The sequence below is a fragment of the Melanostigma gelatinosum genome, assembly GCF_949748355.1.
Source record: "Melanostigma gelatinosum genome assembly, chromosome: 11".
Taxonomy (NCBI): Eukaryota; Metazoa; Chordata; class Actinopteri; order Perciformes; family Zoarcidae; genus Melanostigma; species Melanostigma gelatinosum.
The window spans coordinates 19054738-19343095 of NC_136644.1; the positions used below are offsets into that span (position 1 = coordinate 19054738).

The following is a 288358-nucleotide window of genomic DNA, read 5'->3' on the forward strand; positions in this document are numbered from 1 at the left end:
TTATGTCCTCAGTGTTTTTAATCTAAAAATGTTTGTGAATTTGTGGGTTTACGCAACTGGGGTTTACATTTGTCAATGAAAAACGTATAGATGATGGATTTTATAAGCTGCTTGTAGTATTTTACTAAACGAAAAGCTGCCCCCTGCGGCAAAAACAACAACACTATGACAGCAGTGAAAGTAACCCAAAACAGTAAAGCTGTGGCCCGACAGCTTAAAGATGAGCTACAATTCATAATATCGTACATTAGTTCATTATATTCCTTATTCATTGTTATTAAAAAAAAATTAAAAGTTTTAAATCATTTTTAAATCTATTACAGCTGCTATAACAAGTACAAGAGTATAGAAGTTAATGCGAAAGCTGACCAAAGCAAGGAGTTTGAAATAAGTGTAGCTGGTCTTTGTCAGCACTCAGTTGAGTTCTGCATCGTTCCCTATTTAGACTTTCACATGTGGACAGATATTTGACAGAAAGTATAATAATACGTGCAAGAGTAGGAGTCTAAATCATAAGTGTAATGTCAATTTAAAGTGTTTCTTTCACAGATATAAATGGTTAATTTCTTTGCCTGCCCTGGTATGAAAAAACGAGGATGAACTTCCTTTGCAATGTTGCAGACAATGCAGAGTAACACAAGCTGTGTTGCAACAAAAGCAGGAAGGATCTTTGTGTGAGGGCCGAATCTCAAATACAAAGACTCTTGATTGGGTTTTATCAGACTCACTTTTTGTAAATTAGAATCTGAAGTGTTTCCCCTTTAACAACTCATTTTCCTCTCAAGATGAAGACTTTCCTTACAAATTCTCTCCGTAACAAAAGGCAGTGATGAAACAAAAGCTGCTTCTCTCTCCATGGAAATGATAAAGGTGATGGAAGAAATCCTTCTTCAGGCAGTATGATGGCAGAAGTGATTGCAGATATTGTCAACAGCTGAAGTATATTGATATGTGTGTGTGTGTGTGTGTGTGTAAATATGTCTCTATCTATCTCTTCTCTTTCTCACTGTTTCACCTTGATCAGTGTTCAGATTGTTTTGGATCTTCTTGCTCCACCAGGGGACCTGTATGATTTATGGGCACATCTGTCCGCCATAATAAGGCAGTCTCTGGAGCCAGGGAAGGTGACTTTCTTTTCAAAATGGGCATCTTGTGCACATGTATGCTCATTTATACAGGTCACAAGGGGCATGTGCTCGGAGCTGAATGGTAAGCGATCAATGATGAGCTCTACGTTACTGGATACATCTACAGTATTTATGAGAAAGCGGAGAGAGGAAGGAGAGACATGCAAGGCAAGGCAAGGCAAGTTTATTTGTATAGCACATTTCAACAACAAGGTAATTCAAAGTGCTTCACATAAAACCATTAAAAGCATCAAAACATAAGGCAAAAGAAAAGGAGATTTAAAAACAATTAAGAACATTCATTGCATTAAAATATTTAAAAAAAAACAGAACAACTGAACGCTGCTTCTCCATGTTTAGTTCTGACTCTGGGAACAGAAAGTAGACCGGTCCCAGACATCAGAACTGGGGTGATGTGATCCACCCTCCTGGTCTTAGTGAGGACTCGAGCTGCAGCGTTCTGACGGACTTTTTACAGAGACCTGTAAACACACCGTTACAGTAGTCCAGTCTGCTGAAGATAAATGCGTGGACAAGTTTTTCCAAATCCTGTTGAGACATAAGTCCTCTAATCCTTGATATATTCTTCAGGTGATAGTAGGCTGATTTTGTAATTGTCTTGATATGGCTGTTCAGGTTGAGGTCTGAATCCATAACTACACCTAGATTTCTGGCTTGGTTTGTGGGTTTTAACATCAGTGACTGAAGCTGAGCGGTGATTTTCAATTGTTCGTCCTTGGTACCAAAAACAATTACTTCTGTTTTATCTTTGTTTAATTGAAGAAAATTCTGGCACATCCAGTTGTTGATTTGTTCAATGCAGTTACCCAGCCCTTGTATGGGATTATAGTCCCCTGGTTATGTAGATTTGTGTGTCGTCTGCATAATTATGATCACACACTTTGTTGTTTTCCATAATCTGAGCTAGTGGAAGCATGTAGATGTTGAACAGAAGAGGCCCCAGTATTGAACCTTGGGGAACACCACATGTCATTTTAGTCAGCTCTGATGTGTAATCAGCTACAGACACAAAGTATTCTCGGCCCTTCAAGTAGGATTCAAACCAGTTAAGTGCTGTGCCAGAGAGTCCCACCCAGATTTTTAGTCTTTCTAGGAGTATGGCATGGTCGACTGTGTCGAATGCAGCACTGAGATCTAGTAAGACTAAGACTGAACTTCTGCCATTGTCTATGTTTAAGTGGATGTTGTTGAAAACCTTAACAAGAGCAGTTTCAGTACTGTGGTGCTGTCGAAAGCCTGACTGGAAAACATCAAAGCAGTTATTTACGGTCAAGAAGTTGGTCAGCTGTTGGAAAACCGCTTTTTTAATTATTTTACTCAAAAATGGGAGGTTTGATATTGGCCTATAATTTTTCATCGTTGCGGAGTCTAAACTAGCCTTCTTTAGGAGTGGTTTAATAACTGCAGTTTTTAGGGCTTGTGGGAAGACACCTGAGAGAAGGGATGTGTTTCCAATTTGTAAAAGATCAGTGGTCATGCAGTTTGAAATATTTTTGAAAAAGTGTGTTGGTAGAATATCCAAGCAGCAGGAGGATGACTTCAGATGTTGTATAATGTCTTCTAGGCTTCTACGGTCGATTGAATAAAATTGCAGACAGAAGGAAAGACAAAACAGTCAATGTTTCAGGAAACAAGAGAGTCACGCCGCAGAAAACTGGAATTGTTTGAAATAGGAACACACTCACAAAGCCAAACGCTGCACTACAAACAAATGTAGGTCACATATTCCACTGGGAGCGGAGCGGCCATCAGGAGGACGAGCCTCATTTCCGGCTTTCTAATACAATACGAGGATGAATAAGGCGAGAGCAACAGTAAAAGACCATTTTACAAGAAATATTCTGCAAGAGTGGAGGCCAGCAGAAGCTTTAATCACCTCCCTGTTACTGGCTTTATTATCATATCATCGTCAAAGACAGATATGAAGCTCTGGGACACAGAGGAGTGAAGGTTTGGAGAGAATACGGGGAGTGGGTATGTAGGCTCAGTGAGAGAAAGTGAACAATTGTGAAAATTAGCACAGAAATGGTTGAAAATGGCAACGTTCGAAGCTTCCACGCAGTCAGTAGTTAAATATCCAGAGAAGTTTTGAAGCCTTGGTTATGCAGAATTAAATGGCAACACTATGATCACCAGCCATCCCTAATTACCCGCTCCACAATCTCAAAATATTATCTGTAGATGGTAATTAACATTGACTCCCATGATGAAAAAGTATCTAATGTTGCCACAAATGATCTGCGAGTGGATAGATGTTATCCTGGATGATAAGTTGTAGCATCTGCAGGGTTTCTATAAGGGTTTCTATATGAGCTGAAGGACCAAATATGTTTAAGGGCCGAACTGGGCCACTGCAAGCAGATCTCAAATCCCCACACCAGGACAGCAACTTATCTGCGGGACTTCAATTATATCTCAAAAATGTTGCAGCTGCCCTGAATTCCCCACAGAATCCGAGGATGCTATTACCGAGTTGCACATGGTGAGTGTTTGAAATGTTGCAGTGACATCCAAATAGGTCTGTGTCAGGGTAGTAGATGGTGTCTCATCTTTTCCACTCAAGAATACCTCTTTCTTAAAGTAGCCTCAAAACATGTCAAGACATAAACAACATATTTAAACATCTAACTGTCAATAAACATAGCCTCTCACAAATTTGATTTAGGAATCGATAACAATCTGCAGGTCAAATACTTTGCACAGATTATTTCACGACACTTTTAGCACTTAGATGAAATCTGTCATTTCCTCGACCTCGCATATGTGAAAAGAATGCATCATTTCTCTTTTTATAAATAACAGAATCAAGTACATTTTTCCAACCACACTAAAATACCAGTTAGTTTTTTTACGCCTTGCACCACAGTTTCCCTGCAGCCCGACTGCTCGCCAAGAGAACTCGTATCATTCGTTTCAATATCTCAGTGTGAGTCAGGGGAGGCCCTTGGGGTGTATCAGGGGGCTCCGCTGTATCAGGGGGCTCCTGCTGCCTCTCGTTCATTTTAGCTTCTGACACAGTCTGGGAGTTTCCTTGTTAAGTGGTAACACTTGAGAGATTATTATTTCGGTCTCAAACTGGGCATTAGCGTTGAGCTGTCACTGCTGTCACTGCTGTCATGTTTCAAAGATATTCAAACAAAACATTTTCAACAGCACATTGCTACAGGTTATAAGTTATGTGCTTTAATACCGAATGAAAATATGACTACGCTTCAATGTTAGGTGACAGATATCATTATGGCATCACTCATTTCCGCATATTAGAAATGAATCAAATATTAATGGTGAAGTGGAGCTACAGGGAAGCACTGCATAATCACTTCTTTCACACAATAGGCAATTACTAGACTGCCAATCAGTTTGTATGCAAAGTATCCTGTGAAGTGAAAATGTACACTACTGTACTTTTATTTTTAATATTTTTATTTGTTTTATGTCACTTGTTTTCTGAAAGATACAGCTGGTAATATTTGATGTTTTCTTTTTTCAATAAATCCCATGAAAACACCAAAATAAATGTATCCTATTAACCAAAGCATATCTTTATCTGATGTTTCTCATTATATGGGCAACAGACCTCCATTGTTGTCATTATGATGAAAATTGTGTTTTGAGTCAATCCAACACAATAACCACATAAAGAAACACACCAACCTTTCCCTTTAATGTTGCTCACAGTTGACAGGCCAGATTCAAACGCAGTACATCTCCATCACTTGCAGTGTGTGCCTTAGATCATTGGGTCAACAGTGTGCTCCACTGCTGGATATTTCTTCCATACAAGAACATTGAGGGCAGTTGTGTTCATTAAAATACCTACAGAGGGCATGGAGTTTACAGCCAGTGAGGTGAACATTGAAAGGAAGTTGAGCCCTCTTCTCTGGTATCTGTAGCAATGGGTGGTATGTCCATGTGCCTTTGAAATCCCTCTCCATGTTCCCTGTCATTGGAGTAAATCTCCATATGCGCTAACCCCCATGTGGCTGAATCTAATCTGCACTTCCAAATGGGAACCAGGCATAACTGCACAGTGAGCGGGGGGGTTAGTAAAGATTGAAACAGTATCTAATTAAAGCGAGGGTGAAAGAATCTGAATTAAGGCTGGTGACCGGGCACACAGAGAGGGACAGAGTCGATGTGTAAAGGAGAAACTGATCTCGACTGGAACAAGAGGAGGAGAGAGAAGTTAATTAATTTAATATGTCAGTTTGGCACTCTTCCATCGGCTCTGTAGGATAAGACTTGTATTAAATAAGAGTATGTAAAGAGGTCATGGAGGTTGCTGCTGCTTCCAGAAACATTCTTGTTCTTACACAAATCTGAGCAGGATGAGACAGATATACCGTAAGTACAACTTCATATCTTTGTCCTCTGATCCTGGTGGATAAAGGGAATGAAGATTAGGCTCTATACAGCTTGTGACAGAGACTACCAGCACAGAGGACCCCCCCCATCATACTGATATTAACAGGAAGTGACATGCTTGTTACCACAATATCAGCAGTCGCCTGAAATCAGAGTTTCACTGGTCAGGACGGTAAATCCACACTGAAAGGGAGAGTTCACCATCAAAGAATGGTTTTCTGGAAATATTCCTGTGTGTCAGTCAAAGCAAAGCCTTTTGAATACAATGTTATTACATATAAATGTTGTTATCATGTTATTAACTAAACAATGAATGCTGGAAATCCTATGACAGGAACATTATAAAGCAGGAGTCAGAAGTGCCCGACAATTAACCTGTAAACTTTAATTAAATGAGATGAGCAGACGACCTCACACCTTACAGTTGACACATTATTCCGTCTGAGGCTGCAACCAAAAATTATTTTCATTATCAATGAATCTTTAGACTTTTTTGATGAATCAATTTAAAATTGATTAGAGTATACATCAGACAACAGTAAAAATAATGAGGACAGTCCTTGACTAAAGATATTCTTAGTCGACTAACACTCATGCGATTTTAATGACTAATCGATGAGTTGATTTAATCAACAAATCTGAAAAACTGAGATTCTCCACAAACACTTTTTCACGTTTACCAGTGAAGTTTCCTTGAAATAGGCCATTCAGCATGAAAAAACGCACAAAATAATTACTAATTGACTGAAAAAATCTAAGCCGACTAAAACCAAAACAACCAATTAGTTGACTAAGAGCCATAAAACAATACCCATCACAGTGTGCTGGAATCCAATTAGATTTATCATCAGATGTCTTGTTTTGTGCAACCAACAGTCCAAAACCCTAAAATATTCATTCAATATATAAGACGTTTGAAAAGCTGGAGCTATCAAATGTTGGTCTGAGCGAATAGTTGATTCTAAAAATATTTGGCTATTTGTTTTGTGCAGATCAACAAATCAATCAACTTCCAAACAGAATAAAAGGAATATGATGCCTAACGCAAATGAAAACTAATTTAAAAGATCCCACATGTGGCTGTTATTTTCGATTTAACACACTACGTTTTCCAAAAATTGCCTCCATATCTGAAACCTGATTCATCCCAAGCTGTCTTGAGGTTTTTAAAGCCCTACACACCTTCAGTGTGACCCTCAGATAATTATGTTTCCTGATTAGACTTCACAGTTCCACCTAATTTCAACCTGACTGGAGGTTTTACGGTTGATTACAGTGACTTGAGCTGGTCTTTGGCTGACATGAGGCGCCCGCGTTTGTTCAGTTTTCAGGCACTTCTGTATTACTAGGTGCCAAGTCAGATATATTTGAGCTTTAGGAAAAGTCAGTTTTTTCCAGTTTTAGTTTGGACATTATTTACAAGTTGGAAACCTGTGCAGGGCCTTAAAAAAACAGAAAGAAATAGGATACTGCAAGTTTGTAGCCTTGCAACTCAGCAACTTTATAGTGCCACTTAATAATTCCGGACGAATGGTATCTTCACTGATTTATAAGGTCTTGGTATCCTAACATCGCTCTTGCACGGGACTATGTTTTTATGTTTGTTGCTATCATTCCTGCATATAATAAGGTCTGTTTTAGTGTCCCTCAGCACTCAGATCTCACCAACAACACACAATGGGCTACAGACAATGTCTTCTGTTCAGTTCAGACGCATCTGCCTTCTCTTCAATGCCTCTTACTCTAAATGATCTGCTCAGAATCTTATCTTTGATTCAGACTTACACCACAACAAGGCAATGTCCAAAACAGTGCAGAAATATTCTCAGAAATATTCCCAAGATTGTGTCTTTCCTGTCCTTCGCTGACCTATGAAACAGTTTGACAGAAATGTCCTGAATGTTTTCTCTGGCTTCTCTTCACACAAAACCAAGGATTTGTGTAAACGCTTGAATTGTTGATAAAAACATTGCTGTCTTGACCCAGATGCAGACTTGAGGTGTTAATCTCTCTGTAAATAAAAAAAAAAGAGTTGGTAGTTTACTCGCCTTTGCCTCTGAACAAACGTCATGCCCTCGTTAGAGATCACAACCTGTCTCATTAAACTTGACACTAATTTATCCAATGCACTCTACAGCCGAGTGCACCTTCACTCTCATGCTTCAGTCCGTCACTCTCGTATATCGCCGGTGGTTTGCGTTGATGTTTCCTGCTGCTCTCACATCCCCTGACATGTTCACACACAATCTCGTTTTACGACCATTTCTGTTAAGCCCTTCTGCACTGAACCTTTTGTGAAAAAAATAAAAAGCTTAAAAATCACCCGAACATGGAGGCTAAACCTGCTGTTCTCTGTCAGAAATGAAGAATATGTAAAGCGCAACTTAGTTTTTTGTTGTTTTAATAGAAAAACAAAGAAGAACAGAGATTAAACAGCGCATGTATGCATACAGTCCTTTTTTTTGCACAACGTAATCACTCACTAAAAATAAATGTGCATGAAAAGAAAATACACCAATCTTATAAATATAGGGCCCCAAAAAAAATCACCTCAAAAGCATATAACAAATGCACCAAATGTAATGAGATGTTGGTTTAATATAATTGCACAGAAATTCCGACAGTAAGTAATACGGCTACCTCATGATCAGTGCCTTCTACTCTGAAGTTCTGGACTTCAGTTTAGGTCGAACATTGTCACTAATATACATGCGTTTCACTATTATTGCCTCTGTTAGTTAAAAACTGTTGGAAGTTTTCTCCCTTCATCTATTTCTATAAAATAAGTCTTGGGTTGTTCATTGTATGTTTCTAAGTCCTACCTTCTCTGATCACAAACGTCACAAATAGTCTGACTCTTTATGCTACAACATTCCAGTATACTTACTTACGGGGACCGTCGTCCCATTAATGCGTTCACTTGGCATTGCGATCATGACGAAGGGAGGACAACAATTTTGGCCTGTAGGAAAAGGCTGGAGTTTGACACTGGCTACCTCTGTGCTGAGCTACTCGAGGACGGAGGAGGGAGGGGGACGCACGCAGCAGTTGGGCCGTCTGGCATTTTGCAGCATTGACCTGAAGATGTTCTGCTGCCTCCTTTTGCTCTTGCTGACATGTCCCGGCGAGTCGACACCAGAGACTGACTTTCGGATGGAAGTCTGGGCGACCAGTTTCTTCTCTTGCTCTTTGATTTTGCACTGCAAGTGGCTCTGAATGGCAAAACCAAGGGACTCTGGGTCCACAGAAGCCCCGTAGACCTCCCAAGTCATCCCCTGTTCGTCCCAGACGACATCGTGGATGTTCTTTTCTTCTTGCGTCTGGTCCTCCTCTTCTTCTTTCCTCTCCAGTTCTTTCTTCTGTTTGCCTGCCTTTGCCTCCTTCTTCTGGGCTTTACCTCCACCTTTAGCCTTTTGTTTCGGACTTTCAGCTTTTTTTTTTGTTCGATTTGGCTTTGATGTGGTGTTAGTTGCTGTTGGCAGGGCCTGGCTGGGCTTGGTTGTAACAGCAGCCTGTGGCGGCGCAGCATTGTGACTGTCAGCAGATCTAGACTTGGTAGCACCGGCCGTCCCTGGGGCTGATTTGAGAGATGGAGCTTCGTCGTTGGCTGTTTTCGGTGCGGATTTCTGAACCCCGGTTATATTTAGGGAGTTACCTGTCTCTCCTGTCTCCTTGTGGTGGCTGTGTTCAATGTTGATTTGATAAACTGGCTGGGTGTTGCAGAGAGCTGACCCGGGGTCTTTAGGCTTTGCTCCGAGCCTTTTGTCCTCCTGCTGGGACAAAGTTTCTGAGTGGAAAACCACGGCGGCATTTTGGTTGGGGCACATCTCTGCCTCAACAGTGAGTTTCTCTGACCTTGGATCAGTAGAGGCGGATAGAGCGCTCATGTTCATCTGATGTAGTCCCACATCTCCGTCATCCTGGTAGACCACAGCCAGGCTCTGCGAGGCCTCCCCGGGGACTGCACCACCGCTCAGCCTGCGCGGCACAGCAAAAGGCAGCAGACTTGGACTTGTGGCCACAGCCTTACTGCACGTGTTCGCCACCGCCTGAACCTCCATATCATGGCACTGCTTGACCGGTGCAGATGAGGGGGATAAGGTCATCGTCGAAGCCTCCCTGTAAAGCTTGCCGTTCTGCTGCCGCTGCTGCGCTTCAAAGACAGCTGTGTCAGTCTGGCTGGCTTCCTCAGCCACCTGCCCATCTGCCGGCATAGTTTGTGCAGCCTGGGGCAGAGTGGAGGAGTCCGTTTGTGAGGACACTGGCTGATGTTTATCTGGAGAGACTTGTGGTTTCTTTAATAGTGGCAAATCCTTCTCTGGATGTGTTGAACTTGAAGTCTTATTTGTAAAATCGGCCTCTGCATCTTTGCTCTGAGACAAAAGCGTAGTGGAGCTCAGAGGAGCTGCAGGAGTTTCCATGCTTTGTCTCGGCTTGGCTGCTTCCTGCAGACTCACAGTGGTTTGTGAGCAGCTACGTAGATGTTCAGGCCCTTGAGATATCTGCGGTACAGCTGTGTCCTCGTCTTTGAGAGCTAAAATGCTCCCTTTTTTATCGCGTTGTGGTTCAGGTGTCGTATGCTTTAATTCACAGGCGATGTTGAGATTTGTATTATAAGGAGAAACATTTTTATTACTGTCCTCTCGTGCTGTGGCTGAGGGTGTCAGCTTTGCACACTCCTCCACATTTGGCTCTTTTATTCTGCAGTCATCGGTCTGTATGTCGACCTTTGACGCTGAAAGACCAGGCGACACACCGGCCTTACAGATATCTTGTTCATCAGCCGTACTTAGCATTTTCATATTAGCATTTGAATCCCTCTGGTCGCCTCCTGCCTCACCCAGTCCTTGGCCTGTTGGAGACGGGTCTTGCATCTGTTGGTTTCGACCTGTCACAAGCTCTGACTTTGTCTGGTTTCCATTAGCTGGTACTGGTTTGTCTGGCACAGTGCTGCTAACTGGTTCTCCTCCTTCGGAAGCCATTTTTTGGGTGTGTGGGGCGGTGTTAGCAGAAGAAGCAGTCAGAGATGAGCTGTCCTGTTTGTGATCAGGAGATGTGAGGGTGGGTTTTGGACAACCCTGAGAGAGTTTGAGGTGGGGCTCTTTCGCCCAGTTGGCATTAGGCTCCTTATTGCTTAGCATGTCCACCGCAGCCAGCTGAGGCACCATCTGGACTGTCACTGTCCTTTTTGGGTTAGTTCCCATGCCGGATTCACGGTTTCAGTCCTTCAAAATTGACGTAATCCAAAGATGAACACAGATGTGCAATATCAGTCACTTTGTGTGATTCCCTAAGGGAGGAAAATAGAAATAGACTTAGTTTATTTCTAATGATTGAGCTTCACTTTTCCTAGACATAAATCTTGATTCAGACAAAAACAATCAGATCAGTCTCATATAGCAGTCCAGGCTTAGATAAGCATTATGTAAATTATACTATATAGTATTCCGGGTTGGTTTCTTTTAACAGTCATTAACATTAATTAAAATAATCCTTGTTAGAATTAAGGCAAAGCACCAGAACAATCAATGACTCGTAATTGCCTAATTAATCTGCTGCTTTAAATTAAGATTAATATATGAGGCTGCAAGCCTATTGATCGATTGAATCATACAACATATATAACAACATATATACAGTATACATATATATATATAATTCCAAATGTATGTTTGCTTGGTAGTGTCATGCAAAATACTAATCAGTATAAGGAGTATAAGGTCAACCCTTTTTTTGTTACTCACAGAGGGGGCTAACCATGTGATATTGTTGTTATATCCATTTCATGGTTCACTACTGTGTTCTATTATGAATTGCACACTGAACAAATTCAGCTCAAGACACATTTCTAAAAATAATCCTACAAAATGCCAAAAACTTAAAGTGTTGCCTGAAAACAATTACTCTCGTAATGAATCCAATAAAGAAAATCTAATTATGTAACCTTCTGTTTCACAAATCTCTTCATCTCAGACCAGATGAATGACTCCGTGTCTCTCCTAAAAGTGTAAAAGAATCTGAGCCAATTCTGCAAGTAATGTGTCAGCAGACGTTTGAAGTGTATCTGATTCGTTGGAGTCAGACAAATTATTTGCGCTGTGATTAAGACGTTAATCATAAAAAACAGCCAAGGCTTCATCCTAAGAGGAGGAAGAACCACCGATTGATAATTCAATGGTCCACAGGGAGCAAGTTGGCCATTTACATTTCAGTGACATACTGATGATCATCCATTCTGCAGAATGTGAAGCTCATCACAATGCAACTAAGGTTAAACCCAGCCTCGTCCTTTCAGTTACTCCCTTTTTCTCACAAGCATCATCACATTCAACAACAAACATTCTAGATATATATATATTTTTTTACAGATCAGGTCATATTTACAAGAATACAGAATAATCTTCCTCTTGTGCTTGGTAACTTGAAAAAATGTTTTTTTTAAATGTGACTTAAAAACAGAATGCTGTTTTGGGTCACAGACAGGTGTAGCCCATTTGTTTGTCTCTCACTGCACGCATCTGCGTGTCTGTTGTCAAAGTGCAAATATTTATGGAAAGCATATCCTGTCGAGATATTCAACAATGAAACGGCCTGGTGTCATTTGCCTGCAACAGTTTACAAATGACAGAGTGTGTGCATAATGTGAATTCACGCACAACGTTGCATGCATTAAAGTGATGCACACGACCTATTCGGGCCAATTAAGATCCATGTCATGCAAGCCTGCTGTAGCCTACATGTACCGCCCCGTCCCACCCCAACATCACAGAGGCCACTGATGTTTGCTGATTTAATATGACCTTGCGGACAAATTTTAATATCTGACACAAAGGAAACCACAGTCTAATGAGGAAGAGGAGTGTGGCTTACCTTGAGAGGCGCTATTCAATGTCCCGTTCTTTGGGGTGCCGCTTGCGCGTTCGTGTCAGTGGGAAGAAGAGGCTAAACCCTAGAAATTAATATGGAAAACCAACTCTGTGTCGGTGACACCAAGCCACGCCTTCCACACGTATATGGCTCTTATTTAGAGGTATCGATCATACACCGCGAAACGCAAATATTCAAGCCCCGCTGACTGACTGACCGTGCGCAATGAGTCACCGCGGTCCGACCGATGGATGCTGCCTCTGAGCTCTTTTTCAGGCTTGTGTTTCTTCATGCTTATCAAAAGTGGACCTTGCACAAAATGGACCTCTCGTGGTATGTGTGCATCAGTGCTGCATCAGCCGCAGGCTTCCACGGGAGCGTCACATGCACTTGAGATTGATTACTTTTAGATCCTGGCAGCAGATGCAGCCAATAACATTTCAAGAGCATTGTGCCATTTATTTTGCTGCGTCTATTTGCATCATTGTATGGATTTAGAAGACATGGCGTGTGTGCTGTGTACAGTATGAGGGAAATACCAGATGATTTTCATTTAAAAATCTATTTAAAATCTTTTACAAAATCTCAAAACATCTGCAAAGTAAAGACATTTCACTCTGTGTTTTTTAGAGGTCTGTTAGGCTGAATAAATAACTTAATATAATATAATCAGGACATTAATAGAAGACGAGCCCTGCTCTCTCAAAGGTGAAGCTTTTTCAGTTTAGCTGACTTTTATGTGATATCTGATCCAAATGTAATATATTTCCTTTTGTGGATGACAGAACAGTTGCTATAAAAAGGTGTTGTGCGGACAAAAGGGTTGCAGCACAAAAGGGATGATAAATTAGCCCCCCCCCCCTTGATCCATACATGAAAGGTTTAAATTGATATTTCCCATTAGAACTATGAGTCATCACCAGATATTGCAAATATTTAATGCATTTTGTGGTTCACCACTGCAGAGAAATTGTTAAGATTGTTAAGATTGTTAAGACAGTGGCATGCCTAGACTGGTATGTAACATGATCATATCATGCAAGGCAATTAGAGAGACATCTCAGTGGTTTCAAGCCATTCTACCATGCAGTATGCATATTGGAAAAATAATTGGTTCCCTTTAAGTGTGTGAAGGCTATTAGTCAGTGTGTTTCGTCGAAACATTCCTGACAAGAGAAAATCAACAGCATGAGTAGTTTCTCAATATGCCTACAGTAGTCAACACTTCTTATTTTATTATAATTGACACTTTTGATAACATCATCAAGGTAATTTTTGTAACTACAAAAAGCTTCCTCCAGAGTCACTGAGGACCGTAGATCTCAACATGTCGACTAAATTGAATATCATGTGTAAAGTTGGTCACTTTCTGCATCCCTGGCCCTCCATCCAGCCACATCAACCAAAACAGGTTTGTTGCCATTTCTCTACCTGTCCACCAGTTGCCCTCCGTCTTTTCCACCTGCTCACCTATTTCCACCTTCCCTCGTCAGCCCTGCAGTATATAACTGGCTCATTTACACTCATTCCCTGTCTTATCATCCAAGTTGCTTGGTTGCTTCTTGCTGTTTGCGTTCAATCCTCTGTTACCCTTTAACTTGTACCTGCCTGATCCACATACTGATGATTCCTGTTCAGACTGGCCTCCAGGTTCTGACCCTTTGTCTGTTGTATATTTCACTAAGCTTCTCTATCTCCATTTAGGAGTTACATTCCTGTACTGTTCCTGTGTACTCAATTATCTGCATTTGGATCATATTCCTTGTCTGTCAGTGCTGTTATAACTGATTTAATATCAAGATTACAGGCTTCCTCTATTGACCCAGGCTAGACTCTTATTATAATCTAAGGTTCACTTTGGGGATTCAGTTTTCATGTATAGCCTGGGTCTGATATAGGATCTCCTCTTGGTATGCAGTAACCGTAGACCTCCTGCCTTTATTTAAAGCCCAGAGGGACTGATTAGTTGAGAAGGGAGACCGCAGCTTAATTACAGTTGAGTGCACCATTGGTGAGCAACTCAGTATAGGCTGCATGCATTGCTGATATGCCAGACATACTTAACAATAAGAGTGCGTGGTTTGTTGCAACCATTGTAAACAGTGTGTTTATGTATCAAATAAAGTGTAAAACTCTGTGTCAGATATATCTGTATCGAGTAACGGAGATTTACAGTCAAATGATTGGTCCATTTTAAAAACAGACTCAATTTAATCTAACACACTCATATTGTGGATCTGGCATCATCTTGTGGTACGATTTGGAACAAGTGAATTATTGGCTAAAATGGGTTCTATTAGCTTAAACCAATCTTATCTGAAGACTAATTTCATCTAAAGTACAGTCAGTTTCATTTTGTCTGTAGTACACACTTCATGGTGAGTCAGTTGGTTAACACTCCACTGATCTAGATCTACTATCCAGCTGATGCTTAAGATGCACAGTATTTGGACGACAGGTTGTCTGCATTCTTATGTAGCTGCGAAGCATAGTCCATGTAGTGCAGCCTGGTGCAGACAGTAGTGATGTTTGACCAGTAGATGGCGCTGATAGACTGTCACTGAACGGCTGGCCTGTGCTGTGTTCAACGACGTCATGTCAATTGACCTAAACAATAAATTCAAACCCAAGTTTCTGGGAGTGTGTCTGCTATCTTTTTTTGCAAAAATTGCAAACCATCCGCCCTTAAAAAAGGGCAATCATGTAAATGTAATAGTTGAATGTAAGTGTGCATCTATAATCCATACATCTTCAATTTCTCAGGTGCGTGTTTTCACTTGCACGAGAACAGCTGTGTGTCTAGTCAGACCCTGAACACACCAGAGCCGGACTGTTGTCAAGAGAAGCGTTGCTAACATTAATGTACCAAACAGAAGATAGCTTGTAAGTGAGAACACGTTTGGATATATAGTCGTCGACAGAAAGGTAAGAGGAACTTCAGCGACTTGCTCCTCGTAAATACTATCAATCAAGTACTAAGGCAATGCTCCCGACGCTACCAAATGTAGGTGAACATAGCTAGCGTTAGCAAACAGTTTGGTGAATACAATGACAACCTGTTGTCTAAAGCGGTTAGCTAACAGTTTGTAAGTTTCGATGGTAGTTAGCGCAGCTGGTTCATTAAAACCAGAGGTAAATGGCGATCAGTTTGGTAATATGTTGGCAGACTGTTTGCTAAAGCGCCACCTGATCGCCTAATGTTTGTAGCTCAACATACACCGATTGCTCATGTTTGTCGGAAGTTAGCATTAGCTAATGCTAGCTCCCACAAATGCTATTGTTTTGGCTGTTCTCTCAGTGAGCCTTCTAAAAGGATCCCGTCTTATTGTTCGTTATATATTTGTATTTTAACAGTGACGTATATATTGTCTCTACTAACGTTACTGAAGAACAGTTTAGATGTAACCTAGTTTCTACATTTAGATGCACTTTGTATATACTGGCTTATGCTACTTTGCACTTTTACTCCAGTACTTTCAAGATAAATATATTGTTTGTTTGTACTGCTCTAAATCGTAACGGTAGTTATAAGTGACTTTGCAGAGTAATATTTATCGTAAAAAGTATACAATCAGCTTTTAAGATGTGATTCCTTGCGACATGTCAAAATGCCCATCTTTACAAAAAGTAGATAACATTTAGAGCTGTAAAAATTAGCCAATTAAGTTAATTGGCAACTAGTTATTGTGGTAATTTTATAGTAATCACTATATAGTACGTATATATAATCACTGATGGCCAGCTGAGTTGAATTTGTCTGCTTGAATTCAAGTGACAGCTGTGTTTTCTCCCTCCATGTTGTAGAAGATGCTGGGGTACATCTGGACCTACATCTACTCGTCCATCCTGAGATACTGGCTGAAGTGGTTCATCCGACAGGCAACAGGGACATGTGAGCTGCAGAGAATATGTTCCGGATACAAGCCTGGGGCTACAAGGACAACAAAAGCAGGTGAATGAAATAATCCCAAATCTGCTTTACTTTTCCTGTTTAGTAAACATTCTTTCTAATATATTCATCTGCCTCTTGTGTCCTGTTGTAGAATATTCTCTGCGGTCATCAAAGAACAAGGTAAGAAAATGTTAACTTGGTTTTTTTTAGTAGGTGAGGGGTTGTAAGTGTGGTTTTGTTTCTGATAAAAAGGATTGTTCCATGATCATCTTGAATGTTTGTGGTCCAAGAATAGCTTTCAATATAACTGTTGCTATTATTTTATGTTCAAGTTAAAGGTTATTTTATGTATCGGAAAGCCAAACACATGATCACTTTAGCACAAACTTGTTGAACAGCAAATTGGCATATACCCATTTTGTCAATAATTTGGGTCATTTATCAGCAGAAATGGTTTCTGGTTTCAGCTTTTGTTTTAAAGTCATTGCAAATGAATTGTCTTTTTAGTTTTATTTGAATGTTGTTTAGAATATATCCGTTTGGGCTCCGGGAATTTAAGAATACGGATATGATCCGTTTTTTTCTAGATCTGGACAGTAATCTCACTGCAGATGTAAGATAGAAGCCTGATTGTTGATGTTTAAACTATGTGGTCCCGCAGAGAATAGTAAAGGAAACGCCCCTTTCTAAACTACTGACCTGTTCATTATCTGTTCGGCTGTTGAATGTGTGAACTCCAATAGAGTCATATCCTGTGAGCTTAATCAGTCCTTATCTTTCACACACTTGCCTAGTTTAGATGAATGGACTCTTCTTGTCATTTATAGCGAGGTAAGCATTTTCCAATCAGCGGTCCATTCAGTGTAGAAACAAAAGGGCTTTGTCATCTTTCTTTGAAAGGTATTTCTTTGCTGTGGCTGACAGCATATATTATATGGCAGCAATCTTTTTGTCTGGTTGCTCGTTGTGTCGTCCTGTGACTACCTCCTCTCCTGTGCTTTCCTCCTCTGTAGGTTTTAAGAGGAGCTTTGGAAACCAACAAGGATAATTTAGAGCAATGTGTGGATCAAATTATAAAAGAGAAGACTGTCAAACCCCAGAAAGATCCACCGTAAGGATATTTATCTGTTATTTTGAGGTTGCTTTTCACCAGCAATTCTTTTATTTCCATAGTGTACTCTTAAGTTTCATTTTTAAATCAATGTATTCATTGTTTGTTTAATCTTTCTACCTTTTAGCTTCAAGGAAAGCCTACACATCTGTCTGTTACAAATAACCGGAAGCAGCAGCCTGTATATCTCTGTGGAAGATTTAAGAAAGGAAGTCTTCAACTCAGAAAACCAACAACACGAGGCCCTGCTGTTGAAGGTGTGTGTCACTGCTTCTGGATCCAGTTGATCATATGGTTTAGCTGCTTGGTTACTGGTCCACACAATAAATATCTGTCTGACGTATACGTATGTCTGGATCAGTCCTCGTGGATTTCTGTGATTTGATTGACAGACACTTACTTTGTAATAAGCTCAATGCCATCAACGAACAACTACTGCTAACATAGAAGCAGTTCAGGCTTTAGAATGAGAAACTACAGTTAAACAGTGCAATAAAATAGTATGATTACAGTTTGGAAAGTATCGATTATGAATCCAAAATGTTCTGCATAAAATGATTGAACCTACAACGCTGTACAGTGGCAATTAAAATCTAACCCGATAATTATTTGTACTCTCAGCTGTGGGACCTGTTGATGCCAGCAGTCAAACTGGATTCCAGGATAACCAAACAGTGGGGAGACATTGGGTTCCAAGGAGATGACCCCAAGACTGACTTCAGAGGAATGGGAATGCTGGGCTTAATCAACCTTGTGTGAGTCCTCAATGAATACAAATTAGACATGAATTAGCTATGTTCTTATGTACTGCAGATACCATCGACTATCAATATTTATTTTAGTTATGATTGAAATAGTTTTTTGACTTCTGGAAATGGTGAGACACAGCACAGATACAGAAAGCTGACCAAGCAAATTGAACTTATTTTCAGCCGGAAAATTAACTCCCAAACTGCTGAGGGAATCCACACAGGACAGCCAGCAGGACTTCATACTTTGCTGCAGCAACAGTTATTACATGCATTCTTATTAAGACAAGTAGAAATGTGTATCCAAATATGTAATGACATCATTGTTTAGATGATTTGCACACACATAATCGGGCCCATATTTAGAACCATACACTCGGAATAAGCTGCATTGTCAAACCTTGCAGGATCTTTGTCTAAAAATGTAACCAGGCACATGTACAGTGAGGCTTCGCCAATCTCTGTTGATGATTTATCTGGGTGGCGCTTATCTGTGTGTTTTCCCTCTCGCAGTCTAGTAGCCTATATTGCATAACATACAATCACTTCTCAAACAAACGAGAGCTGTGGCAGAATATTGGGAGAGAGGGGAACATTATCTTGTTGAGTCTTCTCAAAGAAAACAACAGACCGTGGAGTTATCAAACCCCTAATCAGTATTACAAGAGGCAGTTATCGCTATGACCAATTTAAAACACAGAGGAGTCCGTAGGCTACAACGGGTTGACAATCAGTGGACAATTGTGCCTTTTTCAGATCATTCGAGTCTATACTACCCACACGGAGACACATTAGTTAAGTTTACAAAAGATGCATTTCACAAAATGACTTCAGCATTTAGAATATAACATTAACCATTACACTCCTGTAACATTGTCCGATTCATGGTGAAGATTTTTTTACAGAATCAAAATTGATGCATTTTACTGCCTTGTCAAAACGTTATGCCTACACCACCGACAGTTGGGTCGGAGATTCGAGTGTATTATGATTGTGGCTGTCTAACTCCACACCCGCATCTTTTTTCCAACCCCAATTGATGAATCACTTTACACAATTTCTGACTTTTCAGACATCATGCAGCTCCTCCTGAAGCCGCAGTGGGCTTTATACAGCAGTACTCATAAAGACCATTAGACAGACCTTGATATGTAAAGTCACCTGAGTTCACCTTTTTAAGGGTTATGGTTTTTGCCGGCGAGTACAAGAGTACTGGTGAACGTGATCTTATTTGTAGATTACACTAGAAAGTACAGGCAAAGTATTGTGTTATTTAAACAATGATTTTACTGAAATGTTTCTGTTACAGTTTTTTCAGTGAAAACTACACGGAGGAGGCTCGTCAGGTGTTGTCTCATGCAAACCATCCTAAGCTAGGGTAAGATGCATTCATCTATGTACGTGGAATATCTGCATGTTTTCGGGCAACACTTTGATCTCCCTAAATAACTTTCTATGTTCTGTCACTTTTGCCATGTGCTCAGGTATTCATATGCCATCGTTGGGATCAACTTGACAGAGATGGCCTACAGTCTCCTGAAGAGTGGTGCTTTGAAACCCCATTTCTACAACACAGTACTGGGCACAGCTGAGCTCCGACACTTTCATCAGCTATACTGTGAGTGAAGGAAATCACATCAGTTGTCTGATTCTGTCCCATCTTCTAGAAAAGTACAAAACGAAGTAGAATTCTCTAAAATGTGTGTTTTCTTCTTTTCTAGGTTATCTGGCGTATGAATTTGATAAATTCTGGGTGGCAGAAGAACCAGAAAGCATCATGGAGTTCAATCAGTACAGAGAAAAATTCCATAACATCGTCAAGATGCAGCTACAGGACCCTGGCGTTACCCTCACACTGACTATCTGTTCTAAAAAGTAACATTATCCAGAAATACCTCTCCATGGACGTTGTTTGATTGAGTAGAGAAAGGCAAGATGCCATGCTGAACATTATAAACATGAAAATCCGACCGAAGCCGTTTGGTCGCTCATGAATTCAAATGAATGAATCCTCATGTATTTGGTATTGTGGTCCATTGTTCACGCTCTGTTCATCTTGTTACTGTGAGAGTAAAGGGTTTCAAAGTAGAGCACAAATCTACGCCCTGTACCTCGACAATGACCATTCCAGTGTTTAATTAACCTTTTGTGAGGGAGACATGAGAGCTACTCTAGAGATAACAGGTCTGTCTTTTGTGAGGATTTAATCACTTTCAGTGAGCAAGGCGCCAATTTGCTGCAGTTAAAAGACAAAGTTATCGAAAAAGTGGCGATTAACTACCATATTTGTAGCTGTCTTGATTGCATTTATGTAAGCAAGACTTATGTGTTGTGACACTTGTTCCGCTCAGGAATATCATTTTTATGTCCAGCGATCACGGCTACATCTTTGCATGTTTTAATATGTCCCTGTTGATGGCATCTGTATCCTGTCATATCGGTGATGTGGAACTAAAACTGCTTGTTTGCCTCCATTGTTTCATAAATTTGTATGTCTGAAGACTGCATTTGTATTCTGCGTTTGGCTTTTGAGTAAAGTATGTAATGGCTAACACTTCTGACTCAAAGGTAAATAAATACACATTTTAATGTTTTGAGATGTGTTTTTTGGTGGTGAAAGTGATGGCACAAGTTAAAAAGCAAGCACATGATCTGTTAAACAAGCAAAAATATATTTAGAGTTCATATAAACCTGTTTAACATTTTGCTGTGGGCACCAGTATTATTTCAAGATGCACTGCTGTAAACTGCCTGAAATGTATGATTGGCAGATTTAGATTCAGAGTGGTAGCACCATCACTCCCATTAAATTCCAAATGGGTTAACTGTGGAACAAATGATAAAGATATAAATGCATTTCAGTTCAACATGAAGTCAAATACAAGGTACACTTAACTCCAATATTCCTTTTTCAACAAAGGATTTTGTTCTTTGTCACCATAAGACAAAAAGAGTCAAACTAAGAGTTGATATTCCTTCATCGATGTTCTAACACAGTGGCGGTTCCGATTTTTCAGTCAAACTCTCAAACGGGAGTCTTCAATTCCTGTCCTCAACCCTCTTCTTAGTGACCATCATGGCTCTCTTGATTTGTTCGAAAGAGACAAACATCACAACGTTCCACGATCCCAACCTCAGAAACGAGGGCACAAATCTACAGGAAATAGAGAAGATGAAAGTTCAAATAGATCCACAAATGCAGCATTGCTTTAAAACATTTTTATCAAATGACCTCAAGTACAAATACTCCGAAACAAATGAGTGTGTGCTGGCGTCAGAGAGGAGGAGCTCACCCTTTGTAGAAAGCCGTCGGCCCCTCTTTAGTCATCATGGTCCAGGAACAGTTAATAGCACTCTTGTACTGACCGGGTGGAGAGTTCATGTATCTAGTTTTCACCACATCTACTGGGGAAGCGATCACTGTGGTGACAAAGCCGGCACCAAACGCGGCTACAAAGTGGCAAGGAAGATTGTCTGCGGAGAGAAAGATTGTGAACTAAACAACTAAAGAGAGTAACCGGAGGGCCTGTGTTCTGAGCTGAGCAGTAGAGAAACTCATGTCAGCAGGTCATATAACTTTGTGAATGGGGCAATATAAATAATTGAGATAAATGTTGTGTTACTATTTACAGCACCGTGAGGGAAACATACACCATGCACTGTACCAGCCGGTGTGCCGTTATCAGCTGTGGTGGAGTTGAAGGCGTGAGAGGGTGTGTGGATTTCCAACCCAATCAGCTGTCTGGGACGATATTGTGTGTGTGTGTGTGTGTGTGTGGTTGTAACCAAGGCAAACATGCATGAGCTCTCTCACTCACCTGATAACAGTTTGTGTTTAAGGATGGCCTCCTTGATCAGGCCGTATGTAACCAGCTCTGTGCAGTTGACAAGTGCATTTCTTGTGATGTTAGGCAGTGTGCCTAAAGAAGCCAGAAAAGAACGACAACTCTTTGATCACTAATCACCGATACATCATTTCTGGGTCTTATTTTCAATGGCAGGGCGAGACCCCAAATGAGTAACTTATTTTGAAGCACGCTTCCTAAATGGCACCTTTCCAGAGTCCGCGGATGCCCTCGTTCTGGAAGATGTGTTTGTAGGCCTGCATGGTGCCAGTGTACCGACGAGCCACACCGTCCAGCTTCATCTGGGCTTGGAATCGAACCTTGACTACATCGGTGGGCTGTGCAAAAGACACCGCCATGGCGCCTGTGGTGCAGCCAGCCAGGATTCTTACCAGTATACCGGGGTCTGGAGGGGAAAAGACAGGAACAACAAGCGGTGGAATAAAAGTACATACACTTTACTCTCAATTATTATGGCACCTAATACTAACTTAATATTACACGTTGTGTACTTCATTTAGTTGGTATAGTCTATAGCTATTGCTCCTATCTATAGTGTACATACAGAAGCTGCTGTACTTCTGTCAGTGCTGGATAAGGGATCCCTCCACTCTTGCTCCTGCATGTATTTCAAAAGCAACCACTTACTCTCTTTGCCACCAGTGTAGAAATCTCTGACAGTGTCGTAGAGGCCGATTCTGACGGAGGCGAAGCACATTTGTCTCTGAAGCCCCGCTACCAGCCCGTTGTACAGAGACCTGGGCCCCTCCGTTCGGATCATGGTGCTGATCGTCCCAAACACCCCTCTGTAGCGGATGCCTTCCACTCCCTTCATCTCTCCCTGAATCTGGGGGTCACAGATTCAGATTGTACTCAAGGCTAAAACCATGCTTCACAGAACAAAAGTAGAGAACCTTGAGACTAAATGGTGCAGCGTGTTGCTACAAAAGTGTTGATGAGTGCAATTGATTTTGGGGGAAGGAGGTGGACAAAGGCAAGCTGCTCAGTCAATAGCAGCCAACATCAAACACTGAGGTTAGAACAACTAAAGATCACTATCACAACAATATATCTGATGCATTGCAGTAAATGTGAAGGAAACATGTTGCGTAATCCTTGAGATGTGTTTTGTTCTTTCTTTGTCAGTGCCACTGAACATATATACCTGTAGTCTGACTTTAGCTGTGTCCAGGGGAAATGTGATAAGGTCAGCAACACAGGCTGCAGCCCCAGCACTCGCCATCTTCACCCCCAGTGGAGGGGGAACATCTGACGGTTTAAGTCCCACCATGTTTCCCAACACTGGATTTACAGGTAAGCACCAACACACAGAAGCACACAATCAGAGCAAGTTATTAGGAGAAAAGCGCCATAATACAGCGAATCATTCATCTTTTCCTTGAAAAGACGAGTGAATCTTTGAACAGCCTATCGATGATAAAAACATAAAACAGACTTACATTGTTTGTCTAAAATGTAAGGTTCCCTTTGATCCTCAGTAGTTTGCGACCAGTGGGATTTGATTGGCCAGATTATAATCCATAAAAGGTGCCACCCCGCAGAAAAGAAAGATGCATCTTTAGCTCTGTGTTTATATATTATCCGGCCGGCTTTTTTTATGGCATTTACAGAGAGGCGTTACTGTGTACTGCTGCAAGGATCAAATCAAAGTCCACAGACTGTCAGAAAGTCAATGTTCAATTTACCCCACAGTGCAGGCACATATCAGAAAAACAACTATTTTACTTCCCCCATTCTAGGACAGTAACATCAATACCTTTTCATCCAAATTGCGGTTTCCAAAAGTATCTAAAAACCATTGTTAATCTTTTTAAATTGTAATTTCTTGCCTTCAAATCAACACGATATCCATTCTCACAGATCTTCCTTCTGACGCTTCATATTAAGTAATTATTTACTTTATTAGACCGAGCGTCTTCACCAAACCACAGTCATAATAAAGCACTATCAGTTGGTTCAACAGAGAAAGTCTTTGGAGCTGATTGGCTGAAAATGTTTATAGCTTCAACACGTTGCCCTTTCACTTTTGTAATGGCGTTATTGTATCATAAAGTACTTGCTCATTTGTTTGTTATAAAATGTATTATATCCTGTTGTCACTTTATAATTTCTTAATAACGGATACTTTGCACAATGTTGCACAATGTGACTTGAGCTTGTGACTGAAGTTCACGATGCATCAGATAAGAACTTTGCGTCACATTGGGTTCGGCCTCTCAGCAGTTTGCCAGTGTTTCATAAGACCTTTTCCTAAATCCCACCCATGTAGCTTCTCAGTAAGTATAGGGATTATGGGAAAAATGTGATTTGGAGAAAAAGAAAGTTTATTTGGTTCAACTAGCAAAATTATAGACATCTCCAAAGACATTGAAGAAATCCTCTCAAGCATCTTGTTTCCCCATTCAGTCATGTCTTTCTCCATGTTATCAGTGACTGTTAAAAATCAACACTGAAATAGTGTAGCCATATTTCTTAGATTTGATAAAACCTCAAAAGAGACTTTTTCATTTTTGTTACAACCAATGGCTGCAACATAAATGGGAGACCAGATAAACTAAACTAAAGATGGAGAGTCAGTAATCAGTGATGTCAGCATGTGTGGATGTCTGGAGCAAACAAAAAGAAAAACAGCAGCCGTGTCAGCCAGGAAAGAGGCTTTAAAGCTGGAACCACAGCAGGCTCAGGTGTGGCTCACCAGCTGACGATCAACACCCTAAAAGGACAGAACAGAGACAACAAACAGGACACAGACACCTAGTGGAAAGGAGGGGTCGTAACAATTTCAAGAGTTATAAGCAAATTTTCATCTATCCTGTTCGAACAAAACATAATTTCTGATAGATTAATCATTTATAGCTTTGTCGTGTGTCAGAGAGGGGAAGTCTCTGCAATAAACAGAAGGTCCAGTTTTAAGTGAGCTAATTCTGCTGTGATTGGTTAACCTGAGCCACAACCCCAGTGTGTTCGGCCCACAGAGAGAGAGAGAGAGAGAGAGAGAGAGAGAGAGAGAGAGAGAGAGAGAGAGAGAGAGAGAGAGGACCTGTAACCAACTGAGGTTCGTTACTCAAGGTGCTTCTTTTTGAAAACAAATGACTCAAATAAAGGACCTTAAATGTGAACTTAAGTACAGAACTTGAGTAAATGTGCTTAGTTACATTAAACCACTGTAGGCAAGATAGATGCGCATGTACTTCTTTCATAATGAACATGCTGCTGTATTAATACTCCAGTTCTACTAGATCAGTGGTTGAAGAAGTATTCAGATATTTTGTTAAAGTAAAAGTAACAACAGAGTGTAATGTGAAGATATTCTGTTACAAGTAAAAGTCCTGCACTCATTCAACTTAAATATAGGAAATATGCTCATTATGCATCACAATTGCCCTCATGGATTTTGGTTACGAATATATTAACATTTACTTCAGTACAATTTTGAAATATTAGTACTTTAGTATTTCCATTCTATGCTAATTTATACTTCTAAACCACTACATCTCATAGGCAAATATTGTACTTTTTACTCAACCACCACATGTTTTGAATGACTTTGCAGATTCAGATTAGTAATAAAAAATAAGTAATTGACAATTAAGACTTGCTTACTTCTTCCACTGCTTTATAACAAGTAACATTTTATGAACTGATCATATGTTTTGTATATCAAATATAAATCTGCAAACAAATGTTTCCCTTGCCCTGAAATCTATTGGAGTAGAAGTATAAAATAACATGAAAATGCAAGTCAAGTAAAGTTCAAGTATACTTTAAAAATACATTTAAATAAGATACTTATTTCAACGTAACCTTTTGTTTGTTTATCATATTCCATTGTAAACTTTCATATTTTTATTTTCAATGATGTCTTATCCTATTGCATGGTTAGTGTCAAGCAACAAACTCCATGTCCATGTCCTTGTATTTGCAAACATACTTGGCAATAAATAGTTTCTGAAGTACCTTAAAAAGGCACTTGGTTACATTCCATCGCTCTACTAGAGTCAGGCACTATAGAAATATTGGATTTACTGTAAAGCACCAATTTTAGGTTGTGTAAATAGAGGTTTAACACGTTTAAAAAGAACAAATGATAATGAAATAAATCATACTTTCTGGCTAAAAATCATTGTCATGTAAATGAATGATTGGTAGCATAAATAATCTTCCACCAGATGGCAGTAACACACTGTGTGCTCGGTCATACATGAGCACTCAGTCTGATTAAGTCAATGAAAAAGCCTTGAGGCGTACTGTGCAGCATCGAATCAATCATACCGTAGTTTTAATTAGATGGAGTGATACACAATGCAATGGAATCCACAGTAAAAAAATACCTGGACACATAAAAACACGTTTTAAACAGCAACGTAAAAATGTACACAGCAACAAAAGGTTAAAAGATGTACAAAAAAAGGCCAAAACATCTTAGTGGATCACATTATGTTGAAAACATAAAGAAAGTGCAGGCTTTTCATTCAACAGCATTTTTAGTGTAATCATTTCTTAGAACACATGAATTCCTCAACCATCAGTTGTGAGTCACAAAGAAATGGTATTACCAATAAACTACTGGAGAAAACACACCCGGGCAATTATTGGGTATATTACTCTGAAGAGTGATTGTTCACAACGTTATTTTGTAGGCGTGTGTGTGTGTGTGTGTGTGTGTGTGTGTGTGTGTGTGTGCGTGTGTGTGTGTAAAAGAGAGAAAATTGTTTCACTCAATAGCCAAAGTGGCACATTGCTTTAAAAAGATGTGGAGGCAGAAAGAGTTTACACAATATATGAAAATTCACTTCATCATTGAATTTTCACATCATTTGTCCATATTGTCATTCGAAGGGAAACTAAAAACGTTTTGTGATCGACAGGAAATGGAATCATAAAGTAAGGAAGCGATAATTTGGCTGGATATAATGTAAGGCGATCGTACGTAGACTATCAACACCCCAGTTTTAGAACTGTACTGTTTCTGTGGACGTTTACATCTACATAGCATAAGAGTGCTGAAGATTACAATATTAACATCTATGCATGTCTTTTAAAGTACAGCTACGACATGTACACACCGACTTCATCCGGGCAAACCTTCATATTAACGTCCTATTCCCTCTCCGCTGGACAGAATCAAGTGATTGTGTTCATAAAAGTCTTTCACATCCGGTAAAATACATCGCTAACAGCAGTTTTTGGTCACATTCACGGACCTTCATGGTCCTCTAAAACTCACAGAGACATTTTTCACAAACGACTGAGAACCACGTTTCCCTTTTTAAAAAGTCTGCGCGTGAAATCTCAGCCAGACAGCGAGATCTCATCGTCACTCGTTGAGAGAAGGCGGCGCCCGACTTTATGAACATTCTTGGCGTTAGTTATTCGAGCCGCCACCTCCACTGGCTTCTCGAAATAATGCACCAGGGCCTGCTCGGTGAGCACAGAGGCCAGGAACTGCTCGAAGGTGATGGTCCAGTCTTTATCGACGCTCGTGCTGTGAGGCAGCCCTCGGTCGGGGGGTCCGCCGCCGTGAGGCCGGCTGCTGCTGCTGCTTCTTTCGCCACCGGAGCCGTTGCCGCTGCGCACCAGCACTGTGTCGTCTGCTATGTCCTCGCACTGCACCTTCTCATCCAGCTCATGGGAGCCTGCGCTGAGCACCGAGTAAGATGACATCGAAGTGTCATCTTTGGTTTCATCGTCCGAGATCAGCATGGCGGATGATGTGTCCGTGTCTTTGGGAGAGGAGTCCTCCAGCTTGATGTCTTGCATAGGTGGCAGCTGCTCGCTCCTTCCGTCCCCCTTCCCGTCCTCGCAGGGGCTCGGCTTGTTCTCCGAACCTGGAGGGGCAAAGCAGTCATCGCGACCATCGAGCACAGCCTCCTGGCTGGTTTTGGGGTCTGTGGCTTCTCTGGTACACATGCTCGGCCCAGATTTACCCTCCATGTTGTGGTCCTTCCGGCCAGAGGAGGAGAAGAGCTTTCCCACCTCTCCCATTTCCAGCAGCAGACTGGTGACTGTCGCCGTGGCGTGATAGAGCTCCTGTTCTGCAATGTCCTCGCTGAACATGCTGTAGAGGGTCTTGCAAAGCTCGATAAACTGGCTCTGGAGAAAAAAAAACACAAGCGGTCAGTTATACTGTAACTACAGAGTTTCTTATGCACGTACTGTATATAACAACTGATACCGAGGGTGAAGTCTTACCTGACTCAGCTTGGGGAAGTCTTTTGTGTTTTCTTGTTTAGTTTTCGTCTCCTGGTTCCACAGCTTCAAGTAATGGCGATATTCAGGAGTGTTCAGTTTTTTCACTGTATGACGTACAAAGAATGTGTAATTAACTCATATTTTGGTTTTAGAAAAGCATTTTGAAACAAATGTCTGTTTTGGAAACTTTACAATCCTGTTTAGTCCACGACAATCACCCATAATCTTGAATCAATAACCTGTTGTGTGAACACAACAGGAGTTTTCTTGGCTGCTAAACATTGTTTCGCTCATTTTAGACAAATGTGACTGTGTAGTATGTCGTATTAGATCTATACATTCAGGCTTTTACATGCTTTTTGCATTATGCTGCATACCTTTTTCAGTCTTAAATGTAACTCTGACAAAGCCATCATCCCGCTCACTTCTGCACTTTGAGTCGTGACCTGAGGAGAGAGGATCAAACATTTGTTATTAAATTAAATTAAATTGAAAAAAAAGTCAGATTATCCAAATCCAACAGCTAGACTGGACTTTCAGCACCCATCTTTTAGCAGCATCCTCATATAATATTAAACTAAATGAAATATACTGTATTTTCTTGCAGTAGAGTCCTGCTCTACTTCTCTACACCGAGGACAGGGTGTAGCGTAACAGTACATCGTCAGTGCCTACTGAAAGTTTAATGTCTAAACAACAGCTCTCGGATCAGCCAAAGCGGTTTGAGGCAGTTTCTCTGTCTTCTGCATATTCAACAACAGGATTCTCCTGCAGGCTTGTGCCTTTGCAAGCATAGTTTTACTTATGCACACATTTGCTTTTGTGCTCATGCTTTCATCCATGTCTGTGTACCCAATGCAAGCGGCACGCGATGTCTGCGGCTTCAAGGTTAACACAACCACACGTTCCAACAAATCACACGACATGCCCATGTACTCCACAAAAAACGAATTTCACTTGTGCAAATATGACAATGACAATCTCAAGTCCTTTACAATATAAACAGCAACATTGTTGGGAACTAAAGGGGGGGGGGAATCTCTTCTGCTAAATAATTGTGAAGTGAAGTTCTGAAGTGATGACATCATTTCCCCCTTTGTGTCTTCCTTTGTATTAACTTTATGTAATTGGCAGAATTGGGTTCTTAAGGTACTTTTTGTTTTCCTCTATTGTTTTATTCATTAAAATGATATTTATTTTCATCATGCAATTTATTTTTTCAGCTGTAATCTCCATTTTTTAAATTTCATCTCGAGGTTGGGGGTGTTGTGGTGAGGGTAAGGTGGTTAAGAAATATTGGAAGGAGGTTGGAAAAAGTTGAACTGTTTGCGACAAACAAAGTTCATGTTGATGTGTGGTTATATTATATCATTGTGGTACACCTGCATAGTGATCTTACTGTGGAAAGGATGTCGTCAAAGCGACACAAATGTTTTGATCACAAAAAAAAAGTTGCTCTTGGGTTCGTACCGATGGACGTTTCTGGAGTGATGTCTTCAAAGAAGTACTGTGTGGCCTCAAAGGCAGAGTCAGGCTCTTCAGGTTCGTGAATGATTTCTGGGGGCAAAGAAATTAGGAGTTTCACAAACTTGGCTTGCGAAAACATTCTGTCAACCTTTCTTTGTCATTTCATCCCAGATTATGATTTTAAAAAATAATCCAAGAAAATATTAGGCGCATCAGTTTTTAATGTAAATAAGAAACGTTAATAAAAGTGAAACCTATGTATGCCTTTAAATTCAGGACTTAAAGGGCAAAATACCACCAGCTATCAAATTTTACAGAAAAGCATGCTGACAGTGAAGTGTGACAAGTGTGACAAAGAGCTCAACATTTTTTCTCTCAAACATTTTTCACTGAGCCACCTCTTTTCTGCACAGCTAATAATCCGAATAATATTTTCTGTAGTTTCCTAAAGACGACTTTTATTGAAGTGCATCTATGCACGCACTCACCAGGTATGACATGCATCTTGTAGAGGAGCTTCAGCTTCTCAGTGAGGTCCCCGTGACACAGGACACCTAAAACCAACACGCTTTAGAGGTTAGAAACATCTCAACTGTATATGTAATCTTGGATACAATAGAAGAATAATGACAGTGTGAATTATCAGCTGATCTGCTACGATACAAACCATTACTTCTGCAGAATATTTACACACGCATCTTGCTAGTCTTACCCAGGCCACTGATGAACTCCCGAAAATTGACGAGAGCATCTCCGTTTTGGTCAAGGAGACGGAAGAAGCGCAAAGCCAGGGGGTCCGAGTGGGCACCGTTGGCCCAGGAGAACAGCAGGTTGAACAGGCCCTTGAACTGCTCCACGTCGATGCGGTACTGCTCCAGGTAGGGCAGGCTAGGGTCATGACCCTCAGTGGAGTTGCTGCTGCCGCCCCAGTAACAGCTGGTCAGGTGCTCTGCCTGAAGAGAGGAAGAGACGGGTGAGTACTGTGCAATACTGTGCAAATTAAGAAAACTTAAATGTAAAAAGTAAACTGTAAAAACACGGTGGCAGAACAGTAAGTGTTCGCTGGAGGTACACAACATGAATACGTAAGCTGGAACTCACCTTGAACAGCATATAGAGCTCCTCCAGCTCGTCCATGCTAAAGGCAGTCTCTGTTACAATAGTCCTCACCTAAAACACACAGCATAAATACGTTAAGTATAAATAGAAGAAAGAGAATAATGTCAGGCGTGACGAGAGCAGAGTATCTAATCATGACAAGAATGTCGATGTCGCATTAAAAGCGCAAATCTACTTTGACCTGCAGCACTAAGAGAATTTTAAAGGTGCTTGATTACTGGTCTGCTATCTGCACAAGAGGGTTGAACAAGAACATTATAGTAAATACAGTACTTTTAAACATGTGTCTAATTCTAGTATCAATAAAGCTATATCAGGGGGTCCTTACCACGTTGCGTTTTGTCGTATCTTCAATGGTTTGGATGACTCTCAGTCTCTGTTTGAATCGCATCTGTTCAATCACATCTGCACGGATTGAACCAAATTTCTGATGCAAAGAGAAGGACAAACATGGAGAAATATAGGTCAACCCAGCTGTGGAAGGCTGGAGACAGTTGCGTCATTGTGAGGAGACAGCCGTGTGTCCTCGGATACATTTAAAGTTCAATTAAATTAAAATCATATAAATTGAAAATACACTAGATTTCATTACAGCTTCTTCGACAAAGAAAATGGATGACAAAACTCCATTAGGAGGCACTTGATAAATGTCAGATTTGTACTTTTTCGCTGCCCGTCTCACGACCAAACACAGAGGACGACAGACTCATTGTCGTCCAGGTTAAATACCTCATAGGAGCTGCGGACTAGTTTAAAGATGTCGACCTCTGGATGCGGCTCTCCATTGTCTGTCAGTAATGAGTGCAGGTGGGGGATGGGAGGGAGGGTGCTGTCCTTATTGGTGACACTGTCCAAGTATCTACGACACACAAATGATTTACCAAATATTAGACTTATTTCAGGCTTGTGGGATACAAATATCTGATAAATGGTGAAGTCGTTTTTAGGGTTTTAGAGTCACCCTAAACAGCCAGAAGATAGATATCTTGTCCCTTTTGCCTCTCCTTACCTGCCCAGTACAGTCATGGCCTCTCCGTCATCCTTGCAGCCCAGCAGCTGGTGGATGTTGGCGTGCAGCACCGACAGCGCCAGCTGAAAGATGACCTTGATGCCGTCGTAGAAGAAGCAGTCCACCACCACAACTGCGCTCTCGAACGGCATGACGGACAGGAAGAGGGTGAGGAACCAGGAGAGGGAGATAGTGGAGATGACCCCGAGGTCCTGCATGCAGTCGTACAGCTGAGGAACGTACTCGCGGGCGAGCTCCTCGAACACCCCCTGATCGACTAGGGCTCCTGAGGAATACGTGGCGAAAGGAAGAGGACGTTAAACCATTGGAAAGCTGTCAATCAAAACACCCGGAATTACAGAAGCACATACTGACCTACAACCCTAGTGTTGTAGTAGTCAGGCAGCATCCTCTCACAGAGCGCCACAAGCAGCCAAAAGGCCTCCTCTTCTTTGGCGTAGAGCAGCAACACAGATGTCACAATATTCATCGCCTTTGGTGTCGAGGGAGAGAAGAGTGAATTCAAGTGTTGTCAAGGATTGCAAGGTTTCTGCCAGTTCATGTTCACAATCCAAACAGGAGGAGTGCGTGTACCTGACAGTATCCAATGCTGGGGTTTCTAAACGCGTAGGCTGTGAGGACCCTGCGGAGGGCAGCGATGCCCATCTCATTCTGAAAGGCCGGGTGCTCGGGGAGAGAGCGGTGCAGGTCCCGCTCTATCTCCTCTGTGGCCAGGTTGTATTTGCCCAACGACTTCTCCACCAGGTCTTCGTAGTATCCGGGGTGGGTGGCCATCTCGTTGATCGCCCCTGTGAAAAAACACACACGCACACACACACAAGGTAAAATCTCCTCCTACAAGAGCGATGGTAACGGTCCTTGTGAGGGTTGCTTACGTGCAAAGCGGTTATTAAATATTTAAACACAATAAGATAAGATCAAGTTTATTGATCTGATGCAGGGGAAGTGCAGAAGAAGTAAAAAATTGAAAAGCTAGAATACCACATACATCATAGACATCTACCATATACAAGTGAAGCATGAAAAAACTAAAAGAAAGTACTAAATACTATGTTCCAACAGGCTACATATCCATCACAGTATCTATACCGGGATGTGGTGCTGGAGCTTCTGTTTATTAAGTGCAAAGTACCAAAATGTTGTTATTTCACTTAAACTACCCTTTTTGTCAGCTCATTTTATTCTTTAATTTAAATTGACTTAATTGAGAATTTTTGTCTTTATGTTGAACCCTTTGTCTTTATTTTAACAAGTAACAAAACAATAAAACATCATGCATTCATGGATAAAGAAGGGATTGTGCTGGTGAGAAAAAAAAAACTATTTATAAAGACATCTCACTAAAAAATAAAGGAAACTGCCATAACTATAATGCCTAACACAGTCAGCCAGGTAGGATATCTCTGTTTTTTACAGTATAGTAAACTACATTACCTATTGTGTTCAACATCAAACCTTAAAATGATGTGCGATAACACTTATTTCATTGTATTTATGTGAATTACTTTGCAGTAAAACCTGGAGAAACTCTTTTCACGTCACGTTTTCTCAGCACAGTTATCCACACACCTCAGAACACTGGCTCATTAAGCTCACCAAACTGGTTTTTACACCCTTTGTCCTAAAAAAAAAGCTGCCAATCAGGTCAAAAACGGAATGTTTTAAATAAGTAAGGTACTTGTTTTTCTTGGAGGTTTCATTGCAGGAGGTGCAGGTAAAGGTGACTATAGGTGAATACAATGCAGCTATGACAACGGTCATGTGAGCCATAAGTGGGTCACTGGGGAGTGAGGGAGGAGCCTTTTGTAACCCAGCTCTGCTCAGGTGAGGACGAGTACAAGCTTCTGCACGACTGTGCCTGTACACAGGAAACTCTGGAGCGGATGCATACACGAACACGCAGCATGTTGTTAAAGAATGCCAGTCACAAGCTACAGCTCCTCATTCGTCATTCCATTGTTTGGTAGCTCGGTTTTAAATGTTGGGTTCAGGCACTCATGTAGAGTGTGTGTATGCTGTGGAATGTGTGGTTTCTCACACACACATTATTGAGTTCTATGTTAATATATATGCATGACTAAGTATTTACAGTAGTGGCAATATTCAACAACATTTAAATCAACTCATTAAAAGTGTTTATAATCAACAGACATTTATAATAGGAACAATTCGTAGTTGTAGCCTTAATAGTTTTCTAAAGTAACTTTGTGCATAGGCATGCATGCATATTTTAATTTCAGTATAAAAGCACATTGTGAATATGCTGCTGTATGTTCATATTTGGGATACGCTGTAGTTTTGCCTCCCAGAAAATAACATTTTCCTGGACTTTCCTCTCGGCTCCTAACCCGGCGGGGTTCTTAAACTGGGAGTTAGTTCAGCATAAATGTAAAAAAGCGTTTATCAATTTTGAGAAATGCTCCAGCACCAACAAGGCTAGAGCCAGCACTAAATCATGTGTGAGCACGTAGTATGCAGGGCGTGGTTTCATTAGGTGCAGTGTACGACGGAATCATTTGCCGTTCGATATGCACAATGTGCGTCGTGCTTACGTTTGCAGTATTTCAGGCCTACACGAACATTTGCTCACCAGAGAAGAGCAGCCAGAGATCACCGCGCATGCTCTCAGGAATCCCCTTCAGGACAAGCTCTTTCGTCTTCTCGGTGCGGTACATACACACTCCCTGTCCAAACTCTGTAAAGTGGTTCTTCCAGGCCTGCTCCTTCAGGAACTCTTTCGCCTGAGCAAAGAGGGACACAAATTTCATGAGATGCAGAAGCTCAAGCACAATTATTGTAACCATTTTTCGGTCAGAGTCCTGCTTTTACGATTACACAACAGTGGTTAGATTGATTTCTTGCCCACTCCACAAACGCATGAATGCTGTAATGTTGTATAATTCAAGGTGACAGTCCTATTGCATTGAGCTTAAGTACAGGTCTGGCTTTATTCATACAGTCTTGCAGGAAAATCCAGCAATCCGCCATGCAGCTTAATATCCGTGCAGTGTAACGATGTGAAAATGGTAATTATGGAAAGGCAAGCAAAAAACAACTGATTTGTTCTGCTTCTGTGTTGGATATTCTCAGAGTGTTTTGCGTGCTCGACAAGATGAACTGCTTTTAATTGGAGTCGACGAAAGTGCATTCATCTCACCAGCTTGGGATTGAACTCCTCAGGAGAGCGGCGGCGGTACATGGTCATGAGGGCTTGCGTGGCTGTGGGAACGCTGCTGTCGTTCAAGTTGAACGTGCGCTCGCCTTCTGAGCTCAAACTGTGCTGTGGGCTGCTGGAGAGCAGAGATCCAGGCTGGGTGTAAACCTGGAGGTGACAGACACCATATTTAAGCTTTGGAGCTTTTAAATGGACACAGTCACCACCACTGTTCAGTTATTCACAGTGTTTTATAGATTCTACGTGAAGTAAACTCGGTGTTTGAGAAACAAAATCATATTTTTTCACCTCGTCGTCTGAGCTGTTAAGGCTGCCAGTAAGCTCTCTCTCCTGATAGATCTTAGAGCTGGTCTGCTGCAGGAAGTCAGAAATCCTCTGGACCAGGAAGTCTCGGTCCTTCAGATTAGCAAACAGGAACGTCATACGATTCTTGGTACTGATGGAGAGCGGGCTGGGCAGCACATTGGAGCTGTCTGCCTTCTCCACAATAGTCACCTGGAAAGACAACAGGGAACATTTCCAATCTCAGTTAAACAAAAAACGATATGATAAATGACAAGCAGCCATGTATAAAATGTGTCAGGAATAACAAGTCTCATTTGAAGACGACACTAACCAGCTTTTATTTCCACGATAAGCAATTTAATATAAAATAGAATACTAAAAAATGCTCTATTCCAGGAGAATAAAGTTCAAACGTAGCCCAATTCAATGAAAACATCTTGCAGAGCACAAAGTAGCTCTGAGCGAAGGATTGGTTGTTGCTAAATTAGGTTAACTTAATCTGCCTAACAAACAGTTTGAATACTCTGAACCTATTTATCAGAGAATGTATAAATAAAAGCCATACGTGAATTAACATTGAGCTAAGTTTAGCATATTGTTTGGCCTCTTTAACTTACTTCTGAAAGTTAGATTACATCCCGTTTAATTAATTAATTGCCTTTGATTGGATGGCGCTGATGTTTCCTAGAAACCGATTCACACATTTACAAGCTAAGACATCCTTTACTTTCTAATGGTTCAAGGCAATTTAGTAAACGTGAAATGGAAACAAGCTAGTTTATACTTTGTGTACTTTCTTACAGTGACCAGACACCATTGTCAAACAACAAGACACTTATAGACTTTATCTGTCAGTTATTTGAACTCTTATTAGCAAAGTCAACCGTCTTGCAAGCTGTTAAAAAAACAAAAACAAACAAGAGACATTTAGACGGAACAACTTGCCTCTCGTAGCGGGATAATGAGGCTGCACAGAGTCTCTTCCTTGCTGGTGAAGCAGATGTAGTTGGTGGAAACAAACATCTGTCCCAGGATGTGCATCTTGTTAAAGGGGGTCCACAGGGTGCAGTCTGTGTGTCCGTCCAGTTTTTCATCTTTCGGTAGACGGAAGAGCGCCCGGTAACGCTCGCTCTTAGCTCTCGCATCCAGATCCCTGAAAGATATCAAATGCAGAGTCATATTACATGGCAGATTAAATATTTAACAGTTATTAACAGCTTGGTTTGACATAATCAGGCATTATAAGCAACATAATACCTGCACAGTCTACCCTGTTAAATGTATAATAACAGTCGAGTGGACGGTTTCATTTCCCCATGTTACACAACTTGGCAATGCAGCATCCATGTAGATACAGTGAAGCGTTGTGCAAGAGCAACCATCATACAACCCCAGACAGCAGTGGAACCAAATCATGCTTACATAAAATGTGATGATCAGGCAAAAATGGGCTCTTGAGGCCATTCCTAAGGGCTTGCAGAGACCCATTTCCTAACACACGTACGACGTACTTTTGCAGTTAAACTGTAAAACCTAAACTTGCAACACAGTGTGAGGCTTTCATCCTCTATCGTTAAGTGTCTGGATAACCACCTGCTCGACCAACCATAACAAATTGATGTTCGATCGACTGCATGTCATGAACATGCTTCAACGACATGAATTATTGACGAGCATTAAGTGCTCTTTCTCACCTCTTGAGTGCCGACGCCTTCTTGGGCGACTTCTTCTTGAGCTTGGGCAGCGAGCGGTCCTGCTCGAAGCCTTTGTTGTCCAGGAGTTGACGCATGGCGATGTTGGCCAGCTGCTCCGCCAGCTTAAAGGTCTCGTTGATGTTGAGGAAGACGGAGAAGACGCGCTCGTTCACGCGGGTGCTCACCTTGATTGCGTCGGGCAGGAGGAGGGTGGCGCTCTTCTCCAGCTGGGTGATATCTGCCCAACGCACCACCAGTTTGACTAACAGTTACAAAAAGAGAAATCAGTATATGTTGACAATGTAAGACAAACCAATGGCATGAAGTAGCCCTTGGGATATGGTTTAAGACTTCCAAAAGTTAAAGACTTTGACAAAGTTAGGTAATAAAAGGTATCAGTATCGCTAATGGATAAAGATAGGGCAGTAGAATGGTAAATGAATATATCCAACCTTCTTTTCCTAGTAAGTAGGAGTAGAAGCAGACGTGGTTGATGCTGAGGTAGAGCCATCCCTGCCGTGGCACCTTGCCCTTCCAGTAGCTGCAGGAGTAATAGTTAACCAGCTTCTCCTCCTCCGGCATTCCAAACAGCTTACGGAACTTGGAGCTGGCCTCCTTGAACTTATCCGTGTCGTCGTCCTCTTTGACATCGTGGTTCTTGTTGTACTCCGCAATGATGCCCTGAGGCAAGATGGTCAGAAAGAGAAAGAGGTAACGAGCTGGGGCACGGCAAAACACGTTTCTCATGAGTAGATGAGAGTTGCTGAAGGTGCAGTTGTGGTCTTTGCTACGCTGCTTTTACGGATTCTCTTCCAATCGAAAAATACTGCACCACCATCACATGTACTCTGGCTGGAGGTCGTTATCGCACACCTTAAACTCAAGCAAAAGCATACCACTCAAACCAGTATTTTTCAGTTATATTTTCTAAATGAATGTGCAGCATGTCACAATATATTCTCTCTTGATAATTCCATAAAAACACTTGAATAAATACATTGTTAAATATACATATTATTGCATCATATTATAAAGAATTTTGCCAGATAAAGTGTATAATTGTCGGATTTGTTTAGTCTTTGGCTTTTTAGTTTGTATGATAATTGTTACCATCTTGAAACTATTTGAATTTTCTTTAATGACTGCAATTAATTCATTGTATTCAATTGATGTTGTGTTGTTGATTTTGTGTCAACAACAACAACAGACATACGTTTTCATATATCTTAAGTAATGTCCTGGTATCACTGCTCTGATTGGTCCAGTCTGGAAGTAGCTCAAATCATGCAGGAGGTTACACTATAATATTTACAGTACTTCACTTGTTTTGCTCTGTGGTGGTTACTAGACAATGCCTGATTTAAAGTGCAAACATCAAACAGTTTCAGGACTTACCTGGACTTTTCCTTTGACAAAGGTGGTAATGTCATTCTCGTTCTCAAATATGGAGAGAGTCTGCAGCAGGTTATGTTCCAGCCACTCCCAGTGCTCTGTAATCTCTTTACGGGAGGTTCCTGCAGAGGAGTAAGAAGAGACAGTCAGAGCACTCAGCAACTGGGTTGACAGGAGGATAATGATGGTGTAAGGTTCCAGAAATAACTGGCAGTATGGTCACAATCTAGCACTGGGCCACACGTGGATTGATGGGAGAATATGACCATGCAAAATCAGAGACATTGAGGTATTTTGTATTCCTAAACAGTGAGTTAGGAGATCCAATTTAACTGGAGGAAAGGCTGAAGATGGCAAAAGCATCAGTGTAAGCCAAATCTTAAATGAAATGCATATATTCCATGTCCAACAGCAGCACGATGATGATCATGTTGTTACTGTTATCAGTGAGGTCAAAACAGAAATTGTTTTTCGCTGCCGGAGAAACCGATCACAGTAATGGCTGCCACTGTGGACCATTATCCCGCAACACTGCTGCACACAGCCCTTCAGTGAATGCACAGTCACTAAATTAGCCCCGTCTGCCAGACTGCTCCACTCTCCTCCATCTCTGGGTGGACGACTTGAGGGCTGGGAGGGGTGGCGAGGGAGAGGAGGAGGGAAGCAATTGCCATTTCAAAGCCAGGCCAGTCTTCTGTCGGCCTCCATTTCAGACAGCGAGCACAAACAGTACTCATTTAGCAGGGAACAGCTGAATTAAATGCAAAGTTGCACACTGCACTCAAACTCATTGTTGCTGCCGTTTTCAATACCGTCCCATCCTCATTGAATTTGAAACTACAAATAATTACAGCAGTTTGGTCTCATAATCTTACCAAGCATCATCCTGATTTATTTCTATGTGTTCCCAACATTTGTGATTTGTATTTTATTGCCTCAGAACTCCCACTTGTGCACATAAAAGCTTCTCAAATGGGAGCATTAGCTGATTTTATTGTTTTTTTCTGATATTAAACTAATACCCTGAGTATGCCAACTATTCTTACATTTGTAGACTAAATCGAGAAAATAGTCAGCAAATGAATTGATACAAATTTAAATAACAGCTAGTTGCAGCCCTGGTTTTGAGTTGGAAGTGTCAAAGCTTTTGCTGACATTATTTTATAGTCAATGACGCTGCACAAAAGAAGAGTGCTGCTTCCAATCAATTTGGAGTGTGGTTGCTACTTTGCATGATTTCCTGCCTCAGACTGTCACTCACTGGAAATAACAAGTGAAGCTCTGCATACAGAGAATATGCAGATTACATTATTGTGAGATACCAGCAGATGAAGTGGAATCATAATGAAGCCCAATCAAGTAATAAGCAGAAAAGCACAAAATATACTCATATTTGAGCATCGATTCCTGCCCCTGATGCCGTAATCCTGCTCTTTAAACCCACCGGGGCATGATGTAATGCTTGGCATTCAGGAACTAACATGGAAAAAGGCAGGATGTTGGAGAATTATGTGGTGTGTGTGTGTGTGTGTGTGTGTTGGATTGGGCAGAGATGTGAAAGGGGTGAAAACACAGAGAGGTTTATACTGGAGTAACCCATACCTGTATATCTAAAATGTGCAGATTAAAGCACCTTAAGTGATGTAAACCAACAAACTGAATTGTCAAAGTAGACTTGAGGTTCGATGCTTTTTCTCAGAATTGTTTTGGAGCCAAGAGTTGAAGTGCACATACCATGAGCAATGATCCAGTAAACTAAAGAGTCAGGAGTCTGGTACAGGATCCTATACGGGGCCATCCGAGCACTGGAGTCCAAGACGACATCCAGGGTCCCAACCAGCAAACCTGCAAGAGCCCAAAAATACAGTTATTAAAAGGCAGAGAGCCAAACATCGACTTCAAAACACTTCAGATTCGGCTAAATAAAGAGCTCCTTGTGTTGGTCCAACAACAATAAAACACACACTCTAAAATTAACTCGTGACGCAAGTTAACCTATAAATGTGTTCAGCAGTGAAGCAAAAGCCCCCACAGACATACAACAAATGTAAATGATGTTTTTTTTAAAAGAGCATAAACAAAGGGGAATCCCATGAGGTGTTGTGGTTTAACCATGTGAAAACATCCTGTGCCTTGAATGTGTACGCTTTGCATAGAACGCCTTTGTTGACTTGGCAGGCTGCATGACATCTGCATGTGTTTGATAACTAAATTGATTTTGTCATTTAAAGCCAGGTGATAAATGAAGACAGATAACCAGTGGTGTGAAACGGTTCTTAATAACGCCGTATAACTGATCTGAGAGCAGATTTTAAAACCTTTTTAAATTAGAAATAGTTACCACAATGGCTTGGGATTTAGAAAACTACAGCTGGCTAATTTGCCATTGTGATACCAGTTTCCAAGCCGTTGTTAGCCGTGAACAGTCTCTTTTCTTCAGAGCAGGTATATATACGTTGAACTGCCATGAGAGACGGGTTATTTTTGTCCAGCAGCTCATCAGGGCAAACACAGTATGAGTCACACAGAGAGAGGAGGAAGGGGGGGGGGGGGGGGGGGGAGAGAGAGAGGGGAGCCAAGTGAGTGAAGCTGAAATATTTTCTCATTTTCAGATGAAAACAAGCCAGAAATAATCATTTAAAAAAGTACAACTGCGTGCTTCAGACTCACTGACCCTCTCTCATTTAAAGACCATGGACTACAGTTACAATCATTCACTCTGTCTGCCTTCTACCCTCTTTATGTAAACTATTCTCTCCCTTTACCCGCATTTTTCACATCCTATTATCATATCATTTTCCTCCTTACGGTCCTCATCAGTCCCTTACACCATGTTGTCCAGATGAACACTCAAGAAAAGCAGCAATAAAGCAACTTCTGTTTCAATAGCAGAGACGTGACGTCTCTAAAACAGTGGCCAGTAGATACAGTCAGCTGGTGACTGTCAACCCACATGTCATAGTGTCAGAGCACACACACATAAATGACTCCCTTGAATTTGTAACCACGCTGTCCACAGGGCTGAAGGAGTTATTCAACTAAAGTGGATTCTAAAATCATACTGAAACTAATGAGAAAACTCAGCCTGACACATTGGTTTAGTCCCAAGAGGAACACAACTTCCTCTTTGACAAAATAAAATCACAAGGTTTAAAAGTCAGAACTGAAATGTTCAACAGTTGCTCACACTTCAAGAGAAGGATGAAATGTGTCACACAGCTTTTCCTTTAAGACCAATGTGATGCAGCGAATGAAAGTATCTACAGCGATTTCTTTAAGTTGTGCGGTTAAAATGTCATGAAAAGCAGCCAATTTGGACTTAAGTTGTGCTGCGTGTAATGAGTGGTTCAGCCTACAATGTGTGAGTTGAGGTTTAACGCAGGAAACTCGGGGGTACAAACCAGCAAGGAGACCACTGAAGGTGTCAGACCACTTGACAGCCACCTTTTCCTCCTCCGACAGCATTGATTTAAGTCAAACCCCCCAAACAGACAGACAGCCGTTTCGTCGCCTTGACTGATCATAGGTTGTCGTTTACTTTACAACGTGCAACCCCCGGACATCACATGCCTCTGCAGCTTTAACTCATCACACCAAAATCCATGTGACTGCTTGTTCCAACTTCTGCGTTCACAGAGATTTCCTTCCACAAGCTGAATGAGTGGGTGCGCAACCTACAAAACAAAAAAAAGACAACACACAGCTGTAATGGTTGTTCCGTCTATTCTTCTCTGGAGGGGTATAGAGAAACACTTTCCTTGTGAGGAAAACAAGCTGTAAAATAATGTGATGCTTTCCGCCTCTCAAGAACAAGAACACAATCACAGCTTCCTATATTGTTAGAGCAAAACAAATCACTTTCTCTGAAACGTTATTGTTTTTCACTCAGTGAAGGAGCAGGAAACCAAAACCAACAACATTAGGGGGGGGGGGGGGAAGCTACGTCTTTCTTTTGTTTAAAGCCTCTTTCTGACAAAACTGAACAGCTTGTGGGAGGATGCTCGTGTAGGATGTTTGAGCACGCAAAGGATAAAAATCGCCATCAAAACGGAGTAATCCATACTGTTTCAGATAACAGAAACCTGAGACAAGCCTGCATCATCAGCATCATCACATGCATGTTTACACAGATGCAATATGTACAGCTCCTTCACCATTTCATGAAGTTCAAAGTCACTGTGTGGCCTACAGAAGAACAGGGTCAGTATCATGACACACGACACACTTCCTGGCAAACATACAGTAATTAGCAGCCGGATTGCGAAATATGATGTTGACTCGGACTCAAATAGTTGTGTTGTTTTATGCTCGAGTGTTGCACAACAACTGACGCGATGGCCTGATTCTGAGATTATTTACAGTTGGATGAATGCAGGTTTTGCTCTGTATTATTATCTAGCTTCCTCTCTAAACATGCTGACTATTAATGATAACGGCCACATACAGACAACAAAGGATCCAAGACGTCCTTTCAAAATGTCCCTCCAGCTCTGCACTGTCCCGCAAAACACTGCGCATGCAAACTCGGTTATTAGATAAGACTGTAAGTCACTGTTGGTCGCGTATCAGGCTTGATGTGTCAATTACATTAAACTGAGCAGGTACATCCCACACTGTAGACCTACTGTCAGCTTTGTCAAGTCAAATTTTATTTTTATGCATCTTTGCAACCTTCCCTGTGGGGTTCTCTTGCAAACAAACTAGGTTACATTATGTTCACAATGCGGTGCATGGAGATGAATCCTTCAAAAGATGGATTCAGATAAATGAGGTGAACTGGAGTTGAACATAAAACTGATGTGTAGATGAGGACATTTGGAGAACCAGAAACCATTGTTTGATTTGTCAGACTTTGGAGGAATTATATCTCAGAGCAGTGGAGCAAAAGCCATTACACATTTGCCTGTTTCCACCAAACATCACAGGCCCTCTGGCAGCCTCGGCATCAGAGCCCCGTTGTTCTGAACATGCATATCTGTGCCTGGCTATGTAAAATGCTCCGTCCTGGTGCAGCGGATTTGGTTTCCCCTCGTCTTGGAAGAACTGCTTGTGGGCAGTGCCAGTGTCACTGGGCGATGGTGCCAACTGGCACTCGGCACAAGTCAGCAAGCTCAGCATTTACATAACAATGACATCACCAACTAGCGCCACTTAGCACACTCTGTGTTGCCAAAGCAAGAACTCGCCAGACCGAGAAAAGGAGGCTGCAGCTGTAATTTTTAATTATTAATATCAAAGAGGGTCAAATATGTTAAGTCAAACCTCGATGTTGACTTTAAACCTTTGTCAGTCAGACTACGGTTGGTGAATACGACGGTATAGCTCGAGACGAGAATTTACCAAACCGTTTATACCTCGGATCCTCTTCTTTGAATATCACTCCGTGTATTTGGCCACCATTGCTTTACAATGTTGCTGGATTTCAAAGACTTTTTCATCAATGTGATGAAGTACGTGAATTTGAAATGCATCTTATTAACTGGCTTAACTATAACCAGACATTACCACCTAGTTGTCTTATCCATTAACCTGACCATTTTATCTACACTGCTGAGTCAGACTGGTCCTCAGTGGCAGAGACTTGACTCGTTGCTGGTTTAAAGCTCAATGAGCAGTGACACCGACTGACTCGAGTGAGAAATTCTGAGGAGAGAACAGAAACTGAGCCAATCAACACGGATCCACCAGTGATAGAGGATTCTATTAAGCTTCTTACATTCCAGAATATATGTTTAATATTCTTGTTTAATTCCTCAAAAATGTTAAACAGCATCTCATCTGTAAAACGTGATACAAAGAGCCACACCAGCTGAATCCAGTTTAAAGAATGAATCAAATTTCAAAATTCAGAGAGAAAACAGGACAGCAGACTGTTAAACTGTGAACCTCAAGGAGTCATTTCCATAAGCCAACCCTCCTCCTCGTCTTCCTCACGCTCTTCCTCATGCTCCTGCTGGTGCTTGACCCATTTTGGATGGAATAAGCAAGAGAGAGGAGGAGGAGTGAGAGAAAGAGGAAGGGGAATGATTCAGCACAAACAAGCAAACAGACATGTCTCAAATAGATTCACTGTTGCCGAGACTCCACAGCTATTGGCATCCGCACAACAACTGAACCGACGATTGTTTGCATTGTTGTAATGGTTGAAATCAAATTTTTCTTGCAGTATAGTATGCCATGTATTGATTATATCATAATTTCTGGAGTCACTGTATGATCAGAGAGTAGATGTGCTGGACTTTGTCCCTTGATGTCACCATACTTTGTCAAAGATTGAAGCTTCATCAAAGCAGGCTGATACTGACAAATCAATTAGAGGGAATACGAGCATTTAACTCTTCACATCCAGGTGAAAGGCCAACTGTGACAGCAGGTCATGTGATCCTCCTCACATTATCCTGTCAGTCCTTCCTCATGTCCGACATAAACACAAACACTCCCCCTGACACATTGTAAGCTACCGTCACTCAATCACCATGCCATCATCAAAAACCTCTGAATTTGAATTAAACATTTTTCTGTGCTGTTGATCCATGCCAGTGGGTTTAGGACTCACCCGCCAGTCCCCCGCCTCCATCCCCGTGGCCCTTCCGTTTTTGGAGGATGAAATATGGATTTGCTCTCTCGGTGATCCATAACGCGCCAGCCAGTAAAACATCTTCGGGACTGACCCACATGATTCTTCTGTTTTTAAGGGAACATTTGAACACAGAGGATTGCTGACTGCGTCCACTTAACAGGCTCCCGGCCGGGATGTGTCTCCAGCAGGGATTATTGAATTATTAAAACACAAATAAAAGGCCTGATATTCTCCTCCTCGACCTTTCAAATATCGTTTACTGTTGGATATCCGAGAGAAACTAAGACGAGCATGTAAGTGCTGCTATAATTAAACCCGCCAGTGCACGGATCGGATCGGATCGGCCTGCAATATGGAAGTCCAACACCAAATTTCGCGCACACAAAATGTGTGTGCCTTCTCTGCCGGGACAAGCCTCTTGTGTGCAGCACAGGCTCTTAAATGAAACACAATGAATTCATTTCTTTGAAGGTTTCGTGGGCTGCCTGGCTCGGTTTGCTGCGGCGCAGTGCTGGATCAGTCTTTGTTGTCCATGCTCCGTGGCAGGTGTGAACCCGTCAGTGGCGCTTTACTGTGCGTTGCTGTTTTTTTTCGCAGAGGAAACCTCGTTGTAGACGTTCAAAACAAACAGTTCACCGTCTGCTCGCTCTCCCGGCTGCGATGACCGTCCGCGGACTGAAGCAGAAAGGCGACAGTTCAACACTAAACCCGTCCGTATCACGGCAGTCTTCTTCTCTCCGCCCCCTTCTCCGCTGCCGCACGCAAAATAAAGCGAGCGCGTCACCGACTGGCCACCGTCAGCGTGCAGGAGGCGGAGGCACGTGAGGTGTTGAAGGAATGATTAAAGTGTGATTATGTTTCAAATTAAAACAAAACACTTTTCCACTTTTTAAATTATAATATTAAACTTGACTTTTGTTTCGGGTATGGCCTTATTTCTTTAGTTCACGAGCGGATTGTTTAGCAGACATAATAAAAGTTATATACCCACTCTTTCCATAGATAACGTCTCTCAGCTTGTGGAGTTGTGGGCTACTGTAAATTCATTAACAAAGCAAATGGAAACTCTTGAGATGTGAGCAAACGTTTCCTGTTTTCTTTAAGTCTTTTGAATAACACCAAGGCCATTCACCTGCTACTATTTTTAGAGTTAGTTATTTATTTTTGCACAATTCAAACAACTACATTTAAAATCATCAAACATAACAGAAATAAATGAATCACAGTGCAGGAAGAGACAGAAAGCTAACTTGGCTTATTTTATCTTTTATTTATGAAAATGTTGATACCATTCCCTCCCAGTCCTCCTGTTCTACCAGCAACATCTCGTCAGAGACAATCTGTTCCACTTCTTAGTTCCTGAATCACATCCCCATTTAGTTACATGCAGTTTTTCACTTCTTCCTGTAAAATAAAGGAAGAATAACTGCGCTTGTTTGAGTTTCTCTCATTTTATTGGTTTGGACTACAGAGGAAAACCATAAAGGCAGTTTACTTTAAAACCAAAACATGTTGGTTGATTTTTTTTGCCTTTCAAATGATAAATTAGGCTTCTTAGGAATCATGCATGGAAGCTGACACACACGCACACACTTGTTTTCATTATTTGCCAGCATTAAACTTAACCTAAAGGAGCTGAAAGAACTGACCGCATGCAGTTGCTTAAGAACACATTTTATTTGGTAAAACTAATTCGTTTTAAAGTTATTTCCATTTCATTCCAACTCATTTCCATACTGTCAAACGAAAATAAAACTGTTCAGTGTCCCCTTTTTCAAAAAGGGATTTCTGCACCGTTTAGTTTCATCCTCTGTTAAGTGGAAATGACCACTGTGGCGTCATGGGAAAACATTTAGAATTTATCAAATATTTCCCAACCAAAGAGGGATTCTTTGTAAGAATTTCCATTTTCTTTTCACAATGCAGAGTATCACTGTGCGCTGTATGTTTCCATGTGTCACTACACACATACTGTACATCATCATGGGTACTGAAGTGACCTCCTTTGGCCAAATACAGAACTTCTGATTTTAGATTAAAGTGTAATAGTAATGTCCATGTCCGTCCAACAGAGGGCGACATACTCCTCACTATCTTCACTTTCCTTCCTCACGGGACAAAAGCATGCACACTCCAACATCACACCCATGTGTTTGTTGGACATGTCTCTCCAAAACCAAGGGCCTCCGCTCTTCTGGAACCGCTCTACACAACACTTTGGATCCTTTCTGGCAGCAGGGATTTGCACCGAGCTATTTTGAGCAGCTCTGTTAGTTTATTTGATTTCACTGTCGCTCATGGTTTGGGCTTTGCACACTCCCTTGCAGGCGACCTCAAACGCAGCTCCCTTGTAGGTTGCGACACACTGGTCGCTGGTGCGTAGGTCCGGCAGAACCTGCTCCCAGACCTTGTTTTTGGGGTTCAGCTCTTTGTCTGGTTCACCTGCAGTCAAGAAATCAGTTTGATACATTAGAAGAAGCTATACCTTGTTCCCTTCTCATCCGCCACAAATGTCGAGTATACACCTTGCATAATCGAATCAGAACAGCAAAACCATGGCCAGTAAAATGCTTCCTTCAATCACAATATTCCTGGTGTCGGTTTGGTTGGAAATGGTTGTTCGATTTAATTTGATGCTTCTGGTTAAAATGTAATAGTACCTGGGAAGCTCGGGAAAATAACTCTGTCCCCTGGTGCTGCTCCGCTTGGAGGTTCAAGGATTTCAACCTCGTCGGGTGAGCTGGCACACATCACCATAGCCTGGGACACCAGAAGAAGAACAATCCTTTCATGAAATGATGTATGTCACATCTTAGAAAATAATGATATCATTTATTGAGGTGCATCCTTTTAGTATTTATCATATGAATTTAGAATCAGTTATGTTGTTAAGATAGATCATTTAAAAAAGGCTTTGGAGTATGCGTTTGTTTTGCTTAATATCTAATCAATAACAGACAGTCAAAGACCATTTCCCTCAAACTCAGAAAGAATTTCCTCAGATATTTTTATCTGGTTTGCTTGACAGAAACAGAGAATATTCTGTAAATAAGATTTAGATTTTAGATCTTAATGTTATAAAAAAAAAAAGGGGCTCAAACTATGTAAAACAGCCCCAGACCAAAATGACACTAAAGTATGTGACCTAATAAACCAATCAACAGGCAGCTGCAGCAACAGTGTGCTCGTCATTAAAGCTGCAGTCAGAAAGCACTTCATTGGGCTGTGCTATACATCACGGCAGCTCCATCAACAGTTTTACGAAGCTAATCTAACTTTTTTTGTTTGTGCGTGGAAAGGTTGTCTCATCGAGATATTTTTCTTAAGTTTTAAACTTTTTGGCAAAGTCAGACCGTGTTTTAAATACATGACCTCAGCAGCCATATGTTCTGATTTAAATGACACACTATAAAGTATGTGTCCACATACTTTTGGTTTGGGGCTGTTTTTTGAGGTTTGGGGAAGCGAATTAAGGGAAATATTACTGCTACACCACACGACGATATTTTAGACAGTAGTGTGCGCCTAACTTTGAGGCAAAACTTTAAGGAAGGCCCTTTCCTGTTTAAACATAACTTCCCTGTAGAGCCTTTCTGCACAGAGCACAGCGGACCCCTTTGGGAGGAATTGGAATGCCGACTGCAAGCCAGACCGTAACATCCTAAATCAGTGCCTGACCTCATTAATGATGTGTGTGTGTGTGTGTGTGTGTGTGTGTGTGTATGAATCTCTTCTGAGAATTCTTGTTAACAAATTCAACAATGCACAAAGTTCTGTGACCTGACTTCTGGTAGTTATGAGAGCTAAAACAATAAATCGACATTCAACTAAAAATGTATCTGCAGCTATTTTGAGAATGCATTCATTATCCCTTTTCACCAGCTTCTTAAATGGGACTTTTTCTGCTTTTCCCCTGTATTCTAACATTGTAAGTTGAATAAGTTTTGTTTTTTGAACTGTTAGTCTGACAAAATTACGTCAACTTGACCTCTGGGAAATTCTTATGTTATAACAAAAATGTTCAGACACCAATCAATCAAGAATATAATCAGTAGATTTATTGTTAAGTCTAAATAATCGTTAGCACATGATATTCAAAAGAATCTGTACCTGGTGCAGAGGTATGTGCTGAGCTAGCTCACTGACCACCGTCCTGGGACACGTCTCTCCAACATCGACCTGCTCCACATACAGACCATCAGTCTCTGGGAGCTGCACAGTTGAGATTGTACGTCCAACGCGCAGGTCCAGACGCGACACGTCCACCTTGGCGTTATCTTGGCTTGGAGCTGCCTGCTTCTTCTCTGCTTTCTCCCCTCCTTGCATCAAAGAAAGACACGTACTGCGTATAATAATCATGCACAGAGAATCCCAATGGATTTTAAATGTTTCTTCACAGTAGAAATCTGATATAACACTGCGCTTGTATGTGAAAATCAGACGGTAGATATTCATCGAGTGTCAAGGAAAGTTTGGATGATGAGATGCATCTGTGAGAGTTGTATGCTAAACTCAATGTGCATAATATTATGAAAAATAATTGGTTTAAAAGCACTTAATAGTTCTGCAAATTGGTAATTTATGGGAAATTATACATAAAATAGCGGAATGACACTCAACAGCTGCAGCATCCAATAATATTTTTGTTAATAATGCTTCCAACTTTGTGTCAACAGTTCGGGAACAGAGCTTCCCTGTTTCAACACGAACATGCCCCTGTGCACAAAAGCCAGTTCCACAAAGAAATGTTTTTCTTATTAGTTGTGGAAGAACGTGACTGAACTGCACAGAGCCTCGACCGGGGGAACACATTTGGGATGAACTGGAATGCAGACTGTGAGCCAGACCTTATTACCCAAAATGAATGCCTGACCTCACTAATTCTCTCGATGCTGAATGAGAGAAAATCCTGTGGAAACCATTTAAGGAGAACGGCGGCAGCATGTTAATGTCCATGGTTTCGGAGTGAGACCAAGTTTTCTGAAGTACAAATAATGGAAAGTAAGGAGTGACCGATATGTCTGCCTCTTCCTCGTTTCCTCCACTACAGACAATCAGCTGCGAGTACATTGTTGTAATTGCTCAACTATTGGGGCGCAGTATTTCTGCTGGAATTGTATTGCCTTGTAGATGTGGCTGCATGTGACAATTTGTTTTTACATAGAGCTGCAACTGAGTAAAAGATGCAGATCACAACTGCTCAGAGCCCACGGTGACATTCAGACTGTTTGAAAAAGCCCAAAATACACAGATATTCTGTTTATTATCATATAAGGCAAAGGGGGGGAAAAAAAGCAAACTCACATTTGAGAAGCTGCAACCAGCAATTGTTTAGAATTTCTTCCTTAAAACTTTAAAATTGCTGCAGAGTTTTAGTTGATTGGGTAATTGATTAATCAAATATTTACATAACGCTGTGTTTAATCTAATTGCGACACATTGACACAGGTCAACTATGGAGCAGGTAGTGGGCCAATAAAAGCAATAAGCAATAAAATGCATATTTTGAGACGTTTAGATTGTGTTTTGAATAAAATCTAGTAAACCAAACTATAATAATCGTGTACTGTGACTGAATGGGTGTAAATGTCTGTCTCCAAACCTGTGGAACCCTTTTAGAAGAGCAGCTGGAGGGAGAGTTGCTGTGTCAATATGAATGTCGGTGATATGTTGCCAAAAGTATGACTAACATTACACTTGTATGGGATTGTTGAACCTCTGCTTCCCTGAACTCACCTTTAGGCTTGTTGTACGTGGACACTCGGCCACGGAAGCCCATCTCATGCAGCTCCCGGCGGATGGTCCTGGGGCTCACGCTGGCCCCGGAGGCGGTCTGAAACTCGGCGGTGAGAGCTTCCACCGAGGGCGAACAGTTTTGCAACGCTACTTTCTCCAGGACTTGACGGTCCTCCTCTTTGAGCTTGTGCGGTCGCCCGCTCCGGGGCAGAGCCGTCGTTATTCCTCCACGTTTCCACTTCAAGATGACAGCGCTCACGGTGGACCGCGGCAGGTTCAACAGGGCGGAAATCTCCCGGACAGACTTTTTGCACATGTGACATCCAACCACGGTCCCCCGCTGGAAGTCACTGAGCTCCTCGCTGCGACCCATTCTACCGCAAATGTCTGCAGTCTGCATTGATTTCGCCTCCTCCTGTTTGTCCCTTTTCTTCTTCTATGTTTTTGGCAGTTTGAATACTGCCCTCCACAGGATACAAATACACATAAAATAACAGTAAGAACAGGCCTACAAATGTAAATTACACAAGAATTAAGTCAGAATTAAAGGCAAGAGAGGTACGATTAGCCGCAAAAATCAATCATTTTATAATATGATGATGTAATGATAGGCTAATGTTAATGCATATTTTAGGAACAACACCTGAACACATTGTTTTAATAATGACAATAAAATACTTTACAGTATAAAGAAGGATACATTACAGAGGGTTGGAAACAAAAACAATGATTTCAAGAGGTAAAAACTAGATGATGATTACTGTAAAACAATGTACAATCAGTTCGGTGAAATCCTGATGAATGAAACATTTATTTTGAGGAGGGATTTAAAAGAAGACAGATTTAGGTTGTTGTCCTTGTCATGTAAAGTTTACAAATGTGGCGGGCCGTGCATTTTATACCAGTTCATTTATTTCATCATGAACCTGTATTTATTGGAGTTTGTCCTCCTCAAGGTCAGGAAACACCTCATATTCTTTCCATTCAAAAAAGTGCTCATAGGAACCTTAAAAAGAACCAAATTCTGACATCAAATCTTCTGAAATATAGAACATCAGAGTAGTATTTGGTTGCTCAGCTTGTATGCAGCATGTTGTCAGAGCTCAGCTCAGCAGGAACATTGTTTTCTTTTTCCAGACTACAGTAGATGGCTGTAGTCTGCTTTCCTTGACTTTAGCGCAATCAGTTGCTCTCAAACATCACAAGTTCGGATAGTGTTTATGAACTGCTCTCCTTATTTGGCGAAATATTTTTTTATAGAGTTACTGTAAAATAAACAAGTTCATCAAAGTTGAAAAAAACCTGATTCAATTTATTATAACTCACAATCAGAGACATTCCTGCATGTGCACCATGGTACAAGAAAAAGGACAGAGACACCGCTAATCATACTTACAATTATTTTATATAACAAAATAGCAATGCTGTTATTTCTGCTGGGTATAGTGTACAATATGTTGATACTCCCCCAAACCCCACATACGCACAATAGTACAGATAAAAGATCACAACAGTAAACAATAAGCAACAACTGAGTCATGTGCCATGTTCAATACTGTACTTTCTCAAAAGCTGAACATTAAAAATAGTCTTCCTCAAGTCTCCTCATTCACTGGAAGGTTAAACTGCAATATAGGGAAATTTACACAAACAAAAGAACACGTGACAAGAAAACAAAATGAAATATATAGCTTTGATTAACTACAAATTATTAGGGAATTGCGGACAGTTCAAATAATGTGCTCCTCAATGTTGCAGGTACAATACGTGGAGTACACCAAGGTCTTTAGTGTTCCTTCGGATTCTATTTATTCCTACAAGAGAGTTGTTATTGTGAGTATGAGACAAGACGACAGAAGAAATTCAAAGTGTTGACAGAAAGACAAGGAGAGCAACAGATGTCGATGTTTCTGGGTTATTATCTTATGTATTGTGCCGTCTCATTAGGCTGGCTGAGACTTAAACGTCTGTATCTATGATGTGCTGGCAAGAATCACAATCATCCTCCACCTTCATATCCACAAAGCAATAGATGCGTAGACGTAAATCGGGCTTTTTATCAAATAGACAGCATTGTCTAATAGATAGTGAATGAAAATGTACATTCATGAATGCGTCCAACTGCAGGCAGTGTTTCACGGTTAAACAAAATATTCTAACTTCTTACTTTAGTGTTATCTAGAAAGTAGTGTCTCTGGGTATCAAGCTGCTACAGCTAAGGACATACATTCTTATAAAATGCTCGGAGAAATAAAGAATTATAAAGTACCCCTCCTGAAACCAAGGCTTTCATGGAACACTCAAACGTTTGTCCAAACATTCAATACTCCTTCAATGATCGACCCAGACCGAGGAGTGTGGACATGTGTGTGTTATATAACAGAGTCCCTGGTGGAGTGCCTGGCGGCACGACAGAATGGAAACAATGACTGGAAGAGAAAACCAGCCAGTTAAATTCCAATGGTGCCATCGACTCAGTCAGTGGAGTCTGTGCTTCTTCAGTGTGTAAGTCGTCAGGAATGTGAGCGAAAACGTATCAAATCAACGATTGGATCCTACCGATCTTCTTCAACATGACATTACTGAAAAAGTAATGAGGCGGCGATTGGCAGGACGACGACAGACAAACAAAAGTAGAAGAATGAAGTCCATCAAAAACTGTTAAAGGTGATGAACGTTAATTAACAGTATGCATCACTGCAGGAGTCTAACAGTACAAGCAAAAAGTACACCTTTATTTCTTTGTTTTCATCCTCCTTCCACACTAAGCTGGTGTTTTCCGGTAATAATTTTCAGTAAGTTTGTTACTACCAGCAACCCATTTGAAATGTAGATATAGCTGATCCCCTTGTTGTCATTAAGCTGGATCTACGTCTTTATAAATCTCACACTACAGTTGAATCAAAGGGAGTAGAAGGGGACAAAAAGGACCTTTAACCACCGGCGAATCAGCCGACTAACCTTCATCCTCAGCACACGGTGGCTGTGATGCAGTTTTGTTGTTTGCTGACTTTTGAAGACTAAGTAATGTAGCCGTTTTCCGGTTTCTTCAGGTGTTTTTGTTTTAGAGATTTTTGCGAGGGCTGTATGCATGTAGGTTTCCAAAATTAGCCGACTTAGCGTGGACCGATTCCAAACAAAACCTCTCAATTATCCCACTGTAAACATTTTCACGCTGTAAGCTTTTCACATGCCATATAAATACAGGTCCGGAGCATCAAATTCCTCAAATGAAAACCCTGACTGGGAATCCAAATGCATGGTATTTGTCAGGCGATGCATAGCGCCCTCCTTTTCCACCAAAACAAGTCCCACTTTCAATAGACGTAAACCATCCAATTCTACGCCCTCACTGCATTTCAGGGCCATTCTGTTTTACAGCCGTAGGTCATCAGTGTGCATGAAAAGACAATGTTTAAAATACTACTGATCATCTTGACACAAAGACTGGTTTGAATATCTATACCGACTGGTTTGACAAGTGTTGGAAGTTTGTCTACAATGTGTGCACCATGCCAGAATTTGGTACTGACAACTACCATTGACTGCTGTGTTTAGCAGCAGAGTGAACACAGATATGAACACTTCCCTCCTGACAGACAGCAGGGAGTGATCACCAGCGCGGTTTGTTGTGATAACTTGTAAAACAGCAGCAGTTTCAGTCGGGCAGTGGGTGACATCGCCTCAAACTGCTTATGGCAAACTATGATTGTCAAATGGTGAGGACAGAAATATCTACCTTGTGTTTGGTTATTTTCTCTTAACAACAGGAATATTCAGTTGGTAAAAGATAAGTTCTAAATGCAGTCCTCACAAAATTAGTAACAGAAACAGTTACATTTAGAAATTCAGAAATGACAGCATAACGTGTGCATACATATTCCAACTCTTTGAATGTCACATGACCACACCTACGCTTCAGGTGTTCAAGGGATAATAACGTGTACCCAAGTCTGAAGTTGAAACATAGCTGGTGGTGAATTCACACCAACTATTGGACTCAGAATAAATTGCTGATATAGGCTCTATACATGCTATGTATTCATTACATCAGTAAAAACATGTTGGCAGTGATCTCGTACCAAGAAATCAAACAATCTGCACATATCTTGAATAACAATTAAAGCTGCAATCATACCTTAAGGATACCCTGCTGCTTCTGTGCTTATAGTGTGTCCAGCAACAGGTTTAGAAACATTATTTTGTAATGGTAAACTCAGTATTAGGCCTTAAAACAACCTATTACTTTCCAGATACTAGGTTTACAAAATTAAGAGCATATCTAGTGCCCCCAAACGGCTCTCAACATGGCAATTTGCTGAGCCGGTGGCTAACCGCGCTAACTGTGCAAAGAACACCAACAGTGCGGCCAGAGCTAACAGCGTTAGTTAACAGGTAACAGCGTTGGTCAGGACGGTGTTATCAGCTGTAACCGCTGTGTGAGAGCAGTGCAGAGCAGCGGCCGTGAGCTTATAGGTGGGGCACGCTCACATGCATTAAAAAAACCTGTGCGACCGGCCTGACAACGTCAGAAAAGAACAGAGAAGTTCGGATTACAAAGCACACAGAGGAAGAGCGACTCTTTGCTCAGGTAGACATCACTCCACTGTATCGTCACATGTCAAATAAATGTTTGATGCTACATTAATTCTCTGAATATCGTATCAAGAACCTTTAAAGGATGTGAAAAGATTACGTGTTACAAAAACTGGGCCACCACATTGTGAGAGCTGTGATTGGCTGTCTTGTGAGCATAGCAGTCAAACCAACTAAATTGTGAGGTGTGGCTGCTCGGAAACGAACAAGCAACACGTCCACACATGCAGGGACAAATCGGTTTTTCAGTGAAGACAAAACTGGGGGTGTTTTGTGCTGCTATGGTGTCTTGCTCATTTGCCCTTCTTCTGTGTAGTCACTTCCACCAGGGGGCCAGAGACGTGGCAAATCTCTGGGGGGGCCCCGGTCACTTAGTCATGCTTTTGTCCTCCTTTTCCTGGCGATTCATGCTTTTTATCTCAACTTTCATCGGCTCAGGATTTGGCCCGATCACATTCTTGCTCCGTGGACAAGTCTACTTCAGGCATGCCCACGTCCACGCCCATGATGATAGAGGTGTCTGAATCACTGCTGGGTGGACGCTGGTGCCCACCTGAGGGGGGAGAGAGGGAGGTAATTTAGAAAGAATAATCTGCAATACCATTAAGGACAGCGCTCATTATTCAGGCTAAAGACACAACACAATCGGTCCTCCATCACAGCCAACAGCAGAAATCCTGACAGTGTCATCCCCTGCTAACTGCCCACCAGTGACATTGTCACAGTCAGCTCAATAGTGGTGCGACATATGACAGATCATATCTGATTCACATACTAATTAGTCTTGATGAGATCACCTGCTTGTGGCGAGCTGGTCTCCTGCTTAAAGTGCCTTAAATCCGAACCCATTGGGGCAAATTTGTTTTTAATTTTTTTGCCTCCCAGTAGTGCCAACGCACAGATAATGAATATATTCCTCTGCTCTAGAAGCAGTATAAGGAGCACAATATTTACATGATAACGTAGCTAATAAACCGTTAAGTCTTCAAAATGTCAAATGTCTGCCAAAAAAAGACCCTGAAATGTTCTAACAACCCGTAGCAATGTCTTCTTTTCTTTGAACTATTAACAGTCCAAAATATATTAAGTTTACTGCAATAAAGAACAAATAAAAGCAACAAATATTTATATTTGAGAAACTGGAGTCAGCAAATGACAAATTTCCAAAAATGACAAACAATTAATCAAATATCAAAAATAATTGCAGATTTACTTTTTTTTTTTTTTTTTACAATTGACTAATCTTTGCAGCTCTACTTATTACTTGACGCTAGAAAGTTAAAAAGGTACAGATGCAATAAGTGTGGACATGTGTGTGCCTGGAAGTGTAGAAGTGTTGGAGCGAGTCTATACGTGCTGAGCAGAAGGATTTGGCACTCGTTACTCAAACACCTTATGTTTTCTTTACCGTTACACTCTGCACTTACAGGTCTTTAAAACCACATTAAAGTTTCATTACAAACCCTACGCTGACAGTAACCTGACTGCAAGAACATCAGTAAAACCACTGGGAAGTGTAATTACATGGATAGAGCTGGAGTAATGTACAATTTACAGAACATAGTGGCATTAAATCCAAGTACGATCCATAAATGGCCTGCTGTATTTATTGTTGCATAGATTTACTGATTTGGTGTCAAAATTTGACTTTTATCTTCGAAGCCCAAATGCAGATGAATGTTTTTTTATTCTATTATTCTTTTTGTACTTTATTTAAAACCATATATGTATTATCACACATGTAGAAATTGACCTCAGAGGGTTTTACAATCTCTACAGGATACGACATCCTCTGTCCTTGGACCTTCACATTGAAAAACGAACCCCCCACACAAAACGTTTAACCCAATAATGAATAAAACATAAAAATCTCCTCCCTAGCCATAGCATAGGTGTTATATCTGACTCAAAACTGTGCTCCATCTCTGTTCTGTGGAAATGTTTTTGGCCCCAGATGCTAAATGGCAGAAAGAACACGTGTATGTGCATGACTGTTGCTGATAGCTAGCAGATGTTTAACGGTCGTCAGTTAAAGAAACAACCCTCAGGCGTTTCCATAAGGTGCTAAAGTCTACAACACACTTCAACATAAATATTTGAGTGTAAGTGAGTTAGGCTGTTCCGGAAGGGGAACATCTGAATTAGGGAACACTGATCAGGTGGCTGCTGGCCTGATTAAGGTCTCAGAATAAACAATTCAACCCTCAAATGTCAAGAGGAAGGGGGAATAAAACCAGAACCGGGACAGTGATAAAAAAGTCTTGTCAACTCCTTTCGGTCCCAAAGTATTTTCAAGCACAGGACAGAGCAGGAATCAGGCAACAGTCAAAGACTTCACCGTGTTAAATAATGGAGACACAAAGAAATGGACGGAGAGACATACTGTTGAGTATGTGCGGATAATTTTGTATTTACTGTAACTTTGAATTAAAACAGAATGTAACAACTTCCCATCTTAGCTATAAATCAAAAATCCATTTGAGTGACTGTCAGGGCTTTACATCTACGCTACAAATGTGTGATGTTTGGACTTACACCTGGCGATGAGCTGGCTTTCTCCTGCCTGAAGTTCTGTCTCTTCATCAGGATGGAGCTGCTGTAGGTCTGTCGCTTCTTCGGCTGCGTCCAGAACCACCGATCTCTCATTAACCGTGATTTCACTCGCCCCGCTGGTAGGGTTGACGTGTGGACCGCCGACAGATGTCTCATAGTCGGGAGGAACGTCATCTAAACAGTCTGCGTTGAGCTGGGACATGGGAAAGGTCTCTCAATCTCATGAATGCTATGAGTGGTCATTTATTTTATGAAAGAGAGAAAATGAGAAAAACATAATAAATCAAAAAGGACCTTACTGCAATTCCCAAGGCTTTGAGAATGTTCATTTTACACATGGGACACGTCCGGTGGTCTTGTAGCCACGGGTCCACACAGTGCTTATGGAAGACATGCCTGACAAAACAAGAACGCGGTCCACACATAAAACATTCAAAATCAAATGACTGCTCGTGAAATGTGTATATATCGGCAGCTCTGGTACATGTGATGATTTTATGCCTAGACGCCTAGTTTTAAAGATACGGTACGTACAACAAGGATCAAGCACACACGGACATTACCTGCATGGTAAAATCCTCACAACATCATTTGGCTTATAACCTTCAATGCAAACTGCACAGTTGTCAAAGTCTGACTCAGTCTCCTAAAACACAGAAAGACAGAAATGAAATAGATGAATATGCCAATTTACAACTAATACAGTATAAAATACTTCACAGAATTCATTACACCGGGCAAAAAATGTTTCAAATGGGATTCACGTCAGCTATCTGTCCACATTGCACTCAAAACAGCCCGGATAGCTTTGTTCACGTCACCTGGCACTGCACACCAGTTCATCACTTTTGGGAAGAAATAACTGAGTCACTGTCTGTCTTCCTGGTCCCTTTATCCCCTTCACTGTGCTTACTAGGAGACATCTCAACAATACATCTGAGTAAAACAAACCGCAAATTACTCCTTGTGGCCCGAACTATCGCCAAGAAAACTATCCTCATGAACTGGAAATCAAGGAATAATACACACATCGCACACCGGAGAAACTTAATGATAGAGTATATGTCAATGAATAATCTAACCTCATCCATCATATACAATACAACAGAACACCATTCCACCTGGTCATCCCTCACTATTTCTGCATCCAAGGAGGCTATGATGGTACCAGTTTGTTGTAATGATGAGTAATTGATTCAATTAAACAGTCTGCGTGTGTTAGTGGATGAATGTCTACCTTTGATAAAGCCGGTTTGATCTGGATGAATTATGGATGGAGTGACTTTGTCTAATCTGTGAGTTAATGCCTTAGTGATGATTTTAATATCTACATTGAGAAGAGAAATGGGACGGTAACTAGAAGGAAGAGTTGGATCTTTGTTTGGTTTGAGGAGGAGTGATATACTGGCTGTGTTCATGTTGGCTGGAAATTGCAAATTTTGTTTTATTTCAGTTATCATTTTGTTAAAGAGTGGAGCTAGAATGGACCAGAAGTGTTTATAGAACTCAGCTGGGAAGCCATCGGGACCTGGTGCTTTGTTATTGGGCATAAGATTGAGAGCAGTAAAAAGTTCGTCCTGTGTTAATGGTGAGTCAAGTATGTTGATTTGTTCTTTGTTAAGCTGTGGTAAATCAATGCTGTTGAGAAATTAATTGATGTCTTCTTGATTTAGGTTATTTTTAGATGAATATAAATTGGCATAAAAACGTCTGAAGATTTTATTTATTTCATCGGGTGAATTTGTGGTCTTCCCTGCAGAGTCCTTGATGATTGAGATTGTTGATTTTTCTTTATTTCGTTTAATTTGCCAGATATTTACCGGATTTATTGCTGTGGTGAAAATGTTCTTGTCTAAGTCTGTGTATGAGGAATTGAGTTTTATTATTTATAATTTCATTTATTTGGAATTTGTACTTTCTTAATTCGTTCTGGGTTTCCGTTGGCGAGTTACTTGCATTAATGGTTTCGAGTCGGTTGATTTGTTGTTCCAGTTCAGCTTCTTGTTGTTTTTCGTTCTTTTTTTTGTAACCAGAGAATGAGATGATTATTCCTCTAAAAACTGCTTTCCATGTTTCCCACAGAAGGGTTGGTGATGACTCTGGGGAATCATTTATTTCTAAGAAGGACGCCCACTCTTTTTTAATAAGACTATCAAACTGAGGGTCTTTGAGAAGAGACGTATTGAAGCGCCATCTCGTGATAGGTTTATGTAGGGTAACTCTGTTCCAAATAAATGTTACGGGAGCATGGTCGCTAATAATGATAGGATGGATCTTCGAGTCTGAAATATTAGATATGATTGAATTGCTGTTGAGGAAGAAGTCAATGCGCGAGTATGAGTGGTGAACTGGTGAGAAGAATGAGTATTCTCTTGAGTTTGGGTGCTGTAATCGCCAAATATCGGCAAGACCAAAATCACTCATGAACTGTTTTATCATGTCTGTGGATTGCCAGGTACGCTTATTATTTGGATTTTTAGATCTGTCCACTGATGGGTCGATAACTGTGTTGAAATCACCTCCTGTTATGACTGGGCAGTTACAAATGTTTGAGAAGGATCAAAAAAAATTGCCAAAAAAGGATGAGTCATCAGTGTTTGGGCCATAAACATTACAGATTGTGACTGTAATGTCAAGTTTGCCTACTTATATAATATATATCTACATATCAAATAGAATAAGTACTGTATAATTCAATTAATGTCCATAATAATCATGTATGTACAGCTTTTAAAGTCACTGTATAGCCAAAGATGCTTTGAGGTTTATGTGACATGTACTGTTACCTTGTCTCCTTTCTTAATTGTGCGTACTTGCAGCTTACTGATGGCCTTTTTGGCAGCATCTCCCAAACGTCTCTGTGGATATAAAAACAACAGTCAGTCACTCAGCAGTGTGTGCAGGTATCTCATTAGTCTGTTGATATACAGTAAATACTGCAAACTGGTCTACATCAGCTGACAAAAACCACAACACACCTCACACGCCTACATGTTCATGTGCACCTACAAGAAATTTCGCAAAATCAAACATCGCATGTCGCTTTGCTGTGGACTTCTCAATTTGATCTCTTCACATTTGTTTTATTGGAAATGAATAGAGCAGCGTCGACGTCTACTACTGTAAGATAAAGTGCAGAGTATAAAACACCACCACTGAACCACGGTAAATCAGTGAACCATAATGAAAAAAAAACGAATTAACTAGGGAAAGGTTTTCCTGTTTTTTGGCATAAAAGAAAAATGATGGTATGTTATTTTTTTTCTTATAAGATTAAAAAGTATTTATAGAAGAATATGAGAGGAACCGGTGCCGGCATAAAAGAAATGATGGTATATTATTTTAAAGAAAAAAAAGATTAAACAGTATTTATAGAAGAATATTAGAGGAACTGGTGGCGGCAGTTTCAGAGAATTGACACGCTTTAACAGTTGCCTTACTGAGCTGCCTTGGAAATAAAATGAGAGCAGATTTGTTCAATTCTGTACAATAATCAACATAATTCATAAAGTGAAAACAGTGGTTGTCACGGCACCGGCTCCTATCATAACAGGCACAATGATGAATTGTTATTACAGACGTCACAAGAACGTCAGAGGCCATTCATTATAAAGAGAAGGCAACAGCAAGTATTTGCTCACAGGGCCAGAGAGCCGAGTTGGTTGATGGTTCACCGGTTTTCCCCGTCTCTGTTCGGCCAGCTGTCAGGCTAATTCTGGCATCTCCTTAAAGCTTTACAGACCCGACACCAGATGGAAAAACGCATGGGCCAATGTCAAGACCGAGACCACAGCACTGTCAGAAGCCCTTCCAGGCAGAAACACATCAGCTCATAGTCATACTTTGATTACAACAAAGTGCACACAAGCCATACCTGATTGCGGTCTCGTGCGTTAGCGTAGCGGAACCTCTGGATGTAGTAGAAGACGAGCCAGGCCAGGGAGATGATCATGAGGACGATGAAGGAGATGGAGACAAACACTACAGACGTTCTGCTCACGTATTTCTGCAGGTTGCGGGTTCCGATGGAGATGTACAGCTTGACCATGATTTTCTGCTCCAGCAAGGCCGCGATCTCACGACCTTTAGGCTCTGGGATCATGATGGCCACAACTTCGCCTGTACCTGCACACACAGACATCACAGGGAAGTACCAGTTTAGATGTTTAGAAGATGAATCAGGTCCATACTGTAGCTACCGCATCAATACCAAACATTTGCTGGTTCCAGCTTCTCACATGTGATGATTTGATCCTTTTCTTTGTCAAACATGATAGTAAACTGGATATCTTTGGGTTTTGGACTGTTGGTCGGACAAAACAAGACATTTAAAGACATAGCATCGGACCATTATACTGAAGTTTGACATTTCATTTCTCAATTGTTTTTGACAAAATTACTGTTTGGCAGTTTTATTCGACAGTTTGCAGTGAAGATAAACAGGAAATGTAGGAGAGTTAAAAGGTTGGCTTATGTTATGTGACAAATATTGGCTGTCAAATATCGATATCTGTACCTGTCTCAAAACATCCAGCATCTCGCAGGCTCCATTGTGTTTATCTGAGGTCCCATGGGACATAACTCTTGTGTTTCCAGTCACAATGAGGGACCAAGCCTCTACTCTCTTAGCCGTACAGCGGCCGGTTGATGATTCCAGGAGCTGTATTAACAGTCTGAGTACGGTTACATCATATTCCTTCTGCTGCATGTTTATGACTGCGGCTGCATTAGTCACGGTGGCTCCCTGTGGTCCTTGAGTCCACATAAACAGTGGCTTTGTGGATTTTCAGGATGTAGCAGCAATGTATTACTGCTGTCATACTCACAAATCCCTTTATGTAACAGGGCTGTTGTAAAATCTGCACAGCTGCTACATTTTATATGACCAGGTTTGAAAACCCAAAGCATCACCAGTTCTACTTTCATTTAAATGCAAGAATTAACAATCTTGGCTGAATAAATGTACACTTAAAGTACAGAAAATATATGCAAAAGCAAAGTAAAGAAATGCTTTAATGAATCATTTTTTTCGGGTCTGGTAGAAATGGGTCCAAAGCCCTTCATGTGTAGCTAACATCCTCTGGAAAAACAGCCAGATCCCAAACCACAGTATCTCCCCTGTTAACACACACAAAGGTTTATCCTGTATTATGGTGGCTGCTCCCTCAAAATGAGTGGACAAACTCTGCTACAAACAATGGCAGAGAAAAACAAAAGCTTGTGTTTGGACAGCAAACAGACGGCAACACGCTGCTGAACACTGCAGTGCATTCAGGCTCTCAGGCCACAAGCTGTCCCACTTCTTAACTGAAGTTTTTGCTTTTATCATTCTCACTGACATGAACATTTAAACAAGGTAAGAATGAGGTTGGAATACATTTTTAGAGTTTATGAAATGTGTTCGGAATTGTTTTTAAATCTCCTTTTCTTGTGCCTTATGTTTTGATGCTTTTAATGGTTTTATGTGAAGCACTTTGAATTACCTTGTTGTTGAAATGTGCTGTACAAATAAACTTGCCTTGCCTTGTAGACTTTAAAAAAAAAAAATGCCCCCGTATGGCCATCTTCTGCTTCACAGCCAGCAGAAATGAGGGAAGGCATAACATGTAAGATTTCCCTGAGCCTTATCTCCTTCTTCTGTTCACTGTGACGCAGCCAGAGCGGACAAAAATAGCTGCTTCTAAAACAGGAGGAGTGCAATGTCTGTGACTGACGCTGAACTTGTAAAATGATCGGCGTTTTCAGACCCACTTTGCCAAAATGTGATAGCAAAGAAGAATAGATGCTGAATGGGTTAATCCAGTGGACACCAACCTGTTCAGTGCTGGGAATTGAATTGATTTAACAGGCTTTTGGTCTGCAGAGAGGCACTGCGGCACAGATTACCACGCAATTAACTGGTAAATGCTTTATAAACAACCATGTACTAATCTCAACCCGACAGTTACTCAAAACAGACTGTGCAGACCATGCAAGTTTTGTTTTTTTAAAGTTGGTGACTGAAGGAATAGTTTGACATTTTGGGAAATATGCTTATTCACTTCCTAGATGCGAGTTAAATGAGCAGTTTGAAAACACTCTCATATCTGTACGTTGAACATGATGCTGAAGCCAACAGGCGATTAGCTTAGCTTAGCTTAGCATAAAGACTGCCAACAAGGGGAAACTGCTAGCCTGCCTCTGTCCAAATGTAACAAATTCCAGCCACCAGCAGCTCTAAAAAGGTACAATTACTCGACACAAAAATGCAAGTGTGAAAACAAAACGCCGTGGTTTTGCGGGTAACTGCTTCCCAGACTATTAAATGGTGCTGAGCAGTTGGTAGGCAACCAGCGGAGAGTCCAAGAAGTTTCTGCTCTAAAGGCAAAGAAATAGTCTGGAACATAGCCACCCATAAAATAGCAAATCTCATTTGTTTTTTGGCCATGTGAGCTGTTTCCAGTCTGTATGCTAATTCACTGCTGCTATCAAGAAAGCAAATAAGCACATTTCATATAATTCTTACAACTTTGACAGGAAACTGGCTGCACAATTTAAAGTATAAACCCTGCTCTTTCAGAGTTAAACTGACAGGTTCTGACCTGGCAGTATCTTGACTTTGACCCCACTCAGCCTTGGGGCTGTTAGGGTTGAATGAAATCAAGCCGTGAGAGGTTTCTGGCTCTGGCAACTGTGGCTTTTACAGCCCAGCTGTGTTGGCTCTGGACAGGAAAGTGCTCCATTCTTTCTTTGGCAGCCTCACATTTAATCTACACTTGAGGACCCGTGCCTTGGTCACTGTGCTCTGCGTTATGTTCCCCTTCTCTAAAAGCGTTGTCTTCACACCTCTCCTGGCTGCCGTTTCTGTCCCTTAAAGTGGCCCAGTTTATATTTACGTCATGGCTCGAAGCAGGGAAAGCCTGGTTTTCAATTTCATGTGAAATTGTGCATCATTCACTCACTTTTTAGCTTTGGGTTGTTCTCTACTTTCTCCTGAGACACGTCTCTGAATTTGAGTAAAAGCTTTAGACTTTTTGCATTGAATTCAAATGATCTGCTTTTCATGACAGGTGCCTCTGACACGTCCACTCAAAGAGACCTTTCAGTTAAAAACGTATTGTAATCAATTTGACCATTATGGTCAGGTGTTGTGTGCTTTTTGTTGCAACATCTGTTTCTCCACAGATCCTTTTGTCCAACAGCCTTAATGCATTGTGCTGTTGTCTGGCACGGACTCAGTGGTCTGGTCAGCCACACCTTCATTAAAACTAGCAACAAGCTGCCCGAGAGCCCATTTCCAATGGAAATACATATCCATTGGAAACTAAAGAGAATCTTGCAATAGGATCTCACCAGCTGTGACACCAAATCGGGCCAGGGGCGTAAATTTAAAAAACTTCCGACAACATCGGACCACACCCATCTCCGATCTCTGCCTTCATTTTTAATCTCAACTACACGCCTGTAAAGTTTCATGACTGCATCTGGCACAGTCCTGGGTAAGTATTGCAATGCAATCTGTCCACAAACCGCTAGAAATAAAAAAAACACCTGGCAGAGTACTTTGTGGTACAGTATTCCCGATACAGTAGGCGTCTCCATGACCACACTATGCCACAAAAAGACTCACAAGGTGGAAACAATACCTCATGCAGAGGGCTCTTCTCACAGCTACTGGAGGCCTTAAACTCAATAATCGAATCTGTTTGATCAGTTCAGGGTGAGATCAAGAGTTAGACTCTACAGGTAAAAAACACAAATAACTGCTTAGCAAGCTTGGAAGAAAACGCTTATTCCAACTGTAGTTTACTAAACTAGATGATACAATAAAGGTATTAATAAAGGTATTATAATAAAGGCACGATGGCCTGCTGTGTTTGGAGAAACAACCAAACATTAAAGCACTAGAACAGAGTGGCAGTATGAGAAGGGAATCTACTTTAAAAAGCAAAACTGACATCCAAGCCACATGTGTCAGCAGGTGTATGAGCTGATGAAGAGCATATGCAGAAAAAACTGATAATCTATTAATTCCAGGATCATTAAATCAATAGTAAAATTCCTGAGGTCATCACATTATTCATAAACACAAGTAAAAATGTGTTGTAAGTGGTTATTTTTGTCTTTAACATCTTACAATGGTGTCGTGGGAAGTTTTGGTTCCAGAAGTGGATACCAAACTTTTACCATATTATAAGAATATAATGGGAGTGCAACAAACTTCTTTTATGGGAATATTAACTGCAAATAAAAATATGAACCAACTATGAAGCCCTGAGTTGCTGCTGCTTGTTAAACTCATTGTGTTGAGTGAACTGTGAAGACTGAGGGAGACTCAAATCAGTGTGTTCATTTTTTTTATCAACTCAGAGCTTCTCTCATCTGAACGATGGTAGAAGGACAGTAGGATGCAAATGTTTAGAGCGTTCTTAATCATATGCATGTACATGTACACTGTGCATCCTTTAATCTCTCCCCGGTGACATTCATGAAGAGCCTTGTTGTTGAACTAAACTTTGTCTACGATACATTTTGAAGACATTTGTACCCTCATGCCTCCATCACAGGAATTACGATAAAAGGCATGTTGACTTGTTGTCTCTTACCTGGATGGGGCATTGTTATGGTGTCGTTTGCACTGCTAGAGCCCACATTGTATATGACAACTGCAGAGGCGTTGTAGTTTGCTACGTTCCGGATCTTCTCTCGGTATGTACAGTTCCCCGCAGCCACCAACGCCACCCAGTCAGTGTTTTGAAGGACTGGGGGGAACCTAACGTTTGGGTCGCACGCCTGTCTGTCCTGCAGACTGGTCGGCACCAGTACAAGACCTCTGGCTTCTTTTTTGGGCGACTGCTCGCCATACCGACCGCACTCGGTTTTCTCTGTCTTGACCTCGGAAGTGACGGGGTCCAGATAGGTGATGTTAACAAAAGCGGTGTACCATTCCTCTTTCTCTGCAACCGTGAAGTCCAGGCACAATAAGTGCACGAAACAAAACGACAGCAGCCACGTCTGGAGAGCCAGACTGCGGCAAGCTCGGACGAGGGACGGAGCCATAGTGCGGGCTGGTTTGGGATGCGATGGTCCCGGGTCTCGTCCTCACTAAGAAAGCTCGCACCACGCCCCTCTTCTTACAGCAGGAAACAAACAACATTAACGTTGCATGAGAGCCAGAGGCAGACACCAGCCATCATAGACGAGCTATCCTAACAGTTTGTGAGCTACGTGCAGAACCCACAACACACCACCACTTGCAGAAAAAGGCGACGCTGTGTGTGAGTTGTTGTTCACCGTCAGCTGTTTCCCGTCCTCGCCCAGGATTGGCTCACCGCTCATCTGCACGTGACCTGGTGTGCCTCTGACGCCGCATGTGGAGAAACTAAAACAGTCATAAATCATGTAATCCACTGCCAAAGAAAGACTTACACATGAACCTGGCACTTACAGTCACGAACGGTTTTGCATTGCTATTGCATTTGGTCTTTTCGTCCGGATCTAATATGTGTGACAAAACTGTAGAAACCACGCGGTTTTGTTTTGTCTATTTGTGCATCACAAGGAAAATTCATAATAAGTTAATAATGAATTATAACATATAAATGTTATCTTATTGGGTAAATTCGGGCTATGGAGACACTGGACTAATTATAGGCGTGTGCAGTGTTATCGTGTTATTAATAGTGGCATTTTGAAAGGAAGTTGCAAATTTAATTTAAAAAAGAAATTGAAATTGATATTTGTGTCATTCAATTTACTTATTATTTGTTATTCCATTCATCTGACAATTCATGTCTTCTTTTCCATTATTATGAAAAAAAAACATTCTGCATGACAAATTTGCTGCATCATCTGTGAAATTTTAAAGATGGATCAGTCTTCTATGGATACACTTGAAACCAACAAAGGTTGGGATGAGCCCAGTAAAGACATTAGTAATCTAAGATGTGTGTATACTGAAGTGAAATAGTTTACAATGTCTTTGAGATAACTATGTAATAGCTTTTCACGGGGCTGCTTGCCTCATGACATTGCTTTGCCAAGTACTAATAACAGCACTAACATCTAGTGTATGAAAGGAAAATCAATTCATCATTTCTAGAAATCTGAACATACAGTAAATGTGTTTATTAATTAATTTAATTGTAAGGTATGGGGTAAACAAACATTATACTAGTGAGATACATTTAGCTGCAAACATGGCAGTTCGAAATGTGTTTTGTATTAAAGATCTATGAAATATTTGATTCATCTTTTTTTATTCATATCATAGCATACCAAAAGTTGAGTATTTAACCTTGATCTGTTTATTAACTAGGAACCAAATACTCGGTAGTATGTTTCAGCCCGGACATATTTCAGACCGGACCAACAAGAGATCGTGAGTGCCGATCGTTTTGGTAAAAACTGCAAATCACACTATTACAATTGAAGTGACATTAATATTTAACATTCAGGACCATGAAAGTAACTGCTCGATAACCTAAATATGTTATACAAATGGCTATATTTAGAAGTAATTGTATTTATTTACCATGCGATTGTACGTGTCAGTTTAATAACTGTATCTGCTGGCACCAACAGCTAGCCAACATTAACTAAAACGTTATAAACTAGTTACAGTAGTTATCAGTAATGTTTAGCCTCATAACGGGTCACATGTGTGAGCGGTCTAGATTCCGTTTGTGTTTATTGATAACAGAAGCCAAATAAAACACTTAAAGTAACTTACAAATGAGTTAGCGTAATTGCTCACATGTAAACTGGCCAGCTTGCCGTGTGTTACGTCCCCCCGCCACATCACTTAGCGTTAGCTAACTAATGTGACGTGTTTACAGGTAACCATCTCCTAAATCAACCGTTAGCTTGGTAGAAACCAGCCACTTGAACCAGAGATGCCCAAAAAGAAAACCGGCGCCCGGAAAAAGGCAGAAAGTCGTAAAGAGCGAGAGAAGCAGTTCAGAGCCAATCGTGATGTTATCGATGTGGCGAAACACCCCTGCAACTTTAACATGGTACGTAGCTACTGTAGCTAACACATAATGGCTAACACAATGTATCATATCTGAAGTTATATTGTTACTGAATTGTCTTGTGTTTTTGTAGGACTGTGACAAATGTCAGAGGTAAGTGACTATATATATTGTATTATATTATAATTATTCAGGTATATGTATCACTGGTCAACCAGGTAACCTTTATTTTTTCTCCTTGTAATGTCACCTGGTAGAAAACAGAAGAACAGAGCTTTCTGCTACTTCTGTAATTCAGTGCAGAAGCTGCCTATCTGCGCTCAGTGTGGTGAGTGATCTGCACAGACAACTTGTATGTTTACATGCATGTCATTTGATGTACTTTATCCTACTGTCATTTTAAATATCGTTGATTTGAAATGTTTAATAGTTTTTGAGAAACAAGTCAATGGCACAGAAGATTAAGATAAAGAAGGTATATCAGTTTTGGCTGATCCTTACATGTTAGTAGGATCACTTCATTGTTGGTTTTGGTCCTTTCATGGTATTTCATGGACAATAAGAAAAATATAGACCTGTAAATAAAAAAATGGTCAACTTTGGTGATATCCAGAGGTGATATCCTGAATTTAAGTCCTTAGTTATGGCCCAAGTTTAAAAAAAATGCTGCATCCTCATCTTCCCAAACTGCACACTGACTAAATAGCACGTATGTGAAATTTTCTCAAACTTAAGAAAGCTCCTCCAGAGCCAAAGAACACATTATACAACCAGTTTCACTGACTGAGTAGTATTTACCAATACAAGTAAGCTGATCCGCATGTGTCAAATCATGGGAGTGCACCTTTGATGCCAGTGTGTATAGAACATATTCTACTTTGGCACCCCCGAGTGGTGGTTTCTAAAAAAGACAGATGGCAGTCAGAAGTGCATTCCAATCCTGCAATGCAAAGACTTTTGCCATCGCTATAGTCTTTCAATCCCCACGCTTCCAGTTTGTTCTGCAATGTTTCTTAAATGTTAAAATAGGTTGTGACAACGTAACGAACTATGAAATGCTTGATGCTTGTGTTGTCAGGCAAAACCAAGTGCATGAAGTCATCAGATTGTGTCATCAAACATCCTGGGATCCACACCACTGGAATGGCCATGGTGGTAAGTTACTGAACTGATCAAATCACTCGGCGAGAATGCCTCTTTTTGCATTGACCCAGCCACACTTATCAATCCTTATGGGGACATTAGGTTCTCGCAGTAATGTAAGAGTAGGCACAGTATGTATGAATGAATGAATGAATTTTATTTATATTGCGCTTTTCACAGACAGTACTATCACAAAGATAGTGCCCATAGTGGCATATTAATACAACTACAAAGCTCTATAATAACTTGAAAGGCAGTACATTCTTCTTTAGTTTGAGGTCAATATATTCATATGCTTACAATGGCATCAGAAAGATAAATCATGGCAAACTCTTAACCTTTTATTTTTGTTGTAATGTTCTTCTTGACCACAAGGGGGCAGTGTGTGACTTCTGTGAAGCTTGGGTTTGCCACGGCAGGAAATGTCTGAGCACTCATTCCTGTGTGTGTCCTCTGACTGATGCAGACTGCATAGAGTGTGACCGCGCTGTTTGGGATCACGGTAGGACCTCCGCCGTCCCAGTTTGTTTCATAATCACCGATCGCATCAGTGTCACGCAGAAGGTCAACTATGGCTGTTTTACTTCCTGAATAGGAGGGCGAATCTTCCGCTGTTCCTTTTGTCATAACTTCTTGTGTGAGGATGATCAATTTGAGCACCAGGCGAGTTGCCAGGTCCTCCAGGCGGAAACATACAAGTGTGAGTCTCTTGGTTTCACAATGTCAAGTGTAACTTATCCGTTGCAGAGAATAATATCCAGAGGGAAGGTGGTTGTTTACACTTTGTTTTGCCTCCTCTTACGTTCCATTTTAGGTGTTTCCTGTAATAGACTGGGTCAACACTCCTGCCTGCGCTGTAAGGTGAGGGGAACATCTATCCTTACTACACATAACAAATTAGAGGGAGGTCATTGTTTTATTGTATCTGCTCCTTATGCTGCACTTAACATTTGTTTCGTGAAACTGAACCCATCTTATCAGCGCACATCACAAATGGTTTCCGCAACAAAGAAGCCACATACCCCCTGACTGATAAGACAGAGTCAAATTCAATCCTCCTTTTCATTTGCTTTTAATTTGAGTGTGCCCCACAAAAGGAAATGCATAATGTGTAATTCAAAATTAAGATTAAATCAAAAACGTCCTACTAAATATTACCCAGACTACATGATCTCTGAACAGAATTAGTTGGAAAAGCAATTTTACTGACATAACATTTTAAAAAAAAAGTAAAGGAACTTTCAAAAGTAATAGGCAAACCCTTCACTCACACAGCAGACACACACACAGTAAATAGGTATAGCTCAGTTGAAGGACCAGTGTGTAGGAATACGTGGCATCAGTGAGGTTGCATCCGAATATCCCTCCCTTACCAAGAACCTACGTTGGCCTTCAGGTGACATAAACATACGAAAGGCCTCTTGAGCCAGTATTTGGTTTGTCCGTTCTGGGCTACTGTAGAAACATGGCAATGCAACTTGGCGGACTCTGAGAGGATTCACTCCCTATGTAGATATGAAGGGTTCATTCTAAGCTATAGAAACACAATGATTCTTAGGTTCAGGTAATTACACACAAATTAATACATATTAATGAATAATATATTCCATTTCTGCCAATAAATCCCCTTTAATCCTACACACTGCTCCTTTTAATAGATACATTTGCCATGCCCTTTTCTAAAAAAAAAAAGCTGTCAAATAAGAGAAACGATGCAGTTACATAAAACACCGTAGCAAAAGACATACACAGCTGATTTCACATGACCATATTTAAGTTAAAAAAGTTATTGTTGGGTGTAATCATTTGTCCTGGTTATGCTGACAGGGAGGGATCCGTTATCAACACAACTACACTGTTTATCCTGCTACAGCCGCAACAGCTACTACGTCAAGTAAACAGTGTTTGGGGAATCACAAAGTGTGAATTTTAACTTAAAAGCCTGCTACTTTGAAAAGGTTAACACAGTTGATGCCTCCTAATAACTTCAACTGAACTGAAGCATTCATTTTTGCACAGAATGAGGATGGTGGTCTTTTGCTGGAATATGTCCACAGCCGCTATGGGAAGGACCAATGACTACAGTGTTGTATTAACATAGACTTTTCCTTTCAAGCCTGTAGATCAGTCAGTTACATAAACACTGTAAAATGAATTCATATTCAGCCTTTATAAGAATGCAGCTTGGTTGTCTCTTTTATCTTTCACATAAACAAAATCCTATCCTTCTCAGGGCAGGTGAGAAGCTCTATAGTTGAGGCCAGAGAAAGAGTATGTTGCTGTAAATAGATGGAGGGTGGGTGACAATACTTGTCTGAACGAGCCTGAACAGTCATTGGATTTCATTCTCATTATACACTGTACATCAAGATAATGTGTGTGCCGTCAACATTTCCATTTCCAACGATGTAAACGTTAATTCAACTGTGTCCTCTCAGGCCTGCTACTGTGATGAACACGCAAAGAGTAAAGTCTTCAAACAGGAGAAAGGCAAAACCCCGCCCTGCCCTAAGTGTGGTCACGAGACCCAGGAGACCAAAGACCTCAGCATTTCGAGTGAGTCTGATTGGTTTTTTTTCCAGGAAAGGAAGTGGCAGCAGCCTCGACTTCCTCGCTGAATTGCGTTTTCAGACACGAAACAAAAAACAGGAACATTTTTGAGAAATTCACTTTTATTTCCTGTAAAATTTCAAAATATTTAGAGTGGCTTGTCTGCTCTGAGACAATGTGTGCTAAACAAATAATTCTTTGGCACCTGTTTTTCCTAATTTCACCTTTTTTTTTATTATTCAACTTTTACTGTTTTTGTGATATTCACACACATGCTACACAATTTATGAGAGCGGTGCATCTGATCAAATGATGTTTAAACCCTGTTTAATCAGGACACTAGGAATACCTTTAAACTGTGGAAAATGTTATTTTTCATGAAAACAGATGCTTAGCTTTGTGAAATTTGTCAAATCCTACGATCATACAAGAGAGGCACAAACCGTCTCTACCCGAAGTTTAACTTAATACATACTGAAATACAGCTAAACTGCAATGAACCTAAACCCGATTCTCAAAAGTCTTACCTGACTTTTTTGTTGTTGCTTCACCCTCCCAGTAAATGAAACCAGAGCTAATGTCACATGTGCGTTTTCTGCAGCTCGCACGTTGAAGTTCGGCCGCAAGTCTGGTGGCGATGATGACGATGATGACGACGGAGCGTCCGGGTACGACGCCTACTGGAAGAACCTAGCATCTGGAGGAGGCCAACGGGATGACTATGGAGATGATGATGACGATGATGATGAGGAGGAGGAAGATGAGGAGGAAGATGAGGAAGAAGAAGAGGAAGGTGAAGAGGGCAAAGCTGCTGATTCCGTGGCTGCTCTTAAACTGGACGGGGCTGCCTGAGCCGAGACGGTCCCATAGATCATAATGAGCCTCGGCGGATGTTCACTTGTCACAATGCAGGAGTCAGTAGGGACTTACATGAAGAGCTCAACTAAAGCTGGGTATCGATAACAATACAGATGCTTTTTCTGAAATATAACGTCATGTTCAAGATGTCTTTACTGTGTAATACGTGTTGTTTTGCTGAGCAATTCATCTGCATTTTATGGTAATGCAACCCAGAGCTTATCCAAACACCTTGTCATGTTTACCCTGATCCTTGTAATCAGCTGCATTTGTGGAGACACATTTGTGTTACATATGCCATGGAATAATAAAAAAATAAAACAAATACTATTTGAGTGATCAGTTTCAAATGTCTTCAGGACTGACTGTACTATAAATCAGTGCAATTAAAAATAAACCTGTTGACAGCTGCCCTGACAAACTATTGAGTAACCTCGAATCGGTGGGGGAGTGAACTTAAACGCGAGCAGGGCGTGTTTGATTCGTGTCTCTGGAACCACATCTGGACCGCAATAACGCTCGCCTCAAGCGCCGAAAACACTTGGCATGGACCAATGAGACAAAAGCGCTTGATAAGAACAAGTGAAATGCAAAAATGTGATATTGGCTTGTTGCTCCGTTGGGTAGGAGAGAGACCGCAGCCGCTACGCAGATGACAGACTTAATGACGGCGTTCACGGTGATCCTCGTCCAACCCACATGTACCGGAGACCAGCGCGCGGTGAGCTGCCATTCTGCTTGTGTATGTGTGGTTGAAGTATAACCAACCTGTAGCCTAACTATACCTCAGGATTGGACTTGAAGTAGAAGTACATGTTTTCATTTTGGATGACAGGTAAACTGTCGAAGTTCACAGCGGCAGGAAATAAATGGTGCGTAATTATCGGAGGTGTGTCAACCTGATGTTCCACGTGCGTCCTCAGGATATATGTTAGGTGCCTTCGGTGAACCGTACACCATTATGGTTATTTTGTTGAAACCAAACAACGAACCAGTACTGTCTTTGGTTTAGTTTCACTTTCTATTTGTGCAGAGGCCTCCTTCTGGGTTAGGTAAAGATATTGACAGATTCGGACTTCCCGGTTCAATAAATCGTTAACGAAACGTTGCTAAAATACAAACGATACCTCCCTATAACCGTAGTGAGGTAGACAACAAGCTACAACCTCAATTTCATTAAAACGGGCCGTCTTACGGACTCCTCCGAGCTGGACAATCGGCATTGGTCTCAATGAGCGGCTGGCTGCGAGACGAGTGCGCAGGGACCGTCTACAAAGTGCAATGCCGAAAATACTTCCTACAACAATATTCAATAGCTTCACTGTCATGCAATGTAATGTAACCAAAATCACTTCACACATCAATGGGCTCCTTCCTGTTGTACTACAAGTGTTATTTTGAAAAGAATATGATTTTTATACATTTCTGTGAATATTTATGAAAAATAATAATCAATAGCTTTACTGTCGAAAAGTGGAGCATGACCAAAATCACTTCACATATCAATGGGCTCCTTCCTGTTGTACTACAAGTGTTATTTTGAAAAAATATGATTTTTATACATTTCTGAGAATATATATGAAAAATAATAATCAATAGCTTTACTGTTGAAAAGTGTAGCATGACCAAAATCACTTCACACATCAATGGGCTCCTTCCTGTTGTACTACAAGTGTTATTTTGAAAGAAATATGATTTTTATACATTTCTGTGGATATTTATGAAAAATAATAATCAATAGCTTTACTGTTGAAAAGTGTAGCATGGCCAAAATCACTTCACATATCAATGGGCTCCTTCCTGTTGTACTACAAGTGTTATTTTGAAAAAAATATGATTTTTATATATTTCTGTGGATATTTATGAAAAATAATAATCAATAGCTTTACTGTCGAAAAGTGTAGCATGACCAAAATCACTTCACATATCAATGGGCTCCTCTTTGTTGTACTACAAGTGTTATTTTGAAAAAATATGATTTTTATACATTTCTGTGGATATTTATGAAAAATAATAATCAATAGCTTTACTGTCAAAGTGTAGCATGACCAAAATCACTTCAAACATCAATGGGCTCCTTCCTGTTGTCCAGATATGAGCATATTTTCCTTCTCTGGCAAAATACGACACGTCTCATGACTTATTTTATTTTACCAGTTGGTGGCGGTAATCCGCCAATTCGTCGTTTGCCAACCGCCAGTACACCTCAAAGGAGGAGAAGAAGAAGCTTTCTACATATCATAGCCTTCTGACATTATAATATTCAACAACCTTCATCCAACATTGCCCAACAGAATCCATTTTGTATTGCACAATGTGTTACCCAACCAAACAGGAGGATACACCTTTTTGCTGGAGGCATGGCACACCTACCCTTTGTGTTCAGACAACAGTCAAATTTAACTTTGAGTCCATTTTGTGGCTAAATGGAATAAAATAAAACAACAATGCAACCAATAGCTTGGTTATGAACTATAAACAGACACGTTACCTGAAGGGAAACACAATTACATGAAGGCACACTGATCAATACCGTAAACACCACCAAACCTGTAGCCTTAATTAAATCAAAGGCTAATTAAAAAATATAATGTGCAATCAGCTTCACCCTGTTTAAATGGTTAACAGAAATCAGAACAATCTTTGTACGCTTTGAATTTGACAGCGTTGTGCTAGGCAGAGACGGGGCCGGAGTAGTTGTCCCCCTAAAATCTGGTCCCAGCTCCTGATGCCAAATACCTAGCTGACTGAAAGCAGAGTCAGGAGATTATCGATACTTGGCCTGTTAGTTTCATGGATCATTGAACAGACATACGGAGTACAGTACAGGACCAGAGGCTGTATGAAGTGATTGTTGACATTTGTTGTTCGAAAGTCAGTCAAACCAATACAAAGAGATGCAACATATCCATAAGGAGTAGAAAAATTACCAGATGTGGAAAGCCGACTAGAATATTGTACTTGTGTTAACGTTTCCTGAAGTAAAGGTAAAAAGCAGGTAATAAATAAGTCATCATAAATAAACAGAGTAAAGGGGGGGGGGGTCGTACATGATACTACTGTTAAATTAAAGAATATATTTTGCATTGCATGAATGTCAACTTATACACAAGTGGAACAACATCAGCAACAACAACCCTAAAACTGGTCATTTATCAAATATACACACTGCCTTCATTAGTGTAGCCTTAAAGGATTAACCAGCAAGGAGACAAAATGTATTTCAAACAAAAAGGTTCGACAATAAATGAAACGAGCTATGTACAGCGATGCCTGCAACTTCTGTTACAATCGCCAGTGGAATAAAACATCATCAAAACAACCAACGTGGATATGTGAACAATGTAATCTCCACAAGGGGTTCGTACAATAGCCTACGTGTGATAAAGAATACAGTGGAGTTGAAGTAAAATGGCTGATTTAAAAAAATACACAAAAAACGACTTTATTACAGCAACAAGAATATAGGCCCAAATGTAATTTGTTACTTCCATCGCTGAAAAATGAGCACAAATTCATAATAACAAGGAGAGAAAAAACGTGTGCAGTGTGTGATTTAAGAAGTTCTGTTAAAGCCAAGAAAATATCAGTAGCACTGCAGCGGATGGTTAACTTAAAACAATCCTAAATTAAATAAAATCAACAGTTTTGTTGTTTGGTTTTTTATCATATCGATAACTGTAAAATCCAAGTTCTTACATGAAGTGGCATGCAGGTGAAATTGGTCTTACTCTTCTCATAACAGATTCAATCAAACTGTATTTCTATGTGTTATTTCCAGAAAGGTGTCCAGTACCAGTCGACCTGTCACCTGTGCCGAGAGAGTCACAAAACTCAGGTCTGGCTTTGTTTCTTAGTTCTGAGGTAGGCATACAGTGTGTGACTTGTTTCTCTAAATGATTGGTTGTCATACTTATCATACATACAAATGACAAAGGGTATATTTCTGTAATCAGGAATGAAGATGGAAAAAACACACTAACAAATACAACACAAGTTAAGTCAGATATTCTGGGGAAATATTAATAACAAAGGATTCTTTTTATGATTATATGATCCTAATAGTTATAAAATTGAAATGTTATGTGCATGAAATGTAGTCATTTTCTTTGCCCTTGTATAACTTGATGTTGCGTACCCATACAAGTATACACGGCTTGGTAATACTGGGAAAGTTTCCTCAGAAAGGAAAAAAAATCTACTTGCATTATTTTGAAGTGCCAGCTTTTATGTATAAACTCAAAAGAACTAAAAGATACCATGTTATTGAAATTAATATATTGTAATTAGTGTCTCTTCATTCTCTTAAAGTCTCCTGAGTACATCTACGTGTGCTGCTCCTTATAATACAACCGTAAATCTACAGATATGCTTGAAGGGCTTGGATAAACTGAAAAATGCCATTGAGGTGAGAGAAGGTATCAAATACTATTCAATTTTGTCAATGTTTGTGTTTTACCACTGATGGTGAAAGCATTTGTTTTGTACCAGATGTACAAAATCATCATATTTGTATGTCCTCTGATACTGTTCTGTATCCTTTTTACACATGTACTGGTTTGTTTTTTGTTTCATATTTAAAAATATGAATTATATCATTGCTGTTTCTTTTGTACCCCTTTTTAGAAATCTGAGGCGATGCTGTATGCTCCGTCAAATAATGACGTGAAAGTAAGTAGTAAAAGTAGGCTATATTTTAATATTCTGATTTTAGTTTGAAGAAAGATGAAAAGATTAGATGACATGTCTGCATATTTGAGTCAATATTGTTGTCTTATTGTCAACCAACCCTTTGAAAAAGACCAAAACCATCTATGAACGGATCCTACTAACATGTATTGTCTGTGTGTAAACGTCAGTGATGCACATTGTTGCACTGGGTGACATTTTGTGTCATTGCAACGAACGTGGTCACAGTAGTTTATTGAGTAAACATACGGTACTCACCAGTGCAGCAAATGTGTATCAATCCACAGTTGAAACAACAAATGCTCCATTTACTCATATTTGAGTCTGCTGAAAACGACAGGGCCCAGCTGTTTTAGGAAATCATTAGTCTATATACTGCTAATTAGCCAATTATCGCATGCTTAGACACCAAACTCAGATGGTGAACATGGAAAACATGCCTGCTAAATATCAGCATGTTAGCATGCTGGTGTTAGCATTTAGCACAAAGCACCACTGTGCTTAAGTACAACCTCACGGAGCTGCTAGCATGGCTATGGAGTCTAAATCTGGTTTGAAAATTAAAATATATATTTGTTTGATATAAGTTTTACGTCTGCAGTAGGAATAAATGGGCTAAGCAGCATAGGGCGAGGAAGTCAGAAAGCACTAATAGGCAGACTGAGACATGGTTAGTTTTGGCCTTTTCATGGGATTTCTTTTTAAAATATTGCCAACCGTCTCCTTTCAGAACACCACAATGACATCCGTTTACAGATACATATTCTATTTATTGTGCAGCACAATGATTGTCTAGCTGGGAAAGCAGTGGCTGTATTAAAAAGAATAAAGTTAAAACATAATTCATGTTATAGCTTTATTTGTGAGCTTGATCAAGTTTCTGCCTTAGTGCTGTTATTATCTGTGTAATGTGCACAAAGGCCGGACACAGCTACAAAAAAATATGTGAATTCTTGTTCATTCCTCTTTTTACAAGGAAAACTGCAAAAGAATGTCGCTCAAATGTTACTCGATGGAGTTGGTGATGGTCATCATTGAAGAAGAAATTGAGGATGCTGAAACACATTGCATCCTGGATTTCAATGAATACCTGCCGTCATTGGACAAGCAGCCTGCAGCTTACCCTGTAAGTCCTGTTAACAAAATCCCCCTTGGAGGGTCTGTCCTTACTTTTTTAACTACACGTCACTCTCGCATAACCACCGATGAAGCTGGATTCTGCAATCAGTGGTTATGTGGAAAAATGTTGCAAACAAAGCTTTTCATGACTGATACATTTTTACTTTTGACCACCAGTGCAACACATGACATTACACAAAACCTCTGTGCCATATTAGCGTTTATTTATATTTTCACTTTTGAAATATGAACGGTATTTGTTTAAATATACGTTTTGTCTCTTTTGAATTTTAGGTTGACTGTCCACCATGTGAAGCATACGCACTTAAAAATATTACAGTATTCATGGAAAGATTCAATAGCCTTTTGCAAGAAATGATGAGTTCGACAATAATACAGTAGTACAGAAATACAGTATAAGCTACAAATGTGTATTTGTAAATATTTTAAAGAATTGTGGCTGTTTCTATTTTGTAAATATCAAACTGTAACTAAGTGTGACAAAGCATGCCGTCCTGTATTTTAGAATATAAGTTGAAATTGATGACAGAACAGCATCTTAAGCCATTGATTGTTTATAACTGTGCACATGAAGTCTCCGTCACTGTGTATCTTGCCTTTAGTATAGTTTTGAGAGAAGTAGCAAACAGTAGCAACATGTACTGTATACAGAATGTATAATATTATTAAGCTCACTGCTAAACACTACTGAATGTGACACCAATTATACAGTATATGCCTAATGCACTCCAGTATCTTCAGAATAGTTGCTCTCCAGTAAATAATACCACAACTTTTCGTGTTTGTGGGCATTCAGACTGAAAACAGCTTTGCATTAAAACAATGCAAGCGTGCGTCTGTGTTGGTGCGGGCGTGTTGGCTCAGATCCTAGTGAGACATGACATATGATACAGAAAGGCCTGTTTCGAGTTTAAAGACTCATCATATACCAAACCGGGATATTACAACTCTGGAAAGTTAGGGTGGCGATAGCTGTATCTTTGGTCATGACAATCATGAGGTAAACTGTAGAAATCTAAGGTTCATGTTACAAAGTAATCTATCAGGAGTCTGTGCTTGGATGTATTTATTGGCCAACAGAGCAGCATGCCGGATGATGCAGCATTGGACGACCCAGAAGCCCTCTGCATTGACAAACTGGCCTCATTCAAAAGATTAAGGGAGCCATGCAAAGCTAAAGTTGGTCTGAATGCACTCACCAAAGTGCATTGTTTCTATCCTTGAGGTCTAGCAAACATGCTGAATGCATTTCCTTCCTGATAAAACACTTAAAAATGTATTTTTGGTTACATAAGTGTTCGTTTGCTAGTATTCATCTTACTAACTCCTTTTGTTGACACATTGCTATGTTTGTCGGTGCATTTCCATTACCAACTGTTGTTTAGCGGAATAGCCGAAAGCAGATGTCAAGATGTGAGAAAATGCAAGCCCTAATGCACGAGAGCTCTTTGTTCTAAAGTTCTGCATTGCGTTAACCTGGTGAGCCAACAGTCAGTAATTTATGAAGTCCAGAAATATATAGCCTCTGGTCTGAGGTCAGGCTCAGGTCTCAAGTTTGGCAGTTGCTGATGAAACATGTCTGGCATGGATGAGAAGTTGGTGATATGTATGAACGACTGATTGAAGAATTTGGCAAAGACCAATCCAGAGATAGATTGCAAACCTTGATCCCAGAAATCCGCTGAAAGGTGAAAGATTCAAGTCAAAGGGAGGATTGTTGGAACATGATCAGATGCAGGGCAGAGACTGAGTTATGCTTCAGGAATGGTTTGACAAGTTTACTTTTGTTTTTTTGCCGTGACCCTGTGTCACCATTGGAATACAAAGCTATTTCTGTGAATTGAAGCAGACTACAGCTGCTGTCGAAGGAGCAAGCCACCTTTTTAAGACTACAGGCGGTACGTAGTTGATACTCAAAATCGGAATATTTGGTGGATTGTTCAATTAAGTGTTTGGGAATCAAGTGTTTTAATTTCAGATACAAAATTGTATAAATAATCTTTATTTTATCTCGCCAAATATGATATAATCCTCATCTATTTGAGTGGATTACTTGAATGTATCTTGCAAGTTGGGAATGTTTTTAATGCACATGGTTGCACAACACATGATTTAAATTATGACTTGTGTAGACTGCACTTATGACTTGTAGCAGTTTACTTCAATTAAACACACTTATATAAATAAATTACATTAAATCACACATATACAATCACACATATCCACATCAATCCCTTTTATTAAAATTCATTACAAACAATTGTAAATGTCCAATGTTTAACACAACAAACATGCATTAAAGTCCAAGGTACTAACCCTTAAAGTATAAAATCATTTTAGAATACAAAAATAAATAATTGAATTTGATACATCGCATTCAGAAACGCTGGTCCAATATCCTCATTATGGCCTGTACCTTGAGATATGAAAAATATTATGGATAAAGCTCAATAAGATGAGTTAGGAAACAGGATTTAACATGTGCTTTAAAATACTGGTATGTTACTTATTACAAATGAATGGAAAATACATCTGCATCAGTCCAAAAACAATACAGGCAATGTTTGGACCTGAATATGTGATCACATCAAAAAGTAGATAACAATTGCTCAAGAACTGCAGACATCTTGTACTTTCATCATATAAAACTCAGAACATCCAAACATTGAATGAGGCTATAAACAGTTTGTTTCCAAGTAATTGGGGAGAGCAGTATTTCTACCTCAAAAATCACTGTAGCATGCAAGTTCATTCTTGACCTTAGGAACAGTGTATTCAACAAACTATTGCCTCGATTCAAAAGGTCCCCTAACTAGCAGATTACAAAAAAGAAAAGCATTTTTGGCAAATCCAGCTTGGAAATCGATGAGCACATCCAACCAAAAACAAATCAGCAAAATGTAAAATACAGCCATGTTTATTTTGGGGTTACAAACAATAAAACATTTTAACCAGCTTTCATATTTAAAACTGGGGTAACAGACAATGACTGTGGCTTAGGTCCTCAAGAGTCAACTTTACCGTAGGTCCCCTCCGGTGGTCGGTAGCACTTGGGAAAGGCCATCAGCTGCAACATGTTGAAGGCATATTTCCTGCATCTAATATTCTTTTGAACGTTCTCAATCCGACATCCTTCTCTGGCAATCAAAAAAAAAAGAAGGAAAAAAAGGGAATGAGCGAAAGAAAAGAAAGGAAAATAAAAAAGTAAACATGAATGAGTTTTTAAATTAGGTTTCTAATGAGAGACACAAAATATGATTTAATTTAGTCCCAAAATACTAATTTGTGTTCTTATTGAATGAAGTATTTGTTTGTTGAATTTCCACAGGAAATTTTGACAGTGTGGCTGCTACTGCCCGAAGACGTCACAATATATATACGCGCCGATATTGCCGGTAGTAACTAAGCATGTATTTTCAAGGTACACCACATGCTCTGTGTGTTTCACTGTGAGATACATGTAGATAATACAATGGTTGTATTGCCTTGTTTAATTACCACTGCAACAGGAAATTAATCAATGAATGATTGAAAGAATGTTTTTAAAAATGTATTATCAATGTATCATGCATAACTACACCCAACCCACTGACAAGTAACCACTTGGGCTACAAGTAACCACAAATTCATACAAGGCAGGACCAGAGTGCAGTGTACACATTTTAATAGAAAAAAAACACAACATTTCCAAGCTTTTTGGCCAAAGATGGTGTATAAAGAGTAAAGATGTTGGGACCTTGAGCAATTTGTTGAGTATTTTCCTGCTCCACTCTCACAGTTATGTCCTCACTCTAGCGCTGAACATTCCGTGCAATACACACCCATTATAAAATCTGAAACGGACCCAAAATTTTCCTGAAACTTAAACGTTGACTTTATGAAAACAGTGCTAGCTATCAAAATGCCCATTTGTCTCAATAAAGTGCAGCGTTTTGTCTACGTTTTAAACTTTGAATCATTTTTCTACGTTAATGTACGGTTAGTTAATATGGGCCAAAAGTTAAGTTGTTTTTTTTGCTGTCTTCACGCCGAAACCCCATTCAAGTGAATGGAGAAATTTTGCTTCGTTTTTCGGGATTTTAGGGGAAACCGCTGGGCGAATCTCTCTAGAAAATAGACAGCACACGATTCCCGATCAGGCTGGACGTTTTGATGTATTTTTTGCGCAGGTGTTGGCAACGCTGTGTGAGGAGAAGTGCGACAAACTTTCTGGATAAACATTATTAAGCCCGATTGATTATATACAGTGTGCTTTGGCAAAGGCAGTTTTACCTTTTTGTGCTACAAAGCCACACTGAATGAATACATGCATGACACATTTGATTGGTAACAACTGATACCACTATTTCATAGCTGTCTAGCTGATGTAGTGTAAACAAATCCCATAATAAAATAGTTTACAATTGTGCTGTTCCATTATGTTTTATGGTTAAGTGACTGTGGACCAAACACTTGGGTCATAAGTGTCACTGTTGAACATTCAACAAATCAGAATCCTGAATTACCAGGGGCCATGGTGTAATATATGTAACTGTTTGCAGTCTTTGTATGACTCCTTTGTTTTCAGCCGTCAATGTCAGGGGTAAAGACTGACTTTTCCTCTAAACCCATCTTCACTAAGAATTCGTTCTTCCTTCACTTGAACAACGACAGATCCGAACAGGGAGGAGGATTATGTGAGAGAAAGAGCATCCAATCATTTTATATAAAAAAATGTTCTCCTCTAGAGTTAAAAATAGTTCACATGAATCCTAAAAACCAGTGGCGAGCGGTGCTTTTTATACCTGGGCCTTCACTGCTGTCCTACTACAGTTGAACCACCTCCTAATAACCTCATTATGACGCCACAGCTACGGATTATTTGTTTGTCGTGTAAAAATGAGGCTCAACACCTAAAAATACACTAACTGCAGAGTGCAGATACATGAATACGCGCATCACGGGACGCTGCGTCATTAACATACAATGCATGTAGTCAAAATCAATTCGCAAAACGGCGGAGCTAAAACACGCATTCCACCACACACTAAAGAGCACGAGCCATTCAAATATTATTCATATCAGAGGGAGCAATATTAACCATATCATAAAAATGACACCATAGACAAATTAACACAGTAGTAACGCTCTTATCACTCCTTCCAGGAAATACACGACACCTTAGTTCTTGTTACTGAGGGATTTATTCGTCTGTCAATACCGAGAGGGAAAATGAGTCCACTTGAAAACACATGAATCTTCAAAGATGATGACTTAAACACTAACTTAAACTTTACTTTAACACCTTGATTTTAACACTTTGCGCGGAGTACATAGAGTTCTGCCGGTTCACGTGTCTTCTTGCTGCTGTGCACCGACTAAATGTGTCCCCAGTGCAACATTGGACGTAACAATCGTTCATATCGCATATAAAACCAAACAAAAATCCATATTCATAAAAACAATAAACAAATAATAATATATAAACAAGCATATTAAAGCTAATGCAGATGTAAAAACAAAAGCAGTTCACTTACCAAAGCTTCTGTTGTTGAAGAAAAACATCATATAACTATACTGAAAACAGGTTTTATAACAGATATCTCAACACAGTTCAAGAACAGATAGTTCTTAGAAGTATGGAAGCCAGCATTCCTAGAAGGAATGATGATGGCGTCAGGAATTTTGGCCGAGTACCAGAAACACTTCCCATCTAAAGAGCCGAATGTCCTGCCCAGATGTTCTGTTATTGTGTCCCCGATGAAGATGAAACATATGACCAAATTACATATTATATAAGATACCATATTTGGTAACCAGAGGTGATGGGTTTGTGGTTCAATCGACGGATTTGATTGGTGGAAAGTGACTTAAGGGGGGTGAATTTAGACTATAAGTGTAAGCTGTAAAAAGTAATACATTGGACTTGTTGGATGTTGTCGTGTGCTCATTAAACACTTCCCGCTGGTTGCTACTCCAAGAACTGCGTCTCTTCTCTTCATTTCAGCCACACCCTAATGGTAGTGTTTCTGCCACAACACTGTTCACTATTTAAAGACAAAGTCCATCCTCCTTTCTTTGTTAATAAAGAGTTCAATGACACGGTTGTACAGTAACGTTACATCCGTGCATTTTAGTTCCAGTAAGAAGTCCTTCTCGATTCATCGACGCCAGTGAAGACAATCGAGCCTCCCCAGTTGTATTTCTTGAATACGTTTTAATGCGTTTGAGGGCTGAAAATGTCTGCTGATATTGGGGTTGTCACCGCCCAACATGTCACCCTAGCCCACTGACCAATCACGTACTTGTAGGCCAGCTAACAGGCTCTGGCATGTTAAAGAATACGCCCAACATGTCAAACAAAAAATCTGATTGGTTGAAAACTATGACACTCAACACGTCCCCATTCACTTAAACTGCACAGGGATTCACTTGTGATTCTGAAGGCCTCCGGGCAGATTTTTTTAACCTAGTGACATAGAGGTGAAATCTGATTGGATACTAGCTCTACTTAAAACAAGCTGCACTGGAAGCAGCACTGCAGGCTGGAAGCAGAGCAACTAACGAAGACAGTTGTGCAATGAGAAAATAAGCTAATGGGGAAAAAAAAAATTATAATACATGTAGTGTATTTATGAAAAATTATTAAATTATAAAATAGCAATAACTTGGCGATTCTGTCTTGGCCAGCAGAGAAGGCTTTGCTGGCCCACCACTGCTAAACACTACCTTCAAGTGCAGTAACACTGTATTCACTCATGTCTTCCAATGATTCAGTGATATATCAAAAATTATGTTTCTGTTTAAAAGCACAATTTGGTGTTGGGCAAGAGCCAGACAGTTCGATTTCCAGACAAATTACGAACAAGCTGCCCTCCAGGATTCCGACAACTGTAACGGAGTCACCCTTAATTAAGGAAGTGAAGCTGCCTCTGGGTACACTTCATTTCTTCATAAGGTGCAATAGCTAACATTTGCTTTTCCACACTGCATAAATTGCTGCAATAAAGTTTTATGACAGTTTTGACATGAGCACTTTTAAAGGTGTTTATCATCAACAGTGTGGGGAATTAGTGTGCAGGAGCCAAAACAATGAAAGCTACTGTCCTAATACAACAGCCTTTGTTTTTAAATGAAAGAGTACCTTTGTGACCTTTCTTTTTTACTTTTTTTTTTGTATAAGTAGTATTAATGGGCTTGGGGCTGGTTAACACAGTCAGGGACGGGAAGTCAGAAAGCTTTGAACATTGTTCAGCTCTTGGAAAAATATTGACAAATGCCAGGCATATCCACCTTAAACTGAAGATGTCTGCGAGTCAATATAAAATGTAATGTATATTGATATCCAGTTAGCGTGAGCTTAGCTTTAACATTAGTCTAAATAAAGTTTGTTCTTGTCAGATATTAAGGACTGACTTAAAGCTTGTTAGAAAAGATTCCTTGCAAATCAAGAAAGAGTAAACATTTAATTGCCGGCTATTTTACTTGATACCATCTGATTGAAATAGATTTTCCCCAATCCTTCGCTGCTAATCAGGGGTTAACACCTCACAGCTTGATGTCGATATGAAATCACTCACGCTTATTAACTTTCTTCGAGAAAGTCTGTCAGATCCCACTACCACCCCTCAAAAGAGAATAACCAGCAAACACAGAAAAAGGAGTGAGTAGAGATGGCATTGTCAGCAATTTATTGATATTTTGCAAGCAGAAAAACAAGACTTAAAATGAGCCACACAACCAGTAAGTGCGAGCTAACGAGCAGCAGGGCAATGGGGTAAAAGTGTCGTGACGCTGGTTTGTTCTCTGTCATGGAGCCAGCCTCAGGGTCCTCCCACTGCCCAATGTCTCCCTGGGTCAGCCGACTGCAGGGGCGCCCATCAGAGTGAAACAGAACGGACAGATCAAAAACCGGTGGTGTTAGTGCAGTCTAGATGCTGTCTAAGTGGGACTTCTAGCACAGATTGATCACTTGAGAGATCATACTAGGCTGGTACCAGAAGGCCCACTTAGACACAGATCCATTAGTACAGACTTTGGCACAAAGAGCCACAGACAAGCAGGCATTGATGAACAGAGCAGAAATGTGAGAAACAGACTCACGGAGAGCTGCATGTTAAGCCGCATAATGAAATGACTTGCTTGGCAGAGGATGGACAGAGGAGGCATGCAGTTTTATGCACATTTTATAGTGAAGGTTGTATGTAGAATCAATGTGTTTTCATTACATCTGATCCAGCTGATTTGCATTTGCAGTCTAGAGCGGAAGACTCATTGTTTACGGACGCGGAGCAACAGGTAATGTGACACTTCGATGTCCTTTTGGATAGAATTTCACTTGATTCACACTTTGTCTATGAGAGACCTAACTCACTGTCACTTTGGGCAGAACAGAAAACATAATTATTAAAGAGTAAAACTGCTCCCTTTTGAGATAATCAATAACTTTTGACAAGCGCAGAATGTCCATGTTAGACATATTCATTCATTCGTCTGATCTTTAGCCTGTGTGGATGATGAAATTAGGAAAAGACAGACAACCACATGCCTGAACAGCATAATACCATCCAAACAGCCAAATAGCATCCAGCCAAATACCTTGAAGCTACAAGTACAAACCAGTAGGTTGTGTGAAGTACACACTTCCTGACATCAAAGTTCTTATCATGTACACAGTAAAACACGTCTGTCAAAATGCTGCAGTAGCCACTTATATCATGGATGGGTGAACGACCGGTCCAGCTTGTCTTATCAGCAGCATTAGCCTTCCCTATTCTTATTCAAAACAAACATCAAACCAAAATCAATAAACAGACAAATATGAGAAGAAATCTCAGCTTCCTTTGACTACAACAACAACAGTTGACTCATATACCTGCTGACGTTGCAGTTTCCACCCCGTGAAAATTAAAGCAAATCAGCATATTTCTATTGTCACGTTTGTGTAGTTGTTTCAACTCACTGTCTTTCTGAATAAGCATCAGGTTGTGGGGAAAGCAGATTTATCACTTACTAAAGTGATGACGTTAGATCGCAGTTGCATTGTCAGCCAGACAGATGTGACCCAACAAAGTCAAACCACGGTGCCTTTAATCATGATAAATACACTGATGTTTGCGCTGTTTTAACCACTTGACTGTACAGATAGATCTCGTTATGTTTTACGAATTTTAAAACATTAAGCTTATATATAAATCCAAACTAATTCCATTAAAACACAGCTAATCTTTTGGTTTGCCACAAACTAAAAATGTGTCAGCCAAAAGTACTACGAGAAATATAACACAGCTCATATTTGCCACTGAAGAATCTTTTACACGTATAAAGATTTTATTTTGCTCCTTTGAGCTTACAATTAACTTCCTCCATTATCCGCCCCCGCCTCCCCTCACTTCAACACCAAATTAATGTTAAATTCCAATTATTTTAAAAAACTGATCAATTTAAGTACAGTGGTTTAACAAAGTAGAGCTATTTATAGTGTTTTAAGAATTGAATCAGACTTTTGAGAAGTCAAAGAGTATCACATCATTGTGCCTGGAGGATATCGCTGCAGATTACTGGAGTGCACTTTCACAGCTAAAACGCAGCTTCCTCTTATCTTAGACTTATCACTGACCTACCACCATCATGCATTTATAAAAAAGTCCATTGAGAAAACCTAAAGCACGTATTTTTAGTAAGTCTAACGTATCACTGTAGGTGCTGTATTCAAACACTGAGCTACTGTTTGAATGCACCTATAATAAGACGGTGATCTACTGCTGTTTCATTCCCGAGCTCTGTGGCACGTGTTCAAATTCTTTAGACATCACAAAGAGATAATAATAGTCTGCTACACATACATTTAGAGGAACGTTTTTGTGTGACAAGATCCTTATTATAACCTAGTTAACATTATTAGATGTGCCCAGGGCTGGTAATTGCCAGGATCTATTTATTTTCAAGGTTGAATCAATTTACAATATTTTACAAATTGGTTATGCATTCTACTGTATATGAGGAGATCTGATGAACTTGTCACAAGGTTGAGTAGTTTTCGTAATAATTCTAAATAGCAAACTTACTGCATAGATTTCTATTAATGCATTCATTTTTGTATATTTCAACTACACTTGACCAAAACTGCATTGTTAGTTGTATATCAACCATTTGGTTGGGTGAAGACTTATTTATTGAGTGTGTTGACTGTAACAATGTTTCTAGTAAACCCTTCCACACCCACCACCCTAGAGATATAATATTGTTAAGTTGCTTACTGTGCCTATTGTACAACTTGATGTTTTACATCACACCAGCAAATGTTCATCTCATCGGTTTGATGTATTAAATGTATTAACTTGTTAACTTACGTTATAAAAACAGGTTATTACGTACGTATGATTTAGGATGAGCTTATTCAAAGTGGCAATCCTTAAGATTTACGTCTTGGTTGACTTTGAATTTCCACATGAGTGAAAACACTTGAACTGTGCTTAGAGTTTAAACAGTCTGGAGTCTGTTTGCTGCTAGTGAGCTTCACATTTTCAGAATTGTGAGCATAGTTCCATTTTGTGTGCGTATACAATGGAGAGAAAGCAGCATTTGTTTCGGGAATGTCACCACAGACCTCCAGTTTGTAATACTGCAAATGACTAGATATTGAAATACTTTCATCAGTGGCCCACAGGCTCAATCACCATCGTCTAAACTTCTTCTGTGATTGAACAGTTTTCGAGATTATTATTCATCACCCCATCATTTTTTACTTTACACCAATTTCTGATACAGATTAGTTGTAGAATATGTTGAGTGATTGAGTTGTGGCCAGTTGTTATTTGTCTATTTGGTCATGTAATGTCCCGTCCACTTATTCATCTCACTCAACTGCCATCAGCTGGCCTGTACGGGTCATTACCACAGGCATTTCACATGTGCACTTCGCCGACGGCCTTAGAAAATGTCTAAAGTTAGAACTTATCGGATTTAGACAGATGCAGATGTTTACCCTGCTGGCACATACAAACATTAAAAGGCAGCAGTGTCCCTGCAGCACTGATAGGAACATGCATGGTTGCCTTTGAACGTGTGAGGGAAGGCGGTGATGGTGCAGGGAACACATGATGTTTACAGTGGCACATCCAACGGTGATAAGATGGCCGACGGTGGAGACAAAATGTCTTTCATGTGTGCGATGATGGCGTCAGCTTTGACTCACCTAACATTTGTTGATGGGTGCAGGTTATTTGTTTAACCAGACTTTTGTAATCGCATGTATTTTCAAGGATTAAAGAATGCAACTGCTAAATCTTCGGCGTTACTGGGTAAAAGGTCAGTAAAAGGCACATCTCTGAGATTTTATCTGACCAAATAAAACCAAAACTATCTGCACGGCTACATATTACTGAGTCAAAATAGATGATTGACTTTTTAAATGCAGCACGTTTGGGATTGGTTGGAATAATAACTTGCACCCATCATAGTTTAGAGTATCTTCTATTGCTGTCTTACCTCCGCATACAGTCCAGAGCACGGATGAAGAAATCCTTGCTGAGCTGGTGCTCGTCACGTAGGAGGGCACACTGCTCTAATGTGACAGACATGGATGTCCGGTCTTTGGCACTTTTACAGCTGGTAAACCTGATGCCATTTAACCTTCGGCAGATCTGGAGGTAAGTGGAAAGAAAAAAACACACGTAATGTTTACATGCAATCACTAAAAGCAAATTGTTCCTTCTTTGTCAGTAACAGTGACTCAAATTGAAAATCTTTGCCTTGTTTTACATCTGCATTTTACCCTGACTTTAAATCTAATTACCTCAAACGATTGTGGTCTTATTTGCTGAAACACATGTGTTGTTTTTTTGTTACTTTACAATATTTTTTTTCTTTATGTACATATTAGAACCTTGAGAAGATAGCTAATCTCATTGTCTTGTCTAATAAATCGAAAAAAACTCTAAAATATAGCTTAAAAAAAAGAAATGTCTCAACAACTTTTAGATGGATTGCCACAAAACTCTGTCGAGACATTCGGGATCCACAGAAGATAAACTTTAATAACTTGGGCGATCTTCTAACTCAGCAGAACACATTTCCACCCGAACATCAGCACAGAGCCCCTAGCATGGCTGTAGATTCTTAGTCTTGTTTAACAGCCTTCTGTGAATCACAAGCACTGTAAGAACATGTTAAACAATTCATTATCAGATGATGAATACCAGGTAAAAGGTCAGTCTCTACAAAGTATCGTCTTCCAAAGTCAATCCATCATACTCAGGCAGTTACTTTTTGTTTGGCCCTCATTAAAGCACATGAAATATCAATATGTCAAAAACGTAATACTACGCTACGCAGTGTTTACAGATCACAGTTACCAAGACAGAAAGTTTATTTATACCGTTCAGAGAAAAGAGTCTTCCTCGACAATAACGTAAAGTCGCAATAAAAACACTGCTCACCGTTCCAGCAATCCATAGTATCTCCACATTCTTTCTCTTCTTTGTAACTACATTCTGGCCCAGGGTTTCAAGTAATTCTTTTATGTCAGTCTGTGTCTGAAAACATGGTAGACCTGTACGTACAAAGCACAAAACACATTCGAAGTGAGTGGCTCTGTTTCTTGCTTTGTTCTGGTGAAAATACAAGTTTCACTCAGAGCTGAATGCAGGTTCTGATGGATTGATGTGTGTTAGTAGACAAAAAGGGAAACAAATCACTCAACACATTTTGTTGAAGAAAATTACATTCCTCGGCTTTCTAACTGATAAAGTGCCACTGTATAAATTGTCCTAGTGTGGTAAACTCCTAAGATACTCAATGCATACTAAAACAATTATTTGCCAATACTGCTTTCCTCACATCTTTGTAACTGCACATGAGAGTCACTTTGCTGCAGCAGTGGAACACCAGTTCTAGTATTTTTCAAGGATTTCAGAGATAGACATTTTATTTTGATAAAATAAATGAAACATTTGTGCACTTACATGCTAGTGGCACCTTTTCACTTAATGATTTGTAATAGGCCTCTAACATCTCGAAGTTCCTCTGGTTTATTCTTTCCTGTAGAGAGATATCTCCGAACCTAAGAGGATGAAGAGAATAAGGACGGTTATGGTGCAGCATCACCAAGCTGCCCAAGCAAATGTGCCAAGCGGTAAATGCTGTGTTCAGTTGAAAAAAAAAGGTTACAAAACATGAAAAAAGTTGCTTTTTCAAAAAGAGAAAACCTAAACATTTTCAACCAGTAAACATAAGTAAATGCAACATAGTTACATTTTCAACAATTATTTGAGTGAGTATGCCATGAAAGGTTCGAATGTCTCCAGCGCAGAAAGATTATTAAATTTCATTTCTGGAATAGATGCACATTAGTTTATGCCCAACACTGGCCTAAACAGCGCTTGTAATTAAGTTCAACAGATTGTGGTGAACAACGACTGCAGTACCTCTCTGCTATTGTCTGCTGTTCGTTGATGCCCACGTTAAACAGCACCGGGAATACTCGTAGAGGCTTGCCCTCCTTGATCTCTTCTGGCAAGGTCTGGAAAACCAGTCTTGGTAATGGCACTTCGACAGTGAAGTGGTCTCTGAATGCAGGGAAGAAGAAAAAAATTCAACACATTTTGCAGAACCTGAGGAGTTTGGAAAGTTGTGCAATTTGATGCTTAAGACAGGCCTGTGCAAGCTATACAAAGAGAGACAGATTGCGTGTATGCATGTGAGAAAGAGTGTGATTGTGTGAGACAGATTGTCTTACAGATTGACATGGAATGGGGTGGGGCAAGAGGATCATCTTATCACACTTGGCATAATGCGCACAGCAGCTTAAATCAACCGGCTTGACAGCCATTATAGTGAGCCAGCATGCACAATTTCCAAGGGTTTCCAAGGTTCAAAAGTCTGAGCTACATTCTTATTGCCGGCTGTATCGAAGAGCTGTGCTGCTTGGTGTTTTTTAACACTCCATTTTTCCACTTTACAGGTCACTTGGGGCTTTCTTTGGCCCAAACAGCTCATACCGTAATGCACTTTTGCAGCCTTGCTATCATTTTTGTGCACAAACAAACACACTCACTACAGGAATTTGCCCCCGAAGAGCCAAATAAATATCATAAAGATACAATAATTATGGTCAGGGAGTGAATTACAAATCAAGTAGATGTATGCCCAGTGGTCTGGAGTTTCATTCACAGGCTGCACATGGGAATAAAATGGCACACAATCTGAGCAGACAACCACTTTTGAACCTGAAAGATTAGTCAATACCACTTTCAGTGCTTTTACAGTAACTACTGATAGGAACTGTTCAACACTAATTTTATCTTTTATCTCAGTACACCGAATATGACACACACACATATATATATATATATATATATATATATATATATATATATATATATATATATATATATATATATATATATATATATATATATATATATATATAAATAACCTGGTGTTGTGAAAACACTCAATTTCTTACTATGTGACAGTCCAGACATCAGATTCTTGTCAAAGAGGAACTGGCCACAACTCCTATAACTCCATCCGGTTGTAATTAGCTAATAATCGACAGAAACCTTTGTACAGTTTGAGTATACAGTCAGTGATTGTGCAGAGTCTGTGACTATGATGTTGTTAAGTCAGGCAATATACAATGTTCTAACACACCACACATAGTGAGTACCATCTGAGTACTTGAGAACCAGCATGTTGTAGTTACTAAAAAGGTCTTACACACTTATTGATAGATGCGTTCGATTAAAAACTTTATGATAGAGAAAAAAACATAAAAGGTTTGCACACTAAACTCACTTTCTTAAAAACGTTCCAGTCATGTATTCATATGATCATATGCTGGATTTCCACCGTAAGAAAATTAAGGAAATTACACAATATTAGCGTAGTTGGGTTGTGTTTTCTAAGAAATAAAAAAAAAGATTGGACCTGTAAAATAACTCTCAAAACTAAAATATGTTAATTTCATGAATTGCTCGATTTAAATGCTTGTCAAGAGACCTACAAATAAAGCTCGAGCGTAAGTTCAGACAGGACAGTGTATTTACTACACATCTGCCACCACTCCTCATGCAAGCACTCTCATTATTTCCTTGCTGTTATTGTTTGTTATTATCAGCTGTCTAGATCAGCTGGTGTCTCTATCCAATAGCACGACGACACAATTACATCGTTAGCCTATCATCTTGCAGCTGTCTCTCTTGAATATGATTGCCTCTCTACCTTTAGTACGTTCATGTACGTTCATTATTCCTTCGGGACAATAAAGTCGATCTTATCTTATCTTATGCTACTGTTGCGCAACCCTCCACCTCCCCATCTCCGCCCAATCTTCGCAGATTCATCAGCTTCATAAACTCATCATTCTATCAACCTCATCAGCCACCACCACCACCAGTGTCTGGACTCCACAGGGGCGGTTTAGCTTATTGCCGCTCAGGACAATCACAACTCGATCACAAATCTCATCGTCGAGTTCAAGCGCCAAAGAATGTCTAACTCATTAACGCATCATCTGTCATAATAAATGTAAACTACTAATCATTCACTTGTCTCTCCTGATTGAACTGACAGTTGTCCTTGTAATGTAGCTAATCATTTATAATGTCACGCATAGTAACGCAGTTCTATGCTAGTACTAGAACAGGTTGTAGTACTCAAGAGATTCAGGCAAAGAAAAGCAACCAGAGAAGGAGATGATGATGTCTCACCGTCGGCCACACACTAAAGGCTGGAGGTCACTGAGGTTGTCTGTCTTGGCCTCTGTAATCTGGAACTGGACTCTCTGCAGGTCTGAGATTCCAACCTCCATGTCCTCCAGCATCCCGATCTCCTCACCTTAATTGGTTCAACAAAACAATATTAGTGGTGAATTAATCCTTGCTTGTCAAATGTCTTTTTAGTTCTTCAAAATTAGGTGAGTTCGGCTCAAATTTTAAAATGTCAGAGGGTTAAAACTGGATGATGAATATAATTAAGAAACTGCACAGACTTTATACTGCAGAGACGTTGTTTTCATCATAATAAAAGGTTAAAGCATTAGCTGGCTTCCAGTTGTAAATTCTGCTGACAAGTCCATTGCACTTCCTTGAGAGCTGCAAACTAACATGAATGAGAACTTTGATCACGGACCTGCAAATAAATAGAATAGATCTACTCATATCTACAGGGAACTCTCTTCAAATCAGTCTCTAATCTCTGTTTTGATCTGTTAAGAATCCATCCATGACTTCACCTGGAACATTTTGTTAAAAACACAACAATATAAGGGTGCAAGTAATACAAAACTGCAGTGACTCATCATCTTGCTACACAATTTGATACAGCTTCACATTTACTCATCACATTGCTCAGGCTCAAACCAAACTCAACCAAACCACTCTTTTCGGTTTTTCCTTTCTAGAAAGCAAATGAAAGTGAACAACTGTGTTCAGTGGAGGTTTTGAGGTTGCCAGTTCGAATTTTATTTCAAATTTTATTTTTGAAAATGTACTCACTGTAGATGCTGAGCAGACTCTCAAACTGGGCCACCAGGCCAACCAGGTGGAGCTGCTTCAGGAAGCCTTGGTCCTGCATTCCTGCATAGAGCCTCATAACAAAACCACAGGCTAGGGCTGCCAGCTGCCCCACACACACACACACACACACACACACACACACACACACACACACACACACACACACACACACACACACACACACACACACACACACACACACACACACACACACACACACACACACACACACACACACACACCATCTCAATGGGACTACCTGGTTAAATAAAGGTTAAAAAAAAAAAAAAAAATCTTTTTTTTTTTATTGAAACGTATTGTGAACCGAACGGTTCAATACGAATATGCATATTGTTACTGTTATATGGACAAGATAGGCACGGGTTTGCACTTTGGACCACAAACGACAGATGATCAGACAATAACCTGCTTTACAGTGCAACTAGCTTGACTTTGACATTTGAATTTACAGATTGAAAGAGTAAGTTTTGTTTTACTAGGGATGTTTTGCAGTATTATCTCAGTGTGGCCACCTACTGCCTGACTGAAGACCACATCTCGCCTCTGTTGGAGGAGGAAGCCCTGTGGAATGCTGCAGGCTGCCTCCTGCAGGAGCACAAAGGTCATGGCTCTCTTTGCCTTCTCCACCACCTCCATCACACACTCCTTTAACCTGGTCACCTGAGGACACAGCTGCTCCCTCCAGTCACCTGCAGAGAAAAATTGGATAAAAAGGGGCGGAGGTGTAGACAGACAAAGATATGACACTAGTGACGTGGTTGTATTAGAATACGTCGTAACACTTGTGTTCTCTGCCAGAAACAACACACAGCTTACCTGTAAAGTGAAACCGGTTTATCTTTTCTTGAAAGAGGGAAGGAATTACCGGAAAGACAAACCAAAAAACTTCAAGCTGGTCAGCTGTTAACTAGAGGAACCCACATACAAAAACATTGCACATCAAACTTTATATGAAAATTAAATACAACTGGTATACACAGTATAGTCATGAAATGATTTCTTGTATTGTTAGGCACAGCGAACAAAGGCAAATTATTGGCTAATGCATGATATCACTATAGTATCTTTGAATCAGTGAATGTCTCATGCTAATGTAACAGAGTTTATGATTCCACTTGCCATCACTGGCCATTGGTTGCTAGTATTACTATATATATATATATATATATATATATATATATATATATATATATATATATATATATATATATTATAATTTCCAGAGCAAATGGTTTTAACTGATTTAGCATTTAGCATGAGTAACATGCTAACCACAGTTAGCTTAAGTATTTGTCCCTTTTGATTTAACAGTGTTCCGGAGCTTGTGACCACAACGTTGTCTATGAGAGTCACTGAAGCTGTTCTGTCTTTTACCAGCTATATTCTGTCCGATGAATCAACGTCTGGTTGGAGCCATCAAAAGATATCGTGTCCTGAATTAAACACAACGCAACGGAGAGTACGCAACTGCTACACTAAGTGCTGTTGTGTCCTTAAGGGAAACACTTTGGGCCCAACAAGCACAACAAAAGGCGCAGGTCACAGGCTGTATGGGTGTCTCCAAGCACACCTGCTAATCTGGTACGTGTACGTGCAGCAGTGTGAAGTGTAAAGGGCGGGCTGAAGTATAATAATCGGAAGGTGTGGTGATAATTATAACTAGAAATACACATCACTGATGTCATAGCTCTGAAACAGCTGTGCCAATCAGTGCAGTATGATATCAACAACAGCTCCGGTGACCGGAGACCGGTGACAGTCGTGAACAGTCACAACAATTTTAAATTAGAAATGAGGTCAGCTATTGGTTGCATTTGAAGCAGGGAGATTTACATCCAATCACAGTCATGATGTAAAAAACAAATGAATCAGAGAATGGCCAGGTCATTTAGTGATATCCCCGCAGTTGTTGTCTTGACTGGCCTTGAAATACATTTTAAAAAGTCCTCTTTGTCTGACACAAAGCCGAGTTAAAATGGCGTCGATTCACAAGAAGTAGTTCATGATTTAGCAACATGTCTGTCCTGCTGCCTTCAGATGGCTGTGATTTCATGGTGATATGCATTTCCTACATCCAAAAACACGTTTCAAATGATCTGCTCTCAAGCCAACAGGGGGCAGTGTTGGTTAAGCAATAAGCACAACTAGTTTCCCACCGAGCATTTGGTTTAACTTCAACATATTTTAAAGTTCTTGGGGATGGGGGGCTGGAATAGTGTGGACAGGCAGGCAGGCAGGCACACACACACACACACACACACACACACACACACACACACACACACACACACACACACACACACACACACACACACACACACACACAGTTAGATTCCACCAATGATATATGGCACATCAGCCTTGCCCACGCCCGAAAAATCATGTCTTATCTCGTTCTGCAAATACCGCCTCTGCACAAAGAAGGAGAACCAGAATTCCAGCTGCCATCTCTTCGCCAGCCCACCTGTCCAAACATCAAAACCCCCACAAAGTCTTGTCACCCGGGCTTCACCGGTCTCCGCTAGGAGATAAAGCCTCTCTCATTATTCTGTCCCATGTTTGTATTTAGACAGGCAGATGACCACTTGCTCTGAGCCTGTTCAGCGTCTTAATAAAGGTGCTCGGGGGGGGGGGGGTTGAGCTTCTCTTTCAGACTGAACACCAGGTGGATGGCCTTTTTCCTATCTGCCAGCTCATTTGGACAGATAGATGCAGGCAGAAACACATGGATACAGAGGCACACAATGATACAAATGCGCACACGCACACGCACGCACACACACACACTCTCTCTCTCTCTCTCTCTCTCTCTCTCTCTCTCCCCTTGTCGCCCGGTCAGACTGATGCTGCAGCTCTGTGTGCCAGTTGGCATTTGTAACAGGCTGGGCACTTGTCTGGACACAAGCTTGAGGCAGGATTTCATTGCACGTAAGGGAAGACTGGGCAGCTTGCGGTCAACAGTGAATGGCTCTGCATGTCAAATATTGCTTTCATCCACTTCTCTGGCAACGATAAAAAGTTTGTATTTTGCAAATGCTTAAACATCAGGGAGCCTGTAAGTTGAGTTAAGGCTGTAGATATACTCCAAAACATTGACTCTTCAGTGTTATTTCCCCTCAGTAAAATTGTGTTTGATTTAGTTTAATATATTTTTTGGGTCAAAAAGTTTTCTTAAGCTAAAATAAGCTAATAGCTTAGTATTAGCTAATACTAATAGCATATGTTGCCAATGATAACGACGGGCAGAATAAAGACAACTCTGCACTGTACTACATAAAGTTACCTGTGATGGCTCACAGTATATTGGTTTACCTGAAGAGAGATCTAGAGTTACAACCTCATGGTAACAGTGACCTTACACAACCAAAATCTAATCAGTCAATCTAATCATCCTTGAGTCAAGGTGTGCCAAATTTAAAGAAATTCCATTCAGACGTTCCTGAGCTACCACGTTCACGAGAATAGACTGGACGGACAACCCAATAACATAATGCTCCAGCCACGACTGTCGCCTGCATGGAGGCATAAAAACTATCTCTAAATTGGGAAGATATTTTTTCAATAAAAAGTAATAAACTACAAACTGCTGTATATCCATCCATCCATTATCTTTTAACTGCTAATCCTGTTCGGGGTCGCAGGAGAGGGCTGGAGCCGATCCCAGCTGACATTGGGCAAAAGCAGAGTACATTCAGGACAGGTTGCCAGACTATCGCAGGGCTGACACGTAGTGACAGACGACCATTCACGCTCACATTCACACCTACGGGCAATTTAGAGTCATCAATTAAGCGAAGCCTCACTGCTGGACTGTGGGAGGAAGACTCACTGAAGTATAAGGGGAGTAAGGGTTATCTAGAATAGGTCTTCATCCATAAGGTATGGGTTTAAATTCAGTACATTTGATTCATTAAGTTGGTTTTGGGTTGTGACTCTGCAGCTAAAGAAATGCACCTAAATTGACAACAACAAAAGAAACCTGAAACAGATGTTTGTATAGAGATAAAGAACACATAAATTCAAGGCCTGATTTTATAAAAATGATCTATCAATTATATCAATTTAGTTTAGAAAGTGGAGGGACGGACAGATGGATGTGCTTTACAGTCAAACACAACCTTCATGTTAAAGAGCACAGGGAACTGGCTAAAGGCAGGTGAAGTGTAACACGGTGAAACAGAAACATATGATTGTTTGGCACTTGTAGCTCACTGAAGAACTGACAAAGACCAGCTCAACTCTGATTTGTTGTGGGTCACGCCCGACACTTCAGTTTGTAGGTTCACGTCATCGACCTCCATTGACAATGACTCGTAGGATGTTGCCGTGTCGCTCATAATGTGAAAGCACTGAGCGGCATAATATTTTATAATACTGACCAGCCAACATCAGATGACGAGACTAATGAGAGAACAGGGTTTCCAGTGAGTCAGTTATGTGCCAAAATGACACCCATTTACAGCATTAACATACCAACATTTAATAGATGTTTCACTGATTTATGAGTGCGCTTCACAAAAAACAGATATTTACCGGGTTTGTGTGAAATGATGACATCAGCTAGCTGCTGCTCAGGGACTGGGTTTTGCTTGCTGTTGTCTTCCTCCTGGAGTTTATCCACCATGGCGATGACACAGTTGAGACATTTGGCCACGTTGGCCCACACCCTGTCCTAAAAAGAGCCAAATATACAATCAGCAGTCAGATCAGCCACACTGATTAGATCTATCTCACTCTGTTTGAGATTGTGAAATTGAGGAAAACCAAAACTTGCAATAAAACTGGAAACAAAAACTGTTTTTCTGGCTTCATGTCCAAAAGGTTAAAAAGGAAATAGCTGTCTGGATATTATGAGATTACTCTCAAAGCGTTTCAATTGTTTCCAGCTTTCTCTGGTGTTTCCTGAGTGGACCAATAGATGCTTGTGTGTGCGTGTGTACAAATATGATCATCGAAGTGTGTGCGTTTTGTAAACAGTGTTTATTTTTGGTCTTTCGTGCTTCAAAAATATGGTTTGAACTTGATGAAACGGTAAGGAACATTTTGAGCGATAATTAGGCATTGGTGTGCAGAAATCATGTCAAACTCCTGCTGTCAGTCAGGCCGATGCCATGCTCACACGCAAACAAACCAACAGCCATACACACACTTCAATGAAAAGAAGCAGCATGACTCATTCTGCAGTGACTTTGTCATGGTAAAATGATGAAACTCCTTTGAGAAAACTCTCATTAAAAAGAGTGTTATGTTTGGTGTACAATCCCATTTTTTGAAGTTTTATGCCATACAAATGGTTAATCTGTCCTGATAGTTCATCTCCCCGCGTGTAATCGACCACAAGGCCAGCAGTAAATATGATAGTTTGTATCATTCTTCACTCTACTCTTCTTAATGACTGAGAAAGTAGTCACGCTCACCCATTCCTCCTCGTCGTACTCTTTATGGTGCGGTATGGAGTCTTGGTGCTTCAGCGGCCCACCTTCGCCTCTAGTCGTGCTCTTCTGTAATCCTTCCACGTTATTACACACGGCTGTACTGTCGGTGATCGACGTGGCCGGACTGTGACCTGGAAGTCCCTGGACTGGGCTCGGATTCTGGTCGCTGCCCTGGAGGATGTGGCCTTGATGTTGGCCTCCCAGCACCGGGGTTTGCTTCTGGTTCTTGGAAACGTATCCGGGCCGCGCTGCATGCAGTGCCAGTAGTGCACTCTTGACCAATTCATCCTTAAGTGTGTGAACAAATTGTTCTGTCTGTAGCAAAGAGAGCGAGAAAGACAGATTGGAAAACAAATTAAAATGTAAGCGCTGGAAAAAAAGAGACAGAGAAAGTGGGAAGAGATTGTCACATTTGCGGGGGTAAGAAAATACAGGTGGAAGTAATCTAGGATGTGTGTAACTATTTACAGAGGAAGGGAAGAGAAACAAGGAAAATGAACACTTTCACCATAAACTAGCTCCTCTCCATTACTGCAGCACAGCCGGTGAGCAAGAAAAACAGCAACAACCAACAAACAATTCAATTACTCCTCCTCCAGCCTGCTTCTGTGAGGAGCACACCTCCTTTGATCTCAAATTCACCAGCTACTGTAAGATGATGATGATCCCGGGAACCAAGGAGCCTCTCGCTCGCTGCTGCCACTGCGTGGAAAATGATAAGGGCTGTCGAGAGTAATTGAGTTCGTGCTGCAAAAGGCAATTTTATTACCACAGCAAAATGCAATCTAACAAAACACGAGCCAAGCCCTCCATGAAAAGAAACCGGTGATGTCATTCATGTGTATGCATATATTTGCCATACAAACACTCTTTTCCTGCGCCTTGACCCATTTGGTGCAACTTTTATCTGCCGCCCCTGGCTTTGCAGCCAATTCCACCACCACTGGGGTGATTCTGTGGGCAGCTTAAAAGGCCAAGTAGTGATGTTGTTGTGGGCTTTTTTGTGTGTGATATCTTTCATCCTCCCTCCTTGATGTGGACTGAACAGTGACTGAACAGTGAGCTTGTCAGCAAAGAAGTAGACAACTGAGGAAAAGATACCCAGGGCCGGTACGAGAGACGCTTTGTGTGGATGTCCAAAGGAAGTGATTCTGAACTTTGTCTGCTGGTGACTCCTTAAAATGAAGCAATGTCGACTTGTGACCCCTTTTAAAAAGCTGCGTGACCGGTCAGCATTTTACCAAAGAAATTATTTTCACTTCTCTGATTGTGTCATTTGCGTAATTGTCCATTACTCATCCAACTGTCCAGTATAACATAAGAAAAGGGAATAAAGTAAAAATGGCGGCGTAAGAAACTTTGTTTTTTCTCTAATCGTATCTTGACTCTGATTCTGACTGTCTACAGTTCAAAAGTAGGTTCAGTCTGTTGCTGATCACTGAGTACAGTACAAATCGAGTCTAATCTATACAGATTAACAAGAAAATGTAAAAATGGCACGACGCCCGGTCTACACGACCTATTTCCTATCACCATACGGGCGTACACTTAACAAAGATGCTTCACGTCGGTGGAGTCGATCATCAAGCGCTTACAGTTGATCTCTAGCTTATCGAGCTGCAGCTCCAAACACTCGTTACTTCGACCACTTTTCACAAATCTGACACTTTAACTGAGAATAATGCTGCTGACTTGAGTAAAGAGCATCATGATGCAGCTACAGTCTGTTTCAGTCATTAAAAAAAACATATAACATATACTGATATAAAACATATCAAGACTTATCCACATAGAATGAGCCATTTGATGAATGTTTGAGCAGAGAGAGCAAATGATGACTACACTTAAAACTCCATTGTATCCAATTCATATCCATTATAATTGCCTTGCTTGGATCCAAATGTGTCCCATTACTGTACGTCAATGATGTGAGGGCTGAAATCGATGGATAAGACTGTGTGTAATTATCTGAGAACAAGCACTTGTGCTAAAATACGATTCTGCGATGCACACAATCATACATAAAGAAGTAAGCATCATTTTAAAGATAGAAAAATGTCCGACATGGAAAAAATAAGCTACACTTGATCGAGCAATCAAAACACTGAACAGGAACTGGGGATTCAAAATGTAAATTCGCATTCAAATAGAACTCTGCTTATCTGACCTCAATGTTAATTTGCAATCTATGAAACCATGTTTTATTCATCGTCATTCCTGAGATGAGCGAACAAAGCCCAACACTGAATTTAAAAGAATCTTATTTGCACTTCTTAACCACAGGGTCAAAGGAGTCGTGTATTTGAGTAACTTTTTTGAAACTTATTTTCTAGGCAACCCAGGCATTACATTAGAAACCAACCACTCATTCAGTCACATTCCTAAATATTCAGCCAGTACCAAGGCTTGTATCGTCTAAGATCAGCATCTACGGCGAAGAGCAGAAGGCATTTTAATGATATGCCGTACACCAGGATCCATATAGATACTGTGTTCAAAATAGAACATCAGAGGTGCCCTCCTTTGGGCAAAGGAGGAAAGCATTGCGGCGTCATTCTCTTACCAAGACTAAACCAAAGCAACTTTGCTCCTCCTCGCACAAAATAACTACTCCTTAGTGCAGCTCTTCCCCACCTACCTGTTTTAGAGATCTGAAACGCTCAAAATCCCCTGGAACAAATTCAGTTGCTAGCCTTCCTTCAATATATCTGCTGATATGATCTTGACTGAGCAGTTGTGCGAGTCAGAAAGTGCCTCTGTGGACCTATACTGCAGAAAAATAAGCTATGTCTGATCTAAAAAAGAAGAAAACTGAAGAAATCTATTCACCCTGAATGGTTTTGGATGGTTTTACCCTGAAGGATGAGCGGATTTTGGCTGAGTTAAAAATAGAGCTTTTTCACTCGATGTGACTTCACTTGAGAGAAGTTAAGGGAGGCTGGGTGGAGAGAGAGCTGATCAGAGTCCAACAGCACTCGGCTGTCAGGACACTTATTCACGATTGCATATATAACCTCCATACACCTTGTAATCTAACATAATCGTGTGCATAGATGATCAAACCACAGCTCTTCCCAGGTAACTGTTAAGATGGAGACATTCAACTTGTCCTAGGCAAGTTTCACCGTGATTATCATCAGAGTGAAGTCATTATTATCATCATTAGCAGAATTATCACCATATATAGAGAAGCAACAGCACATTTGCCATGCCCGTTGTGAAGTAAAGAAGTGTAATATTTCATTCGGCCTCGAGTCGGGTGACGTGAAGCAAGAAGGAAAAAGTCAGATGCAACGAGTACTTGATAAGAAAAAGTTCTTTCATCCCCCTGATTTTCTCTGGAGGTTTTCCCATCTTCCCATCGTCGTCTCAGATTCTCTGAAGGTGTAACTCACTGTCTTTATTGAAGAAACTTCACACACCGCAGTGACACACTCTCAAATGCCTTTATTCATATGTATGTAAGAAGGATGTCAAATAATGTCTGAGTGTGAGTATGGAGGGTTTTTTGTGGGTGTTTTTATTTTCATTATCGATTAAATCTGCCAATTACTTTGTTAACTGTGGCGCTGAATTTATTTAAACCCAAACTCATCCAAAAACAGCTTTCTGCTCCTAAGCCTGTGTCCAATAGTTTTCTTGGTAGAGTTGCATTCAGCGGACTACCAAATGTTTACCTTCTTAGTGGAGTTGTCCTACAAGAGAGACTTAGTACCAGTGCTGGTAATATTACTCTGCTTTTTTTCTTCGAAAATAGAACTGCAACATTTTAAAATTGTAGAAATAACTTTAAAACTTAAAATCCAGCAGTTTGCTTCTCACTCTGAAAAGACAACCTCGAGAAAAAAATCCATAGCTCATCATAAAAATGCCAAACCAACAAAAGTGAATAGCAGCACGGAGGTTTATGGAGTTGAGGCATTTTTATCAGTATAATTAATGAATTACATCTGGTGCTGTCAGATTGCAATCTGTTGTGGGAGAGATTGTTTTTGCCACAGTGGAATAGAGCCCAATCAGCCTGCTTAATTGGTACATTTGCTCTGTCACCACTTCTTCTCATCCTTGATTAGACACGCACACATTGGCCTATAAACCCCTGGCCTGGTCAGCACAAGCGGGGCTGCTCTCTGATTAAAATATCAAGCTGTGTTTGTGTGTGTGTGTGTGTGTGTGGTTGAAGGCAGCGGAGGTGTTTCTGTCTGTATGTCAAAAAGCTGACGTTGAAGTGACATCACTCTCTTCAAGCCTCAACAACAATCCATATTTCCTCCTCCACATCTGGTCGTCTTTCACAAAAATCTGCTTTTCTTTTCAGACAAAACAAAGATATATGTGCTCGCATGCACACACAGAATCATGCTCACTTGTTCACACATGTACACACACACACACACACACACACACACACACACACACACACACACACACACACACACACACACACACACACACACACACACACACACACACACACACACACACACACACACACACACACACACACAGACACGTAATATCTAGCCTGTTTTATTCATATTACCAAAAATCACAAATTTCCCTCTTAAGACTTAAAGATACATCTAAAAGGCTTTTCAGGCTGAGGTATTACCTGACAATGTTTGTTGATGTGTCCGAGAATAGAATAGTTGGTTGCAGCAGCTTGAGGCCATGAGGAATAAAGGGATAGTTAAGATGGGCGTGAGAGTGGGCGGAGGGTTTGGCGGCGGTCTCACCTTGTCAGAAAGGTTCTTGAGTGCAATCCTCAGACCAGGAGAAGAGTGCTCCTGGGCAGCCTGGAGGAGCTGGTCTGCTAAGCTTGTGATGAGGGGCAGGAGGCGGCTCATGGTGCAGAGTACCTCCTGAGCTTTAGCTGTGTGCTCTGGGGAGTAGTAGATACACTGGTAGGCAGTGCTGAAGCTGTGGTGAAAGAAAAAAACACATCGATTCAGATTTGACAGTCGCACCATTGTGGAGTGGATCTATGAAATACACACGAGTGGAACAAAACCTGATTTTAAAAGAACTGGGCCACACTAGCTTGTAATGAGATTAACAGAAACCCATCCCATGCGTGTTTAGATAAGTGCTGCTGGTTTTCATTGTGTCCACTTGCTACCAGCGTTTGCCAACACTAGCAGAGTAGAAAGAGACCGTATTTGATATGAAACAAGCTACACTGCAGCTTTCCCTTGTTGACCTGCTCCATGTGCTGAACCTTGACACAAATAATCAAAACCCAACTGATTGCAGAATGCTTTTCTGTAATAGTTTGTAATATAAAAGCATTGCTGATGTCAAACATATTTTAGTATCAGAAAATGATTTATCTCGAAGTCTTTGATTGTTGTGGAGCATGTGATGCACCGCGGCCAGTTGCTTTGTGCAGCTACTGCCCTGCTGAGAATAACAAGCGCAACTGGTTGGTCAACGACTACAAAGCTTGAGGATAAAGATAACTATAACTCTTATTGTTCCCCAACAACAGTTGAAAAGCTTCACAATAACTCTTTTCACTTCTAATCAAAAATATGTCATAGAGTGGTTGATCATAACTTTACAATATCAAATGGCTATTCTTTGTCAAACAGACAAACAGTGGGTTTTTATTGAATATAAATGTTGTGTTATGGCACACGAATTTAGTCTACTTTTGCTGCCTGGAAAATGTACAGCAGCAACGCTTTCCAGGTATTCGGCATGAACTGTCAAATTGAAACTGCAGTCCAATGTCAACCCATTTTCTCTTTATGAATAATTAATCTCCTCTTCATTTCTAGGGAGCTATTTAATCTCAGACCAAAAACGCCTTTTGTCAGTTCCTAGATTCAGGGCAAATCACTCCAATCAAACATTCTCCTCGGGTAAAGTTCCCGTGACTTTCAATGAGTTTCTGCTGACTTCCTGCCATCAGATGTAGCGCGGCGCGAGGCAGTCATTTGCAACCCTCCCAGCTAGTTTAGAGTCAGCTCTGCAAGCCTCTATGTAGGCCAGACCCCAGAGACAGATCCTAAGGCATAATTGACAGAGAGAGAGAGAGAGAGCAAGAGAGAGAGAGAGAGAGAGAGAGAGAGAGAGAGAGAGCAAGAGAGAGAGCAAGAGAGCAAGAGAGAGAGCGAGAGCGAGAGAGAGAGAGAGAGAGAGAGCGCAAGAGAGAGAGAGAGAGAGAGAGAGAGAGAGGAAGGGAGGGGCACATACAAAGGGCTGGCATAATACAGTATTATCTGCAGCGCTCATAATATTTTCAGCGAGGGAAAGAGTGCTTCTTTAGAAGTCACCCTGTGTGGAACAGCACTACTAGAAAGTGTGGAAATCTGAAGGCCTTAAGAAATGAGCTGTAGTAGCCAATAACTATGTCTTTGACTGGCTAACTTTATAAATCTTGGCCTTGTAGCCGACTACTAATGAGCTCCCTGGAGGACTACCACCCACTAGCTCAAGGCTAATCAACGGAATCACGAAATGAGAGAAATACACCGAGCAAACAGTGTGAAATACTCAACCACACACAACCCCACCATGTCTACTTGCACACTTCTGTTACCCCCACTTCCACAACCATACCTCCAAATGCTATGATTTCAGTCACAGAGAAGACCATAATTTAATAATCGACTGCAACAAAACCCTTTTCTCGAAACCCCTTTCATCCTCCGTGAGCTTACATTCGTCTTAGTACATTATGCAGAACGAAAGAGAAAAAAAAATCCCGAAGGCCTGCAACAATACAGATACTCCAGAAAAAAAGGCAAACGGAGAAAGTTGTTGGGAAGAGGACAATTCCTTCAGCGACTGAGATTCAATCACAGCCCTGTTGACTCATGAGTACAAATCCAATCCCATTAGGGAGCATATGCAGGCAATAATGAATGCTAGAACCTGCCACCTGATGCTAGGCGACAGAATTGATCCTCTCTAAGGCTGGCTAAGGCAAGGAACTTTAATTGTGTCATCAGCAATGCTCTCACTCCAAATGAATCTACCAAGACAGCAAACCATTAAAAGGTAAAAAAGCCTAAATCTGTGTCTGAAAACTTGATGAAAGGCTGTAGGTTCATGTTGCACATGAGGAACTGATTGTCATTTCAAGCCCTGGGTATGTTTTCCATCCCTGATGTAATTTGGGAGTGCTGTGTGCCAAGTTTTTTAAACACGGTGCCAATAAAACAAGGGGGTGGATGCACAATATAATCCAATACAACAGCCCTGGATTCCTTTGTGGATCTTGTACTATTTTACATACTACTATTGTTGTAATATGTAGGTGGTGATTGAACCCTATGTCTGAGGCCATAGTTTGTGGTGTGATTAGAGTCCATGATATTTTCACAAATAAACACGAGAGCAGGAAATCCTTCCACCTGTCTGGCTTTTACCTTGGCAAGACTTCAAGTCACAGCCTCAAGCTGATTCACAGCAAACCTGAACTCATAAAAGGCCTCCTGCTTCACAAATCCTCTACTTTTGTTTAAAGGGGCTCCCAGAACAACTTGTTATTTACCGTCTGTTTGATGGTAGAACTATTTCATGTTACAATCTGGATGCATTTCTTCAACAATTTGGTTCTAATGCAGTTGCTATTTGATCAGACCATTTTGAGCGTTTGAGTTCAATAGTATTCATTTCCTTTTCTTATCTGCAATGGCCACAAAGAGAGTGGAAAATCCTTTGAAATGTAAAATAAGAAGTTTGATGGCTGTTTGTACTTCGATTACAAGTTTGCAGATTTGTATAACAGTAATATCATGGCAGAATGTGAAGGTGAGCCATTTGTCCAGCAACTATGTAAACCTTGAAGTCTGCATGCTATTTATGAATATTTATGTATCTGTCTGTGACCAAAGAGACCCATTAAATGTCCATACATATAGAATAGAGCATTTCAAGTGAACTGATAATAATGACAAACTAAGGACTATAGCGCTTCAGTCTAGATGGTTGTCTTTTCAACAGTGTTTTAAACAGAATGACACAGAAGTTCAATCTTTACTTTGCCATGATGAGAAATAAATATCTGATTTCTTGCACGTTAGAAAATCGACACATGTTCAGTCTTACAGCAGCATGTGGAGCATTCACATTGCATTCCAGTGAAATAATCTCAAATTGGAGCTAGAATAGATTAAAGAGGCATATTTGTGCAGACTGTGTAAAACTAGATTACACAACACACATAAATGATATGTTAGGACTCATTATGCACGTCACAAGTGCACTGTACACGGTGCACCTGTGTTTTGTGATATTCTTGTCACACACAAACCACTTTTATTCATGTTTTACTGACCTGCAGACAAATCTAAATGCAACAGTCATACTCCAATTATGGTTGTGTGACTAGAGTTTGTTACAGAAACAAACCCACCTTTTTGTTTTTTACTGTATTTGTGCCTCGAATCCAGTGTCAAGATGTTCATTTTTACTTTACAGACATAAAGAGGTCTAAAGATGAAAATGGTTTTGTTCCCTGTTTGGCAGCTGTGACATTATTGATGCATGTAAGATGTCAATGCACCCTTTATCGATTCCAAATAAAATACTAAATGATCAGAGAAAACAATGGAGGAGGCTGCTGGATATTTCATATGTTCACAAACAAGAATTTAACTGATCTGGCCTTGGATACATATTTGTGCTGGGCTGTAATTGCAACTCTCCATCTCCTAATATTAATTTCCTCTTTGATGAAGCTCTTCCCGACTCCATTACCTGATGTCATAGTGGGGAGAGCAATGCTTTTAGAAAGAATTGCTGCCATGCCCCTGCAAACCCACTTATAATGTATATAATGGATTTTTCTTAATCCTCATTTCCATGTGCACACTGGGTGTGCCCTGCGCCTCCAGCCATGAACATACGGTGCCACTCCCGCTGCACAATATGGAAAGCGCACTTGACTGCACTATGCACCTGCACTTTGATTCATGAAATTATCGCCGTTGGCCTTCTTATAATTCAAGTTTCACACAGAAAAACAGCGATGGATCTCCAAGAATAGGGACCCATCAAAGTCTTCACACATTTGTGGCGCAACGCTCCATCAGGTAAACTCGAGTCTAAGAGGACTCCAATCTACTAACAGATTACTAAAACTAGCAGTGTGTCCAGGATGAACTTCTTCCTTTGTTTTCCAAAATGATCAATGGGAATTGGTTATAACTGTAATGAGAGGGAGAAAACCGCTGGGCCCAGCGGCCTAATTAAGCCAGCATCTCCAGCGCATGGCTAATTAATACTGGCGAGGAAATTAATGAAGAGCTTGCGGCCTGCTGCTGACAGCCAGCAGGAGAAAAATGCAGCGACATCAGCAGAGAGCCCTGCAGCACTCCAGGTGACTGCCAAAGCCTCCTTCGCCATTTAGACAGCATACTGTAAACAGCGTTCTTACACCAGGACACTGCCACACAGCCACAGTAAAAATATACAGTCTGCTATTGATACAAGCTGAGAGATCTGATCTAAAACCAGCTTCTTTTAACTACCAAACTCCATCTGTCGTTGAATCCTCCACTGGGCACTGATTTCATGTCAGTTCTCAGAGTAACAGCCACAGCTTTTCTCAGTTCGGACACAAACGAGGAACCCTGATCTGAGAACAGATAAGCCTCAAAGCTGCTGCCAGCACCGTCACCCACAGAACCTGGAGCAGGCTAACTCAAAGAACTAAGAAGCTGCTGTCCATCAGCATGACCCGAGTCCCAGCTACTGCCAATGTCCTGTCTCTGAAACACACACACACACACACACACACACACACACACACACACACACACACACACACACACACACACACACACACACACACACACACACACACACACACACACACACACACACACACACACCCTGGTAGGAAGTTATTTTGTTGGACAACGAGCTGCTAGTCACATTAAATCTGAACATTGGACCCAAGAGACTGCGTGATAGTTTCAACCACTTTGTGTCCAAGAAATGTGTCATGCGGCAGTTCTGCTTGACCAGGATGCCTGGCCAAAAGACAGTTCTTCCTTCCTCTCTGTTGCAGTGGACAGAATTCAAAGACACATGTAGAGAGGAGATCTACTGCCCAGTTTCTGCACCAACTAAGTAAAGCTGACCTTAAAACAGGGGCCTGTCTGACAGTATACTGAAAAATAACACAGAAAAAAAAAAGTAGACGACTATAAATCTCCTAGACTTCTATACACCTGCAATAAAAACAAACACACATCATCAGCACAGGTATAGACCAAATGTGTCAATGTTCAGGTTCCATACAACATTATCTCCCAAAAAAAAAGCGTGTCGCATCGTTATGCAGATTGGCTAAATAATTTAAAAGAGGCCGTTAGTGAAAGATTAGACCACCTCAGCAAATCCACAGATAGGTCTATAGGGTTCAATTAAAAAAGGATAAAAATCCAGTGACTTTTAAAACAGCCATTTAAGTGGGACTGCATGCATTAATGATAGCTAAATGCTCTCGCCCTGTGTGTACATGTGCAAGGTTCCAGGAGGAATACTAAATGTAGTTATTGATTAAACTCTTTCCTGGCCCATCCTGAGAGACAACCTTCATTGCATACTCTGGTCATTGCCAAGCTTGGCCCATGCAGGTTTTTAATGGATCTGCAAATAACCCCCCTTCCTCTCTTGTAGTGTCCAGGGAACAAAGACATATTGCTCTTTTATTGCCCTCCTCGTAACACCTCTGTGCTCAGGTTTTCCTTTTTCCCCCATGCCTCAATCCTCATCTTCTCTTTGATGAATTAATATCCCATTGAATAGCCAAGTCTCACATCTTGCCGATTGTTCCCTTTTTAATCAAATGTGATTACAAAAGGCTGCTCAGATAGGCGAGGAGACACACGTATAATGAGTGCCTGCATGTGCGTGCGCGCACACACACACACACACACACACACACACACACACACACACACACACAAATCTTTGCTCTGCTCAGATGGGCTGACGCAATTAAGTGACTCTCAACTGGAATTGAGCACACGACTACAGTACATCACATTTACTGACAACTAAAACAAAACCCACATCAGGTCCCTCTAAGCTTAATATTTGGTTGGATGTTTAGTGCATGCATAATAAAAGCTAATTAAACCATGAAATAATGAATGATCCTCATTTAAAGCAAACATGAACCTTCATTACAATGGCCTCTGCAAAACGCTACAAAATCGTCACGTTTATTCCCATTTCTGACGATGGCTGACAAATGACTGCATTCCAGTTCAAACACGGATAAGGCTCAGCGCAGGACGTAGTCAGTTAGCCAGCCGTAAAATTGGAAAATTGAAGCTACAGTGAGTCATTAGCTAAGTCAAATATGAAACAAAAAGCTCTGTCTCCCTGGAGAATTCTTTCTGAAGTCTAATCTCTCACATAAAGAAAATGATTTCACTTCAGTGGATTCTCGTAAATATGCTAACCTTATCAGAGTTCATGCCAGCAGATAAAACTGACCATCTTCAGCAAATTCACTTGTGCATTTTAGCGTAAAGAAGTCTTTTCTTTTCTTTTTTTTATTATCAGCACAGGCCGCCAACTATTTTCCCATCAACCAATACATTTCATACCCGCACCGCTGCCCTCTCCATCTTGCCTCTCTTCCCCTCTTTCTTGAGCTGCAAACTCTGTAACTAATTGGATCTGGCATGGTCTGTAATGACTTTGCACTCCATAGGGAGCTTTGGGAAAAATCACCCTTCATTTCTTCTGGCATCACTCAAGTGACCACATACTGAACTCCAGTGACATATACCTCCGTCCTGCATCTAAATGGCATAGACAGCAAAATGTACAGGATACTGCTGATCTTGAGGTTTGAGGAAGTCATTTGTTCTCCCGGAGTGCACGTTCAGTCTGTGTTTGTGCGCTTTGTATCTGTGTAACACAACCATAGTAGTGTGGACTCAATTTATTCAGTCAACCTTCTCTGCTGGTCTGGTTTACTCATAGTTTTTCTGATTAAGAACTCACTCCTTGTGAAATATTTTTGCCGTAATGATGATTGATTATTGCAGGGCTTATTGTCGACTAATTTCTGTCAGTCAATGATTTTGGAATGTTGTTCAATTGCACTCTACACATCTCATACTCTTTGTAGTAACAATATTAGCACCAGACATTACCTCAGATGAGAAATGTCCTCATTCATTGCATGACAACTTCTGATCATTTTGGTTTTGAATTGAAGTGCTTTTTAAGAGCGAGCTCCAGCTGGCAGCTGGGAAGTTGTAACAAAAATGTGCAGTGAAATATGTGGCTCTTCAGTGGCAAGCTAACATACAACTTCAGGGTGGAGAAAACACAATGCCTGCCAGGGAAAAGAGCCAGTACAGAGGAACTTCTGACTCAACAAGACTGTTCCATCATGTCTGTTGCCTCCAGTCAAATTGAGCTGTCGGAGGCAGTGGAGTTCCAGTCTAAATTCAGCATGGCTCGGCTGTGAGTAACTGTAGGGGGCTGTGAAGATCAAGTCCATAGGCCAGGGACAACAAATCTCTCTGCCACTATCAAGTATGCCCAAGTTAAATTATTTTGTCAATGGAAGCATGTTTCCACCTCAGCATGTGTCCCGTATTAAATCATCCATGCTCCTTCTTAACACCATTGGTGTACAGGTTGGCCAGGTGTTGTTCTTTCTCCTACCTCTTTTTCTCTGCTTCATATCTGGTAAGGAGACGCTGCAGACCACCACACTTGAACCCCTGGAAATGGGCTGCAGGGGCGCCGACAGTGACAATGTCGTAGAATGCATCTGTAAGACAGAAAATAGATTTGATGGAATTAAAATAAGGAGATGTATTATACAGCACCGTGGAAGATTCGCACATTAAATAACAAGAAAAACGAGATTCAAGGGGATAAATTAATCCCGGTGAAAGTGTAAAATATACCTGATTTTGAGTCAGAATTTAGCCAAATATACTCTCCAGCGATACATCTAATAAGTGTTGTATTTACGATGCCTTCAAGCTCTATTCAGTAAAAATGAGTAATGGGGCGAAGGTAAATTCTAACCTGCACTCTGTAGTTTTAAGCCCACAGATGCATCATATTCAAGCACAAATAAGACATTGACATAAGACATGACATTATTCTGCACTTGGCCAGTATCTTTCAGGCGTCATTTCTCTCCAGCCATCTTTTGGTCTTAACGTTGGTCCCACGTTGAACCAGAAGGACGACGAATGTCACAGCACTTCATTCCAATTTGCACACCGCCGTCACAAGTAAATAAACACTTCACAGACGGCTAGGCGGGCACAGGGGTGCTTACAAAAGGCCTTGTTTTGAATGAGTAATGGTTGAGGCTGACAATTAAATCAGAAAACAAGGGAGGAGGGAGAGCAGGTGGACGGGGGTTTATGGGGGTGAATATTTTGGTGTGATTCAGTGCCGGGTCAGTTAATGAACACCTCAGGGAAAGCAACAGTGCACAGCGCCGACTGGAAGAAAACACTGCTTGAAAAATCGTTGACAATAGAAATGAATGACGCAACACAGCTCCAAGTGTCGCCACAGAGATGTGAATGGCAGTGCGGCCAACAGCCTCCCGTCCCCTAACAACACCACAATAGACCAAGAGTGGTTTGATATTGGCGCTTTGCTACACTGCTTCTTCCATTCATTATCCCTGAGCCTGGCCTTGAGGCTCCCTGTCCACCACACGTTTGGCCCCAAGAGTTTGTGGGTGTCCAAGTTCCCTTAATTGGTTCTCCCGCAGCAGAAGTGTACCATAATTCATTAGCGGGTTTCAGAACATCAAGTGCAATGACCAATTTGTGCTCGATTTGCCTGGTCTCGCTCTCACACTATCCTTTTTTCAATATGCAATATATCAACAACAGAATAAGCTGTTTAAGTACTGAGAGGGCAGTTGCTCTCTCAAAGAGGAAATTTATTGCGGCAGTCAGGATGAGTGGTTATAATTCACACTGAACCCATTCCACAAACCTGTTCAAGAATGACAAAAGGGTCCTTTTTGACCCAAATGAGTGCTGAACAACGCTTTCAGTTCTGCTGAGCTTTTTAGGCTGGAAACATTTTGCACTTGTCATTTTGGAGGCAGACGACAGCAGTTGTTTTTGCTGGATGATTAATAGACGAAATGAAAATAAATGGTTCATCGTTGTTGAGTGGAATGCATGGCAAGGAAAAGCATCATTTCAGAAAATCAAAGAACAATAGAGCAATTAGCAACAGTTGAAAATTAGGCCTCGCTACATTAAGAAGACGGTTCCATTATTTTCACGATTATATATACAATATATTATTATTGGTTAAATGACAGTTAAGGGACAGACAGGGAAGATAGGCAGAGAGAAAGAAGGGGTAAATTACATGCAACAATGGTCAAATGGGGGTGTTGCACTATATGCAATGCAGCTACTATTCCACCTGGATGCTGCCGTGTGTTCCTACGTTCCTACTGGTATGCAGCGGTGAAAGACGATAATACACTTCATCTAATTAGATAAAAGGTACTAAAATTTGAAAATACAAGAGAATAAGGTTTAGATCCAAAGACATGTTTCTAAATGTGCTATCTTTACAATTCCACATCATTTTTGGGAAAATATCTGCATTACAGATGCATTTTGTTTCCCTGTTGTTATAAATATACTGATCCAACGTATTCAAATATTGATGTAAAAGTCTAAATGTGGACATGGAAAAAATACAGTCAACGACAAATGACTTGAATATGAAGTCGTCATTAAAAGGAAACTCTTCCTGTATGAGGAATGACGGCAGCACAGGGTGTATGTCAAACTCACATTACAATGATTTTCTGCTCACTGCATGTCAAGTGATGCCTCTTTTCATGAATCCATTGACATTTACTGTAACTGACTTGTATGTGAGACGATGCGCAGCATGTTTAAGGTAAGAATAAAGCACGGGGGGGGGGGGCGGACAGCTTATGCATGACAGTGTATTCAATAAAACATTTCATGGGCTGAGCTTGATTTATCTTTTAAAAAATGTACTTAATTTGTGTGAAACATATCTTCTTTGCATTAATCAAGGTTTTGTATTTGTGAGCCATTAATCACTGCTTTTACCCAGATTTCTTAATTAAAAATATGAAGCCGATGGGAGCTGTGTATTCCTGCTAGTACTCAAGGTCCTACTGAAGTATAAAAGTAGAGTTAACACACACACACAGACATATCAGCTAAAGCACCACTGCCTGGAATTGAATCAAGGTGTGAATTGGCCCCACAGAGGGTCATTATCAGAGTGTCTATCAATCAATTGACAAACTTCTCTCAGGCTCGTTTTATCTTTATTTCCCTCTTTTCCTGCCCTGACAGTGCAGGACAGTTTCAGGGTTGTATGATGACTTGATGTTACTTATTTTATCTGTCATCCCTGATGTCTCCACTGAAAGAAGCACAGTTTATATCAAGATTTGTCTGTCTTCAACTTCTCCATCAATCATCCAAATGGAGTCCACTCACAGGTAGCGAGGCAGCGTTAGTCGCCCTAATACACAGAGCTAGAGAGCAGCGGCGGAGGAGACAACCCAGTATTTCTCTCTGGAAAAAACGCAAAGGGCTTAATTAGTGTTCAGTCTATCTTTCTCAGGCCAAGTTAATTCTCACCTTTCAACCTGGACGATGAACTAGAACCACCACGTCTGAGCCCTCTGAGTATCTCTGACAGGTGGAGAAGTCACAGGCATAGAAACACAAAAGTAGAGCAGCGAATAGAAAAGTTTGCATATGAAACCACTTTTCCACAATACCTGCTTTTTCTGTTTTGCCAAGTTGCTTTTGAGCAGGTTTGTATTACATTTTGAAGCAGCTTTAATCTATTTTTACAATATATATAACAACAATATTTGAAATGACTATGGGAAATAACATGACAATGAGAAAGGGGTCGCTTGCATTGATACACGTACAGAGAATTATCTCCTGAATCTGCAGCTTCCCTTTGGTTTTATGGCATTTTATAGTCAGTTTCGGCTAAATTTGACTGTTTTGGTTCACTGTCACACTGTTTGTGTGGCCAACTGTTTGCGAAAAATCTCTAAAAAATATTGTTCCCAATTTGCTCTGCACCAAACAGCAGATAGACACAGTTAGCAGCTGGTGAACAAAGTGTAGCACTTAACAGCATCATATGTTCACTCAGAGGTTGATAAGACCAAAAACAGGGCAACAAGAGTGTGAATATTGGACTTACCTTCACCAGGTGTAAGTATAAGGTGTAATAATAGGTCCAACAGGAGTATAAAGCAGTAGTGTAATTATACCTGTTTTTCTGGGGCACGTCACTCTCATCCTCTGGGTGTGCAGGTTTATTGGAATGAACTCCAGAGATTTCTGGGCTTTGCAGCAGCTTGGCTTGAATGAACGACCTAAAAAAAAGTACACAAGTATATGTCACATTGTCATGAAATATAATTGGGGTGGATGTTTAAAAGATAAACATCCCTTGCACTTAATACCTCACAGTCTGCTTTCAGCTTTACTACGATCTTTCCAACATGATTGCTTTAGATGGCTGTTCTCTTTATAACCTTGTTTCTGTGCTTATGAAGTCAGGCACAGAAACAGAGAAGCAAACATGAGATAATAATGTGGATTGATGTTCAAATGTTCTCTTTGATTTTCCAATTTAAAAAAAAAACCTTTGTGTAATTGAATGTCTTGAGACATATTTAATGAACAACTGAGTGAAAGATTAAGTGAAAGATTGAGTGAATGGTTTCTTAACAATGCTTTCAGAATACCCCAAAACAAAGAGCAGCACAGCCACTATTTCAAATGAGTAAAGCCCAATTTCCCCAGCCACTTCCCCAAAGAAAGCATCATTTTAACACAAACAGTAAACTACAAATTATTCTTGGTTTGTGATTGAAATCAAGTTCCTCCAAACCATTCCACGTTTAAATTCCCATGAAAGATCATTTAACACTCATATATGTCCATCAGATAGAGAATGTATCAATTAGAGAAGAAGCATTTCAAAAGTAGCTCATTTGAATCAACTGCTTATAACATCCTCTAACGAGCAGTGTAATCCTTTAAGCATAGGATTGTACGCCCGTTGGAGCCACTACTTTGCTCAGAACGTCCAATTAAAATGTTCTGACAAATGATACTCTTTGTCAGTGGCTTACATTTAAGCTCAAAAACACAATCTTGATACTCCATGTTGCCTGCTCAAATATGTAAATAGGGTTGATGAGCCTCTTTGAGTTGAGGCAAAGCTTTCAAGAACAATCAAGGAACAGAGGCAATTCAGAGGAGTTGTGATGTTTGCTAGAGCAGAAGTAATTGAGTCACAAAGAAGGTATTCAAAATGGGCACAGAAGTCCAAAAGGGTGAACAAAAATACTCATATCACAAAGTTTCATAATCTAGTTTGGCTGTTAAATCCTCTTTAAACACACGTGACTTTGAATTTCCTCTGTAAGGAATAAAGCTCAGGTTACAAAAGTGTTTTCCAGCTTGTGTGCGGAAAAGCAATTTCATCGTGAAGATCATAGAGCACATTGATGGAATAAACACGTCGATGTGATTCACTAATCCAAATTGTAATGAAACAAATATTGTAAATGAGTTATATGGAAGTGCAGGTAAATACCCGATGTGCTCGTTCCTTATGTTAATTCTCACCCACTGTTAACAGCTGTGCAGATGTTGTGTTGTGACTTATCTATCTATCTATCTATCTATCTATCTATCTATCTATCTATCTATCTATCTATCTATCTGTCTCTGTCTTGATCGATTGTCTGGCTGATTATCGGCCGCGATATTCAGCCCTTTTGCATTATTGTTTGTTTTTTTAAATCAGTTTGCTGATAAAAGTAAATTAACTGAAGGATGCACGACTTTGGCTCTAATGCAAAGTCTCACCCACAGCACTATCTGATTGGTTTAATCGGCATGAGTAATATCAACACTGCTGAAGAAGATTACTGTGCCCAGTGTCTCTGCTGGTAGCAGATGTATGACTATATGACAATATGAATATGTGACAGCAGAATTAAGATAAGGATTTCATTAAATACCAATGTTTCTCAAAGACACTGACTGGTGTACAATATCTTGTAGACAATGATTCTTTTCTTATTTATAAAAACACCAAAAAGGCGAGTAGAGTAAATGACTGAAATTCAGCTACTATTTCCAAATATTAATGTCAAACAGAGTGTGTTTCTGTGTGTACTACTCCTCACAGTGTATATTAATTGCAGCATGATGCCAAAACAGACTTAGTATCGACACTTTCTAGCTCTTCTAACTGGCATGTGCCCTAACTTTCACTTTGTGTTGGGAAGAACTAAACTACGCAGTACACACTCTTTTCAGTCCTGTTCATTAATTACTCTCGAGGCAACAGACCAGAATGCACCAATCAAAGCTTCAGTGCGACAGAAGGTTTATGTTTACACAGAATCTAGATGGGAAAATCAGTTACCTGCCACAGATTTTTTAACATCATTAGGCAGGTTGGCCAAACATGAAAACAAATCCGCTGCACCTCCATCACTGTGTATATAATGCTGCAACTGCTGACCCACTCAAGCTGAAATGTGTTGCCTCTCAGAAAGGGATATATGACTCAGCTGGAGCTGACGGCGATGTGACTTATTATTTTCAAGCACTGAATATCAATCATGTCTTCTTCCTAAGGTGTTAACAGATTTGCTGCTATACTTACCAAAGTGCAAATGTAAACAGATGCCATTTCTACCCACTGATTATACAATCTGTCTAAATACAGTGAAAACATAATCTCCACATGTAGAAATGTGCAGTCTCCAATAAACTGGACATTACACTCTCAGTTGAGCATGTTACTAAATATAAGCTAGATTCCTTATCTGTCAATCATGTGTATCGCTTTATATTTATTATAATTTGCATATTTCTATTGTATTTATCATATGTATTTTTTACTTGACTGAATGATCCTCGCAATAATTCCAATGCCCTTGTACACTTGCACTTGAGCAATAAAAGACTTGAATCTTGAGCATGCTAACATGCAACCACCACCACTAACCATAAAGTACAGCTGAGGCTGATGGGGAATGGCATCAGCTTTTGCAGGACTTTGGCAATGAAACAAAATAACATTTTTGACCAGATGATGGCACTAAATAAAATTCCGAGAGGATCATCAAAGTTATTAGAATTGATTCTGAAGGGACCTTCAATATTTGTTGCAAATTTCAAAGAAATCCATCAAATAATCAAAAAGAAGAAGTCAATCTCATGGTGGTGCTAAGAGTAAAAGTCACCAAAGTCAGTAGGCTTCATCCTCTGGGGAACATGAATGTCCGTACAAAACTTCAAAATCCATCCAATCCAGACAGAATAACTGCGTTCCTCGGTGTACACCAACCAATTTCTGTGCTACATAAGGAGCTGTTTCCAAAGGCTAACATTCAAGCCGATGGCTAAGCTGTCATTTCTGCTCACTGTCTGCTGTAGAGCTCTGGGGACCAGGCTAATCGAGCTAGTGACCGTTGTAGGTTAGATGAATTAGCCGTATCACATCCCCATCTGTTTGCCCAGGTGGGCTGGCAATGTGACAGAAGGGCTGGTTGCCAGCAACACTGACCAACATCGGGGTCACTATCTCTTCTTTTAATCTTTCCTGTTATTTATTTGCTCTTAGCCACTTTTCTCTACTCTGTGAATCCTTCAGCATATGATTATATCCTGTGATTTTAGAAATGTCTGCCTGTGATCCTGACAACAAGCTGAGAAGAAAAGAAAAAACAGATCACAAACTACAGCAACACCTTCTTATAAGTGAGGCCTGTCAGATCCATGTAGGTCGGTAGCATGTTAAGGGTTTCATCTTCATGGTCCTGTGGCGCTGAGAGCACAGCAGGCTTTTTAAAATCAATCCACAGCTAGATATGTTGTAGACATAGAGGGGGACTGGACACACGCTGTGTGAGCAGTGGAATCGGCCTGAGAGAGAGGTATGGATTGGACAAGTGAAACATGTCTGACTGTTTTTTTTATTTTTTTATAACTTGGATCCAATTTATGTCTTTTAACATTTTGGCCATTACTTGTAAGGGCTTTTCTTTGTTACTATTGTTTTTCATGTTATCTGAAGTGACCTGCAAAACATAAAATGTCTGTGTACTCCACAGCTGAACATCTTTACCTACAGGCAACAGACAACAGAGACTTCTGTTCTAATACAGCTATTAAAGAGAGAAAGTGAGGTATGCGCCTTAATCTGCAATACGTAGCTCTGGGACTTGAGCTGGACGTTATCCCATCAGTGGAGTTTAAGAGTGACTGACACTTTTGTGCAGAGAAGTGCTAGCAGGTCCAACAAACACCACGCTAACAGGATTATGTCTATGCCTTTAACTCGCCGGCTGGTAAACAATGAAAGTAGGAATGATTCATTTATGAATGGAATAGAGTTATTAGAGCATCCGAATTGTTTGCTGAGGTCAGCTCATCATTACAAATGTATTAAATGGAATCCAAACATGAGGACTTTACCGCCACCTCCCAGCAGACTGTTTCTCTGCCTGCAGTTTCTCCAGTTCCGTTGTTATTTTAAAGTAAAATCGTATTAATACCTTAAAGTATTGATTTGTGTAGTATTGACAAGTTACGAGAATAATGATGCTTTTTCCCCATACACTTTTTCCATCACTCCCCTGTCTTTGCTCACCGACTGGTCTTCACACTCAAACCATCTCCACACCACCAATTGTTTTTGTATCTCTACTTTCTGCATTTTCTAATGATCTTACTTGTTAATAATTCATCTGGAACAGTTTGCCCACCCAACATGTTTAGCAATGTCTGTCATCCTGTTAAGTTGCAGGACAGCATTACAGTGGTAAATGTGACAGGGGTGCCTTTGTGTGTTGCAGCATCTGTGCCACAAGGGACTTAACAATAATGACCAATGCCACATTCTCTGTTCCCCTCGCCCTCGACTCCCTCACTCAGAGCTCAGGCAGGCAGTGCAGAGGCTTAGCCACCACCATCTCGTATCAGCTGGCCAAAGCAAATGAAGCAGTGACAAATATCTCATTATGGGGATGAGAGTAAATCAGAGTTAAATTAATCAGGAGCCATAATGGTCCTATACCCATAGGAAGTAGAATATGCATAGAGAAAGCTTATGGAGAGGGAAAGAAACAAATCCAGAGTGATTGATGAGCACTTTAATGTCTGTTTTGTTATTCCTGCTATAGTTTAAATCCATGACAATTTAAAGTCGGGGTAAAGCAAAACTAAACATATGTTCTGCGTTTATGTTATTGACCACCCAGCCAAATTTACATACCTGCCAAAAAGTCGACAGGTATGTAAAATTATGTTTCACAATCGTGGAGAAAAAAAAAAGCAGCTTTCTTTGTTCTGAAACGCTGGGTGGGGGGGCGTGTCCGCTGAAGGCTCTGAAACCACGCTCAATAATAGGTGCGGGTTTATTCCCTCTCACTGCTGTTTAGCCCTACGCTAACTTGAACGGGGATAAAACAGTTCAATCGTGCCGCTCTTCTACATTTTCCAAATGTTATCCGACCGAATTGATCAAATTCTGATAGTGAAACGAGTCATTTCGCAACAGTAGCGACAGAATAGGCTATGGCGGAGCCTATGACGCAAGTACAAGTTTTACTGGAGCGGCACAGACAGAGGGCCGTTAAGGAGACAGACAATGGATTGTTTGGCAGCAGAACCAGTGATTTGTGCACACGTTTTTTGATAGCGTTGTGGTGAGGTTATGTCCAAAAAGTCCTTTTGAGCAATGAAACTAAACAAAGCAAATACATCTGCTACATTTCTCTTTCTAAACACAATTTAAACATCACGCTGGCATTCTGTGGCATGATCACATCTCCAACGTTTCCTTGTTAAGTGTCAGAGGCCGCCTAATTACTTTCCGTGCTCACATCAGAGATAACTGCTTAATTTTATTATGTAAAACATTTGCAAAAAGTGTGCAATATTATTTGCATACCAAGTAGAACACAGACTATTTGCAAATGAGATGCAAGACTCGTGTTATGTTTGCACATGGCACAGATTTGCATCCGTTTTTATGTGCACTGCAAACGTTTACTTCAACAAAACACAGAGCGGCACATGGGTACACACATTTACACTGGCCCTGATGAAACCTCTGTTGCTATGGAAACTCTTTGACAGCGAGTAGATCAATTCATCAACCTCTCACTGAGCTTTGCATTGACACAAATCACCCAGAATGTACTGACAGGTCAGGGCAGGTTACATGCACACCCCACTCCTTTAGTTACTCCCAACATCTTTCTATATTTAGGGACCACACATTACAGTAAGAGACAACTTTCACCACAACCAACAGATTCTTTCTTTTTTTTTAAACAACGAATTACCAATTTTACTGGAAAGACAAAGTGTTTGTTGATTGATAATGTAAGCAGTGTCACCTGCAAACCTAAGCCAGGTGCTCTACTTCTACTTATTCACAGTACAACAGTATGCCATCCAAGGACAAACCATGATAGAAGAGAAAAAAAACATTTTTATAAAACCTGGATAATCATATTTGAACAAAGGCGGGTCAATAAAGCAATAAAACCAGGGACACATCTTGGAACTCATTCATAACCAAGTGAGTTTGTATAATTTAGAGTGAAAAACCTTTGTATGCAGAGTGTGCATGAATGCATGTGCGGACACAGATATGAATGTGAAATGTAGCAGCAGGTGCAGTCATACCAGTAATCTTGTCCAGTTCAGCCAAAGTCTCCTGGTAGGAGTTGATGATTCCTCCGTATCGAGTCATCACCTCTTTTCTTAAGTTGTCCCAGTGAGGAGAAAGCTCGCCAAGCTCTCTCAGGTCCTGCACCCTGCAGATAAACACAGATCTATGAGGACCTTTTGTGGTTTTAATGGATGTCAAACAAATCATTAATGACGTCCACACATTTTGGCTCCTTCTGCTTAGCTTCTCTTTTGTTTAAAACATTGACATTAGACATAAAACTATCTAAAGCAAGAGAGAAAAACATATTGGGTATTATTGCAATACTTAACAATTATGGTAAATCGCAGACACAGGCTTGCACATACTGGCCAAGACACACATGTATACGCAGTAACGACCCGAAGCACCCTGCGCTGAGCCAGATAAACACATTTCTGGACCTGAGGCTAGTAGGTGGTGCCCACTTATCCACTCTGCCCTATCAAATTACTCCCTTGCTCCCGCCATTCTTTTACCATTACGGGTTGACTGTCCTTCAGCTAGTTGTGTCTGCAGCCTAAGGCCACAATCATCTGTGCCCCTTCTTTAGGAATAAACAGTGGCCGTGCCGGAGTGTGTGTCTGTGTGTGTAGGAGCTGATTGCCTAGTAGGAAGTACAGCCTCTTTCATTGGCTCATTATTTGCATCTGAAAGGCGACATCAGATGAACAGATGTCATTCAGGAACCTGCCCTCCAGCACCCATTGAAAAGTAAATAGCACTGATATTATAGAAATTAGAGGTTGAAGGAGGTTCAACATTGTATTCAGGATAACAAATACATGGTCATATGCATTGCTTTCATGATAACGAGCCCAATTTTCAGTGATTATACCTCATGCATTTTGTATAAAGTATATCTTAAAATGAAAGGCTGCATGCTCATTGGTTCAAGTTATTGTTAAGACCAGGCGTAATTGCTTGAATGCATAATGTAGTAGTTATTTCTTTGTTGTATAGTTCAACTACTACAACAAAGCGTAAGGCGCTGATAGCCTCTCCACACTATTTCCTGGTCTCCTCCAGGTAAGTAAGTTATTTTCAGATTACTTTGAAGTACTTCAATACACAGCAGAGCACAATAGAAATAGTGCCAGAGAGAGATAGTGAGTCAAGGTGATGTATCATATGAATGATCAAACCCACAAGTTTTTCAAGAGGGGGTTTCAGTCAAAACAAACAAACATATTTTCTCATATATACGTATTTCTAGTGGTAGCCATACCTGCTAATTACCCACACACATTGTTTCTGAAAAGACATGCTATAGTTCTAATATAAAATTCAACCCTTAAAAAAGTAAATGAATGTCACTTTTCTAAACACTGTCACTAGAGCTAGACTGATATATTTGCCAATATAAGCTTAACAAAGTGATACCCGCGAGGGTCAGGCAGCCCAACTTGAGTCCTCCGCTTCACTCGCATGGCCCAGTCTCCTCACCGCATCGTATATATCAAATGCACCCTTTTAATCATGGCGCTCTACTTAAGCAGTCAGTACTCTGCTCTCTCTTTTGCTGCATGTTTGCTGTGATGCCGTTCACCAGAAAGCTATTCCATTACTTGCTGCTACTGCTGTTGTTAGCATTTCACTCCCTGCTGTGCTTAGCTTGATGTTTCCTTGTGGGGAGTGTAGAACTTTAAGTCATAAGAAATTGCACAACAGAATAGGTTTGAGGTAATTCAGGAACAGCGTCTCCATAGTTGGCAACCGGAGAGTACTGATTTATATCAAGGTCAAAAATAAAGGAAAGAAAAGAATGTGATATTACGGTAGTTATTTTACCTCCTAAATATAGATAACAATGTAATGATCTGCATGGGTTGATATCACTAGAGGTAATTCAAAAAAAATTGTATTCATCATAATTTGGGTGAACTAAATCTTGAAATCCACACTCCAGCACAGTATGCCATCAGCAAACTACGTACAGCTCACATTTTAAAATCAAATTCAAGCACGACTAAAAACAACTGAACCAGCTGTAAAACAAATGGTTGATCTGTTCTTTTGGAAAAGTCTAAAAAATGAGATTTATATTGTTGGAAATGACTATTCATTTTAAGAGGAAAACAAAGGGGAAAAAAGCATCAGTTCTTAAAAAGGGAAACACAAACTACTAATAAAAATATATATTTTTATTTTATTTTATATTTTTATATTTTATAAAAAATAAAACAAAATCAAGCGTCTTTCATTGATGCTTGTTAAAGGACACAAGCATTGAAGTAGATTTCCCAGCTTATATATATCCCATTCCATTTTTTAACGCTACACCATAGTTTTTGAGTTGCACTTTGGAACAGAGTTAAAATGGGTAGTTGTTGAAATCTTACCCAATGAAATGGGACAACCCTTGGAGGCCCTGATACTTTATTCGTAGTTATGAAGGATGTTTATGTACACAGACGAGATGAGCCACTTTATGACAGGATAGTGGTGCTCTGTAACCGTGTACCCAGTTCAGTTGAAGTGACCCCTTGTACCATAACTGGGCAATTCTAACCAATCAAGGGTGGATGTTCTCTAATTTACTGATTAATAAAGCAAATATTACATGGCACAAGATCATTACCATTCTCTTTAAGATATTGCAACTACTCACAATTATCTTAACCTCTAACTATACCTCTCAGACACTGCTTATTGTGGATCACAGTGCCATAGTGGACTATTGTCTCCTGAGAGACAATCGTCCATAATAGTCCAATAGACAATAGATCTCAGCCTAAATAATAGATAATGGATAAAATAAAAGAGAAACACATCTGCTTGCTAAATGAGGGTGATACGGCAGTGGTAGAGAGCTATGGTATCACCTCCTTAATCAGTGGTCTATTGTCTGGAAAGAGTAAAGGTGTGATTGGGGAAAGGCTCGATAAGAGCAAGTGTAGACTGATTAACTATATGCATGTAAAAAAAGGTCACTCAGGTTTTTCGGTGTTACATCGAACGCCATACACTTGAAAAAAGTGCTCCAATAAACATTTTATAGGTAAGAAAATATCTGAGATTTAATTTTTGTGTAATATTGAATATTATAGGATCTACAAGATACAATTACAAATTATTCATTTACAAGGTTCAAATGACCAAACTTGTTAAATGCATGGACACTCTACTGTACACACACACTGCGCAACCTATTTTGTTCAATTCATCATTATTAAGATACTGTAGTTATGCTCTAATACTGTATACTGTGGTGAGAATGAACCCATTTCCCTTGTCCTGTTGTTTACTGATGATAATTAGTAAGTTTGTTCATGATTTTCGTTGATGTTTAGGGTTTGTTGACATTATACAGTACATATGTACATTTGTATATACATTTTAATACATATATACATATATGTGTGTTTATGTCCATATATATACATATATATGCATACATCAGTGGTGGGCCGTCAGGGCCTGCAAGAGAAGCTGGCCTAAACAGAATCACAAAGTTATATCTATTTTATAATTTAATAATTTTTCTTAAATACACTACATGTATTATAATTTATAAAAATATTTTTCCATTATCTTATTTCCTCATTGCACAGCTACTGTCTTCCTCTGCTGCTCTGCTTCCAGTGCAGCTTGTTTTAAGTAGAGCTTTTATCCAATCAGATTTCACCTCTGTGTCTCTAGGTAAGAAGAGGGTCCGAGGCCTGCAGACTCACACGGGGATCCATGTGCAGACAGTTTAAGTGAATGGGGACAATATTGTTGATTGTCATAGTCTTCAACCAATCAGTTCTTTAGTTTGACATATTGGGCGTATTCTTTGACGTGCCACTGCTACCCAGGTACCTGCTAAGTACGTCAGCATTAACGTGCGCCGCGATTGGTCAGTGGGCCAGCGCGTGACTAATGTGAAATTTAAGGAAGCTGGCAGAAGTTAGTTGGAGTATCTCATTATCTTCTGTAGGATATAATAAATGGCTTAATGGACAACAAATAAAAATAGGTAGACAAAAAACAGTATCCTACAAGAAAAGAAAGAATGGAAGAGGGGATATAATTACTAAGATTTTAAGAAAAAAGTCTGTACAACAATGATTAAGTTTTGAATAAAGTTTAGTTTAGTAATTTATCTTGACTAAAATATTAAGCAGGTACTAGAAAATTAAAAGATGGACAATAATCAAGTAGAACAATGACAAGACAGCTGACTGGGACAACAGAATACATTTGTTGTAATTTAGGCACATGATCTTGATACGTTATCACAGTACTTATTTATGAACAGGAAAAGAAGGTGGCGTGTTTTTTCCCCCCAATTAATCAGAAACCAGACAGCTCTTAATGAATGGGGTTAAATTGACACCCACACACCGACACACTACTATACATGCATAAATTATCTTTATAACCACACACACAAACACAAGGAGCCACAGCATTATCACTGGAGGAAAGAAGGAAAATCAGGCACCTCTGTGTTGGCAGAGTTAGATTAATACATGACTGTAGACATCAACGCGAACACACACAAGGAAGAAATATCCAAGATTATCACAGAGCGGTGAAGCAAACTAAGCCACCCACCATCCGCCACGACACTCACAACTTCACAGCAATAACTGAATCATTTAAAAACAGAGCGCAAGCAACAGTGTTAGGCTGGCTGACAGAATCGGCTAAATGGAGAGGCACCGTGGAGAAAGACAACATTTAAAGAGGATTATAGGAGAGGTGCTGAACCAAGCTGGCGATACGGTACACATGCCTATTAATGAACAAACATTCTATATGGTAGTCATGGTTAGGAGCCTGCTGTGTGCTCATGAGCTGCATTGTACAGATAAGAGGTTTAATAAATATTCTATAATTGTCCTCTAAATGTATTTGTGATTTAAATGATCGGTTTGCAGAGCAGTTTGTCTTCTATTTAAACAGAAAGTAGGGTAGGAGATACTGAGAAGGTGGGAGCCATGGTCTAGAAATGTGAACCCATTGTCTGTAAGACAGGTGAACTGATCACAAAGCTTGTCTAGGCAATCGGTCAATAATGGCTGTGTGATTGTTTCTATGTGCATGTGTGCGGTGGAGGGTTTGAACACACTTGTGTGTATATTTTAGCATGTGATTGTGTCCTTGAACTCTCCATGATCTTTTTGGGTGCACACTGTGATTACAAATCAAGCTATTCTCCCACGGACGATTCGTCAAAGTCTCTGATTGCATCTTTTCATGCCTATACAGAAGCGATGTGTGTAAAAGCGATCTTTTAAATTGACAAGCATCATATGGGTAATTCATTGCACAATTTAAATGGGATCATGCTCCTATCGTGGTCCATCGAAAGGGGGGTATTTCGCCTTTTAATTCTTTGTTTTAAAGGGGGTAGAGATAAATCACCTGAAGCTGTGTGTGCGTGTATGTATGGACGCCATTGTGTGTTATATAAGGGGTTTCCACTGACAACAGGCCAGTTGAGGAATGATCTGCCTTGACAAACACTGGTCGAGCCTGAAGGAAGGGACCACGGGATCTAATTACGAGTGCACACTCAAAGAGCGGTGAAACATCACCCACCTGTCCTCATTCTCACACGGTATGCTCACAGACTATCAACTGAACTGGACTTTAATTGCAGTAATGTTCTCGAGCTCTGTTTTGATGGAGTTTAACATGTGCTAAAACAATCTAGTCGTTTTATATTCTAGGGGAGTAATGGATCAAGAAGGAGACGCCAAAGTGAGCTGTTGGATAAAGGTTTGGAGGCTCCTCTGCAATGTAAACAACTTTACTTTAACCTGCCATTGTGTGGAAAACTACTTGCACCGTGCACAGCATACAGTCATACATAATTGCTCATGACATGACGGTAAAAAGGCCAATTACTAACTTGACTTTCTGAGTTTTTTTGGCTGTGCTGCTGACAGATACACCAGTTGCTTCTCTGTTGTATTTCTGAAACAATGGCTGATCAAGGAGTGTTCGCTGCCCCCATAATTAAGGGACCTGTAGTATTAACCTGCGTCACAGAATGAACCAGGACTGAAATCTCGAGGAGTGTTTTGTCCTATTCAGCACCTGTGGCAGGACGTTCAAAGAGCGTTCTTTCAATGCTTTATGAGAGGACCAGGAGAAGCACGAGTGTGTGTTTGACAGAGGCAAAGTTAGTCGTGTTCTGGATACATGAGCATAGCAGCCTCGTTTGAAGTGTTAATCAGATCTGAATAATTCACGCCTCTCCAAATACAGGCGGAACTTTTAAACAATCACTTACGATGAACTGGGTCGGGAACGACGATCTATAAACTACACACACTTACTGCACACATTATGAGGTAACACCGGGTTGCAGTTTTACTTTGAACTTTTGATTGTTCTTCATCGGCTGGTTAGTTGACGCAAACAAGAAAATGGGCTTTCCGATGCAATGAGAAAGCTGGTAGTGACATCCACTGGATCAACAGTATGAGTTCAGAGTGACTTACCTGCTCATGTCCTCCTGGATATACAGTGAGAGCAGCTGCTTGGGGATGCTAAAGGACAACGCGCACTCCTCCATTTGTTCTCGCACAAGCATCCACTTGCTGTCCACTGTTTGAAATTTGTACACCTTGCATATTGGGTTCTTGAACACTGAGGGAGAGAGGGAGACAAAGGGAGGGAAGAAAGGTAGAATGAACCATCTGACACAGCAGAAAATACAACACATTCTCATCAAAGATCATTTTAACTTTTGAAATTCTAAGATCTAAACCAACTTTGACAGCTGGAACCCTTAGGGAAGGTACAGACAGAAACTCTTCAAGAGTCACATGATGTATGACGCACAAATTAAATTCAATAATCAATAACTGTGTCTGCCAAAGATAAGGTGTTTATCATCTTCCAAGGACCTTTTTCTTTCTCTCTTTCTACTTCAGTGGCAGCACAGCAGACTAGAATACTGACTGAAATAGTGAGACCTTGTCCTGTGCATCGTTTTTCTTCCATTTCCATTTGAATTGCTTATTTATTGTACAACGGTCGGTCAGAGAGACTTGACTCACTTCGGAACTCTTCTTGCTAACCCCACCACCCATTAAAACCTATTCAGATTCAGCACCAGCGTCTTCATTTTTGCAGAGAGTGGCTAATGGCATCAATCGAAGGCTGGAAACGAAAAACAGCTCTAATGCTCTTATCTGCATGCTGGCAGCAAAGGGAAAGAAAGCTGTGCCTTGAACAGTGTTTACCAGTCCTTTCCGTTTCCAGAGCTGCAGTCATAAAGGAAGTCACTCAATGAATCGGAGCTGAAGCACCCGGGGTAAAACTTCTACAATCTCGCTGTAGGCAGTCAAACATTCATGGCACCAGTAAAATGTTTTCACTTGAACTCATAAGCGCGAGCCACACTTCTGCTCATGTTGACAGCACAGAGAACCCTCCCCCTACCGAACCCTTCACACTGAACCGTACCCTGATCACATTGTCCTCTTTCCAAAGTCATCGCCATACTCCTGGTGGTGCTATGTAATTTGTCTTCGAGTGTTCAATTTCACTGTGATGCACTCCAATGCAGATTGTTTCAAGAATGTGAACTACAGTGAGAGTTCTTGTGTTGTAAGAGGATTTTAATATACGATGCAATGTCAAGAAGCGTGTTTACTGGCTGGTTTCAACAACTACCTCAAATGTGTTTCAAAAACGCTGTTTCATTTCGGCAAACATTTCAACGCAAAAGCCGAAACCGGCTTGTGGAAAGTTTTCCCATGACATAATATATCTCATTCTGAAATGTGCCTATGTAGAGGACACTTTCATTTTCGGGTCATCAAGTATGTTTTGATGCGAACACTTTTGTACTTTTAGTTAAGATTCTAAATGCAGAACTTTTAGTCGTGCTCAAGTAAACAATTTAATCATAAACACACGGTATCAGTGGTGAGGATGACACAGCAAAAAAAGTCACACCCGTGAAGCAAGGTGAACGAAACAGGGCCTGTGTTTGGGGGGTTGCCGACATCGCTGCAGATTTCGGCAACCCAGGCCCACAATATTTATAAAGGTGGAAACTATGCAGTTGATGAGTTTAAATTGGACAAACTAATAGCAACATACAGTAACCATGAGGAGCACAGTAGAAATTAAGCACCATAGAATAGCATAACAGAGAACATCTTTAGACACTTCTGACCTTCTTCACCAGGTGTTTCAATCACTGTTTTGTGCATATCTTTGTTTACTGTTAAATACATGTTGAGCATCAAAATCTCTATAAAATACTTGAAGCTTGATTGTTAAAAAGGCTAATTTGTTTTTGTTTGTTACATCATAATACGCAAACAATATTGTGTGGATAGTGGATACACTATAAACCCAGGTACATACAGACAATCAGAGCTTCGCCGAAGGACAATAACTGTTCGCCATATGTATAGGTGGTAGGAATCTGGATAAAAGAGAAAATTGATGTGTTGAACAAACGAATGCATGGGGTGAAATGTGTGAAACGTGTCCTGTGAACAAGAGCTGTGAACAGTAGGACTTATGACCTTTTTAAGTCTACCCATTTTCTGTCTACACGTCTTTCATTTTCTCTCAACACTTCCCTCTTTATCTACGAGTGAGAGAGAGCTTTATTTGTTAATCTCACATCGCTAGCATGGCATCCTTAGCTTGTCTTCAGTTAGTCCACAAAGAACCATGAGGGTTTACAAATACAAATTCTTTAATCAAATATGATATCCCAGAGATCTTGGTAATGGAAAAAGTCACCTTGATACAGATCAACATTAAAGGACTTTTGGATAAAGTAAGATGCTAATTAGCACTATGCTAAATCAACATCGAGTTGAATGATTTCAAGCCTTCCTTTGAGGCCATTACAGAGAAAGTGCACAAATAAAAGAAAGGAATAGAAAGAAAAGAAAATTAGAGAACACATGTTTCTTTCTTTTCCTTTCAGTGAGATGACAAGTGTTCAAGATGTAAATCATACCTGGACCTGTCAGCGGGTTATTCCCCCGGTCGATGCAGGCATGGGACGCAGACTCATAAACCAAGGGACACTGGAGAGGACAAGAACAGAAGGAGAGAAACAGAGAATATTTATGCCATAATAATATTTTTCTCTTGACTAGGAGGGCTTTAATCATGACTATTACTTTTGAGGTACAATGGAGACCAAACCCATTGAACTGAAATAAAACATGAAACTTAAAGCCAGCACAAATTAGTACATAACAAATAAATATGATTTGTGGATGGTTTCATGTGGTGTTTTTGGGGGGCTTTTGTTTGCATCAATACCATAATGCCAATTAATTTCAATGAAACAATCTGTGCTATATGCATATTACAAGCACTACATTTAAAGATTAAACCCATGGTGCCACACAGAGACAACAGCTGCTGTTGCACTGCTCCCTTTTTAGTTCAAATTCTCAAGTATGTTGCACTTCTGCAATCGTCGATGTTCCAGCAGGTGACAGCTGAAGGAAAACACACTGCTGTGACTTCACTAAATGGGTTGCCGGTTGAGAATTTATTACCGTCATCCACATTTCAGTTTTTATCAACTCACCTTATCTTATCTTTAAAGTGGTTCTTTCAGTGAACCTAACAGAGGAACAATGATGAGATAAAGCAAAAACTCCCCCCCTCAGAAATCCTTCTTCATACTACAGAAATATACTGAACATATACTGTAATGTCTTATTCTAGTTTTGGGGAATTTCAAACAAGGGCAGTTTTTCAAACCCAAGCAAAGTTTAAAAATATGTATCCAATGAACCACAATCGGTTGCTTGCAAAGTCCCATCCCTTTAGTAACTGTTGCCTGTCAAGCTTTCAAATCTGCAACATGGCACATGTTAACATGATAACAGTGACGGAATTTAAACAATGGGTCCTTGATTTCAGAAAGAGGTAGATAAAAGCAGCCTCTCAATTCTGACCGACAACTCACGCTGGCTCACGATCATCAGCTGAAGCTGGCGAGCTAATAACGCGAACATCAGCTCCATGAGTTTAAAATCTTAGTTTCTGGTTGACGTTTTAATGGGAATCTTGTAAAACGTGCATTAAACAGCTACATACATGATGTTGTGCTGAAAGACTGAGGCTACATCTGCATGTCACAGGAAAAAAAATTCAGCATCCTCAAAATTTGATGATCCATGTAGAAACTAGAAATTACCGCCTTGCGGCTGTATGCCTCCGCCCACCGAACATGTTCAAGTTTACATCCATGTCAGTCCAAAATGTAATCACTTCATTATTTTATCCCATCAGACATTTGTGTGTAATTGTCATAATTAGTAATTCTTGAGTAATGGCCAAAAACGTGTTTTGTGAGATCACAGTGACATTGACCTTTGATCTTTGTATTCTAATCAGTTCATCCTTGAGTTCAAGTGGACAGTTGAGCCAAATTTGTAAGCTAGTTAGACGGCTAACTATTAAACACTGTTCAACCACTCCTTACACAAACTATTGTTGCTTTACTCTGTTTTAATTCAGGATATTTTTGGTGCTATTAAGTTTTAAAAAAGTCAAGTTAATTGAACAAATAGTGTAAAATTATACCCTTCCATATTTTCACTCTGCTACACATACAATTCAAATGTGTCCATGTTATAACCATAGACTGTATAAAAGAAGTGGAAGAAGTCATCGTGACGTCACCCATTGGTTTGTGGACTGCCATTTTGAAGGCATGTTGTTTTTTCACAACCAATGAACGGTAGTTACCATATTTGGAATGTGAAGGAGTGAAGTAGAGTCGCAGTATTAGGCTCCAGCAGCGGCAGCAACCTGTAAATCACACTAAGCCCGCACTAAAACATACTCCGCTTTACGGTCTGTTTGACTCTAAATGGATCATAATTTACAACTATTTACATCATGCGGTATTGAAGAAGACTTGAAACTAGCAATTGAGACTATAAACTCATTTTACAATGTTTACTGAAGTAATAAATCGAGTGAGAAGTAGGGTCAGCTTCTCATATACTTCCATACAATCAGACTTCTTTTTGCATCCGAAGGAGTCGCCCCCTGCTGGTCGGTAGAGAGAATGCTCTTAAGACACGTCCGCACTGGCTTCACTCGGCAGAAGCGTTGGTTAACGCCTGGTGACAACGCAACCTCTGCTAGGACTCTGATTCTGAAAACCTTCAATGCCTCGTGATGCATTAAGTCTGGGACTCCTCCTCAAAGCAATAGTGACAGCTCACAATTTTGTTTTGCTTGCTGTCTGTCAGCTCTGCCCTGTCTGATGAACCATTTAACACAGCCAGACAGCCCAACCTGTCTCCAGAAAAGGACTTTAATGACTGCTGGGGACAATCAATCACCTCTCCGAGCTCAGAAACTGATCCTGAATAAAGTAGACACCCAACCCAACACCCATGCTCACACACACAAACTCGAAAATGAAATGTGTCCGTTGAAAAATACAGACAGAAACAATCTGGACATTTCAGTAAGCATACAAGTAAGGTCTCAGATAATGAAAAGTATTAACAATGAGCCACAGCTGCGAAAAAGGAGTCCCATTGTAATTGTAGGCAGCATGTGTTCACCGTCTCTTTGATGACTAAAATATGTTAAGAGATCAGATCAAAGGTGACTGGAGTCTTTCTTGTTTCAGCTGATGTTGAGGGGTCAGCGGGATATTCATGAGTGGCAGCACTCAAGCAATGACAGGGAATGATCAAACAAGTGCCTCCAACCCCAACACACACAAACACACACAGAAAATTCAGGCAGCAAGACAACTAAGGTAATTGAACAAGAACTTCCCCACAAGTGAGTCTTGAGTCTCAAGTGAGCCCTCCCTAATGTTTGTCATATCCCTTCCCTCTTTCCTCCCCTCATCTTCTACAAGTAACAACACAGAAGGGGAAATGTGCTGTGACAACACACACACACACACACACACACTAGGCAACACATTCATCAAGGCGACGTGGGCAGATTGTGACATTCTGGAGCCCAGCAGGGAACCTCCCTGCACCAGCAACAGGGGTTGGCAGAACCGAAAGCCAGTCAGCCATGTAGAAGCCCTTGGTCAATTATACAAGACAGTGATTCATACACACACACACACACACACACACACACAAACACAAACACACACACACACACACACACACACACACACACACACACACACACACACACACACACACACACACACACACACACACACACACACACAACAAATCAAGAGCAGGCAAGGACTCCAAGTATCCGTGCTGCCTTGCAGAGCTGTGCTGTGGTAAGAGAAAATATGAATGTTCCTCTTTACACATAAGAACAAATATTTGTAATACCTGACTCTGGCTCTAAACAACCTCACTTGACACTCACTTGAGACTCGCTTTTTTTAACAAATCTGGCTACATTAGGAATGTAAAGAAAATAAAGTGAAATCAGAGTACATACAACATCATTCCTGGTGTAGTTGCACCCCATTCGGATGACACAATCTTTGGTTTTCTGTCAAACTCTGAAGGAGAATGCTCTTTTCTTCCGCTTTCTCTCCCTTGATTATGTAAGTCACTCGAGGGCAGAGTTAATCGGGATGTATTCTATGAGATTAAACGGGGGTGGCGACTGCAAAAAAGCCACATTCAGGAAGCATCTGCCACTTGGTCAGATGAAGGAAGGCTGCAAGACTGGCTACACAATCACAAACAGGGTGTGGGTGTCAGGGTGCTAATTTGATCAGGCTCTTTTTAATCTATTCTACATATGACAGAAAGAAAAAACAAACAGAGTCACAGACACAGACATTACACACACACACACACAGCCTCTAAATCCCCATTAGGGTTTACTGAAGTGTATTTAATCTCATTGGAGGACTTGAGCAGTGCCAGTCTAATCCTAGCATTCGCGCTAGGCCTCTGGAGCATGGAGACTCCTGCTTTGCGTCTTCACCCTGCTATTTTACCTTGTGTGATGGTATCTCGGTGGTGATGTGGTCCACGTCAACGTCTTCCATCTCCCCCATTTTCAGACGACTCACCACCACTGTTCCTGCTGCGCACACACCATCAGATGACCTAGAGGGAGAAAGGAAGATTTACATTACGTTAGCCTCGTCATTTCATCTGCTGAGCAAAACGTCTGTTCTGTGAAATGATGTTTTCCTCTCCCCCTCCATGGGCCTGAATAATATTCATCTCTATGTTGGGCCCTCAAACTCACCAAACCTAATGAGCTTAATTTGAGCCTCGAACAGGTTGTGAAGTTATAAAGCTGGAATCAGGACATGGATGCTTGTGCTGTGGTGATTTCGTTTTCTGACAGATTTCGCAGAGGAGTATGCAAGCTGAATAAAGCCAATCCTGCTCCAGCTGTACACTGAAAAGGGGGGAAGGAAGGAATATTTCATATAACTGTTCAAATGGCCGTCTAATAACCCAGGCTGTGTGCCCTGACGGACACAGAATTGATACTCGAGTGTTCATATCAGGGAGCTCGACCAATAACGTTCCCAATCATAGAGCCATAATTAAGGAGCTGATAGAAAATCTATAGTATTGACAGCAAGACAGATGCTTTCAAATGAAGAAAAATAGTCCATGGGCATCGCACAAGCATCTCTGATCACCGTAGCAGACCCATCTCCAATGTGCTCAGTTCCACTCCAGCTGGAAGTGAATTGCACAATGAATTATGTGCCAGCCAGTGGTCTGGAGAGACTGGGGGGGGGGGGGGGGGGTCCCCTGACTGAGGAAGAGAAAACGCAAAGAGGGTGATGGAAGCAGAAAGGATGCTTTCAAGGCCGATCCATCTTGGTCGGACGCGAGGGAGAAAATATAATCGCGCCCAGGGGAAAAGAGGAAAAAGAAGAAGAGATGCTGAGCTGAGAGGCAGGAAGGAATGTGAGGGAATACAAGAAAGGAGGATTGGATTTCCAATGAGGGAGAATGGGGGACAAGTGTCTCTGCAGTGGGACTCTGGGAGCTTCAGTTGGCGCTTAATGTCTTACAGGAGTCCCCGAGCAGAGGAAATCACATTGCTTGGTTTATAAATCTAATCATTGTCCCTTGCCAGACACCTGTCTCAATGTTTACTCCTCTGCTCATCTTTCCTTTTCCCCTATTCCTCATCATCTCTCTCTCTCTCTCCCTCTGTTTCTCCGTACAACAGAGGACTTAAGCACGGAAAAGGAAAGTCACCTTGACTTTGAACAAACAGTTTGTACTGGCAGTGGCCCGCACATAATCGAGGAAATGGAGATTAGCATGCATCCCATTCGGCGATAGCCATCCCCATGCAAACCTTTGGGGTTAAAGTGGCCCTCTACTCTTTAGATTGCTCTGCCTCAATCCACTAATGAAACCCTTCATTTAAACAGACAGAGGGGACTTTGTTAGAATTGCTTTAAGATAATTGATCTATGCCTTTGAGAGATATATTGTTATTCTTTTGATATGAGGCCAACCTTAAACTCAGCAGCTGTTCAAGTCAATCTCTTTACATTGTTGTCTGTGAGGAAAAGTACTCTTCAGCTGCTCATTCTAGCGATGAGACCGACCGCCGCATTGCTGGCTTATTTATTAAATTCTGCTGAAATTCAAGCAAGGAAAAGGGCAGATATGTTAACTTCGTGACAGAATGACATAAACTTTCTTATTTTGCAAACTACAGTCTTTTAGTATGCATACTAACTGACCCTGAATTCACTTTAAAGGTTCTGTCGAGAGCTGTGGATGAAAAAGAAGCCTGTCTCAACCTACCCTCTCCCTCCTACTACCCCTCCTCCTCCTCCAACCATCTCTTTCCGTCTGTTAGAGTTGGCAGGGAAACAAATCCGCAGACTTGCCTGCAAGCGATCGCTTTTTCATTTTTTTATTTTTCTAAATCAAATTGGCCCCATGATCTCTTTTATGACAACAGTTAATCAGACAGCTTTGTTAAAGTGACAAAATGAATGTGCTTAAAATGGCTGCTAAGAATTTGGCACGATTAAAGAAATAATTTGTCCATCAGTTACAAGTTACATTTAAAAGTTATTATGTTTGAAAGGCCTTGCTTGCAATTTACAAACACATTTTCCAATGTCGGAAGATGCAGTGTACTTAGTTTTGAAATAAACTCAATTTTGTCCTTGGAATGAAAACACACTGGCTATTCAAAATATAACAACAGACGCAAAGTGAGGTGAAGCTCAGCCTTTAATGAGGGGTTTGTCAATTACTTTAACTGTCTATATAACGGTTTGTATTACAGTCCTGTCAAGCAATCTGTCAACTCTTACAATGAGGATGAGTGCGTTATTTATTTAAAGGAGAAACAGATATCCACAAGGCCCTTCAGGAAAACGTCTGCTAATTTTGGCTTGAAATTGACAGAAGGGATTATGTTGAATTTTAGTATTTACGAGTACTATTAACACCTAAACCACTACATTTAAAAAGTAAATCATTATCCCAGTTTGAGCGGTTTGAATAAACATCCAGCCTAGTGGTTGAACTGGACATAATTGTGTATTATTATGTTTCAAAAACCTGAGGACCATTGTTTGCGGTTTTCCATTGTATCACAATTACCATTATTAGCATTTTCTCATGCTACTTTGAATAGTTACTTTGAAAATACTTTGAAAGACAGAAACAGATGGTGATGATTGTTATCTGTTATTTCATTTTTTTTGCACAGTTGTAAGATGCAATAGATGATATTCAGTAGTTTTTTTTGTCCCTGTAAATACAAGCTGATCTTTGTTTTTGCACAACCTGTTTCTGGTTGGAACAGAGCACACCATGGGAAGTTGACGAGAGGAATAGACTAGAAGAGTAAAAGTGAGCAAGCAAATGCCCTCTTTCCGCTGCCTTGTGAACCTAAAGAAGGGCACATGCACTTATTGATGCCGAAGGAAGGACAAGTGTAATACATTTTCAAAGGTGGGAATTTAACAGCCTGTGGGTGGGAAAAGTTCATCAAAAAACTTCAAAGCAGCAATACTTCTGTGGCCGTCAGGCAGTTTTCTCTGTAGGAAGCCTCACAAAGGGAAACACCTGACAGCCACAAAACAGTGTTGGCTTTTCCCCTCACAAGGGCTTTTTTTCTTCAACTGTAAAAAACTAAAAAATATAAAACAGAACCGGTTTTCATTTTTTTGCTTTTTTGCACTGGACTTTGTCCACATGATTAGCTTTAGGAGTCCTTAACACTATACATTGTCTGTAGAATGGGAGTGGTCAGAGAAAACTAAGTGCCAGGATCTAACACAAGCAACATGAACACTGCAGCCTTGATGTGTAGATGGGATTCTTGACCTATATACAGCTGGACGGGTGGGCTAAATATAGCGCTGGCTAGTTTTCACTGAGGACAGATGTTAGAACATGGGACTGACAATCCTTAATCTTGTGTTGGGGATGAATGACTCAGAACGAGGAGTGACTCAGCAGTACTTGCACATTTTGCAACTGAAGGACTGACTCAATCAATAACACTACACCGGATGACTTGTTTGTATAGAGTTGGCCAGAATCACCAGGGAAGCCTAAACAGAGCACCGAAACCTTGTCAAGACCACTTGAAGTATATTTCCAAAGAATATGCCCGGGTATATAAAAATGTTCCAAAAGTTTCGAAAAAAGATGTTTGGTATGGAAATCAAGTATATTTTATTGGCAGTGGCATGCTCAGAGGCATGTTATGCATGAAAGGTTAAGCAAGGATCACATTTTAAAGCAGAAACTAGCAGATGTATCCAGAATATACCAGTGTGATCTATCTCTACAACATGCAAATTTATGCAATGTAAAAAAAAAACATTTTGTCTGCTGCAATACATCTGTAATAATCAGAATAGGAGCTGTGTCGGGCCAGGATGCATACTTGCAGAAGATTTGTGAGTTTTAAAGCATCCTATTTGTTCCAGTCCCATCACACACACTTCTGTATCCTTGCATGACGAGAAGCGTCTTCACACTACATTTACTTTTATGTCAGTGCTCAACCAGTGTCAGAAGCAGTCTGGGATAAGCTGTTTTCGCAGAAGAAGCAAGGTGGAAAAACTATGCAGAAAGGATGCTATTTTTTTTTTTTTTTTACCAATCACATCAATCCAGGCTGGGTCTGAAAACTATGTGGTTGATGACTGCTGTGTGCAATGTTTATGGATGGCCATGGGAAAAAGATAAAGATGTAATGTAGTGTCGGGATGTGGTTACGAATAGGTCAAGAAACATCACCTGCACCGCCTGTTGTGTTTACCAGCGGCCTATAGGGACCTATCAAAACTCGAGCTTAAGAAAAGATGAGCCTCATTTCATGCTGAGGAGCATGGCTACAATATTAGCACCGACGGACTGCATGTGCAATGCCGACCGGCGCTAATGAGACTGGAAAGGTGGTGCTCATTCAAAGTATTGAGCTGCATTGGTTGGCCCTCTAGCAGGCATCTTAGCAACTAATAGCATGAAGGTCATTTGAGTTTAACAAGAACGTATCCGTAGAATTGTGTTCACCACTGAGTTCCATATTCCTGTGATCTCCTCGAAGCAATTTAGTACAGAGACTTGTATTCTTGTATGTCATTTCTAACTTTACTAATATTGGTATATATAAATACGTATATAGTATCAGTATTATATCATAGCAGGTGCTATTGCAAATATTTGCACACACAATGTAGAATTCACACTCGGATGTGTCGGCACAAAATCAAGAACACATGGTATTTGCCATTACCGCCGTGAGCATCCCTTGCTTTCTGCCAAATTATTGAAAATTGGATTCAGGCCAGATGTGCTGTATGAACCGGTTAAGGGCGAGCAGTAAGTATTAATCACAAGAAGAAATGCAATTTCAGTCTTCATTCCTCACCTCACCCTTCAAATACAGACACATTATCCTTTGTCTGCTTCCAATACTCTGAGCTACATAATAATAATAATTTATAGAGCAACTTTCTAAACACAAGTGCATTCTAATAAAAACAGAAGGCACATAAAACACAAAAAGAACAATATGAACTAAATGCCAAAAACGAAACACATAAAAACATAGAGTAAAACAAATGTAAAAATCACAGCAATTTCAAAAGAGTGGGTTTTTAATAGTGATTTGAAAGGTGAGACAAAAGCTATATCATCTTTTCCTAAGAATCTTGCTTTTGGCACAGCAAGGAACGACACATCCAAAGATCTCAGGGTGCCGGAGGCACTGTGCAATATCTGATCTGAAAATCTTGAAATCAATTCTGAAAGCAACAGGCATACAGTGCAAGGTAGCCAGGATCATGCTTCCTTAGACCGAGTAAAAATCCTAGCAGCATAGTTTTGGATGAGCTGGAAGCGGGAGAGGGATTTTATGCTGATGCCAGAGAGCAGGGAGTCACAGTAGACTGACCTACTAGTTATGAAGGTTACTAGATACTAGAGATGTTCTTATCTTTGAAATATTTCTGAGATGATGAAAGCAGGACTGACCCATTGATTTACATGTTTGTCTAAAGCTGAGGTTTTGATTGAAAATGTCCCCAAGATTTCTGCCTTGCTGAGTTAATGAATGGGACACATAAGACTGTTTGATACATACACCCAACAGTTCTTATTATTACTGTAGCACAATTCAATGTAACATTTTTTATCGTATATATGTGTTTACAGTATAATGTCACAGTAAAGACGAGAAGGGCCAAAAGTTAAATGCTGCTAAATGCAGACCAATAACAATTGAATGAGCGGTGATGCAGTGAGAGCGTTCCGTATGATGACCTTCATCACCACTCGCTCAATCAATACTACACCATCAACACTTATGTGGTAGGGGGTCAGACTAAGCTTGCGAGCTGCATTGCAAAACACGGGGAAAGAAACGCAAATTTGTTCTCACGCATGCAGCAGATTCTGAAAAACTGCAGAGAAAACCACAGTCTGTTTGAAGAGTAGTGAGTCAGAAACAGAAGGAGAGTAGATGCCACCACAGAGAGTCACTGGGGCTCCATAATTATTTTTCAACAAACTGTAAAAGAGCGGACAAAAAAAAAGAAAGTCTCCTTTCATCTTTGTCAAACTGGAGGTTTTGTTCTGTAATTGCTCTTGAATAAGAAGTCAGCAAACAGCATACGCTTACTGGAGGATTGTAGGTAAATTGGTATTTAAATTAATTTTGTGTTCAATTTTGTTTTTGTTTTTCACAAGATAGTAAAGCTTGATGTGAAAATATTAAAGGAATAATTCAAAATTTTTGGGAAATACTCTTATTCAGAATCAGAATCAGCTTTATTGGCCATGTGCGCTTAAGCGTACATGGAATTTGGCTCCGGTTTCCACTCCGCTCTCAATGTACATACGCTATTTTACAATAGTAACGAAACATGCGAGAAGTGAGAGTAAATTACGTAATGCGATGCGCAAGACAGGATTTTTTAATTCAAACTCTCCGCTGAACTTTATTTGTAGTCTCGCTTATTGATGTTGTCGTTGGCACACATGTTGACTATATAGCCGCCTTGGTTTCCACACGTCTTTACTATCACATTTACCCGTTTCCTCTAGCTGCAAAAACAACTGTTGCAAATTCTGATTTGGGAGTGCCGAGCCGCTGTCAATATACCTCTAATCTGGGGATTTTGTTTGGGAGCTCCAAAAATGATCGGCAGGTTGAAAAATCTGGGCTCATGTCGTGAATTGTGAACGAGGCATAATAGACGAATGCGAAGATTGACAACACTCTCATGGTGGTTAGCATAAAGACTGGAAATAGGGAAACAGGCAAGCAAATACACGTACCAGTGCCTCTGAGCATCTCCGGCTGCTGGCAATGGTTTCATATTTAGCGGAAAGACATGAGATGGGTCATGTGACTGTTATGCGACTGTTACCTGGAAAGCTGCAAAATGACTGTGTCAGGATGATCTATGATCAGGATCCTTGGGGACCCAACAGAACCAAGCCACGAGGAATACCTCAGTGGAGGAAGCACTAACAAGCCTTTGTCTCTGTTCCCACACGACTTTCATCTGGGGATTGAAAGGGATGCTGCATGCAAACAGCACCATGTGCATGAATCTGTGTGTGTGTGAGCTACAGCGAAGCAGATGGAAAGGGAGAGCTAATGTTGTCAGTGGTTGTGATTGCGGTGTGGTGCCTCGCGCCCTGAGAGCAGGACTGCAGTATAAAGGTTGATGATGATTGTGCCATTGATTTCTTGGCTCCACAACTTTGGTAAAAGCCTTGAACAAATGTCAGCACAGCAAATCAGTCCAAAACTTCACCAAGCGCTCTTAAGTGCACCTACATTTGACAAAATACAGAGAATTAACATTCTCAGACAAAACAATCAGAACTTAAGATCCACTTTTTGGAGGGGACCTTCAACCACATCACATGATTTTCATTATCACTCTTAATCACTTGAAATGAAAGAAATATTTCCAAGGTCAAGAACGAGATTTCAAGCTCTACTTGTAAGCAAACAGGAACTAGAAACCGAGAAAGGCCACAGATGAAATCATTATGCCAAGAAAACAAGCAAAACTCCATCTGTGTTTCAATTGAAAGTTCTGGAAAAAGCTTGTGAGTGATCCTTGAGTTGCGATTGTTTGTCAAACTATTTTTCTCCCAGTTCAAGAAAGACTCTTTTCCAGCAGCAATCAACCAGAAAAATGATACAGTGTGCCATTCAGTCAAGAGAAAAAGCTCAGCTGGTGTTCTTCTTGTTCTCCCTCATCTATATCTCTGTCTGCAGAGTTTACAGTCCTCATTACCCCATGACCAGTTATTTCAATTTAGTCTTTTCTCAGTTTCTTTTCAGTCTTTCTTGTGCAAATTACAGTATTATTGAACAATGTAATTGTTCCACCGTATGTTATATTTCTGTTTTGGGACAGGCACATGTTAATTCATGTTCTTACAGGATTTGTGGAGTTGCTTAGCGACGCAACACCGATTTACTAGTCTACCACTTCCCTCCTTTCAGGCCATCGAGAACAAAACGTCTGTATGTTGGTAGAAATTAGTCTGTATTTATTTTTTTTTTTTTAATTTTTCTAAGTTTGTGTGTGAAAGAGAAAGAGAATGTGTTGAATAAGAGGAAGACGACTGTAGAAAACTGTTCACAACACAGAATGTTAGAGAGTCAGTAACATAACATGGAAGTTGTTCATAGATGTGCCAAGGACGGGTTAATATCTGCTACCTCAAAAACAAATAATCAGCTGCTGCAGCGGTGTGTGGGTGTCTCAGTGCATACAATTGCATGAAAAAAATGTGTGCGTGCTGAATAGCTGACATTTTCGACTATTTGTAAAGAGCTTAACAGGTGGGAAATATACTTGCATAGAAAATACCATCGCTTCACAACTTTGTAAATGCTGAAAGAGTTTGCTGTGCCGAATACAGTTCATACAAAACACTGACCAGCAAGTATGGACTACCAATACAATCTGAAGTAAGCATCACCGCATGTACAGTTAGATTGTCCACACTACTTGGAGGGAAACCCTGAAGAAGGTGGCGCTAAAGGCCATAACATCAAAATAGATTCTCCTCTGTACAGTGGCCATTTTAAGACATTGCACCCTCAGCTTGTCGAGCTCAGCCATATGTTCATCGGCCTATCTGTATACGTTGTCCCTGCATGTACTTAGGCTCAACGGCAGGAGCTGTTATGAGCTGAATGAAAACGAATGACCAAATTCAAACGTTGAAATATTGTATTCTGGACTCTTTTGTTCTGCCTCAAGTGTGACTCAAATAAATGAAATAGGTCATTTGTCTCTTTCATTTTAAAAAGCTAAATGGTCGCTAGCATTTTACAGTCACGCACAAACATGACAAGGAGTAAACTCAAAACAAAACATGTGCAGTGTGCAATTGGAGATCAACCAGTTGAGTCTCAGGCTAAGCCTCCTGAAAGGCCAAAACACAAGGCTAGGTGAGAGCCGGCACACGTTTACGCGCCACCCACAATACTATTTCCAACCATGCTGCCCCTGAACTAATGTCCACACATCATTTTAAGCTAATGCAGAGGGGGAGTATTTTACTTTAGTAAAACAAAAGAAGTAATGACACAGTGTAAAATGACTCAACTGCAGCGTGACGCTTCTTTCTGGTGCGAGGAGCATCAAATGACACGTTGCGGCGGCAGTGTGTTTTCAGCTTAAGGGAGTATAAGTCACTTTTAAAAACACAATAACAAAGGTCAGCCCTAACTCTGCTGTGGAAACTAGCGTTTCAAAATCAGGTTATGGCAGGCAGCACAGAGCTCTCTTCGGTGAGCTGTGTTGATACAAGTCATGGGTGTAGACAAGGCAAGTAGTTAGCACGCTGCTCCCCTGACAGCGATGCTATTCTGCATCGTTAATATGCGTCTTCCCAAATAAAATAACTTCACCTAACATGGAGCAGTTTTCCTGGACACAAAAAGAGCAATGGAAGCCAAAACTTTAGTGAGGATTATTTTTGTATTGCTGTTTTATTGTTATCTCTTTCCATCTCTCCGGCTTTCTCCAGAGTAACAAAAAATCAAACCCATTGCACATAAGTAAGACACAATACCTTTGGTGCAGTGTACCATTACTGGGCCACGGCAACACGATGCAGATCTTCTGACGAATGAAGTTCTCTGTTTGAACTTTGCAAAGACACAGTCCGCCTTCATCACAACAACATGAAGGCACTTTAATGGAGGATTTGGCCACACCACTACCAGCTCCTGTGGTGTGTGCATGTGCTTCTTTGGCTCACACACACACACACACACACACACACACACACACACACACACACACACACACACACACACACACACACACACACACACACACACACACACACACACACACACACACACACACACACACACACACACACACAGAGAGAGAGAACAGAACCTGAAAGACCATTTATGTAAATACAGGGGAACAAAATAATAGGAATGCACCCGAGCGGCATATCCATGCAGTGCAGCTCAACTCATAGTTTACTCCAAACAGTGTCAACATTATGAGTCAACATTGGCTTCTTGTTATGGTAGTGGGGGGGGGGGGGGGGGGGATATATGTCACAGTGGATATCAACTTTGATTTAGAGGTATGGAATAAATGAGTTCATTTGACTTTATAATGTGTGGGATTTGGAACATATACGTTTAGGCTATAACCGTTTCTTTTTTTAAATGTTCAATATAATATAAGTACTTAGGTCAGTTCTGCGGACTGTTTGGAGAGACTGACGTCGCTTTCTCTCTTCTTTTAGCTTTGACATGCTGACGTGAGGCAATTTACACCTTGACCTTTCAGTGACATCACACAAAACAAAATGGAACAATGATGTTGTGAAAAAAAGCCAAAACTGGCCTCAAAGCTGGCTTGTACAGCAAAGCTTATTACTCCAGGTATATCATACATGCACATTTTAAAAAGAGCATCATAAAAATACTTATATACGCATATATGCTTGCCCTTCTGGTAAACATCAATGTTACCTTATGTTTATATTTGCCATCCTCACGCTTCTGTCAACTTCTCATATCATTGGTAGGCTGCAATATCGCATCCAACCCCACAGTGAGAAGGGACATAAATGAAAGGATCGGCAGAGCTAAACTTCACAGAGATTAAATATGTCGAAAGCTACCAGATGAGGGTATCACGCAACACCACGAGATGAGAGCTTGTGTACAAATGTGCTGTGCACACAGTAGTTTGTCAAAATGTTGGTATTTTCATTTCAGACTTATATCTGATGAAATGTGTGCAACATGGGATTTTATATTAACATAAAGCTCTGCAATAAATGCCCCCTAAATATTTTGGTTTCGATGGAAATATAGAAGCAGCACGTCGTTGCCGTTGCACCCTATAGGGTCAAGATTTGTATACAAGGACTACAAATATTTGAACAGTAAAAGCCAGCACGTGCCAACAAATGGATACTGCATTGCATTATTGAGGATGAAATTAAATAGCAAGCAAGCCAGGATATTATGCTTGACCTCATCTTCTCCGGTGCACATATTTGAAATGGAAGAAAAGGAAAGATTGCATTGCAACCTGTCACATCGTCCCAGCTGGGTGCTTGAAAGATGGCACACGACAATTTAATCTCAGAGAAAAAAGAGAGAAAAAAAGAAACCTGTAAGACATGATTTTATACACCGAGGCTCTTTCCCCCTCTATTCACCCTCATTATCATCCTCTCATGACTTAGACAAGGACTTGGCCTGAGCTGTGGCCGTAGCATGCCTCAGCACCACGTCAGGAAAGATGTATTAAATCTCTCTCCCCCATCTTTGGCTCCGAACACATCTCATGTTCCCATCCCTTCGACCTATATGTGTTATGTTGCAAAGAGAGCTATAGGAAGCACACAATGAATGATTGGCCCAGACTAATAGATCTTACCTTGTTTAAAGTGGACATTAGGTTAACAGCTCTATATGCTTGGGGTTTATTGGAATTGAAATTAGTCATGGCAGGTAATTAAGGCAGCTTGTCAATGTAATATTTCTTTCCCCCCCACCGCCCACCATTCTCCTCTCAGAGTTGCATTTTGATATCACGGTGCAGCATTGGCCGAGTTACTTATTTTCATATTCTGCCCGTGAGCCCAGATGCCCCGGGGATCTAACAGATTATGCAGAAGAACTGTGCAGAAAAGAAGCATTTTTAGTATTGCTGGAGGAAAAATGAGGAGGCCATATCTGCATTTATTTCACCCCACCTGAGTGCCTTTTCTCCTTCTTATGCGTGCATATGTGGCATGTGTGGTTGTGTGTGCTAGTATTACCATATATACTGCATGCAAAGCAACTCTGCGTCTTTGTGATTTGTGTGCATGGTTATCCTTGTGTGTGTGTGTGTGTGCTTTCGTGCATGCAAGGTGATGTGAGTGTGAACCCATTCCACCTGCATTAAATGCATTTTATTCAATGATTCCTCTCTCGCGCACACACACACACACACACACACACACACACACACACACACGTATGCACGCACACTTGCTTCCAAGAGCCTCTTCAATGTGAAAACTACAGATAAAACAGTTCCCAGCAGCCATACACTAAAATGCCGTGGCATTAGGTGTCCTTTAGCCTGCCCCAGTGCTTCAGTACATATGTTCCTCTATTCACTGCTCCATGGATAAAATGGAGGCACCATAAATGAAGACGTTTATATGTTTAATAATTACCCTCCTTATTTCATTTTTTCCCAAACTAAATATTCCTCTGCTTGAAATTGAGCAGCTTGAAATTGAGCAGCTAATGACCACACAGTGGCAACTGGGGACATGTGTGAGTGTGTGTGACTGTCACAAGGGAGGGAAGAGGAGTCACTCTGCAGAGTAGTGTAATTAGCAAGACTGCTTTACATTTGGCACACACGCAGTATGCACACAAAAGTTATTTAATTACTGTCTGGCATTTTTGTGCCATGGCGTTTACAATGTGGAGCTCATTCATTTAGAATTCCCTTGAAGGACTCCCAAACCAAATGCACATTAAATGCTGTTTTTGTGACTTTTGTAACCATGACCACGACATGCCTAACCCCAACCTTTAACCAAGCCTCAACCAAAAAACTAATCTCACCATGTGGGGACCAGACCTTTATCCCCAAAAGGGAGGGAACGTCCCCATTATGTGACTGTGTGAAAAGATGAATGTCCCCACAACATGACTGATACAAGAACGCACACACAAATTTTTTTCTTCAGTATAACTGTATCAGATAGTGGGTCTTTCAGCTCAGGCACAGATACAAATGAGTCACGGGGGATACAGTGTATGGTGGCTTTCTCTGGGTCAGTGCGAGAATCGTGTCAGGGCGATAGTGAGGGCTCTGGGGTGGTAAAGTGGTATTATCATGATAGCGGGCTCAACGGTTTCTGGTGGGACAGCAAAGAGAAACTCTATCTGATGCACGTACATGTGCACGCCAGCACACTTACACAAGCATACAAATTCATATCAAAATCAAATCTCAAACTGTGCAGTAGAACTGGGTCACAGAGTGCCTCTCCTACTGAGTGTATGAAGTTTTAGCAATAACAAGAAGAGCAAAAGGGGAAGTACAGCATGAGACTGAGAGGGCAAGAGGCTGAACGCAAAGCTTTCAGCAAGGCTGAAATAGAAAGTGTGTCAGTAATTTGGCACACACATTCTGCTTTATATTCGTAATGTGCCACTAAATACACTACTGTGCATTGTATGCGCATTTTCATATTGCCTATTGTCCCATCACTATATTCTTTTGTAGTTAGGTGACGGAGGCTCACCTCGCTTTTTGGAGATAATCTTTCCTCCCATGTGTATACATAGCATGCATTATTGAGAGACCTCTGCAGTGCTGACATCCTTCCAGCTCCTGTAGCACAGCGGCTGTGTTGTTGGTCCCTAGTCCTCATTTTAACCGTGCTAGATTTAGAAATGTGCGTGCCTGCAAAGTAAGCCAAACTCTTCACCGGAGGTAGAAGCAGGTACAACCTTTTTCAGGTTATTCAGTAAAAAAAAAAAAAAAAACTGTCTACAGGGCTTAGAAAGAAGCAGGATAGAACTTGCAAATGTATGTGAATTGATTTCTCGCTTGAGATTGAAATAAAACAAAATCAAGGACAAATGAAATGAAAAATTTAAAATCCCTTGTTACATTGCTATCATTAGCATTACCACCGAAATACTTCTGACTTATTCTGGCTTTGTGATGCATCACTCAGCTACGATGTGGAAGCACTTCTCAGATACAGTAGCTCCTTCATTGTGTGTGAATAATGGCCACAAAGGAATCAGGCAAGGACTCCGAGTCCATATAACACACAACCGGAGAGAGATTTACTACAAGCTCCGAGCAGTTCACAGGGCAGAGGCAGCATGCTGCAGTATGTGACGGCATATTTGGTGAGGCGGACGGTTAATTGTGATTAGAGATACAAATAACAATATAAGATGATTATCACAACCTCATTAATATACTCTCAGCTCCTTGGAGCATTTTAGCATCTTTCAGCTCATTATTTAGTTTTTACTGTTGAACATATCCTCATTCAACAGTATGGTCTCTTTCAAAAAGTAAATCCTTGTTTTTTGGTGTGTTTTCCTACAAATATCCAGCAAAAGACATCCATTTCTGCTCCATACATGCATACAGTCTTTTTAAAGCAAACTTCACAGGAAACAACTTTTGTTGATGATTTCAGCGTTGACACTCATTCCCAGACATTCAAAGAGACTGTAGCCTTTAAATAGAATTTCGTGATTTTGAAGATTACAGAAGTATCATTCGGCAAACTTGAACTGTCTTTGTGTGCTGACTAAACAAATCATCGACAATTCCCTTTAAATCAGTTTTCTGCTCTTTGATTAGTAAAAGGTCCAGATTTCAATGAAACTACTCAATTCTCAATCCAGCCTTTTATTTCTGTTGCAACTGTGTGTGTGTGAGTGTGTGTGTGTGTGTTGTATTGCAGGTGTGTCGGTGATGCTTTTGTTTGTATGATGTTGACTGTGAGCATCTGAGTGTTCTTTTTGGTTGTGTGAGAATACAGAAAGGTAAGATTTCCTTATCCTCTCTTCAAGGGCTCATGGTGCCTGTAAAAGACAGATTTTCACAAGAACTGAGTCCATGTATCTGACACAAAGTGACAGTCGGGCACCTCAACAAAAACAAAAAAGGTGACCCAAATCAAACCAGTCGCGAATACAGGAAACAAAAACAATCCGTGACTAACATCCTAACCAGTTAAACATGAAAGCGAGCGTAAGACCCGAGAGAGGGTCTGAAATGCAGAAAGAATTCATGGGAAAAAGAAACGAGCTTTGAGGTGGACATCGCTGTAGCAAAGTGAACTTTACTGACGAGTCAAAGTAAAAGCAGAAGTCACATACACACACTGGTGCTGGTCAAATACCAATTTCCTCTCTACATATGCCCAGCACCAACGTTAATCGAGAGCGTATGAAGAGAAGTTGGTCAAAGTCATATTGGTTTTGAGATTCACAGAAGGGAATCAATCCCTGCCGCGTGGAGATAACAGCAGTCCCTTATTCCCTCTGCTGAGCAAAGTCAACTCAAATGAACTGACTTTTTGCAACAGCTAACCGGGTGGGGATTAGAACACTGTAGTAAAATGAAGAATCTCTTCCTTAACGGGACAAAATAATTGCAGTCCTGTCCATGTCGGTGCTGCAGCATCGGAGCTGCTTGGTCGGCGGAACTAATTTGAACTGTGAATCACAGGCTCGTCCACAGGTCGTACAGCCCAGAGTGAATGCTCATGAAGAGCTGCTCATCTTTGAAATACTGTCTCAGTGGATAAACCAACAAGCAAACAGCATATATCAAATCAAAAGAAGTTCCCTCTGTGTGTCTGTATGTGTAATGCATGCATCGCTGTGCAGTGTTAACACATTTGAGCTGCGACAGCACCACACCGGCAGCAGCTCCTCAGGCCATAAGAACTTTGTGCGTGTCTGTTTTGTATTTTAAATACGGTACCTGTCATTATTTAGCACAGTACAGGTTTTAAAGTATCGTGCTTGAATAATCTATTAAACAGAACTACAAAGTGCTTTTATTTCATGCATTTACTTTACTTAAAAACCGACTGTTCTTCTTTGTTTTAATTGAATAATTTAAAGGCCTGAAGAAGTCAAATCAACCATTTATTCAGAAGGAAAAAAAGCAAATATTGAGGCTACGTCTGAAAAAATCAATATGATTTGAGTGGCAGAAATATGGGTTTGGGTTTCTTAGTCAGTTTCTTAATCATTTCGGGACCCTTCTGATTTATTGTCAGACCCTTTTTGGGAGTGCCGACCCATACTTTGAGAATCACTGAAAAACTGATGAATATCTAGCCTTTGGTACGTGTAGGTGGAGAAAGCTATTGTGATGCTGACAGGAACCTCTGAATACTGACGCAAACGACATTTTATGAAAAACTGATTTTTGGTTTCCCCGTTGTTAAAAAGCATTATGGCAGAATTACAAGTATCATGGGAGAACTTCCAGTTATCCTCAGGAATAAATAAAACACGAGCGAACAACAAAATGAGCCAGAAACACAAGTGTGACTCCAGGGGAGTAAAATGACAAGTCGCTGTTGATCAACACCAAGACCGACTCCCGCATAAAAGTGTGCATGCAAACAAACAAATGTACAAACTCACAGGGGTGCAGGGGGGGGGCTGCTATTTATTTTCTTACTGCAGCTCATATTGTCAATCATGCAAGATACAATTATAGCTAGAGACATGGGATCACCTACAGGAAATGAAAAGCATAACAAAAGAGAGTAGGAAAGGAAAAGAAACATTGCCAAAGGGGAATATTTTCAGACACAAATATGAGAGAAAAGGACATTCAGTTTGAAAATACAAACAGGAGAGATGAAGACCATTTATTGCTGCACTCTCTATGCAAACATGCCAGATGATGAAATATGTGTTTGAGTGCTGTGTTGTTGAGTTCAACTACTTAATGAATCAGCTTAAAGTGAATGAATCAGGATGGTTGTGAACGTATTTCCAATGCAGTGGCTGCCATGGCTGTAGTCAGCTGAAGTATGAGGTCAGTTAAAGTCTGGACCTCTGTAATTATGTTCTTTAAAAAAAACAACAACAACACTGTCCTTCTGCATCTCAATGACGTGAAACAGCTCGAGACTGACGGCAATACGACAGCTATCAATGCGGGGGGGAGACTACGGCGGCGAGGATGTGCTGGGGGAGGGGAATGGAGAAGGCAGAGCGTGTGGCAGCCACCGTTGTGTCTCCAGTGCGATCTGTGCACCTGACAGCACAGTCGGGTTCACTGCAGTGATTTTACACAGAACTAAAATATGTATGAAAACTAAAATTGTGATTATACGCACAGTATAAGAGGATATGATGAAAACTATTGACGCTCTGTTCTGCAATTTTTAAATGCTAACAGGTGATCAGTTGCCTACGTGGTTGACGTTAAAATGACTCAGCATCGTGATGCTTAATATCGGAGAACGGCAAGCCAGACTTTCCTGAATCCTGCCACCTGCCACATACTGGCATCTCTTGAGTGTCAACAGCATACAGTCTAGTCCTCTTATTTGAGATTTAACATTAGTTTTAATGAATGAGTATGAGTCAAGCATGTAAATGCAGTGTATTCTGTATATGTTCCTCATTCCCTAAAGCAGCAAGTATTTACACAATTATCCAAAAAACATTTTCAACTAATGCATGAGTTACACTTGGCATCATTGCGACAGTCAATCCTCTCACCAAACACCAGCTCGTAAGATAACTAAACCTACCAGCAACATACCATTTCACGCTTGTCAAGCCTCGGCCGCCATTTATTTATAGACACAAATCATATGTATTAGCAATAATGTCAAGCGCTTCATGAGAAGGACGCACCGTTAATCATGTTCAGGAGAACAGCTCATGTGTTGCTTGTATCAATTCGTCCTCCGAGAGGAAAACGACTAATCTTCTTTGCGGCAAAATCCCTAATTATATCTTCAGTGTTCTGTCTTTAAGGACGCTAGTGCTCTTATGCAAGAAGATAAGACGGGATAGTAGGAGCTCTAAAGAATAAAGCTCTTACTATCCCTTCTTTTTCTGTTGGCTTCCATACTGTAGCTTGATTGACATCCAAGCTCATGACCTTTATACAGCACATGTGCATGCAGCCCAATCATTCGAAAAAAATGAATTCTTCATAATTAATCAAATGTTTTTGCCCTCCTTTCAAACAATACACGTGTTCCTATTCACTACCTCTGAGAAATTACACATTTCCCCACCCCCATTTACAAGAGAAAAACAGATCAGAGTGCTGTATTCCCACACGCTAACAGAACACCTCTGATACAAACAACTCTGGCAGCTACTGCAACATTCCTGAAACTGCTGTTGCAACATCTGCAGGCAGGTTTCTTTTCCCCCAACTCATCTTAGTTTGATTTCTAAGTTGTTCTGTCAGTTCTTGTGTGAAGACGCATACTCTTTGGACTCCGAAGTCTGGATTTTATTTCGCCTGGAGGGACACAGAGAGCGACGAACAGAGTACGACAGAAACATGCACTCACCTGAGACTCAAGGTCAGTCGTTCATCCTTAGCCCTCAGCAGATCGCCTACTGAGAAGGTGGCACTGCCCAGGAAGCTGCTCTGTAGAACCAGACAAGGGAAGAAACAAAAAATAGGCGGTTAACATGGGGCAAAGTATTTCAGCAGCAAGTAAACTGTTAAAAGATGAAACAATAAAAAAAGAAACCGCTGAATAACTCGTTTCGTCAGGCATGATGTGAATAGGGGGTGTCAGCACACAATAACTGGGTCATGGAGATAGAGGTAGGGGACGAGCCCATCAATAAAGAAGAGCGATGATCTACATTCGTAGAAAACACACACACACACACACGCACACACACACACACACACACACACACAGAAAAGTCCCGCACCTGCAAGTAACATCATTAACATGCGAGCTGATACTGCAGGAGGGAAGGACTAAGACCGTGCCAAGGACACAAGCTGCTGCGAAGAAAGCTAAAACACAGAGTTGGTAATTAACAACAGGTACAAAGGTGATTCCACATGTTTCATCATACGGGGTAAAAACGATCTTAATTAAAGTATCCGCAGCCTGTTCACACTCTCCGCTGAGATACTGAGATGCTACAGTATTACTTACAGCCCTTTTATCCACCAAATTCAGATATTTTTATTTACATTTGTAAGCTTTTACAATAGTGCCAGTGATGGCTCTGCAAACAGGTGATTTGTGTCTTTCCCCCGAATGTTGCTTAAGATAGCTGCCAAAGGCTGCACCTTGCCGATAGAGATGAAAACACAAGTGTGTCGGCTGTTGAAAGGAATCCAAATATGTTGAGAGTTGAGGTGTTTCAGGTGTTGTAAGGAAACACCGGAAAACTCCCACACATTCGATACATTTCTACTCTCCTCACACAAAACAGAGCACAAGTTTGATATGCCGGATCAGTATCGGGCCTGCGAGTCCCTGCAGGTAACAACCATTTTGTCATTAATCTGCAGACCATTTCCTCACTTCATTGATCCAAAGTTTTGTCGATAAACTATCTGAAAATAAAGGAAATCCCCACTATAACTTTCCGGATTCTTTATTTTATCAGTCCAAACCCAAAGATATCCAGTTTACAATTTTTTATGACCAAAGAAAAGCTACAAAACATATTCTTTGAGAGGCCAAAGCCAGAGTATGGTTGGCACATTTACTTAAGAAATTAGGACAATTACTCCTATTTCGACTTATCGATTAATCGACTTTCAGCTCAAGCCTCGACAATACAAATATTATTAGTTACCGGTATTTATTCAGTCACAAAATGCCACCAACATATTTTATATAATAGTCCCTGACTTCATGTCACCTTTCATAAAAATGACTCTAATGATTCTAATGAGAAGACTGGTATCGACTCTGGATCATGAGCAGATACCCGGAGTTGAAGTATCAGGAGAGAAACACTTGGATTGATGCATCTCTACAGTGAAACAATGTAAAAAGCGTCACAAAAGATATGTAACAGGATCTGCTGACACTGTGTGTTAGTACCTCAAAACACAGCAAAGCTCACAGGTCACATGAATGTTACATTCATTATGAAGTCGTCACAGACATGGCTGACTGATTTTTTTAATTCATGAGATATTGTTTCTGGATGAAAATCTTATGTATGGCTTTTTTGAGTTCGTTATCCTAACATGCTCTTTTTATTCACGTTTCCTCTGTCTTTTCTTCTATTGTTTGGCTTCACTTTCACCTCTAATCTCTGACCACTACAGCGCTCTCTCTTTCCCTTTTTTCATCTCCTGTATCAGATAAAAAAAGGGCATCCTGTCTACTGACCTTTCCTCTCAATCATTTCCTCCCTGAGCATTTTCCTGCCACCCAAATCCCCCATATGCTCAAAGCAAAAACACCGCCCCAGACCTACTCCGCTGCCCTGGCCCACTCAAGTCGGCAGACACAGCGACTCGCGCATGAGTGCACACACAGAAAGAGGAAGAGACGAAAACACGAGGTCAGTCAACAGCGCTATGACGAATAAACATTTAAAAAAAAAACAATACAAAATATTGAAACACAGTGAGTGTGGTTAAAAAAGCGGCTCAAATTTACCAAGACAAACACACAGCCCCAAGCATCGTATTCAGTTTCAGGTTCATGCAGCATACTGAGCCATGTCTACCTCATTGAATTAAACAGAGCTCCCCAGTAGGCATCACTTGTTATGCACAACGTCATATCCCTTAGCAATGACGTATCGTAGCCAATCCTAGTTTGCCCTGATAACCCAGAGCGCCAGGCACAAAAGGCCGTTACACACCGTGGAGGGACATTAGATTCCTATGTAGTCATTACTTGCAAGCCGGTACAGACCGTCTGGTAAATGGTCTTAGAAATCCATTCCTTAGCATTTTTATGGCCCCTCAGGATGAAGGCTTTAAAAGTAATGAAGCTCTGCAGACAGTCTTCTTACGCAAGCTCAAAGTGACTGTACCACAGAAAACGAGAGAAAGATGGGGGCAAGAGGAGTGGAGTGAGAAAAGAAGACAAATTATGCTCTTCCAGGATCATGGAGGATTGATTACGATGGTCTCGCTCTGTTCCCTTCTCACATGCTCTGGCTCACTCTTTTTTTCTGTCCATCTTTTTCGCCCGCTCTTGCTCATCCATTTGACTGCTTCTACTGGCCATGCCAGTTGCAGGCTACAAAACAAACTTTTGATCGATGATTTCCTTCACGGACTTTAGACAGCGAGACATTTTACACAAGCTCAGACATGAATCCACCTGCCTAGCCAAACACAAAAGTGCTTTCCAGAACACATGCGCACACATGAAAGATCAATCACAGACGAAAAGCGAAAGACGCTTGAGAAGGAACGTGACATCGTACGTCTACAGGCAATCCCAAGCACGTGTCAGTGGACCTGTGAAGGCCACAGTGTCTGTCCGTCACTTGGCAGAGGTAAACGATCCAACTCAAGCTAGATCTATTGATTTTCTCCATGCCCTGGGTGACAGAGGGACACACACTCACATAGACACATACTAACTCTCTCTCAATCATTCCTTCATTCCCTATTTGTCTCTCGCTCTCACAGGATACCTGGAGGAGAGGACATCCATTCAAATGTTACGCCAACAAGTGACATTTTGGGACATTAAATGGCAGCGGTGACAGTTTCGGCACTCGCTGAATAATACACATCTGGCAAACATTTATGAACGTGAACAGATTTATACCATGGAGGCCAGTGATGTCTACATGAATACACAGCCCCCTTCACTACAATTAGGGCTTTACAAATTGGCCTAATTAAGCCATTGGCGATGTCATGAGACGCCATTTATACTTACATGCAAATGTGTGCACTCAGGCACAAATTATGGCCGCAGTCAGTAAAAATTGACATGGAGTGAGATCACACACACACACACACACATAATATAACAACAGACTCACACACACACAGACAAGGAACTCCACTTACGGTTATGTTACTGCCTAGCAGCAGCAATCGAGTAAGACAGTGAGAGAAGAGCTACCGAAATTAGGAGAGGCCGACAGAAGGAGAGAGAGAGAGAGAGAGAGAGAGAGAGACTGAAATAAAAAGTGCGAAAGAGGAAAAGGGATGTTATTTGTTCGTTCTTCCTCTTAATGAGCTTCAGGACGGTTCTTCCTACATGTCTTCCTCCAGTCGTCAGTTAGAGTAACTCCATATGTTATATTCAAGACCAGCAGGCACACTGGCTGATACACACACTGTAAACACGCAAACACAACACTCACACACAGTTAGACCCACACACTGCAGCCTCCGCTGTGACTGCATACAGTGAGCTACTGGCGTAACCACTGTTGCTGCTGTGGCTGGCTTGACAGAAAGCGAGAAAGCGAGACAGAAAGAGAGAGAGAGAGAGAGAGAGAGAGAGAGAGAGAGAGAGAGAGAGAGAGAGAGAGAGAGAGAGAGAGAGAGAGAGAGAGAGAGAGAGAGAGAGGGGAGGGAGTTGAGAAATACAAGCAGTCAAGATGAAGAAGGAGGAGGAGGGTGGAACAAAACAGAAGAAGAAGAGACAGACGGAAAGGAAGGAAGACAGACAATTAATGGGTAGAGAACCAAGATAGCAACACAGAAAAGGAAGGGCGATATAGAAGGAGAGAGAGAGAGAGAGAAAGATAGAGATAGAGATAGAGATAGAGAGAGATAGAGAGAGATAGAGCTAGAGAGAGAGAGAGTTGTGTGTCACACCTCGGTTGCAGCCCGTGACTCAGATAGCCAACAGGAAAAGAAGCACTTGTTATGGCTACTTGAATTAACATGGATTCCGACCACATGGTGCAAGGTATAGGAGTGTGCCTACAACACGGATAAACACTTAAAAACACACACTGACATACTCGAGGATCACACAAGAGGCTTGTTGAAACACATTTTGATGCAAGCAGCTGCGAGAGAAAAAGAAAATATCAACCCATCCATTTTGAGACATGGAGCCAATGACGAACAAACCCACACAGCTGACACCGAGCTGATGTTTTCACGATCTGGGCTTCAACCTCGGATTAAGCAGGGTTTCATTTACCCATGCTGACACAGAGGGATGAGTAATTCTGGCAGAACAAAGGACACGCTCTAACACTGGCCCTTATCACCCCGAGCAGGTACACAAGCAAACACAATGACAAACGCACACACTTAACACTTTAAGCACACGTGCACGCGCACACCCACCCCCCAGCAGCTAACATTTGAAAGAGACACACAAACTGTTATGTAGAAATACACTGAGCACTGGAGGTCACGGTGATGAGTCGTCAACCTTGCCTAATACAGGAGGTGGGGTGTGGAATCAGGTAGTGTGGGTGGAAACACTGGATTTAAAGCGTTCTTCACTACCATGACGATTGATGGCCTGGGTGCCAAGTGGAAGCCATAGTCAGATAACGCAGAAACTCCAAAAAGATTACCAAAAAAGGCTTTACAGTCTAACAAAATGATTAGTCTGGCTACGTACCAGTATTGATGCGCATCCCTGCTGTTGCCGAATCCATTTTCGTTGGTTACTGCTCAATTTTTGTCGGTGATTACGAATTCTGCTCTGTTGCTTTTTTTGTTTGCATTCCTTCTCTAAAAATCTGTGTACAATTTGAATTTACTTGAATCTCATGAAAGATTAAATGAAGGTTGAATAACAACACGGGCAATCCTAGATCAAAGCTTGTTTAAAATACTGAATCAAGCACACCAAAAAAAAAAGGCATTTATGTAATGCCCTACTTTGAAGTTCAAAATATCATGTCAGACATATTTTAGCGCATTCAAACTGTGAGTTCCTGAAAAGCACACAGAGATCGGCAGGGAATGGTCTGATATTCAAAACATGAAGCACAAGCTACCGACCGCAGGGGAAATGTTTGAGGCTCCTGGCTGTAGAAAGGAAAGCCGAAGTACTTCTTAATTCCTACCTTTTAGCATTTTTCAACCAGCACTCACAACTGGTTGACCACTATCACCACTGCACATGCCTCACACATTATTCAAGGCCCTTATTTGAGTCTGTAGGCGGTGGATGTGTTAGTCCATGTAAAGATCACAGAACAAATGCTTTGATGTGTTATTCTGGTGTTTTTGGTGCCATTACATGCCTTATTAATAGTTTGTACTATTTCTGTCTGCTTTATGAATAACTTTTGAAATGTATCGAAGGCACCAAACGTACCTGCTGTAAAACAAAAAGCGGGACTCGTTGTGCAAACATGAAACTGAAACGGGAGAGATAAATGCCTTCTGGGTCTGATTTGACATAAAGAAAGCGAAACTTTAATCTTTTTCAAGTCTAGAAAGCTTACTGAGGGTAAAATCATGAAAGTGGGCTCTTAATTGGCAGAGCTTTCCATGACTTAACCCACATCATCCAAACACTGTGAATTGAATGAGTGTCCTTAAGCAAGACACTGAACTCCAATTTGCGCCTCGCCTTGTATTGCAGCTTCGCCACTATTGGTGTCTGGATGCGCGTGTGAATGGGTGAATGAGAAGCAAATTGTAAAGCGCCTTGGAACGTAGAACAACTCTTTATAAATGCCGTCCATTTACCATGTAGGCAGCTCTCTGTCAGTGCTGACAGAGGCTGTCATTGAATATAATTAGTCTGCTTCTAAGACATGTTCTATGATGCGTTATCTCCTGTTCCTCAGAAAAAGTTAAAGTGACACATTTTTCTGCGGTAAAACTTTAAGAACCAAAGAAGACTCGGACTTCAACAGGACTCAAAAGAGGCTGAAAAGAAAGGAAAATACTCACTGAAAGCTGACTGCTGAGAGGCGGGGAAAACTTCTTTTAGGATTCCTTCTCCTTCAGTTTTTGTACGTAAAGAGATATATCTAGCCATGTAACGTCGCAGTGCACTGAAAAAGTTAATATTCCTCTTTTTCACGAAACAGTTTAAGGTTCCCAAGTACCTTTGATTCTCATAGAAAGAGAGGCGAGAATAACACTGCAATAAGTGTTCATACATTCTTCAGCTTGTCAATGCTTGCCCCAAAACAAAAAGCCCTTCCTACCACTCCATTAGTTTTCTCCCCTCCCTCTATTCCTGCTCTTGCTTATTGAATCAGGATTTGGCTGCACCCTTTCAGAGCCTGGCCAACTGTCAGGGAACCAACGTTTTCTGACAGAAGCCTCCAAAATAATACACAGGGCACCAAGGATGATGAAAACGTATGAATGGGAAATCAGATTCCCGTGTTCACGTCTATTTACCGCACAGACTGAAAGCTGCAGGTCGGAGAAAAAGAAACTTAACTTGTGGCAAATGCAGCCTGCCCGTGGTACACTGGAAGCACTGCCGATGCCTTCCTCCACACTCTCGGCTTTGGTCCATAAACTTTAATGGCTAACCCCACTGCAGACTAGGTGATAAAAAAATCAAGGCTCCTTCACTCACAGTCTGTAAACATGACTTGGGAGCAGGTCCAGAGCCTGTACAGCCCCATTGAAATCCCCTCTATTGACTTGAGTACCATATTTAAATTGCAGCACGGCAAACTTGAAGCTGTTTTTAAATGAGTCACATTTGAATAGACCCTTTTTGACCGTGTCAGCAGATGAGACCGATCCATATGATCATGCGCTTACAATATGCAAGTGTGTATCATCAGCCACTGATTGCGAGCTGCGATCAGCCAGACCTGGCGGAGGCTGTGGTTAGCAGCTTCCCCTCTTCTGCCTCTGCGGTTCGAGTTGAAGTCCACAAATGTAGCAACGGAAAGACTGTGCGCGCAGAGTGGAGAAATGATGCACATTATTTTTTTTTTTGAAATCACTCACAAAACATGTTGCTAAGCTCAACATCCTGTTTGTCACATCATCTCTGTTGTATTAGTAGAGGAAACACATTTCTCAGACAAACAACAGCTGAATGAAGCCTGTAACTTTGGGCAGAGCAGCCAACACAGGGTTCTGGGGGTGAGTTCCCTTACATACCTGCGGATAGATTACAGGGAATGTGCCATTTGCAATTCCCTGCTCTTATGTAACAGCAAGAACCTGCTAGTTCACCCCCAGGCCTGTAAGGCTAGAGGCTATGCTGGTTCGCTCTCTCTCTCTGTACTTTGCTTCCTTCCTTCCTATTACGCACGGACACACACACACACACACACACACACACACACACACACACACGACCAAACACAAACACACACAGTAATAGTACAATAATATGCTAGCTCATGCCTGAAGTGCTTGATAGCGCTCTTCTTCAGAGAGCAGGACTATAGGGGCTGTGAAAGTAAACAGCTCGGATCAAACCAACTCTCAGCTCCCTTTGAAGAGTGGGAGACAATTACGAAGATCAATGGTGCAGCCCAGAGGTGGTTAACAGCCTCGACAGGCAGACAGACAGGGATTGATGCCCCGTATAATCGAGAGTGTGCTCCTCAACGACTTCACTGTACAGGCAGATCCGAGGTGACATGTCGAAGCACACCGAGCTCTGCCCTGAGGATGCACAAACTGTACCTGGGCGCACTTATCCCTCTGTATGCGAGATTCAAACACCGTAGTGTGGCTTTTTAATGCATTTCGTGGGAGCAGATAGTGGTCTGTGTGGGTAGACAGTTCTTCCTGCAACATTTTTCCCACAGACTGATAGTGCTTTAGTACCAACTGTCTTCCCTATAGACGAATACTACATTGCATTATCTTAGTAGACAATAATGGGTCTTATGTGTGGCTGTGTGCATGTTCTTCTGTGTTACGTAAACGTTGCATGTTTTACTTTGACATCATTTGCCTGGCGATAAAGACTGCAACAACAGACTGAAACACCACACTACCCACTGGAATTTGCGAGTGTCTGTGCGTGTCCATGTCACTCGCGGTGCAAGAGGTGAGCCTCAAACTGCAGCTTAAAAGCTCTGGCAGCACACACACTCTTACTGTGGAGGAGTTTCTGAACCAGCTCTCCTGCACCTTCCTTTCCCGTGGGATAACGTACAGCTACGTCCGTACAGCGCAGGCGCTGCGATTTCAGACGGCTTGCACCACCTTGACTTAGTAAAGAACAAGATGCAGGAAACAGTGGGAGAAGTGCTGCAGCCGCCAGCAATGTTGTGTTCCTCAGCACAACAAAGCCATATTAGTTGCCTAAATGACATATTTGCCATGTTGATGTAGAACAACATCAACAAAATAGCCTTTTGAACTAAATATACTGCTTATGTGAAAGTACAACTTGTCCTTGGTGGCTATAATAGCAGATGAATGGATTCAGTGGTTGTGTTGTGTACACTCATGAATAGCACATAAGGTTCTTCAAAAAAAGAAGAGAAAGAGATAAGATCAAAACAAATACATTTGTATTTCCTGGGGAGGGAAAAATGCCTCTTTGAGATGTTTAAAGGCTTCCCACCCTCTTTGGGTGTACAGAGGGGGGGACAATGCTGGCTGATTTCTGATTATCATATAATTCCATCTGCGCTAACGGAATAACAAAGCAGCAACAAGAACACTTCTGCCCCACGTTTATTTACTTTCTGTCCTCCAGGGTGAGGAGAGGAGGAGAAAAGCAATGTGTCATTACCTCCATCAACAAAGTTAGAAGGCAGATAGGGAAAATTACTGCCATAAAATGCTCTATCATCTATATTTCAATTGACCAACTGTAGGGTTTTAATTGCACCCAGCATGACTATACAGTATGCTGGCACACACACACACACACACACACACACACACACACACGGGATTACGAATGCCGTTTGCCCACAGGCTTGCATGTGCAGACACACAAAACCTCACACACTGTACAAGGCCCTAGCCTGGCTGGCAAGCTCATCAGTGACTCGGTTAGCCATGGAAAATAGCTGCCTTTACACACACACACACACACACACACACACACACCTACACACACACACACACATACACACACACACACACCAAGCATCAGCACTTTCCACCAGTTCCTCTCAAAGGAAACCATTACACTGCAGAAACCCGCGGGAAGCCAGGCAGAAAGGGGATTTTCTCAAGCACTTTTTTCTCTCTTCCTCTCTCAAAAAAGAAGAAAAAAAACGAACTAACTTACAGTAAACTACTTCTGCCAGAGAAAGAGAGATTACAGTCAGCCAAGCGTCTAATTCACCTGTGACCCAGTGATTCATTTGGCTGATAATCTGCTATTGCAGGTGACACTAACAATCAGCGATATGATGGGTAGAGAGGCGAGGGGGGGTTTTTAGAGAGGTGTGGGTTGGGCTGATTGGTGGAGGAGATATTTGATTAAATTCTCAAATGAACAATGCATTATGAAATTGATCCAGACAAATCCCACCTTGAGGAGATTGGAGTAGGATTATACAAGGAAGGGTTTGGGAGAGGTTATGACAGAGAGGAGGTTTCACTTCAGCATCAAGCGGTTACCTGGTGCTTGATCCATTTATATGCATGTCAGCTGCATGCGGATAGAACAAACTGTGAGTTACATGCACAGTAATACCTTGTGTGCGATATAGCCCTAAAAGGGTATTGCAGATTTCCATAACCTTTTCAATCGGATTGCCTTGAGAAAAAAACAAAAAAACAAGCTCAAACTATTTCTGTTCCCTCCTTATTCAATTGTTTCATTTGTTAACAAAGTTGTTGTTTTCTCTTACAATGAATTGCATCCTCATGTATGGCTGACTTAAAGGGAATGCCAGTTTTATTCTACTGGAAATGAATACCAAGTTATAAGTTATAATCTATATAAATGTAGTTCTGTCTTTAAAGAAATAGTTTGACATTTGTGCAACTACACTTCCTCCTTTCCTTCAGTTTCCTGTCTTAATGCTAAACTGCTGCTGGTTCCAGCTTCATAATGAACAGACAAACATAAGATCTTCTCATCTAACTCTTGGCAAGATGGTGACTGAACATATTTCCCAGAATGTTAAAGAATTACTTTTATTTAGTTCTTTGTTTTGTTGATTTTTACTGTGAATATTGACTGTGCTTTAGAAAGTGTTTCATGTACACTAACATCCGTTACTTTTTAGTTTGTTTGTGCATTGTGTGACTTGTATGGATGCTTGGTACGCATTCTCTATCTAAAGTTTTCTAAATCACCTGTAAATGTATTTTCTAGAGTCTTACAAGATGGACGTCTGTAAATACTAATGAAAATACAATTAATTAATTGCCACTAAATCCAGCAGCGTCTCCTCGTAATACTTGATTAAAAATAGACTGTTTACTGGTGTACTTCACTTGTGGTTTTACCCTGGAAAGAAAGGGCGTCTCCTCATGGCAACAGCACCAGACATCTGCTCAGCAGTTTTTATAAGTAATTAGCCTCTCTGCTTGGATTCAGTTGGTTGCTTTTAATGAGCTTGCACTATCCCAACAACTATTTTAACGAATGACTGCTTTCACCCTCACAACAAAACCTAGAGTGCACTTAATTTCCAACAATTGTAAAATATTCATTGGCGCAATGAGTCACTTTATTGAAGCGCGTGTCAACACAGGGGGAGGAACAATGTGGGAAAACAAAGTAATTATCTGGTGCCTTCCTACAGTAAATGCAGTACACGGGAGTTTGAAGTATTGTCAGCAATGAAAATGATGTCATTACTGCGAAAAAAGCACTTCAGAAGCTCAGGCTTTGGAAAACCCTGAAATGTTTTCCATCTCATCGCTCTGCCGCACATTACGCAGCTAACAGCCTGTCCATGGGGCTTTTCAGATGCCATGTAAGAGACGTGTAGTGTTAACCCGACATGGCAGAGTACACGCTTGTCAATAAAAATGCGTTAGAGTGTTTAAACTTTCTATTCTCTGGGGTCAGGGAGCATTTATTCCCACTTAATTGTCATGTCTGGCTCCAACACTTTTTACAAATGTGCTAAAGTTAACAGGATTTTCTTTTTTAATAAGAAAAGGCAGACAGAGCACCGCTTCCAAAGCTTTGAGGGCAATCTCGCCCTATCTGTACAGTACCTCATGTTGAAGAAGCACTTTAATTCATTACTGTGCCAAATGTATCTGTCTTATGAAAGGCACATTCCATTCAGGTTCTGGAGGCTCGCCATAGAGTATATATTCTGAATCCATAATATTAAAAGCTGCCATGTTGTCTTCAATGAAGTGCTTGATTTGCAGGCTGTGTTCACAAACAAGACTATTACCCATACATTTTCCAGCTCACGCACTTAATGCAAAATCCTTGTCCAGAGGTGTTTTACTTCTGCCAAAGAGAAAGCTTCACTAATTATCACAGAAGGTGACTCCTTTCTTGCCGGATGTTTTATCCGCTCACTTTTGCTTTCAATGGGGCATGAAACTCTGAGGCCATTTGTGACAGTAATAGGAGCAGTGTTAAAAACTAAATTAGAGGCTCTGTAATCAAGTGAATAATTAGCAGGGCTTTCAAAGCAAAATCATTTCAATTTAGAGTTAGTAGTTGAAATGAAGAAGAATCTATGAAAGATGATTTCAAAAGACACCGTGTGTGGTGCCTGATGAGTATTTATGCAGATAAAAGAGACACACTTCCTGGATATTGAGAACTGGAAGTTCACAGAAGCAGTGTAATTGTGCGATCCATCAAATGCACTCTTTGTTGCCTCCCTGGGTGGAATGTGTAAAAGCACATAAATGAGCATAATTTATGGCCAGTTGGAATGGATAAAATGTGAGAGCGGCAAAAGTTGAACATCTGTGTACAGTATATCATATCATAATCACTCAGGGTGCAGAACCTTTCCTACACAGCATTCTGTAGCTGTTTCTCACACACACACGCACGCACGCACACACACACACAGTGTGTGTGAGTGCTACCCCTCAAGTTCCCACTGTTATGATTTGTCCCCATCCGTGTGGCTCACTTGCCATCGTCATGATTGACAAATGTCAAACCTGTCCTCATCCATGGAGCTCACTCATCTTTGCTGTGATTGGCAAGAGTCACACCTCTGCCAACTTCTCTCAAATTATTTCCCAAGTGTTTAAAGGACAGCTGGCTGATGAAAGCTTTGGTGTAATCTGTTTTCGTGCACATACTAACATCTTTAACCTGAAGCTAAATCTGGGGCAGTTGATTTAATCCACGAACCCAGCAGGTTGAATCTGCAGGAAAGGTTAAAGAGCAGCGCATCTCCCCTCCCTCATCTTCACCACTGTGGTGCTCTATGGGCTGACCCTTAACCCCAAATTCTTAAACCTCAACTGCACCAATAGAGCTTCTCAGTGGCCAATGGATCAGACTATCAGACCTATGCAGCAGGCGCCTGTGGCTCAGGAGCTCGAGAGGGTCATCCATTTATCTCAGGGTCGGTGGTTTGAGCCCCTTTAGCAAGACAGTGATGCTCAAGATGCTCCTGATGGTCAGGACTGATGGATGAGAGGCAAATTGAAAATGACTTTGTCCGTTAAAGCAGTAAAGCACTAAATAAGTACAGTGCATTTACCAGTTACTGTGGGTGTACTAGCCAGCTCGTGGGTGTGCAAGTATGCTATTGTGAAAGCAAGATGCTCCTTAAGGAAAGCACAGCCTTCAGCAAACACCATGAACAAAAGAATGGCATGCATCCATTACAGCAGTAGACCTGACGCTAAAACAGAGGGGAAATGTTTTTTTGCTGCTCATAGCCAAAGTAAACTATTTGACATGTTCTGTCTGGCAAGACTTCCAGCGAGCAAGAAGGAGAGGGGCCACTGGTTTGACTACCGGTAATTTTAGTGTTGCCCACCTGAACAGCAGCACTTTTCGGCACTTGTGACATTGGCTGACATTGCCACAGTGATGGTGAGGCAAAGTGGCCATCAGACAAGAGACAGTCCTTATCTGAGGACTCTTACTCTCATAGGTTATCGCTGCTCAGCTGTCCACCCAATCACTACCAAGACCTTCCTTGGATATCTCTAAGATTGGTTCTTGTAAAAGTGTGTTTCTCTGTTTGTGTGTGTGTGTGTGTGTGTGTGTGTGTGTGTGTGTGTACCCTCGAGCCCTCTGTCGCTGTCTGCTGTTTCCCTGTCTGCTTCAATCACCCCCCCCCCCCTCTTTCTGGCAGTAAACGCGCGCAGTTACAGAAAATTCCCACCACACAGACACTCATCCAGCTAAAAGCAAGTGGCTATGCCAAAAATATGTGAAGTCACCACCTTTCGCACATCATGATTATTGACAGGGCAGGATTAACCGAGGCTGGGATTCTTCATACTTCAGCAGTTCATAATTGGAGCGACAATTCACCGCGAAACAGTCGCTGCTCAAACTGCCTCCTGAGATGCAGCTAATATCTGCCAGTCTAATAGTTGTGAAACGTGTAGACAGTGGAATCAGAGACTGCAACAGCCACAACGTCGCCATGTTATACATATGGTATGGCGTGACTGAAATTGCAGTGTCTATTCACTTTATATCTGTAAAGGAGTTGCTTTTGATTTCAGCTTTTACATTGTTGTGGAATTTGAAAATTCAACTCAAAACAAAAAATGGAAAATATGTATGCTCAATCTGAAGCTAACGTATATCTAAATGAAGGAGACTATTTTAAATCACCGATTTGAACAGACTACTTTTTAAAGCTAAGTTTTTAAAGCATTCTCATCTATAGACTTGCAAGACAATTGGTGATACAAACATTGATGGATGGCTTCTGCAAGGGTATTTTCTGTAATCAATTGTAGACTGGTATAAAACACATTTCTCATGTAAAGTTCAAGATATTGTAGTGTAAAAAATGCATTTAAAAGCAAGATTTTTGATCATTGTCAGATTATTACAATAATGATCATGATGTAGTCATCCTTAATGTGTTTAAAGTCAACTGATATATGGTCTGATTTCATTTTAACACATCAGGGAAAGTTTCAAAAACACATTTGACCCGTTATGAAAAGAGAAAAACATATCTCATCCTACTCATGCTTTGGGATCCTCTCTCATACAACCTCTATCCAATTTGGGTCGTCTGTGGGTGTTAGTGTGTATGCTGTGTGTGTGTGTGGCAAGGGGGTCAGCTGTTTGAGATGAAACTTTGATCAGTGCCATTGCCCTCTGAATAAAAGACATCTTGCTCTTTCCCTTTCATGCAGATGGTGTGTGTGTGTGTGTGCGCCTGTTTATCATGCTGCTTGTGGCGGCCATAGGATGAAATGGCCATTATAGTAACACAGTAAAATCCCCTCTGCTTGTGTTTTATTTGATTGAATACATTTTATGACGGCTTTATGGAAATGACCAGACATGCACCATTTTCCTGTTTTACTCAGATGAGGTCTTTTGTTTGTGACACTGCAGTGTGCATCACAGAAACCAATCAAAATCCCTCACCATGGCCAGTAATAAGAATGCAAAGGGAAAACTGCATTACATGTTCATTCCACATTGCAGAAAGCAAAGACAGGACAACTGAGACTGTGATTAGAGCGAAGAGCTCTTCCAGAGGTAGCAGTCCTACCCGTTTTACCACAAGAAGACTCAGTAATAGGTTTTGACTGACAACAAACCACAGGTCTGTCATTAACAGGGTGTCTTCGAGCCTCTTCAGAGGGTATGAGCTCAAACCTGATGCACCAAACACAAACAGATAATCTTACTTACCCATTTCATATGCTCTGAACTCAAGGCTTTCAATTTACTTTCCTCTCAGACGAACCTTGCTCTGACTGCTGATGAATGACTGGCTACTGAGAATTAATCCCCAAATGTTCTGTCTGCCCACAAATGCTGTTTTATAAATTGAAAAAACTTATTGAAAAAAAATGTGCTTTTCTCTAGCCTTTATTTAAAATGTAATTCTAATATGTGCCTTCTAGCATGACAGCCAGAAATGGTTTTCGTTCATTCCTCATTTATACAATTTCGAGACAAGATGTAGCAAATTAGTTCTAAATCATCTTTGTTTAGGTGATTTTGCGCCAAGATTTTTCGCTGAGCTGATGATAGAATTGAGTCGTCTCTGTGAGTTTACCTCTTTTCAGCCCCAGACTGAATATTTCTTGATCTAGTGATCAGAATGCGAGCTGAAAGATGCAGGTAAGACATCAGTAACAAAGTAAGGCTAACCTGTGATCCTTTGACAACTAGAGTTTGAAGGCGGGGGGGGGGGGGGATCACTTACACCTGAGAGATATCTAACCCAGTCTTACTCCTTCTCACACATCCACTCCCTCACTTATCGTTCTCTCAGCCCTGTGCATGTTCTCAAATATTCATGACCATGCAGCCAGTGTCATCTTAGAATATCTAAATGGGAAGCCCAAGGCAGAAGGAAATCATCCTACTATGAAAGTCTCCGGTCCCCGGCGAATGTTAAAGCAGTCATCTATAAACCTCGCTCCATCAGTTCCCTCCCCCTCACGTGAACATTTATTCTCTTCTTATTTCCACTCCAAACTTCTTATGGTGAATAGACATGGCATACCACACAAAATGGCAATTTGCAAAAATATGTTTTAATGATAAATATTCAGAGGATGCCATATGTGATATCTGCTTTCCATTGCAGTGAATCAGCTCGTGGCACAACATCTGCTGCTGGAGCTGAAAGTGTTATGTAAAACTTTTTGACAGCCGATTTGTAAAACACATATACACACACACAAATTGCCCTCTCTCTCCCTCTCTCTCCCCCTCGCCCTCTCTCTCCCTCTCAAAGCTAAATTAAATGACCGATCCTTGGCTGAGTGATTCCCGATCTGTCACTTAAGGCCGGGGGCTGATTGTGCCAGCTCATGTTCAGGGTCATGCCTGTGTCACTTAAAGACTCTAATGAGACCCAGACACTGTGCCCAGTTGAGCATAACCAAACAAATCTAAAAGCCAACCAGAGCACGGGAGCACTGGTGCCTAAGAAAAAAATATATTGAATGCAAGGCCACTACGTGACGCCCACTAAGAGAAAGGGAGAGGAGACTTTTAATGGCTCCAAAAAGTTATGATCCAGCTATTTTATGGAAATGGTCACAGAAGGTTGTTATGCAGCTCGTCATTCAAAACTGTGGAGATGAGTGAAGCATTTGAAAGGCTCAACAGGACCTGTTGACCTGTCCTGTAAGGCTGTTGGTTCAGCCTTAAGCTCTTGAGTGAAATGCTGTGTTGTGTATCAGTGATATTCTTGACAGACTGACAGGAGCTACTGAGCAAGATCACTCACAGAGAGACAGAGTGAGGGACAGCCCATGAAAGACAGACATTCAAAATCCCAAATTCTAAAGAAGTTATTAAGATATTCTACCCAGTGCCTGTACATTACAGTATCCCTAGAAAGCACCTGCCTAGGAAAACTAACTTTTCGTAAATAGCTGTTCTTATGAACTTAAATTTAGGTGGTAAATATACAGTGAAATATCTTTATATCCAGGTATTAGCTTGCCTGATCACATACTGTTTAGTAAAACCTCTGGTGGCAACGCACTGCACAACACAAGAAATGCCCTAGGAAGGAGTTGGGGGATGAATGGAGAATTTATACAGTGTTGAGCTCACATGGGTGTTGTTCAACATGAATATTCAATACACACCTTAGAATAAACCATTGTGTTCCTATTTCAAGGAAATTCCATCTGGGATTATGTTTCAAGGTTGAATTCAAAGAGACAAATGATGACTATACAGTTCGACACATAAAGGCATTGCTATATTCCCAAAAAATGCAAGTAAATGCTGTGCCACATGACAAAACTCAAGTAAAAGATAAGGTAAACTGCACTACTCTATTGTACGAGTTCAGAATACAGCTTTTGGTTGTTTTCCATTCAATGTTGTTTCCTTTTTAAATATGACGTTTTAAACATCTGTGTTTCTCAAACAGCAAGAATGTGTGTTATCATTCATTTCCCAAGAATTAAGAATTGGTGAACAATCTAAAAACGTCCTGAGATTTGTTGAAACTGCGTGCAAGCAGCAAACATTTGGCAAACAATGCTATCCTGGCAAAGAGCGACACGTTCTGGAAAAGAAGCTGCAGCAGGTGAAACCATTACTAGTTGGATGGATGTATTACCAACAGGTGGAGTTTGTATTGGCCTTGTATCAGCTTCCTGCCGAAATTATATTACCAGGAGACAGGAGTCCAGAGGACAATACTGTCTACAGGAGTTGCAAATATTAAAACACTGCACACCAAATACGCATACAGGACCAGATGATGTCTCTGTTTCAGATGATATTACGTCTCCAGTGTCAGAAATCGCTTGTAAGTTATTTAAGAAGCTATGCAGATAGGCTACATAACCACGACATTTTGTTTTACCTCAGCAATCAAGAGCTTCTATCGAGTTAATCTTATGTGCATGTTCTGTAGAAAAAGCAAAACAGTCTGAATGTTTATGCGTAGCTGCTCGAGCTGACAGATCCCCAAAATAATCCCATTGACACAAATGAAAATATTATTTCAATTATCCAGAGGAAATGACGCTTGGAGTTGCTTCAAGAAAAAAAATGCCCCCAGATGTTTGATGAAGCTCTGGACGCAGTCATACTCTAAGTGCAAAAAGATGATATTGGAACCGTGTTTGTGGCACTTGTGCTGGTGCAGAATCAGAGGCCTTAATGTTTTACATTTGCAAATACCAGCCACTGCAATGATGGTGTCCTTACCCATCTGAGAGGTTGTGAATGTTTCATCATAAATTAGGCCAAATTAAGATCTTGGCACTCAGGGTTTAGTGGGGCGCTTTGATTAGGATCACGCATACACCCACACTTGAGAGCCTGTTATAAAGTTTGTTTAAAATGTCAGAATCAGAGGGACCGGCCCATTCAGGATTCTATCTCTGGCTCTCTTTCCCATTCCCACTGATGTGCCGGCTGGTTTTTCTCACGGGATCATCGAGAATGACGGGCTGCCATGCACAGATGCTAATCCAAGGCTACACACCCTTTTCCTTCAAAACTCACGGCTAAGGTCTTTGTCTGAGACTCCCTCAGATGAATGATTACTAAGTGAGTATAATTCACTGCCTGCTGTAAATCAACAAACGTGTTGCTCCTTAAATCTGTAGGACAAATATAAACATAATGAGATTCTGCTCCAGAATTCTCACAGCTTTTCATGTTCGTTCTTTGTAAAGTCTAAAGCGCAGTGCTGCACCACCAACACATGTGGGATGACGGCTTCACGGCTGGCTTTGAACGCATTCTCATTCTCGTTTCGCTCTCTTACACACACACACACACACACACACACACACACACACACACACACACACACACACACACACACACACACACACACACACACACACACACACACACACACACACACACACACACACACACACACACACACACACACACACACAGCAATTGTTTACTCACTGATTCCTGGCTCTTGTCCTTTGCATCATACACAGTTAGCTTGACTAGTGTCTCCGGGCTAGCAGGATACTCTGAAGGGAAGGTCACCCCCGTCAGGAACAGCGGGTCTTTGTTCGCCTGTCAGAGAGAGGGACAACACAGAAACAGGGTGACACATGTGTGTGTGTGTGTGTGTGTGTGTGTGTGTGTGTGTACACACTTATATGCACATTTGTACTGCAAAAAAAAAAAAGTCAGGAAGCCAAAGGGATAAAAGAAGAGAGGGAGACTTGGGTGGGTGAATGAGCCAACAGCTGGGCTCAGCTCCTCCTCCTCCTCCTCCTCCTCCTCCTCCTCCTCCTCCTCCTCCTCCTCCTCCTCCTCCTCCTCCTCCTCCTCCTCCTCCTCCTCCTCCTCCTCCTCCTCCTCCTCCCAGCGTTTCACCCCATTCCTCTCGGCTCCCCAGCTTCCCAAGCTGCCTCTCCTGGGCACAAAAAAAGGAGAAGATAGAGCTCACCCTGGTGGGTTTACCTGGAGCTCTGGCATAGCTACAGTCTCCCAAACGAGACCGCAGGTCAGGCGCAACAAGTGTTGAAGGGTAAATTGGCACAGTGATGGGATTAAACCAGTGTTCCCAGCACCCAGTGTTGGGTCTTCAAACATACCAGAAGGCTGTATGGCATTAGCAAATACATATTCATAAGCACTCAGAACCTTTAGCTTCCATGCCTTTTGAACCGCATGGCTTGTTTTACGACGGCCTTCAAAGACCTTGCTTTCATTGCACTGTAAAAATGTCTTTACAAGGTTGTTACTGGTATGTACTTTACATTGAAAACCTTCTCTAAAACCACTGCAGTGCACGCAGAGTGAGGACCTGTATGTCCTGTTTCACCTATTGGGAGGATTTGTTTTTGCCAAACAGGAGAGAGAATCATGAAATAAGGCAGGTTTCTCTGCCATTTTCGAGATATTGTGCCCAGTTACAAATATTCAAAAAAAAAGGGAACAATTCTGAGAGTTTCCAATGTTTCCAATGATTTAAAAACATATGTTATGATTCTAAGTGTAGTTAGAGATTCACCTGGCTAAGGTGCATACCATAGCTAAAATATGGCTTTGAGTCAATTCCTAGTGCAGGAACCTTTTCATGTCTCTCACAATCATACTTTTCTTTCACTTTAATGCTGTTACTTCATGGACAAAATTCCCTCCAACATAAAGCCGGAGATGTAATGGATGTTTTGAATCTGCAATAAATCTTAATATAAGTAGATTGTATTGCACCAGGAGCTGAGGGGCTTTACTGGGAAGTCTCAAGGATTGTTTAGTAATTTGGTGTTGTCTAATTGAACCAATTCAAAGCACTTTGTGTTTACACTGGGGGCTTCCTCTTCCTCTGCTCTGCTCTGCTCTGATGGGCGTTTCTAGAATGCCGCCCTCTGCGACCGTTTGGGGACACACTGGGGAGCAGTAATGAGACTGCCATAGACAGACTGGCAGACATGTGAATGTATGCTCACACCCTTGACTTAACAAAAAAAGCAGCTGTAAAGAATCTCAGGTTAATCAATCTTGGTATGTGACAACTGTCGGCAAAATCACAAGTGTAATAGTCTAGCTAGTGTGCACAGTAATGTATTGTGTTTCACTGCATTTTGTTAGATAACTCTTAACACATGTAAAACTAAAATCTGAATGTCAATAACTTATTTTGTTTATTGCTGCCACAAACACGTTAAATCCGTCATTTATTGCCAGATAATAAATATCAATTCATTTTTAATACCTTTTTTAACAGTTTAAATTATAGCATGGTTAACTATTAACAGAGTGCAAACTCTGCAAAACTCTGATGAAAATTACACAGTTATCGCTAGAACTGTAATGGTATTATAAAGTACTTCAATTGGTACTCAGTACTGGCAAATACCCAAATGAAGTAAGGGCACTTGGTCTGAAAATCGGTGCATCCCTAATTTAAATGTTATTTCTCCAAAAGTTGATAAAACGGTAACACTGACTTATTGCCCATAACTTCAATATTAGAAGGAACTGAGTTATAGGCTCATCACTTGATCCAACTAATCGCCAAACCACAAATTGAAATAGACAATGCTGCGATGTCTGATCTTAGGTTTAAATGTTTAAAAATGGAAACCCCTTCCCTCTGTTACTCTACTTCAGTTCATTTGTGGTTTAGAGTCAGTGCACAATAGCTGATTATTGCATCAAAAGGCTGAAACATTGCATCAGTTTGTTGGATAGACAAAACAAATGCTACATGAATGTCTTGCCCCAACCGCAAAGAGAGTGCACGGGGCGGAACATTGCTAGAGCAGATCAACTTAAAGGAAAAAAAAAATGAAGATCGTGGTGGAAGTTCGGTTTAAAGAAGAAGTGAGCTTCACAGAAAGGGGCGAGATTGTATTTTTTAGGTTAGCAATGGCAATACAATGGTAGGTACTGTAAATAAAAATATACATTCATTCAATGTTAAACACAGCTTATACGCGGATATGTGAGTTCTAGTACAAGAAGGTCAAAAACGCCAGGTGGGGCACTCCCGCACTCGCCTGAACAACGTGGAAATTACTAGAACTCTGAAGGATAGCTTTTGCCCCAGTTAAATGTCACATAGTCTTACAGAGAACCAGTCTCAACTGCCTGCTCCATCTTAGAGATAGAAAGAGGCGCCCTTGCATATCTAGCGCCTAGCTTATCTAGTTGGCCGAACATAACAATATGCGGCTCAATCAACATCTCACACACTGACGTTCCAGAGAAGGCGGATCCCGGACGTGAGCCAGTGTGGGCGGAGATGCTCAGTGCTCCATCAGGCTATTTGAATGCTAAAAACAAATCCGCCTCCTACTATTGCTTTGACCAATAGGCTCCAAAAGGAGGACCTAATATATGAACGCATGCGCACTCTGTCTAAGCGCCTTTTAGCTTTTTCATTCACTCCTACAGAGTGAACTTTTTAGGTCCGTGCACGTTTAACTGCTGGACATAATACTTCTGTCACAAATAAACCTTATTGCTTGAATTGAGCTAAACGCCTCGACCTAAGTCTGTTCACCTGAGTTTTCTCCTCAACATGAGATTTATTCTCAACATGGTAGCAGAGGATGGTTTTAACGATCAGTAGGAGAGACATCTCGTGACGGACTTTTTCTTCTGTCAACAGACAAAACAACAGGTGTTTTCCCGAGAGGCTGGGGATTCCGGAGGCCTGCCGGAACGATTCTTATCACCTCGGGAAACTGATCAAAGCAGCTGCAATCAAAAGGTAAGCGCAGAGCCTATTTAAATGAAATCTGCAGAATTGTATGTAGGAAAAACCAAATTGAATTGATCAGAAGTACCGGGTGTGAGTATGAATTGCTTTGACTAAATTTTTAAAGATAAATTGACGAAGCATTGTGACAGGATTGTTATGACAGCAGTGGGGGTTTTGTAGCATAGAATGTACATGTGTGTGAGTGGATCTAACAGAAATTAAGGATTGTAAGTTCTATAAACTGGCATCGTGTTCACCGTGTAAGTTTTGATAACTGTTCGGAGGTTACACAGCCGTGGCGAAAGCTTCGGTTCGCTGACCAATGACGGTCTGAAAGACTGAATTCCGGGCCACACTGTTGATTTATGCGAAGTTGCAAGCTGAGATTTGGATCAAGTATATAGAAATGTTGTTGGAATACGCTGATGTGACTGTAGTGTGTCTGGAGACTGCAAAACGCCATTTCCTAAAGGGACCAGGTTCATGCAATGTTGTACACTGTAAAACGAAGATCCATCCAGAGAATTTTAATTGAGAAAAATAAATTGATGAGGTCAAATTGATGAGGTAATTGATGAGGTTTGTGTACCAGTATTGCAGAAGTGGCAGTGTATGGGTTTGCATGCAGCATAGATGATCTCAGGGAGACATCGATTCAATTGTAGCACAAGAATTCGCCATTTCCTTAGGGACCGTGTTCGCACAAGGCGTACACTGTAAACAATAAGGTCAATAGACCTTTCCTGACGAGGTCTGTGTGCGATTATTTGTGGAATCACGGCAGTGTATGGTCGATTGAGTGTTGAGTAATGCCTATTAGGTATCCATTTCCTTCGGGACCGTGCTCGTGAAAACGCTATAAGAGCAGATCTATATGTGATTTGTGCGTATTTCAGCGACGGCAGTGTATGGTGTCAATCTGGTATGGATGTGAGTGACTGTGTGAAGCGTACAGGTGTTAGAGAGTACATGTGTAGTTGTAAAGTTGTAGTGTTTTTCACCAGGTTGGGGTGCTTTTCAGAGATTGACGGTCAGTGGAGCAGAGCACACGCATAAGACATAAGCTTTGCACTCAAACACAGAACCACAAACACTAGAATAGAAGAGGAAAGCTGAGGGTTAATATATGTAATAGATATCCATAAGAACCGTGAACAGAGTTAGGAGCGAAGACACAGCAGGCAAAGGCACAGAGGCAAGGGAGTGAACATCTTAGATAAGAAAGACAGCTGCAGCCAAAGCAGGGAGAGATAACAACGGACAGAGGGCAGAAGAACATTCGACAGGAGCTTTGGCTCCCTCTGGTGGACATTCGGGAGTACTGCATCCAAACATTTTATATTGAAAAATTTGAAAAAAGAATTTTGAAAAAAAAAAGAAAGAAGATTGGAATTGAAAAAAAAAAAAAAGAATTTTGAAAAAAAAGAAGAAGATTGGAATTGATTTAAAAAAAAAAAAAAATTAAAAAAACTTGAACTGAAAAAAAGAAAAGAAGAACACAAGAAGACATGGCTGGAGCTGTGGCTCCATCTGGTGGCTACTCAGAAGTACTGCGTGCAAAACTGAAAAAAGCTGTAACAGCCACAGGAGGCAAGGCTGCATGGAAAAGAGACAAGATTCATTGGGATAACTGCATGAAACGATGGCAAGAGGAGGGATGGTGGAAGGCGGCCAGTCCACTACCTCCATCGATCAACGACCTCCTGCTCGTTACCAACGATTTGACAAAACGAGTGGCCTACGCACAGACTGCAGAGAGAAATCAAACGACAAATCAAACCAAGCGATGGGGGTTCGCTAACCCACTGAAGCAAGCCCGCAAAGACAGAGAAGAGGAACAGCGAGTGGCAATGATGGCACTAGGAACGGCCATGACGGATCGGATACAGGTGGACATGCCGACCGGAAAAGAACAAACCAGGCCCCATCAGGCACTCGACATCACCCCCCTCGACATCACCCCTACCACTCAAGCCCCGGTAGGTCTGGAAAAGACTGCACAGGAACCGGGCCAGGCATCTCTGGCCTCGGCCCCTCCCCCGCCCTCAACTGGCCTGTCTCCAGCACTTCCTCTGGTTCCTCCCCCCCAGTATCACCTTCGGTCCCATGGCCCGCCCCCCAAAGCCAGAAAAAGAGGAGCACCTGGAAAAAGGGGAGCATCCTATTTCTGCTACAACTGTGGGAAACCGGGACACTTCGCAAGAGACTGCATGTCAGCACTGCAGCAAGCACAGAGAGGAAGAGGACAATACTCCAGAGGAGGAGGCGGACATGGCTACGACGGACAAAGACCACAGCAAGGGGCCCATCAGGCTCCTTGGGACGAGGGACATGGTCCCCAAGGCGGGGCCCATGCCACACAGGCAAGTAGCCAACAGCAATGGCCAGGAGGTTACAACAGTCCTCCCTATTGACACGCCCCTCAATCACTGGCGTCACACACTCTACATTTCGGCCTCACCAGCGAACCCTTAATCAGGTGCTCAGTAAATGGACAGGATCACACCTTCCTCGTCGATACTGGAGCCACCTGTTCGAGTGTGATGACTACGCAACCGTTGTCGGACCGGTTTGTGTCAGTGGTGGGAGTCTCTGGTACTCCAGTTCGACAATGTTACACCACCCCTCTCCCCATCACATTTCAAGATGCAACCTTCATGCACAGCTTTCTCTCTGCTCCAAACTGCCCTGTCAACCTGCTAGGACGCGATCTGATGACTCGCCTCAATCTGATCATCTGGATGAACCAAGACGGTGTCCATGTCTCGTCCAACCCACCAACTAGTACGTTGTCATGAAATCATTCAGCTTTTCCCATACAAAACTCCCCTGGACCACGTCCATTGCACTCTAAATGTCACACACGCACAGGGCCACCATCTTGCAACATCCCCAACCGCTCACTGTTGCCACTCTTCTCTCATTTCTGGGTTTAACAGGCTACTCACGAGCCCATATCCCAGACTACACCAACAACACCACCATTCTCAGAGAGATGTTGAAGGAAGTGGGCACCAGAAATCTTACTGCCACCCTCACATGGAGAAAAGAGGCTGAAGCAGCTTTCTCCCACTTGAAGCAAGCACTTGCACATGCCGCCGCACTCATTTCCCCAGACTACTCCCTACCGTTCCACCTTGATGTTTCCGAAAGAGACAGCCTACTCAATGCTGTACTCTTCCAGAAAAAGGGGGGTGAGAGACAGGTACTGATGTATCACACATCAAAACTTGACACTGTGGAAAATCTCATATTGTCATGGGCCATCCACTGGAAGCCAACATCCGCCCTGAGCTCACAATCGAGCACATCAAAGAACATCAAAAGAAAGCAGGACCTTAGGAATGGTCCGAATGGACACGAAAAGGAGCCTCAAAAGACAAAGAAGGTCTGTGGAGAGCCCACGACGGCAGAGTGGTTGCCTCAGCAGAACTGTGTGCAGCACTCCTACCAGGGGCCCACGGACCTACACACGAGGGAAAGAAACGGACATTGGACAATTTAAAACAACTATGGTGGCATCCGCACATGGAAGCGATATCTTTCCTCTTCTGCGATGAATGTCAAATTTGTGGAAATCACAACCCAAGAAAACCATTCAAGACACCGATGGGATCTTATCCCGTGCCCTCTGCCTGTTTCCAAGACATCAGCATAGATTATACAGATATGGGACTAGAGAACAGAGTGCAGGGAAAGAGGTACATCTTGGTATTGGTAGACAGATTTTCAAGATGGGTGGAAGCAATTCCCACCAAGAGAGAAGACGCGCAGACAGTTGTAAGGTGGCTGCAGACAGAACTGATTCCCCGTTACGGAGTGCCGAGATGCATCCGCTCTGATAACGGATCACACTTTAGCAACACCATGCTCGCACAGGTAGAGCAATCTCTGGGAATCACACACCGATTCGGGTCAGTCTATCGCCCGCAATCTCAGGGCCTGGTGGAACGAGCGAATCAGGCCCTTGAGAATTGCGGCAGTGTATGGTTGATTGCGTGCAGCGTAATGTCTCAGGGAGACATCAATTATTGTTTCAATGTATGTTTTAAATCTCCTTTACTTTTTACGACTGAATTTTATTTCTTACACTGTTTCTTTAATTGTTTTTAAATCTCCTTTTCTTTTGCCTCATGTTTTGATGCTTTTAATGGTTTTATGTGAAGCACTTTGAATTACCTTGTTGTTGAAATGTGCTATACAAATAAACTTGCCTTGCCTTAAGGCCAAAATTGCCAAAGTTTGCGCGGGCTCCAAATTAACATGGGTTGAGGCCCTGCCCCTGGCCCTTATGGCCATGAGGTCCGGAAAAGGGGGAGAAACACATCTCTCCCCACACGAGATCATGACTGGCCGGCCGATGCCAGGTCCACCCAGAGATGGAGGTCATATGCCACCTCTGGATGTACAGCAGATTGAAATGTCTGACTATATGAGTGCCCTAACTTCCCTTGCTGAAGCTCTCTCCAAGCAGATCGAGAGGACTCGAGCAGTACCTGAAGCAGCGGCAGCTGGAAAGCAGATACAAGTAGGTGATTGGGTCAGGGTCAAGGTTCACAAGCGCAAGTGGACTGACCCCAGGTGGACTGGGCCGTACGAGGTGAAGGAGGTTACTTCACACTCGGTCCAGGTCAAGGGCAAATCAGGCGCCCCTTGGCACCACCTGACACATTGTGTCCCAGCACCGGTACCAACCAGAACACTAGGAGAAATTCGCACTAATTTGGAAAATGCATCAGGAACTTAGACGCTGTCTAGGGGACCCTTATGCAAACCCCGCCGACCGAGGTCGGCAGCGCTTCACCTGGGAAGGGGTGGGAATGTGGGAAGAAAACTATAATGGGGGTGGGCATGGGCATATTAGTTGCCTTACTGATCTGGGGATTAGAAACCAAGTATCAGACACAACAGCACCCATCTAATTCAACTGCCCCCCCTCCCTCACCATCCCCGAATCAGACACACACCCGAACTAGACATAGCACCCCACCAGTTTCCGATCCAGACGATTCAGATGATAGGGACCTAAACATAGAGTTACAGCCATTGAATGAGTAGTTCCAAAACATAGAAGTTCACACCTAGCAGGTGTGAAAAGGGGGATTTGTAAATAAAAATATACATTCATTCAATGTTAAACACAGCTTATACGCGGATATGTGAGTTCTAGTACAAGAAGGTCAAAAACGCCAGGTGGGGCACTCCCGCACTCGCCTGAACAACGTGGAAATTACTAGAACTCTGAAGGATAGCTTTTGCCCCAGTTAAATGTCACATAGTCTTACAGAGAACCAGTCTCAACTGCCTGCTCCATCTTAGAGATAGAAAGAGGCGCCCTTGCATATCTAGCGCCTAGCTTATCTAGTTGGCCGAACATAACAATATGCGGCTCAATCAACATCTCACACACTGACGTTCCAGAGAAGGCGGATCCTGGACGTGAGCCAGTGTGGGCGGAGATGCTCAGTGCTCCATCAGGCTATTTGAATGCTAAAAACAAATCCGCCTCCTACTATTGCTTTGACCAATAGGCTCCAAAAGGAGGACCTAATATATGAACGCATGCGCACTCTGTCTAAGCGCCTTTTAGCTTTTTCATTCACTCCTACAGAGTGAACTTTTTAGGTCCGTGCACGTTTAACTGCTGGACATAATACTTCTGTCACAAATAAACCTTATTGCTTGAATTGAGCTAAACGCCTCGACCTAAGTCTGTTCACCTGAGTTTTCTCCTCAACATGAGATTTATTCTCAACAGTACTCCACAAATAGGACCTGCTCGTTTGTTTGTGTATATTATGCAGTTTCATGGCCGGTTGAAAAATATTTTGGCTGGAGAATTATTTTTTCGTTGAAGTTCATTTTGGAACTGGACCGACCAACAAGCCTCAAATCCTTTGCTACAATAAGGAATGTCGAGAGGATTGGGAGCCAATGCGTGAAGCGAGCTAAAAAACAGCGGCGTATTTAATCACACACAAAGGTAGAATTATGTGTTCAACTGCACACATACACACGGAGGGAATACACAGACACACCACCTCACCGCACCACTAACCCTGTTGATCCTTCAGAAATCGTCCATGCGCTGACAGAGGGGAAATAAAACAAGTATATCGCTTCTTGTTTCAGCCTCTCTAGACATGGTAATACCAGTCTTGATGCTCGCTGCCACTTTGCCGCGAGCCATGAAGCTTTGTGGTTTGTGTACTCTAATATCCTAAACACAGCACAGCGGGTGGAACCATTCCACAGTGGAACCATTGCACTGCTTTGAGCTTAGTGCAAAGCTGGATATATACCAGTGCTGTACATTAACAAAAAGACAGACAGAGCCATTATACTCAAGAATGTGCAGGTACAGTCACAAACACACATAAACACACACACACACACACACACAAGCCCTTACGCTTGCCTCACTGGCACACTGAATAGGCCTCATTCAGACTTACCAGCATGGTTGGCAGCCTCAGCTGCGGCTGAATCTTCTTAGCGCTACCGATGGGCTGAGATGAGCTAAAGTGGTAAGCCTGTCTCCATCTACGCAGAGAAGTAAGCCAGTCTGTCATACAAGTATGCTTTGGGAAACAGCTGCCCCTCTCTCGTCTTTTTGTTTGGGTTGCAAACCTCTGTGGAATGGCCAATTTAGGCCATTAGAGGGTGTGTGCGTGTGTGTGTGTGTGTGTGTGTGTGTGTGTGTGTGTGTGTGTGTGTGTGTGTGTATGATTGGATTGGGTCGTGCACACACACACACACACACACACACACAGACAGACTAGACTTTCTGAACTTGTTCCAGGCAGGGGGTTCTTCGCTTGACTAGCATGACATCAAAGGCTGTTTTATCCCTTGGCTTTCCGTGATGTCAAATCCCCTCAAGTCCCATCACCCCTGGAGCTATTGCCCGTGTTTCAGGAATGAGATTTCCGTACCAGACGCTCGATAGCATTTTTGTTTCTCCAGCTTCAAAATACAATTTGTCGAAGACGCTTCCTGTTGCACTGTAAAGAGATTTACAGGGCTTTCCATTTTCTTCTTAAGTTGTCACTGGTCCTTTCTGTTCTACGAACAGTAGATCAGGATACAGTACTCACATTGAGACATACCGGTACACTCGCTCTGTGGCGATAAAGAGGGTCTGTCTTTTGTGAAAATATGGCAGTGTGATCCAGTTTCATACCATACAGTGAATCAATACTATTGAGTGTAAACTATGTGCTAATGTTAACGGTGTGCTTTGTAATAATAATAATAACACCAGATATCAAATTTAAAAGCATTCTAATCAATATTAGTAATCATACTGACCTTTATTGTCACTTATAGTCTGATCACACTACTTCTAACATAAGGTAACACGATGTTTTATGTTTTGGAACAGTAGCAGTTAGTGATTTAAGATATATTCAGAGGCAGTGTATTCTCCAAAACTGCCCTTTTCAACAAATAAAACAGGGAGAGGTCGTTTAACTGAAGAGGAGAAAGTTCAGATCCAATGTGATTAAATGCTATCCTGTTCTTTTTACCTGACCCCTGTGATTCATGGGTAAAGAGGGCTTGTTCCTTCATTTATCTTCTAAATGAAACCCTTATATCATATCCCGTGGGTTCCTGATAATACGCCTATCAAATGCTGAAGCTTCCATGCAACCAAGACTCAGTTTCCAGCAAAGCCGGAGGCAGCTGTTGAGAGTAGGCATCCCGGGAATGTGACAAACAGGAGAAACGCAAGTGGCAGTTGAGCAGTTTTCAGATGCATTATTCACACACAATGAGGCTCTCTAGCGCACACACACACACACAAGTCATATTGAATATTTTCAATGTTGTGCTGCTTCTGGGTCATAGCAACTCTCATATTACTTATCAGATTGATCGGATTTCTGTGTGCAATGCTAGACATACTTGTGTTATGGCAAGTATCTTCATTTATAATATACTATCCAGACTAACACAATTAATATATGGCAGAGAAAACTCCTCGACTATCTTAAACATGTCTTCTGAGGCTGCAAACCTCTCCTTTAAAACAGACTTGTAAAATCACACCGAATGCGCACGTACCCGTTTTTTGTGAAGACGAAAGCAGTCCATATCCTCAGATCCTTCTCAAAATCCTGAACATTACAGCCATGAAATCAAAACTCCAGCGGTACTCAGTGTCTGCAGAGCTGGCTGAGCCAGCATACAGTATCCTACCACATCCTGTGTTTCTACACACACACACATACACACACACACACACACTCCTGTTGCCTTGACAGGACTGAGGGGAAAAGTCTAAATGCAGTCTTTGAAAGAGACGGTTATACACATTTAGCTTCACTGGATTAGCAGGAAAATAAAATGCGTCAGGAAACTTTGCCCTTGCATGAGGAGAGACAAACAATTGTGTGTGTATGTATATATTTATATATATATATATGCGCGCGTGTGTTCCATAGTGGGACAGGGGGCAGCTGTTGCCGCCTAAAAAAACACTTGTGTGACTAATGTCGTGCCCACAGCAATGTCAGACTGGAGTTAATAAAAGAAGCATTTAAAGAGGTTAAAGCCCACAAAACACTCTCACTGTATGGAACTCCCACACTATGAAACCCCAAAACATATACTGTGCATACTGAGGGATGATACTGATTGAGAGCCACACATAAACTCTTTCAGATGTCTAGACTGTCACAGGAAATAGAAAGTAAAAGCTCATTGTCTGTTCCAGTTCAATGAGTCAGATGGGCGAAAAAAGGTTGAGAAAAAGGAGGGCGGACAGTGTTGGAAGGAACACCAACCAGGACCCAGTGACCCAGAGACACAGCAAAACAACAAACATCAAAGGTCGGAGAGAGGATAGTGCATGTGTGTGTCTGTACAGGTGTGTGTGTGTGTGTGTGGCCTTACCTCCACTATCTCTGTGTAGGCATGAGAGACGAGGTGCTGCTTGTGGGGATCTATGACAGCCACCTGGACCAAAGCATTGGGCTTCCTGTCACTGCCTGAGGCCACCAGATCATTACAGGCTACAGAGAGGGAGGGAGGCGAGGGAGGGAGGAGAGGATGGAATGAGGAAGGAGAAGAGGAAGAAAACCAAGATGAGAGGGGTTAAGTCATACAAATCACGACACTGCGTGTGGAGAATGTGACAATAAATAAGAAAAGAACAAGTTAAATGAACAGGGAAAAAAAGATAGGAACGGCTAAGGTAGAGGATTTATAAATATCTTCCATCAGATTAGATGCCACATGTCAAAGCACTAAAGAGCTGCATCGCCACAAAGAAAAAAGAAGATAAATACGCTGTCGTCGCTTCTCCGAGGCCACTCCTCAAAACACAATAAAAGTTGAAGGAAATGAATGAAATATATATAATATACATTGAGATGTAAAATTGTTGCCTTAGCACTAGAATTTCCCCCTCTCCGTTTTATTCGAGAATTGCTAAAAGAGTCTGGGAGTAAGGAGCACCGCCACAGCAGGGGAGCATAGAGGGAATCATGAAGGGAAAAACTCGGTCTAAATGGACTTCAGTGCATGCAGCCATTACAAGGCAAACCTAGAAACATGCATTACTAATGCCGTTCTGCTACTGATACAAAAAGAGGGGAAGGCTGTAAGAAGAAACTAATTTGTTTACCAGACTATAGCTTATGTATTGTAGGTTTGTATATCTTATCGATTTATTGCCCATAAAAGCAGTTTTTACAGCAAAAGTACTTCAGTTTGTCATACTGTAAAGATTACGATCCATTAGATCTGGCACCTAGGTTTTCTGTACCAAGGTTGAAAACCCTTGGTGATTTGAATAGCGGCCATCTCATCTGTATGACTTTACCTTGGATGCCCAGGCTGTAAAGCAGCATGACTGCACCGTGTAAGATTTAAAACCACCCGGAGTCCTCAGAACTGGGATTAAGAAGCATTGATCTACATCTTGTGTGTTCCCGTAAAACCAGAGGAGGTAATGAAAGAGAGTCAACGAAACGAGGTTGACGCGATCTGGGTTCTCAATTTCAGTATGTGTGTTTGGTTGTGTGTATATATATATATATATATATATATAGATATCATCTTATTGCCCGTTTAACAACTGTTTGAGATTAGCTGCAATGAACCCACTGATGACCAGTGGATGTATATAGACGACCCAGGGATTCCCATGTCCCATTATTGCCTGTGTGCATGTTTGAGGAGGTCATGCAGTATACATCACTGAGCAATGAGACATATGTCCTTTGCAAAGTGTGCATCAATGTGGGCAGGCAGATACGGTATGTTCTTCTGAATCACACTCACGCCACACCTCCTATGGTTTCTATGCTCAGAATGTACACAAAGCAGATGCTTACACAAATTAAGTTTTACTAAAACAAGATAGCATCCTCCCAAAAAAGGAGACAGGCAGCATTACTTGGAACATACTTTGCTTCAACAAAAAAGAAGAAAAATGGAGACTATGGGTCTGCAGGCAGCTGGGAAGGTGTAGGCAATATGGTCTGTGTTGCAACAACATTGAGTTGTATTTGTATCACAGCACACTCAATCAAGACAACTGTCAATCTCTGAACCCATCAGCTATCTGTCTGATGACGGATGAGTCTCTGGGGGCAAGGGGCTATATTTCTGGGGTTCATGTGTAGCCTGCGGATATCCGGGCCAAGACTTTCTTTTCCGTGCTGTCCCATTTGTAACTTGAGATTGCAAGACTGGAGTTGGAGTTGAGAGACAATGTGTACGACCGGATTGTTTTAAAAAGGAACCAGCTTACAAGCTCCTTTCAAACCAATACAAATCGGAATCATCCTCATCTATACCCGGTGGGATCCAAGATTGCATTTCGGCCAATGCATTCCACCTATTTTACTCTTCACACGCACTGTTTACTGATACCAAAAACTCCTCCTATCCCATTCCCGTTCTGCATATGAATGCAGAAGCTGTCTATAGAGATGAGACAACAGTCAAGCCATAGTGTTAAATATTACAATAATATCAAAATAATCTTACTGCAGCTTGTCATTCATCTTTCTCAAATGCCAGACATTTTTTAATTTAACCAAAATCAGAGGTGACCAATTAGGGTTGAAATCAGTTGTCATCCATGCAGTGTATGTCGTGCATGAAAGACTGACTTGAGGAAATAACAAGACAACTAAAATTTCCGTAACATGGAACAGTAACATTCTCTTAGCAGCTGTTGGGAAAAGGCTACAAGCAAGAGTTGAAGAATATCTTACAGTGCAGCAGAGCTTGTGCATGCACGATCTCTTCGGGGCTATTCTGCTTCCACATTCCCTTTCTCTCTTCAAGATCCTGGCGCCAGGTCTTTTGAACTGACATTAAAGTAGTTCTCACATTTGCGGGCACAAACCAAAACTAAGTCATGAAAACGTTCATTGGATCTGATGTTCATATAAAAAGCATCTGCGTGGCTCTGATCGGGGGTCTGTTGTGTCAACACTGTAGGTGCAAAAGACATTCACAGACCCGCACGGACGCGTACCAGCGCATGCAACTGAAGCATGTGCCGTATGCGATGACACGCATGAACATAAACACTGGAGGCCACGAAGGTTTCCAAAGAGCTTGATCTTTTTTTTCTTTCACGCAGTTTCATCATATCACCTCATATCATTTAGTGGCCCTCCCTTTCTCTACAATGAAATTACACTGGCCCTCTTTTCTTGACATGATTCTATCATTATCTTCTTTTTTCACACACAAGACCCAAGATGAGATACTGCAGATAAGCTGCTGACTGTCCCCATCAGTCACCTCAGGGGACGGATATATTTGATTGGCCTGAGGGATCTTCTCCAACCCGCTGCGCAGTTAACCACAGCCAGACTGGTGATTGAAATGGGACTGGGTGCCCAACCATGCATCACCAGACTGGCTCTCTTACAGGGATATGACACTGACCCTCTAAGGTCAGAGCTATTATGATGCTGGGTGGGGGTGGCAGGAAAGGGAAATAAAGAGGGCGACAGAGGGAAAGGACGAGGGAGTCCCTTAGAGAGGCATTTTGAGTTTGAGGAAGGAAGCCTGAGTGAGAGGGGAGATAATGAGGGAGTGACACGGAGGAGGAAAGACGACGGTCTATTAAAGTGACAGAGATTCATATAATGGATTGAGCGTAGGATAGAGTGACATTTGCAGATTTTCGGTAATTTCTAAGTGAATTAAATGCCGTTACTTAGGTGAGAATAAATTCAACAATGACGTGACTCACGATTTGAGTCAAGCGACCTAACTATTGAAGTATACTGAGACTGATTCCTAAATTACCATAACAATTGAGCAATTGGAGTAATAATGTTTGCCAATCCTTGGAGGCTTCAATTACTATGCTGTATTTATTTTGTGTGATTGGAGTATGCTGAGCTCTTTCAAGATGAATTTGCTGGAAATGAGTTTTAATGCATTGGGCCTCCGAGACCCCACAATGAATCTAAATTCCATTTAATCTGAGGAGAGCCCTGGGAGTTGCCACAGGAGACAGGAATATTATGCTCATCTCTAGAAGACGCTTATTCATCATGATAATTATTTCAACACTTCAATTAATTTGACAACATTATTTGCATGCGCCGCCATTTGCACACCTGTTTGCCAGTTGGTCTGGGGAAAACTGAGAAAATAGGGGCTGTCGTGTTGTGATGAATATGTCTTTCACCTGCTGCATTAGTGCTGTTTATCACTCATGTAAATTCATTAGACATTGACAAGCATATGATGTACAATGCCTGTGATTTCTTGTTTCATATGTGAATGGGGCCTGTTTTAAAATGAATTGTGGATAATACAAAAGTGTATTTGTGAAGCTGACACTCACAGAAAATTTGCATTTGTTACTTTTGGATATTTATGCAACATTTATGCATACCGTTCTTTGAATAGCGACAGTGTATTTTTAAACCTAATGTCTGATAACACTCCAGCTCTAACAGTATTATAAATTCACTTCACATTAAATCTTTTTTAAACTACAAGAACCAAGACCATTACTTGAGAAAGAACAAAATAGATCTGCAAGAGTGTTTGTAGGAATAAAAAGTCAGCTTTCCCTTTTACTGTGCTTAACCACAGCACAGAATTATCCTGATAGCCAACATGTCACGTCGATCATTTACGCTGACACTTGAAATATTGCATTGACCGCGACAAAGACCACAGACTGCTCTGCTGACAGAATCAGTGCATGCGTTTGTGAATTTGTTTAATAGAGGCACTCCAATGATTTACTCTTACACTTCAATATAATTGCGGACAGACTAAAAAAAGAATCATGCTGACATGAATCATGCTGACATTTTTGTATTGTGGGTCACGCTCCAAAAATGCTGGATCCTACATTTCCCAGAATGCAACTGGATAGCAAATTTACTTTAACCCTCCTTGTCTTCTTAAAGGTGATACAATCAATAGTCAGAGCATGCGTGATAAAGCAGCAAACAACTATTTGCTATATAACGATATAGTGGAGTACCTGAGAAGAGAATGAGGTCACTGGCCCTCAGTGTGTGTTGTTTTCCGAGCTTCTCTGTTCTTTGTTCACGTAGCAGTGCTGGCCGCACGTATTTTTAGTGCATGTTTGTGCATGTGAGAGTGCCCCACTGGCTAACCCACGACCGTTGCTCTGCCATGAGCTCGTAGGACGGATACAGCTGATAACGCGGTCCCAGGTGACGACGTTGTCACGGAAGCGTAGCACCCGCCCTCCGGTTCCCCCTCATTTAAACACCGTCTGGTCTGCCGGCACTGTTGCCGTTGTTTGCACTGTTAGCTGCTCGCCACCGGCTCAGCCGTTGCCATGTTGAGAGCCAATCTCGTATATATGGGTCCTTTAATGCCCACTTCTTTCAAACTCAACACCTTTTGTTTGAACCGCTGACTTTCTTTTGAAGGGGCACTCGACTGATTTTACACATGAATAGTACAATAGAATAATGAGTACCAGTCAGACTGTTAATATAGCCGTTTATCTTTTTCTAGAGCGAGCTTTCTATTACCATCTAAAATCAGCCTTATTCCCCCAAATACCATATTTGTCTATAGTGATGTAATTAAGGTGTTAATTAGCTGCAAAGTTAATTTGGATTTGGGCACACTAATCCTATCATCATGTGCGCAGGATTAACAATCAATATGTGCACCTTACACTCAGTCCCCTGTTGGTAAGGAGTTTTAACAGGGACTAAAAAAGGAAGCACAGTACCGGTACATTAAACCTCTCCTCAAATCACTGCATTGGCCTCCAGTACACACTAGGGTTTATTTTAAAATGATCGTACTTATATTTGAAGCAATTAATGGCCTTCCTCCATAATGTGTCTACATGCTCAAAACAAATTGCCCGGATTTCTCAGTCATCTGGCACTGGTCTATACTGATGGTCAAGTGAAGCTGCCTTTGGTTTTTGTGCTTTGTAGTTGCTCAAATAACCTCATTGAGGACTTTAGATTCTCTCTGAGTGCTTCTTTCAAAAGTAGCCTCAAGATTATTTTTTTTTCTGTTGCCTTTCAACACTTAGTATCGACTGTCAGATTCAGGTTCTGATTCACTCCTGTCTGCTTGTGAATGGTTGTTTATTTTAACCATGAGTCTCTCGTTGGGTATGAAATGTATGATTCAAGTTTGACTGAGTTAGCTTGGAGCTAAGCTGCTGAGCCCTCATAATCACTAGGGGATAGTGATTCACAGTAGGATTAATGTTTGGTTACCATTCTTATTCTTACTAACGACATCACCACCATTTCATTTATCTTGGAAAAGAACAACACATTCAAACATGCTGAGCATTTAAACATGTAGCCTCCTTCCAGAGCTTAAAAGTAAAGATCAATACATGTAAAAAATAGAATATGCACATATAATACAAACCCCCTCCCCCACAATAAAACAGATGTACTGTACATTGAGCACACATTCAACCAGGGCAATTAAAGATGGATACGGTTATTCTCTGTGCCAGCTGTCAGCTGTATTTTCTACCGTGACGGATATTTTACATTCAAATATCATTTTCTGTTCAAGAGCAAAAGCTAAACCTACAGTGTCATTCGAGTAGAATACGCCTGTGTCTACCATGTGTGCACATAAAGACCCAGTTGTGTGCACTTGAGAGTGTATGCATGTTCTCACAATAACGACTCCGATTGAGCCCCACACAGTCTCTATATGAATGAACTCTGATTACATGTCTTCACGACTCGCTGTAATTTTACCCTCTATGTAATGGCAATGGGACTGTTCATGAGGTATCAACATGCGATCGCAGGAAACACATTGAAAACTGTTTTAATGGTCATAAGACACACTGAGCACTGGCCAGGCCTGGAGGTCATCAAGTGACACTAAGAATTATTGGTGCAATAATTATCTCTCCTAATACTATTAAGATGAAAAATAAATTGTAGTCCCATTCCCAGCTATATATCTGGCCATATCTGTATTCGGTCATTCTTTGTTAATTGTGTGAAGGCAACAGTGGGAAGCCTTTGTTGCAGTCCCCTCAGAAGATGGAAACACGGGAGGCAAGACACCAGTCTTTGATGCTGTCAATCGCTTCTTTCAGAGACCACAGGAATAATATTCCTGTTTGGATTTTACCTTTAGGAAACTTCACCTGAGCCACAATGAAATGGCTAGAAATAGAATTCCAATATCTCAGTTGCATGAAATATGAATGAGACCATCTCCACGAACAGTTCAAAAGGATCCTCTCGCCGTTCTGCCTTGAATTTTCTCTATGCCTGTTTTTTGTTGTCCCTTCTAACCACACTTGGGGTGTGTGTATGTGTCAGCATTGAGAGACAAATCAAGGATGTCGACAGATATGCCACTAATTCTGAATGACTTCTGCATAAGCACAATTGTCATCACGTGTCTGTTTGTTGTATTTTAGCCAAACCTACACCTGTTTTCTGGACCAGGGAAGAGAGATTCGGCATCAGTGTGACACCATGCAAGTGAGTCCATGTGTCCTTTATCTAATATGCTGACAAGGATGTCAAAATAAAGTGTGGGATATTCTCTAAATGAGCCTTTAATCACAGAGTAAACACAGGACTTACCAACACTGAACTCCACCTGAGGCAGCTTGGGAGTTAGAAAAACACCTGAGAGAGAGAGAGAGAGAGAGAGAGAGAGAGAGAGAGAGAGAGAGAGAGAGAGAGAGAGAGAGAGAGAGGAAAAAAGCAAACATCAGGACAATATAATAAAACAAAGAACACACATTGAAAGTGAATCAGAACTTTGACTGTTGCCCCCCCGATGTGGGGTTAAAACTAATGATAACTATAAACATAGATTAACCTGTCAGTTACTCTTATGATCAATCAATAAAATCATTCAGTCGAAACCTGAAGACATTCAATTTACAAAAATACTTTTGTATTTGCTTTTGCTAGCAGTTAACTCTTAATTGTCAGCATGTTTCCCTTCCGTATTATCAAAACTGTTGCCGATTCTTTTTTGACAACAGACTGAAGAAGTGTTCTTCCATTTCAAATAAAAAAGGGATAACCACATCACCCTTAGACACAGACTTTAAAGTAGACTAAAGGGCTGGACTCTGATCCATTTTCACCAATTTTAAAATGCCAGGAGCATGACAGGATCCAAAAATGCCAAAGTGATAAGTGAAACTGTTCATGTTAGATTATACAAACAAAGTGCATTCTTTGAGAGTGTCAGAACGACAGAATCAAAGTATCCAATGCCCTTGAGGGCTTCTGCCATAATGATGAGTAGAGCACTGACTGCTTGTATCATCGGTCCCCAGCGCCGTCTCACATCCATCACTCTCCTAGTGCGACACACAACCATTCAAACACCGAGCAGATGAAACACCTGCATGATGGCGCAACACATAGCGGGGCCCTAAACCACTAAATGCCAGTCTCCCCTCTTCCTGGGGTGCTGCGACACAATTGGCCTCTCTAAGGCTCATCAACCCCACTAATGGGCCATGGATGCTCGATGCTTACCGACTTATGGGAGCCACACTACTTTAGGTAATAGTCATTTTATATAATGAGGATCCTTTACTAAAAATGATTTACTTTGCTATATCATTACTTCAGTCACCACCCTTTCTTGGCTGCTTTTACGTCAAGTCGGATCATTGTAAAGCCTTTCAACACACTTCAGAGCAAGTCTACTTAAATATAACTAAACAACACAACAGAATGATGCAATGGTATGGTAGGAAGAAGAATAAGACACTATTTCATGTTGGGAAGACATAAATCCTGCCTGTCCTAAAATAATACCACCAACCCTCTATAATCTGTATAATAAGCAGTTGTTAAACAGTTGTTCTCCTGGAATCTTCCATTCACAAAGAAAGAAATATAACCACAGTTATGTTAACACAGAATATCCAGACACATGCTTATAACCCTCATGGGTTGATAAAGTTAGTTTCCATAACTGTTCGTGAAAGTTCAGAGGTGTTTCTGTACAACATCTCAGATTTACTGCATGACTTGGTGCTGTGGTTTCCATCTTGGAGGGATACATGTCGAGCTATTCAAGATCGCAGCAATGTTCTGAAAGATTCTGAGGTGGAATATTATATTTTTAATTCAATAGCAGAAGTCAAAATTAGAATCAGGTTTGAGTTGGTTTTGAATATTGTTGGATATGTTTTATACAGTATCCAGTGCTTTTCCTTGGAATTATCAGTTTAATTTAATACAGAATTAACTGACATTTTCATTCATTTTAAGATCATTAATCACAAGTTGCTTTGTCAATTATTTAAAGGATTTTGAAAAATTTGAGTTTTGGAGTTTGTTTCAAATTCTGACCACAATCAAACTCTTTGGAATGATTCATTTAAAATGAATTCAAAAACAAACAATACAGGGATTACTAATTAATGAGAAGCATACTTAATTACGGGACTCATTAGCATTGCCCCTTGTCCTCTTGAGAGTCACTTGTCTACAAAAGGATGAGAAAGCCCAAATGCAGGGCTCTTGATAATAAACACAAGCAACTTGCAGTGCATATAAATTCAGCAAATAAGGAATTGCATTTATATAGTGCCTTTCTAGTATTCCAACCACTCAAACCGCTTGCACCTAGAAGATGACCCGCTCTTACCCCTGAGCCGCAGCCGCCCCTAATGTGTTGACAAAATTGAAAGTAAATCTCAATGTGCCGATGTTTTCGAAAGTGTCAGTGAATTTAGCTTGTCGGCTGCTGTCAGGATATAGGCTACATTTGAATAAACAGGCTTATGCAAACTTAACGCAATATCTGTTATGCATACAAGTAGAGTAACCTTCTAATTAATCAAGTGCACGTTTATCCACACACACACACACGCAGGCAATTATGTACGTAAATAAACTTTCTGTGTCGCTATCTGGATTTCACATTACTTTCATCTTCAACCCCTTCCTCGGGGGTCATGTCTCCTCATGTTCTCACCACAAAGGCTTCCTTGTGAGTGTTGATGAAACTTTAATAAGCCTGGATGTTCTTTGAGACAGTGCCAGCTGTTGGGTCTTGTCTCTGGTGGCATCATAAGGGACTGTTACTTTGGAGGTCTCCATCTGTGTTAGACACCAACCTATCTAGTGGTAGCGATAGAAAGCAGTGGGAAATACCTTTGCAGAATTAATTTAATACAGATAAGGCGTAAAGCTGAGTCTGGGTCTGATATACGGGTTGGAGTTAACGGATGTCTGAATTTCAGAGCACAGCTTGTGCGTGTATCAAGTATTTAAAGAAGGATCATGCCAGATGCACTGATTATAAGACAAGCAACACAGGCTACAGTATGTTACATCTTTGAGAACGAATACATGAAATGAAATATTGCAGCTCTGGAAACTCAATATCCACATTTATTAAAAGTCAGGGAGAACTGATGAGGACAGGACACCTGTTATGTACACTGTGACACCATTCTTGTCTTTGAGCAGCGAACACACCACATGTCATTAACCTCATGGTGAGAACTAGGCTGACCAAAACAAAGTCTAATTACAATAATTACCCATCACACGGGGAAAGGTCAAGCACCTGTACTGTCTGTCTCAATCGCGTCTCCCTTAGCACACGAAACTCGCAGGTGATCCAGCTCCAATGTGAAAAGCGGAACAGGTGTGGTATTAAAAATCGATATCCCCTGGCATTATCAATATGGTAATAAGCTCAGCAAGGTGGCAGGCAGGCAGGCGGTACATGCAGATGTGACTCCCAGAGGGGACCAAAGCAAATGAGGTGTGCCCGGCCACTATACTGCAGTTTCATCTGGCTCTAGAAATATCAGCACAGCCCCACGGTACCTCCAATCTATCACCCCGTGGTATGAGTGGGGAAAAGCCACGCTGAAGGGAGAGGAGAGAGTCATTTCTTTGGATGTGTGCAGATGCAGACTAGGCGATTTCGCCGGACTGACAAAGTTAATTAATGTACAGGAACTTGAATTGTCCATCTTGCAGATGATCATTTAACCCTCATCCCTTCTCATTGCCCTGCTTCCTCACCCACCGCGCAGTGTGATACCCACTGACTAGCTTATAGCAGATACTCTGAGGAGGGATGGAAGTAGGAATTGTGGGAGAGTGCGCACAAAGATTTCACATGGGATTCCTCCTTATTCCTGACTCCACAAAAAAAAAAAATTGCAGAAAAGCTCCAAAACACAGCATGTCGCTGCTCCGGTCCCCATCATGTGCCTCCAGCTCAGCTAAGAAAATGAGGCAATTTCCAAAAAGAGCTTTGATAAACCCCCTCGCAGTGGGTACAGCACACATTCTTAATCACTCCTGGTTATCCTCTTCATGAATAGATATTACATGTAAGGGCCTATGTCTATCAACAAATCCTTTTTATATTTTGAATATCATTTACTTTGGATTGAGAGATGATATTAATAATTCACTTATGTGGCTCACCATGGGATATTTCTGAGATATAACAGTCCATCCCTCACTAAACCAGTCCAAAAACTGACTCTACATCACACGCACACTGAAATCGTTTTTTTCTTCTGACTCCCATTGTCCAATCTAACCCTCCGCCGCATCTGTAGTTTCAATTGCCTAAAACAACACCTGCACATCCTTTCTGATGATTCATTAGCAGCTAACATACGGCAAACACGATTGATGTTTGCACAAACGGGCATCCTATTAGGACAAGTGGTGCTGAATGGGAGAGTGAGTTATCGTCACATTACTGCCCTGGGAGATTGAGCGGGGACAGATGGTTTTGTTGCCAGCATTTAATGAAGTGTTGTGAATCAGGTGGGTGCGCTGAGGAGGTCTTGACTGTCACGTCGATGGCAGATGTAGCGCGTAGGGTTAACAAGGGCACGGAGTGAGACATTTCGCCTCCTGATTGTCAAACATTGTGCATTGAAAAACGCCATCAATTACATTGCAGCTTTCTTTGAAAACGCACATGCGCACGGGAAAATTCTGTTATGAATAGTTAAAACGTACACATTTTACACCTGATGGTGGGGAGTTAAATGCCGATTCAGTCCCACCTTAATAACTACTGAACAGCACCTGTCAGGAAAGTATTTCACCTTGCGACTGATAATGCCGGGTTGTCAACTTGTCTTTTGTGCCAAACATGCTAATTGTGTGCTTTGCTCTTCCCTTTTGTCTCCCAGGATGCTTGAGGAAAACAAAACAGAAGTACAGTGAGGTGTTTGTCATTACCGCTTTACTCCCACACCTGTCAGATGGCATCTCCAAACTGTGACTGTGTGATTTTATGGTAATAGTAATAGTAACAGGTCATAACTGTAAAAGAATGAGCACGTGTGTGGATGCTTGCGAGCGTGCACGCATGATAATGTCTGTGCATATGTATATTTATGTGAGGATGCACTGTTGCGCACGTTATTTCCTTATGTGTGTGTGTGTGTTAGCGTGTCTGTAACTGTGGATGTAAGCTGGTTCAGCTCGTATCTGTGTGCTTCGAGGCAAAGGAGAGAAGGCATCGTGAATTGCACTTTCATTCCTCTTTGTACGCCTCTATTTACTTAACCCCATGGGGAAGATGATGGTGTGTTGAGCTTGCATGCCAATGCAAATGCTCAGTGTCGCTGCATGGTGTCTGTCCTTTTGGTGAGCAAAGGTATTAAACTTGGAGAGCAGGCTTTGTGGCATCACTGACATGGCTAATCTCTTTAGCGTTCTCCTGTTGTGTTGGGCACTGAGACATCTAGTTTGCCTCTGCCAGTGACAACACAGTCAGGCTCTATGGAATATGACTGCAGGAAAGAAAATAAATACAAGCAAAGAGCGCGCACACACAAATGTACACACAGGAACCTATGTACAAACACACATGAGAATTTCTGGAAATGTCAACAAACAGTGTTTTCCATACTTCAAACTCTGCAGAGCCACTAAAACAAATTCAATGTTGCCCCAAATTAGGGAACATGATTGATCACATTCTAAGACAAACAGTTTGTGATTTTAAAAGCAACCGCACTGGAAGAACCTACCGCTTAATTGGAAACCTGTAGAAAGGCAGCTAGGAAGTTTCAAAATCAATTCTCTAATTTGTCATTGTCAACATGACATTGCGCTGAATAATTGTTAGTACTCCAGCATCAGAGTGCAGTCATTTTGCATAAAAAAAAAATCGAATAATTTTCACGACTCACCTGGAAACCCATTTTAATTGTATCTATAATTCATGTTGTTTTGTAATAACTGCAACAATGTGACCCTGAGTCATGAACTATCCAACACAAAGCACCAATGAATTCAGTCATTCAGTGATTATTGATCATCGTGCGTTTGAAAAAATCTCTCCCTCTCTCTCTCTCTCTCAAACACACACACACTCACTCTCTCTCTCTCTCTCTCTCTCTCTCTGTATGTGTGTTTGAGAGAGAGAGAGAGATAACAGCTGCAAACACAAATCGAGGGAAAATATGCAAAAGCTAAGCATCATTGAGACACGCATTTATAGAAATGTGGGATACTGCACAGGAGCAGGAATCAAGTCTAATAGCAGACAAGGTGTTTAGGAGTTGAACTGAATGAGGAAGACAGAGGAGAGAGCTAGAGGAGACAGGTTAAGAGACAGGCAACACAGTGCAGTCAGCTCACCGGCAGCGGTCAGTCCTTCAGGGTTGGCGTTCAGCTCCTTCATGTCAACCATGCAGTGCCCCAGTTGTTGGGTGCCGTCCTCCATCTGTCCGGCTTGCCCCCCAGTTCTCCTTCCTCCACCTCCCCTCCCACCTCCTCCACGAAACACCACAGTCCAGTCCAGTTCCCCGGCTCACACGCAGCCTTCCAAGCGGAAAAGCTGTCACGAAGATAGCGATCCTCTCGCCTTGCTTTCTTGCTGGCTCACAGCGCGCTCTCTGGCAGCGTGAGAGATGCCTTTTGGAAACTAATACGGAAAAGAGGGACCAGCGAGGGACCTGGAGCAGCGGCAGGAGGGAGAGAGGGAGGGGGAGAGAGAGAGAGAGAGAGAAGGAGAGAGAGGGGAAGGGAGGAGTGATGAGGGAGTGAGACTCAGAATGAAAGAGAAAGTGGGACAGAATTGATGTTATGTGCGATACACAGCTTTATCCATCAATCTTTTGGGCTGTCAGTAGGGCACCTTGACCAGACTGCACAGCCAGAAAGACACAACTCTGCCGCTCTCTTTCCTTATCTGCTCTCACTGCGCAGCCAATGCTGCATCCACAAATGGCAGCAGGGGTCCCTCTGATTTCTGACATCCATCTCCCTCCCCTTACGTAGCCTCCTCTCGCCACCCCATCCTTTCCTTTTCTAGCAGCAGAACAATTGATAAGCGTCTGACTGCTGAGCTCCATACGGTGAAGCCAGCATAGTGCAGCATGTGATTTTGAAAGTTACATACGGTGGACAGGGAGACGAGGGGAAGAGGGGTAGAAGGTGAGAGAGAATTCACAGTATACAGTGGCAGTTTTTTCATACAGTGTACTGTAATTACTACAGGATCAAATCAACAGGTTGAACGGAGAAAGTGACAGAGATAATTGATGTTGTTTTGTGTTATTTAGAAAAAAATGTATCTGCATCATAGTGAATGACTGGGCTGTAATATCTGCAAATATTGGCAAAATATTCTGCAAAAGACTATATATGATGTCGAGCAGAATGCAGCTCTGTTCCTCCGTCTTTATTTGCTGCCTCCGCCGGCTCTCCACCCACTCATACTGTGAAGGTTATTGTTAGTTATTTGGCCACCAAGGCCATGATGCTTCACTAAAATCAATGTTAATTTATACCCTGCTGAATGGAGAAGGTATTGTGGTCTGAGCCAAAGCTCAATAAAGACACAGAGGGCAGCAGCCTAAAACTCCTAAAAGAGGTAAACACTGACAAAAGGTAATATGAATGTAGCGTCACCCTGAACGGCAAACGCGATAAACAAAGGTGATAACTTTTAATCTCTTAGAAACAGGGGTTAAAACAAGTATTTCTATGCTACTTGCATATCTGTAATGGTTATCTTTTGATGATTTTTCTGTGTATATGAGCTACATCTTGAATAGACCTGACCCATCCAATTATGAGCATGACCCATGCAACAATACAAACAATTTTGATGGTAAAGACACTAATTATTTTCTATATTGTGACCAAAACATTATATTTTCACACAATCACAATTTTATTTCAGCTCATTGACAACAAAATGCCTACATTTCTTAGATTAAAATGTCTACCTTTTGGGCAGTAGCTGGTATCTAATCTAATATTATTTTCATGTGAGTTGTAAGAGATTGTATCTCCCATAACAGAATACGTTCAATAAAACCCTTAAATAAGGCTTTGTTTACCTGTTTACAACTACAGTTTTGGGGCAACAATTAGTATTTCTTATTTTGTTAAACAACTGGTTGAACATGAAGATATTTATTAGATTGTCAGAAAGCTCAAACGATCTAATCAGCCTTTAGAAAAACAATTCTGGTCAAGCACAAGAAACAAGTCACGCGGGCCAAAGCGCCACGTTGAGCTTATGTGTTTTCTTGAGGCTGGTCTAGATTGGGGTTGGTGCCAAAAACCTAAATGAAGATAAATTGGTCCCTGCAGGAGCAATAAGACAGAAGATGAATCCACTTAGCACGAGGCGCTTTCTTCTTCACTTTCTACTACTCTCTCCATCCTTATCCCTTCTTCCCACTAGTGCCCCATTTTCCTTGCTTTCCACCCCTTTACTCCTTAAAACCATCAAAATGAATGTTGTCTTCGACTGTTTTAATGATAATGTGGTGGCACACACACACACACACACAACCACAGCAAAGAGGCAAACAGGTCTGTAGAGTGACCCATTAACATTCTAATACGTTTCTTTCAAAGGCGACATTTGTTGTCTTATTAAAGCCTGACTGATAGAGGGGGCTGGAGAAAATCAATAGACATTGCACTACAGATGGAGAACAGCACAAGTACACTGAGAAGAAAATAAACATGCCCTTTTAGCTATTCGGGCCCCAAAGCCTGCAGAATGGATCCTCACATTTACCCAGTCCAATAGCACTTGAGGCCCATTATAATTTGTGATACACTCCTTCACAGTATTAACTAAAGAGAGCCAATAGCTTGATTCACGGTTGAGTCTGGGGTGCATGTTGCCTCTGCCCGTTTTACACAGCTGAAGTGCAGTAAAAGCTGCAGCGAGAAACATTCCATGGTGCAAATACACACTGTGACCAAAATATGAGCAGGGCAGAAAATTTGTTCCGGGCATTCTCCGGCCTCACTTAAACCAATGTCTTAAATCCCTGCGCGTGAACTTATGCACATATTGATTTAGGTGTCACATGGATTTTTTGTTGTTGTATTTTTAACATCTATTGTGCATTAATGTTGTATTTGTGGTTACAGAAAACAGCATGCTGCATGTGGGCTTGCCACAAGTACCACAAAGACAACATGAAAGTATTCACCGTCTAGACGGCTCCCCCTGCTGAGTGCCCTCTTTGAATTTATCTCGTCTGTACCACACATTTCTAAAGTGGCAACAAACAAAAAATGAAGACACTCTACGCCTCAAGTGACAACACAAGCAAGAGCTATGAATAGTTGGTGTGCAAAAAGTGTAATCAAAGATATTACAATGTTGGGTAAAGATTTTACATTTTTTAAATGTGGATACAAATCAATGAATGAAACTAACTGTTAACAAACAGCCTTATAGTCTGCAGTCTCATTCTGTTTCTACTGGTAAATGCTTGCTAAGTAATGAAACAATCCTGCTCTTGCAGATCTCCCACACACACACACACACACACACACACACACACACACACACACACACACACACACACACACACACACACACACACACACACACACACACACACACACACACACACACACACACACACATACATACTATCTAATTGAATAGACAGTCTGTTTGGTTACCTTTTTACCCAGGGTAAATGGACTGTATTTGTATGTATGAGAAGCAGACAAAGTTGTTGTGACGTCACCTATTGGTTTGTGGACTGACGTTCTGAATGCTCGTCGCCATTTTGACTTTTTTTTCCATCCAGTGAACGGAAGTGACCATATTTGGCCTCCGGCGGAGTGACGGAAAGACATCGTATATGGCTCTGGTAGCGGTAGCGACCTGTCAATCACAGTAAGCCCGCCTTCAAACATATTTCGCTTTATGGTCTATGTTACTCTAAATGGGACCATTATTTACTAAATGAATATTATGCTGTATGGAAGAAGATTTAAAAGTAGCGATTGAGAGCATAAACTCATATACAATGATCATTGAGGTAATAAGTCAATCGAGAAGTAGGGTAATTTTTTCATAGACTTTCATACAGGACTACTTTTTACAATCAGATGAGTCGCCCCCTGCTGGTAATTTCAAAGAATGCAAGTTTAAGACACTTCCGCATTTGGCTTCACTCTTCAGAACCGGTGTTGCCGCCTGTCTGAGCCACAGAGGAACACACTGTGATTACCGCTAATGAAATAAACTGCCAGACTGAACAACACTCCGAGAACAGTTCAAAATGTAATATGGATCGAAGAAAAGGAAAAGAGGACAGGCTCATGTGTTTTCATCTGAAAACAATACTGACATGAAGATGTGTACATTGAACAGGTTTGTAGTTTCTGTAATAGCTCCAACAAAGAAAGTCTACAATGTAAATGATGGGGGACAAAATCCACAGTCCTCGTTCAGTGCAAAAATAAAAAGCTAATATGAGGCTTCAGCAGTCTGAATAGGATTAATCAAGAGGGTATCTTCAAAGTCCCCCTTTGTGTTACTATCCCGCCGAAAACAATACCATGAAAGCACAAAGAGGGAATTTCACAGAACAAGAGACTGAAACTTTAGCTTCATTTTAGAATGTATTGATGCCCAAAATTAGGACTGTGGATTTTGGCTCCCATCACTTTCAAATTACATTAGATTGAAATAATTGATATCTTTGCCACCAGTATGGGCATGTGGAACAATGACATCAACCCTGCAACCTTTTAAAGGTATACGTTGGTACGCAAATAATGTATTGAAATAGACTTAATAATGTGAACCGATCACTGACAGTAAACTCCCAGTGTGTTGACCAAGCAAGGCTGACAAAACAGGAACAGTGTATACGAGATAGATAGATAGATAGATAGATAGATAGATAGATAGATAGATAGATAGATAGATAGATAGATAGATAGATAGATACTGCAGTGTTTCTGTCCATGCATCATTATCTGTATTCAGCTGTGTCATCTAGTTTAATGGGACCAACAATCAATGTCTGTCAAGGTCCACATGAATCCTCTCCACATTAAAAAGGAACTGACACCACCCCCCTCCCATCCCTTCTCTTTTCACTCCTTTTCCTTTCAGAGAATGTGGAGAGACGAGGCCATTGGTTTCTCATCACGTGTTGTCATGTTTGGTTACAAAATCCTCTTTTACTCTACCACTGCTGGTATCCCATGTTGTTGACTTCCAGTGTCTTGTAAAAGGGATTCACTCGCTCGCTTGCTTGGTGAACCAACCTTTTTTTCTAATTTGAGTAAGGTGGATCTGACAAGTTATGGCATATAGAAATCTAGCATCCTTCACAACCAACCCACTGACCAAACTGAAAAATTATATTTGAGGTATCTGCAAAAAATCTCTCGGAGCAATTGGATTTTTAGGTCACATTTTTGTCTAAAAGAAATACGTATAGTACATTAAAATAGCTCCTATCCTTTTTCTTGTCCATACTGGCAGTGAAGGCCTTGTGCAACAGAGTAAGTGATGCATTCATTAATTTACTTCCACAGTCATTGTTCTGAACAAAAATTCTCACTAAATCCAGTGGGTCAGGCTAATTACCAGTTGTGGTTTGATTACAAATATAAAATGAGCCTTTTGGAGTGCTGCAGGAAGTGTTGTACAGGGGTAATTTTTCTTTACTTACAACAGTCTGTCTGACAAAGAAGAAAGAGAAGGACTCCAGCTATGCTAGCAGTGGCTCCGGGCACTCAATCTCCCCGCGAGGACCAGCAATGTTGAAAGTACAGGAAAGATATGGATTAGCTGTTTCTACTATGTTTCTGAATTACTTGGCTGCCAGAGAAACACAGCACTGTGCCAACATCCTCGTATCAGTCTTACTGAAGCTGCAGGAGCATTTTCATGAACCAAGGCTGATTCTCTGGATATTTTTTTATCATGAGGATTGTTCCTCTATAAGAAACATTATGTCCATCAGGAAAGGTCGACACTGATCTTACCTCCAACCGTTACACAACGCTCTGTACAGCCAGGTGTCCTGTGTGCTTGAATAGCCTTTATTCCATCCTCTTTTCGACTTGTAAGACAACAAAAAAAAGAAAACAGCAATCAATGTACGCAGAAAGCCAACCAATTGTGAAATGTGTTGCCTCATTCTCTCGAATAACCAACAATGCATTGTAGCCCTCAAGACAACACTATGAGTGACAGGCGCAGGTAACAACTTTGAGAAAATATTCAATATTAACTTGAAATGTAATGGCTTTAGAGCTGGGACACTTACAGGCCAAGCCATGCCTAAATTGAGCACATGCCACATGTGAAATGCATAATAATGCTTTTTCATGACTCCTATTCATTTCCTACTTCACAGGTCTATGTAGGAAGGTGATAACGCTGAGGACAGTTGGCGAGCTGTTGGTGTTAACGACAACATTAGCCATTACTCTGCCAGCTTCAGACATAAAATTAGCTTACAATGAATTTCAAAAGAGTTCAGTCTTTTCTGTAATTAAGTTAAATGCCTAGATTATTGTTGATCCAACTGAGCTAATTCCTTGCAATGAGAGGGTTAGAATTACCATCATTGTGATCGACACAGTTTAGTATTTTAGCCTCAAGTCTTACACATCGTAAGTACCCATAGGATTAAACCATACACAGTCAGAAGAAGGAAATACGCATTCCAGAGTATAAAAAACATGACTGTAGAGCAGGGATTCCCAAAGTGGGGTGCGCGCACCCCTGGGGGTGCGCGAGCTGCCTCTAGGGGGTGCGCGAGAGGAAAAGTGTAATGGCGGTGCAGTCCTGTCTCCTAAAAATTACGTTCCCCCAAAACTAAAATGCATTCTCAATTACGTTTTACCACGAACGTATTTTCTCCCTGATTACGTTTGTGTTTGACGTACAAATACGTTTCTCATCAACATATCTTTACCATACTCTAGTCTTTATGTTTCTGTGATCTGCCTCGCCTCTACCCCGCCACCCACGAGTTGTTGACCCGCGGCCTGTTCCGAGGGCTGACAGACCTGACGATCGGGTGCCTCACGGCGGGGGCGGCTGGAGACCTCGCGTCCCGGCGCCAACGGGTGAGCGCGCGCCACTCGGAACCATGAAACCAAGTCCCGGATTTCACCCGGGGGACATTCTGGAGGTATTGTGACCGGGTGATGTGCCTCGTTGCTGGGGAGGTATGAGCCGAGAGTGGCGGGGTGTTATGGAGGTTTATATTACAACTCGGTGTTGTTCCCGTGCGTGGATGAGCGCATTTCTGCCGGAGACAGGCGGCGTGTTGTGGTCGTATTCTGACCGCGTAATAGGGAGAAGGAGAGGGAAAAATGTTAAAGAGATGGTGGAATGTATGATTGGAGAGAGAGAAGCGAAAAAGTTGGACGTGATCCCGGTGTCCAACAACACTGTCGCGCGCATCGATGCTTTGTCCGAAGACATCCTGGCTGCATTGGTCGGTCGCGTGAAGAAGAGTGAGTTTCACTCTCCGCAAGTAGACGAGCCTACAGATGTGGCCAATCTGGCCAATCGTCCGTTACCTTCGTAACGTTACGTCCGTTACCTTTTCGAAGGCACGGTGCAGGAAGAGTTTTTGTGTTTTTTATCTTGTAAACAAACGCCACGCGCGAGCAAACTGTTCTCTCATTAGTCCAATTTTTATGCGGCTCTGTTGCTTTTTTTTTTTTAAGGTGTGTGTGGGGGGGGGGGGGGGGGGGGGGGTTGGGGGTGCGTGAACCCGGTCGGGATGTAGAAGGGGGTGCGCGGCCTAAAAAGTTTGGGAACCGCTGCTGTAGAGGATACTATAAGTTGTGAGATTTATTTATGGCACTACACTATGAATCAAACTACTACCGACCACCAAGTCTCCAAACCAAATAGTGTAGCAATTATTTAATCAGAAACAAAGTCTACAACCTTGCTCCGGCCTTAGCTCTACAAGCTAAGCTCTTAGAAGACTTGGCTCAAGTGTTTGAAGAGACAAAGAATATTACCAGCAGCACATTAACCTGGATACTACTTAATAACCACATATTGCAAAAGTAGTTGCTGACAATGTTAGCATGCAAACTGACCTGCATGCAAACTGACCTGTAGATGTTAATATACAAGTGTTTGACAACAATATTTAGCTAATGTTAACCTGCTAACATTAGCAGGTTAACATGGCTTATAGTTAGCATAGTACATGTAAACATTTAGTATGTAATGTATGCTAGCATGTATGTTAGCCTTAATCTCAAAGGGATGGCAATGAACTACCATAAGTATTCTGCGATGAAGTGAAGAATTGGACAAGTAAAAATAATTCCTCCTCTGGGGACAATGAATGTATCAAACTTCATGGAATCTCATCCAATAGTTGAAATTTTTCACTCGGGATATGGGACGCTGAAGAATTCACTCACAGCCATGCCAAAAATCTAAAAAACATTATACAAATGAAACTTTACGCACAATATATACAATTTCAAGTAAGGATAATAAATATATAGAGTATGAAACTTTCGAACAATTTACTTTCTACGTCATGAATCAAAATAACAAGTTCAGGTGGCCAGGGAAAGTATTCAGGATTAAGAATCAGGAGGATTAAATCTTAAGAGTAATGTTGTCAAATCTCCCACCGGACCCGCTGCAGTATAAATGTTATGTTACACAACATACACACTGCCACCTGGTAATGTGCACAGTATTAAGTCAGCCACAAACCATAAATCTCACATCTGCTCTGTGAACTCTCCTGCCTCCTCTCATTCTTAACATCACTGGCTCATGCATCAGCTTGAAGAAGCTACGTAATGTTTAAAAAACAAAAAAAACCCTCAGTTTTAGGTTTCTTTCGAACAGCCTCTGGGAGCATTCCTCAATAGATGTGTAGGGCTAAAAAGGCAAGCAGATTCAAGGATTGATACATCAGCAAAACATTTTGATGCAGATAAATTCCGATATTGATGACAACGTATTAAAAAAAAAAACTACGGTCTTTTCAACCAAGCATGCATCATTGCTACACGTAAGAGCTTTGTGAGACGGGATCAGCTGAGGGATGAGTTTTATTTGAAAAGGTCAGGCCACCTGCAGGACAAGGAGGGAGGCGAGGATAAGGGGAGGAGTAAGGATATCACAGGTAGAAACATGGGTTGATTGTTCAAATGGCTGTCAGTCTCCATTTGAGGCACAGTGATGCTGCAATGTGTGAGCCTCGTGTCAACGCAGTCTATTTTTACTGCATTCCCTTACATTCTTTTATTTATTTAAAAAAAAAAGGATGTCTTTAAATGCATGGCACCTATTCACGTTGGGATCTGCCAACTCTCAGCTTGTGCCAGCCTGGTGTGCTGAGGCTAGGGCACAGAGACAGCTGAGCGGAGTAGCCCCCTGATCCTGCACTCTGTCAGCTGTGTGTGCCTGCTGTCAGAGAATGTAAGCAGGCATACACAGCTCCGTGAGCTGCTCGTTGTTTGTCCGGCCAATTCTTAGGGTAGGGCAGGCCTCTCACTGCAGCTAGCTCACAGAAGCATTACACAATGCAATCCAGATTAGTTAGGCCACTGACGGGTAATTACAGACTGGCAGCATGCAGGTTTGCCCCTGCTAGGTTACATGAGGATATAACTGATAATTCCTCCTGTTGCAGTCCCTCACACTGTACAAATGGACTGAATTGTGATTGATATTGGTACTGATGGCAGATGGGTGGCTGATGCTGGGAAGTGTTTTGGATCATCTTGATGGCATGGGTGAAAGAGCACCAGTATGTAGACAAATAAAGCCAGACGTATCAATGCATGATCCAAATTGAAATGAGACAATTTTTCCTTAAATAATCAGTGTGCCTATAATACATTTATTGAAAAAGCAGTTATTAATGTGGTCCATGATAAGTGTTGCTGCAAGATACACGTCCTCCGTCTCTGACACAATATTTTGTTTTGTAAAAGAGGAAACAGCAGTAGTTCAACTGCTTTTCGAGCAGAAAATGTAATAAATGAATTACAAGTGTAGAGTAAAATATAACAATATAGTGCTATATGCATGAACATTAAGTAACTTAAATACGTGCTTTGTAAGCAAAAAAAGTGTTAATATGGAACTGTAATATAAGAGCATGGGAAGTTAGAGTTGGAATTATTTCTTCAATACCTCCAACATGACTTGGTTGCATCTTACCTCTTGATACTGAGCATCTATTTTTAAACCCCAGAATAATTTTAACCAGTAAGTATTCTCCTTTTTGATGAGCAAAGTGGAATAATTAACTCAAGAAGAACATGTCAGGGCTTATTGTATGTCATTAAATCAAAGTAATTGTCTCGTCTAAAGAGAAATGTTCATGTTTTTAAGTGGTAGGTGGGTCAGGATATGAATGATTTCAAATAATTTCTCTAAGAGCTTTTTAAGGCAATTATTGCAGGAGATTTCCAAATATCAACATCCAGTTTACAAAATATAAACTATCCTCAACACTTTAATAATACAATGTGATGTAATTCCTTTTCTCCGACAGGAAATATTCAGTGTCTTTAGATTACTTAATGCCTTTTTTTTTTGATAAAAAGGACTAAACAATATTTTTTTCTGAAACACTTGAAAGAGCCAGTTTACATCTATACATGAAGTAACTGACAGAGGAAGCGAGCAGAAATCCCACAAGACAAATATTTCCTGCATATTTACTTGTGTCAACCCAAAGACATACTAGAAAATATGAAAATATGAAAGACTGCACATGTAATTAGACACCAGTTTGTTTCAGAGAAGGGCTTGTTAAGTTTGTATATGGTAAGTAACAGTGTAGTAATTGTACTAATCTACAGGCAGTTTTTTTCCTCAGAAAACAATATCTAATGATGATTGGAACCTTTGTTATAAACACTACTACCAAGTAATGAGTGTTGATGTGTCTTTTTTTCATTTATGATCAGACTTTGACTCATGCACACAGTTTGCACAAACTAAGTACATTTGTGGAATTCACTAATATTTTTGGGATTCATCTTAAGGACTTTTCACACTGCACTTAGCCCCAGGCTAAGTGAGCTTTTAGCTTGGGGCTAAGAAAGCTTTCACACTGGCACAATCCAAAGTGGGCTTACTCTGACTTTAGCTCAGGGCTGGCTCTGCTCCTGAGCAGGATTAGCCTCGAGTTTGCAGCGGTTATTCCTGGGAAATCATCCAAAACTGCTAAATTACCAGGGTGAAACTTGGCTTGAATAAACTAAAAGAATTTGCATCACATTTTTGTGATTAGATTAAGCCAGAGATATAATAATAGCGTAGTGTGAAAAGGGGCAAAGTTATGCCAGGGCTAAGAACATGCAGTGTGAAAAGCCATACAATTATTTTTCAGAATCAGAATCGTTTATTGCCAAGTACTTTGCACATACAAGGAATTTGACTTGGTGAATGGTGCATAATAATAAACAAGAAACACAGCTTAGGTTCCAACAACTCATAAGAAATACTTTTAATATTTTGTGGCAAGTTCTAGGCCATGGAAGGAAGCCATGTTCTTTTTCGTCTGGCCTCCATGTGATGTTTTATCGCTTTATAGTTTTGGAAATACCGAAACACATCTTATTAATTCCTTATTCATCTTTAATTGCAGTTCAAACAGTAGCAAAAAGTCATGAACAATGCTCGCAAATGTCAGTGCAGTCCAGGCTCAAAGCTCAATACATTTGAACTTTTGGCAAAGTGCAGCTTGCATAGTGAACTGCATACATTAATGCAGGGTTGGTGCCAAAGGAAATACAATTAAAACAAATCAAATAATGAAGGAGGTGCATGCAGAAGCTGGTTGAACCCCAATTGTGTAAATTGGGGTTAAATTGGGGCTTCGGAGTCGTACCGATAGCAATCCCACACTGTGGCCATTACCGCGCTGGCAAGTCGTATTGACTCAGTGTCTGCTGCTGCAGGAGCACGGATAGTTCAATTGTGCCCAGTTAACTCTATTCAAAGTCAAAATATTCAATTAGTGAGACGCTGGTTACAGCAATTTCATTTCAAATGATGAAGTGCTGTGTAATAAACTAATGTTACTGTATTAGCTAGCTAGCTGATAAACTTTGGCATGAAATGAAAATGTTATTGATTGAAGTTTTCTACAGTAACACATAATAAATCACTCCTACTAAAACATAGGGGCTGGCAGGGTTTTGGTTTAAAGAGTAACCATGTTAACTGTTGACTTTCAGCCTATCCTGAGAGAGTGAGCCCTCCTCAGTGGCTCTCCCTGAGCTTTCTTCCTTTTCACCATAAAGGTTTTTTTAATGGGGGAATTTTTCCTTATCTGATGGGAGAGTCAAAGGACAGAGGATGTTGTACGCTGTACAGACTGTAAAGCCCTTTGAGGCAAATGTGTGCTTTGTGACATTGGGCTATACAAATAAAACTGATTTGAATTGCTCAATCAGACTTCGGCTTTTTCCTGCTCCAAATTATCATAATTATATTGGCCTTTAAAAATCAGTTGACGTCTAGTTGAAACAGAATGAATCGACGGACAAAAAAAAAAAAGGAGCTGTGCAGCATTCAAAAGTCAACATCATGAGTGAAGCTTCGAACTAGTCGGTACAGCCCTACAGTCCACTATGTGAACGTATGCGACAAAACAAAATAATTACACTTTTTGGGGAAAGACAATACAGAAGCTGAACACAACAAAAATGGATAATAAAATGTCATTATGACAACTGCAGAACAAAAACAGATTTTGAATGAAATATGTTGTAAATGTTTCAACTACTATCATCCCAAGACACTGCCGCTGAGCCTCATTGAGACGTCTGGATAACTGCACACTCCACTCTGATTAAAATAGTACAAAAAGTGGATGCATCATTCAGTACGCATCAGAAATGTCTTCAAAATCTTTGGTCAACTGCTCTAATTCACCCATCCTAACAGTGTCAAATGGAAATTGAACCAAATTTCCCACAGAAGCTCAAGTGATCTGTTTACGCCACCATGTACGCTGACATAAGTACCTTCTTTTTACCTGGTAACTAAACTCAAGTGCATTACTGAGCTCGTCTACAGACAGAAAGTCCTTCCATTCTCTACCGCATACACCATTTTGCTGCTTTTCTCTGAAGTGAGCAACAATTGGCCCATTGTTAGACCAGAGTGCTGAGATGCACAGCGAACCTCACTCCCCCCCCCCTCCCCCCCATCACTCATTCCTCTACATTGCCAGCTCCAGCTCTGAATCTTTGGCTCTCCCTGATAAAATATTTAAGATCTGCCATTAAAGTGTATCTTCCTCACCTTGGCAGCAAAATCCATTAACCCCAGGAGAATCAATTCCATTGATTTCAATGATAGAGGCTGGACATGCTCGTGGGGAGGGATGAGCATGAGGTGACAGTAGAGGGTGTGGGGAGGTGAAACATATACAGTACGGTGGCGAGGAGGAACTTTCTCCTCATTGCTCACGCAGCTCCTGAATGAAAAATGCATGGGACATCAGTCAGGAACGCAATTATTTGCATGGCTCAGAGGATTGACGCAATGGGTGCAAGTTTTTTTGACACAAGCACTCAGGGTGCTCCAACACAGTACAATACAGTTTAACACAGCATGGCGTGCAAAAGGAAGACAGTCAGAAAAGGGCAGGGGTTAAAAAAAGCTGTGACCGTAAGCGTCCATCTAGCACTCTGGTTCACCTGCAGAGCTGACAGGAACTTGGAGAAAATAACTTTTTATTCAAGGTTCATGCAGGCAAGGCAAAGCTGATCTTAACGCAACCACAAATCCAACAAAGACTGAACAGAAAACCAGGACTTTAACACAAACCAACCTGAAGAGGGGATGAGGTGAAGAGATGAGCGAAGAAACACGGTCGAGGGGGATCAGGTGATTACAGTAGGCAGGAGAACAGGCAGGGAGGTGATTGGCAGGGGGAAACCACTGGGAGCAGGGAAGGACTAACGAGACTGATTGAGAGCAGGTGTGTAGACGGGCAAAGGAGCGACGCAGCAGGAAGAACACAGAAAAACAGAACCCGGGAAAAATAAATCCTCTTGATCACTGCGACTGAGTATACGCTATGAGAGTTGAGATCAGAGTGAAAACAAAGAAAGACTAATATAGGCAACTTATCATCATGTCAAATAGTGTTTAAATATACAACTGATTCTACTACTTAGTCCAGGCTTCAAAAAAGGGCATTTGGACACGGACCCAGGCAGAGGGCATATCATCAACTTGAACTCAGACAAGACTTAATGACTTAATCAATCCGTTCCGTGTCAGCATTAGTACTAGTCCTAGACATGGATTTTAATAAGTGAGTATCTTTGTCTGTCCATCGGTCCATCTATAGGACAATGGGTTTGAAGCATACATGCGTAAGCACACATGACAATCACATCACAACCGCTGGAGTTTTATGTAGCCTCTGAAGCATTGAGCAGAACAAGCTTCTTATTCAACTGAAATGTCAAAAACCAACTTATTTAAACTTTTTTCAGCTCATTTCATTCTACATCCATATTATTTCAGGTACACTGGGACACAGAGGGTGCTTTCACATTCGGGTATCACTGCCCGGGTCCGAGTTTTCTTGACCAGTTTGTTTGATTTCTCGGCGACGGTTCATCAATTTCGTGCCCGAGTCCACTTGAAAAGGTGGTCTCGGGCACGGATCATGTGTACTCGAGTACATCGGGTGTGAGAAGCAACTGAACCAACACAAGGAAGCGGACTACACAACTGTCCAGTTCAGACACAACCGAAAAAACTCTTTAAATGCTTGCTTTAAATTCGGGCAGACAGAAAAAAATCCTAGCACAACTGGATAATACATACAAAAATGTAGAGCTTTACCGCAGGTACGACAACAGAACAATTCCGTGACAAACTTAAGAAAATGAGGCTGCAATACCAGAAAGTGAGAGACGGCGTGCGCCGTGCGCCTATTGGTTAATAGATAGGCTACTACATTGTAGATACAGATTCTTAAAGAGCCCTCACTTCAGGTCAGCAACAACTACAATGTGAAAGCTGAGCTGAGAGAAATGGGGGCATTTGTACTCCACACCGTACCAATCAGTTGGACCTGATTTTAAATCTTCAAGAGTCCGTCAGCATTTCAGAACAAAATCTTTTTCCATGACTGAGCCACAGTGGGCCGTTTTAACCACAGTAGGGTTTATCTTTCAAGCTGCAAACCCGCTTGTCAGTTTGTTGACCGGCTGGTCTAATGAAGGACGGCCACAGTGTTTCCCCCCAGCTAACCAGACTACGAGGTCCTCCCTTAGTTGTGGCTTACAAGACCTCATCACACGGCTTTAACAGGAGAACTCCTGTGAAGTGCAGTGCAGCAAAAGACAACGGTTGATTGAGGTCAGCTCTCTCTGTTGCTAATTCTCTCCGAACGAATATCAAATGTGTGAATGTTTACAATAAGGCTATCACAGTGTACCAAAGAGGAAGGCGCACATAGTGTCTAAAATGCTTATTGTTTATGCTCAGAAATCTGCCGCAGAGGAAATTTAGCCAGATGGTAACGCTGGAGTTAAAATAAGGAGTGACTTCACCATTTATCATTGAGGTTGGGGGTGAAGGTTTGAGGGTGAAGAGACAAATAATCCAGAATCAGCAATATTAGTAGGAATCATCACCAGTAAATTTCATGAGACATTATAAAGTAAATGTCACTATAACTTGCTATCGACAAAGGTGTTGGACAGACAAACCTGCAGTTCTGCAGGTGCCAGCTACAAAAAAAGGTAAACCCTTCTTTTATAACTTGTATACTGAAAGATAAAACACACAAAAGATGCATAAAGGTGGGGCAAATGTTGGGCCTCACTCAAGAAAAAGTTTGTATTGCTGTCATGAACTACTTTCTGTGAGGTTTTCTCATACAATGGTTCCAAGTCGAATCAGATTCTCTTGACTGCAGGAACATGTCCCGTTTCAGCCTGATGAAGGTCAACTGTCCATGAGAAGGGGTTGTTTGATTTGATCATTAGTATAATCAACGCCCATACAAGGCTACCTGTTGTGCTCCGTTTGAACAGGCAATCTTAATACACAAACAAAAATGCTACCAGGTAGTGAAAAGAAGAATTTCCCACTGTGGAGCATCATCCTGCTGCCAGAAATCAGTAGACAACATGAGTCAAGTTAAAGAAGTGATGTTACACTGTCAGGTGCAGCAGAGGATTATACTGGACTGAGACCTGAATAAAGAACCGGAGGCAGCTGTCAAAATGAAGAGAACTTTCCCAGCAACGACTTGACTGTAAAAGTTGTGGGGCTCTAAGAGGCCCGTAGTTTCACAGATGTGAACACCATTTATTTCCTTCTGATATACGTAGAACATCCACAGCGACGATAAGGACTTGAAGCTTATCTCTCCCGTCGCTTTCATTTTACATCGATAAAATTGATCGGGCCCTCGCACCCTTGCGCATGTCGAGGGTGCTTTCTGGTGTAGTTTTTTCAGCCTTGACGGCACTCAGTGGTCCAGAAAACAAAGCGACCAATTGCATGCATTTGAAATCATATCGTGTGCTGCTACTCAGCCAATCATGTGTATTTTGGCTGTGTATTCCGATAAGCATTGCGGCTTGAGTGAGATATAAACAGACGGGAGAGACTGAATGAATAGTCAGCGAAGTTATTTCACGTGGCGTGTTCCAAAACGAGAAAAACGCCCACGGGCAGTTCAAAACCAGTATGTCTCATATGTTCGGAGAACGTGGCGATTATTAAAGCGGCAATGTGACAAAACACAAATCTTTTGAGCAAACGTACCCACTCAAATCTGAAAAGGCACAGAAAATAAACTATCTAAGAGCTGTAATGGTATTTGTTTATGTAGTATATGTATTTTTACTTACTTAGTATATATTCCTATTCAGTATATTGTATTCATGCATGAATTATTTTGCTCTGACGCTTGTTCACTTTTTTCGAGGTTCTTTCTTCCCCACTGAGACTGTGCACATTCTGATGTGAGGATTGAACCTTTTCTGCGCAGAAAATAAATATACACAAGGGAGCCTCTGGTCTTTGATATTCTTTATTTCAGCATCAAAAGACTCGTGCAAAGCGGGTACAGGATATATTGCTTTCCACAACAGAGCCCAATATCATCAGAATCCTAACACATGAACTCACTGTCCAACAATGATGTAAAGAGAGAGGGAATAGAGCTAAAACAAGTGGTTTTAATAACCACAGATAAAGTTCCTGTTATATATATATATATATATATATATAGATAGATAGATAGATAGAGTAACTGAAATGAAAGAATTAATTTATTCTTAGAGTATTTATTATTTATAATTCATCCAGTTTAATTTGAACTGAGACTAAATATTGCTGAGATATTATTCAACTTCCTTCTGACTAGTCAGTTGTTGACTACATACAGATGTTAATACAACTGTTGGCCATTTCAATAATCATGGCACTAAATCATAGCTAAAGTTAAGTTAAGATCTTTGCGTGAGGAAATTCTGGACCTCGTTGAATTTTAATTGAATACCCCTGAATTAGACGTTTATATAATAATAGTGTGTGACCCTGGAAATAATGTATTGCAAATATTCCAACACTTCCTGTATCCACTGTGTTGCACTGGAGAACGTGCATTATGTTGCTCTATATCAGGTGTAGACCATAGCACTTCGTCGGTGCTTGGGCCCTAATTAGCATCTGTCAGCACATGACATGCTCCAGTCAAGAACATGGAGTGCCAATTAAGCTGCCTACGCTTTCTAATTACGGCTATAATTAGTTCAGCAATTTGGTTCCACGCAAGTTATTTTTAATACTCAGTTTGGTCATTCATTCCAAGCCACATGCAAATTAAATAAACATTATCTAAATTGTACACGTGCTGCTACCTTCCTTCCAACAATATTGCCAATTTATTCGAAGGCAGAGCCATCCCTGTTAAGTGATTATTTTAAAGTAAACAGGTGAGAAGAGATTGTCTTACTTAATTGTGGACTCACATTTAGTACTCAAGACGTGACTTGAGATGAATTGAGATGTGATGAATTTTGGTCCAAGACACTCTTACTCATTTCGCTTGCACAGTAAAGAGACAGAAATTGATTGCGGGCGGAATGGGTACATAATTGTAATTATGATGTAATTCGTCATCCTTGTTTGCATTGCTTGAAATTAAATGTTATTATTTTTCTTTTAACTAGGTTTGGAAGGGCTCATAAGGTCCATTTTAGGTGAAATACGTCTGAACTTTCAAAGTCAGATTTTCACTTCATTAAATACATTCTGGTTCCTTAAATACAGCAAATGAGCAGACCGAATGTGTTGTTGATGTCACATGTCATTGTCACTGTCAGACAAGATAAAAAGAAATGTATTTAGTATTATCATTATTTAAAATGCAGTAAATTGATCAACTTTGTTGTTTTTAAAGATTTGTAAAACCTTTTTGAGCCAAATCTCAAATTGTCCTGTGGTGTGACTTTCTAAAAGTTCAATGGATTACAACTTGTATTGAAGAAAAAGAAATATATATATATATATATTTCTAAAGGCGAAGGAACTTGATATTGTCACTGAAAGCCATGCCTTGTAACACCAATGTCCGAATATTAAATCGGGCAATTCCGTAGACAAATAATCTAGCTGAAGGATCCCAAGTTCAAGTTTACTTACCCGATGTGGACCCCCTGACATGCACGTTCAAATACTTAACTTTCTTCAAAGCACTATTCATGTCACAGCTCTGCCACTTCTGTCTAGTTTTTTCCACCTTTCGCTCACCTAATCAGTTCATTCAGTGCACGTGCCAGTCACACTCACCTCATCAGCTCATTACTCTCACCTGCTCACTCTGCCTCCTTCACTATTTAAACCTCTGCCTCACACACACACACACACACTGCCAGATCATTGTTTGTGTTCCTACCTACCCGCCCGGTTTCCCCGTCCTGTTCCCCAGTCTGCCTGCCCTGCCGCACACTTTGGCGTGCCACTGCAAAATTATGTTTATTTTTTATTAAAAACTGTACGTTAAACAATATAATTATGGAAAACTATGCAAAGGTCTCTTTCCATCTGCAAATGCCAGGTTAGAGAGAGAGAGAGACTAAGAAAAGAAAGTAAAAATAATTGAAACGTTTCCTTGAAAAACAAATAATTCACATAGTTTGCATTAATTTCTTGTGCGGTGCTGGAAGAGATTCAGCAACATAAGTGAATAAGTGATTGAATGACATTACGCAGTACGGCTTACACTAGGTTCATCTAGTTGTGTTTAAATTAAGTTTTAATAACACGCTAATGATTTTATAATGAGCTATAAAATATTGAATGAGTTATGTTACAATTGACTGCTTATAACTGTAGAGTTATCACAACAACTACCATTACTGTATTTTAGTATGACCATAATGACACATAAAACTGAACCAATAAATAGTTTTCATCCCACAACATCTTAAAATAAACAGTTGAGTATTGCATTAGGGGAGATATAATCATCTTAAATCTGTAAATTTCCAACACTGTTGATAGAATGAGAGCAAATATGTGTATCTTTTTCAACAAAATTGGTGTCAAAATGTGTCACTTACCCAAACACGTGATGAACTGTTCTGTTGGCTTTCAAGCATTTTCTTCAGAAAAAAAAATCTAACATAACTTGTGAGAAAGCTTAATTATTTCTACGCCTTGCTTGGGAGTTCGGTAAAGGGTCTCGGTTGTCATGGAGACTGTCCAACAGTGTTTTACTAACTGCATGTCATATTTTTAATCAGGGCTTCAGGTCAGCAGTGTACTTAAAAAAACATTCACATAAATCCTTCACCAATATGGCCTTTACCCCTTAATTGTCTGCTGAGCAACAACAATGAGGAATCAAAGCCTTTAAAGATAAAGAGAAGCCATTAAGCTTACACTGCTGCACCAATCATTATCAGCCAAATCCCAGCGACAAGGCTCATCACAAGGGTAAAATAAAGAGGAGATAAGTCAGGGAGCTAATGATGATTTTTCTCCCAGCATCCAGAAGGAAAAGCAACAATTGGGCGATAAAAAGCACAAAGAGGTGTCACAAAGAGACTTGAGGGAGCCGACAGAGGCTAATCACCGGGGTTAAAAGCTTTCTGAAAAGACAAGACTGAGACAGCCCAATCACTTTTATGACTTGCTCAGAATAATGGTTCGTGGGATTATATTTTTCTCATGGTCCAAACTGTGAAGAGAAATATGTGGTATATTCTGCTTGAAAAAAAAGTGGGAATGAAATATTGAAATATACTCCTAAAAGAGGTGAAAGAAAGAAAAAAAAACATGTTTCCTACCTCTATTGTCTTAATAACAGCAGTAGCCTCAACACTCTCAGGCAGCTCAAATAAGGGCAGTTAGTCAAAGGGCTGGTCTCATTTCAATCTAATGACATAACTCTTATGACTTTGATTGAATTAGCCACATTGATTCATGAAGCTGTCAGACTCAAACACAACAGACGCATTCCTGTGATATACAACACAGTTCTCATTTGTCAGGCCTATTTAGAGACTTCCCTTAATGAGTTTTCCCTTCCTATTGTCATTATTTGTGTTGAATCCAATTTGCTGGCTCAAAGTGAATTCAATATAAAGCGTTGGGACTCCCTAAACGGGGCCAACATGCACAAGACGTAATTACGCTCTAACAAAGGATCTATACAAGATTTGCCAGTAAGCTTTTATGAAAGCTTAAGTGAAGTTATTTTGAAGGTTTAATGATGTTTGGGTCACATAATCTATACTGTCACGGTGCATATGCATGCACAGTATGTGTGTTATATGCCAATCTGTTTACTTGTTGGAGAATCCCCATGACTGCAAAGTTATTTCCGAATATTTTCAGTCTAGTTATAGCTGTGCAGAGAGGATCTGACCCTGCTGTGTTGAGCCTTATTCTGCTGAAGCTTTTGATCAGGAGGTTCACACAGGCGACAGACTATACCACCGAACAGGGGAAGTGCTGCAGTGCTTGCACAGCGGGTGGGGGTTGATGCAGGGATTTTCCATGGCACAAAACTCTGGAACTCAAGAAAAATAGCACGACCTTATGTGTTTGCCTATAGTGCATTTTTGTTTTTTGTGTCGCCCAACTTTCTCTGGTAGACTTCTGACGGAGGAAGTCTGACTGCTATTATGATTTCATACGAGGTAAAAAAAAGATGAAAAGGGAGTCGAATCAAGGAATATACTCACAGATAATTATCACCGGATAATTATGACTGGATGCAAAATCAAAACATATCTTGATGTAAAGGCTCAATAACTTTGACATCCCTGAGTTATGTAATAAAAACAACCAAATGCTGACTACTGCTGTACCTTAACGACAATGTAGGGGTACATAATAGGCTATAAGTCAGCCTAACCATTTCCACATCAGCTGATGTGTGCACTGTCTATCACTTTTTGCCGTTAATATAAAAAAACATCTAATGTTTTTGGTAGACTTCTCACCTTTCTAACGAATATCGTTTTAACCATTTACTTAAGCTTTGACCAGAGCCTGAGCCGTAGCCTGGTCCAGACCGTTCAAACACCATCATCTCCTCGGTGAGAGGGCTGGACGCTGCTGGTTATTCTTGGGTAGTAAGTCGTTCCTGGGTCACCCAAATCAGTTTTAGACAAAGTATTCATAACTTTTACTTAAGCAAACATTAATACTACAGGGAAAAAAGACAAAGTCCTGCATTCAAAATCTTACTTGAGTAAAAGTAGAAAAGTATTAGAATCTAAATATAAACTTAAAGCATCCAAAGTAAAAGCATCCAGTACGCAGAATGGCCCATTTCGAATAATATATATATATATATATTATATTGGTGTTGATACATTTCTGTAAACATCCCATTAATATTACAGCTGGTTGGCACATTTTAAATACTTAACTGCTGGGCAGTTTAATCTAAAATAATAAATCATTCATTAGTTAATTCAGAAAAAAGCTTCTTAATTTCCCTTTTGCGTTTATACCACCACATGCTGGATGTTTTGTTAAATTCCCTGATTTCAATCCCTTTCAAAATGCCAGCTGGTACGTGACAATTAGCAATTGTGCACACTATGTGAACATAACGATTACAATCATTACACACAGAGGTTAGATATAACATGAGTTTTTATGATTGAAATGTTAGGTTTTTTTAAAAACAAAGGAAGCTGACGAGAGCAAATGATGGAAGAGACATCTCATTCAGTGATATCATTTTTTTTTTTTAAAGCCAAGACCGTCAGCAACTTAGTGAAAACCTGGTGAAAACGTCTCAAAATCCGGAAGTGAGCGTGCGTAGTCTATTGGACCGACACCCACTCACGCACTCACACTCTTAACACCAAATCGAGTTGATTCTCATTGAGATTCTTCACCAAACAGCGGTGCTGCAGTAGACCGCATGCATTGGCTAATAATGGCTAGTGCTGTTGTTTTGGTGTTGTTTAACCTTCACGGCTTCAGATAATTGGAGCAGTGGGTTGTCGGACGGCGGGAGAGCCGTCTCCTCTCCTATTGCTCTATCCTGCTTCACTGCATGCTGGACCTCAAACTCCATCGGCTATACCTCCATAATTGATGAAGCACTTGGGAGGGGAGGCTGCTCACGAAGATATTTCTCAGTTCAATATTATTCTTTTGCTGTGGTCGTTTCCTCCTACATGAAAGTCAATATCTAGATGATCAATGCCATGTTTGTGTGCGTTTCCCGGCGGTGGTTTCAAGATTAACTTCACTCTGTGTTGACAAGAGTTACGGATAAATGAGCTGAGATCCTTCAACGTAAAAACATGAATGTTAACATGGGTAACAACAGTCACATAACATTTACACGTGTTAAAACGGAGAGCTTTTCGGGGCTGTTAATGTTCAGGGTAACTCACAGCAGTGGGATGAAACGCAACTCAGTTCAGCAGAAGGTTCTCTAAGAAACCAATTCATTGTTAAAACAACCTCTGGCACTACAGCACATGATGGGGGAGGGGCTCTGAAAAAAATAAATCACAAAGCAGATCATCCATCCATCCAGCCCACACTCAACATGTCACATACTCTCACTTCATGATACTGTCAAACGGACAAGATAAGGATGACAATATTCTATATTTCATACTGTTAAAAAAGAAACAAAAAGACCAAAACCAACAACCAATCGATCCTGTAAACTAGCCTGATACTGTAGCTCATTGCCCTCTACCATAGACCTCCATCGTTGCCCAGTAAAAACCCATCAATGAGCCGCACAGTCGCACTGGGTAACGTGTTCTTTCATTGTGACGAACATGAGTTTTGTAGTCAATCCCATACACCATCCTCCTGCCGTCAAATCCCTTTGCCCTTCATTTTTTGATCAAAGTACTTGACTTCTTTAGTCTTTAGCCTGAAGTGCCCCAGTGCGTGGGCTAAATCTGGCTGGAGTCTTGGAGCAGTTACCCACTTTTCCCAGACACCCAGGTGCTTCAAATGCTGCATGTGTGTTGTCATTTGGTGTTTTAATTAATTGTACATTTGTTAAAGAATTTGAAACACTATTTGGTCTAAAAACAGACTCAACATTGGCTTACCGAAATCAATAAAAAGCATCTCATTTTCTCTGGCGAAAATACATAATGGTTATTCGTAACAGTGCAACGCCAGCATTTTTGCGCCTCGCCTCGTAGCAATATGAAGATTAAAAACGTGGAGAGCATCTGGAGGAGCCGACGGGAGGCTCATCCTCGTTCTCATCCCCAGGGCGAGAACGAGGATGCTGTAATTTATTAATGCTAATATCGATGACCTTTGTGTGAAATAATCAGGAAACTGTTCTTCGTGGCTTCTTTTTTTTCAATACGTGAACAAAAATAATCAATGGAACATTATTTAAAAGTTTTGTGAATCTGATCTTTTGGTGTACATAATGTGATTATGAATCTTCAGAAGAATTAAATGTTCAGACAAAGGCTGCGATATCTGTAAATAATAAAATCATTCATCTATAGCTAGTTTAGTTAGGGTTTTTATAGTATAGTTTTAAATATACAAACACACCACCTTAACCCTATCATTTTCCAGTTAGAAGAATATAGGAGTATTATAGACCCACTACGAAGAAGAAGATGCATTTATCTCCGCTTCAAACACTAGTTTTTTTGTTCCTTGTCTGCAACTGTTCTTCGATGGTTTTCACAGTCCTCCGTTGCACTGCTGTTTTTACTGTTGCTACGTTTAGCTGTTAAGTACTTACTATAAGACACGTATAGTATTTTTAGAAACTGCAATAAAACCAAAAAGCATTTTCATTAGATGCAAGCAGCATGCAATTCATCACTATCAGTCGACACCAGCATCTATAAACATCAGTCTTCACGCATAAGCCTGAATACAACAACAGACTGAATAGAGTTTATTTTTACTTTCACATCCCAATTTTATCAGTTTGTTGCGCTCCACTCGTCTTCAAGCCAGCGTGACATTTGCTGAACTGACAAACACAAGTCACAATCATTCCTTAGGAGAAATCGTTTTTGTTACAACTTTCTTGGTTTCCAAACTCACAATTCAGGTTCTTTCAAAACTCAAAAGTGTATCTAGCGCTTGCCACATCACTGGTGTTCTGAGTTTTGACAAATGGCTGCGGCAGGATATTTTCTGTCAACTTCACAAATGTATACACACAGGACATGAGCACTGGATGAGACAAACACCTGTTCGGACTTCTGTTACGTCATATTGCACCACTGCACCAAAGGTTGAATGTCGCACACATCCCGCCAAATGTGGTGAATTACTGCAGAGACAGCGCAGAAGGTTCCTTGCATATACGTTAGTGGGTTTTTAAACAGTAGCCACATGCGCTTCTTTAACACAGAGTTAAAATGGTGTATTTTATTTATACTTTGTTTTTAAAAAAGGGACTCAGCCTACTTAATTCCAAGCATAAATTACTAATCACTTGATTGTAGTCAAAATAATCAGTAGAGTATGTGATTGTGAGAATCATTGATGGTTGGAGCCTTACTGTCTGTTTAGCATTATATTGCTCCAACTACACACAGACACACACACACACACACACCTACACACACACACACACACACACACACACACACACACACACACACACACACACACACTATTGCCAATACTTTATAATATTTCTGTTCAACTAGCATCAACAAATAATCATGTAGAAAGGTGATATTTTAACCTGCGTAATCTCTCATCCACCGCCACTATGGTTACACAAGCTCAGCGCGCTAGCTTGGCGAATAGCGAATTGTTACAAACAAGCCAAAACATAAGCTGTTTCTATGTCGTCTAACTGTTCAGCTTAGTTTGCCACGTATCTTAACATTTGGCGAATCCTCGTGAACGCATCTGATGGCTGAGACAAAGCAGCCCCTCCTCCCTCTACCAGCAGTACCCGCAGGCCGGGATTCACATCAGCAGAGGGAGGAGGACAGAAGGTGCGTCTGTGTTCATTCTTTCTACACTTCACTCGGAGATATTATCTATTTCATCGACGTTTGTTCTCAGTGAGTTATTATTGAGTTTGTATAATCACTTTGCTGTTGTCAACATCACTGTTGTTGCTCTAGAAGGTTATTCTTCTTTTTTTTTTAAATAACATATTAAAGAGCAATTATATTAGTAATGGAAAACAACCGATAAGGGTATCGATACAGAATCGATAACGATACCAATCCCTACTGCTGATACACTGATAGAGCCGACCAGACAGACGTTCACTTGTAAGTTGTAGTCATTAGCTGCATTTAAAAAGTTCAGTATACAGTATTAGTGATCTGAATTTCAATTGAAGAAGCAAATGTTTTACATGAGGAGGGATTTAACTCCAAATGAAAGCTTTAAGGCATTGGCTTAGGCCTCATTAAGAATGGCTGGCTCTTCAAAAACGACCGTTACGATCAGCATGCAATTATCAGGCAAGCGAGACAAATTCCTAATCTGACAAGCCGCAGGGCGTCCAGCGCCCACAGTCAAAACTGCACAGATGTACAGTATGGGTCACTTAAATATGATCATGCTCATACACATCCAATGGTGCTCTACAGGTATTACATATAAGCACAGGAAAAAGTCAAAACCATCCACATCTATCTTTAGTATGTTTTAATATTAGAATGGCAGACAAAACATGGTTTATGTCAGGCACTGCTAGCGGTAGGTAAAAAAAAAAAATAAGAAAAAAAGCTGTCATAAATAAATCTAAAAATAACAAAACATTAAATCATTTCTTTCCAGAGTTGGAAGCTGAACTGTCAGCACAGCCTTATCTAAGACACCATAAATATAATTCATTCATCAGGGTCACTCTTCACCTCAATTGGCAGTACAGTTTAATTGTCATCATAGTGTAAACTAAGCAACAATATACTACAGTATGTAGATATAATATACACACTATAAAATGTTTCAGTCCACAATGGCAAATTTAAATTAAGATGACTGGCTCCCTGCCAGGCTGGCAAGCGCAGTCAAGTGAAGGATGTGTTTGTCAAAGCAGAGTCAGTCCATGTTCCCTCAGATGCCAAATATTCTCTGTTTAAAGCTGAAACTGGCATCCGCTCTCCACCTCCTGATCCTCATGCATTATTCATAAAACCTCCACAGACAACTGCATGGGAAAGATGTCTTCGGTTTTTCCTGTTGCGCTGGGATGCCAAGAGCAGCAGAGTCTTTCATCCTTGTATTGCATAATGCCGGTTGTTTGGATTTATATTCAAAAGGAGAGGCACAAGGTCAGAACAAATATCACGAAACAGCCTGACCATAATCTGCATACATCAGACTTTGTGGCAATCATCAGCGCTTATCATAGCATTTGTTTTTCACAGCTGGTGCTGTCCGTTCAGCATATCATTGCCTTTCATACCTGCACATTGACAATGCTTTACTTTATTACCACTTTTGTCAAGAAACAAGTTGAGGTCATCTTGAAGAACAGCTTCATTTTTGATGATATTTATAATCTCAAACACTTCATAAAAACCTCCATTTGTAAAAGACAGTGAGATGTATTTTCACCTACAAATCCCCAAAATAACATTTGCTGGGCTGACAATGCAAGAAATGATGGATTGAAAGTCTGTTGATTTATAATCATAAATTCCCAAGTGATGCCACCTGGGTTTAATTATGACAAAACTGCAATCCATTTAAAAACTAAAGACGGATAAACTTTCACATTTTCACTGTTTAATTTCATCTGTCAGAGAGAGTAAGTGCTGGCCTTAATTAACCCAAATATCTGTGCTTACAACGTCAGTAAGAAAGGTCTGTGTTTGATTCTGCCACTGCAGTCATGGTGGTGTCAATAGAGCGAACAACAAACCCATCAGCCACCGAAATAGTCTACAGATCAAAACTACTATTTCAAACAAACGACAACTATATTATAGAGACTCCCAAAGACAACATTGACCATATCTACGGCTTCATTTTATATGCAGTATTATAAAGTGTGACCCAAAATCAGTAACAAGTCGAACAGCTTGCACTATATCTCCAAAAATGAACAAATCAAGTGCCATATACGCCACGTACAAAGACAGTGTCACTGTGGAAATGTCAGAGTTGTCGTATAAAAACTGTCGTATCTTGAGTTTTTTCACGTGAGGAGCTAAGCTATAAGGTTGATTTTCTTAGCTCCTGAGACTTTGACATTTTAGACATGCATTTCCTCACCTAACATCAACACTATGGAAATCAGATGCAAATCACACTATTTTCTCTGAAATATATGTAGGTGCAGGGAAGGCCAGAAATTGCACGTCCTTGGAGCAAAACAATCTGAGACATTTCAAAACACCAACTCTCGAGATGACGGCAACGCATATGAACACTCCTGAAAGTTGACATTCAAATTCTATACAGAATGGTTGCCGCCACTGCTGAAAGGGGCAAACATTGCCAACAAATGACAAGCAAGCGAGAGCTCATTTGTGCCTACGGTACAATAATCTCCAATCAGAAAATATTTAGTGAATGAAAAGAATCAATATGATGCCTCAAAGTCACCCTCACAAGCTCTACAAACTTTTCCGATCATTCACATCACATCTGCTTCTGCCCCTTAGCCATAGCTTTTCTGGGCTCCTGGTACCTCTCAACTGATTCTAAATTCAACCCAAACCAACCATGTTGAGAGACTACTAATGTAGTACAGGAAGATAAAAGAAAGAAAGGGAGAACAATTAGATGGGGGAGATGTGTCAGTGTCTACTTTCTCTCTCTCTCTCATTCACTAAACCTCTCTCAGACTAGGTGGTTGTGGATTAAATGGAGATATTATCAGGGCTCAGGGCAAGTCAATATTGCAGTTGCACCTGTGTGAGGCTGATAGGGGTCATAAATGACCCCTTGCCAGAGGTCCCAAAAGAAACCCAGCTTGAGCAGCACTTAGAGAATATCCCAGTGATGAAGGGCAACCATTATGTAGCTGGCATTTCCAACTGTGGGAGAGCGCAACACAAATCTGATCGTCTCAAAGAGAAATGGCCAGTAGTTGTTGTGGAGAAAGAGAAGAGGATTGATAAGAAGTCTGCTTTCACCAAAGATGCAGGCGATGCAACTTTAGATTTGGACAAGAACCAGGGCCAATGTGCACAACCCCATTCTCTGAATAAATGTCATGTGGTCACGATTTCTGCAATTCCCATCATGAAGACAAATAACAATAAAAACAATAGAGTGAATATTGTCAGGGGTTGTTGTCTGGCCCAGATAGAATCCAGTGAACTGCATGGAGCTATTATTTTTCCCCATTTACCTGTTTTAATTCTTTAAAAGACCTCGTTAAATATTGTAAATACACACTTGCAGAAGCACAAAAATGCGTTGTCATACACATTATCCCGTTGTCTGTTAATGGGCTATAACAGACAGCCAGGGGGCTCCTGAAATATCCTCCCTTGCCTTTGAAGAAGATTGATTCCAATGCGAGGAAGACTTTTTTTCATTTACACAAATGGCTGTTGCTTCCAGTGCAAAGCAATTTGGAATGGAAATATGTAGGGCTGTCCGCCTCTGAAGAAATTCTTCGTCTTCAAAGAATAGTTTGAAGACGAAGAATTTCTTCAACTAATAGATGAGGTGATTTAAGTTAACTTGTTATCTTGTTTGTTGCATCAAACGGGCTTCAATGTCATGACTCATAAAAAAGCTGAATTAAAAGCTGTAAATGAGTCTAATGAAGACAATGTGTTTGCAGCATCTATAATTTAAATAAATTGTAAAAACTGTGCCATTACCTCCAGCAGTTCTTGCCCCTCTTTGAGTATAGATTGTATTTCACAACGGACACATTGCTCAGAGTAATTTCACTCCAGGATTTAGTGGATGTTGCACCGTAGCTCAAATAAATGTTATTTAATCAATAGGGAAGTATAGTGCCATAATAAAAATTGTAAGGTCCCCACATATATTGGGCCCTGAATCATTTTTATATTTGCTGTGTTCATCGAGTGTTTTCAAGACACAGCATTTTCAAAGTGTGTCATTCACGCTTGAAAGAATCGGCTCAAGGCTTGAGCGGTTTTTCTGGGAACTTGTCTGTAAAAGTTTTATTTCTTCTCTCCACATCAAGCAATATTTTCTATTCGTCCAACCTCAAAATGTGCATTTGCATATATGTGGTACACATTTGAGTGATTTAACAGTTGTCGTGACATAACAGAACAGACTAAATCTGAAGAGAAAAATATGTGTGTAAATATTGTCTCTGCAGTATTGCCGGTGCCTTCCCTGCAGACAGACAATGATTGATGGCCAGCTTTGACTGTTTAAAAAATGTGATTTAAACCTGACTAGCAATCACTTCGCTCACAGTCTCAGCAGCCGTACTCTGGATTTGTTGCCAGGGACGTGGGAAATTCGGGTCTTATGGAAGCCCCATACGTATGCTGCTGCTTAAGCTTCCTCCGTCTGTGAACTTCCCTGCAGATTTGTTCAATACAACCAGTTTGATGTTGCCCCACCATGCCCTTCTCTGCTCCACATGAAAACCTACAGATTCTCTGTGGGCAGCGGATTCCTTAGTGACTTGAGATATTCGGCTTATGGAAACACAGCATCCACGTGACATAGTTGCCAAAAGCATTTGCATTACGTCTCAACGTGCTCTCTACTCGTCCTTTCCAAGCCAAGTTTGAAGAAGACACATTTTGCCTCCTGGTGTCTCAAAAAGCCAAAATGTGCCTGCTCAAATGACCATTACAGTTCTGAATGTGGTAATCAGATCAGATGAGAGCGATGTATAGAAGAAGACCAACCAACGCATTGAGACCTGAGATGATTCGATTTTTACATGACAGTGTAGCTGGTGGGAGTTAGAAGGGAATTAGTTCATTAAATAGACGGATAAGAGATATTTCCTAATTTCACCAATATGTATCAAGTCAATCAAAGAGAACAGCAAATATACTCTGCCTAAACACTCATTGTGGGCACACAAGCTGCTTGCTTGACAGCTGTGGGAGCTAAACAAAATAGTTGTTTGTTTACGTTCATAATGATGATCATTATGATCATTTTGGGCAAGGGGCTTTGGAGGGAGGGCGGAAGGGACTGTTGATTTACAGTTTGGCAACACTGTTGGCTTATATCTCGAAACAAAATGGCAACACTGGACTGGGTTTTTGGATAATTTTAGAAATCTAGCATAGCTTTAGGAGAGTCGAGCCTTTACAAGGTCTCAATGCAGCTCTGATCATGTGAAAACATATTGACTGAACCAAATAATACATGCGACATGTGATGATGTCCCATCACATTGATCTTCTTGAGAGTCTTTAAGATCAAGGAATAAGAAGGGTGAACTTCTACAACAAAAACTATGATGTATGCTGACTCTTATGCCTTATTTTTATAATGATCATGTATTGTACTGTAATTTCCCAAAATGGACAGGTTTGTGTTTTGTGCTTGATGTGATACAACATGAGAATCTAAACACACCGATGTGTAGGAAATGTTCCACAGTCCAAATGTACCTGCAATTAAGATTTTGCAATTTATTACCTCTTATTACCTCGCATTATAATCGAAGACACTACTTTTCTTAAGTGGCAGAAGCAAGTTACCTATTCACACCACAGTGATGTCCAGAAAAACTCTTCAAATATTTATCTTCAACCTAAGAGATGTTTCAGCAGTTTTTGCTCCTCCTTTTAAAGTTAACAATGTAAATGTAATTAGACAAATCCCAAATGGGAAATATTAATAATGCTAGCTTTATAGATGATACAACTAAGTGCTTTTCCCAAATACATTTTGTGTGTAATACATATCAACAAAAAAAATATTTGGAGAATCAATGTTGGGATGTATTTTATTGGGCCTGAAGGTTTGAGAAAGGGGCTGGGATGAGTGAGGGTTTCTCCAAGGACTGGTTTCAAGGTTATTAGGTTAATTTATTGTCATTGTTTAACACAGGGTTGCACAATGAAATGCAGTTTGTTAGTCCCATGTTGATACGTAAGTAAAAAAAATAATATATCTATATAAACGGGGGGGTCGCAGTCTTTGTACAGTGTGCAGGGCAACAGGAGGGAGCTGAGCAAAGAGCCCTGGGGTGCTCCTGTGTTCAACACTAGAGTGGAGGAGGTGTGGCTGCCTGGGGTCTGTTTGTGAGGAAGCCTCCAAGTGCAGAGTGTGGTACTGAAGCCCAGAGAGCTAAGTTTACCAATCAGATTCATGGGGGAGATAGTGTGAGCTAAAATCAACAAACATCATTCTGATGTAGGTGAAGATGAGTGAGGGCCGAGTGGAGAGCAGTGGAGACGGCATCCTCTGTGGATCCGCTGGCTCTGTATGCAAACTGGTAAAGGGTCCAGACTGCCTGGGATGTTGTTTTTTGATATGCTGGAGAACCAGCTTCTCAAAGCTATTCAGAATGAGGGTGAGTGCCACAGGGCGGTAGTCATTTAGACTGGACACTGCAAAGTTTTTAGGCGCGAGGGTCTCTTGAAGCAGGTGGGAATACTCCTGTGACAGTTACATGTTGAAAATGTCAGTGTTGACATAAATTAGCTTGTTAGCACATGCTCTTAGTACCCAACCAGGGATGTTATCAGGCCATGGCAGGAAAAATCTGAGTAGAGAAACTGAAAGAGCTTTCCCCTCCCTCATTATCACCATTGAGGTGCTTGTAGCCAGTACAGTTACCATAAGTTATCAAAGTTTACAAAGAGCCGAGAAACAAAAAAAAGAAAAGTTAGACATAGACTTGCATTAGAGAAAAGACGAAAAAGAATCGAAATACGTACCTTGTATTAAAAGGCTACAGGGCTGTTGGACGACAGAGGAGACAGAGTTTAAACTTCAATCAGGGTTGAAGGGCCAACAGTGGCCAGGAGATATTTTATCCCATCAATTTACAGTAAAATGTGGCAATGGGAGGCGCATAAAAAGAAAATGAAAAACACCACCAGCTATATGCACCTTAGGGATTTTGGAGCTGAGAGAATTGCAGAAGGATTAGGTTGAATATGTGGAATACATTGAGAATGACCGATGGCCTAGCTGTTTGAGAGACAAAGTTGAAATTCACTTCATAGCTGCAGATGTTGTGGCACATATCCTAAAGAAGTGGCCTGAGTACAGCTGCTGACGGAAAAGATTACAATTAAGAAGAGATTTTAGCAGACCATAATTACAATATTTGAGCTAAAATGCATCTAGGATCCAGGATTTGGATTTATACTCTTGCAATGACAGATGCTACAACCTGGAGAATGTGACATAAATCAATGTCTGTGATGTTCTGGTCATCTAGGATCTGGAGATTATTGAAATGAAAGATGGCAGAACCCTCTTACAAGGTTCACATAATTCAGCCTTTAAACAGCAAACTGAGAAGTACAACAGGCAACATGGTAGGTGCATGCTGAGGGCTCAGCTATTACTAGTCCAAGCTGCTGATGTGTGAACAGCGGGTAGAGATCACAGCATGCTGACACACACACACACACACACACACACACACACTCAAGAGGTGATTTATTGGGGTCTAAAGAAGAATTGAAAATGAGGCAGTGAACCATGTACGACAGGCCTATGGGGATGAGTCTGTGGCTTCTCCGGAAGGCACTGTGTAGCTACCATAACTCTGAGTGATGGAGAGTATGGCTCGAGGGACATTGTAGTGTGCGTGTGTGTGTGTGTGTAAACATGACATATGGGTTTTCACACGAGTGTGTCTCTGGGAGAATTATTTGTACCATTTTATAACTTTTAACTTTGGCGACACATCATATCAAAAAAAGTCAGACAGTGGATCTGTGCGCCGCCAATTGTAAGGCTTTTATGTTAAAGAAGGTAAAAGCTTCCGCCGAGATCACTAAATGGTACGGGTATTAAAAAATAAATCCTGACCCGACTTTTAAAAAAGCAATACCAGGTTATATGGCATGTTTTGGTTAAAAGCACCTCAGATTAAATTAGTTTGAGAGACAACACCTACGCTTACAACTTTACTGCAGTCCTGGAAGATCAATCGACCCAAATGTTTCTGTGATATTAGGTAACACAACTGGAATAGTGGACCATTGGAACAACTTGGCAGCCAGTTACTGACATCTATAAAAGTTGTGGCTTGCGTCCATAGTTTTTGGTCCGCACAATGCAATGCATACTGATGGTTCAGTGTTGGCTGGCAAGCATTCACACCACTGCCATGTGTATGTAGCAAAAATGAAAAATACAGTATTTTTCCTGTTTGAAATATTTTATATGACTTCAAAGTGACAAAAACAGCGTTGATAAAGGGTGTAAAACCCTCAGAATGTGATGGAATGGGTGTGTCATAGAAACATAACAACTACACTCTGTGCTGCTTGACTGACCTTGACACCACTGCACCTCTATTTCCACTTGTTCCACTAGGTTCATGGCAATTCACCAAAAAAGGGAACCAAGCTGCCGAAAAATACAAATTCCCTTCCGTATAGCCACAACCAGCCATCACAAAAACAGAGCACAGCGTGCTGTTATCAGGAACAATCAGCCCAGCGTTTCTGTTAGAAGGGTTTTAATATAAACATATTTTAGAAGCAATGCAGTCCAGTCTGTCAGGATCCCTGTCTGACCCATTGTGTGTTAACCTCTGTTTCACCCCTAATCTCCTCTCCTCGTGTGTCTGTCATTCCCCTGTTTGTTTTGTTATGCCATGTGTTTGGTGTTTTCTCGGATCTGCCTCCAGACTCCTCCCACTGCCACCGCCCTGATGGATGCACAGCTGCCGACAATCTGGCTCGTTACCCGGCAGCATATCAACCCTGGTCTTGCAGGCCTGGGTTGTCAGTCCGTATTGTCTTCTGCCTTTTTATTTTCGTCTCTCCATTTGAAGAAGAGGAACATCACTTCAGGGACACACAATGCACTTAAAAGGTCTCAGCATGTGTTGTGCTGCCTGTTTGTTTATTTGCCTGTGTGAGTTTTTATTGTTAGAAACACGCAAATCCTGTTTTTTGGTCTCTTTTTTTCATCAACAAATGACCAAATATCTCGAGCATTTGGTTGATCGATAGGTTGTGAATGTAACCAAGGCTTGATGAAGAGGGGTCAGCACACTGGGCACCTGCGGGACCTCAAGCACTTTGCAGACCCCGTTTCTGCACTTCTGCCTGTCGGATCAGTAAGTGCTTTGTATGTTATGGGAGGCCTTGCCCTACCCTGTGGGCATATTTATGTCAAGTGCACAGTATTCCCCTTATTTGTGCTCTGTATTTCACCAAAACCTGTTAAGAGCCATGAACTGGGCCCGCTGTTATTGTTCCCATCACGTCCTTTTAGAGAACTGCCATTAACAGTTATAATCGTTGACTTTCACTCTGTACAGACATATCATGCAGAGGAGCATAAAATAATTCTCCTTCTGAATTTCATTACCTGTGGACATCAAGACGTCCTAAAAATGGTCCCTGAAATAAAAAGTACAAAGGTGTTACAGCGGATAGCTTGTGTACTCCTGAACCTTGCCTTTGGTTGACATATAGGGACCTTTTATAGAGACCAATGTCCATGTGTTTCTTATGATTGCATCTAGTCTCAATTTACCGAAGACAATTTCCAAACTTTCCACCGGGGTGGACAAAGAGGTCGTAATTTCTCTCTAGAGCTTGTCCTACCACAGAATGGTTGGTGTGATCAGTGCACCATGGAGACCATTCAGTGTTGGAGTGGCTATGGAGGATGATTACATTTAGGATGTAGCATTTTATGTGTCATGATGATATGATAAGGGCAAAGTGACAACAAATGTTTTTTTTGCCCAGCCATCCTGATCTCAAGGGACCTCAAGGATGAGAGTGTGTCACCTGGACTAAACACCTGGATGCATTTACAAAATGAGACCAGAATATAGTAGAAATGAAATGAAGGAATTGAAATGCGAATTGAGAAAAAACTGTTTGTTTTTGTCTTGTCCTCTTGCAACCCTTCCACCTCCTGAAGCCTGCCCTGTGATACCTGCTGTGCATCTGAGCTGAAAATGGGGGAAAAACTCTCTGAAGAGAGCAACAGTCAGCACTGTTTGGTTCCCCATCATGCCGTAGCAGACGACGACAAGTGGATAATTAGGTGAGAGATTTTTGTACCATCCATCTGTCCATTCATTTCTAGTCACTTATCCAGTTCAGAGTAAGACATAAGGTACATTTGATCAAACCTGACAGTATAAATTCTACACTTTAAATGATTTGACTGTAAATTTCACAGTCAATTACTGGCTACTAATTGCATTCATTTCACAGTGAGGTATTGTAACATTTTCACTGTATGCTGCTGTAGAATTCCTGTATTTAACTGAAACGTCAAAGGTAATGTCTACCAGATTACTGTGATGTGGCAGTATGCTGCTGTAGAATTCCCTTAATTAATTGTAACTTCACAGTAAATTTCCAGGTTGCTGTGATTTAGCAGTATGCTGCGGCAGAATTACTGTGTAAACAGTACAATGTAATATATTTGACTGTACATTTAAAGTAAATTACTGGCAACTGAGGGGTGGACATACGGGTATGATTTATAACAACTACTTTGCAAGCCAATCACAGCCCAGTATGCAACTAACACAGTTGTGATGTGAAAACCTAACGCCTGCAGTGCACATATCCTTAGAATGGAAACCCCCTGGTGGATTCACAGTAATCATGTGCAGGCATTTGCAATAATTACTGCACTGCATGTGCAGTAATCATGGCTGGGATGTAGGAACAGCCTTTGAGAACAGACTGAGCCTTTCTTGGGAATAGAGATCTGTAAAGTGTCAGTAAACTAAGTAGACTGTAACTGAAGTAAATGTGTTTCTTTATGCTTTCAGATACATAGTTTTATCCTTTCTTGCGGCACTACTGTGGGCTGGGAGGAACGGCATCTATGTATGTTCATGTATGTATAAGTACACGAGAAAATGACAAATTAAATCTGGAATCTAGATCTGATCTGATTTAAAGCATTTCTAGTTTTGATGGACAAGTTTCCAAGCCATAAAGCGAGAGGGGAAAAAAAACATCTCAGTTGCTCTGCTTGCCCCCTTGTTCTCCCAAAAGCTTTCCTCCCGCTTTGAATCCCAAGATGCTCCATGGCTCCTCTGACATGTCATGGGTTTACCTCCCAGTATACCACGAAAATGGCCGTCCTCGCCAAATATCTCCCCATCTCCACCGTTTCCTGTCGATGCACAGAGGTAGCTTGTTTTAGATATGAGTTCAGAATCAATGAGCTGCGTCACAGAGAGCGAGTTCCACCACCCTGAGGACCGTGATGTGATCCTTACACATACCGTTACATTTCACCAGCAGTCAATCCCCCCCAGCTCAATCATTCAGCGACACACACGACCAATCCATGACCCTTTCTGGAGGCATTGCTGACCCTGCACTGAGCTCACTAAGTTTTCATTGTAAAACTTGGACAGCATCTTCCTGAGATTCCCACAGCATGTCATCGTGGATGAGCGCTCCATACTGTCTGAAATAAAGCTAAGACCTAACTAAAGCCTCTGCTAACATCAGAGGACATTACTACTTACTTCACATCTGTTCCAGTCTCGTAAACATATCTGAGTAACGCCGTGAGCACATTTCTTCGGATTTGGTACACGTCCACCTGGCATCAAGGGTGAACTGATACGACTTTGGTGTTCAATGGTCAAAGTTCACTGTGACCTCACAAAACAGGTCATATCTCAATTATTCATATGATCATTTTGGCAATTTCACACAGATGTTCAGTAGGATATAATACAATTATGAAGGTTTGGAAGGACATGGTTGTAAACGGCAACTTGACTGGTTGGCAGAGGCAAGGCAAGGCGGTAATTCTAGTTTTACCTTAACTTGGGCATAAAGGGGTGGATGTTCATCTTGAAGATGCTGGAACATATTCAAAGTGTTAGGCCCCTTTGCAGTCTCTCCTTTTCTCAATTACCCTCATGCAAATTACATGTTTATTATTACCGAAAAAATGTACAATACCACTTTCCCACCATCCAAAGACTGCACCACAGATCAGACTAAACAGATCTCACTGTTTCATAGCATTGTGCTCAAGCTTATTTGTTAATATTCCGAATTCTCTGACGTGGTACCTTAATTCAGGTACACATTTGCAGAAACTGGTACTACAATGTGCAAGGGTGTGTGTGCCTGAAGGATGCAGCCCTATAGTGGCTAACATTGCGCTCAAAAAGACACAATTTCACTCTCAGCATGCATTTCACATCCACCACTACATCACCCGCTGGGATGTCCATACTTGTTGTTATTGTCATATGCCCAACTGATGCTTTGTGGCAGCGCAATCCTTCGATTGAGCTGTCATTTCTCAATACATGTCAGTTAGGCTGGCTTTAATTATGCAATATATTGTTAATGAACTACATTTCCCTAAAGCATGAACATGCAATTTATTTGTCGTGTAAGCCAGGAGCATGTTGATCAGTGTGTGTGCTTCATTCTCTGCTCAGGTAGACATTACTCCACTATGTCTTCACATACACTATATTGCTCCCGTGTATTGCACTTTTAAGAAGTGCTTTAGTTGTGTGCTTGTGCACAAATGAAATAGTTTAGAAATATGACAATGGAGACAGTCAAAGAGGCACCTATAACGCTCTTTATCTTGCTCCTGTAACCCTTATCTTATCAATATAACAGTATGTGAGCAGGACAAATGAGGTTGAAACAGAAAAGAAAAAAGGCATTAAAAGAGATTTTGGAACTACAACTGTGATTCTACTGTACCTCAGGGGAAACAATGACTTTGTTTTCAATCAGGAGAAAGCACCACATTGTCCTGCCTGGACTTCCTGTCCGTATGCCTCTCCATTCCTCTTGGTCACACACACACACACACACACACAGAAGGAATAGTCTGTTTCTGGAGGGCAAGAAATCCTATTACTTTTGAAGCTACCTCGGTGTCACCAAATGATAGTACAGCTGGGTGCTTGATTGCTCTGACAACTGGCACTGATATTGAGGCAGCTAGTCATTCTACTGTATGTGCTGTTGAAACTTTCCTTTGGGACTGAAGAGCGTGCTGCTGCACGACCTCATGCAGCTTCTATCATGTATTTGTTTTCTTGTCAAATTACTGATATTCAAAATTTGCCTTCCACGAAGTGGGATTTCATATCAAGCGCTAGCATTTGCAATCTATACACAAAGCGGGCCTGATTCAAACGTTTATAATACAAGCTACAACTCAGATTAAACATAAATATGCATTGTGACTGCTGTTACTTTCAAAGATTAATTAGATCCATTTTTTGGTTGGATTTCTTATTATCTCACGTAAAGCGCATTTGTTTTCATTAAATTTCTCTGATGGATAGCAATATCTTAGTAGGCATGGAGCAAGGCACTAATCTTTTCGTTAACAAGGGTCGGCTATTGGTCAGAAAATAATAAATAATTTTTTGAATAAAGGCTAGGGTTACCTGTAACTAACTTTTATAATGGATACAAACTCCTCAAATTATAGTCAAGATAAATCAAAAGATTGATAGTTTGGACTGCACAAATCTCTTCCTCTGTGTCCTTTTTTTTCTTATTGCCAATGTCCCCTAACACTGATATCCATTTCTCTCCTTCCACTTTTCTGTCCCCGTCTCCCTCCCTTTCATCTTATTTCATTCTTTGTTCTGCCCTTGCTTTCCTGTCGGAACAATATTGTGTAGGTCCAGCTCAGCCTGAAGGCCAGGGGACTGTGTGGCCCCCTTGACAAAGTGCCTCTGTCCATTTCCTAATGACTCCTCTGCCACTGGGAGACTCAAAGGGGAAAAGATGAGAAGTGGAGAGGAAGCACCTGTAAGTTTGTAACACTGGACAGTGGATTCGGAAAAGAATATGCAGTTGTTTCTTCCAAAGTCCATACGGGTAATCTGGCAAAGTATTGAAAAACAAAAGAGTCTCATCATTGAATCTGAAGACACTGTTAGATACGGTAACATTTTCTGTCCTTTTCAGGCACTTCTGTACTGGATTTCTCTCCCAATTTCTTTATATAGAAGCATCCGAGGATAGTAAAGTATGTAACTCGCACTATTCAATAGCATTTGCCCATTTGTGCTTTTACCTACACAGTTTATTACTCAATGCCCATATAAATATAGGACAGAGACGTCAAACCTACACCTTCTCATGAAATGAGACAATTCGGAAGCTGTAGGCTGCATCCCATTCATTCCATCCCATATAATAGCATTGATCGAGAATTAAGATCACCCCTAAGGAAGCCTTTCCCGCTCAATAGCATGTGTACTTCCATCCCCAGTCTCCCCAACATGTTGTCAATACTTCTCCAGTTCCTGCACTTTGTGAGAAGCTCTTTCCGCAGGCAATCTCCATGAGGATCAATTCGGGGTCAGGACACAGAATGGCAACTGTCACATGCAGTGAATTCTGACAGGTCTGTTACGGAGGCTGTGTGGTTGGTGGTCTTACCATGATGGAGCCCAGTAACAAGCCATGTCCATTCATTTCCCCTTGGCTAGGTTTTAATTATTTAGGTGCCTCGTACTGAATACTGTAAATGCGCATACACGCTCACACACTGCCTGCAAATCCACAGCAGCTGGAAAAATGATTTTCCCAATTAAACAGTTGTTTGCTGAGTAAACACATCCCAGTGCACCAAAGCCAAAGAGTTCCTCCTTGGCATTGTTTGATATGCAAACTGGCCACCAATCTCCAATTTGCTACCACTGTAATTGTAAACATTAGCTGAGAGGAGTTTACATATGGTAACACTCCTCCTCCTTCCAGCTGCCATATGTCTCGTCAGGCAGATATTAAATCCATCCCTTTACTTGGCTGTCTATAACGGGCTTGGTATAGATTTGTATCATTTGATCATGACTGGGAGCATTCTCTCTTTGACTGCCTTTGTAAAAAGCACACTTTCTAATCCGAGTACCCTTTTCATTCAACAAATGGTACCCTAGGATACCCACCTCACACACAGGTTTCCACACTATTACCGGTACACATAGGTTGTAACAGGGGCTCAGTCAGTTCCCTCATCATCAAAGAGATAGTGACTCTGCAGAGATCTGCAGGCATTAGGCCCCTGATCAAGGTGAGGTGTCCTGCTGCTCTATCTTTGTCTCGTTCCTGTCGACAAACTTTGATTTCTATTTCAATAGATTCACTCCAGTGCAGCTGATGAGCTGCACCTTACAGACAGGGATCAAAGAGGAACACACAGCTGAAGCAGGAATACTTTATTCACAACTGAGGATGAATCAGTTCAGCGGTCCTACTTGCCGTGTTTTGCAAGGTGACTGTAAAGACAGAATATTTCTTTAATAAAAGGTACTTGGGCTGCCACGAACAACTAATTGTCAATTGAATAATCTGTGGACTATTTGACCGACTAGTCAATTAATTCAAATGATTTATTTTCTTCCAAAAAAAATCAAAACCATTTCACTGAATGAATTAATTTTATTGTGATAAACTGTGGGCTGTATCATTGTACAATGCAGCACAAAACAAAATGTCAGCAAAGGTTTACATATTAAAGTGCAAAACTGTAGGAAGACATGTGCTCCCTATATTCTTATCGTACGCTACACATGGAGTGAGTAGTGTGGAGCATAAAATGCTTCCTTATTGGGAGCATTATTTGATTGTGGATATTATTGGATATATTAGATATCAAAATATGCTACATCTGAAATGTTATACATCTGAAATGTGCTCCCCATGTTCTTACTGTAGCCTGCACATACGTATTTTTAATCAAAATATATAGACTGCAGCATTTGTTCGACAAGATGTGTCACTGCAGCATGGGCAGTAAGTAGCATGCATGCAGATAAACAGCACCCTGCATCCCTCTATGCTGCAGTGCACAGCGCTCCCCCCTCATGTTGGCCTCAACATAAGCTTAGCTTGGACAGTGCAGGTTACTGGAACAAACTCCAACTTTGATCTTCTTTTCAAGGTTACAAGGTGATGTTATTGTCATTGTACAACAGACTTCAACCTGATTGTAATCCCATTTTGATACACAATAAAAGCAGGTTCACTGTACTTCTGACATCCTTTGACATTGATCAGTTGACCATGAGAGAACTACAATAGGAGTTCAGTTGAAATAAGTTTCATTTTCTTCTCACCACCGAAAGGAAACCAGTGACAACTCTGGCTGTTGGTCTTGAGAAATGCGTTTTAATCAACCAAAATGACTTTCCAGAGTGTCGCAGGAGAATTACATTGTCAGACTGAGCTTATATGAGACACCACTGAGGAAAGGCAACAAAATGAGGCAATAGTTGAGGCTGCTGCTTTCAGTCAGCAACAATGTTTGCCAGCTAAGACAACAAAGCACTGAGCCACTGAAGAGCAGTATGGAAGTAGGTCAAAATTACTAAAATTACTCGATGTTTTGTTGGAATCAAAGCACCGTGCAGAGTGTAGCGCTGTCGCGATAAGAAATTGTGATATCATGATTGTTGTCAGAAGAAATATCAGTTTCACGGTTTTATTTATTATTCTTAGTACACAGCACAGATGTATTAATCATACATTTTCTGATAAGCCTTTAGCTAATGAACTAAAATATTTACTATAATCGTCACCTTTATAAGCTACTTAGAGTTAGCATTGGGAGGTTAAACAGGTCGTAATTCCATCTCTAATATATATTATATGTTGCTGTAAAATCATCTCCTTCAAACAACTAGCTTCTAACATCTATTCACGTTTTCTGTGCAACTACACACACACACACAGGCTACTCACAACAAATTTTAATTTAAGTTATTAGAAAAAAGGATCTGATTTGGCAGGTTAGACTTTTAAAAGATCAGAATTGGTCAAGAAAATGTATGCATCTCTTTTAGTTATTCCTTATGCTAACCTGAAACTGTTGGAAGAGGATCAAAAGAGAAAGAATTGTAAACACTCGTATTTTTGCAAATGCATCATGTATCACCAGCAACATCTTTCAAAAAAGACGATGAAAAAAAAAAAATGAAATATTTGCTGACTTCAACTATATCAATCAGACTGGTACTCCTGTGGATCTGAAGGTTTGTTTTGTTGTTTTAGCCGTATCATTTTTCAAAAGTACCTGTCCACTACGCTCTGGAACAGCAAAAGCCATTGTTGGTAGTTGACAGAGATAATGTATCGAGTCTTTTTTCACTCAAAAGAAAGTGATGAGCTTGAGCTTCGTTCAGGGTGCCTTAGGGACCCCTTCAACGCAAGAGAAGGGGTGTCAGTCATCTTAATGGGGCTCAGGTTTATGAAAAGTATGAATAATGGGACAAAAGACGAGGAACTACAGAGAGGTCAGGGCAGACCATATATCATATGTCATCGAATTAACCTTAGCTGTCTGATTGTAGTTGTACAAGCATTTCAATCATGGGTCAGCACGAGGTCTGACTTCGAGGATACAGCTCTTCTCCAGAAAAAACAGGTGATCAGACGCAACAGAAAAATAAGTTTGGACTATATGTTTGATGTGTGAATTTTATTGTGTGCCTTCTTTACATGCATATAAAATGCATGTAAGGAGCTGTTCATTTCTCGCTCCTACTGTGAGTGTCACACTGCCGCAGTAGTACTGAGATAAAGCTTTGTTCACACGCAGCAGCTGGATCGGGGTCTTCCACCACACACTGTGGGAGTGAGTTATTGTTCTCCTGGGAAATAAAGTCTAATTGATAATTACAAAGAGAGCAGACAGGACTAGGAATCGGCCCACACATTCTTTCAAAGGAAATGTGCACAGCATGCTAAATACTTTACCAATGTTCATGCATATTGCAAAGGAAACGTCTGGTGGTGTATGCACCCAAATTGCACTTCAATCCATGGCAGATGGAAAACAACATTGGCAACATTTGCAAAACTATTATTGTAAGAGCTCTTGAAGAAATGAATGCTGCACGGTAATAAGGAATTATTGTACTGTGTACTAAGAATAATGGGCTTCACACAGGGGGTTGATAGAGTTTTCAGGTTCACAGATTTCTTTCCCCTCATGAAGTGGCCAGGCAGTTCCTTGTGGCTCTCTGCGGCCACATCTTTTCACTGATTGTTTGCCAGCGACCAGCTGCTTCACTGAAATGTGGCTTGCAAGACTGCAGTGGTGGCACTCAAAGCCATTCAAGTAACAAGAGTATTATCAGGATCTATGCCAAACATTCAACTACTGCACACACACACACACACACACCACTGAGGTGCAATGTTTCTAAAAAGCAGCTTCAACAATTGGGAGTGCTTACTATCAAACCAGCCGCTTGATAGTTTCTGAGAAATGACTGTGAATGGTAATACTAATAATATCTAACAATGATGTATTCTCTATAATCTCCCATTCAGGAGATGGCACTAAATAAGTCACATCGTAAAAATAACTCCCTTGAACGATGGTGCCAATTATGGATTTTTTCTCACAAAATCTGTTTTCTAGTTGGGGAAAAAAAAGGTGATATAACAGTATGAAGGACAATTCTAAGAGTCAAGTATTTCTTTCTTTGCCTGATATTATGAGGGGCACTTCTAAGTATAAGATTTGTAGAAACAAGACAAAAGAACAAGTTAAAAAGGAAGACAGAGCGTATAGGAATGGACAGAGAAAGACAAATAACTATCACTCATTCGCCAACATTATTCTCTCCAGCAACCAACTTGTTTACTTGGCTCTATTCCTAAACAAGGTAAGATATATTATATGAGTACATTATATATGAGCTTATTGGCAACAGTCCCCGATTTGATGTCAATGTAAATTGTACCATGGTTCCTATCAGTGTCATCGTCTCCATCGTCTACCTCGTCTCTAAGTCAATGGGTTTTTTGAATGTCTTTTTTTGTTAGATGCCTGAAATAAGGTATGTGGATAACACAAGCTGAAGAGATATTAATGTGTGGATCTTCGAATCCACCAGTAAACTCCTCCTTTGTGAATTGTGACATTTTTACTTGTCTTAAAAAGGCGGTCGTTAAGTGGTTAAATTAGACTAAAAACTTGACTTTATTTTATATTTCACTTTATCTTATATTCCACTTTATTTTATATTTTACTTTATCTTATATTTTCTGTAAATTTAATTTGTTTCTACTTTGCATTGTTGATTGTTGTTGATTGTTGTTAAATGTTACGCATCTCCCGTCATGTCAAATTCCTTGTATGTTCAACAAATAATGGCAATAAACGGTTCTGATTCTGATTCTGATTCTGATCTGAAAACGCCGTCACGCCTTTAGCTTAGTGGTGGTGACGTGAAGTCATGCGACCGAGGTGTTTATTCATTTTAGCTTTTTTACTTCTGCTGATTGCATTCACGGTTAAAAAACGTAAAAGTGGTCTTTATTTGTCAACATTATCTTGCTGAACAAAACGTGTAAGTAGGCCGATCATAAATGTTTGTTTGCCACAGAGCTTATTTTCGGCAATGATACAAAAGCCAATGAAAGAATCCCATTGGCTTTTTTTTTCCTGTGAAACCAACACGATGTTAACTTCCGAGGTTGGCCAACCAAAATATGCATCTCTGCAGCAATTTACTGCAGGTGATGTAACTATTCACATTCTCCGGGCTACTTTGTACTCAAGCCGTGCACTGGCGACTGCAGTATGAAGAACTTACCGACAGATGGTCAATGCAGTTAGAAGCAGTGAAAGACTGGTCCCACCTAGGGTTTTTGCAGAGAGTCTGCAGCCATGAAATGAATTGTATTGTGTTTGTTTTTCTGAGGAATATTTGTGTTCTTGTTTGCATTTAGTGCACCACTTGCATTACTTTATTGGGCGAAACAAACTCGCTCCTTGATAATGATGTTTTATAGACAAAGTGGCAGATTGGAAGCAGTGAGGGGAGTGTGATGGTAATGATGTTAACAAATAAATCAGACAATGCCCAGGCACTTGAGTGATATTCCTGCAGTTGTGATCTTGAACTTAAATCCTGAGTCCCCTTTGAAATAAGATTGAGTACAAATGTTGCCAATTCCCAGACAAGACCTTTAAAAAGTGGTTGGATCTCAAGTCACACAACACTGAAACTCTCTGGATATTAACTCAAGGTTGCAATGAAAGTATCAAAGTTAAGTATGAGTACTTCAAAACTGTGCTTAAATCAGGGGTGGTCAAACCTTTTTGATTGTAGGCCGTATACAGAAAGATATAAGAAGTCACAGGCTAAACAATAGTAAATGCATAGTTTCCAACCAGTTAAACTGCAAGAACATCTGTGTTTCTAGATCAGAAAAGCACATATGCCATATCTAATATATTTATCAAATTATCTACGCAACAGTCCAAAACAATTTAACACTTGACACTACAGGGATTTAACGGGAACAAAAAGTATTTCTGTATCTGCTGCTCTTACATTTAAATAAATTCTATACTTTTAAACTCTAAAACAGTGCAAAGCCTAGGTGCCCACCTAAAATTGTATGATGTTAAGTGTAAATCTGTTAAGTTAAAACAGGAAGAAATTCACCAAATATTGGCACAAGGGCCCACCTAAAGATGTAAATGTGTAGGTCTGTAAGTATGATATTAAGATGTAACAAACAGAACAGGCAGGAATGGTTAAATATTGTTTTTTGTGCCAAGAAGTTAAGATGGACATAATTTCACTAAAATTGCATCTAATGTTTGAACTATGTGTAATGTACATACACTGCAATTTATTAGAAATATGCTCAAGCCCTATTCTACTTCGTTTTGTTTTTTTAAATCACCATGGGCCAATTAACAGTTGGCCCACGGGCCATAGTTTAGCCACTCCAGGCTTAAGTAAAGGAGGTTTGTTTCTGGATCAAGACGAATGGAGACAGAATGTGAAAGAGACAATAACCGGCAAAGTATTGTACAATAAAAGCAGTCTTCTTTTCGACTCAAATAAATAAAAAAAATAACAATAGAACACCTCAGATGTCTTTGTTTTTTTTAATTCTAACATTAACAAAGATCATAATTGGTGATGAAAACCAATGGAACAAAATAAATACTGTGATTTTGTACTTGTACTTGAATACATTTATATTTTAATGCTGAAAGGGAGGAAATAATCTTCGCGTAGCTCATCTTGGTGCTTCCTTTCAAGTCTGGGTGGTCAGTATAGTTTTGGTTGAACCCTGAATAACTCTTTCTGCTTTGAAGGCGACAGCTCTGTGTTTCAAACCTTAGCTCTCCTTTGCTCTCTGACTGACTGACTGTGACACTGACAGGAGAATTTCTCATGAAAGAAAATGACTTAATCTCCAAGGGCTGTTGCAGCCCTTGAAGAGTAATTTCCACTGAGTTAGACATGTCAGTGCTGCAGACCACCTAGTGAGTTGAAAAGGAGCGTAAAAGCCCATTGGGTGCCATGCATCAAGGTGAGGACAGGGATCGGGATGTAGTGAGGCAACTGCAACACACTATCCGACATTCCTCTGGAACCAGGTCTCTTAACGTATGTGCCTGGGGCTGCTGTGGGGAACAGGGACTCAACATAGGGTCTACAAATGGCCCCATGAAGGCTCCGCTGTGGCTAGGAGGAGAGTGGGAAGGAGGCCTGGAGGAGTCCCCAGGTACACAATTAATTAATCCTTGCTGGGGAAGTACAACGAAGCTGCTGTGGAAAAAAACACTCTTTTTAAATGCCTGGCTGTGATGAAAGGTGGGCAAGTCAGAGAGTGCCATTAAGAAAAAAAGAGCGAGACAAAGTAATGTAAGGTGGAACTCTATTCTTAATCTATTACTGTAGTACTTGACTACATTAAAACTAACAATACCGATCCTGCCTCCACATCCCCAAATCCCATTTTCAAGGGTGCATTTGTACTTTTGACAGATGTGTCCCAAGTCTGAAATGTCTATACAGAATGGAGGTCCAATTTTGGACTTGGACCTGTATACTAAACCTTCTAAAATACTCAAATCTGCGGTGGATGGATTCATTTTCAGTCAGACAGAGCCCTTCAGACATTCTAAATAAAACCAATCCAAAATGTGGCCACCGCGCACAGTCCCAAATGGAGACAGAACATCAATGCTGACAGCTGCATAATGCAAAACCAGCTAATGGGAAGCCACGGCCGAAAAGAGCAGTCCATCCATCCATTATCCAAACCGCTTATCCTGTTCAGGGTCGCGGGGCGCTGGAGCCGATCCCAGCTGACATTGGGCGAAGGCAGGGTACACCCTGGACAGGTCGCCAGTTCATCGCAGTCATAAAAGAGCAGTAATAAATGTAATTTTTCTCTGCACTTCGCAGTTCCAAACCCTTATTTTACGTCAAAAACCCATTTTTCAGTATTGACAGTGAGTCAGTTTGGACCAATTGGGGTATTAGAGATATTGACAAATAGACCCGCAGTAATATATCGGGACCCTCCCCGACCCGATTAGACTGAATGTGATTTGGAACTGGTCCTACACAAGTCCATGGGTCCAAGTCCAGGTCTCAATTATCAGGATCTAGCTCCAAAAAAGACCTCCCCACCAGACTCAACCATGATGTCACACATTAGAACAGAACATGTGCTATGATGTGGCTATCCCTCACATTTCTGGTGACTTTTAGGTATTTTTTGCAGCAAACTCACATTTTGGTCCTGCCATTTATGCAGATTAACTCGGAGCAAAGACACATTCGTGATCCATCTATTTCCATTTAATCAACAAGGTCTAAACCCCAACTAGAAACAGGCATAGTATTTCCCACTCTCTTACTGTTCTCTAAACTGTAAGTCTGCTGCATTTCCACATTTCATTTCACAGACTCGGCTTAAGCTACCAATGCTAAAATTCTCTGCCTCAAGTTTCTTTTCTCCCGGTAAGGCTATTGTCAGCCCCAGACTGATGTTGTGTGGGTGGCAACTGCAATGTACGTCTCTGATGGCCTGTAGTTCTCTTTCACACTTCAAGGGCTCACATCAACATAAGCGTCCCTTGGGAGACTGTCAAGGGCAACAGACACTGAAATATATGGCCCAGAGCACAAAAAGACAGCTGTACGATGTGCTGTTGAAGTTTCAAATGAGTTTGTTTTTTGAAATAAACTAATTATTTTAAATTCAATCACTTTATTTACAGTTGACAATTTAATTCTGCCCTCAGTTTATTTTAGCAGCCAAACCTCTTGAAACCTTGCATTTAAAACAAATATCTTCTCATTCGCTTTTTGTAAATTTGGTAGTTTTCAGATTATAAAAGCAAAGCGTTCTCATTGCTTTTAATACCTTAATGTAAAAAGCCCCATAAAGGTTTTTGATCTGCACTTTTAGTACATGGAACCAAGGCTGCAGCTAAAAAAAACCTCTACATTACATTACAAATGCACAAAGTAGGATGCCTATTGATAGTTCGCTCAGAGGCATCTTGCACACTGTGAGAACAAGTGTGTTCCGTGTGTCTCATATCTGTAAAAGCTCCACAAATCATGTGTGGCAGGTGAAGTGGCAGATACTGAATGGAATCATTTTATAGCACTCTAACGTAACACATGAGGTTCCATCACAGACATGCGACGGTTTAGTCTTTCATGTCAAGGCTATCTCACAGCTAGAGTGATTCTCTTCAGAGGCTTTTATCTAGCTTCGGGGCACAAGCGTTTCAGAGATATTACAGTAAGATATAGAACCACGAACCACTGGCATCAACGGCAAATAATACAAGTTTGGGACATGGCAGAAATAAGAACAGACTCCCAGATTGCAGGTATTTGGTGACACCACTGCATAGCACAACCAGTACAAAACACATCAAGGCCCACACTTGTCTGTGCATGTCAAGTTCATGGCTCATTTCCAGCAAAATGGCAGAGCTGGGCAATATGCCTAAAAACAATATGCCTAAAAACAATATCTCGATACATAAGTCTTGATGAAAACACTTTCCTGAAGGATTTCTTTTGGGACATTTGCAGATTAGACGAACAAGTCTTTAATAAATGTCTTTACGGATTCACACAAACCTGTACAAACATTCTGTCATTTACCATGAAGCATTTCAAATTTAAATTATTTAGCCAAAAGATGATTACGTAATATCAGATTTTAGAATCGAATCATCACGGTTACTGCTAATCGGATCTTGACGCATCTTTTCCCACAGTCAATGTAGTTCCTATTATGTTGTGTGTTTCACACATGCTCTTTTTCTCTCATTCCTGTTATTAAGCCGCTGCCACGCGAGTGAAGTCGTTCTATTTTATACAGCGACTCCTCCACTAAAATCATAAGAACGCAGAATATTGTCTGTATTGTACTAACCAGGTTTAGTTAAGTTTAAAAGGCAGCCATTGGTAGACCCCTGTGGCCTGAAGTCTTTTTGGAAGACAGCAATGTGTCCACCTTTTTCAAGGACATACAGTCTTCTATATCTGAGACATTGTACAATCATACAGTTAATACACAATTATCTCTACTTCATGAGCTTTTTACATGATCTCAATCTCCTTGTGGTACTGCACTATATTTTAAGGATTTTTGGAGCATTCAAAAACAATGACGCAGCTGCTTGGGAGCGAGCTATGAGTCACAATAAACAGCTGAAAAATCATTTGTAATTGCAGTAATTTCAAAGACGTCCTCGACAGACTTTGTTCTGTGCTTGTTTCTTTCTTTACAGTATATGTTGTTGATGCACAATGAGAGTAGTTCCGATGCTTTAAATCTTTACTTTTATTGATAATAGCAACAACAAATGTAATCATTGTGTTCGGAAATTGGTCAGATAGATCTAAAAAGTACATTTTTGTCTTTGAAAAGTAATCTTTTGCATATTAGCTTGCGTAGTGGACGAACGGAAGTTGGACATGTTTATCAGTCTGCCCATCCGGCCAACACTTAAAGGTGGGGTAGGCAGTATATTCTTTGGCATTCTTGAGCACAAAGTCCATCATAACCTTTAGAATATTGTAATGCATGTGGTCTGAGAGATAACTCGGCTTCTGCACCTCCTCTTGGCTCTGTATTGAAGGTTTAGAAAATCCAACCCTTGGACGGGAGACGTTGGTCAGGAGGCATTCCTATTGGCTGCGTGTGCAGGTCCCTTCAGTGAAAGCCGGATTCAACGGCTGAATATCCTGCAGGTAAAGCTTGCTGTTCCAGCATTGGCACCAACTGCCTAAAATGCAAAGCAACCCAAAAAAGAAAGGCCGGCAAAGCGTTTCAGAAATTTGGCGAATAGATTAGCCTTCTCCAACAGCTAGCCCTTCTCTCTAACCCTCTAATCGTTCTTCTCCTTCTGCGTAAGCTCACTGCTAAGATTGGCATCATTTCTCCAGTGATATAAGTCTGTTAGCTCATACAAAGTTACACAATAACCATAGTATTTCTCTAAATGCTCATTATGGGACAAAATGTCCTCAAAAAAATCTAGGTTTGAAACCAAATGTGAAGAGTAAAATGCATCGTAGTGCTCCATTCCTTCACCACGTTTGATAAAGTGAGCTACAAAAAGAGTTGACATTTTATTTTCACCCTAACACGCCCATCTTTAAGTCTTGTTTCTGTGCAATACCACATCATCACAAAGATGAGCCACGCCTCCATTACTGTGCCTTGCATTTAAAAGTCCGTGAGAAAAGTAATATTGTGTTCACTATTCTATTAAACAATTACAGAAAATGATTACAGGAAGAACATCTTAAAAAAGTTGATTCAAATAGTATCATTTTAATTTCATTTTAGAAAGGCAGTCTCAGGCCATGACATGAATCAGAGAGACTGCCGTGTTGTTAACTAAATAAAAAAAAAAAAGTATTCTCTATACAGTGGACATTTTAAGACATCTCAGAATATCTTATTATATTACATTTTGTGAGTTTAATGGTGGATATACCACAACATTAAGTGTTGTTTGCTGATTGCTGGTATTTACTATGTAGAAGATCATTTCAAATCATTCTCATATAGCTACCTGGAATTGACTTGAAGGACACAGATTTCTTAAACTACTTTATTTCCTGAAAGTTATATTTAGTGAATCTATAGGATTACCCCTTCCATTGCTACAAGCCATGATGTATTTTTGGATTGCTTTTGTTCTTGTCATGGCTATTTCTTTCCCAGTTACAGCTCTCATTGCACCCTTCACCATTCCAAAAATGTAGATTTCCACTCCTGAAGTCTCTTCTATTTTTCCCGGCATGTGTCCTCAAGTTTTTGTGATTTTTCTTTTTTGTCGTTGATATAAATCAGTTTTTTTTTTAATGCTCTCGAGACATCTCTGCATGTCTATTTATTTTAGATGCTAAGTCGAACTAGTTGAGCTCTTTCATACTATTTCTTCCCCCGGCTACCTGCGACACTTTTGAACACATCAGCTCATTTTGCCAGGGTTTTTTGTTTTGCATTGTTGCATATGTTGCATATGTTTTTCTGTCTCTATTGTCTCTTCTCTTTCAGCACATTTCCATTGTCACATCTGCATTCCCCCTTCTGCATGTGTTTTGATATTTGCAGTGACTCTGGATTTGGAGGCCCTTTCCTAACTGCTTGTGCTTCTACTCTCTGTGTGTTTTGATAATTGCAGAGTTTATGGGTATGGAGTGCATTTCCCAGAATATTTGTTTGTTCTTGAATCATGGTTGTCCTTGGGGGCCATTATAAGATGGTGACAGGCTGCTGGCTGTCAGCTCGATTGAAAGCATTAGTTCATCATGTTTGCACACGGGATAGGTTGGTTTAGTGGCGCAGAGTATTTCCCAGTGAATAAATGCTTTCATTAAAATGCAGCTGATCACACTGTATACAGTATCTTCATCTGATAGCACTCGGAAAACCAGGCTCATAAATCCACTGGGCTTCAAACTGTAGCATGGTTGTCGCTGTATTTTTAGGCGCATTCATTGGTGTATTTTCTTTATATCTATATATTTATATCGAGCAAAGATCATTTTTTTTTATCATTTTGAAGAACGGAATGTTTTCCATGCTTTCTTCATGTATTTGGATAGCATCCTCAAGAATCTTTCTTCTGCCAATCTACAACCATTTCATGTTGTAAATTAAACAAAAATATGCATCAAATTAAGATTTAGGTTTCCATTCAAAACAGAAAGTCTAGCAACTGTTCCCATGATATGATGTTGGGATCATCGAGATTCAAGTGTAGAATTTTAGTCACCCTAGAAATATGGCTCTAGCGATGGAAATGACTACTTGTTTGTCGGTCGGTTAGTCGGCCCACCACTTACAGTGGATAGATTGTCATAACATTTGGAACAAACATTCATGGTCCCCAGATAATGAACCGTATACAGACTTTTATGATCCACTGACTTTTACTCTAGTGCCAACAGAAGGTAGAGATTTCGTGCAATATATTGAAAACTACAGGATCGATTGGCATGAAATTTGGAACCGATATTCATGGTGCTCAGAGGATGAATCCCTCATGACTGTCTTGTTTGATGGCAAAGGATTTTAGAGAGTATGCAACATAGTGTTGTATTGCATAGTGCTTGATGTCTTAACATAGACCTCCGTAAAAGTCTAAAACATTTTCCTTTTCAGAATTGTGAAACATTATTGACACTATGGTCACCGTTTACTGCTTAAACTGCCTCTCAAGCGACTAATTGACTGCAGGGCAAAATGACAGCAGCCCTCCTCTAAGCACTGTAAAACAGATGTGTTAATCACTCCTGCTTAAAGGGAGTTTATGAAGATGATGTTCCCCACAAGGCTAATGTATCTCATTTAGCAGAATGGCATTTTTATGGGAGCCTGACAATATTGTGGTGAAAGGAGAGATCTACCGCTCCAAAACAAACAGTCGCTGTGGGTGGACCAGTGGTGTGTGATCTCAGAAGACTGCAGCCCAAAAGTTCCAAAACCCAACTCATTCTCAAACTCACACACACAAAAAACATGTATTATTTTTTTTCCCGGGCTTGTCACCAACTAAAAAAGAAGGTATCTTTCTCATACAGAACAGTCGCCGCGAATAGTTGTATCAATCTCAGTCATATGAGTTCTGCAAAAAGCTCCCTTTTTCATCAAAAATGTCAAATCCGGGTGAATTTCTCAGATGATGAAAACAAGGGTAAGGGTGTGATGCAGGTGTCGGATGATTGATTTACTTATTGGAGGCGATAATGAAAAATAGAAAGGGCCTTTACCTTTACAGGAGATGAGATTTGGGCCACAGTCATGTTGGCTATTTTTTCTCTTTTGCTCTGTGTCTTTCTGACCAGCCCTTCATATTACAGCCTATAAGGAGGTTACTCAGCTGAGCTTTTCCACACTGATTGGTGTGATTGATTATTTGTGACAAAGGCGAAACATGTTTCATACCAATTAGTCATTATTGTTGGCATTTTATGGCATCTTGTTTACGTTCTACACTAGGCTAAATACTAGCAGAGTTTTGGTGAGGGCGGCTAAATAATACAGCCGAATATGGATATAATCTGATCGGCACCACCTGGCTAAAGAAATAACCTATGGAAGCATTTCTGCACACTTTATCACTGTATGTGTAGGTTTATGTTCCAGAAAGCGTCATTTTTGTTGGAGACATGGCATTGAATGCTCATTGCCTATAACAGGAGGATCTGTTTGAAGAGAAGTATGTGTTGTTTATTTGTGAATAAAGGCAGCTTTTTATGTCAAATGATTCGGAACATGCTGAATTCTGTGTTTGTGTACAGTGAGAGAAAAAAAAACATGCATGAAAGGATTTGAATGCATCAAGATGAATCGGTAATTGTTTTATAATCGCGTCGAAGCCCTCTGAATCGGAATCGAATCGTGAGGTGGAGATTCCCCCCACTACTGAGCTTATATGCAAATTAAAATAAAATTGCAGATACAGTTAAATGTATCTCAATTTCTGTCAATGCTGACTGTGACTGGGTTGATCCAATTGTTGCCAATGCCAGTTTTCAATACTGGGACAGAAAACAAAACAAAAACTCCAGAGTTATTAAATAGCCCAAAGGAACTTACTGCTATTTACTATACCATTTATAATGGAGCTATGCATTATTTATAGACATCTATAGGAACCAAATGACAAAGTAATTAAAATGTATCAATTATTCATGCTACTGAGAGCATTGAGCTCTTGAGGGTGTGGACAGAAACCTTTTGAATAACAGATCTATTAATAGTGATCGTCTAAGCCCCACTACAGACCAGTAATTTAAGCATCTAAGTCAGAAACGTTTGGTCAAGTTGCAACTCAAAAATGTAATTTTCAGTCGTTTCACTTTTACCATATATGACGCGAAGATTTGTCAGAATGCGAGGCAATATTTTTGTAGTGTCAAACTTCAAGGAGACACAGCATTTCCTATTCTGACAAATGCATTTCTTGTGCATGATTTGCAAACAAAGCCTGGAGAGGGGTTGAAATCCCCCCCCCCCCCCCTTAACCTCAAACTTCATGTGGTAGTTGGGAAGGCTGAGTGTAAGCTAATCAAACCATCTTCATTTGAAGAGCATCCTGACTTGCACAGCTTTAATCCATGACGGCTTGCTCTGAACATTATCTAATAATTGGCACATTCCCCTGGTGAGAATGGGCCTGCAATCTCTTTCCCCACCATGACAGTGTAATGGATTGCTGTGCACATTTCACGTGGCTTTGAACTTATCTTCATTCCGCCCCCCCTCCCAACTAAATTCTTAGTTGCCTCCCACCTCTCTGTACAGAATTTGCGGTACAGCACATTATTTCTCCCCCCATTGCTTATTGCTTCGGGGTACAATAAAGTTAAAGATTCATTTCATGGTCTAGTATTTACATGATGTTTACCCTAAAATAACACAGCAAAAAAGGGATCATTATAATATAAATTGTAGCATAAGTCTCATTAAGTATGTTTAATGTTAATTCAAAAAAATCTCTGTGTTTCACTCATGCTGCACGTTTTGCTTTCATGAACCTCGTGGCAAATGATCAGACATTTTCCCAGTGACCTATAGCACACACTCAGGATACACACAACCTTAGCTTGCAGGCGGTGTGAGGAAATACATGCGCTCCTTGATCTCCTAATCTCACATACTGGGCTGCACTACAGCACACCAGCAGATGGACAATTCGGCACACTTTTCTTTTTTTTTCAGGTCAGTGGGGAAACAGTAGACACAGCAGGTTACACAGAGCAGTGTTTGGGGCGGTAGGAGGTAAACATCAGCCTTTTTCCCTGCTTGGTAAACTAACAGCTCCAAGCATCAACAGTGCCTCAATAGCCTATGTTTGAGACCTGCTGATTGCAGGCACCACCACCGGCTCTCTTCAACAGATATTTTTTTCTACTTAATCGTTTTTGCTTTCAGGCTTTGGTGGTTTTTAAGCGTCACACGCTGTAAATAAAAGCCTAGATTTCGAAATCCACCCTAAAATGTAATTATATTGTTGTAAAAAGATATAAAAGCAAGAAACAATTTCTTCTAAAAATGTTGCACATTTACAACTAGTTTGCATGAACTACTCTAATCAATTTCTCTCTTAAAGCTATAGGGTTGGCCATTTTTAGAAACTAGCAATAGCGTGCTTAGATTTTAAAAATATCAAACTGAAAAACCCAGCCCAGTGTTGCAAACTCTAACAGCAGCACTAACTCCAAAAGTTTCTAAATTTAGCAAAGAAAAGTCACAAAGTTGTCAACACTGACAGCCCGTCCCTTAAAAGGCACCCTCCCAAAAATATGATTTGAAATGTAAACAACAATCAAAGCTGTTGAAACTCACAGCTGTTAAGCGAACAGCTTGTGGAAGACTCAAAGACTCAAAGGTGACGAGCAATGAGTGCACATGCAGAATACGTGCAGGCAGGCAGGCAGGCAGCCCCTCCAATCATTACATTCGGGCTGAATGAAATGATTGGACGGACTTATCACAGTCCTTTTCTCTTGTTTTGTCAGAGCATTTGATTTAATGATTGCTGTCAGAATGTAATGAGAATTAAAACTACATATAAAAAATGTTTTTGAAGATTACCAACCCTGCCTTTAACGATGGACTCAGCTGTACAGTATTAATATCCTTTAGCTCATTGCAACAAAAACGTTATTGTTTGGGCTCACTCTAATCTCTCTCATTGGCATAATTTCCAGACACAGTGGGTGGCGTGTTTCAGCAAAAAAACAAAAAAAAAAACTGTGCAGCTCCTATCCAGCATTAAATAGGAACAGGAAAAAAATCGAATAAACTGGTGAACATAGTGGAGCATTTAGCAGCTAAAACGTTCCCTTAAAAGTTGACAGCTAAAAAGAAGAGTGAATATTGAATGTGCTATTGTGAGGTTGATCCAAAACAGTACCTTAAATGAATACTAATATTGCTCCATGTTATTTGTTAGTGTAAATCAGCATATCAACTTTATAAAGGTAATATACTGTGAAAGCCAATGAGGCGTTTACAGGTCGTTTCTGCTGCCACTACGTAGCAATAAACAAAAAAATGTAGCTTTAAAAGACATCAGTAAAAATGTTGGCAAACAAAGACAAACATATCTTACAGTTTAAAAAAGGTATTAATGCCAACATGAAACCAAATAAAAACACTTCTTCTGTCTTGTTATTGTGAGTGCTTAATGTGACACTTGAATAAAATGGAGCCATTGTCAAAAGGTATTAACGAAACTTGTGCTATCATGAGTCAAAATGTCTGCTATGAAAAAGACCCATCATCAATGTCTCAACAATATAAAGTGCCAGTAAATCATCATAACCAGCAAGAACAACCCCCTCACCTCATCACGCCTCTTGGTTTAACTCTCACCGTTAATCTAATTTAGTTCCCAAGCAGCCAGATCTGGCACATCTTAATAAGTCATTTGAGGATATAATCGATCTGAATGTCACCAGTACAGCTTTGTTTCACTGATCCAGGATTGGCCGGCTAATCCCCCTGGCGTGTACCACTCGTGATAAAGAGAAGTCCAAATCAAACTGGAGTCAAGGAGCCCAGAAGACATCGGTTAGCCTGAGATAAGGCTTCTCCTCACTGTGCCCACTTTTAGCATTCCCACCTCCCTGCAGGAACACATACCCTCCGTATTGCCTCTAAATCAAACAGTGAGGCCTTTTATTAATAGCCTGTCAGCAGAGTTAACATTTATTTCATGTGTATTCATCTGAACAGCTTTTACAAATGGCACGGTGCTTGTGAACCTGCTCTTGAAACATGAGCCTTGTTTTTTCCCCCTCTGCTCATGAATTTCAATGACTTAGTGAATGCATGGCTATGTGTCTATAGATGCTGTTCTCTGCCTTGGGATAAAAACAATTTTAAAGACAAAACTGCTATATTTAGAGTGCAAAGAAACTATGCTTGAAATAGTTGCATTGTGTCTGAATTGATAATGTACAGATGTTACCAAGTTGTTTACTGTTGATGGACCACCAGAGACATGGAGGTTTGAAACAGAGGAATAAGAGGAGGGAAGTCACACAGGAGCGTTGGCGCTACTATAGAAGATACTATCAAGCGTTATCTAGTGGTGATCTCCCTAAACATAAGTGAAACAGACAGAGCCTCTCTACAGAATTTATGGTGGCCCATTATTTCATTTTGTGAATACCAAGAGTTCTCCCAGCATTGGCACTTCCAGAGAGAAACCATGGTGTGCTGACACAAATTGATTACGGGAGCGAGGAGACAATCTATTTGTTCCTCTAAACTGATAGCAAAGAACGACAGGATGAGAAAAGTGGGATGTACTAAAAGTGGGATGCACACGCGCACACACACACAAAGAAGAAAAGAAGTGGGAGAAAGGACAATGTGCAAAGTTTTGCAACAACTTCTCATTTTCAAAGACCAATATGCCAATGAAAGTGTTTTGCATTGCAGATTCATTCAGTGATAGTCGTGACAGAATTTCAATCGTGAATATATTCCCACACGTGTCTTTTTATCGAACTGCTGGCGTCCAAAAACAAAGTTGAGTTTACGAACTTAATTTTTTTAGACGTATATGTTCTCATTCTTACTGTTAATGCTGTGACACAGTTACAGTTACTTTTCATAAGGGTGAAGATGAATCCATATTTATTACCACATAAATGAATGCATCAGGTTTGTATTATTGTGTCATGCGTACACCTACTTTACACCCATCCTGCACTGGCTAACACGACACTAGAAATGAGTAAAAGCCAGATCCAGAATGCCACACATACATTTTCAAAAGAAAAAGATTTTCAAAGATTTTTCCGACCTTCATGTATGACAACAAAATTCATAAAACACTGAAAATATAATGTACATCTAGAATACTGGAGAAATCAGAAGAAGCGCCAGTCCATCTTTGACTTCTCTTCCAGGCTTGTAAGACATTTTTTTTTTAGAAAACGTAACATAAAAATTGAAAACCACTCCAATATTTGAGGGAGAGGGACACACTTAAATCACTCATAGCAGTGTTTACAAGATTTTGTGAGACTTTGGGGAATCTCGGACCCACTAGGGGAATGCACCCTCGGAAGAAAATTTCGTACATTTTAAAGTTAAATGCATCCATCTGGTGCACTTTGTCAGCAAAATGAAGAGGCTAGATCTATGAAGAACGCCGTGGCCTTGTAAACTATTTTGCACAAAGGACCCCTCTGAAAGTGTGTGTGTGTGTGTGTGTGTGTGTGTGTGTGTGTGTGTGTGTCTGTGTGCGCAGCGCAGAGAGGCGGCATTCAAAACCCTCTGCAGACTTGTTGCTCTCACTACCAGTATTCGCTTCTCTGTTTCAACAATGGTACACTGAGAAAAGGTACATGCAGGCTGAAATTCAACCGTGGCGTTATGTCGGGAAATGCAGTGACTTACACGTAAGAGTAGAATAACTCTTGTGCAGTAATTTATGCAGTGTAAAATGCCATAGGCTTAAGCTAATAGTGGTGACTGACCTATACACTTTTGGAGCTCCAAAAACTTTCATTAGAGACTGAACTGAGTGTTTACGCAGGGATCAAAGCTCTGACCGTTCAAAACGGCATCCAGCAAGATACCGTTGACATCATCGTCAAATACACTGATTTCCTTTTCCTGTCACAAGATGTATACAAATGTCCTCACTGCATCACTGCCCTGGTTTCAGCACCAACTGTCTTTTGGAGAGCACTAATCTCCGCTCTCCATTCTTTATTCATATGACAGCACAGGTAAAGCTGCAGAGCCAATACATTTGTCCTTCACCACATGACATCTTAGCCTCACTAATGAGCCATTTGACAGCACTGTGAAGGGAACAGCAGCTAAACGAAAGGTCCCTAGTGGGTTTGGTAAGAGCGTGTCAAGACCGGAAGAGACAGTAATACTTCACATTGACAGGAGGAAGAATGAACAATGAGTGGTTTTGCGGCTGTTTTAACATAAGGCTAATCTCTCAACGTTTTCCCGATTCTCATCTCTTCCTGGAGGGGTAGTGCTACTCCCACATCATGCTGCAAACTCAAATAATAGTTTCATCCACCAGGACTCCGAATGTGCTTCACATTCTCTGAACTTGCCGTTAAATGAATCCTGAATCTTGGCATCTATCGTTTGAATCGCTGAGAAACCAACAGTTTGTCAAACACAACCAACACATCACACGGTCTCTAAAGAGTGTTTTGTGACCATAATAGACGTTAATTGACACTCAATATTTAAATAAACCCTAAAGCACATCTCTGCTTCCTACCCAAGCTATTTTTAAACCATTCCTCCAAGAAACACCTGGAGGTGTCTGAATCAGGGAACCTGTTTTGTGGTTTACTACATTAACGCTTGTGAGTATTCATGAGCAGGAGTAGGCAGTACTCTCCAACGGGACTTAAGTCTGTGATCAACAAAAACTGTCAGTCATTGTCAATGAGAGCTGAGAGCTCAAGGGACATCGTTAGGTTCCCATTACGACACAAGACTTGCGTTCAAGACTCCAACGACTCATCTCATAAGAGCCAAAGCATATGGAGACCTAGCAGGAAAAGCTGCCATTGCAATAACACAGATGGCTGTCACAGATGTTGAAAGTCAGTTGTCATTTCATCTCTGACAAGTTCATGTGGCAACTTCTGTTTTCAAGTTTGAGATGGGGGAGAAAAAAAAAAATGTAATGCCATCATAAATATTTCCCTCTGTCTCCAAAAGTCATCAGTGACAGAGGCTGCTCCATTTACCGCAGAAACTCAACGCATGGAAAGTTGGAAAAGAAAATACAACATTTAGCTACGGCGGGTTCTATTTCAATCGATTGTTGAAACAGGATTGATATTTTGTGTCGTCAAATTGGATTTAACAAGGTTCTCTAAAAGACCTTGTTTCAACGACACTCAACCACAGTACAATAAAAGCAGAGTACAGCAAATATTGATCCTTTTTAGCAAATCACACTTCTGTATGCCCTCATTATATTCTTCTTTCTTGTTTGGGCTTTTATCCTGATAATTCATTTCATGATCAAAATTTTTATTTTATAAATTGATAGAGGGAATAGTGAGTCACGTTAAGCTGGACACCAAATACCAGCATGTGTTTAGTTTCAATAGTGGTTTGAGAGTCACCATTTCAAAAGCAACATAATGTGCCATACATAAACAAGCCAGAATTCACTGCCTGTACTGTTGGTGTGTATTAGGCATTATGGGCATCGTCATTCTAAAAAGTCAAGTTGATGTAAAAGAACACACACGACAGCCTAAAAAAACAGAGTTGAATCAATACGTCTGAAAATCTTCACAAAGACCGCACACTATGAGTTTCATCAATTTGCAATTACTTCGTTTGAAGTTTTGTCCACTCGCTGTGTGTTTGTAGATGTGCAGCAACACTGAGAGTTCAGCTTGGCTGTGAGGTAAAAAAAACAAAACCTTTATGGGATATATATGATGCTAAGAAAAGAGAAAAACAAGAATACAGAACAACATAAAAACACAAGAGGGGCATAAAAACTGACAGTAAAAACAGTTAAGATACAAACTGAAAATGTTTTGCTGTATTTTTTGGATTCCTGTTTTGTTTACACATTTTATTCATAATTTTGGAAATGTATTTCTGCTGTAATTTGAAATGTATTCTGTGTTATCCATCTTCTGCTGTTTGTACGTAACTCACAGTGTTTGACACAGGATTTTGGGAGAATATGATGGTCGGACCTTAAAGTTAAATGCATCAATCTGGTGCTTTTTGAGAGCAAAAGTAAGAGGCCAAATATATATATAAATAATGTCATGCTCTAGCAGTAGTGGAATGTAATTAAGTACATTTATGGTATTCAAGGGCTGTACTTCAGTACAATTTTGAGGTACTTTACTTCTGTATTTGTATTTTATGTAACATTATATTTCTATTCCTCTACATCTTAGAGGAAAATATTGTACTTTTAACTTCACTACATCTATTTGACAATATTACTAGAAAGGCTACTTTGCAGATTCTGATACCAAATATAAAATCAAAATCAACTTATAAACTATGATGTATTATCAAATAGACTAATCATTCGGTACATAAAGTAGTTCAAAGCAGCTCCACCTTTACCAGCTGCATCAAAGTGATATGCATTAATGCATCAATAAGTATAATCCAATAATATAAGCCTATACCGTATATTAAGGGGCTAAATCACTCCCCCGCAAGGAGCGAGGGCGCAGCAAGCACCAAGTTCACGTCCACGAGAAGCAGCGGGAGTCCAGGCGTGGGAGCAGTGAAGCTGACTGGGGGAGCAGTGAGCCACTGTCACTCTCTGAGCTGAACTAGAGCTCATTCACCGCGCACTGCTGCAGAAGAAGTGTGTATTGTGTAGTATCTATAAACCTCACATTTAAAAGTGATAATACATACTGTATATTCAATTCACAAATGATTAATATCATGAATCCTATCTCCAGTAATTAGGCTTCATCATGATGAAACACTTTGATATATTGCACGTGCTATTTGTGTCAGATTCGGTTTAACTGCATGGACCACCTACTATTGGTCACAATACAATGCTTTATTTGCATGAGCTACTTGTCCTGTGACAACAATCCCATTTAAAGCGGAGAAATATCGGGACCAAAGTCAGTCAACTGTAAATAATGCATATGGCACTCCCTAACTACTAGTAATTTATGTTGTACACCCTGAGAGCCAAACATCAGGAAAATGCAGAAAGAAAGATGGCCTAAAATCAAATTAAGGACGGAGAAGGCCTGGCAGTGTTGAAACTGACAGCCCGGCATGCAAATAAGCACATCTGTCTTACTAGGGAACACTGAGTCTGCTTTATCTCATGTAGAAGGAGCAGTCCATCTTAGCTAGACAGCCGTTTGGCTGCACTACACTTAAAGAGCAAGGGCTCTAAATTGGATCTCAATTGTGCAACTGTACAAATGCTCACCTGAAATGGTCTCCTCTGCACTTATGAGCATGTATGTGTCAGTGGTGTCCTGAACCTGAGCAGCACGCTACGCTAGCTTCAGTTAATGTCACATGAGAGCATTTACTTGAACGGACTGTATTTTAAAGAATATGTAACTGCGTGTGTGTGTGTATGTGCGGGTGGGTGAGTGGAACTTGTATTGTGGCGTAACAACGACTAAAATAATAACTATTGTTGAGGATGAAACTCACCCCAACGTGGAGGAGGCCAGACCACACGTGTGTCCAGCTGCTTCGTGCAGTTCACACGCTGCAATAATGACTCTACCAAAACTGGTTTACGGTTAAAAGGATTTAATCCCACTGATGCAAGTATGATTACAGTTACACATTGGAGTACATACTCCTATGAAATATTACAATATTAACCCACTTTGGAAAAAACCACACGCTAAAAAGAGGCAGAAAAACACTTCTATCCCCGCCCACATATTCGTTCGCGACTCCTCCCCTTCCGTCTATCTCAATTTTTATGAGCTAACTTCTCTATGCACTTCAGTAAACGCCTATCTCCACAGCTCTCTCTCCCTGAGCAGCTAACACATTCAAATTCTGTCAATTATGGCTTAATCCCTTCTATGATAATCTTCAGTATAAAAGTTAAACTTCTGCAACTTTGGCAGAAGCTTCATGTCTTATTAGCTACTAATCCTACAACACTTTATGTTTATCTTAATTATGCATTCCCAATACACTTATGATTATGACTAATTATGAATTCTTAATTATGAATGATTAAACACTTATTATATCTACTAAACACACCGTTTTTTGCTCAAATTTCTTACACTATGGCTCTCTATTCTTCTGGAGTGCTTTTGGATGATCAGTGGGAAGCAGATTGGCAGTGACATATTGGCTGAAAATAACGAAACTAATTACACTCAGCCGTTTGTAAAGGGCCGGCTTTGAAACAACAGCAGATTGCATCAAATATGCTTCAAATGCACAGCCTTTGTTTGTGATTCGCCAAGAAACTATCCTTAAGCTTGTCTGTTAAATACACAAGGATTATATACCTACATATGCACAGATGGACGCGTGCATGTGTACAAATACACTGTACATGCTTACAGCAGGCAAACAGAAGAGGATCAGTAAATGCAGTCAATTTTCAACTTCACTCGACTTGTAGCTCTGTGTGTTTTTTCTACTGTGACAGTGAATCTCTTCATCTATTTCTTTCAAAACGTCTTCTGAATGTTTCACACACTCACTCTTTTTTTAGATAAAGTACATCAACGCAATTTACTAATATTCCAACAATAGCACACGCATTATGTGGCTTTTACAAGCTTTGGATTTCTTACAGTGTAAGAAAAACAGATCATCAGCCATCTGTATATCAACTTGTGCGCCTATTAAATTACTGACTGTCACATCCATAGTATTCAACTACTCACTGATGAAATATGAAACACCTCTCGAAGTTGAAATGTATTTGCTTGCACGCACACATTTTTGCAAATGATAAATGTGGCATGAACAGAATAGACAGAAACTACACTCGACTAATTCATCATAATTCCCAGCACTGCGTCTTACGCGTTATAAAAGAAAACCTTCACATGAAGCCTAAGTCCCTTCTGTAAGCATCCCTGTCCATCCTCCGTATTCGTCTGTGCACATACGGAAGGAGAACAGACGCATAGCGATAGCAGCAACGCAGCACAGCCAATAATGGTTGTGGAAAAGCTTCTGTGCAGCCTCTCTTGTTTTGTTTCCTGGAGCTTCATCAAGAGATTCAGCCATAGGCAGCTGTGTGAAGGTGGTGCATTAAATGGTTGCCTGGGAAGGTCCCAGAGGGCAGTGTGGGGTCCAGACAGCACGAACGAATGTGCTAATGCTGCAGCATGAACAATAACAAAACATAAAACATATGACAAAGTACTAAATAAGGACGCATGACTGTGGCCATCAACTACAAACTGAACTAAAAATAAGAACTGTAATAGGATCTGGACAGCTTACCACCGCAAAGCAATTTCCTGAGGGAAAACCCTGGCTTTACATTGAATAAAACAAAACCTCCCCTTATAAACAAACTTGACATGAGCATGTACTCATTCCTTCACAAACGATGTACTATTTGCCAGAATGTCTTTCACGTCTTCTGAAATCACACTGTGAGTTAAGGGATGCTCATGCGAGACTGCTGCAATGACTTACAGATGTTTGGCACGCAATGTGAAACTAGTTTCAGTGAAGCACTGTCAACATAATTATGTTGCATTATAATGATGTGACTTTACTGCTGTTCTAATGTATACTTGTTATACTGTTTTCAATGTTTCCTCTTTAGAGACGTCGCGCAATAAACCTGTCCCGCCAGATGGTTTGTCACAGAGAACCATCTTCAGAGCCGTTCTTTGTCTCTTCTTTCAATGAAGAAATACTTTCCAGTTCTGATATAACCGATGCTGTTAACTCGCCGCCACCCTCTTCAGGAGCCGCCATTGTTGTTTTGAACAAACAGTCGCCTCTCTGTTTCGTCTCGCACACACCTGAGCGCCGCCCGTAGCTCCCTGGTTGTCTGCAGCGCTCTAAACATCATCTAAAAACATCAGATTTCAGCGCGTCCAAGGATAATATTAGCACCCTATGTCTACCAGGGGTGCATTTGATAACTAAAATGATGATGGGATAGGCCAAGTTAGCTGTAAGTGAGCTAATGTTAGCTATATGTGAGTAAGCTACTGTAGTTAACAAAGGCACTTGCGAACATAATAGCCGACTGCAAAGCTTTCTGATGTGTCCACATTTCACTATAACAAAAGTTGCATACTGTCAAAATGATTTTGCTTAACTTGCAGAAATGTAGTTAGCCTAAACTGACATTTGGACAAAATGCTTGCTGCACACGGAGCGTTAGGCATACTGAGTGTCAGGATCCCACCGTTTCCTCATTCTTCCTGCTATTGCCTCTCACTTTTTCCCTTTATAAAAATGTAGTTGTTGGTTCTTTACCTCATTTGTTCGTGCATCCCATAATATGCCAGCTTTTATGTTGTTTGCCAGCAGACCAAAGTGACAAGGAGGCACCTTCACGCAATACAAAGTCGATGGAATTAATGGTATTAAAACATTTTGTACGAAAAACCCAGCAAAGGAGTTTAATTTTGTCCTTAATGAATTATTTTCACAAACAAACATAGTTAGAACTAATTAATTTATGAAAAACACATTTAAGAAAAACAGCATGAATGCACTTCTGCTGAGACATCACTAAGGAGTAAACTGCATTTCAATGCTAATTGGTGCCTTTTATTTTATCGCTGAAATACTACAAAACTCCATTTGCCCAAGGTGAACACTGCAGATTAACAGCCATAAAATAAACATTTGGATCGAGAAGAATACCGCATCAAATCGCTCACCTCTCTCAAATCAACTTGCACCTTTTATTCTTGCATTTCTATTACTCCTCTCTGTCATACTGCTAAATGTAAACCGCATTAGATCAGCTGTTTGTGAAAAGCGGCATGATCCTTCATTAAAAACCCACAGACCATTATTAGTAGAGCGTGTGGACAAAAGTGTCATGTTACCCTCTGCATTAGTGCAGCTGTGCTTCAGGCCCATGTCAACAAAGAAAACTGAACACCTAGCACCACTTACCGAATGGAAAGCTTTCGAGCTAAACATAGCATCAGTCCCGCTTCTCTTCCCTCTGTTCCTAAAAATCAGCGTCATTGTCACAGACAACTGGAGAGTGTCCAATTCTGAAAAAAAGGCATTTCACCATGCCAAGCAAAGAACACAGAAAAAGTATCCCTTTACGCATATTCCTGCTTTGATGTTTCACTGCTTTTCGTTTTGGCCAAGTGTTAAACTGCTTTTATTGTGGGAGCCTATAAGATGTATATTGTTATTTGTACACTATAAAGTAATGTAGCCCTTTCCTTCATCCCCCTCTCTCTTATTCTGTCAACATGAAATGGCTGGATATTAAATGGAAGCCTGAATGAAATGTTCACGTAAATGGATTTGCATGCACGCACAGACACACTCATATACATACAAGCCTTCAACGTGCTGTGTAAAATGAGGTACCATGTAAAACACAACATGCACATATTATGCACATCATTGAGGTAAAGAGGCAGTGATGTGGAATTTCAGGGCCGACAACTACAACCAATTCTGTTTCTTGGTCGACATGATAACCAATAATATTACTCGTGCAATTACAAAAATACGAAGAAAACAACATTTACAAGTTCATTTCCCAAATGCCAACACATACGACAGCAAATACATATGAAGAAATGAAATCTCTGCTGCAGTCCCTTGCTGTTTTTAGTAATTGCCCACTTGTGTATGCAAGCTGAAATGCATTATCATACGTTTTGTATATTCTTTCAATTCCAGTGGCATTTAAGCTTTTCTGCTGTTGTCCTTGAATCACAGCGTGTGAGAGCATTTCACTGGAGTATTAAAGCGTTTTAATATTGTGTTTCAGTGTTGAATACATTGTGAGTTTTCAACAGTGTGTTTGAAAGCATATGTCGGCTGTGAGAAGCTTGTTAATATTATGATGGTTTAATCCGCGTTCGGTACATTTCAAAGGTTTTTGTTTGAAGGGTGTATGTGATTTTATTCACTGTCAACGTCTGTTTGGCTCTTCATATAATATTGAATCATTTCCTTCATTAGGCAACAAGGATACGACTTGAAGCAACAAACGTGCTCCTCCTCCACGCTGAGTTAACTTCATTCAAAGTGCCATATATTCACTTGCTTTGAATTTTGCACCTGAGCACAAGGAAATCGGTTTCCTCTGAGCAGATGTTTTTACAGCTGCATCACAAAGGAGCTGGAACGCCACTTGCTATTAACACCACCTGCGTGAATCACATTGCTAATTTTGCAGTTGTGAGCAAAGACATAAATCAATGGTTAATGTATGTGGCTCATGCTTTTTTTTTAGGCTCCTTGATCTAATTGATCAAACAGCACATGAAATGGTCTCTGGTTTACTTCCCATCACAGTGCGTCTACAGACACAAATGTGATTCTGACACACTTAACTGCATTTGGGTGCATATTCTTTGATTTATAGTGTCAACATGGAGCATATACAACCAGCAGAGAGACTTAACATAAGGTTTAGGGTCATAGCCCATTTATCACATGCAACAAAATCTCTACAAAAATCAAAAACAGTTTAAAGTCAGGTTATCAGCCCCTACCACATGCCGGGACAATGAGCTCTAATATCTAATCTAACCCCGTTCTGACCTGCACTCTGCAACTCTGAAAACAAAATGTAATAAAGTGCACAGCAGGAGGTCAAACGCAGTAGTGATACGAGGCCTCTTTTTCCTCGTCAGTGTGCCATTGTGATGAGTAAAACTAATCTCCAACTGTAAGTCCAATGCTTCATCTGTGTTGGAAAAAACTGAAACGAAAAAAATCTGATGCACAAAGTCCAGTGAAGATGAAGATATTCCATATAGCTTAAATACAATGGGCACACAATCGTTCATTCGTATAACCTTTTTCAAGGCGAGAAAAATCAATACTGAGATATCTTTGTGTCCACTTCACGCATGTCCGTCGACTGCAGTCTAGAGCTAGACAAAGTAGTGTCTTTCATTTTGACCTGGGCTATTCCTCTTGTACATTTGTGGTGGGGGTGGAAGGTATAAAAGGTGTAGAAAGTACCCCGGTATGAATTTGCCCTACGGTAGGAATTGTGACTATACTGTGCTGACCGGTAGAGACTAGCGATGCACCTATTGATCACTAATTACAGTGTAATACATTTCCATGCATGCTGCTCAGAGTAATCACAGTGACCAGCTCGTCTTTGTTCAAATGTAATCTTGTAAAATGTAGTTTTTGGCGAGAAACTAATATAGATATAGAATAAATACAGTTGTTAAAGGTTTTTCACAGCAGAATGAAATAGACATTAGGGAGGGAATTTGACCTGTCTAACTTCCTAACACTAATACTTCAAATGATATCAGTTACAGCCATGTCTGATGTAACTAAGTTAAGCCGTTCAAAAGACATAGCATTAAATTCTGTGAATGTCCCGGAAGCTCAGCTGTGAACAAGATCGATATCTGAACTCAAAAAGGCGGATAATTACCTCAAACTCCATGGGAGGCAAAATGATGTCAAGAAACTGTTGATTGTGAAACTATTCAATAAGACGGCAAATTACTTTGATTGATTTGATTATAAGCAGAGGAACGCGATAATAAAGTCAGCACTGCATTCATCTCTTGTTGGTGCGTATCAAATATGGCATTGAGGAAGAAGAACGTGCGCAGATCATGTCTTGACAATGGAAAGCGATTGAAAAGGGGGACACAACTGTCATGCTATCACTATGCATCAAAACCTGCCTGCTGCCTTAATGGGCTCTTATAGCTTATCAGAGCCCCTTTCGATGGCAAACGCAGCCTCGTCTCAGAGTGAATTGTTGATTCTCTGTAAAGTTTTGACAAGGCCTATTACACAGATGGATAGCTGTTTCCACTGGGAAAACACAGACCAGCCAAACTGAGCTGTGTTTCCTGTCAAGTGTTCCTCAACAGCAAGCCAGTTAAAAAGCACTTCAGGCAACTCATTTCTGATGAGGTGTTTTGCTTTTTCAACAGCCACTGCCATGTCGCAAAGTGCTGTTACCTAATCACAGCTGCAATGATCTACAATACATAACTATTGTGGTTGGGAGTTGCAGTGAAATACAGCTTCAAAAACTCATTATAGACAGCCTCTTACAAGATGAGCAGCTCCAAGGCTATGCTTACGTACAGCTTATTCAGAGTAGAGGTCGACCGATAATGGATTCTTAAAGGCCAATATAATAATAATAATTTGAAGCAGGAATAAGGTGATAGCCAATTAAAATCGGTCGATAACCCCATCACGGGGATAAGGAAACAATCAACCTCAGTGAACAATTGTTGACTCTATTACAGACTGTACACACTGGATAACTGTTGAACTGAACATGTAAGTAAAAAAAAAAGAAAATCTGGATGAATGGACATTCAACTCAAAGTAATAAATACCTAAATAAATATAGCCTATATGCAGTAACTGATGAATCTGGAAGTGAACATCAAGCTCAAAGGAATAAAAAGTAGGGATGGTCACAAAAGTCACATACTTGCAACTATTGTCTTGTTTTAAAAAGATTATATCACCGTTGCAGGTACAGCCTAGAAGTAATGTTACAACTGTGTGTGTGTGTGTGTGTGTGTGTGTGTGCGCGTGTAGTTCCGCACCCCCCTAGTTTCAGCTGAGAAATGTGTCCAGGCGGCAGAGCATTGTGAAACACACTTCATTCAAACTCAACAGAAATCAAATCAAACTCACCAAAAACATCTTTCTACCATTCCAACAGTTGGCTCAAAACAAACCCTCAATTCATCAATTGAGAGTGGAAGATGTGCGGCTCTACGCACTGTTTTTCCCCACTCTCCCTCTCTCTCCCCACGGAGCTTCTGTTGCGCGTCCCGTTACCTTGTTGAATGCTACTCATACAAACGATTAATGTGCGTGCATATTCCTGAGGGAAAGAGGATCTTAAAGGGTGCGATTTACCACGAATGGGTAGTTACATGGCTGGATTATTTGGAAGAGAGAATGCCAAATTGGTAAGTAAGTTAAAATGACAGTATAATTATTTCTGTTCTTCCCCGTCTGCCTTTTGTGTATCGTGAACAAAGAGCTGATAGTGTTGCGTTATATATTTGAGAGAAAACTTTTGTGGTGAGAAATAAACTGAAAACCAGTCAGATGTGACATGAATACCTTGAAAACCAGCTGTTCACCTGCTAGTCTAACCCTATCGCCAGAAAGAATGGAAAGGTTGTACGTTTTTGGAGTTTTTCTGTGTTGGAGAATTGCTTTCTGAAAGAAATATTTCTGATGTAGTCTATGTAATTCAAAGTCTGTCAAGCATTTATGACATTTATGGATGAGTCACATCAATTTTTCTTTCACTATGTTGAAGTTAAGTTTCTTCGGTGCTTATATTCAACAAGTATTACCGACAAGGCTTTTCAAAAACATATACACACATATACACATATACACATATACATATATATATATATATATATATATATATATATATATATATAGCCTATATATATTCCCTGATTTAAGATCTTTCCTGACAATAGTGTGACACAAGCCCCGCTGACACTCTGTCAGACTACCAAGCTCCACGCTGCTGTGTAAGACAACCAGCTCCACTGATGAAAAGCTGACACACCACAAAACAAAAAGTGAAGACAGAGGCAGAACACATATCCAGATACATCCAAGAGCAGACGAAAGGAGCCAATCTATATCTGAGTCAAGGGACTCCTACAACGTGCACTCTGGATGCCATGCCATCTTTCGGCAGCTGTAAAATCAACGATTGATATCTCCGTATGCACAACTGATGTCCGCTTCTCCCCAGCAATTAATACTAACACGAACATTAACTTCTCATCGAGGCGGGGGATCTCTGCGTCATCTTTAAGAAGCAGATAATCCACAATGCTGACTGACTAATTCTGTTCATAAATCACTTAACTGTTGGGCAACATTGTGCCCTTTAGTGCATGGAAAGATTGATGTTAGCCGAAGCATAATAGTGCATTATCAGCAGGGATACACTTTGTATTATCTTCAGGCAAATTCTTTAAGCTATTAAAAATTAATAAAGCCTCGTTACATCGTATAAATATAGTATCTGGAGCAATAGAGTTGTGCATTTATATCCTAGGTAATGTAATAATCATCAGCTTAGTTAATGGACCTGTGCAAATGTGTAATAAATGCAGTGAAACTGTGGAGTGGGAAAATGATGCAAATCATAAGCTGAATTAAAAGTCCCCGTCGAATGCTGCTTTCTAAATACGATTTGCACTTTTTTTTTTCAATACAGTAATGGTTTTACTGCTCCAAATCTCTGCCAGTCATTGCAGTCACACACAAAAAGTTAATCCTCAAGCCCTCGCCAAATCTGATTAGTGCCAGCTTTGGTGAGAGTGAGTAAGCAGGCGAGAGGGGGGTTTCGAAATCACTCGCTTTTTTTTTTTTTCCTCCTCTGGACCGTTGCCAGGATGTAGGATCCACAGTATAATGTCAAAGACGGGGAAAACACTGGCAGGTGAGGCCAAGTCATCGCTGAGTGGTAGCGACTCGCCAGGGGAGAGGAGTTGCTTTGATCTAGAAATATACAGAAAACACAACAACAGAAAACTTGCTTCTTTTTCCCTCATGTACAATGAAAGGATGGACAACTGAGTGTTGAATATGGATGCAGATGTACACAGCCCTCTACTTTACAAGTTTCACAAAGAGTCATGCACACAAACAAATATCTATCTTTCCCTCTACTTTATTCCGTTTAACCACAGGTGTTATTTCATAATGTCTATCCACCTCAATCGATTTTACTATTGTGCTTTGGGAAAGTAAGTGTCGAGAGGACATTGCTGTGTATCCAACTTAAGAGCTGGACAAGGAGGAGAAATTGATTTTGTCTGGACACAGAACAAAAAAAAAAGAAATGGTGTATCTGGACTCACTGAGCACCGATGCTTTGTTGTGAGTCGTTTTAACATTCAGTCCAGCGTTGGCTCTGCCTTAATGTGATTAGAGGAAAGAGAGGAAGGAGGAAAAGCTGTAGAGGTAGTGAGAGAAGGAAAAGTGGACGGATAGATGGCATGCCGGCGAGATGAGAGGTTGACTGGGCAGGCTTGAGGCTTAAGAGAATGACAGACTGGCTGCCAGAATTGGAAGATGAGGAAGTGCGACAGATTGCGGCAAACAGAACTAAAGATGACTCAATACAGGGCTACCAGGAAATACTGTAATGAGATGCATTTGATCAGAAGTTCATCCAAGATGCAGAATGTTCATTCAGAGGGAAAGGTAAGTAGAGCGGAGTACAACTAACAGTCAAACTGAAATATTGCCAGAATAAAAAGAGAAGTCAACTAAATATGTACTGGCCAACTGTGTAACATCCGCCAAATTAAACAAGACCGGCAGAAAGAACCCGCCAAAAAGATACGGTTAAATATTGGAAAATATTATTTCGAGGATAACAGTTGCGTGGTGTAGTCTTGCAGGGGCTGAGATTATCTCACTTTGTGATGAAAATACACACCTGGAAACAACCGGGTGCTAACATACCAATATATTGCACAACCTGCCCCTGAACTAGGGCTGAACAATCAATCACAATTTTAGGAAAAATCCCAATATGGCCTATACTGAAATTTGCACATTGCAGGAGGCGCAACATTTGTTACGGGCAAAATGTGTCTAATGTCTAATGTGTTTAAATAAAATATTGTCTTGCTGCTAAGATGCCACGGCCTGCACATCATATTCTACTGACTTAAGAGAACAACTCTGTTTGGTACAGATCACCGCAAAAAAGAAATCACACATAATCATTTTAATATGTTTTTCAATAACAATGTTAATAATTATGTAAAAACTACCATCCCCTCTAACATACACTCGCTAGTTATTAGGTACACCAAGATAAAACTCATGTAATCTAATATGACAGCCAGCTAATACATCCTGCATTCATAAAGGTTGTGATGTTAAGCTTTCGTTGAAACTGTTGAATTGTACTGCTTTTTACTGAAAGGTTTTTCTAATATGTGGTCCACCCTCATTGACGTTGATGGGGTGGAGAAAATTTAAATAATACTTTCTCAGAGTAGCCGAATGCTTCATAATTCATAAGCAATACTCGCTGCAGCCTTCAGACTAAAGATACATTTGAATCAACACTTCTCTGAAACAAAAAAGCAAAAACTGAACATTATAGCCTTTGTGAAGGTAGGATTGTATTGCAGGGCTGTAATTAGTTTTAGCTCGGTGTACCCAATAAACTGGCGACTACATGTAGTGGTGCAACAGCATAATCAAATCAAGTCAAAATTATTTTCAAAATGTGAACATTTTCTTGCTTTCACAAATGTAAAACGAGCATCTCATTGGGCTTTGGACTGTTGGTCACATGAAACAAGACATCTGAAGACGTCACCTTGGGCTTTCCTCAATTGTGATCAGCATTTTTCATCTTTTGATAATTTATAGACCAAACCATTAATCGAGTAGTTGACGGAATTATCAACATTAAACTATTTTAGCCACAAATAAGTGTTTGTCAGCCAAAAGTAAGATGAAATTGCAGTGCAGATATCCCAAAGATATGTCTGAGGTCATTTACAAACTGTCATGTTGCAATTACATATCACCCTTTTCCTCACACAGTACAAATACCTTAAGCACAATTATTTAATTGCCATGTTTCATCAAAAAAATGTGATACAATTAATATCATTATCACAGTTTTTAAACTCTCAAATATCGATATTGGCATCGGTTGCACTCTAGTCGGTGCAATCAGCAGGGGACACATGCAGCTGCCTCAACCCCGTCAATTAGCTGCTCTGCCAGCCCAACGATGCCTCTACTAAAGGCGAACACGTCTCTTGAGGAATGTTCCTTTTTCACACTTGTGTTGTGTTCCCCATTAATATGACACGCATCTGCATAATTCACTGAAGTCTGTAGCGCTGACTTTTCACTCACACTAATGAAGTTAATTAACCAGGCATGTCGTTAGCCGCATTTTGTTGACAAGAGCACATTGCAATGTCTTTGTTCAACCCACCGCCCATGCAGTATTTGGAGCCTCGACGACACAGTTCTTTGAACTGGTTTGGAAATGTTGTATGTGGTTAACTATGTCGTAGTTCTCACCCACATTCAGGCCAAAAACACACCACAGTTGTCCCGCAACATGTGTTGCTGTGTAACTGACCCCACAGGGCCACCTGACAGACAGCTCCCATCAGTCCAGGCAGAGGTCCAGGCTAGGCCCAATACAGCTCACAAGCTCCCTGCTGCGCTGGAAACAGCCTCTCATATCGCCTCATAATTGTTCTGTTGGTCCTGTTAAGAGACTCTCTCCCTGCTCCATTACTCACACACTGCCAAAGACACTGCAAAGAGGCTCCCCAGGCTGCACCACTACACAGCTGCGACGGCGTAGGCGTGTAAACAAACAGAGCCGACTCAAGGTGTGCTTTAACTTCAAACATTGCCTCATTACGGCACACAGACAGTGATTCAGATGCCTTTCTCACAACACCAGCTTTTAACCGGTGTTGTAAAGCATTTGCATATGCTTAATAAGATCTAAAGGCAAAGGCTGAACCGTTTGTATCTTGTCCATTTTGATCAAATATGCTGTTGAGAAAAAGTGAGCCGAGAACGTGTTTAATGATGGCTAAGTTTATATACGCAGCCTCGAAAAACAAGTTTGCAGATGAGGATATGTTCTTCAGGTCCCGAAGGTCAAACATGAGATCCAAAAAAACGAACACCGGCATAACCTTAGATGATGACATTACCAGTAATCTAGTTCTCACGCGTCAAGCACGCAAGCCAGCAACTCTCATGGGCACTGAAGAAGTAGCAAATTAAAAAGGAAAATGAGCTAAAACCTGCCATGGTGTTAACCTGTCATCCCATCAGCCATGCCTGACAGCAACATGAAAACCTTCTAAATTCCATTTCAACAAAGGATGAAGCCACCTGATGGCAAGAGTTTACAATCTGCTGGATGTCATGGTAGCAAACATGATCCTAGAGGCTGGGCGATAAAAGGTTATATAACAGCCAGTGCAATGAAAGACAAAGATGCAGGACGGGGTGTGTTATGCTGTCTCATGATGTGGAGTCCGACAAATGTATGGGATTAAAATGTGACTGTGAAGCCAAGCCAGCCCATTATGTTGCATTTGATTAAACGAGAGGCGTGTGCTGAATCCATAAATATATGACAATTAGCTGGCTGAGATATTTAGATCAGTAGACATACATCATCAAAACCAAAAGGTAAAATGGGGCCGACCTTGTACAGAATGCAACGCTACATTAAGACCGTGCACACATGCAAACCTGTAAAGGTCCTTCAACATTGTCATGCTGTACTCCCTCAAGAGATGCAAAGGGCTTTTTTTGTGATCCATCATAAAAATGATTGTTGATTTAGTCTTTTTTTTTTTAATAGTTGCTGCTCAAACCCCTATTTATCTCTCAACAAAGAGAACAATATCTAAAGTTAAAATGATCTGTAGATACCATTATAATAACCTTTGCTTCAAAGGATAATTGTGGTGGCCCCTTGAAGAATCTCTGGAAGCATCCTTCTAGTGTACACACCATGGTTTTACATGCTGTATGCGAGCAAAACACCAGTGAACTAACTAAGATCACTGGACATACTGCACTGGAAATAGCCTTATGTGGACAACTGAGCAAAAAAACAACGACACACATCTTGAAATTAAACTACAAACCTGTGGATTTCAAGGGCCTTTGTGGTCATTGCAGCAACCCAAGGAGAACAGCACCTTGGCCTGTGAAGCACATGGTGAAGAAATTGTAAATGTGATTGAGGCTGCCACAACTCTGCAGAGCCTCAGACGGGAGGACGTCAAGAGAAGTGACTGCACTGAAAGGGGTGTGGGCAAAGGAGAGCCATATAGTTCATCAAACAACAGCTCCATCTAGTGGTCAGCTCAGTAAAGCTAGAGATTGGGTTGCTGTGCAAGGTGACCTATGCTTTAAATTGATATTCTGGCCTTTAGGATGCTGCAGCAAGAGACGCTTCCTACAAGCAAATTCTCCTTTTAAGCAGATTGAATACAACTTGGATGTAAACTAAAGCAGGAGCTCTTTAACATTGAACGGACAATAGAACAATACAACACTGCCAACATTACACTTGCACAGTTTACTGTAAACACAACTTTCTCGATAAGGTTGATGTTGTACTGTAATGTCACCTCTCACTGTGGTGGGATTTAGGATGTTAGGTCTCTAACCTTCCCAAAAGAATTGTCCCTCAGAAAACGTGATTGCTTTCTTAAAATTGTAAATCAATAATTTGAAAAATAACCTAACGAGGCTACGATGATGGCGATTCGGTTACTGTCTCATGTTTTACGTTGGAGACTTCAATATTAACATTGGCTAACTTGAGTCAATTGGTGAGTTACCACGATTTAGGCTACCTCTGTTATGAAGACATTTCCTGAAGCTTCAGCGCAAATAGAAGCACAAAAATAATCCCATCGCTGCTTTAAGTAGCTCAACTATAAAGAGTTTAATTAAAGCCGCTCTGGAAGTTAGGAGTTTAGGAGTTGGCCCTTTTTCCTCGTAGTAAATAAAGATGGCAACCGAAGGTGACATAAAAACACCTTGTACTCTACGATCTTGCAACATATTTAAAATTACATTTAATTACTAAGTCTACCTGAATTACATTCACAACGTAATATATTTAGCAAATTTGCCTTAATCTTATATTTCCATATCATATCTGAAACCTATTCGACTTGCCTTGTGTATCACTGCTGCCACCTTTATTTGGTTTAAGAAGTCAAAAACGTAACTTGCAGTTAAAACACGTATTTCTCAGTTGTCAGAGTACTTTGGTTCAAGCTGGATATACATTTTTACAGAAACTAGAAATGCACAAATTGAAGATGCGAATAAGAATTCTGATGATATGGTCATAGTTGCAGTTGCATAGTTGATCATTTCTCAGAATGTCTAGGAAATTGTCTTGAAAAACAACTCTATATACAACTTTCAGATAAAACTTTTAAATTATTCGCGATCTAGTTGCAAGCTTGTGAGCATGCGGAACGGTGTTATCGATTTAGCAATATGAACGTGATTGAAAAGACAACCAAACTAAACGAACACTCACCATGCACAGGACATTAACATTGGATTTCTATTTCATCAAATTCTCTTTTCCATTTTGACTTTCTCATCATCATGGAAATCATATTGAAGAAAGACAACACATGCATAAGAGGTTGGATTTTATTTAGTCCACTTTCAAAATGTACATTTTCTGTCGAGATTCATTAAAAAAAGATAAAGCATCATCAGCTTTGCAGTCCGTATCACAAAAAGACTGCGATAAGGAAAGAGTGAAGTAGAATGCAGATGACTTAGTAGGCACATTTTTCAAATGATACATGTTAATCTAATTGATGGCAAAATATGTACAGCAATGATTTTATCTTGTGGTAGCACATGCTTGGGACTTCGGAGTCAAGAGTTCACAGGTTAGTAAAAGCACAGATTTATGCAGACAAAGACTTTTTCACCGTCTATAAAAAGATGTCGCGCGTTGACCACACGAGGCAGTCGATTTCCCAAAACTGTATGCCAGTTCAATTTGAAATAAATTAAACCTTAGATAAGAGAGGAATGAGGAATATCAATGAACTTGTGAAACTAATTGACCGTCGCTTGTCAAACTTAAGCATGTTAACAGACTTTAGCAAATGAATCAAGAACACCGAGCTAAAAGTGGACACGACATCCACCCGATGAAATAACTTGAGAAATAAATTAGAAATGGTTAATTGTATTCATAAGTACCTGATTTTCTCTCTCTCTCTAGCCTAAGTTTGATACCTTTGCATAACTTATACAAAACCTGTCACTTTCTTTTAAAAACTCACAGTAATTCATTCGTTTATCACAAGTCCTGATACCACCTAAGACCGGCACAGGATTCTACCCTGCAGAATCCACATACCCTCGAGTTAAACGCGCTGGATATTCCATACAAATAAAGGACACTTTTTCCTGTTTATATACATAACACTTTTGTACAGTCTTCGCACTTCCATTATAACAGATTGAAGCATCCCCACGTACAAAGTAAATGGAAATCAAATCATGTTCAGTGGATAAAACCTTGAGTGAATCCAAAGCTGAAACTGAGCACTTGGTTACATGTAAAAGGAACGAGTTCAACTGCTTTTACATTGAAGGAAAAGAAATAAAAGTAATAAAACGATGAAATGCTGTCGTACTGGGTTATCTTGGAGATCTGGTTTGAAGTTTGCCATAGACACAGTTCAGGGTGAGTTTCACTCATCCACACTAACTTGGTAATTAAAAAAAAAAAAAAATAAAGTTGTGAAACTGACCTGTGACCAGTGCCCATGGAAACTTCACTCCACTCAAAACAGGAGAAACTGTAAAAAAAATCAACTCTGTTAAGCAGCTATGCTAAGTAGTAGAGTGTTGCATTGATAAAGTATTTTGATCATGTTATCAATCGATTCAACTTATACTTCAAAACATTAAACAGCATTAGAATAGAAGGAAATGTTAACTGTGGATCCGCCCACCAGCCATTGAAAGGTGAAGAACAGAACAAACAAAAAAACTCCAATCCAATATAGGAGGCAGTGAATGTTCAACATGTGTGGGTCTGCTTAAGTCAAACCCCCGAAGACAAGTCCAGTCATTCCACCTGCTTTCATACCGCATACAGCTTATTCCTGGCTCATACCACTTCCTACGACTGTACACACAGTGCTGTCCTCGGCCTAACAGCAGTGTAAACTAAACAGTTGAGTGGCTATGACGCTCCACCACACATTAAGGATCTCGCTGAGGTGGAAGGTGACAGCTGGACCGTCCCAAAGCACACACCAGAGCCTACACTAGCGTAAAAGGGCCCAACAGTTTGGGGGGTTTGGAGGGTGGGTTGGTGGTTGGGACAACGGGGTCACTTGGGTCCCTTGGAAGGGGTGTCTGTCTCTGTGGATTGGCGGCCATCGTTCCAGGCCTCCCGTGTGCTCTTAAGGGCCTGCGTCCGTTGCTGGTCCACAACCACGTAGTCAACACGCTCATCTGAAACTGCCATTCCCGTTCCATTGCTTTTAACCTGAGTAAAGAAAAACACAAAAAAAAAAGGTCGGTCTTGAAGTTCCTGTAAAATGACTTGTGAACACACGGCTCAGGATGCGAGGGCTGAGTAATTCCTACCTTCCTAGGTGGGGTAGACTTGCCGGAGTCAAGATCCAAATCCAGGTACTCCACCTGTTTGTCTCCCTTCTGAATCATCATAGGGCTGCTCCCTCCATCCGCAGTCATGGGGGCACCAAGCTTCATGAACTACATAAGCCAAAAAAGGACGCTTTTATTGACTGAACAGGAACACTGAGTCAGTGTCAGTGAAGCAAACTCATACTTCAATACAATCTGGCATTGTCACAATACCCAATATTGGTTTGCTAAGATTGCAAGAGATTGACTGATTTGATTTCCCAAAAAGTTGGTACTTTCGCATGTCGCATGTCCTGCGAGCCCAAACTACATTCAAGCCCAACTTGGTGGTTTGTGGACCGGAACATTTTTAAAAAAGGATGAAAAGATGGACATCAATGTACAATTAACCCAAAATGTGTGTGTATACAATGAGTCAACATAATCAGTCCGTGTACTAATTGTCAGAATTGGAGCAGTGAATAACAGCACTACCTCGATGAAGTTGATCATCGTTTCATTCTAAGAATAGATTTGTTTAATCGGTGAACATCTTTTCATCTCGCTGGTCCGATCAAACAGGCACCAGGCCGTCAAAGTTTGCTCGCTGAAGCGTGGACACATCACTCCGCTGATACAGCAAACAACAAAAAAAAGAAAGGGCAACAGACCGACATGCCAAAACTCCAGTTGCTTCAAAGCTATCCAATAAAATACAAATGACTGAGCAAAGCATCTCAGAATTTAACATTTGAATTTAAATTCTGCAAAAGGTGTTGCACTTTGTTCAGATGGCAGAGTTTATGTTTATCCTTTAGTTTGTTATGCTTTCCCTATTTTTAATTGAATAAAGTAGTGGTGGGTCAGTGACATCACTTTGTGTTTACAGCAAATTCCAGATAAGGAGAAAGCGCTTTCAGTCAAAGTTGTGGTATTGTGACAACACTTAGATACACGTTGGACCTATAGGTAGTGTTAATTTCTAACTACAAGTTGGGGGTGGTGTTATTAGAACTAAGATGGTGACAAAACGAGTGCATACCAAGTGTAATGAAAGTGATGGTGTTTCACATCTATAAATCACTGCACTGCAAACTGTGTATCCAAGCCACAGATCCTAGCTGGTGCTGGGAAGCGATAACAGCACAGCAAAGTATGCACTATGAACTTGCTGAATGTCTGATCAAATGATAACACCATACACTGGTAACCGCTGGTGTTCTGACAGAGCAGGCCATGCACGTCTAAACCTGGCAACCCTGCTCACCTCCTCTATGATGTCAAGTTCCTCCACCTCCCTCTTTACAGGGGTGATGGGGACTGTGCAGTAGAAGGACTCCTCTCTACACAGAGTGAGAAGGAAGCAGCGACAAAGGAAAAAAGAAACAGCAGATGGTCAAGAACAAAATGCGGGGGGGAGAAAACGAATGAAGCCAGAGCCTGGTGAAGCCAGAGAAATGAAGAACTAGGGAGAAAGAAATGAACATGAGTGATGAAAGAACAGGAAGTCAGCAGACAATATCAAAGCAAGTGTTGGAAAAAGTTAAATTGTTACAGCAAGAAAAACAGGGAAATTATTCACCTAATACCCAAAACTGTAAGAGAAAGAAACCCCAATGACGGAAATGTCATCCTATCAATGTATGGCTGATGTGCCCGATATTATTATGGCTACAAAAGCCAATTGTGCCCGTGTCCGCAGAAAAGATATCTCATTTTGATGCAATTACAGCCAATGCCCAGTAAGTAAGGGTACTTATTTGACCAAAAACAAAAAAACATTTTTCTTAATTCAAAAACACACTACCTGAAAAGCAGAAGAACAAAATAGAGAATAAAGAAAGCTGAGCTGCAGAACAAGAAGAAATTGCAAAGAAAAGAGTTGAAGTGTCGAGGAGTCCATCTGCAGCAACCAGTTATTTGTCCACACTAATGTGTGCCTGAGAGGAGCGAGAGCTGGAAATGGGCTTTCTCATATCGTCTGTGCAACAACCACAGCTTAAAACTCTAGGTTGCTCAACCCTGAGAACTTTGCCTGCCTCGTACATACTCTCTACTGTATTCATGGTGCATCTGTAGTGAAAACGGTCTTTGTAAACTTCATATAGAACAATGATTTCAAATAGCTTCGACAAACCACATAAACACATGTCGCAACAACAATCAAATAAGACATTTGGCACATTGTTCTGTGATTATCTGCGATTTGAGATTAGAAAACAATAATCATGCAACTTCTTATATCAGAGGATAGTTGTGTGTTACATACTGGTTCATCTGTGGACTTATTAGAGACCATGGCTACATAATTCTCATCACAGTCTTCGGAGTCAGTGCTGGAGGCCGTACTATGCACTGACGCGGGTCTCGTTGGCATTGGAAACCTAGAAAGACTGAGCAGCATTCACAATGTTTACACACAGACTTCCCAGACAAGTGAAGTCTCTGGTGAGCACAGAATACATAACACAGACATAACAGCCACAGCTATAACCCACTGCAGCCCAGAGGGGTCCCTGCAGCACAAAGCACAGGAATAGACCAAATACAGGACAATAAACTGCATTCAGTGCAATGTAGCTCTGAGGCTGAAGCCCAGACCAGCGTGTATGAGCAGTGCTACTTTGGTCACAAGGTGACGACAGTAATGCATGAAGTGTTAGTGCCTACTTTATTTTGTTAATTGTATCCACTACAAAAGGGAATGTTTACGCCAAATAATATTTTTTTACTTTAAAAAGCAACTGGTTTGTGTTGGTAATGTAAAAACAGTTCATTAATGTACACTGTTTCCGTAACATCGGCTGCTTAAGTTCAGTCCCTTGGTGACGAAGCGCAGCAATAGATTTGTATTGCCCCTAGCTTTTTTTCTTTTTTAAAGCACGACTAATAAGAAGGGAACCTTTTTTATTTTTTCAAACGGGCTAAGGAAACAGTGGTGTGAACATTCCCTTAGTTGTTAGCAAAATGCAGAGCTATGAAAAATGCTGCAGATCATTTTAGATACTTACTCCCGAGCGAATGAGCGTGTGACGGGCGAGCGGACGGGCGTAGAGGGCTCCTCCCATTCTGGCAGTGGTATGATCTCAAGTGGAGCTGGTCTTCCTGAAGCACAGGACACACAACAGTCAGCTCCTGCTTAAGAAACATACTTTAAACTACACTTATGTGAGGCAGAGAAAGGTCAACGACTGGAATGTTGTAAATACTGTGACATAAAGCAACCTGTGTGTTCCTAATTATACATTTGAATAGTTTTGAAGCTTAAATTATTACGAATGCAGATCAAGTCTGGAACAAATGACTGCATAATGAATGTAGATGCAAACTAACTTTTATTTGAAGAAGAAATGATAACTTATCAGTTAAAAACAGCTAAAAATAAAAATAAAAATGAAATCGGGATGAAAATCGAAATATATGCCATTTAAATAGCAATTATCCCTGGTATCATTTATTGCTCTACAAATTAAAGTGGATCGTGTCTGCTACACACTGTGGCGAGACCCTTTGTAGCAAGAAAACAACAATCGTTGCAAGTGTGAGGCCATCAAATGTGTGAAACACAGTTTGAACCAATTTCCTCCCTTTAAGAAGGTGAAAAACAAGACGAACTGAAAACAATTGAGCAATTCTACAATGCAAAATCGTGTGTAATGAGTCTGACTAAAGACATTGTAAACTACATACTTGCTAGTACAAGCTGCATGTACACAAGCAGAAGAGATCATCTATCTGAGCCTCTCTTTTATTAGACGATATCATTGTTTCATTTCCTCTCGAAGAGCCTTCGACTACTTCCCAGAGCCACGTGACTGTTCCTTGTGACAATAATTCTGTTGCGGCTGCTACATCTGAATGTGTGCTTGTGGAAGGACAATATATGAAATAAAAACACAAAAAGAAATGTTTTGGAAGAGAATTGTTAGTCACTTGTTTGTCTGACTGCATGTAAGGAGGTCACATGAGAGGGAGAAGATAGTTAGTGTCAGGAGGTAGTAACAGTGTATTCTGAGAGGCATGCTGTGACTCCAATCCACCCGTGTATGAAGTGCACACTCATATCCCCTCCTGCTGGGATTTAAAATAAGACTGGATTAGTGCAACAGCTCTGACACCAATGTTTTATTCTTAAACATTATTCTTCTTATTTGGGCAGCTCTGGATGGATGTGCTCATCGCAGCCAGCGAATATTAAAAAGGTACGGTTTGATTGAGTCTGGTTTGCACCCAGTTTCTTACAAGAGGAATCCGACAGAACACGACATGCAAAGAGTCGGCGATGGAGTGTGAGAGAGGTCAGGGAATGGAAAGTTTTCAGATACACAATGGCAGTTCAAGTGCAGAGTACCTACCCTTGCGTCGTCCCCTCGGGAATTCACCTACGGTTTGAGAGTCGGTTCGCTCTAAACCGACACCTTTTGCTCTTATTATTTTAGGACTCTGACCTGATTGGTGAAAGAAGACTTTGCTCATTATAAAATCTTTGGTGATCACAACAGTTAAGCCCTACTGTAACAACCGTCCCGGCATGCAAAGCAAAAGACGAGACTTTGCTAAACAACAAAACGACAACAAAATCACTTTTTCCTTGTGCAGCACAGTTTTCAAGAGGATGATTGTCATGACAACAGCGGGGACCCACACGGCCCAACATGCACCTCACTCCATGCACCACAGCTTCCCACACAAAGACTGACATCACAGCTGTGCATGCACGACGAGCTGTGTATAAGCACGGAAGAAATGATGTCACGGTAAAGAAGACACATACTGGAGCTCCTTTTTTTACATTTGCACACTTATCACAACAGTGTTCTGCAGCGCTGACAAGAGCAAAAAAACAACAACAACAAACGTGCCACAATCTCAAAGTGAGACGATTCATTTCAGTTGAACATATGGTGTTAATAACGTGAAAGCCGTTTGCTGGCCTTGACCACAGATGTCAAAGCCCTCGCAACATACGGCTGAGACAAACCGGAGCAGAGAGAGAAGCGCACACAAGATGAACATGGCTGCTGGTGAGTCGAGTTAGTCCACAGCACAGAGGAGTGTTGTGTGGCTCAGGGTAAATAAAGACATGAATGATAGCAGTAGATACACTTCTGCCTCTTAGCTCTCCTAATAACACCAAACAAAAACATGGTGAAGTTATTCAAATAAGATGAATAGTGGTAGAAGCACATATAATTTCCTCCTGTCGTGGTTGTGTCATACATTGAATGTGCTGTAATTACATTGAATGTGTTGTAATTCACTATCCTGTTCTACACATGACATCATTGCACGTCTGTCCATCCTGGGAGAGGGATCCCTCCTCTATTGCTCTCCCACAGGTTTCTTCCTCTTTCCTCCCCGTTAAAGGGGTTTTTGGGGAGTTTTTCCTGTTCCGATGTGAGGGTCCCGGGACAAGAGGATGTCAAACGTGTACATATTGTAAAGCCCTCTGAGGCAAATTTGTAATTTGTGATTTTGGGCTATACAAAAATAAATTGAATTGAATTGAATTGAATAATTGTCAACAAAGAAAAAGGAAAAATCTTGGTTGCTTGACAATAGCAATGAGAGGAAGTGATAGATGGCAAGAAAAACTACAAATGACAGGGCCAAAACTACAAAAGAGACTTTTGCGACACTGTGACTTTCTACTGACATCCCCCAGAATTCTGTACCAACAGTTAAACATTTCTAAAGACTGAATGTAATATGCGAGTCGATTGGGCAAACTGTCCCTCTGCTAACTAGAGTTTGTACATTCTGGAATAAACTGTGTCCAACACACTGCCTAACTAGTGCCAAAACAATCACAAATCAACAATGTAACTATTACTGTTTGACAACGTTTATCCATGTTTCATGAGCACTGAAGATTTACAGTTGTGATTTGGAGAAATTCAAATCTTTTTATAACTTTCAGTCATGGTGGTCCAGCAATGATGCATGCCAAATTTGGAGACGCCTGATTCAGAGGTCAGAGGAGAAAAGGATTCCCCACCGGGGAACTGTAAACCTCTACAACGCGTCCTATCTGTGTTCAGCGACATTGACCGCCATGGCTTTTGGTTTGCCTACGTGATGACTCCCCGACTCCCCGTCTCCCTGACGTCCCTCCGTTCCCTTTCTCTCTTTGCCCGTTACTCAGCCTTTCAATCCGCCCCAGATTGTAAGTCCCCTTGCTATTAGGTCTTTCATCAAAGAGCTCCATTCAGATGAAGGGAACAAAGGGGATTGAGGTGACCACTCCGGGCTTCGGTCACTCCATGGCACAGGGATCGCCCCCCTCCAAAAACGGTCGAAAGGCCTCTTGAGCGCCGGCCAAAAGTGCTTTTGACAAGGAGCTCACTGTGTTGGATGTAAGAGGATGTAGCAGGCACTAAACTCATTTAGCAAGAGGTGAAATAAGCTGGTCATGGACAGGCACAGAAGAAGACGATGGTATTCAACACACACCAGACAAACGGAGAGAGACTAAATTAATAGACATATTTGTCCACAATGGCAACTGAAGTACGATGAAGAAAGACTGCTTTTTGAGGACGGTTGGAAATGATAAAATGCTTTGCAGATGGCTTTATGACCATGAGCCAGCACCGTGACAATAGCAGCCGAGTGTGAGACATGGTCAGTTGTTGCATTAGTGAACACTGAACATACTGAAGCAACAAGACACCCCTGCACACATCAACCCCCTCAGCAAGAATTTCCACACAAAACACCAGCTACACGTGCGTGCACACCTGTTGTCCTCTCACCTTTGCGATCAGGTTTGAGATTACGGTCCACAGGCGGGGGCTGGCATTGGTCGCCGAGCATTGGCCTGCGCGGCGGGGTCTTGGGACTGGAGCGGAAGCCCATGTGGGCGGGCGGGGGGACCTGCTTCCCCAGGGAGGAGAACTCCATGGTGCTCGGGGTCATGGGCACATAGTTCGGCTCGTGCATCGGCTCCGACAAACTGCCCGAGCGATGGTGCGACGGCGAGTTGGCGCTCATGGGGACGTAGTTCTGGTCGACCTCTTCTGTGGACTGGCTGCCCACTGGCATCATTCCTTTATTTTTCTGAGGGGGAGAAGGCACACAAACACGTTCACAAACAAAAGGACAATCAGAGCTGGTATGTGCCTCTAAACCGTAATGATATTCAACTTTATCTTAACTGCTATTATGTTGAATTAAATGAACGTCTTTGTAGAACACTAGCAGTCTAATTAGAAACTGCTACAGTGAGTCTGATCAATCCTCGATAAAGTGAACCGACGTCCTTCTCTTTGCAAACGTCACAGCTGTAGCCTTGGGACTAACGGAGCCAATTAATCACTTAATTATTTTGTCAGATTATTCTCCATCACACCTGACTGTAGCCATTGTTTCACTTACATACAATAATGTCTGAATGCCATAAAAAAGAAGAGTTAGCAGTGCGACTTATAAACTGCATTTAGCAGGCTTGCTTGTGAAGTAGGGCAGCAATGACGAAAAACGGGAAACCGTAATACACATCGACAGCTTCCTCCAACACGTTACGACTAATCTCTGCAAATAGCATCATGGGAGCAGAGATGGGAATGCAGCATTTGCAGTATGAACGGCTGAGAAAAGTCCAAACTTTACTGTGAGCAGAAAAGTTTTCTCACGTCTACGTCTCTAATAACAATTACGATGAAGATTGTAAAAACAGCCAAATTCATAACTCAAAAAAACGTATCTTTAAGTTTAAACGCTACTTGAAAGCACACATTCGTGAGTTCATAAACCGGTGAACCTTGGAGCAACACTTACAAAGTAGCTGTTGAAGCTCTCATTGAAGTCAAATGAACAGCTTTTCTCAGAGGGGAATGATCGAGGAATGTCGTAGCAGTCCTGGGATCCAAAATCTGAAAAAAAAAGCAAATAAAATTACCAAATATACGCGTGCATCCATTCAATATTCAAATTCGATATTTAACTGTGAATAATTTTATCAGTACATGAAGAGCACTGCGCATAATGTTTCCCCATATCAAAGCAAAATGCTTAATTTCAAGCCCATTTATGCTCCAGCATAATCCCAACGCCACACACACAGTGGCGGCCTTATTGAAGTACAGTACGCGCTTCCACTGGAAAGACTGTTGTGTTCAGCGGGACGGAGCTCAGTAGCTGTACAGTGTAGCTTTTGCATTGTCATTAGGCGCTAATGCAGAGTCGCTAATGCATCTCACTTACAGCCACAAGGCCCACAGCAGGGGGGGGGGGACCATGACGGGGAATAATTGCATTGACAAATGCCATTTCTTTGAAGTATTGTAATTGCCCCCCAAATAAGAAAAATGTAAAGTTACAAATAACTCAACCGGTCGATGGTCCTTCACAGTGTATTTGCACCCTGGCCTGTGTATTTGTCACCAGGATGCAGAGCAGCAGAATTAAACCCCTCAACCCAGTCTCGTGTGGGTGAAATATTCTCAACGTGAACTCACACACACACACACACACCTCCTCCTCCTCCTCCTCCTCCTCCTCCTCCTCCTCTGAGCCCGGGGTATCCACTGTCCACAGCTTTTACAAGCGATGCGCGCAGGTTAGGCTGATAACAGAGTTTCAGCATCTCTTGGGTTTGTGTAAACAATTATTTTGCCACCAATACTTCTGTAATGACATGTGTCACCACAAGAGGGAGGAGTGAGTGGAAGGATATATTATGTTGTGTCCATACTTCAGAAGTGTTTTTCTTCTTGTCAGACAGTTGTGTTCTATCTATTTCAAGCCTTTCTACAAAAGGGTGCTGTGCATCGATTTAAAATCGCTGCTATAAATGTATTATTCGATTATTTATTTTTTTTCCGAATTATACTCAACTTTCATTATAAAATGCATCTCTTGTCTGCACAAAATATCTAATTCGTATGATTTTAGTAGAATCTTCTCTTGATTCGATACACGGTGGAAGTGATGCAACAGAGGGGATGCACTTGTCCACAAGTAAGGGCATATGAAGATGATTCCTAATGTATATTGCCTGCATTTTAATGTTTGAGCTGAGTATCATAACCACAAACCAAGGCCTTTAAATCGTCAAGACATCTGCAGGAAACTCTCTGCTCTGTGTTGAGGTCTGATAAGCTCTTGATCATTTGAATGCATTGTGACCAGAACAGAGGAGTGAGGGCCAAAATAGGGATTGAAGGTAGAAGAAAACCTGCCAAGAGCTCCGGTGGTGTCATCAACAGAATGTATAAAGAATATCAAATGCCGACATAAAAGTTGTGCAAAAGCCATATATACAGCTGACACAAATGATCTCTGCACTTAAAGGTCAAGGTGCTATGGAAGAAAGTGTCAATGTGTGTGTCCTATCGAACAGAACATTTAACTTAAGTATTCTAAGACCATAAAGCATCATTTCTACTTTCATAGTGGTTTTCCAAAAGCATAGGAAATCTCTCCCCGACACAAACCTTTGCGGAGGCGCGAACAGTCCACAGTGCCAATAGTGTTGCTGCGTAAAGCCTTATTCCCAGCGCTAGTAGGCACACAGTAGTTTCCGTCCGTCTCGGACGCTGAGCGAGGCACGAAATAGGTGTCCGTAGGTGAGCGCTCAGCTGGGGGTGGCGGGGGTCCTGAGGTGGAACTGAGCGAAGGCTTGGGTGGTCTGGGAGGGGGTACTGCATCTCCCCCGCCCTCTGAGCCTCCCACGCCTGCCGACGCTGACAAAGTGCGGGGCACCTGGTAGGTACAGTTTGCACCAGGCGTAGGTGGAATATCGTAACTGATGGAAAGGTTGCGCATCTGCGACTCCATCGAGGGCTTCCGCGACGGCGTGTTGAAGACGTACAGCTCGGCGGCATCCCCGCTGTCCGGGTGGGCCACGGGGGAGGAGGCGGACTTTGGGAGCAGCACAGTGTCCTGGGAGTAGCTGCGAGGGAGGTGGTACAGGCCCGCGTCTGTCGATAGGGAGGCACAACGGGATGGAGGCGAGTCGTAGATGGAAGAGGCGGAGGCGGGGGCCGGGTGCTGTGGGAAGAAGCCGTTGTGCGAGGTGTGTTTTGCT

The 288358-nt window shown here is 40.9% G+C and overlaps 10 protein-coding genes across 22 annotated transcripts in view; 3 read left to right on the plus strand and 7 right to left on the minus strand.

The window, feature by feature from the left end:
• Positions 1-8521: 8521 nt before the first annotated feature.
• On the minus strand, positions 8522-10717 carry gprin3b (GPRIN family member 3b; the record flags this gene model as incomplete). Its single annotated transcript, XM_079279264.1, has 1 exon — positions 8522-10717. The coding sequence occupies one exon, from the start codon at positions 10715-10717 to the stop codon at positions 8522-8524; it is 2196 nt and encodes a 731-aa protein (XP_079135390.1).
• A 4465-nt stretch (positions 10718-15182) lies between these two features.
• Positions 15183-20686, plus strand: elmod2 (ELMO/CED-12 domain containing 2). The gene is made up of 9 exons (XM_079277950.1): positions 15183-15305; positions 16185-16332; positions 16424-16452; positions 17286-17383; positions 17511-17640; positions 18005-18138; positions 19442-19510; positions 19617-19750; positions 19854-20686. The coding sequence occupies exons 2-9, from the start codon at positions 16188-16190 to the stop codon at positions 20009-20011; spliced, it is 897 nt and encodes a 298-aa protein (XP_079134076.1). The 5' UTR covers positions 15183-15305; positions 16185-16187; the 3' UTR covers positions 20012-20686.
• Positions 20687-21171: 485 nt separating this feature from the next.
• Positions 21172-23268, minus strand: ucp1 (uncoupling protein 1; the record flags this gene model as incomplete). Its single annotated transcript, XM_079277809.1, has 6 exons — positions 21172-21286; positions 21426-21606; positions 21951-22052; positions 22186-22383; positions 22626-22824; positions 23143-23268. 6 exons carry the CDS (start codon positions 23266-23268, stop codon positions 21172-21174), a joined length of 921 nt encoding a protein of 306 aa, XP_079133935.1.
• A 2795-nt stretch (positions 23269-26063) lies between these two features.
• tbc1d9 (TBC1 domain family, member 9 (with GRAM domain)) lies at positions 26064-45591 on the minus strand. The gene is made up of 21 exons (XM_079278074.1): positions 44909-45591; positions 40087-40197; positions 38356-38474; positions 37413-37641; positions 36961-37222; positions 36212-36419; positions 35270-35476; positions 34964-35128; positions 34397-34547; positions 32380-32594; positions 32161-32278; positions 31786-32071; positions 31506-31635; positions 31105-31203; positions 30759-30827; positions 30370-30610; positions 30146-30211; positions 29661-29747; positions 28568-28636; positions 28191-28294; positions 26064-28091 (listed from the first exon to the last, which is right to left on the minus strand). Exons 1-21 carry the CDS (start codon positions 45027-45029, stop codon positions 27291-27293), a joined length of 3858 nt encoding a protein of 1285 aa, XP_079134200.1. The 5' UTR covers positions 45030-45591; the 3' UTR covers positions 26064-27290.
• A 574-nt stretch (positions 45592-46165) lies between these two features.
• Positions 46166-51088, minus strand: LOC306784985 (aminoacyl tRNA synthase complex-interacting multifunctional protein 1-like). Its single transcript, XM_079279199.1, has 4 exons — positions 50669-51088; positions 49043-49251; positions 47593-47692; positions 46166-47374 (listed from the first exon to the last, which is right to left on the minus strand). The coding sequence occupies exons 1-4, from the start codon at positions 51066-51068 to the stop codon at positions 47208-47210; spliced, it is 876 nt and encodes a 291-aa protein (XP_079135325.1). The 5' UTR covers positions 51069-51088; the 3' UTR covers positions 46166-47207.
• A 966-nt stretch (positions 51089-52054) lies between these two features.
• rnf150a (ring finger protein 150a) lies at positions 52055-67044 on the minus strand. The gene is made up of 7 exons (XM_079278987.1): positions 66403-67044; positions 61692-61942; positions 60604-60675; positions 58381-58463; positions 58117-58213; positions 57800-58010; positions 52055-55817 (listed from the first exon to the last, which is right to left on the minus strand). Exons 1-7 carry the CDS (start codon positions 66854-66856, stop codon positions 55699-55701), a joined length of 1287 nt encoding a protein of 428 aa, XP_079135113.1. The 5' UTR covers positions 66857-67044; the 3' UTR covers positions 52055-55698.
• Positions 67045-68149: 1105 nt separating this feature from the next.
• znf330 (zinc finger protein 330) lies at positions 68150-73645 on the plus strand. 2 transcript variants are annotated; one of them, XM_079278518.1, is made up of 10 exons: positions 68150-68196; positions 68635-68811; positions 68903-68922; positions 69027-69097; positions 69848-69924; positions 70288-70414; positions 70508-70612; positions 70727-70773; positions 72351-72468; positions 73064-73645. In XM_079278518.1, exons 2-10 carry the CDS (start codon positions 68692-68694, stop codon positions 73312-73314), a joined length of 936 nt encoding a protein of 311 aa, XP_079134644.1. In that variant the 5' UTR covers positions 68150-68196; positions 68635-68691; the 3' UTR covers positions 73315-73645. The 2 variants fall into 2 exon arrangements, with proteins under 2 accessions (XP_079134644.1, XP_079134645.1); XM_079278519.1 differs by having other exon boundaries at positions 68152-68177.
• Positions 73646-73943: 298 nt separating this feature from the next.
• LOC306785040 (uncharacterized protein) lies at positions 73944-79317 on the plus strand (the record flags this gene model as incomplete). Its single annotated transcript, XM_079279266.1, has 6 exons — positions 73944-74041; positions 77102-77184; positions 77632-77728; positions 77947-77991; positions 78986-79135; positions 79306-79317. Exons 1-6 carry the CDS (start codon positions 73973-73975, stop codon positions 79315-79317), a joined length of 456 nt encoding a protein of 151 aa, XP_079135392.1. The 5' UTR covers positions 73944-73972.
• A 2053-nt stretch (positions 79318-81370) lies between these two features.
• Positions 81371-185040, minus strand: inpp4b (inositol polyphosphate-4-phosphatase type II B; the record flags this gene model as incomplete). 8 transcript variants are annotated; one of them, XM_079278484.1, is made up of 21 exons in its annotated part: positions 184955-185033; positions 173626-173742; positions 154846-154925; positions 136752-136863; positions 132789-132858; positions 130297-130444; positions 123832-123962; positions 117375-117479; positions 116719-116772; positions 113756-113864; positions 105841-106024; positions 101087-101419; positions 100203-100341; positions 96186-96358; positions 95628-95751; positions 94842-94968; positions 92556-92696; positions 92094-92191; positions 91569-91681; positions 90619-90773; positions 81371-82286 (listed from the first exon to the last, which is right to left on the minus strand). In XM_079278484.1, the coding sequence occupies exons 1-21, from the start codon at positions 184982-184984 to the stop codon at positions 82154-82156; spliced, it is 2676 nt and encodes an 891-aa protein (XP_079134610.1). In that variant the 5' UTR covers positions 184985-185033. The 8 variants fall into 8 exon arrangements, with proteins under 8 accessions (XP_079134610.1, XP_079134612.1, XP_079134608.1 ...); XM_079278482.1 differs by lacking the exon at positions 81371-82286 and adding an exon at positions 86819-86993; XM_079278483.1 differs by lacking the exons at positions 81371-82286; positions 184955-185033 and adding exons at positions 86819-86993; positions 183343-183349.
• Positions 185041-276339: 91299 nt separating this feature from the next.
• Positions 276340-288358, minus strand: part of gab1 (GRB2-associated binding protein 1) — a 46112-nt gene continuing 34093 nt past the window's right edge. For 3 of the 5 annotated variants that reach the window (XM_079278353.1, XM_079278351.1, XM_079278354.1), the window contains 8 exons: positions 287766-288358; positions 286108-286202; positions 285084-285387; positions 282684-282776; positions 281340-281433; positions 280598-280721; positions 278329-278457; positions 276340-278227 (listed from right to left, as the gene is read on the minus strand). The exon at positions 287766-288358 is cut by the window's right edge and continues 93 nt beyond it. In XM_079278353.1, coding sequence (XP_079134479.1) covers positions 278069-278227; positions 278329-278457; positions 280598-280721; positions 281340-281433; positions 282684-282776; positions 285084-285387; positions 286108-286202; positions 287766-288358 — 1591 coding nt within the window. In that variant the 3' untranslated portion in view covers positions 276340-278068. Of the gene's footprint in view, positions 278228-278328; positions 278458-279595; positions 279672-280597; positions 280722-281339; positions 281434-282683; positions 282777-285083; positions 285388-286107; positions 286203-287765 lie in introns of those variants that run through there. The other 2 variants (XM_079278352.1, XM_079278355.1) reach the window with 2 other exon arrangements.

Coding starts and splice junctions, on each gene's coding strand:
- elmod2 (XM_079277950.1), top strand. CDS start 16,188: ATGCTGGGGTACATCTGGACCTACATCTACTCGTCCATCCTGAGATAC. Junction 18,139..19,441: donor CTGGGCTTAATCAACCTTGT/GTGAGTCCTCAA, acceptor TTTCTGTTACAG/TTTTTTCAGTGAAAACTACA. Junction 19,751..19,853: donor ACACTTTCATCAGCTATACT/GTGAGTGAAGGA, acceptor CTTCTTTTCTAG/GTTATCTGGCGTATGAATTT.
- tbc1d9 (XM_079278074.1), bottom strand. CDS start 45,029: ATGTGGGTCAGTCCCGAAGATGTTTTACTGGCTGGCGCGTTATGGATC. Junction 34,548..34,963: donor AGGAGTTCAATCCCAAGCTG/GTGAGATGAATG, acceptor CTCTTTGCTCAG/GCGAAAGAGTTCCTGAAGGA. Junction 32,072..32,160: donor CTACAACACTAGGGTTGTAG/GTCAGTATGTGC, acceptor CGTATTCCTCAG/GAGCCCTAGTCGATCAGGGG.
- LOC306784985 (XM_079279199.1), bottom strand. CDS start 51,068: ATGCAGACTGCAGACATTTGCGGTAGAATGGGTCGCAGCGAGGAGCTC. Junction 47,693..49,042: donor AGCACATACCTCTGCACCAG/GTACAGATTCTT, acceptor CTGGTGTCCCAG/GCTATGGTGATGTGTGCCAG. Junction 47,375..47,592: donor TATTTTCCCGAGCTTCCCAG/GTACTATTACAT, acceptor TCTTGACTGCAG/GTGAACCAGACAAAGAGCTG.
- rnf150a (XM_079278987.1), bottom strand. CDS start 66,856: ATGGCTCCGTCCCTCGTCCGAGCTTGCCGCAGTCTGGCTCTCCAGACG. Junction 60,676..61,691: donor ACGCACGAGACCGCAATCAG/GTATGGCTTGTG, acceptor TTATATCCACAG/AGACGTTTGGGAGATGCTGC. Junction 55,818..57,799: donor AAGCCAGCTCATCGCCAGGT/GTAAGTCCAAAC, acceptor CTCCCCCCTCAG/GTGGGCACCAGCGTCCACCC.
- znf330 (XM_079278518.1), top strand. CDS start 68,692: ATGCCCAAAAAGAAAACCGGCGCCCGGAAAAAGGCAGAAAGTCGTAAA. Junction 69,925..70,287: donor CCACTGGAATGGCCATGGTG/GTAAGTTACTGA, acceptor CTTGACCACAAG/GGGGCAGTGTGTGACTTCTG. Junction 72,469..73,063: donor CAAAGACCTCAGCATTTCGA/GTGAGTCTGATT, acceptor CGTTTTCTGCAG/CTCGCACGTTGAAGTTCGGC.